Genomic DNA, 288,358 nt, shown 5'->3' on the forward strand with positions numbered 1-288,358 from the left:
CTTTGTTAATTTTTTCCACATGATAGATTTGTAGGAATTTATTGTATACTTTAGAAATTAACTACATCCACTAAAAGAATGGATCTCACATTAAATAGTTTTGGGACAATAACATTTAAGCTTTTTAATGGAATACATGCAATCACAAGGAATTTTTTTAAAAACACAATCTCAGTGTGTTGCTCAGGCTAGCCTCAAACACGTTTTTGATGCAAGCAGTATTAATGAAAATTGAAATGGAGAAAACCAATGCCTTAAATGATCAAGAGTAGTGAAACAGGATTGATAAGAAGTTTTGTTGCATCCTTACAATCAACTAATATGATAAATGGGCCAGCCATAGCTATGCATCTTTACATGGTCAATACTCACAAACATAGTGCATATGGAGTCAGGACACACAGCAAACGCAATAGTGATCCTGTATCAGGTTTTCAACAGCGTGTGAATACATCCAACTATATGAAAGTATGCTGTACTGCACTGAAATAAAAAGTGCAAGTGCCAGCAGTAACCAGTCATGTGATTAAAAGAGGGGAATTCAACAGAGGGGGATTACTCATATATCTGCAATGCTTTATTTCTTAAAGTAAATTATTTTATAAGCATACATATTAAATCATTATTTTCATAAAAATCAAACTTTCCATATATTAACTTTATCTAAGAGGGGAGTGTCCAGAGGTGTTATATATGGTAAATAGATGACAGCAATAACAATAACAACAATAATAAAACAAAACCCTGTGCACATACTGTGAGGTAGAAAAAATTAAAAACTAGTAATACAAAAAGCATACCAGACAGAGAAGACATAATATTTTAGACTTTCAATGACAAGTGTCTCTCTGACTAGATGGCTTCCATCCTTTTACTTGGAGTTTATGAAATAAGGATCTTCTAGTGAAAACGCTACCACAGGAACACTGGATATACTGTGGACCAAAGTCCTGCAGGGCTATATCTTCCGTCAATTAAAGAGGTTAGGGGACATCTACAAATACAAAGTTTTTTTCACCCTTCCTGGACAAATCTCAAGCTTTGGAAGATGTCCTTTGTATTTGGGGTGATAAATATGCTGATTTCATTGCTGGGATGCCTGACTTCCCATTCTGCCAAGAGCATATTTATTTATTTTAGATCTAACCAGTTGGCAGGGACTTCTGTTCTCAGCATGGCTGACTAAAATTAAGAGTTCATGCGGAGTGTGTGTCCCCCACCCAGACTAGCCTCTAGCATTCCTGCTGTTCCTTTTGAATTCTGATCTATCAAGAAAATTGTCTGGGTCTTTGCTTTTACCCTGTCTGGAGAATACAGATGATTAGATGGCTACAGTAACATTTGCCAAGAAGATTCTAACAACGAAAATGTAGGCTAAATAGTATAAGATTTTTTTTAATGGATTCATTTCAAAATACAAATGTACTCTCAGTGATCATGAGAGGTGGGTGCTGCGGGAGTACCTTCCGCAGCCAATAATCGCTGAAGCACGAGCCCACAGTGCTGCGGGAGCGCCTTCCGCTCCATCAGCGCCTTCCGCTCCATCAGCCAACAGCCGCTGAAATACCAGCCCACTGGGGCGTGGTATATTTCTCTTTAAAAGAAGAGAGGCAAGCCTCGGCTAGGCCTCTTGGTTCCGGCAGTTGGTTCTGGCTCCTGCTCCAGCGACTAGGCTCCCTTCCTGACAGTTTATGGTGTATGTAAGTTTTACCCCCCAAAATAAATACCCCTTTGAAACATAACTGGTGTGGGATTGATTCGCCATTATTTGGCGCCCAAAGCTGATTACCAAAATTTGTTCTTAAAACTTACATAAGTGTTCATCTTTCTGAGACACATAACATTACTTATTAAAATAGTCCCCAGTTCTATAAATTTTACTGAAAATTTCATGATTTCATTTGCCTGCAGAACTAAGTAAAATAGCATAGTGTATACTTGCCACATTTACATTGTCCGTTCTCTTAATGGGCTCCAAGATGATTCCATCCCCTTGCTATTATGTATACAGAGCAGCAATGAACACAAATATGCACACGTCTCCGCGGTAGGAAATAGCGTCCTCTGTGTCTCTGCTCAGGAGACACAGCTGGGCCATTTTGAGGAACAGTGGTTTGCATTCCTGCCGGCAGCAGACGAGGAAGGGGTCACCCTTCTCTACCGCCCCCCAGCGTTTGTCACCATGTGTTCTCTTGGTCACATTCATTTTAACTGGGATGTCTGGGAGTCTCAAAGGGGTTTTTATTTGTATGTCTAGAATTGCTAAGGATAGTGAACATTTCAGAAAAAAAAGAATTTATTGTCCTTTCTAACTTCTTTGGAGAGCTATCCGTTTATTTCATTGGTCCATTTGTTCTTTTTTTTTTCATTAGTTATTGATTTTGTTTTTTTTGTAATTTTATTAAATTATAAAAGTTTCCATTTCCACCCCTCCTCCCACCACCCTCCCACTCCCCCCACTCCCTCTCCTCCTCCCTCTCCATCCCTAAGAGCAGTCAAGGTTTCCTGCCCAGTGGGAAGTTCAAGTTCCTCCCGCCTCCCTCCAGGTCCAGGAAGGTGAGTGTCCAGACGGACTGGATCCGCAAAATCCAGTATACGCAGAGGAAACAAGTCCCAATGCCATTGTCAATGGCTTTTCAGAAAGACTGGATGGAGATAGAGACAGAGACCCACATCGTAACACTGGACTTAACTCCCTAGGTCCAAACGAGAAGCAGAAGGAAAGAGAATGTGAGCAAAGATGGCAAGATCAGAGAGAACCTTCATCCCACGATGGATGGCGATACAAATGGAGACCCACATTGAAACACCGGACTGAGCCCCCCAAGGTCCAAATGAGGAGCAGAAGGAGGAAGAACATGAAAAAGGAAATAAGGACTGTGAGGGATGTGATCACCCACTGATACAAAGGGACGGATCTAATGAGAGTTTACCAAGGCCAGTTGGACTGGGACTGAACGAGGACGCAATCCAACCAGATTCTCTGAATGTGGCCGGATTCTCTGAATGTGGCTGGCCGGAGTCTTTCTGAAAAGCCATTGACAATGGTCCATTTGTTCTTATATGGAGAGCCTAACTTTTTATTTTTGGTTTTTTGAGATGGGGTTTCTCTGGGTAGCCTTGACTATCCTAGAACATTCTCTGTAGACCAGGTTGGCCCCAAACTCAGAAATCCACCTGCCTCTGCTTCCCGAGTGCTGGCACTAAGGTGTGTGCCACCACTGCCTGTCTAGATCCAACCTTTTAAAGCTCGTGTGTACATGGGGCAGGGATGTTGAGAGTGGGTGTGGCTATGAGACTTGATGGGAAACCCTGAGGGGGCAAAGGAGATGTGAGATAGTGGGAAGAGTAAAAGGTGTCATGTGACATGAAAAATAGAGAGAAGGCTACTGGGGTGGGGGTTACTGAGGAGAGAGGGAGACGGTGGGGGTAGAAAGAAAGAACAAAATAAATTTAAGAACACCAGGATGAAACCTAAATCTCTGTAATATAATAACATTTTTATTAAATAAGTAACAACATATCTGTGGTTCACTTTTTCCCTTTCCATCATCTTAGCTCTCCACACTTCAACCTGGACTTCAGCAAATCGGCTCAGAGAGCCTCTCATGATATATGCGTGGCCAAAGAGACAAAGATGTCTCACTGAGCTCAGCCGAGATCACTAAATGGCTGAGGAAGATTGGCAGGTAATGAAGGCATGGTGCCTTGAAGGGCAGGTTGATGCCTCTTGACGGGTCTAAGCCCACCCTACAGCCCTGAACTATGAAAGCTTAGTTCCTTGACAGAGGTGGTATACTCAGCATGCTAATCATTGTGCATGTAAAGCAATGGTGTTTGTTCCACATATAAGAGATTTTAGTTAAAAAAAAAATCACTGTCTGCAATGATGGCCTCATCTGACAAATGCGATTTCATTGGGGATAAGCACAAACTCATGTATTCATCAAGCATGCCCCATGCCACTATGCTGGGTATTGAAATCCACACCCTTTAGAGCGGCTAGTCTCTTATCAGTAGCCGTTGTGCCCATTCCGGTAGCATCCTTGACCTTCCTCTTCTGCTCTCTCACTTCATAAGGGAGGCAAGGTTATGTATCAGACTGATCATTTTAGAGGGAGAACTACCACAGTGGCTTAGGAGCTTTCTATTTCCCACCCTCTCAGGTGGGATTATTTAAGGAAAACTAAGGAAACACTCCCTTCACAGCACCTCAAGGCTGCAGAGGCAAGTACCCATGTGGGAGGCCATGGCTACTTCTTTCCCGAATGGAGTATTCTGTCTGATCCTGGAATTTTGTATTAAGAAGTTGCTTACTACTGCAGAGATAAGCCATTTCTTCAGGTCAGCTTTTGCTAGTAACAAAATTGAGATAGATAGATAGATAGATAGATAGATAGATAGATAGATAGATAGATAGACAGACAGACAGACAGAAAGAAGATAGACAGACAGAGAAAGAGAGAGTGAGATGATAACATAATTTGCTCTGGATTGATTCTTTGGCAGGAAATGGTGTTATTCCTTCTCAAACTCCTTCAAACCCCAGCATCCCACTGCAAGGCTTCACGGGAGGGAGAAGGGACTTAGCACGTATTGAATGAGCTGCCTCTTCACTGACATCTCACAGAGCCCTCATGACTCTGACAGGCAAGCAAAGCATCCATATTGCGCTACTAAAGCAAGTGAAACATTATTGTGTGTGATGCTATGAAGAACAAGGAGTGCCATACGCAAACCCAGGCCTGCCTGAATCCACGCTCATGTCCTCATTACCTCACAAAATCAGTCTGCTCACTCCCTGCCCCTTAGGCTTCTCTGAGTCTTAGGTCCCTAAGTATCCCCTCTTTCTAAAACAATCATTATTTTTTTAAAGTGTTCCCTCAATGTCTGATATTTCTGGAATAATATGAGAAAGCTTCCTGGCTTCACATTTGTTCATAGTAACTAACAATTCAATACTACTTCTATGTAAAAAATACTTGGAATAACTTCAAGCATCCTGGAGAAAAGGGTTTGTTATTTAAAAGTGATGTTTTTATATAACATTATAACTTGCATTTTTTTATGAACTTGAGCATTCAAATGAAAGATTTGCTGTTCAGTAGAGGAGAGCAATTTTGAGGCTTTTTCACATCGTAGAGCCCTTTCCACCGTTGAGAGGATCAAACTAAAATGTTACATGTTTTTAATCTTTAAAATTGCAAGACCAGCCTTGAACTAGACATAAAGGTCCCAGCCAGCATAAAAATTCTGTTTAATAATTGCATTACTTTGCAATGGGGTTGACAGTTTTCAAAACATTTTAGCACTCAATCTCTCGATAAATCCTGATGGTTACTGTGAATAAACACCATGACCAAAAGCAAGGGTTTTGCTCAAGGACAAAAGGGTTCATTTCATTTTATACTTCTAGGCCGCAGTTTACTGCTGAGAGAAGTTGGGGCAGGAATCAAGGCAAAAACCAACCACGGCAGAATGCTTCTTCCTGGCTCACTCACTGATTCATGCTCAGCAGATTTCTTACATATCCCAGACCCAGCGGCCTGGGGATGATGCTTCCCACAGTGGGCCAGGCCCTCCCATGTCAACCACCTATCACGACAGTCGCATACACGGCCACAGGCTAATCAGAATAAGTTCATTTCTCAGTTGAGGTTCCCCTACCCAGGTAGCTTTAGGGTCATGTCGCGTTGACAATAAAAAGCCACCAATACAATAAGGAAAAAAATTTCAAACACAATTTTTCCTAGTCCTCTGGTGCAAAAGCTGGCATTCAGGGATTTTTAACGTTGCACGGAATATTATATATAACAATTGAATTTTATACATCCAACTAAACACCAAGGCATTAAACTAATACAATTTGGATAATTTCCATCCAGTAAATATACCTATGTACGTGCTCCAAACAAGCTCTGTCTAGGCAGGATGGTGCCACATGCCTGTCATCCTGGTGGTCTAGATGCTGAGGCAAGGAGAACTGGAGATTTTAAGACTAGCCATGCTACGTGGGGGAACACTGGGTGAGGGATGGGAAAGAGAGGTGGGTGAAGGGAGAGGAAAAGAAATGGGAAGAATGGGAGAGAGAGAGAGAGAGAGAGAGAGAGAGAGAGAGAGAGAGAGAGAGAGAATCAGCAGCTCAGCAGCTCAGCAGCTCAGCAGCTCAGCAGCTCACCAGCCCTGGAAAGTTGTGTAGCCACTGACAAGCTCCTGGTCTCTTCCCCCAACTACCAACAAGGTAACCACTATTCTGTCACCTCACAGGTCACAGGTCACAAATAGTCTGTTTGGGCACAGGCTGGCACAGGTTTTCAGTTTTCATTGTAAGAAGAAATAAATGAGGTAGGAGACTACAGTGACCTCACTATGGTTCCCTAAGTCTCCTACCCCTAGCTTCAGTCTCTTCCCAGCACAACTGATCCATATTTACCCACGTGTTGATACACTTTCCTTCAGTGCCCTGAAAACAGAGACGCTATGGCCTACCTGTGTGTGTGTGTGTCTGTGTCTGTTTAATACTAAAAGGCAGATGCAGTGATAAACCTGGATGTGAGTTTCCAAAATAACATTATTTTAGTTCTGCTAATTTTACTGGACTTACTAATAACTACTAATAGCAATGAAACAAATTTCTATGGGCATAACAGTGATATAGTTGATATTCCAGACAGAAAATACTCTTCCTGGCTTCTCAATGCACACTGCTTGTTGTGAATAAATCATGCAGTAAAACTACAAGTTCTTGACAATTTTCCCTGTGTTGCACTGTTAAATAGAACATGTATATCATCTTAAATAAAACATAATGCTATTTGTTTAAATCCCAATGAAATAGTTCAAATATTATGTAAAGGGGAGAAACTTTAAAGAAATGGTTGTAAGAGGAACAGAGAACAGTGAAATTCCAATAGGCATTGAGTAGGGAAGTTAGCAGTCTCTTTAAAGAAATTACACATTTATTTTCAAAGAAGAAATTAAGAAGTAACATTGATGATGATGATGATGATGATTTTTGTCTTTTCTTTTCTCTTTGACTTGAAAAATAAACAAAGCTGTTACATTATAACTTCTAATACAAGTAAGTATGCTCCAAAAATCATTGTGAAAACACATTGTTTCAATGTACAGCAATCCTGATTCAGACCCCAATAATTTGATTCGCATACAGAATTTATATTAGCCATGATATTTTTAGAGAGAAAATTGTGGATAGTCTGCTAATACATTTCATTTCATTTACCTACAGATAACTAGCCCTTGATGGCTGAACACTCCTAACCTGGTACAGAAAACAATCTCATCCTTAAAAAGGCAGGAAAGCAAGCACATTAGCAAGTGACTATAAAATTTAAGAAGTAAAAACAATTCCTGATTGAGGTCGTGTCAAAGCGCTATTCCCACGACTCTCTGGATTATTCAGAAATATAATGAAATTTCAGAAAACATCAGATGCTGCAGGTACGCAAAGATAATTTTGTTTTTATAACCAATTTCGGGCAGATAAATACTAGAATCCTTTCCAATTTCTCCCCTATGAAACTGAAGTGTCACCAAGATTTACAGCCCCCTCAAGTTCCCTTTTCACGGGGACATTCATTTACATAAACAGATAATCCTAGATAAAAATTTCCATTAGACAAAGGTGAAATGGATCAATTTTCTCTGCCAAGACAAATCTTAAATCTTGAACAGATAGGGTCATTATTACACCAGCCCTATTTCAGAAATAATGTATTTTTTAAAAATCAGCCGATAGCAGCCATTTCCAGCTTTCCAATTATCTTTAAGAAAAGCTTATTCTGTGGACAATAAAGCACATTACTGCACAATATGATACAGTCCATAAAGATCACAATGTTTTATGAAAGGTTAAGGAAACCTCAGCACATTTAGGGGAATGTCATAACCTGCAAAGTCTTTCAAGACTTAGCTGAAGCTGAGTGTGTGTTGTGCAAACAGGGCTGGGTGATGCACCTCAGGCAAAGGAGAAGCAGGTACCAGGATGGTCACGTTGTGAACCGGGGATTTCTACAGATAGCATGGGAGAAGAAAATCAAATCAAAAGGACTACCTCTCCAGTTTTTGGAAGCAATCAAATTCATTCATCTGAGAATTCACACTGGCAGGAAGACAACTCTATTTTCTTGGTACCCAGTGACCTGCTTTCTCTTTTTTGTAAATATTAATAAAACTATAAGGAACTAAGAAAGGTCTCAATGTTGTTTAATTCTTTGTAAAATGTTCTAGTCATTTTAAATGACTAAGGACAAGGTGTGAATTCAATGATACTACTGCAATTAGAGCAAAAGAAGCCAAAAATTATTGTGCATGTGACATAAAATATAAGAGCGTAGAAAATGGAAGATTGCCCCGTATTTTGTGCTGTGGTAACAAACCACTGCTTGAAATGGTTTCTGGGACTAAAGCTTCATCATCAAGTCCAGAGAGGAAGAGTTCTTCCTGCATCATTCTGGAAACGTGCCAAATAATAGTTGGGGGAAAGAAACACTCCACCAACCAGCTGCATTATCCAAGGATGCCTGAGATACTCACCAACTATCCCACATTGTCCAGGGCTGGGATAATGTCTGCATCTTCTAGGTTAAAAGAGGAAGCAGTGTTAAAGGAGAATCTATCTACCCATAAATCTTGGTTTTAAAATAAAATACATTTCAGCACAATCTTCTAAGTCATGTAACCAGAAGCGAATTGCTTACACTTGGCATAATCAGAGTCCAATCAGATACTTAAGCTGTATTTTAAATTTTTATTTATAGAAAATTTAGAGTTGAGTCAAATACCTTCATCTTACTCTTCTAATTGGAGAGATCACCTGGGAGAAGCCAGAGGTGGCGAGCAGAACAGTTACTCTGTCCACATTTCTACATGCAAAGCTCCTGAGCCAGAATAATGAGGGAGGAAGCTGGCCACTCATTGATTGTTTGGATGATAGAGATTTACAATAAAAGAAAAAGGATGCGATTGGATTGCTTACTTATGAGGTACTGATGTTACACAAGTTAGACTGCGGAGGGGCAAATCTCCTTTGGGCTGAACATTTTCACATTGCACTGGAGACAGGAAAGTAGATGCTGGCTTCCTCTCTCACAGCTGCTCAGCCCAAGATCTTGTTCATGCTGCTCTTCCTTCTTCGCCTCCTTTCTGCACATGCCCAGAAGATAAGAGAGGCAAGAGCGCCTTTGAAGAGAAATTTCTCATCAGTGTCTACTTAAATGGCTATGAGAGAAGAAAAAACTTTGGACAGAAAATATGTCTTCGGTCATGAAATAAGATAGGGAAATGATTACTATTTGCTTGAGATTAGCACCGCAAACACTTTGGAACTTTGAGAAGTAACTGACGGAAAATGAGAGAAGAGTAGAGAAAGGTGGAGGCAAACTCTCTTCTAAACAAAATGGAGAGAAATGTTAAAGAGGGGGAGAAAGACGATAAAAAAAAAAGAGGCAGGTAAGGCCAAAGAAAGGGCAGAAAGCTGCAAGGCAATGGCTCACGAACTTCCTAACGCTGCAGCCTTTAGTACAGCCCCTCACGTTGTGGTCACCCCAACCAAAAAGTTATTTTTGTTGCTATTTCATAACTGTAAGTTTGCCACTGCTACGAATCGTAATGTAAATACCTGTGTTTTCCAGTGGTTTTAGGCCACCCCTGAAAAGGGGTCATTCGACCCCCCCAAGGGGTCGTGACCCACAGTTGAGAACCACTACTGTAAGGGACAAAATGACTTTCAATTTCTCTAGTAAAATTCACAACAGACTCACCAAGTGTTTGAGGCAAACAAATTCCACATTGAAATCAGGAGAACAGGACAGAAAATTGAAGGGATACAGTGACGCTACATACAAAAGGCTGTGAGTTTACAGGTAGCAAATCAGCAGAAGTCTTCATGAAGCAGGGACATCCAAAGGCAGTGAGGTCAGGACTCGGGGCGACCTTGGCATGCTGTCAAGGTTGGACAGATGTTTGGTGTCTTCATAGGACTGTCTTCTAATTTGCTTTTTGTTTTGCAAAGGAACTCTATAAGACATCAACAAGCAAATAATGGCATTGTTTTACTAGCACCCTTTTCTGAGTGAAGTACACCTTAAATGTCATTTTAACTTTTTATGTGCATGTAAATAGCTATTATTTTAGTTGCTGGGGTATTAGTCATAACATCTAATGATGTGGAGATTGTCGCCTTGTAAAACTCACAGCTGGGTAGCTACATGGCTCAAGGCGAAAGCTTATTTGAAAAGCCATTGCTTTAGGAGGCAAATGTTTATTAAAACATATATCTATTAAAAATATATGATGCATCGTTGGGCATTCTCTGTGTTGCAGTGCCAAGCATTCTTTCCAGCGAGGCTTTTTGAGTTGATACCTGAAAACCTGGCAAGGTCCACAGGTTCGTAATATACCCGTCCATCAAAAAATAAATAAATCCCAACAACCAGAAAGTACGTGACAAGAGGTGCCTGCACAGCAGCACATACGCTTGTGTTTACAGAGGCTGGGGGTCTGCTGTCAGTTATTTCCAGCCTTGTAGGGAAGTGACTGTTCAAAAGGAATATCTGCTTGATCCCTTGTAACAGAAGCTGGATGAATTAATAATCAAGATACAGTAGGTGTGGCTGATAACTGTACAATGTGTCAGTGAAGAAGGGAGAGAAAGAAAGACTAGCCGTGGGATCACAGGGATTTGAGAAAACATGGAGAAAGACTGACCCTTGTGTAAGTATGTTGAAATTCACCTTTAGAGGGTCTCATGGTATTGCTTCAGGCACAGGCAAAAATAGACTTTTCAACAATTTAAAATCAATAAGTGGGGAAAAACTTGGGGGATATTTTGACTGTACTCTAACACTCCTGAGACTGCACACTAAAGTAATACCTTGAATAGGGAGCAGAGCCAGTGACTGGCTTACTGGACTTGGCCTAAAGAAGACAGCAATTTGGATAAAGAAGATGCACAGGAAGGAAAAGCAGGACTGGAGTTTAGACTTCCTCTTGGTTCTGGGATAAGGGAAGAGATGTGTCTCTTGCTGTGTCTCCATTCAAAAAGCAAGGTCAGCTAGTTGCCACTCAATCTCTCTGAGCTAGCCGGTTTTCACCCTAGCCTTTTGTTATACCCAGCATCAGGACCCCCAAAGGCCACCAAGAGACCAGATGCGATGCAAAAGCAAAGAGTCCTTTTTTATTATTATACCAGCATACAGGGCCGACCATCCTTGCCTTACACAAAGGCAAGATGCCAATGACCCCAAGAAGGATAAGTCTTTTAAGTCTTACTGAAGGGAGTGTCTAAGGAAGTTAGGTCAAGTGGAAATCTTACCAGTTTATCTTAATTGGCTAGGGCTAGTCAGGGGTTAGTCAGAGCTACAGTTTTTCATTTTTGGACAGGTTTGGACAAGTCCCAGGCCCTGTCCTTGAATTACTATGGAGACTGGCTCAGGCTTGGTCTGGCCTAACACTGCATGTGCCAGCCCCTCTCTTTGCTGTCGGGTGTGTTGGAGACTGAGAGCAATAGAGACTTAACTTAAACCTACAGATGGTGGCCACAGCAGAGCTATGTCACAGGATCAGAAGCCACACCAGACCATAGCCTGAGTGGCCAGTCCTGACTGAGGGATTGTGGGGTCAGAGATGAAAATTAAAATATCCGTAGATTCATGTGTGGCCACTAGGTGAACAGAAAACCACCAATAACTTATGGGGATAAATGAATTACAAAGAAAGGTTTCTCCTTCCATTTAAAAGCTTTTCATTTAGTCCCACCTACCATAATTTTTACCCTTGTTTAAGAATTGATTAATGTATCTGGGTTTGGCAGTACACACCTGTAATTCCAGCATTCAGATCCTGCATTCTAGGTCTGTCTGACAGAAAGAAAAACAAATACAACCAAAATTAGACTACTTAGCATGGCACGTTGGTGTGCACTATGGCCACTCACAAAGCTACTAACCTGAAGCAGGAGGATGGAGGGTTTGAGGCTATCCTGGATGTGATGGTTTGGGTAATGACCCCTACAGGCTCATATATTTGCATACTTGGTCACCAGTTGATGGAATTGTTGGGGAAGGTTTAGAAGGACCTACATGGAAAAGGTGTGTCATTGATGGGCATTGAGGTTTCAAGAGTCCATGCCCTTCCCAGTGATCTCTCTCGGTCACACGCTGGTGGATCAGGACACCAAGCTCTCAGCTACTGCTCCAGCACCATGCTTACCTACCTGCTGCCATGCTCCCTGCCATGATGGTCATGGACTCACCCTCAGAAACTATAAATCCCAATAAACGCTTTCTTCTTTAAGTTTCCATGCTCATGGTGACTCTCAGAGAAACAGAAAAATAACTAAGACACTGGGAAACACAGGAAAACCTAGTCTCAACAACAATAAATGAATTGGGAGGGGGGCGGTATAGACAAGGTTTCTCTGTGTGTAGCCCTGGCTGTCCTGGAACTCACTCTGCAGACCAGGCTGGCCTTGAACTCATAGAGATCTCCCTGCCTTTACCTCCCAAGTTCTGAGATTAAAGGCATGCTCCACCTCACCTGGCCAAAAAAAAAATAAAAAATAAAAATGACTTTTAAAAAAATTACTTAGCCTATAAATTTTTCAATAAGCTAAAATAAATTGTTGACAAAGATATATATATATTTGGTTTGTACCCAGAAGTTTCATAAACATATGTCATACTGAATCAAAATCTTTTAATTGTGTTTATTTTTCCTTCTGCCATCCAAATTCTTCACACTGTTATTTTAATGCTATTTTAATCAGGCTAGGCAAAGAAAGGCAGAGCTGCAAATGTTCAAAGAAAGTGTATGCAACTAGGCATGTGAAAATGATTTTTCAGCATGGTTAAAACTTGAGGTATAGAATAAGGCTTTTCTGTAATGCTTAATTCTTTGTTCTTTGCTGTCACAGGGCTATAGAAGCAATAAAAAGGGTCCAAGCTTGAGAGTACTGTGAGCAGCCAAACAAACAACATTCTCTAAATTAATGACCCAGGGCCCGTCTTTTTTTAATTCTTATTTATTTATTTATTTATTTATTTATTTTGTATGTGTGCATATGCTTAAGTGCTGTGTGTGTAGGGTGTGCTTGTGTACAGATGTGTTTGTACAGATGTGGTGTGTGTACATTTACAGGTATGATGCAGAGGTGACAGAAGGATGTCAGGTTTCCTACTTTATTATCATTTTGCCTCATTCCTTGAGACAAGGGTCTCTCAAGGAACCTGAAACTGGGGTGGTGGCCAGCAATGCCCAGCGGTTCTCCTGTGTCCACCCCTGACAGTGCCCAGACTACAGGTACACAGGTTGTGTCCAACTTTTCTCCTAAGGGTGCTAGGATTGGAACTCAAGACTCCATGCTTGTTTAGCAAGCACTTTCTTTTTAAATTTATTTTTTTATTTTGTTTATGAGTGTTTTCCTGCATGTGTGTGTAGTGTGTGTGTGTGTGTGTGTGTGTGTGTGTGTGTGTGTGTGTGTAGCACATAATAAGGGAAATATAAAGTAGTACATTTCTTTGGAGCTTTATCAAAGAACCTTGATGTTACTTGTCTCTTTCCCACTTCTTCCTCTCTATTGACTTCCCTTTCTGCTCCAAATTAGAGTCCCCCCCAGTATTCTGTCTCCCATTTCTTATCACCTTTAACCTGCACTACTAAATTCTTATTGCGGCCTTAGAGGGAAATTCAATTTCCTTACTTTTTCTAGATCCTCAGGGCTTCCCACTTCCTTAGCTCATGGCTTCATCCTCCCTCTTCAAAGTCACCAGTGTGGCATCTTCACATGTTTTTCTGTTTGGGTCATTTCCTTACTCAAAATATCCAGCCTTCCTTGAACAAGGACCCTTGTGAATATAGTTGGCCCCAGACAAATTCAGGGTAACTTCTATCTCAATTCCATTAATATGATTTTTCAGTATCCGTCAAGTTTCTCTTGTCTTACATTGTACTGCTTCCAAGCATTAAACACGGGTGTCTTGGCAAGGTTTATTTTTCAACCTGCTCTTCAAAGGTATTCACTTTTTCAAGGAAATGGGACATATCTACATTCTTCAGGAGAACTAATTCCAAAGATCTGGTTACAGTCCACCTCATCAATGCCGGCACAGGATTGCTCCATGGAGTCCCAACTGAGTAATCAAACCCTCTGGAAATTAACTCTGGAAGATGACACCTGTGTTCCCTATCTCAGCTGAGCACCCTCCATGTTCTGTGAGTCTGTATTTAAGGGAATCGTCTTCTAGGTTTCAGTGGTAACGAGTTCAGATCACAGCTTGCTTTTGAGAAGGACAGAAAACAATGTGTCCTTGTGGCTGTAAGTCCAGTGTACACCATCGTGCATAATTCAAGAACCAAAGCATGTGAAGTCATAGGGTGCTGTCACTCACAGAGCTCTCCGGGGGTTTGATAACTGTGTTCTCTGTGAGAAACCTGAGCAGCAGAAGGATTGGATCCAGTGCACTGGCCTCTCGGCCATAGGTGTCTGACTTCATCTCCTAACCTGCTATCGACCTGGGAAGAAAGGGAGGGAAGCAGAAAATGGTGAAGAGAGAAAAAGAAAAAGGCTAAAATGGTTTGGGCATCCAGTGCATGCTACATTTACATAAGATGCTCTCTGCCTAGTATATTGTGCCTTCCTTAAAAATGGTGTAGGGGTAGTGACAAAATTTGGATATAGGTTATAAAAAAATTGAACATAGGATAAACCCTCCTAGGTTTATAACATGGATACACATCTTTGCTTAGGGATAAAGGTTAAAAAGAATGAGGATAATGTATAACTGAAATCATTGATTAATATATTAGCCCAAAATCTGGTGCCAAATATTAACACATTTCCTTATAATCATAACTAATATTTAGGAACACATTTACCACTTCACAGATGTCCCCAAATGTAAAAATAACCCTAGTGAAACTCGTTAGGAACACTAAACACCACGTGTGTTGCTTGATGAGAAACTGCTAATAAATAGCCTCACTTCTGTGTGTTCTCTAATCGCTCGCTCACTTTTAAATGCCACGCGAGAACTGAGTTGGAAAGTCTGTCATCCTGCAGCCTCATTCTCCCTTTTACTTCTGCTGAATGTGTCCATCCTCGTGGCTCCTGGTCCTGAAGCTCTCCCCTTCCACAGGCCTTGTTTAGAGCGAATTAGGCTTTCTGCTCCGGGCATCCAAAGGGACAAGGATGTTCCCAGACCTAACGTGTTAAGTGGGAATGTCCGTCAGCTATCAGGTACCCTTAAGCAATGGAGGCCATTAGATCTTTGGATATTTGCACTGATTCATGCTTTTTTTTTAGAATGTCATGCTTTTTCTGCTCAGCAAAAAAGAGAAAACAGAACCTCAACTAATTGAGCAAGGTCTGTGGTTAAAAACAATGGGATGTTATAATCAGACTTTCTTTGTACCACCAGTTCCTGAATAAAGACATGGAGACATTTTATTAATCATGAAAGCTTGGCCTTAGCTTAGGCTTGTTCCCAACTAGCTCTTAAAACTGAAAGTAACCCATTTATAATAATCTATGTTCTGACACATGGCTTGTTACCTCTCCTCAGTACTATATGATCGACTTCCTCCACAGCTGGCTGCAAATCTCCTACCTCAGATAATTTCCCAGAGTTCCTATCTCTTCCAGAAGTCCTGCCTATCCTCTTCTGCCTAGCTATTGGCCATTCCGCTATTTAGTAAACCAATCAGGAGGTGCCTTAGGCAGGCAAGGAAGGACAGAGATACATTTTCACACAGTGTACAAGATAATTCTCCCCGACAGAAAGTAAACTTAGATTCCCCACAATTCCCAAGTCGCTTCTGTTTACTCTCCACAGCCTTTAAAGCAGGACACATCAGCAACGTGAGTTTGGAAGATGGATTGAAAACAGACACAAACCCAGCAGCCCTTTCCATTACTTTACAAAACAGAATATAAAGGCTACACAAAAGAGCTTTACCCCTTCCACAACAACAACAAAAAAATGAATCCATGAATGTGAGAGCATGAAAGGTACATGGGAGGATTTGGAGGGTGGAACGGAAACAGGAAATGATGTAATCATACTATAATATCAAAAATTTACAAAATAATTTTAAAAATTTAACCTCACCACAAGAAGAATCACAAATGTTACTACTTGATACATGTAGAGATGTGTTTCACAAATTCCCAAAATAAGCTTCCCTTTACCATAAGCACTCACATAGAGACGTACAGACATACACAGACACACACAGACATATACAGACACACACATAGACTCACAAACACACAAAGACACAGACAAACAGAGTCACACAGACACAGAGAGAGACACGAGCCCAGTTGATTTCATTAGAGAATTCAACCAAGCAATTAAGAAAGAAATATTGCAATATTGCCACCTCATTCCAGGCAAGATGTGCTCATTGGTACAATAGTCACAAGACATAGGAAGTTACCCCGCTGCTTTCTCATTGAATCTGAGGCCGACTCCACAGGTGTGAATCCATGCCTGGCACTGTAAACTGACTGAAAGGCCACAGATAACTTGGGCCAGCAAGATGGCTCAGCCAGTTAGTGTGCTTACAATTAAACTTAACAACCTGGTTTTGTAAAGTGGGCATATAAAGTATTTGATGAAATATGGTATTTACCCATGCTAAATATGACTCAGCTTAGTGAGACTTCAAAAGAAGTCTCAACCTGAAAAAAGTAGATCAATGTCATGCAAAAGCCACACAGAATCTGTAGAGAAATCAGAGTGCTAGGTTAATAGGCTGAGTTGTGTTCTCCCACTCCCAAAATCTTGAACTTGCAGCTCAAGTCCCAGCATCTCAGAATACAACTGTACTTGGAGATAGAACCCTTTAAAGGGAATTAAGGTAAAGAAAGGTCAGGTTTCTGGGCCCTGACCTAATATAACTGATGTTCTTGTAAAGAGAGAGGATGCAAACAAAACACAGACCTTAAGGCACCCATGAGTGGACATGGTGACAAGATGGCCTCCACAGAAGCAGAAGAGCCTCACGAAGAAATGGCACAGTGGATGCCTTGACTTCATCTCTTGCCTCCTCATCTACTCAGCCTGGGTTTGTTATGGTAGTTCTAGCAAAGTAATACAGCCAGTTTATATTTCAGGGATGCCAATTAAGGTTAAAAGAAATGTGTCTTGCCCTATGAACATATACAGTATACTAAGTTATATTTGCTGAATATAAATGAAAACACATGATCCACCTGAAAAGGTACAGAAAAAAACACTGGACAAAATTGTCGTATGGAGAGGAGCAGCAGGCTGCATCCCGCCACCAGGCTAGCTTAATCCCTGAAGTAACCACACCGAAACTGTATTAATTTAAACACTGCCTGGCCCATTAGTTCTAACCTCTTATTGGCTAACTCTCACATCTTTATTCAACCATTTCTAATAATCTGTATCACCAGTTGACTGTGGCTTACCGGGATGAGTCTAACCAGCATCCCTCTCAGAGAGGAGAGCCATGGCGTCTGCCACACTGCCTTCTTCCTCCCAGCATCCAGTTCTGTCTTCCCCACCTATCTAAGTTCTGTCCTATCAAAAGGCCAAGGCAGTTTCTTTATTTGACCAAAAGCAAAACATAGAGAGAAGATCCTCCTACACAAAATCCAATGCCTATTTGTAAGAACAAATTCTTAAACAAGGAGAAAACAAGAAAATTTTCTTACTCTGAAAGACAATCTATGACAACTTATAATTGCCATCAGCATTAGTGAGAAAATACCAAACGCTTTACCTGGAACTGGACTGTGGACATTCATCTTCTCTATTTCACCTGCATGTTTTTGAAAAGGGAAAACAATGAAAAGACATCAACAGGGGCGAGAGAGAGAGCTCAGTGGTTAAGACCACTGACTGTGCTTGCAGAGAACCTGGCTCAGTGCACAGGACCCACGTGGTGCTTCACAGCGGCCTACATCCCCTGTTCCAGGGGATTCAGTGCCCCCTTCTGGCCTCCACAAGTACCCGCACATGTGGTGCACAGATCCACGTACAGACCAAGCCCCCACACAGAAAGAATGAAATTCAAGACTAAAAAGGACATCAATAGAGAGAAGTAAAACTGTTTTCTCCACAAACATGATCATCTATATATTCTAATACAGGACTTGGTTGGCCATTCTACAGACAAAAACAAATACAATAACAGGATTTAACCAAGTACAAGATAAGGAGGACCTGGGGTTTTGATGAGGTTTGTACAGGAAGCATAGATAGACTCGGAGAGAATGGTCGACAGATGTTGGGAATTTACCTGTTTACATGTCTCACCATGCATTCAGATCTGTAATTGCATCCCAAGGGTCTTGTGCTTTCCCCTATAGACAGCTCACATAGTTCTCAGTGCAATTTCCCTGGGTGTCTGTGGGTTCTGGTTTTCATTTGTTTATGAGTACCCTACAGGTGCAGAGGTAAGTTTTATACACTGGGTTTGTAAGGATATCATAATGCAAAATACATTTAGTTCAAGTTCACAAGTCTCTGTAGTTAATCATAGTCTCAACAATAGTGTAAATTTCAAAGTCTCTTCTTAGATTCTTGTAATCTCTTAGCTGGGTGGGATCTTGCCCTGAGGTCACCACACCCTTTATTCCATTTCTTAATCTGTTTTCTCCTTGAATTCTCCATTCCACTTCCTGATGCTCCTTTTCTCCTCAAATTGTGTATTTGATAATTTACACTGCTCAACTTGTTCCTTTTCATTATAAATCTTCATTAGAGTTAACCAGTAATAGCCACATGACTTGGCTCTTTTGAGATATCTGCCAATGGAATTCATCTAAAACTCTTCACTTTAGCCTCAGGCAGAATCTTCAGACAAGGGCAAAAGGCAACCATTTTCTTCACCAAAATAACACAAGAATGATCTCTAGGCCACATATTAATATTCTTGTCCTCTGAAACCTCCTGAGCCAAGGACCCCAGAGTTCTAATCACTAGTAGCACTGCTGTCTTCCATGTTCCCACTAGTATGACCCTTTAAGCAGTGCTTAAAGCCTTCCACTCCTTTCGTAACCCAAAGTCCATCTCACTCCAAACAAAAACGTGGTCCAGCCTATCACAGCAATACTCCAGTACCGGTATCAACTTTTATCTGAGAATTTCAGTTGCAGTGAAGAGACACCATAACCACAGCAGCTCTTACAAAAGGAAACATTTAATTGTCTGGCTTATGGTTCAGCGGCTCAATTCATGATCATCATATTGGGATATGGTGGTATGCAGGCAGACATGGTGTTGGAGAAGGAGCTGAAAATTCTATATCTTTGATCCACAGGCAACAGAAAGTGGTCTAAGACACTGGGTATGGCTTGTATGTGGTCTCAGGTATGAGACCTCAAAGCCTGCCTCCACAATGACACACTTCCTCCAACTGGCCATACTTATGTTAACAAAGTCACACCTCCTAATAATGCCACTCTCTATGAGTTTATGGAAGCCAATTACATTCAAACCACCACAAGCATCAAAGGAAGTTGGGTAAGAACTCAAGGTAGGAACCTGGGTGCAGGAACTAAAACAGAAGCCACACAACCCACCTTTAGTTTCCTGGGATCAGAGATTATTCCAGGAGAATGCAACACACTTCTGAGTTGAGTCATTAGCTCTTTGACACTCACTTAAGACGCTAAATACAGCACCCAATTTTGTGGGCTTCATGTGAATTGAAAAAACTGTGAGATGTATTATAAATTCTGTTGGTAAAGTTAACTGGCTGCATTATGATCCACAATGACAGCATAGGCTGAAGAACCAAGATGCTAAGGAGCAGCTGAGGCAGGTCCTAAGATCTGCCTCACACACTAACAACTTGTGTAAAAGAGACACTTAATAAAAGTGTATTCATCGAGAGTTGTTTCAATAGTTCTGTATAACAAACAGTTGCTAAACCTCAATGATTTAAAACAAACCAAAGCACCCATGTCTTTCTCCCTCACCTGTCTGTGGGCTAGCAGTAACTTCGCAGAGTTCAATTAGTCCCAGGCTGGCCTGGATGCAAGCTGGTTTCTTGTATCTCTGATTCTGAAACTCAAGCAAAAAGAGCTGTGGCTAACCAAGACATGCTATAGTCACAGCAGATGGCAGGAATATAAGAGAGGCCAATGAAAACTGCCATGCCTCTTAAAGCCTTAGTTCAGAGCTGGCACATTATCATAGAGATACATTAAGAAAAAAAGCAACAACTCAGAACTGTCATTTATTTTCTCTAAAACGCTTCTGTTCTGCTAGTGTAGCGTACTGTTCATTTCTTCCGGATACGCCTTATTTACTAGTATCTGACATAACTGCAGTCTTCTTAGCAATTAGTTAGCTATTTGTAGCCTCATTCTGAGTCCTTCGCGGCAACCATTCTTAAGCCTTATCTTCCTTGTGCTGAGACTTGATGATTGAACACCTGAATCTTGCTTCATTAATAGCACCATTTGTTAACACTCGCAGAGACCGAGGACTTCTAGAGAACCCAAGTGCTGTTCATTCATGAACTGGAAGTAAACGTTCCCATGCTCTAGATACCAAGAATAGCCTGCTTGCTCCTCAGCCTTCCCCTCAGTCCCATGTGTTTGCTTAGTTAACACACTCAACTTTTTCCTCTTTTTCCCCCCTTTTCTCTCTCTCTTTTTTAACTACTGCCAGTGCTGCAAAGTCAAAATAGCTGTGGAGGGACAAGCTGTTCTGCCTCATGTCTCATCAACATTCCTTGTTCAGTGTATCAAAACACAGGGAGCACACAGAATCGAGGCAACAACTCCTCAAAATGTCCCCTGTCGGGAATTCTCTCCCTAGGAACGCGTCAAAAGGAAGATGGGGATCCTGCTCGTATACAAAGTCTCGGCTGAAAGGCATTCATTTAAGCTTCCCCACCTCCCTCGGAAAGACCTAGGGCAGGGTGGTACACTGAAGCCAAGCTGAAAACCTGCAAAGGCATTTTCTTTCCAACAGATTGATTTAAAGTCATTAGGAGAAGTTCACTGGGGAGACACTCAGTGAACTAACATTCTAACTCCAATTTCCCCAGTCTGTGGGAGAGAATTTTAATTTCAAATACTAACTACCGCCAGAGTCCTATACCAAGTAGTTGGATGGTTCAGTACACAGAAAAGTGAGGGGAAGGGCTGATGATATGGTGGTCAAAGCTACTTCATTTCAGAGCAGAGATCGGGTGACCCACTTTGATTTTTAAGATGGGGAGGTAGTGAACATCACTAAGACAAGGATTCACCTCTTTGTCTACATTGGACACATAAAAAAGGCTCTTACTCGTTTCATTAGAACTAAATTTATATCTACTCCCAATAAAACTGTTTATATTTTTACAGTCAAAGCAATATTATATCTACCATTTGAGCACATCACAGTTAGAATTAGGTTAATATCTGAATGAATGTTTAACAATGGTTATTGACTACTATTGTAACCTTCAGAGGGGAAGCGAGAGTGACAGCCAGAGAGAACGTTTGCTAGAGAGAGAGAGAGCAGTCAATTTTGAGCTGACTCTGGCAATGCCTGCTGCTCTTCTGTTAAACACCAAGACCATCTAAACCAACACACAGCATCCACCATTGCACCACCCCACCCTCATAGCCCAAGTCTTTTCTCAAATATTCTTTTCAAAGAGCCACCAGGGACAGCTGTGCAGAGAGACATCAGAAAAGATCCACTTACCCTCCCCTCTGGCAAAGCGCTAAGAACAATATTTAAAATTTTTATAATCAGAATAATACAGCATGGAATGAGATACTTTAAGTCTAGGGGAGGGCATATGTCATCTTTAAAAACACAAAGGTCAATTTGGAGTGAGTTATGTGAGTTACTTCATACTGAACTTAACATGAAGGATGCTTCTGTATTGTACTGTCTTGGTTATTATGGAAGAATTTCTCAGGCATCAGTGAGATTTGGGGGGGGGCACCTTTTGCCAAGACTGACATCTCAAGTTGCATTTGTTCCATCTTCCTGGGTCCCACATGGTGGAGAGGACCCGCTCCTGGCAGCTGTTCTCTGACCCTGGCACAGATACCTTCATCCTAGCGGCCCCGTCCCTCAGACATCGATGCCCCCTTTGAAACTTAACCGCCAAGAGTTCCTGCTATGGAAAAAGAGATCACAAGGTAACGGATTGTCAGCTTTCCAATTCTTAACTACCTGATGTAATCACTTAGCTAAAGAAAGGGTTTGTTTCGACTGTTCTCGGAACATGGTTGGTTGGTCTCCGTGATCTGGGCTTGTGGAATAATCCATGAAAAGAGCTGATAGCAAAACGAAAATGTTCACTTCATGGCCAGGAAGTCAAAGAGGAGAATGCGACCCTAGTTGTACCATGCCCCTTGTAGGCACCACCCCCAGGACCTGAAGACCTCTTCCTTGGCTCCTTCTCCTAAAGGTTTCCCTGCTTCCCGGTAGCACCGCCCCAGGGAGCCCCTAGCACACAGGCTCTCGAGGACCCTGAGTCTCTGAACTCAAGCAGAGGCACGGTCACAGGCTGCAGGGTTGGAATGGGCACCGGAAGCCCCACTTCTCCACCCATTCTGCTTTATCACATCTGATGCATGGCAGTCTGGGAAACGTGGCTTTTAGTCAACGTGTTAGCAGATCTCCTTTATCGGCAGCTTCCTTTTTACTCTACTGAAGGGCACGTGGAGGGGAAAATACAGCTTTATACAGTTCCTGTAGTGTTAGACTGTAGCAATTCAACAAGAGAACTTCCAAAGAATGACATTAAAAAGATTTTTATCTCAGTGCCTCTGGAGTCTGAGTATGAAAACTGCTTCCATGCACAATATGGCCCTATTTCATGAAGGAAATGCATAGTCACATCATTGTAACCCTAGCTAAGTATGAGCTTCTAGTAAGAACACTGACAGCCCAACAAAGCAAAGTTGCTTGTGAGAGTGACTGGTGAGAGAAGTAAGATTTTCTCAGACCAGGTTGCTTCACATGATGTGGTGTAGCTAAAACACATATTTTTCTAAATCCTTTCAGTTAATCAGCAGTTTGGGGGCCCAAGTGGGGAGTCCACCCACCCACCTGCCCCACCCACCCATACACACAATAGAGTTGACTTGGATTTCTAACCAACCCAGAAGTCACAAAAAGATGCCAATGTTCTGTTTATAATTTTTATGTTAAGAGTATATTTATGTGAAGTTGGAAGGATTTTTAAATATCTGTCCCTGGAAATGTCAGGATGACTTTTGTGTGATGGTCGGTGACTCAATACTTTCTCTTTGTCTTGGTGCTTTTTAGGAAAGGGTTACAATGAGAGAAAGGAAAGCGTAAAGACATCCACCCCACACACACACCCCGTCCTTTGTTTCTACATGTTAGGCCCGGTTTCTCATGGCAACAAGACTGACATTCTGAGCCATTAATTCCTTTTGCAAAGGCTCGTCCAAAATCCAGATGCTACAGGGCCATGTTCCCTCCAAAGTCTCTAAAGAAGGAAGTGCCCTTATCTCCTCTAGCTTCCAACAGCTTCCAGAGGCTCTTTAAATTGCTCTACTTGTAGAAACATGTCTCCAGTCTCTCCCTCCGTCTCTACATGGCTTTCTCGCTATGTGTTTGTGCCCAAATTTCTCATGCTCTGTTAGAGCTTGACCTAACTCAGTAAGATGTCATCTGAATTTGAATACATCTTTCTATGACCTCATTTTCAAATGATTCTCAGTGGACACGAACTGAGGTGAAGAACATTGTTTAACCCGGTGCAGGTTGAGTTAACAGAAGTAAGAGAAACCAGAAAAATGCAGTAATGTCTCTTGCCTGTCTGCCTATACATTAAATTGTGTGTCAGTAAATGAGTGTTACTATAGCACCAGTGGCTTTGAAATTGTATAGTCTAGACCTCTAAAAATAAGCTTTTTCTCTATTCTGATTCTCAAAAAGATTGTGGTTATTTGAGATACATTATAGCAAAGGATTAACCAAAGGAAATAGGCTTCTGTCCTTTCCACAGGTAAATCCCCAAATAATCTCATGTTTATGGTAATCCCCATTTCCTCCCATCATCATCCATAACATTTAAATAATCACATAAAATGAGAATACAATAAACCTAATGTATATGAAAGCATCTGATGGGAAAAGCTTGAGGCTCACTACAGCATCCTACCTGCCTCGGTTGTCTTCTGCACTCAGAGTGGAGGAGGATAATAAAGAAAAGTAAAATCAGAGACCCCTGAGCCGTCCTCAAAGTCCGGTAGACTAGTTAGTGTTGTTCAGAGAGGGTTAACTAGGTCTCTTAATCAGGTAGACTAGTTAGTGTTGCTCAGAGAGGACTAAGTAGGTCTCTGAGTCAGGCAGACTAGTTAGTGCTGATCAGAGAGGACTGACTAGGTCCCTGAATCAGGCAGACTAGTTAGTGTTAAACAGAGAGAACTAACTGGGCTCCCTCAGGTCAGTGGTGAAACTGGAGGTGTAACACTGGCCTTGTCGCTCTTGACACACTTCACACCTCCACCATCAAAGTTGTGTCTCACTATTTTGCCTCACATGTTAAAGTACATATGAGCATAATTTATGCAGAGTATAAATTATCTTGAGGCAGGTCCAGTATACTCTGGTTTTCTGCCTGTCCAAAAACATAAAAAAGGGAATACGTAATAAACTACATGAAGAGAAATTTTGACTTAGAAAACTAAGCAGCCAAGGTCTATGGCTCCCCGGGATGTGTCACCCCATCGCTGTTACCCAGGAAGTTGGTAGAAAGGTGACAACTGTTAGCGATGTTTCCATTTCAGTGGGTCCTGTAAGTGTTCTCGTAAGCAACTGTTATCTTTGGAGCTGCCATAGACAGTGCTGGAGGCTGGGGCTGCCATAGAACAGCCCTGGAGGCCAGAGACGCAATAGGACAGCCCTGGAGGCTAGATATTGGGAAGTCAGGCTACACCTGAAATCGGGGTGCAGTAGGGGCGACCTCCCCACAGGATTTAGTAATCCTGCTCCTGTCTGAGGGAGCTCTGCTCAGTTCCCCTAAAAGAATGGCATAGTAGAAGTTCTTTTTCTCTACACCAACAAAAGATCTTCAGTCAAAATCCTTTTACAAAAGAAATTTATTTGGGAAGGAGGCGTCCAGGAGAGTGGCTGCCTCTGCTAGGATGAGAAAGGACAGCCAGCAACTGAACTGGCAGGAGGACTTTTTTAGGGCTTCTTAGGGGTGGAGAATTTCCTGGGAGAAAATTTTCTGCTCAGGTGTTGGTTAGCTTTCCTGCTCAGCTACTTTAGCTGGTCAGGGGCAGTCTTGGCTCTGATGTCCAGGCCAAACTATGTTTCTTTCACTGGCCCTTTTTAGGGTTTGGAGGTTTTGTTTTGTTTTGTTTGGTTGTTTTTTTGTCTGTTTGGTTTTCGCTCTATTTTCAGGGCTAAGGCATATTTCTTTCACTGACTCTGATTGTAGGGCCAAAGTGGTTTTTTTTGGCTCTGGTTTCAGATCAGGGTGTGTTTCTGAAGTTCTGGGTTCAGGGCTAAAAGTGTTTCTTTCACTGTCTCTGGGTCAGTGTTGTCATGGATTGGCTGGTTTTCCTGCTCAGGGGTTGGTTGTTTTTGTGTTTCCCTTGACCAGAGACAGAGCTTTACTGGCCCTTTTCTTATTTATTTTATTTTTATTTTTATTTTGCTCTAGTTTTGTGGCCAGGGTATATTTCTTTTACTGACTCTGGTTCCAGGTCAAAGTGTATTTCTTTAGCTCTGGTTTCTCAGGTTCTGGGTTCAGGGACAAAATGTTTCTTTCACAGGTTCTGGGTTCAGGGTCAGCATGCTCAGGGATTGGTTGGTTTCTTTGCTGGTCATTCCACCATGAAATTCTAGTATTTTCTTCTTCCTTTACTTTTCATCACTACTTTTGTTTTAGTTTGTTCTAATCACATGATGTTCCTCTCAAAGGAAACAGGAATTTTTTTTTTAATTCAGAAATGACTATGTGTAGTCATGAGGCCTAAGCTTGTTTTCCAGCACCCAAAATAAGGCTTATGTGGAAATAATATTATTTGGTAAGCCCCAGATAAGATTATGATAATATTTAGGGAAAAAATGCACCTTTGAAAGCAGAGTTACATCAAATTTCTCAATCATTTTCACTATGTATTTTGTGTTAATCCATCAGTCTGATAGATTGTTTAAACTGTGACAAATTGAATCAGTTTTTAATACATCCAAAGATAACATCTAGATCAGTTAGCATAGTCTAGCTGTTTGATTAGTCCAGTGTGTCCTCAGTGCACTAAAATATTTACAGAGAAGCAACTTAAGATAGCTTCCTGCTCATAAGGAATTCAGTCTTATGAGTTTTTCATCTATCTACCTATTTAGCAAGCCAACCGGCCAACGATACATATTAACTACCAATTAATGACTAGCTATCAAGCTAAACAATTAGAGCTATCAAGAAGAAATTAGACCTGTCTTTAAGAAATTTGTAATATTTGTAATATCAAATAATATTTTTATGCAACCATTATCTGAATAATAAGCACATAGTCCCATATCTCAGGTATGTATTTACTTACTAACAACAAGAGAGGGTGATCAGACAAATATATTGGGTGATCATAAGACATATTACAGCCTGCTTAGATGGCCACACACGTAAGAAAAGTGCATACTAAAACTGAAGCTAAAAGGAATGATAAGAAAAATAAATATCTAAGTTCAAATAAAGGGACTGAAATCAGCACTTTCAGAGAAAATAAATGCCCAGATATTCCAAATGCAAATCCTACTGCTCTCGTCCGAGGATCTCCGAGCTCTGTCCGACAACCTTCGTGCTCTCGTCCGAGGATCTCCGAGCTCTGTCCGACAACCTTCGTGCTCTCGCCCGAGGATCTCCGTGCTTTCATCCCTGCAGACCCTATTTATGCATCCCCTGCATCTCCATATACACAACACTATGTAACACTGCCGCATACAGTGTCAACCCCTTGAGATGTGGATGGTAATGTCAGCGATCCCTATTAAATTATCTAGATTACATACCTTGGGCATAGAAAAAGCTTTGCTTTGGGAAAATCCGAAATCTCCTTGGTTTTAACTCTGTGTGAAAAACTAAAGGCAACTTCAAAGAACTGGCTGAAGCTCGCTAGGAAAAGCCACTCCCCATAAGTTCTTTTCTGCTGCCATTAACAACATCACAATGGCACGCCAAATTCTGCCACACAATTGGCAACCATCCTCATATCACTAAAAGGAATGATCTTATCATTGACAGATGCTAAGACTCAGTGCTTTGAATCACACCATGTGTTGCAAATTAAAATGGCTAAAATCACAATGACGCTAATCTGGAAAGAATAGGAGAAAAACAATTGCTAGGAGCTGCAGGATCAACATTTCGATGTATCCCACACACATCAGTTTAAAAATGTGCGGAAAGTTAGGTACCATAGGAACTCAGGAGTCCATTGACCAATCGAAGAGCACTTGGCATAAAGCCGAAAGTGAAAAACTGTATCTATAGTATGTTATCCTCTGTATTACAGCAATGGATGTGCTTACACATGGTAAAATACTAGAAAGCATAGTTTCTATGTGAGACAGGGCTGGAATTGTGGGAACTTTTTCCTTCATCAACATAAATGCTCTGATTAGAAGGCTGATGCAGGAGGATCACCTCAAGTTTAAAGCTAGCCTGGATTGTATGGTTAGATCTTATCTTAAGGAGAAAGAGGAAGAAGAGGAGGGGAAGGAAGGAAGAAGACAATTTTTTAAAAAATTAAAAAGTAAATAAATGCTTCTAAGTTTAAATTTCTGTAAAGATGATATATTATTCTTATAGGAAAACATACATAACTAGCAAACAGCAAACATATTGACAGAAATCATACTATAGTGTACCCGAAAACATTGAACTAACAATCCGAAATCTTGGGTTCAAATAATAAACAAACAAACAAATAAATGCAGTGATACTATCTCGAAGTATACTTCCCTTAATAATCGCAGTGGGCTCGGTACTGGCTACTGTGGTCACAACAAGGCTTAATCAAAAGATTCCAAAGAGGCTTTAAATCTGGCTGCCTCCTCTAAAAATGCCCGTCTCACATTTTGCATGCCAACATTGCCCTCTAGTCATCATAGGCTGCATTACAGCCTGCTAAGAAGGTTTCCTAAACTCCTTTAGCTTTGTTTCCCAACAGCTCTGGCCACAGGATGGCTCCCATGCATCTAAACTGACCAGATTTCCATTCTTTCCTCTTCCTCTAAGAAGTTGCTGCACGCAGGACAAATCCCATAACTCTGTAGGAACATTCTGGACACATAGTGTGAAAGTGAGGCTATGCTTTCTTGAGGGACAGGACGTAGCATAGGCTGACTCATGAACAGTCTCTTGACTTTAATTTCAGTCGCTATGAGTGGCAGGTGCTATATCAAGAGCTGAGGTCGGAGATAGGAATGAAACATGACTCCTCCCCATCGTGTATTTAGAGCCTCACAGTCCAGTATGGACACAGAAGTAGAGGCTGCACATTTGTGTCCGCAGGTTTGTTCGCGTGTACGAAGAACTTTTTCCACCCAAGGAGCTCGCTATTACTTACACTATCCTTTTGAACTGCAAGAGCGGTGGGCGGTGGGTTTCTTTAGCCTTCAATAGTCTGCACGTGCGTACTGGGTATTTACTACCTCCTATCACGGGGCCCCCTGTTAGGTTTTCAGACAAGATGAAAATGAAGCCCGCGATGACAGCAAGCAAAGGAGGCGGGAGTCACAGTGCTCTGCGCTGTGACTGGCTAGTCACTTCCTCCTGGGGGAGTTTAAGTCCACCAAAGAGGGAGGGGACTTTAAGAACAGATATTTAAATATCATTCTTTGGTAGGTAATACATGGCAGAAAAAATGGGATGTATGGTCAGAAGAGGCCAGACCAATAGTCAAAGAAGAAAAGGCATTTGGCGTGTTCCGATCTTCCCACCCTCAGTTCAGGGAAACTAGAGAGAGTTTAGGGTTCCTTGACGCTAATCGTGGGGTGCTTTATTAAACACACCAAACTCTGGAGATTCTCAAATTATTTCAGAGAGTAAAGGCCTTGGGGATTAATTTTAATTGAAAATGGAAAGAATATGGGGCTGGAGCGACGGTACAGCATTTTCACACATTAGCTACTCTTTCAGAAAACCCAGACTCAACCCTCAGAACCCACGAGGCAGTTCACTGCCACCGTAATCCCAGTCCCAGGAGATCCCCTGCCCTCTCCTGAGGGCACTGCACACACTTGTTCCAAGCATACACAAAGGCAAAACACCCACGCGTACAACGTAACAGAGTAATACTGATTACAAGAAAATAAAGATTACGACAGAAGCTACAGATTTGCCCAATGAAAAGAGAGAGGAAGACAGGCTGGGACCAATATCAGATTTTTGATCAGTGCTCCACAAACTGCTGCCCCCGAGTGTTCTGTGTTTGGTTGCTCTCAGGCTTCGTTTTCTTAAAACTGCTGGTTCTGTAGTCGAGAAGAAAAGTTGGGTTAAGATTTCGTTTTGGGTCTCTCAACAACGATCCTGATGACTGACAAGCTACTGATTACCGGGCCAACCTCTAGAAGCCCCATCTCACCACTGCAGCTCGTGAAACAGGTACAAACCTCGGGTCGTCGAGACGGGAACCCTGTTTCAAATGGGTACAGAAAGCACACGATGTCTCTGGGCATGACCTACTGACTGGCTAGAGTCGTAGAAGAACTAAACATGGCTCCCATATTCGTCCAGGAAGGTTGCGGCGCTAGCCCAGAAGAACGCTTTGTGATCGCCAGTAGCACTACCTCTTCGACCTTCTCTGTGACCTCTGCTTCCTGCTTCTATCCGCTTCAGGCCGGAAGGAAATTCAACAGAGACCCAGATGGAGGTGAGATCTCTGAAATGAGCCACCAATCAAAAAATACAGTCGTACTTTATCAGATGTCCACCTGACTTTGCAAGCTTATCTGAAGCCCTAAGGAAAAAAACGAAGTCAGAAATGAAGTAGAGAAGGGGATCAGTGTGAAGCAGAGAGGGGATAAACCTTCCATCTGTCTTCTGAACCTAAACTTCCAAAGCAAGCCTTGCTTTCAATTTCCTGAGGAAAATGGCATCGAAATTTTACATAATTTACATAAAGCAAATCAAGACTTTGTACTTTTTTATTAAACATAATTTTCTAATGAGATACCCGATTCGCATTTAGGATGTCTAAATATACATGTCGATAATGAATTGATTTCCTCTTAAAAGCCGTTCACCAACTTTAAAACCCTTCATTTCTTTCCTTCTCTCAGCAGCACAGCCCAAAGCGGCTGAGGGAACCGGAGGTAGCAGTTCTGCAAGAGAAGAGTGCCATCTGCAGGAAGACAGTGTAACTACAGATAAGATGTGCAAGCGCCTCAAAGAATGATTTGCTGCAGAAAACAAACTGCCCAAGTGTCTGACCTATGGTAAAATCCCAACAGACAATGACTAATGCTCGTGTTATAATGGTGCAGGTCATGTAGTCCTTCATATTGAATTTCCTGAAACTGAAAATCAAAACAGCATGACTTGAAAAGAGTTATGATTCAGAACAGAGATTCTCCTGTCTCCACCTCACAGAGCTGCATTACAGGTTCACATCATCATGCCTGAGTTTCCTGATGCTTGCCCAAGCAAGCACTTCACTGATTTAGCAATCTCATTATGAAAAATCTTATAAAAGGACCTTACAACCTCCCGCAACCATGTACAGCTCCACGAACCTCAGCGGGACCGGGTTCAGGCACAGCCAGGGACTTCCATTTGGTTTACAGAATTGAATTCTGTTCTCCCTCATTCAGAAAAGACACCACCCTTATTTTAGAGTGCAAAGCCTCTCATGTGTTCAGTAGCATTGGTCATGCATAACTTTGCTCCAGAGCTGTGTTATTTGGCCTGCGTACAATGAGCCAGCTGCATTCCCTGCATTTGAAGAGTTTACCACGGCAGGTGAGACTCCAGGTGCCCCTGCTTCCTTCCCTCACTATCTCCCACTCCCTTCCCAGGTCCTCCGTTCATCCTTATAATATTCATATATTATACATCCTTATATATACACTTTATGCTAATAAATAATCTTATCCCAGTCATCTCACTTCCAAGAAAATTAAACTACCTGTACTTTGTCTTCTTAGTTTCCAACAGTACTGACATATTCCACAAATGCCACTGTATCACAAGGTAATTTGATCCAAAATTGTGCCAACTGCATTCTTCATGTGGTAGGTACCTTTGCCTAAGCTTCACAAAGCCAACAGCCCAATAATCAAGCCATCCCTGCTCTTTCTTGGCTTTAAAACTTCCACTTAGACGCAGGAGGATTGTTGAACTGCATTCCCACTGTAAGAGGAGTTGTCTGCTGTGGAATATTAGTTCAGGGTGTGTTCCATGTGTTTGTGCTGTGGAGTATTTGTTTAACGATGAAGAGATGTGCTGCATTCATTTATGTTGCAGTTGCTTAGCTCTGTGGAGCTGTGTTACTGTGCCTGTCTAAAACACCTGATTGGTCTAATAAGAAGATGAACAGCCAATAGCTAGGCAGGAGAGAGATAGACATGGATGGCTGCCAAGCAGAGAGAACAGCAGGAAAAAGTTAGGCTCAAGAGAACAGTGAGGAGCAAGAAAAGGAGGATCCGAGGATGCCAGGGTCCAGCCACCCAGCAACACAGTCACCCAGTCACACAACCACACAGCCACACAGTCACCCAGCCACACAGCCACACAACCACAGAACCACCCAGTCACACAGTCACACAGTCATACAACCACCCAGCCACACAGTCACACAACAACTCAGTCACACAGCCACACAGTCACACAGCCACACAGTCACACAGCCACACAGTCACACAGCCACACAGTCACACAGCCACACAGTCATACAGCCACACAGTCACCCAACCACACAGCCACCCAGTCACATAGCCACTCAGCCACACAGTCACACAGCCAGCCATGATGTAATAAGGAAACAAAGATATATGGAACAAAGAAAGGTAAAAAGTCCAGAGGCAAACCATTAAAAAGAAACAGGATAATTTAGTTTAGAGGAGCTGGCTAGAAAGCAGCCAAACTAAGGCCAGGCATCCACAAGTAAGAGTACGGCTCTGTATTTATTGGGAACTGAGTGGCAGCTCCCAAAGAGTAAATAAATTAATAAGTAAATAAACAAACAAAACCACCTGCGGGTGTCTGCAAACCACTCTCGCCCTGTGATCTTGGCCATTCTTACATGTTGAAATTTGTTTAGGTTTTTGAGCTCTGCAGATAGTGTTCTCATTACTAGTCAAATGTAATTATGTTTAAAAAATCAATTGGATCAAATTAAGAAACACAATTTGTTCACTTACTAAAACTAAATAGTTGTGAATTTGTATTCACTGCCAAGAAATAAGTTTTTTTAAAAAAAGATAGTTTTGTTTCCCCAAAATTTTAACATTCTTTGCTTTCTTCTTATTAATATTGATGTCTAACTACCAGAAGGCCGCTGACAGACCGCACAAATGGTCGTGAAATATTTGACGTCACTTCCTCCTTCCAGTCTCTTAGATCAGAGGGATCTCATCAGACTTGCACAAACTTATCAATGAGCTTTGGGAATTTATTCATCAGAAAATTACAAATGCCACAGCAAAAGGAACTGAACACTATCGAAACCTTCCTACAGCCGATACTTGGCATAAGTTCTCATTTACTAGCCATTCAAAATCAGTGGGCTGCTTGGAATGGAGTTCATTTAAGAAATTGAAAAAGCAAAGCCTCTTTCACAGCAGTAAAAGTGGCATTTCTCAGAAATGGGTATAAAACACATGCTCCCTCCGTGATACTGGAAAACCCTGGGAAGTATTGGCCACGCATTTAAAATGAAGATATATTTGAGGCTGGATTTTGATGCTACCAAAACAAGTACCGCAATAAAGAAAGATAAAAATTAAAAGACAAGATCTCCCTCTATAGGCCAGGCTGGCCTAAAGCTCGTAGAAATCTTTCAGTCCCAGCCTCCCAAATTCTGGGATTACAGGATAAATCAATACACCTGGTTTACAAAAAACAAGTGTTTTTAAATCACTTAGTGAAGATTTCTGATTAATTCAAACTGTGTTTATCATTTGTGAGGGAATTTAATGTTTCAAGTTCGGTCATTTGCAGATTAAATGTCATCGTACAATGTCAGTACATCATTTATGATGAATCTGACTTCCCTACTGCTCTAGTAACATTTCAAAATAAAAGGCATAACCCTTAGAGAAATAAGAGTTTGGCATATGCAGGCTTTACTGAGTCCTGCTCTGTGCTGTGCTTCAGTGCACAGTGTCCACAGATGATGGGCCTGTGACTTCATAGATTAGACAAATCCTTTGATGTTGGTCATGGTGCCTAGCACAGTAGCAGAGATCACCCCGGGACCAACCCAGATGTCCCTCAGCAGTGAAGAGCTGGTGCTCCACACCTGCACGCAGGAGTTTGGGGGCAGTCTGGGGTAACACTGCACAGCACTCCAGTAGGAAATAAGGTCCAACGAAGGAGAATGTGCAGCGCAGCCCTGCTGCATGGCATGAATGTATACAAAACACAGTACCTCAAGAGCAGATCCCATCCCAGGAGTGGTGGGGCGGGGCGGGAATCTGTCATTCCAGCACCTCTGTGGGCTGAAGGAGGAGGAGCGTGTGTTCCAAGAGACCCCAGGCTCCACAGCAAAGCTCCTGTCACAACTAATAAGCAATGATAATAACTTCTTAGAATAGATGAAAATTGTAATAGAGCCACTTACACAGAATGGATTAATTGGGGAGCATTATTAAGACTGTGGAAACCAACTTTCATCCATTCATCTTTTACATGTGGAACTGTGTTTATGCTATATAATATATAATTATATGCTATATAATTATATAATATATAATTTATGACTCAGTATGAAGACCAGCTCTCATGATTAAAAACCATTTCAGTATTAATAGTCTGTATTTCATAAAAATGACATTTATATAGACAAGGCATTGACCTGCATAACTTGGCCCTCAAAACTGGACCCTCTGAACTATGCCCTGTGAAGTAGCCCCCTCATCAAACTATTACTAAGGCACTAACCATACAGAAGACAGACAGCATATTGAAGACAGTAAGAGAAACACCTAGTGGCATTCCTAGCAGGCCCATCCGAATAACAGCAGATTGGTCCATCGAAACTTTAAAAGCAGGTGATCTGGACAGATGTATCTCAAGTTCTGAAAGACACTGTCAGCCCAGATTAGTATACCTAGTAATGCTGTCTGCCATAAATGAAGAAAAAATTGAAATTTTCTATAATAAAAATAGGTTAGAGGAATTAATGACCACTAAGCCAGCTCTACATAAAACAATTGAATGAATCCTTCAGACCAAAGGGGAAAATTAAATCCACGCATGAACAAATAAAAAATAAACCTAAACATCAACAAAATGACAGGAACTAATGCACACCTTTTCAATAATGACTTTCACTACTAATGATGTCAAGTCTCCAATCAGAAAACACACACTAATAAAAGCAGGGACCATATAATTGCTGTCTTCAAGAAATGTTCAACACTACAAAAGACACACATAATCCTAGGATGAAAGATATGGGAATGTATCCCAGGCAAAGAGGCTTAAACATAGGCAGGTGCCACTGTTCCAACAGCTGACAAAATAGACTTCAAACCTAAACTAATGAGAAAAGATAAAAGTAGTCACTTCATAAAGATTAAGAAAACAGTTCATCAAGAGGATGTTACAATTCTAAACATACATGCCCCGAGCACTTCTAATAAAACAAACACTATTAGATGGAAAGACACAGATCAACCCTAGCACAGACGTGCTGTGTGACTCCAGTATACCACTCTCACCAATTGACAGGTGACAAGCGGGAAAATAAAAGAACAAAATGGTAATTAAATAACAACAGCTGGATTTAACAGACACCCACAGAACATTCCACTGAATTGTTGTGGAGTCCACGTTCCTCCAGCATCCCATGAACTGTCTCCAACATAGATCATGTGTTAAAAAAGGATCAACAAATAAAGGAAATGGGAATAATTCCTTGTATCCTATCTGAGCATGAAGGTGTAAGACTAAAAATCAATAGTACGGAAACCTTAGGACATACATAAACTCATGGAGATTAAGTAACACAGTATTGAATGACAAATGGGTCCTTGGAGAATTCAAGAATAAAAATAAATTTTAAAAGAAAGTGAAATGAAGACACAGCATATCAAAACATATGGGAATGAATCAAAGCACACCCAAGAAGGGAGTTCACAGCTCTGAGTGTCTACATTAAGTAACAGGAAGATTAAAAAAAAAGACCTTAAAATTATGTACCTTATGGCCCAGAAAAAGAAGAACAAGCCAAACTCCAAATGAGTGCATAGGAAGAAATCATTACAATCAGCGGAGAAATTAATAAGCTGGAAACAAGTAAAAACAATACAGATAATCAATATACAAGATGTTGGTTCTTCAAAAACATGAACAAGCCAGGCATACCTTTAATTTCAGCACTTGGGAAGCAGAGGCAAGTGGATCTCTATGAGTTCTAGACCAGCCAAATCTACACAGAGAACTCCAGGACAGTCAGGGCTACAGAGAGAGCCCCTGATGTAGGATTCCCCTCTGTGTGCTATGAATATTTTTTTTACCATTGGTCAATAAAAAAAGCTTCTTTGGCCTATGGCAGGGCAGAATAGATGTGAGAAAACTAAACTGAATGCAGGGAGAAAGAAGGCACAGTCAGGTAGATACCATGTAGCTACTGAAGGAGAAAGATAACAAAGCCTTACCAGTAGGCCACAGCCTCATAGTGATACACAGATTAACAGAAACGGGTTAATTCAAGAAGCAAGAGCTAGGTAGAAATATGCCTGAGCCATTGTTCAAACAGTGCTGTAATTAATATAGTTTCTGTGTGATTATTTGGGTCTGGGCAGCCTGGAAACCAATGCACAGGCTACAATACCCCGTTTCAACAAACCAAGGGAAGGTAGGGGATAAAATAGAGAAACACTTAGTGAAACTAACCCAAAGAAAGAAAGAGACTCAAGACAAGAGATAGCCATTAAAACAGATACTAGTGATATTCAGAAATCATGTCATATAAAAAAATAGATATTTTAATGAACTGGAAAGGTTTAGAGAAATGAATAGATTTTTAAGCTCAGATGATCTATCAAAGTTAAACCAAGATTAGATAAACAATTTAAACAGATTTATAATAAACAGCAGATAGAAGCTATAATTTAAAGTTAACCCAACTGGTGAATTTTTACTTTGAAAAGAAGTGTTAACACCAATGCTTCTCAAGTTTTTCACAAATAGAAAAGGATGGAACTCACCAATGATTTTCACAAATCTAGGGTTACACTGATCCCAAAATTAAAGCCCACTAAAAACAAAAATTACACACTAGTTCCCCAGTCAACTTAAATGCAACTTTGTAAAAGAGGCTTTACTTTTGCTTTCACAGGAAATGAGAGGCTGTGGATTCATTCTTGGTTAAAAAAAAAATAAGGTTTGATTGAGAAAGACCCCCCTGAAAAATCTCCAGTGGGAACAAAGGACCAAGATGATCCAATGTATCAGAGCACCTCTGTTGCACCTTCTTCTGAGTTCTGCATCCAGAACAGCTTCAAGGCTACTGGCTGAGATGATCCTCACAGAATGCTCCAATCAGGACTTGGCCATAATCTCAAAATTTCTTTGGGTTTCCATAAGATTATCAGTCCCCCCCCCCCGTCAGCAGGAAGTAACCTAGAAAACTACACCCACATCCCCAGAAATTGGGTTATGGATATTTGTCTTTGTTTAGAGTGTTGGACAAGTTGTTATGGATAATAATTATGAAAAAAGCTAAGCAAAGGAGATTAGATTCAAAGTTCTTGTTTTGAAAAGGAAAAAGTGGAAATGTTGTAGAATAATGTTTTTGTACACTGTAAAATTTGTCACTTGTATTAGTTTTGATAAAACACAGATTGACCAGTAGCCAGGCAGGAAGTATAGGTGGGATAACCAGACTAAGAGAATTCTGGGAAGAGGAAAGGCAGAGATGGAGTCACCACCCAGATGCAGGGGAAGCAAGATGGGAATGCCCACTGAGAAAAGGTGTCAAGCCATGTGACTAAACACAGACAAGAATTATGGGCTAATTTAAGTTGTAAGAGCTTGTTAATAATAATCCTAATAGGCCAAACCATTTATAATAATATAAGCCTCTGTGTGTTTCTTTGGGGCTGTGGGACTGGGCGCAACAGAAACTTCTGTCTAGAAATGATTAATAAAGTTGAAAGAATAAATTAGAGGGGTGGGGGACTCCCACTTAAAGTCTAAAGAAATAACTTCAGATAGACCTAACCAAAGATATGGAATACTTTTATAATAAATACTACAAAATTGGAAGAAATAAATTGTAGAAGACTCTAGAACAGTGGTTGGTTCTGAACCTTTCGAATCTTGTGACCTTCATGTTATGGTGACACCAATCATGCTGCGGAATAATTCTTTTATACCCTGTGAAGATGTGTTACATTCATTGATTTAATAAAGAGCTAACTGACCACTGGCTAGACAGGAAGAGGTTAAGCTGGAGAGTCAGACTGAGAGAAAGCTGGGAAGAAGGACAAAGTTGCCAGCCAGATGCAGAGGAAAGAGGACATGTAGAAGATGAGGAAGCAAGCCATAAGCCATGTGGCAGCATGTGAATTAATAAATATGCATTAATTTAAGTTGAAAATGTAGTTAATAACAAGCCTAAGATATCAGCTGAGCATTTATAGTTAATAATAAGTCTCCATGTTATTAATTGGGGAGCCAGCTGTCCTAATGGAAAACCCTGCCTACATAATCATAACAATATTTTAGTTACTACTTCACAACTGTAATTTTGCTATTGTTATGAATTGTAATGTAAATATCTTATATTTCTAATGGTCTTCCTTAGGCAACTCCTGTGAAGAGTTTGTTCAACCCCTAAAGGAGTCACAACCCACAGGTTGAGAACTGCTGCCTGGAAGATGATAAGCCCTCCCATGCTCATGGGTTGGAAAAACCATGAGAAATTGGCCATCCTGCTGAAAGCAAGCTACAGATTCAATGCAGACCAAATCAAATATACAGTGAGTTATATTATTCACCTAAATAGGAAAAAAATCATAAAATTCACCATGGAAGCACAAAACGCCATGGATAGCCAAAGTAATCCTGAGCAAAAGGAATTCGGCTGGAAGCATCACCATTGCTGATTTCGGGTTTTCCTATAGAGACATAGTAATGAAAGCAACACAGTACTAGAACAAAATTAGACATCCAGACTAACAGACAAGAACAAGATCCAAATACAAGTCCATACAACTATAGACACTTGATATTTGACAGGCACCAAAAATACACACAGGAGCAAAACAGCATCTTCAACAAATGGTCCTGGAAAAACGAAGTATCTCTATGTAGAAGAATGAAACGAAGTCCTTATCTTCCAGCCGCATTATCTCTCATCCTGCACAAAATTCAACACCAAATGGATCAAAGAACCAAATAAGACCTGAAACTCAGAAATAAGAAAAAAAATTGGAGCCTATACTTCAAGATATAGGAATAGAAAAGAACTTTCTGTCTAGGACCCCAATTGCTTGAGAAATAAGGCCAGTAATCAATAAATGGGATTTCATAAATTTAAAAGGCCTTTTTAGATCCCATACCCTTTCTTTCAGCCACCAACATCTGGAAACCCACTGACCACACCAGCCAGGGAAACAAGTAGGCAATCTTCACATTCCCCTCATGTCCTCCAAATTTAATTAGTAGTAAACCACTGGCGTGAGAAGTCCTTCATAGGAGAGATGCCAGAAGGGAAAGACAAGAGCTGCGTGTTGGAACCTTGCCTGTAGGCCATAACCTCATGGTTAAATATAAAATAAGAGAAATAAGTTAACCAAAGGTATGAGAGCTAGCTAGCAATGCGCTTAAGTGATTGGTCAAGCAGTGGTTGAAATAATATAGTTTCTGTGTGATTATTTCGTGGTCTGTGCAGCTGGGAACAACCAAGTGGCCTCCCTCAATAGATCACCTGCTGGGGTTGCTCCTTCCTCTCCACCTCCATTCTCAGGCGACTACACAGATCCCTATTTCAAAATCAGCTTTTCTCTCTCCAGTGGACCATCTGACAGCCTCCCCTTTCTGACACATCCCCATTCATTCGGGTCAGATCCCAATACCTAAAATTGCAGTCTTTTGAGGAACCCCCCACCCAGTTCCAAACAGCAGAGTCTCAGAAACATGCCCTACCAGGTAACCCATAGCCACCACATTTTCTTAAGATCCAGAGAAGGCAACAGAAACCACTAGACGAAGACAAGACCAGATATCCAGAATTATAATTATCCCAAACCCAGATGCCTAGATGCCAGTGTAAAACACAATCAATAACATCCAAGATAATATGTCTCTAGGAGAGCCTAATAGACCCTGAGAAATGTGATTTAGTTGCAACACAAGATAAGGACTTCAAAACAGTTATTGTAAATAAGATAAAGCACATTAAATAAGATATAAATAAATTTATTAATGAAATCTATGAAAACAGAAACAGTGGAATGAAATTAAGAAAGCAATATAAGGCAGGAAGGTGAAAATGGAATCAATAAAGAAAATCCAAACTGATGAAAAACTGGAAAAGAAAAATTTAGAAACTTAAACAGGAACCTTAGAAGCAAGCCTCACCAACAGAATACAAGAGATAGAAGAGAGAATCTCAGACAGTGAAGACAAGATAGAAGAAATGGATGCCTTGGTCAAAGAAAATGTTAAAAAAAAAATCTGGGACACTATTTAAAAAAAAGACCAAATTTATAGATAATAGGAAAAGAGGAAGGGAAGAAAACAGAAAATATTTTCAACAAAATCATAGAAGAAAACCTAACGAAGGAAGTGACTAACAAGGTGTAAGAAGCATACAGAACACCAAATAGACTGAACTATATAGTGATATTTTGTTTCTGATCTAACAAATAAAGCTTGCCTGATGATCAGAGTGCAGAGCGAAACCACTGATTAGCCATAGAGGCCAGGCAGTGGTGGCACACACCTTTAATCTCAGCACTTGGGAGCAAAGGCAGACAGATCTCTTTAGGTCAAGGTCACCTTAGGCTACATTAGATTGATCCAGTCTCAAAGAGAAAGAGTTCCAGGTGGTGGTGGCTCACATCTTTAATCCCAGTACTTAAAAGTCACATGTCTTTAATCCCAACACTAAGAAAATGGAAACAGGAATGATACAGATGGACAGAAAAAGGAATGTAAGGTGAGAGGAGACAGGAGTTCAGATGCAGTCAGAGGATTCTGTCTGAGCAGGCAGTCAGAAGTTTGGTAGAGACAGCAGCAGTCTCTCTTAGGCTTTCACCCCCTAATATCTGACTCCAAGTTTTTATTATTAAGAACAACTAAGATACATGCTGCAGAACCCGAAAAGAAATTCCCCAAAACACAACAATCAAAACACTAAGCACACATAACAAAGAAAGAATATTAAAGCTACAAAGGAAAAGAACCAACTAACATGTAAAGGAAAACCTATTAGAATAGCACCTGACTTTTCAACAGAGATTCTAAAGCCAGAAGAACCTGGACAGATGGTCTATAGATTCTAAGAAACCACAGACACCAGCCCCGACTATTATACTCAGCAAAACTTTCAACCACAATAGATGGAAAAGAAAAGACATTCCACGGTTAAAAAAACAAATTCAAAGAGTATCTGTTTACAAATCCAGCCCCACGGAGGGCACTAGGAAAACTTCAACCTGAAGAAATTAACCATACCAAGAAAACATAAAGAATAAATAATCCCAGGCCAGTAAATCAAATGAAGGAGGAAAATGCCCCACATGTAAACAAGAAAATAACAAAAATCCGCAAACACTGCTCATTGATAATTTTCAACCTTAGTGCTCTCAGTTCAACAATGAAAAGACAGACTAACAGATTGGATATAAAAAAAATTGAATCCATCCTTCTGCTGTATCCAAAAAATACACCTTAACATCAAAAATAGACATCGTGCCAGGGTAAAAGGACAGAAAATGCAAATGGACCCAATAATTAAGCTGGTATATATACTTTAATATCTAACTTTAAAACAAAACTAATTAGAAGAGAAAGGGAAGGCCACTACATATTCATCAAAGGAAAAAGCCATCAAGAGGACATTGCAATTCTAAACATCTATACACCAAACACAGGGCACCCGTGTTCATAAAAGAAACACTACTACATCTAAAATCACATATTAACCCTCACAGCGTGATGATAGTGAATGACTTCAACACCCCATTCATGCCATACGCAGGTCATCCAGACAAAAGCTAAACAGAAACACTGGAGCATACTAATGTCATAAAGCAAGTAGACCTAACAGATATTTACAGAACATTCCACTTAAACACCAAAGAACATGCCTTCTTTTCAGTACCTCATGGAACTTTCTTCAAAAGTGATCACATACTTGGATACAAATCAAATCTAAACAGATACAAGAAAATTAAAATAACTCCCTGTATCTTGTCAAACTACCACATATTAAACCTGAATATGAACAACAACAGAAAGGTTACAAACTCATGAAAATTGAACAATTCACTACTGGATTAAATATGTTCCAAGAAAGAAATTAGAAACTTTATAGAATTAAATAAAAATGAAAACATAATGTACCCAAACTTACGCAACACAATGAAGGTAGTTCCAAGAGGCAGTTCATAGCACTAAGTGCCTACATTTAAACTTTTTGAGAGGTCACAAATTAGTTACTAACAAGACACCTGGACACTCTAGAACAAAAAGAAGAAATCACACCAAAAGGAGTAGAGAGCAAGAAATAAACTCAGGGCTGAAATCAATAAAATAGAAACAAACAAACAAAGCAATACCATACAAACAATCAATGAAACTAAGAGTTAGTTCTTCGAGAAAAACCAGTAAGACTGACAAACTTTTAGCCAAATTACCTGTCTTATTGCTTCTATTGCTGTGATGAAACACCATTCCTGAATGCAAATTGGGAAGGAAGGGGTTTATCTGGCTTACACATCCACATCGTAGTCCACTACTGAAGGAAGCCAGTACAGGAACTCAAACAGGGCAGGAACCTGGAGGAAAGAGATGATGTAGAGGCCATGGAGAGGTGCTGTTTACTGGCTTGCTGTACATGGCTTGATTAGCCTTATGTTTTATTTTTTTCATTGTTGAATTGAGACGACTGAGGTTGAGAATTATCAATGACCAGTGTTCGTGGATTCCTGTTATTTCCCTGTTTACATGTGGGATTTTCCCCTCCCTCTTTTGATTTGCTGGCCTGGAATCATTTATTCTTGTTGGTTTTGGGGGGTGTGGTTAATTTCTTCAGGTTGATGTTTTCCTAGTACCCTCCATAGGGCTGGATTTGTAAATAAATACTGCTTGAATTTGTTTTTGTTTGTTTGTTTGTTTGTTTGTTTTATGGAATGTCTTTCTTTTTTTCATCTATTGTGGTTAAAGTTTTGCTGAGTATAACAGTCGGGGTTGGTGTCTGTGGTTTCTTAGAATCTATAGACCATCTGTCCAGGTTCTTCTGGCTTTAGAATCTCTGTTGAAAAGTCAGGTACTATTCTAATAGGTCTTCCTTTACATGTTGGTCTTTTTTCCCAAGTCAACCAGTCCAGGATGACACCACCCACCGTGAGCTGGGCCCTCCCCATCAATCACTAATTAAGAAAATGCTCTGCAGTCTTGCCTACAGCTGAATTTTATGAAGGCATTTTCTCAGTGGAGGTTTCTTCCTCGCTGATGACTCTAACTTGTGTCAAGTTGACATAAAACTAGCCAAGACCTTTTAAGCCAAAGAAAGAAAATCCAAATTAACAAAATTAGCATTAAAGGGGGGGCAAAACAACAGATGCCAAGGAAATCCAAAAAGAGAATCATAAGGACATACTTTTAAAATTCTGTATTCCTCCACATTGGAAAATCTAAGGGTCATGGATAATTTCTCAATGCATACCACCAACCAAAGTGCAATCAAGATCAGATATTTTAAAGAGACCTGTAATGAAACAGAAACTGTCATTTAAAGTCTACCAAACAAAAAAAGTCCAGGACCAGAAGGTTTTAGTGCAGAATTCTACCAAACTTTCAAAGAAGAATGATTGACAAGCCTCCTCAAAGTATTCAACAAAATAGAAACAGAAGTAACATTGCCCAATTCTTTTTGTGGAGCCACAGTTACCTTGATACCCAAACCACACAAAGATCTAACAAAGAAAGAGAATTATAGACCAATTTCCCTCATGAACCTGGATGCAAGTAATCTCAGTAAGTATCTGTGGGTTGAATACAGGAATACATAAAAAAAATCATTCACCATGGTGCTGGAAGGAACTCTGCATGCTATCAAAGGAGAAATGCAGACAACAACCCTGCTTCGATCTACAACCATGTTTGCATGGAAGATATGCTAACACAATACTCGCGCATTTGTGGTAGTAACCAGTCAACATCTGGTTGGATTTAAGGCCCACTCCATGAGACAAAACCCATCCCTGACACTACTCAGGTGCTGTGGGATAATGATTTTGTACACTGTAAAGATTTGCCACTAGTATTAGTTTAATAAAATGCTGATTGGCCAGTAGCCAGACAAGAAGTATAGGTGGGGCAACCAGACTAAGAGAATTCTGGGAAGAGAAATGGCAGAGAAAATCAGTCAGTAGCCAGATGCAGAGGAAGCAAGATGAAAATGCCTCACTGAGAAAAGGTACCAAGCCACATGGCTAAAGATAGACAAGAATTATGGATTAATTTAAGTTATAAGAGCTAGTTAATAATAAGCCTGAGCTAATAGACCAAACAGTTTATAATTAATATAAGCCTCTGTGTGTTTCTTTGGTATAGAATGGCTGAGAGATTGGGCAGGACAGAAACTTTCAACTATACGTAAGTGTCAGAAGCCTGAGACTAGAGGCCAGAGATCTACAGGAAAGTCAAATGAAAGACCTACTAAAAGAATTTAGCAATCAAATGACTCCTGATGGCATTCTGCTACATTCAGAGATCAGTGTTTTGCCCAACCACCATCAGAGGCACTTCCTCTCGCAGTAGATGGGAACAAATACAGAGACTGGACAATGTGCAGAGAGTGAAAAAGCTTTTCACACCCAGTCCTAAATGGGATGGGACGTCTCCATGAAATCCCCACCTCAGGCCTCAGGTGACTCTGTGGAAAAGACTGTAAGAGCCAGCGGGAACCGAGGACACAAGGAAACAAAGCCTTCTGAACACAGCACCAGTAACACACACATGAACTCCCAGAGACTGTGGCAGCATGCACAGGTCTGCACAAGTCTGTACAGGTCTGAGCCAGACTGGGTACCAGATGCCTGTTCAGTTTTGTTCTATAATAAGAAAGAGAAAGAAAGTGTGGATTTGGATATGAAGGGAGGTGAGAGGACCTGGGAGGAGAGAGGAAACCATGATCAGAATTTATTGTATGAAAAACAAATCCATTTTCAATAAAAGAAAAATAGGGATAAAAGCTTTTTTAATCCATTTATTTATTTAGAGATAGGCTCTAACTATGTAACCCTGGCTGGCCTGGAACTTCCAGAGATATGCCTCTCTCTGCCTCCCACATGCTGAGATTAAATGCATGAGCACCATGCTGGGCAAAGCAAACTGTCCATGAAAGAAGAAACAGCCTACAGCGTGGGAGAAAACCTTTACCAGGCACATGTTCATCCAAGGATTATTATCTAGAATACACAAAGAACTCAAGAAATTATATGTCAAAAAAAGAAAAAACAAACAGTTCAATCAAAAGTGTGTCACAAAACTAAACAGAATTATCAAAAGGAATACAAATGGCTAATGGATATTTTTAAAGTGTTCATTCAACATTGTTAGCCATATGGGAGTGGTAGGAAAATAGATTGATATAGCCACTGGAGGAATCAATGTAGAGATTCCTCAAAAAATATAAACATAGAGCTATCATGTGATCTAGCATTACATTCCTGGATATATATATATATATATATATATATATATATATATATATATCCAAAGGACACCAAGTATCTCCTGGAAAGATACTTGTACATCCTTCTTCATCGCTGCTGTATTTACCAAAGCTAGCAAATGGAGTCGGCCTAGACATCCATCAAGTAACAGATATTGAAAATGTGGTGCTTATACACAACAACATTTTATTCTGCCTTAAGGAAAAATGAAATTTGCAAGAAAAAAGATTCAAGTGAAAATATACTATGTGGGTAACCCTGAACCAGAGACACATACGGAACCTGTTCTCTCATATGTGTGGACCCTAACTTTGGAATTTTGATTTCTGTGCTTAATTTGGGGTGTTTGTAGAGGACAGGAAACTAGAAAGAGACCATGACATGTGGTGGTGGGGCAGGACCTAAAGCATAAGGGAACCCTAGAGAAATACCGGGAGTTAAATGTTTAAACAAGTGTAGGGTGGGGGCAGGAAGGCAGAGCATTAACACCGGAAGTGTGAAGACACTCATGGGACCTCACTACTTGGTAAGCTACCTTAAAAACAAAATTTTCAAAAAGGAACTGTAACACAGGTACCGCAGCTACGCTCAGAAGCCGTGAGTTATTCAATGAAGATCTCAGTGTAAAGTGTGGGAGACCACGTTACACGTTATTGTAGAGTCAGGAAGACCCTAGAAGCCTCCAAAATTACAGAGTAATGTCAATGTTCTTTACTGTTCATCCCAGCAAGGTAATAAGACCCCATTGCAGAAAACACCACACGCTTCAGTTACAGAGCATAGAGAAAGAAATCCAACGGGAAATTACTGAAAGCATCCTTCCCGATGACATAACTCACATCGTGCTGTGCAGGCTGCTGGGCGGTAACGTCATCGATGGAGCTTTAACTGCCCAAGGATGAGCCCTACATGCTATGGTACTGACCGTTATGCCACACCCTGTTCACGTATTCCCAAAGCAATGCTGCTCTGGCTTCTGGGGTCACACAGACTTAAATAGGTCCGTTTTTATTTACTTATTTACTTGCTATTTCCTATTTATAGATATTTACATTAAACTTCAGACAAGGATTGTTATATCTGTCTTGCATTTCTTAGATGGCTTTGTGGGGTGTGTGTGTGTGTATGTGCATGTGTGCAGTAGATGTACATTTTACATGGTTAATGCATGTATGTATGTATGTGTGTGCGTGCATGCATGCATATGTGTGCATGTGTACATAAAGGCCATTGCTGGGTGCACCCTAGCTCTCTTGCCACTTTAGAGAAAAGATGGAATACATCATGAATTAGTGTGTCAGCCTTGCTCAGGGACCATGCTAATCTTTCTTGTATCATCCCAAGTTCAGTATATAAACTGCAAAAGCAAGACCTGCCTTAGTTTTGAGAAAGGATCTCTACTGAACCCTAAGATCACCAGTTGAGGTAGTCTGGGTAGCCAGTGAGCTCTAGGGATCAGCCTACCTCTACCCTGACAGAGATAGGGTTAGAAGAGCATATTGCCCCACTCAGTTTTTGTGTGGGTGCTGGGGATCTAAACTCAGGTCCTCGTGCTTGAACAGCTGACAATGTACATAGTCCCCCGACTTCTCATAATGATGTATATAACTAATATCAGGGTTTTTTTTAAGTACCTGGCATTAAAGGCACTTACCTTATAAATTAAATGGATTAACTAGAACAGAATAAGTGGTAACTAATTGAAATCAATCCAGAAGTCGCATTGCAATAGCCTCCATGGACACATTATTGGAAACCAAAATTGATCTCATTTTAGTTCTTCACTCTAGAGTCCCACACATGGCTACTTCAATAGGATGACCTCACTATTGCATCTCTCTCCTTGCAGTTCAAATAGTACCCTCTAGATCCTCTTCCCATTGTGTCCGGGTCAGATTTTCAGGAAAGATTCTGGTTGGTCAAATCAATTATCATTGTTCTTCTACAGATATTTGTGTCAGGACATTGAATGAGTTAACTGATTTCCCTCGGGACCGCAAAGAGCACAGGTAGTATCATGTAAGAATCCACGCACAAGTTCCCTCCATAAGGTATCTGTGAGAAACGACCAGCAAACCTGCTCAAGCAGGATATCCTTCTACTGTGAAGTAAGACTTTCTCCCCACATTAGCTTTCAGCAGAGATTAATTACTAGGCATACAATAAATTCTCAAATGTTATATTTAACTCTATGTCTTAAAAAAAAATTAAGTCTCAGGCTAAAGAGATGACTCAGAGGTTAAGAACACTGACTGCTTCCAGAGGTTCTGAGATCAATTTACTCCAACCATATGGTGACTCACAACTACCTGTAATGACAGCTGGTGCCCCCTTCTGACCTGCAGGGATATATCACATGCAGGCAGAACACCATACACATACTAAATAATAAATAATTTTTTTAAAAAAAAGTAAGTCTCTCTTTCCCCCTTTTTGAAATTACAATATAATTACATCTTTCTCCCTTCCCTTTCCTCCCTTCAACCCCCCCTACACCCTTCCTCCCTCTCTTTTAAATTCATGCCCCCACTTTATCAATTGTCATCAAACACATATGTGTATACACATATATTTCTAAATATAAATTGCTCGGTCTGTATAATGTTGCTCACACGTGTGTTTCAGGGCGGACCATTTGCTATTGGACAGCCAGTTGGTGTGATCTTCCCAGGGAAAGACCATCTCTCCCTCTGTCACCATTCTTCAGTTGCTGTAGCTCTTTGTGGAGGGTTGAGACCTCGTGGGCATTTCCCCATTCACGTCTATTGTTGTTCTTGTTCATTTCATGTTTACGCATTTATGTTGGTGAGACTTTCAGCATATGAACCACAACCACCACCAGTATGGCAGATAACCATCAGGGTACAATAATGGTACACATTCCTTCGTGGCAAACATCAGCTCTCCAGTTAGACTTAAGGTCCGCTTAACAGGTAGGAAATCTGCTGTGGAGTAATTCTCTTGAACACGGTAAAGATTTGTCACTCAAATCGATTTAATAAAATGCTGATTGGCCAGTAGCCAGACGGAAAGTATAGGCAGGGTGACCAGACTAAGGATGTTGGGAAGGAGAAGGGTAGAGTCAGGAGTTGCCAGCAAGGCACAGAGGAATCAGAAGATGAACATATCCTGCTAATAAAGGTACCACCATGTGGCAAAGCATCAAGAAGGAATGTGCGTTAACTTAAAGTGTAAGCGTTAGCTAGTAAGATCCTGAGCTATTGGCCGAGCATTTGTAACTAATATAAGCCTGAGTGTGCTTATTTGGGAGCTGCTGGTGGAACAGAAACTTCCAAGTTCAGAAATTGTGCCTGGTACTAGAACTCAAGCCAACTATTCAAGGCTAGGGAGGTCGTGGATCTTTGAGGAGAACCTATGATCACTTACGTTAGTTATTTAAATGCTGTTTAAGTTCATTTAGAACATGTTTCCATTCTTATGTTGATGCAAAGTAGAACTCTCACCTCAAAGGGCAAAAGAGATTGCTAATTCTTGAAAGAAATATAAGTGACCATGACCCAGGAATGCAGATTTAGACTGACACAAATAACATGCTCAAACATGGAAACAGTTTCATGAAATTCTATAGTTACAGGACAAAATAAACACATAAATCCAGGCGTTTTTTTTTTCATCACATCAGTTGAAATATCAGTTAGGCAGCTACCAGCAAAGCGGAGAAATCCCGCTATAGTCACAGGTACTCTCCGGTGAGATAGTTGGCATTGGAGTTAATAGAAGTCTGCTGTGAACACATTCCAAAGGGTTTCACAAGACAGTTGCAAGAATTTTAGGTCAGATATGGGTATGAGAATGAAGAACTAGTAAGAAAGCAAAACATATTCAAGATAATTTAGCTCTTCTAGCATTCCAACTCTCCATCAGTCTATCTGTCTTATAGAATCTTTGTGGGGAAAAGGGGTGCAAGTGTGTGTGCTGGTACACAGTCTCCATAGAGGTCAGAGAACAACCTTGGAATTTCATTCCTCAGGCACTGTCCATCTTCCTCCTTCCCTCCCTCCCTCCCTCCCTTCCTCCCTCCCTCCCTCCCTCCCTCCCTTTCTTTTTCATTTATTTTATTTTTTGAGAAAAAGTTCTTCCATTGGAGTAAAACTCATGAAGAGGGCTAGGCTGCCTGGCAGGGGAGCCCCAGGGCACCCGTTCATCTCCACCACTCCAGCACTAGGGGAAGAAGTGCACATCAACATAGCCATTTTTTAGGAAGGGGGTGGCATGGTGGTGGTTCTGGGCATTGAAAAAAGGTGCTATGGAGCCATCTCCCCTGACTCCCAACCTTGTAGAACCTTTAACGGGAGTGTGGCTGTTTTCTGAGAATTTGGTTCACTTTTATCTGTTGATTTTTCCTTGAGCTCTTCATGCTGCTGACATGTGTTGCTTGTTATGCCTGGCACCTTTCCCATGGCGTCACGTGAGTTCATACATTCACCTTACCACACAAAGTGCTATGTTATTCATGTTTAGCAAGAAGAAAACTTAGGCACAAGGAATTTAGACAATTTACACGGGATTCAGAAGCTGAGTAGGAACTGGAACTCAGGTAAGACAGCTTCCAAGCACTAGATTTTAACACTAACCCATAACATCTTTCAAATATTAGTTAATATCACTAACATTCTAATAATAAGTAATACATGAGAATGACCATTGGGACTTCAAACATAATACCCCAAAGTATGCCGTCATGACATGCAGTACTTTGAGAAGGTCCCAGAAGCGAGGTCTGTCCTGACCTCCTTCTTATCTCTCCAGTTCCCACTTGGGTCACAGAAAATAAAACTTCCACCCAATGAAATGGGTAATCTAAGAATCCCTCTCTCTAAACTAGTCCTCAAACCTAGAAGGACTCTTTCACATTCCTTCACTTTTCTGTGGGAGGTGTGGTAGCAAATGATTTTTTTTTTAACCTACATACTTGAAAGCAGGTCAAAAGTCCCCTCATTCCAGAAGTCTTCCCCATGACTCTTGGATTTTCTGCCTTCTTACTTCAATCTGTCCCTGTCAGATCCTGGTCTTTTTGTCCAATCCTATGTCTCTCAATTCCTCACCCATCTCATCAGACTTAGCATAGAAGCACACGTTTCCACAGCTCACTGGGTCGTTCTTTCTGGACGGTTGTTACCTCATTTTGTGTAAAGTATGTTTATGCTTTTATCCTGTAGAACTTTTTTTTTTTAATACAGGTTATTAGCAAAGAACTCTAGCAATGCCTGAAAAAGTGGTGTATTTTTTTTTTCTTTCATGGTACCAAACAGTGAACTAAAAGTATACATCCTTATGTCCTTCAAGGTCTGTTCTCTTGCTATGGTCTCAGTCTCACATCTGCCTCAGCGATGTTGCCTGAAGCGAAGCTGTAACTTTCCCTCTCAACACCGCTGCAGGTGCGCCCCACAGGGCTTTGATACATTCTAAATTTGTTATTCAATTAAGTAGACTTTCTCATTTCCATCGCATCCCATCCACCCATATTCTTGGTATACTGCTCCGATTATAGACACTGGGAATGTCTTGTTCACTTGCTTCCAGTTCAGTCTATTATAGCCAGTGAACAAACAAACAAGCATAGTGTATGAGATTTGAACTTGTTGAGTTTTTACTTTGTGGGTCAACGAACTCAGTATTACTTTCTGTATCCTGAACATCAGGTTTTCTGTTTTTCCAATCACTCCTAAGAGCTGATTATGGTTTAGAGGTCACTGGGTATACAAATCACATTTAAGGGTAGGCCCTATGCCCAACACTAGATGGCCAATACAAAACTAACTCTATGGTATTTTTCGAGATTTTATTTCTCATGTTACTTTGTTTTGGCTTTTTTTTTTTATCCTACTGGTCTTTTGCTTGTATATTATGGTTTCTGATTTTGTTTTTTACGGGTTTTGTGTGTGTGTGTGTGTGTGTGTGTGTCTTTCTGTTTGTGCTTTTTTTGGTTTTTTGCTTGTTTTGTTTTATTGTTTTTTTTCCTGTTTGTTTTCTAAAGAGAAAAGAAGGCATGAATTTCAAAGAGTGAGGAAGTGGAGGATGATCTGGGAGGAGATGGGGCAGGGAAACTGTGATCAGAATATGTTGTGTGAAAAATTATTTTCAATCTTAAAAGGTATCCTGGTTATTCCACAAAAGAAAGAAATTAGACTTAGACAGTTTGAACCAAAATAAAATTATTTTTGAATTTCATGATTGGTGATATCAAGAATCAGTCTCTTTCCCCACAAATTAACTTTCCCACAGATAAAATATTTATGGTCTTTTAACATATGTATTTAAATTTTTGCAGTCTTCTCCTCAACCCAAAGAAAATCACCAAAGGTAACTCTCACTCAGTAGTGACTGACCCTGAAGACCTGATCAACTTTCTTACCTCTTGAAGTACTTCAAAGACAAGTTTCGAGTTTAATTTTGTCATTATAAAATAATTTTTGTTTATGATTGTACCAGTGTCTGTTATATGGGTAGATATTTATATGAACTGCTGACATGCATGTTGTTCTAAATAAGACCTTAAATTGTTAATAAAATTAATAACAATTAAAATGTACCTAGTTGTCAAAAAATTCCCTTCTTCATGCATCTCTCCAAAACTACACCATTCAGCAATAAGTTTTAGCTCAAATTACTTTCCTTTCTCTCTTCTTGATATTCAAAATGTAGTATCATTTCTGATGGCAAACAGAAAAGGAGACCCACTTGGATTCGCCCATAAATTTAATTTTTTTTACCTGCAGTTAAGGGGAGCAGAGCTGGCCTGGCAAGGGGCTAGCCAGGTAGATTGGGGATAGGGGCGGGTCCGGAAGAGTGTTGAGGCTTGGGGTAGGATAGCCAAAAGGTTGGGACTAGGGGCTGGATAGCAAGAAGATTGGAAAAAGTGGGAGTGGGGTGGGGGAGAGATAAGGGGTGAGCTAGAGAAAAGGGGAGGACTAGGGCCCCAGTAGGCAAAGAGGGCGGGGCTAGTGGGCGAGCCGGCTAGGGGGCGGGATTAGAGGTTGGCCGGGCAGAAGGTTGGAGTCAGCGGAGGACCAGCTAGGTAGGAAGGCGGGACAGGGGCGGACCGGCTAGGAGGGCGGAATTAGAGGCTGACCCGGTAGAAGGTTGAGGATAGGGAAGGACCAGCTAGCCAGGAGGGCGGGACTGGGGCGGGCCGGCTAGGAGGGCGAGGCTGGGGCGGGTCGGGTAGAAGCTTGGGGTAGAGGCAGGACTGGAAGGAGGGAGGCTCCGAGGGGCGGGGCAGCTAGGTGGGCGAGGCTAGGGCGGACTGGGGGTGGAGAAGGAACTAGAGGAGGTGCAGCCGGGTAAGGGGCGGGCTGTAGGCGGATCCTCCTGGTCGAGGCTGGACAAGGGGCGGGGCTAAGGGCGGGGCGATAGTGCCCCGATAGGGGAGGGGAGTGTGTCGGGGGCGGGGCCGAACGGCGCGCTGACGTCAGAGCAGGCTGCGACGCGGGCGGTGGGCCAGAGCTGAGGCGGCGGTGCTGTGTAGCGGGGCTGGGTCTGGGCAGCGGCGGGTCAGAGCACCTGGCCCAGCGGCGGCGGCTCCGGGGCGGGGGCGCCAGCGGCGAAGCCCCCTCCCCGGGGAGGCGGGGTCGGAACAAGGCCGGGGAATCATGCATCAGAAACTGCTGAAGAGCGCGCACTACATCGAACTGGGCAGCTACCAGTACTGGCCGGTCCTGGTGCCCCGCGGCATTCGCCTCTACACCTACGAACAGATCCCGGTGTCCCTCAAAGATAATCCGTACATCACCGACGGCTACCGGGCCTACCTGCCTTCCAGGCTGTGTATCAAAAGGTACAGCGGCTGCTCCGCGCGGCGCATCCTCTCCTCTCACGCTTTTTGTCTGGTCTCCCCGCCTTCCTCCGCTTTCCTCTGTGCGCATCATTTCCTCACCTCCGGGTCCTTAATCTTTCTGCTGCCCTAGCTCTCCTCCGGGGGTCCTTGATCCACGAGATAATGATACCATTAGTGGTCATCGTTGCCTTCCCCAATAGCCCTTTGCTGTTTACAAAGCGCTTTTTACCTCCTTTATTCCGTTTGATACTCACTGGGAATATGGGTTGGAGTGTACCCCGCTGACAATGGCCGAACCTTACTTGCTTTGTGTATACCTGAAGCTTTGTTTCTAGACCAGCACTGTGGGAATTCAGACGTGTTGGCCAGCTGAATGTCCATATAATAGCATGCTGTGCGCGTGTATGTGGGAAGCCTTGATTCCTTCAACGATCTAGCAAATGTGCATGAAGCCTTTGTGAGGTGGTAGGCACTCTACGAGATCCTGCAGAAGGCAGGCATAGCCCTTGTTCCCATGAAGCTACTATGGTCTAGCATGAGTGGCAGACACTAAAGAGATAATTACACAATTACATAATAGTCATTGTGGAAAATGCTGTGTAGAAAAAGCCCTGTAGCAAAGAAAGCTGAAAGGGGCCGGCCAGCCTCCAGCAGAACACCTTGGAAGCCTCTGTACAGGATGGATTTGTAACTTTAGGTCTTTAAAACCAGAGCCCCAAAAGTCTCTTTAAAAACAAAACAAGCAAATCAAAACACGTGCCTTTAGTTTTCAGAGTAGTCTTCTGTCAGAACTGACTGTGTGTACTAAAGTCAACACACTAGCAGAAGTGCAATAGAACACTCCAGGTCACCGGACTGGCAGACTCTGCTTCCAGAGTGTGGGTTGTTGAATGACTCAAACAGCAACGTCTAATCGTTGACCTTCCCCACGTGGTCATTCCCCATTTTGTTTACCTTTCCCCATTTTTGTTACCTTGAAAGTAGTACTGAAGGGAGGACCAAGTGGATGTCACAATTCGAGTTTTAATTACTGCTTCATTTCCCAGTGCCCTGTGAACATAATTGCATAAGAAATCAGAGGTGAACCTTGCCCTAAAGATGGAGAAGGGCAGGTTAGCAGCGAATGGCTGTAAATGTTTGTTCCCACCTAGCAGTGTCCTCTGAATTTGATGACTTGAGTCCAAATCTCAAGGCTGTACAACATTAGCTCTTGAGTTGTTGCATCAGACACAAGTTAATTAACCCGACTCTTATTAGCAGCTTCAGAAGTTTGAGCAGGAGTTACCCTGTTGATTTTAAAGATGAACAGAATTTGCAGGAGCCTAGCTTTTCTGGCAATAATAATGTATCCTTTATTGGGGTTATTTTTCCCACAATATAATCATATCCAGGTTGGGTCTTACCCTCCCTTCTTTCGCCCTTCAGTAGTCTCCAGAGTGAACTGTGCATATGGAGAGAAGTCCAGTGTGTCTATCCGTTCTATCTGCAGTCTTTTCCGGATGGAGCGCACTTAGAATGTGCTTAGTTAATCAGGTTATACTGGGTTTCATAAAATGAAAACTTCTGAGGCAATAGGCAGAATGTAGTGTTGATTGCCAAAACAGTCCTGTAATTAGGTGCTTCTAGAACATTCTTTTATTTCCTCCCCAGTTACAGATAGTCTTCGTGTTTGATGATAATAAGCAAGATCAAGTCTGTGTTTCCAGATACAAGATATACTTTATTTTTGATCATTTGAGACTTCACTGTGTTTTGTCCTCATAAAAATAAGGCTGTGGGAACCATGAGGACTGTGGCAAGTGGCCAGCTTGGATTTGTGCTATTAAGAATTTCTGATTCAGGACCTGAGGAGATGGCTCGGGGCTTAAGAACTTTGGCTGCCCTCCAAGAGGACTTGCCTTGGATTTCCAGCACCCACATGGCAGCTCACAACCATCTATAACTCCAGTTCCAGGGGATCTGATGCCTTCTAGCCTCTTTAGGCACCAGGCACACGGGTGGTACACAGACATATATACAGGCAAAACATCACAGACATGAAATGTAAGAATAATTAAATCTTATTACCCACCCCTGGTTCATTAACAGTCAAGGCTTTTGATTGACAAAAGCGGCGATTTTGCTAGAGAGACGTGGTGGGTATCTTTAACTCTCCAGTCATGGTGTCTGTCAGCTTGTGGTAACAATGCAGAGTCGTTTCCCAAAATTGAGAGCACCGGAAGCAAGCAGCAACATCTAACACAGCTCCTTCTCTTTATAGATGAAGAAACTGACGCCAGAGGTCAGGGTAATAGACTCTCTCCTGGCCTGTGCTGCCGAGACATCTTAAGAGGACAAAGAGTTCCCACACACAAAGTAACCTCCTGATTGTTCCTAAAAGAAATGAACTCATGCCACCTAGAAAGAGGTTCTAGAACTTGCATAGCAAAGCTGCTCTGACTGGCTTGCCGGTCTTTGGGACCTTTCCAGTGGGTTCATCTGTGTGTATTTTGCTTCTCCTGGATGCTCTGAACTTTGTGTGTTTAACCAGCACTTCAAAGGTATTTCACATTTATGCCCCAGCTAACACTGAGCAGTATCTCACTGGCAGTTTCATAGCTAACATATAGTGTTTGTCTGCACACTTATTACTGTAGAAAGTGAGGAATCTGAGCAAGGGCGCGCTTCAAAAAAGTGATGCAATAGGAAGGAAGAAATGTTAAGAACACTAAGAGCTGATCACCAAAAGCTGTAAGTCCTGGAATTAGTGGAAATGGGAGAACATCCCAGACATACCCAGTGAAACGTCTAATCTGAGAAAGGCCCCGGCAGGGCTGATCCCTAACCTGAGAACCGTGCGGATCTGAGCTGCATGTTTGTTTACTTTGCAGTCTGTTTATCTTATCCAATGAGACGGTAAACATCTGGAGTCATCTGCTGGGGTTCTTCCTCTTCTTCACCCTGGGAATATATGACATGACGTCCGTGCTGCCGTCGGCAAGTGCGTCCCGAGAAGACTTTGTAATCTGCTCCATTTGTCTCTTCTGCTTCCAGGTGAGTCATCTCACAGCACCGTGCAAGGTGAAGAGAACTTTTGTCGGACATGCCTGGGCGGGTGACGGCTTCAGAACCTCGCTTTGAGGAACCCCGGAGGGGTGTGTGTGTGTCTGTCTGTCTGTCTGTCTGACTCTCATGGTGTAGCCCAGGCTGGCACTGAATTTCTTTCCTCGGCCTCCCTCCTCATGAGATGCCAGGATTGTAGGCATGTATTACCATGCCTTGCTTTTTTATCTTTGTAGACATCTTGGCTGTAAGATTAACACTAGGATATGAGTTTGACTGTACTATATTATTGGCTAAAGTGTCTACTTCAAACCTGTTTGGAAAGGCTCTTTCTTTGTCCTGTTTAAAATATATGTGTGCCTTGCCTTTACTGTCTCCACCCTGCCTGTCTCGGCTGTCTTACCTTGCTGGTGTTGACCTTTGTTCTCAGACTTCAGACTCACTTTCCCTAGGTTTCTTTGCTGTTGCTAGGATCTGTATAAATGCCTTTAAAGTTAACATTTAATAAGTTTCAAGCAGGTGTTTTATTTATTTTTATTGAAAATAGACTTTTGTAGCTGGGTGGTGGTGGCACACACCTTTAATCCCAGCACTTGGGAGACAGAGGCAGGTGGATCTCTGTGAGTTTGAGGCCAGCCAGATATACGGAGTGAGTTCCAGGACAGGTAGGATTACACAGAGAAACCCTGCCTCAAACAACAGCAATAGCAAAAAGAAATAGATTTTTGTTCATACAGTATATTCTGATCACCATGTCCCCTCCTTCATCTTCTCCAGATCCTTCCAGCCTCCCACCCAGACAACTTTATGCCTTCCTTCTCTCTCCTTAAAAAAACAGTCAAATACACACAGAAACCAGAAAAGAACAAAACAAACAGGGAGAGAAAAAAAGGAAGAGAAGTCCATAAACATGCTCACACACACACGGAAAACCTATAAAAACACAGCATCGGAAATCATAATATACAAGCAAAAGACCACTAAGGTAAAATAATGCCCAAATAAAGTATTATTTATGTATAATAAAGTATGCCAAAAAAAATCTCCAAAAATTACCATCAAGTTCATTTTGTGTTGGCATTTGCTGCTGGGCATGATGGTGGCCTTTAAGTGTTTTGTTTTTGTTTTGTTTGAGTGTACACACACACACACACACACACACACACACACACACATATACTCAGTGTGACTCCTTTGGAGAAAACTAATTTTTCCTTTGTGAGTGTTGTGAACTGGAGATAGTTTCTGGATTAGAGATGGGAGATTATATCTACTTTATCTTCTCTGTGCTGGGACTCTATCCAGCTTAGGCCTGTGCAAGCCCTGTGCATGCTGCCGGAGTCTCTGAGTTCATATATGCATGCTTCCTCTCCATCCCCTCTGGCTCTTATTTCTGCAGGGTTCCCTGGACCCTGCGGAGAGGGATTTGATGGTGCCATCCCATTTAGAACTGGGCGGTCCAAGGTCTCTCGCTCTCTATAAATTGTCTGACTGTGGGTCTTTATTTGTTCCCATTTACTTCAGGAAGAAGCTTCTCTGATGCTGGCTGAGCAAGACACTAATCTGTGGGTATAGCCTAGAGTTGTTAGGAGTAATTATATTGCTACATTCTTTAAGTAGAACAGTAGTATTTGATTTCCCTCCCTAGGTCCATGGCCTATCTCATCCCAGGTTCTTAGCCACCCAGGCATGGGTTCCATATTATGGAGTGAGCCTTAAATCCAATCAGATAGTGGTCAGTTACTCCCATAATTGAGACCACATCATATAGGCAGGGCACCATTGGAAATCGAAGTGTTCAAACAGATCATTTTAAAGTATGAAATAAATAGAGGCCCATAAGTACATTGACATTCTGATAATTAAAGAAAAAACAGAACACAGAACAACGTTAAAAAGGAAAGGCTAGCGTCACATTTCCTCCTGCCAGTCATAGACCAGCACTCTGCACTTGAGCCTGTTCTGCCCAGCCAGAAAGGGGAGCCCAGAAATGAACTACACAGAGTTTTTATTGCATCTTATATTTCATAACCTTGTTATTTCACTCAAAACTTTGGCCCTAAATGGAAACATATTAGAAACATCTCCAATTTTCTCTTTAGTAATTTCAAGTTCAGTTTAGCAGGTAGTTGTTTAATGCCCCGATATCCTTCCGAGCCCTGTAATGGTGGGAGTAACGCTACAGTAGTGCTGTGTAGGACTGAATAGAATGCCCGTGGCAGTGAGACCAAGTCACGTATGTGGGAGGGAGGGCAGGGTCAATGCAGGCATTTAAACAGGAAAAATGCTGGGTAGAGGCCCAGAAGCAACAGGCAACTTAGCGTGTTCTGGACTGAGAGGTGTTCATCTTTTCAGCTGACCCCTGGGGTGGTGGAGGAGGAAGGAAAGGCAGGCGATAGGCAGGGGCCAGACCATGGCATACTTTGTTATCCTGCCAATGTGGTGGATCTGTTGGGTGTACACTGGAATTACCTTCCCCATTTGGGATGCTTTCCCCTAGATCTGAAACATATTAAATTTGTCAGAAATTTTAGTCTTCCTAGGAACTCTTAACAAGAGTTCATGCCTCTTCAAACAGAACGTACAAAATGTAGGTTTACCTTTTCAAACTTGGAGTGTTTTATTGACAGAATTCTCTTTTCCTTTTGATACCATAGGTTTTTTTTTTCTTCAGACTCCCCTTTTCACAATAAGGTAAAGTTTGTTACAGACTTTTGTAATTCCTATCAGTTACTCATGTCGAAAATCAAGCAGATAAAAGTCTATGAAGGGGAGTAAAAGTCACTTGGAACCCCACTTCCACAGGAAGCCACGTTTGATATCGCATTGGTAATAGACACATCTTCCTCTCTGCCTGCCCACTGAGTGCCTCTGCTGGCTACTTTGTGTCATTTCTGTGACAATGAGATTCTTCTCTCTCAGTGAGCAGATCTACCATGAAGCTCTCCAGGTTCATGTCACGTAAGCCCAGGGATAACCAGAGAATACGGCCGAGCTGGTACATGCTATTGGGCCAGCCACAGTCCCACTTTCTCCACTCTACCGCCACGGACTTGAGGAGCTCATTGTTGTTCCCCAGGGCCATGTTCGTGGCCTCTCAGCCTGTCCAGTCTCCACCTCTGTGAAGATGTGCTTCATACTCACAAGTTGCGTCCCTGGGCTCTAATGCCAAAATGAGAACACCTCATTGTGCTGCCGCTTTAACTGTGGCGTAAAGAAAGCCATCTTCCGTTCTTTAGTGGTTTCCCATTCTTCATTATGTGGACTGCCTTATGGAGCACCTTCCCAGAAAAACGTGCAGACATTTTTAATGCCCTGATGAAGGCTAGCGAATGTTGGGCTGCAGCTCAGGCATCGACCCTTTCGTGATGCTTTTCCCTTCTGCCTGGTGACTGCAGGTAAATTGTGCGCCCACAGCCAGTACCTGCTTTCCTTGTGTTCGTGCGCTACACTGACCTCCCTATAATAGAGACTGCTAGAGCAGTGCTTCTCCAGAGATCCAAAGTCCTTTTTGTTTGTTTGTTTGTTTGTTTGTTTGAGACAGGGTTTCTCTGTGTAACAGCCCTAGTTGTTTATTTACAGTTTTATATTTAAAAGTAATTATAATTTTTAATTCTTTAGTGACTGTGGTCCCCATTTTCCTGATAAACTCATGAAGCTGAGTGGCAGTTTGCCCTACAGTGAGGTGCACAGCTGGAATTCAACTGAAGTGACCCCGGTGGGAAGCCTGGCGTCTTAGCCAGCTCTCTGAAGAACATTTCTGAATTATTCTGATTTCGTTTTGTCTCACTTCATTCTTAAAGTCAGCTTTTCCTTTTGCAGGTCTGTATGCTTTGCTCAGTGGGCTATCATCTCTTTTCCTGTCATCGGTCAGAGAAAACTTGTCGAAGATGGATGGCGTTGGATTATGCAGGCATTTCTATTGGAATACTGGGCTGCTATGTCTCGGGAGTATTTTACGCATTTTACTGTAACAATGTAAGTGTTCAGAACTGTCACACTCTATCTTTTATCCAGGATTTGCGTTTCCTTGCAGTGGTTTAAATCTACAAATGCATGCTTGGCTTACAAATAGAAGAGTCTTGTTCAGGCACGAACTTCAATTTCAGAACATTCCCGTGATCTCTAATATCTAGTATGGGTTCCACGGTTATTTTGTTACTATCTGGTGGAAAGTATGACTGTCAGTGTGGAGTGCAGCCCCGAGAATGTAGCTGCATGTATGTATAATTGTGAACCTCAGGACGGCGAGGCTTAGGAGCTCACCTCCAGGCCAGGCCGAGCTACACAGCAGAACCCCGTCTCAAAACCGTGAAGAAGTTCCATCAACCTCACTCCCATTATACTCTGATTGTTATTTTCCCTTTCTCATCTGACCGCTTTTTCAGTGCCCACACTATGCTTCCCCCCACCGAGGTGTCAGAACTGTAGCTCTCTCCCCAGTGAACAGCGTGTCCCTGCCCACGCCTCCTCTCCCTGTGGAGTGGGTCTACTCAGATGAAGGCCTCACCCTGGACTCTGGGAACACTGCAGCTCAGGAGTCTCTGTGAGGTTCCGAAGCAGGGTCCTGGTCTCTACATGGCGAGAGAGAAAAGTATTAGGGTATCTGGCTTAGAGAACTCATTTAAACTTTTTCAGAGGACCAGGTGCTAATTCCCAGAGCCACAGCTCTGACTTCAGTTCTTGGGGATCCTCAGCCTCTTCTGGCCTCTTTAGCATCAGGCATGTACATGGTACACAGACATACATGCTGGCAAAACACAATACACAGAGAATTTTAAAAAGTATTTCAACTACTAAAGAAAAAGTCATAAAAATTAGGCTTGAGTATCTTATATTATTAATTATTTGTGTTTTAGGCCTAGTTACATTATAATACAATATGTAACTAAATATATATGTAATTAAAGTATGAATTGATTGGATTTTACTAGAGAACTGTTGGTGTTTACCAGAAGGGAGTAGCACTATTCTGTGTGATTCTGCGTCCTTAAAGGGAAAGTAAGGAAAAGCAGTGTGCAGTCACACTCATGTTCTGTGCAGTCACACTCATGTTCTGTGCGGTCACACTCACACTGCTGTCCTGTGCAGTCACACTGCTGTCCTGTGCAGTCACACTGCTGTCCTGTGCGGTCACACTCACACTGCTGTCCTGTGCAGTCACACTGCTGTCCTGTGCAGTCACACTGCTGTCCTGTGCAGTCACACTCACACTGCTGTCCTGTGCGGTCACACTCACACTGCTGTCCTGTGCAGTCACACTCACACTGCTGTCCTGTGCGGTCACACTCACACTGCTGTTCTGTGCAGTCACACTAATGTTCTGTGCAGTCACACTGCTGTCCTGTGCAGTCACACTGCTGTCCTGTGCAGTCACACTAATGTTCTGTGCGGTCACCCACAAACTGCTATTCTAGTCTGTACTTATATCTTCCGTTTACTTCCATTTACCTGCATCAAAATGGGGCGTTTATTTTATAAAAATAAAAATTAAAAAAAAAAACTAGACAGAGAGAGGAAAGCTAACAGAGTGAACATTGTACAATGACACGAGAGAACAGTGGCTCTCTTCTCCGGCATCTAGTAGCTCCGAGTGTTTAGTTTCTGTAGTGGCTCCTGCCTTTCAAGGGATACAGGCCACCTTGAGAATGAGACTGAAAACTGGACCCTTGACCTGGAAGGGACCTTTGGGCTTGGAAAGAAACACGGAAGTGATAGTTCTGCCAAAGTCCTGGGAGCCCACGCAGGATCTCTGCCCTTTGTGAAGCTGACTTTTGAGCCCTAGACTGCTTTCAGCCATATAGGAACTAAATACTCAAAAACTCTTTATGTAGACTTAGCAGGCTTCAAACTTAATATAGCTTAGAACATTCTTTCAGGCTTCCTTTATTCTTCTCCCAAAACTTGGCCCATCAGTGTTCATTTCCTCTAACAGACGCCATATATGTGGCCACTCAGGCTAGGAGTCGGACCTTCGGCTGTTCCCTCTCACTCAGCTGTACAACTTTCTGTTATATCAGAAATGCCCTCTAAACCTGATGTGTGTACACACACACACACACCACACACACACACACACACAGGCATCATCCCAGCCCTGCCATCTGTTTGAATGAGCTACCCTGATGTCTGTCTGTCCTGCTTCCTTTCACCTTTTCTAAATCGGTATCTGAACTTTGGCCTCAGTTGCCACACTCTGGGGTTGCAGGCCCCTGCCACCGCGGGTCAGCGTTCACCCTGTTCTTCAGCAGCCCCGGTGTGTCAGCACAGCAGAGTTCAGTCTTAGGCTCGCCATCAGCCGCTTTTCTCCAAACCTCCCTGCCCCTTTCTGCTCCTTCTCCCCACATACTGTTTGCGTTCCTCAAGTCCTGCCTCCTCAGGGAAGCATCTTTAGCAGTCCCCGGTAAGGCTTACTGTTCTTGCCTCAGTGGCTCTACAGTGCTCTGTCTGTGACTTAGTCACAGCTGTCATTACACCATCATCGTGTCCTAAAGGTGCCCCTCCCACAGTCTGAGCTCGGCCCCTGGGAGAGGCCACACACAGGCAGCCTGCTCCTACAACATCTTCCTCGTGCCTAGCATATAGCAGGTGCTCGGAAAATGCTTTTGTACAAAGAAAAAAGTGTGGTCTTCTACCAGTTCATTGTCAGTTGTGGTTTGTCATTCATCCTAAGAAACTTTTCAAAAACTTAACTTTGTATGGAACACTCCACAGAAGGGCATGGGGATCTTATTTGGACATTAAAGTCAAGTAAACAGCCTGTGGTATTTAGTGCAGAGGCCCAAATGACTGTCTTCCTTTGTTTCTAGTACTGGCGTCAAGTGTACTTGATCACCGTGCTTGCAATGATCCTGGCAGTGTTCTTTGCACAGATTCATCCCAATTACCTCACGCAACAGTGGCAGAGGCTCCGCCCTATCATCTTTTGTTCTGTTTCGGGCTATGGAGTGATCCCGACTCTTCACTGGGTCTGGCTCAATGGAGGAATCAGTGCTCCTATTGTCCAGGTAGGCTGAGTGTGGTCAGGAGTTTGTTTTTTTGTCTTTCATTTTCATTTCTTGGGTAACGTGGTATAGCGAGGCCATGTGGGTAGCTCCGAATCCTTTGGGAGCATGTTTTTAGTTGCATGGTGAAACATAGTTTTCACCACTATATAAATAAGCATACCTTTCAAAACCACATTAGACTCTACTCATTTCTGCTGAGTCATTGTATGAAATAACATCAGTCTTTTTCTGTCTTGGTATATGAGAACACACGTCGATTCTAGGGAGGACTCCAAGTTTGCAGTTCTGCCTGCTGCGCTAGTGGTGAAGCATAGACAATGGGCTAGAGAGGTGGAGCAGTCGGTTTCTTTTGCTGGAGGAAGAATTATGGTTGGACATGTGGTGCCAGAGATGTGTAAGGGATATGAATAGAAGTAGACACGGGGTTTGAACTGAGGATAGAGTTGGAGACGGGTGATGCATATCTGACAGCAGCATCACGCTGGTCGCTGGAGCTGGAGGAGTATGTTCAACCCAGCGAGAAGAAGAAATGAACAAGTAGAGGAAGGGCTGTTGATTCCGTGGCTTCGGATCCTGTGGAAATGGGAAATGTGAGGGGAAGAGCTCCAGGAGGGCGTAGGGCTCTGTCTTCCTGAGCACCACAGAACGAGTTTCTGTGTCTTTAGAAATGCTTCTAAAAAGGCTCCAAGTGTGTGCTAGAGAGAGAGCACTTGAAAAGGTTTACTGTGAGTAAATATGCCAAGAGAGCTGGCGCAAGTCTCACTGGTCATGGTGCCGTTTGTCTGGATGCGAATGGAGATTGTCGTCACTTCCAGGAGAGGTGGCTGACCGGGAGAGGAAGGCTGTCAGCAGGCTGGCTTTCACTGTGGCACAGAGGAAGATACCTGCTAAAGCAGCCACGAGAACGGTGGTTTGGGGACAGAGCGAGATAGTGGTGTGGTAAATCAAGGAAGAGCAGTATTCTCTTCCTAAGATCAGGAAGGTAACAAGGCTGGTATGAGTGGGGAAGGACATAACTGTCCTGCTGCATATGAAGACACCATTTTTCTGGTAATTTTGAGCCCCCAAGAATAAGTCAGTAGAATGAGAAGCTGCTACCTATAATTTAATTCTAACTAGAAAAGACTGACTGGCAGCTGACAGAAAATGATTAGTTTTAGAGGTGGTAAATTACAGTCAGCTTATGGTGATAAAAAGAACAAGAACTTTAGAGTTGAATTTAGGAAATTTTGTATATTCCTATATTCACAAGACTTAGGATAGAGAACAGGCATATAAAGACAGTGGTACTTAAAAACATGATTCTAGTAAGAACACTGGTCATTCTAGTTAGGAAGCAAAGGGGAACCTTGGAAGAAGTTCACTCAAAAGCTCTCATCTTTTAAAGTTGGGAAGAGATATCCCTCCTAAAGATGAGATTTCCAGACGGGTAAGCCTAATGAATGGCTGAAGACAGACAAGGTTAGAAATGGTTAAAATGGTCTAGAATGGTTAGAAATCTGAGACTGATAACCCTGAAGAATATAGAGTTGGAGAAGGCCAAGATCATTCTTATCTACTTGAGAAGGGACAGAGAAGCTGTCTCTATGTCTTACATGGACTGTTTGTAACCAGGGGCAGGAGCAGATATGTGTCAGCCTGCTGATTGTCACTAGAGTCGGGCAGACCTTTAGGCCCACGCACCAGCAGTGAGATTCATGTAGCAATGCTCAAGGCATTTCTCTGGGATGTGGGAAGCTGTTCGGTCTTTATCTCTGCTAACTCAGCTCTTGTATCCATGACACTCTGTAACTACTTTGTAGAGGAGTTAGGCAATCACGGGACTGTCACCAGTGTCAAAGCTCAAGTTCCATAAGTAGCGAACTCTGAGGCCACCCCTATGCTCCATTGCTGTGGACCTCTTCCTGTGGGATGAGAACAAGGGACCGTTACTATAGAGACCATCCGCAAGATACCTGAGACTTGGCAGTTTTCAAATCCCACCTCTGAGCCCCAGGAGATCTCAGTAGCACTGGGAAAATCTAAGCAGCTGTACTTTGCTTTCCAGGACTTTGCACCCCGAGTAATTGTGATGTATGTGATTGCTCTTCTTGCTTTCCTCTTCTACATTTCCAAAGTTCCAGAGCGGTACTTTCCAGGTAGGTCCTGTGCATCATGGTTTGCAGCTTTCTCCTGAAAACACATCTCAAGTCAATGCTTCTGAGACTCAGAATTTAGTTTGTTTCTCAGCGTGAACTATGGAATGATTTTTTCTATTCCTAAGCAATATCTATAACTTTTTCACCAGGCATGGTGGTGCACACCTTTAGTCCCAGCACCCAGGAGACAGAGGCAGGTGAATCTCTGTGAATTTGAGGCCAGCCTGGTCTACAGAGTAACTTCCGGCACAGCCAGGGCTATACAGAGAAATCCTGTCTTACAGAACAACAAACAAAATAAAAAAAGAAAGGAAGGAAAGGAGGGGAAGAGAGAGGAAGGGAGTGAGGGAGGGAAGGAAGGAGGAAGGAAGAGAACATAACTTTAAATTTCAAGAGCCTTTCATAGACATTTCCCACCACCTTCACGGTATGGTTTGGGTCCAGGGGCCGGGGTTGACACTATGTACAGTTATGAGCTAGTGACAGTGCTCATCACATTCCGAGGATCAGGTGACTCCTAGGCCCTGTTCTTTTTAGCATGGGGCACTACCATTAGCCATGCTCTCTTTCCATGCCAAGTTGTTCTTAGAGAGTAATTTTCATATGCAGAGATACATAAAGCAAGAAATGCAAGAAGCAAGGGTGCAAGAACAGGAAAAAGATGGGTTTAGAGTAACGTTTCTGTACACTGGGGCTTTATTTGTAGTTTCAGTGGCCTGAAGGAAACCACTCCAGAGTGAAAACACCACAGTCAAAAACTTATAGTATAGTATATTATTATACTTGTTAAATTTTAATCTCTTCTTTTATCTGATTTGGAAGTTAAACATTGCTGTCGGTATCATATAGGGAAAGGTGGTAGGTGTAGGATTGAGTCCTCTCTGCTGTGCTGAGCACCCACCGAGGGCTCTCAGGATGTATCCTCAGAGGGAAATCAGGAACCTGTGTGGCTCACGCAGATTCTGCACAGTAGCTCAGGACAACCAGTCTGGCTTTGAGCTTCCTCACAGACACGGCTAGGGTGACCCTTTCACTGCCCCAAGATACTCAGGAGCCACTCTCAGCGGGAGGAAGACCTCCCTTCTTCAGGCCAACATTGGGGAGCTCTGCTGAGAAACACCCAGGAGACTCTGGGTACGGTGAGCAAACTTCGCCAAAGCAGGTTCTCCTACGCTGCCCTCTGCAGTTGGACTGCCTGAGGTAAAAGCCACAGTAGTTCAACAAGCTGTGCTCCACATAGGAAAGCAAGCTGGAACACTTTCTCTCCCATGGTTCCCATGAGAAGGAGATGGCAGCATCCCCCAGAACAGTAGTCCCGGGTGGGCAGTAAGCACTCAGGGAGGGATGGTCCAGTCTTGGTCATGGAGTAAAGTATGAGCTTTAAATAAAAGAAAGAAAGCATAATTTCATTCAGGCAAGTTTTAGCTTGGATCAGGAGTAACATTTAGGGAACTTACAACAGAGGTCTAAGTTTGGAAGACTGGGTGAACAGTCTAGGCTACAAATCTTTCCCTCCTTCCTGGGTTAAGAATCACTTCCATACTTAGTCAGGGGAGACACATGAGCATGAAGGTATGTGGGTATGCTGAGTCCTGACTTCCCAACATGGTGAGAACTGACATTCGTTGCAGGGAGTCCCTAAGAGAAAGAGTTACCTCCATGATGCATTAGGGATGGCATGGGACCCTTCTTCGCATGCTCTGGAGAGAGAGACAGTCTAGAGGCGGAGTCTGCAAGCATCTGTGTTCTTTGTTCTTCATCGCTGAGCTTTCAGTCTGAATGGAGTGCAGTGAGAACCAGAGGTTAGACATCAGGACATGAGAACAGAACCATAGCCCCATACTGAAAAAACACAATTTGGGTATATGTTTGTATCACTTTAATAATAATTCTTTTTAAGGTTCTAGAGCTAGAGGTATGTATAGCTTGGTGGTAGAGCACTTGCCTAGAATGCACAAGGCTCAGATCCTGAGCACTGCAAAATAAATTTACAAATAATTACATTCATATATAATTCCATTTCTTTATTGCCCACAAGTACAAATACTCTACATTATGTAAGAATGGCCATGTGGCTTCAGCCTTACTGTTTTTGAATCATTTGTTAGGAATTATCTCTTCTAACACCTGGAAAAGATCATATGTTTTACAGCTTTTCTCCAAGGGGAGCTCAGCATGAACTGTGCCTGCATAGCTGTGTGGCTGAGTGCAGGAACACAGAGCAGTGGAGGCAGGGTGCTGGGAACACTGAAGTCTTGGGAAAGGTAGTTTCTAGTGGTCTCTGTACCTTCTCCCACGGATGGGAGAAACATGGGCAGTGTACACTGTGAATAGGGAGTAAGATATTTAGAACTAAAAACAGCTCTAGTTACAGTACACACCTTAACCCTAGCACTAGGGAGGCAGAGTCTGGCAGATCTGTGAGTTCAAGCCTACCCTGATCTACACAGTCCTAGGCCAGTTAGGGCTACGTAGTGAGACAGCTTCTTCAAAAACAAAAACAAAACAAATACATATCACAGTGGACCCATAGATTTACATGTTCATCAGTAGACCATTTATGACAAGATAGCAATATGTACACACACACATATTTTAAATGAATCTGTAGGCTTTATTGGGAATCAAGAGAAAGGCTAAGAGCCTACCTGGAAAGAATCCTGTGTTCTGAATTATGCTTCTTGCTAAGAGGAAGTGAGCTTAGAGTATATACAGAAAATACCACCACAGGACTTTAAGGAACAGCTGACAGTTGTTCTGGTTCTGGTTTTTGTGACTGGGAAACATCAGGAAGCTTCCCCTGTGTTAATGATTAATTAGTCCTTCCCACCTTTGCAGAAGTGCTCCTAACAGGTTCATGTCTAGCCATGCAATGCATCTGCTCTCTCAGTTACATACCTAAATCATGCCCAGATCACTAGTGTCTCTTGCCTTTCATACAGTACTTTCCCCCCATCTACCAAATACGTTGAGACATGGAAAACAAAAGATAAAATTCATGAATTAAAAATTGAACGTTACTTTTTTTCACATTTCGTGTGCATGTGTGCTTGCATGTGTGCACTCTTGGGTGGACAAGGTACATGCAGCAGTCAGAGGACAACTCTTAAGAGTCAGTTCCCCACTGTGGGCTCCGGCTTTGTTTGTGTCCTGTGGCTGGACCTGAGGGGTAGCAGCTCCACCAGGCTTGGGGCAGCTGCCTTTACTCTCTGAGCTATTTCATTGCCCCCACAAGTTACATTTTAAAAATAAAGTTGGGGTCTAAGGCCATACTACTCAAAACACACCTGATCTCCCCGAAAAACCGTTGGTAAGAGCATTTCTGAAGTTCACTTGTATACTTAAAGAGTAAACTTTAAATGAGTTCATCCTCTTAAAGCTGAATTAATGTGCAGTCAGTCTAGCCAGAGGTAGAAGTGTATTTTTCTCTAAATACTAGAATAATACTGTCAGCCTTTCTTTCTGCTCTCTCTTCCAGGACAGCTAAACTACCTCGGATCGAGCCACCAGATCTGGCATATCCTTGCAGTAGTGATGTTATACTGGTGGCACCAGTCAACAGTGTACGTCATGCAGTACAGACATAGCAAGCCTTGCCCTGACTATGTTTCGCACCTGTAATTCAGGTATGGCCACCTGGTGAATCCAGTCATTAAGCAATATACAGCGGGGAATTTTAGACCCCATTATTTCTAAGGTTCTCATTTTTTCCTTCTCTTTGCTTTATAAAAATGGAAAAGCATACTTAGCTCTGTAGTAAGAGCTGTGGTTGACCCTTGCAACTGTGATTTGCTGTTTGCACAGATGGTGAAAATTTAGATGCATTGAGACATGAAACAGCATAGCCGTGGGTATGAAACCACTCTGAAAATGGGGCTCATTCCACAGAAGACCAACTCCATTTTCTTAGGAAGGGCTCATGTCTGTGTGCTTACTTTAATAGGAGACATTTTCATTAAATGACCAAATTTGCCTCTTCAAGGCAAGGGTTGTAGCCTGTGCTACTCCAAGCTGAGCAGTGCTGCTCAGTAATCACAGCTTTCCCATACAGCCTGTGAGAAACTGGCCCCGAGTGTCTCCCCGGCTAGTTCCTTCCTTCCTTCCTTCCTTCCTTCCTTCCTTCCTTCCTTCCTTCCTTCCTTCCTTCCTCCCTTCCTTCCTTCCTTCCTCCCTTCCTTCCTCCCTTCCTTCCTCCCTTCCTCCCTTCCTTCTTTCTTTCTTTTTCTTTCCTTCTTCTTTTCTTTTAGTTTGCTAACAAAAATCTTAATTCCTCCTTTGAGACTTTGAGAAAAGTGTCGAGAAAAAAACATTTCTAAAAAGAATATTAGATTGGAAACTAGGGGCACAATTGAGTAACACAGTCTGTTGGCTAGATCATCAGCTACCTAATTTTATTTCAGATATTATTTCATTCCATATTATAACTGGGTTCTTGACAGTGAATTTTGATTCCACTTTTTCCAAAGAACTTTCATCTCTAACTCTAGTCCTAAGAGCCATGCTGATGAGCTCAAAACCGTGTGGGTGCTACTTGGAAGGCCATGAGAGATGAGTGGCCCTGTCTTGACCGTGAAGTGAACCTTAAGCCTTAGAAGTCACGCCCCCGTCTCACATGATAGTGGATTATTCACCGCAGCCCCAGGCCTGCTTACACTAGTGCTAGCATTGCATTGACAACTTACCGTACAGATAAACACCATTCCGAGCTGAAGCATGGGCTTGTTGATAGATCCTACTGCCCTGTCAGAGAGTGTAACTTCTATTTTTTGGACTTTCAAAGTGCATAAATTAAATCATTTATAGTATTCCTAAAACTTCCATTATCCATTGAAACATAAAGTATTACTTACATTTCTTAATAAGTTAACAAACTGGCATATTTAACTTACTAAGTTAAATACTGGCGTATTTTCAGGAAAGTGGAATTAAATAATAAATGATAAAACTTTTCTTGACATTGATGCATATTCCCTAAATGCATTTTCTACATCCAGTATTAGAAAAATTGATATGCCTTGGTTTATGCCTCTGCAGTGTTTCTTTCTAGTGTGGTGGTTTGGGAGTTTAAGTTTCCCATGCTGGTGTGTCAGCAGGAGTGTTCTCCAGGCGGGCTCAGGCAAGGCCGCCATTTTCCTGACCACTGTGCTGGAATGCTCCTCTGAGAGTGGCTGTCGTACCTTAGGTCACAAATTCAGTTCATGTGCTCAACTTTAGATGGTCTGGACATGACGAAAGTAGGCTATGTTTTTCAAATAATAACCTTGGTTGGCATATGTTGTTCTTGAATACACATTTTACCATTTTAGCCAGAATAACTAAGTAGTTTTTAAGTAAAAAAATGAGGAAAGTCCAGCAATTTTAAGCGTGGAGCCATTTTTATTATGAACTCTTCTCAAAAAAAAAAAATCAATTCTTTTAAGTTTAATTTCTTTTTCTTTTTTCAGACAAGGTCCCACTCTGTAGCCCTGGTGGGCCTGGAACTTGCTATGTAGACTAGGCTGGCCTTGTACTCATAGAGATCCACCTGCCTCTCCCTTCCAAGTGCTGGGATTAAAGGCATGTGCCACCATGTCCAGCCCTTTTACTTTCTTCAAATGCCTGGTTTCTTTTTGTACATGCATTCTGTAATAATTGCTATATGTGTAACACATAAAAAGAGCATACTTTGTTTTCCAACAACTATTCTTTGAATAGGTCTGATTGTAGGGATAGTTTTTCTGTGTTCTCTGAAAATGTTCGATATTATAAATAAACTATTGTCCTCATCTTTTATCTCTATAATGTATTTATTATAAAAGAATGAATGACTGTGGATTGCTGTCAACTATAAACACTTAAATATGTCAGCATTTGTTGACCATCTACAGTGTGCATAACACTACTGATAAAAATTTTAATTACTCACATTAAATATTTGACAACTGCTTACAAATCTGAGTTTTGTAATAATGTATATTTATTTTTGTTTTTATCAGTTTACTAAAATAGGTTGAAAAATTTTTAGCTACAGTATATAAAAAGCCAGTCTTACTTTTACCTGTATATAAACTATAAAAGCTAAGACTTTAAAAGTACATTTTTTAACTATCTCTTGCTGTTTTAAATTGTAACAATTTATAGAGATGCAGTCATCTTTGTCTATAAAGCCACTTTCAAACACTAAAGCACCATTCATCTTTTTGGCTTATACTAAGTGCAGTCGGTAGCTGTGTGGCAAAGTGTGCATATGTAAATAAATGGGGTTTACTAAACGTGTGCTGCTTGTCATTCTTTGTGAGACGCTACAGCTTTAAATCACATTTCAGGGTCAAATGATGAGCCAGGGACTGTGAGAGCTATGATCCAGTTTGAAGGTTGTACAACTTTCGGCTTGTCAGGCACCCCTGGAGACATACCCTGCCAAGGGCCATGGCCTGCACCTCTGGATTCCTGCCAGTTGCTGAGGAGGCCTACATCCTCCCCAAAAGCATCGTTTATTCTAACTGCACCCACCAGTGTGAAGCAACTAGGCTGTGAGGGCAGGGCCCAAGGGTCTTTTACACATTGTCAGAGTAACATTTTCACCGAAATGAAAGGCAGGCACTGAGTACCAAGGTCCCTGTGACTTCCCTGGGCTTCTGTGGTGCAGTGAGGATCTGGAACTGAAACTTACCCTTGAAACTTTTCTTCTTGAAAGGAGAGAAATGACAGTAGGGCCCTGATGAGGAGAGTGAAGTCTGTACCCTTGCACAGCTCGTGCGAACAGCCACCAAGGCCCTCCTCCTGCTCTACTAATGAGGGAGGCCTCAAACCGCTGCCCGGCACGCAGGTAACCTCAGCTGTGCCAGCCCCGTGCCTTCTTAACACGCAACAGTTGTAAGGCTCGTGCCTTCAATATGAGCATTAACTGCCACATGTGGTGCCTGAGCCAACCTTTCCGAAACAGTAATTACTCCGAAGAAATAGCTCAGACAGTGCTGCGTGTCCCTCCTTGGAGAGATTTACTGTAACCGACTTTAAACAGGGACTGCTTTGCACTGGTTACGTCTTCAAAACAAAAATCCACTCAAACCAAATAAAATGAGACACTGTCGCCAGGCACCAGTACAGACTCCAGATTGTGGAACACTGCATCTGAGATAACACTGCAACTCTGCTGCCAATCTAATACACAGGCCATCTCTTTAATATGCCAGAGCTGCTTTCGGCTTCTGACAGTCAGGAACTAAAATACTTAGTCAAATATTGTTAATGCTATCAGCCTTTTACAGTTGAAGAAACAAGTTACAAATTAAAAACTACGTCAGACAAGCTGATTCCAAAGGTACACTGCGATCTCATGTTCTGGCCTTACAGCCACCGTGTTGAAGGTGGGGCAGCTGTGCTGTGAAACATTCTTGTTGCGGAAGAACAAGGCCAGGTGCGTTTTCTTCCATCCTAAAGCGTGAGCTCTTTGAGAACAGCACGAGACTGAGACTGAATCCACGTGAGAATGAAAGAACTAAAGAGAAGTTTATAATGAACTTTAATGAGACAAATTAAAAAAAAAAGACTCCAAAGGCATTGATTATAAAGAATAAGCAATCCATTTGGGATTTATTGCATTTAAAGAAGGCAGATTATTAAAACAGTAGGCATGATAAATACAGTAGGAAAATAACTTTAAATCTCAAACAAAATAGTGAACAGAATTCAAGACTAAGCAATGTAAAGGCAATAAGGTAATAAAATTAGTGCCTAACTGGGTACAGGGGAAGCAGCTGAATTCTATTTCTTAAGTTTCCCAGCTACATTTGAGGATTTAAGTCACTTTAGCAAGTATGTTTTATAACAGTTAGAAACACAACTAAAGATATAAATCCACTTTTTAAAGATTAAAGTTATTTGCTTAGTGGTACATAAAAGGCTTCAGAAAATTCAAGTTTAACAAAAAATGGAAGTGTAATCAAAGAAAGTGCACTTAAAGCTGTTTGCCAGCAGTGAAAGGGGCTTCCAGGCTGGAGGCAGAGCTCCGCGCCCAGCGCTTGTCAGCGCCCAGCGCTTGTCTAGCAGGTGCCAGGCCCTGGCTTCAGTTCCCAGCACCACAGAGGAAAAACAAGTGGTGACTACCCCTTCTATTGGACGACTTTTCAGTCACAAGAAAGCACACAGGAATAAAATCAGTTCTCTTCTGAAAGCAGCACTGTGTATCTTAAGATGTAGAAACAAAACCTAAAAGAGACCCAACCCTCTGTATTTTCATCTGCATCTTCCCTTTGGTGGCTTTTGTAGACCCTCTCTAGGAGTGAATGCTCTTTCAAAACAAAACAAAACATGATTGCCATTTTTAAATTCACATTAATTCCCTAATAGAAAGCTGTGATGTGTGTGTGTGTGTGTGTGTGTGTGTGTGTGTGTGTGTGTGTCTTTTTATCTTAGTAACTTAGTAACAGAAGTTTTCCAACAGCCATTTGCTGTTGTCACAGTAGACATGTCACCTCCTCACAGTAGAATGTCAACTCACATAACTGGACCTAAACTGATGACTAGCTTTGCTAAAAAGAAAAAGAAAAACTGACAAAATTCACTGCACATTCTACATACACTAAAGAGATGTGGCCAAGCTCTCCCAAGCAGCGCTAGTACAACAGGTGCAAACCGAGATGGCCCAGCAGAGTGGCTGCCCTCAACACCAGCACAGGGGAGCAGGCTCCACCAGCAGATGACAGCAGTAGTCAGTCCCTGCTAAACGGCTGCAAGGGGCACAGATCTGAGATCCAAGTGATTCCTTAACCATGTCCAAGTACACACATCCTGGGAGGAGGGAGAAACTCAGTTCTTAATATTCGAGTCAGTAACATTTTCTCCCAGATTAAATAGACCTTTTTCTCCCAACTACACACCAAGCAACTTCTTTGTTTCGGCATATACATTCTTCATAAACAATGTTCTTTGTGATAGCAACGTTTGACTGAAGTAATGGAAGGTAAGCAAATGGTCCACTCTTTAAAAGACAATTCAGAGTTAAGCTGGTAAAGCTTCTAAGAAACAGCTTTGGCCTCGGATCCTTGAGGTCTCTAATGTGACTTCCCTTTGATGTTCAAGTTTAACAGGTTTAGGACTACTTTGATGCTTAGAAGCACAGGGCACGCCCAAATGACATTCCCTAAGCCAGGACTGGGCTAGCCCATAACAGAGCCAGTCTTTCAGTGAGTGCTGTGTGCTGGATCCTGTGCTTGGTAGCTTAACTCTCATTAGGGAATTAAGTACCTAAGGCTCAGCTGTACAGAGACTGAAGAGTTAAGTGGAAGTCTCTACATCTTAAGAAAATGCCTCTAACATCAACATAAAGGAACTGCTCCACTGGACCTGTCCAATGAGCTGGTCTCAAAAGAGGAATGTCACCTGGCTGGGCTATAGGAGGCAATGTAAACATTTTAAGCTGTGGCAGAGTTGTTTCCTAAGAATTCATCCAGCATAAGCCAAAGGGGCTATGTCAGTGAGTCAGGTCAAATTATTCAGTGCATTGAAAGGCAAGTAAAGCTCCCACCTCGGGAGACCACACCAGCTCACTGTTACCTTCTAGTTGAGCTCTGCTGTAGACACCAACCTAGTGTGCGGCTCATGAGTTTACCGTGAATGAACGCCTCACTTTCACAAGAGAGCATCGCTGAGTCTGCTGTGTGGTTTAAAGGATCTACTAGCATTTGCATTAGCAAGATTAATCAACCTGAGAACTAGAAAAAGGTGCAAACATAGTTTCTGCCTTTGGCACAAGGACAGTAAGTGGTGCAGACCAGTTCTCGGTGGTGACCTAATGCTGGGCTGCTGCCCATCCACTTTTCACCTGACTGAGCTCACAGACGAGAAGCAAGAAAAATGACCGTGGCTTATGTATATATTCTGCTTCTTTCCAAGTTGCAAACTGTGAGAGTAGGCAAATAATTTATCCCATCAGGGCACTAAAATTAAGAGGTTTTAATAAGATTGTTCATAAAACATACTAATTGGGGGCAGAGATAGTTAACTTAAAACATAGCAAGCAAGGAGAGTAATGGTGATAAAGTTCCCACCCCTTTCTGTAAATAGCTATTAATCTAGAAATGCGTGATGCTAATCCGGCAAAGACAACTATAACTGAAGACAGAGACACAAGAGCAGATAGTGTGTTCACATTAACTGATGTATAATTGCTACCATTAAACACGACGTCTACAAAATGTCAAGTTTCTAATTATGACTCGTGGTATTTTTTAAAAGGCAATTTGGTAGCTTGGTTCTTTTCACCAATGATGCAACCAGCTAGCAGAATTAAAGTCCCTAGTCCCACGGTCTAATTCTTACATCCACTGAGAGCCCGGCTGTCAGCGCAGCGGACTGGCGGCAGGAGGCACGCGCCCCGTCCCTGTAAGGCTCGTCAGGGAAGAAACGGCTCATGACTCAGGAGTGCTGGATAAGGGTGCTGATGTAACAAAGTACATTAGTAAATGCAACATAATTTTACATTGTAAACATCTTTAAAATTTAAAGTTTCAGCTAGCTTTTTCCTGAAATTAAATTTCTATAGAACCTCTCTCCTCCCACTTTTTATCAATATGCTTCATTAGGGACATGATAAAGATTTTGGCAAAAATCCATTCTAAAACATGTATTTCTAAAGTACAAATGTTGCTTTCTTTTTGACGTATCATTATTTTACATTTTTCAAATGTCAGATACTTCTCTTTACATTTTTGTTCTAGGTTTCTATTAAGCATTCCATATTTTAAAAATTTATTTTCTGACAGATTAAGAACTACATATATATTATCATGTACATGTTTTGATGTATATACCATGGAAGGGCTAAACTGAGTCAATATATACATTATTTCATATAGTTGTCATTACAGAGTCCATATTAATGGCACTTGTTTTTTAAAATGTGAGTTTTAGGCACGATAGTCAGTTACTTCTGGCTCTACATTACAGAGAAGTGTAGGAGCTGATAGCACGCTCCAGGCTGTTTCCTCCTGGGGCAAACCTGCTGGACCTGGGTGTGCTAGGTGACGTCAGCCCGAGTGGTAAGCTCTCCTGTCCCTCAGAGGCCACACGCCTGCCTGCCCAGGAAGCCCCCAGCTGCACCTCTGCCCCTTCCATTTCGGCCGCCTTCTGCTTGCAGAGGGCAGCGCCTCGCTCCCCTGTGCAGGTAGGTGCAGAAGGCAGCGCCTCGCTCCCCTGTGCAGGTGCAGAAGGCAGCGCCTCGCTCCCCTGTGCAGGTGCAGAAGGCAGCGCCTCACTACCCTATGCAGGTGCTTGCGTTTGGTTTTTTTAAGTCACCTATCCTGATTAACCTGTGAGAACGAAGGATATAAACAACCGTACAAATAAGTTTTCTTGAAGATTCATAAAACTATTCATACTTTTTTGAAACAGGAGTTATTGCCGAGTCCACCTGGAGTATCTACTGTTTAGAAGGAAACGGAGCAGCACCAAATGGGTCTAATTCGACTGGCTGGGGCTGTTGGGATTCACGTGGTGCGATGCTTTGCACCACGAGTTCTGTAAAGGGCACGGCACCGAAGTCATCCATTCTCAACGCGTCCACACTATGGAATGACCCGTGTACTGAATTCTGCCTTGGCCTCCCAGGCAAGATGGTATTATGATCAACACAGATGTCGCTTAGGCCCTGATGGGGCTGGTGCCATGACAAGTCTGGAGGGTGGAAAGGCTTGGCACCAAAGGGGTCCAGCAGACTCTCCTCGGGTTGCAGGGCGCTGCTCCTGTCTTTGCCATCAGTCAGTGCAACGCTGATGTTCTCCTTGGAGTCAGAAATGGTTAAAAACTCACTGCTGCTTTGTGAGTCTCTGCGGCCCACCTTTTTGTGTCTGCGAACCCTCTCGGGGGTGCGGTAGGGGGGCTTCAGCGTCTTCTTTGCGCTGGTGGGTGTGCCGTGGTGGCGCTTCCCATTGCTTTTGGATAGGTCCTGCTTTGTGCGCCTCTGGCGTGAGGACAGTTTCTGCAAGCTGCGCTGCTTGACTTTTTGCTGCTGACTCCCAGTTATTTCCTCAAACGGCACGAGCCCAAAAACATCCTCCCTGCTTTCACTTCTCACTGATGTGGAAAATGGCTGAAAGGGAGTGGAGCCAAATATATCTACACTCCTGGGCCGTGCAGGCAGAGGACGCGTGTTGGCCCCCACTGCAGGCCAGTCCTGTACGTTCACCTTCTTGTTGAAGGGAGCCTTTGTGAATACGTCAAAGTCCTCCTGCTCCGGAAATGTCTGCCGGCAGAGGTTTTGCGCATCCCCTCTGTGCTGTGGCTGTGGAGCTCGCACCGCAAAGGGAACAGCACCGAACACATCAAACTCCTGGCCAGAAGTCAGCACATCAGTGGGTGAATGGGCGGGGGAGAGGAGTGCTGGGTCAGGGGCTGGGCTCCGCCCACCACCAGGTTGGCCTCTGCTCTTGGCCTTAGCCTGTTCATACTCCGAGTCAGAGCTGTGTTTGTCCTCCTCTTCCTCATCTTCGGAGTCCATGAGCAGGGGCCTGTGACCCAGGTTCTCTGGCTCGGTGTCATCATCATTAAAGTCCCCGTGTTCTCCCTGAGCGTCCTCATCCTCTTGTTCTTCTTCACTGCTCTTCGGGGAAGGGGGGTCTGATTCAAAGTCGCTTTCAGACTCATCATGCCTCTTCTGCACTGGACCCCGAACTGCTGAATTCTCTGAAGTCTTCTTTACAGCCCGCTCATCTTTACATATTGAACTTGCACATCCATTTTTGGTAGGGTTTGCAGTGATATTTTTTTGATTTGGAGAATGTTCAGTTTTCTTTTCAGGAGAACCTAAAGGTTCAAAGAAAAATCATTACAGTATTCAAGTATTTCAGTATCCACTCGTACTAAACACACGGCATTAGTTGTCCTCAGCAGCTCCCCTCCTGGGAAGAGCACTGACCTCGTCTGGGGGAGGTGATGCCCTGGTAATGCAGACGGTATAATACCCTACTCGTCTCCGTAGGTTTGGCATAGCTGCTCACTGTAGTAATGAATGTAGTAAGAAAGTACACTCACAGCTCCTATCCTCCAGCAGGACCCTCAATGGGACAAGGATATCCATGGTCTTCTCCACCATCAGATCAGACTACTACTCTCCAAACACTTACTGTTCTCTTTACTATTAGCTTCTGCCTACCTACATGGCAGGATGCATTTTGTTTTACATCTGGACTCTTTCTAAAAAATTATATTTTAATTTAGTATCGATGTACCTCACACAGACTGATTAAAGCTAAGAACCAACTTCAACACATACACTATCAAGGACACCCAGTGAGACTGCAGTAAAGCTGTGAGCCTTCTATGGCAGGCACATCTTTAACTACAAAACCTTAGTTCACCGGAAAACATGCTACCTTCCTAAGACACTAGCCTACTGAATTGGATGTTTCCAGAAGTGAAAATCAGTTTGTATTGATCCAATTACACATACTTATTGCTTCCTCTCCTTATGACTAAGGTGTTCTTCCAGTTACCGAGGACTGGAAGTACAGTATGTAGTCATGAAAACTAATTAGCTTATGGCAGAGGAACTACAGAATCAACACTGTCACATGCTGACTCTGTAGGCCACTAATATCTTAAACACCATAAGTGTCTACATTCCCCAGAGTTCTAACCTTGTCTGTTCTCCATCCACATTCTCCCAAGTTCTAAACTGGACAGTGACTGCTGGGCACACCAGTAGCCGTGGGAGACAGAAGGCAGATCCCAGGTGCTCACTGGCGAACGAGCTGAGCATACAGCGTGAGTTCCAGGATAGTGAGAGACCATGTCAAGAAGAGAGACAGGAGAGAGAAACAGAGATGGGAAGAGGAACAGAAAAAGAAAAGAAGGGGTTGGTAGGACCAACGGGATAGTTCAGTGGGTGAGAATACTTGCCACCAAGGACTGACAACCCGGTTCAGTCCCTGGGACCCTTGTGGTGGAAGAAAAGAACTGACCTCTCCACGCTGACCTGCATAGGTGGGCCATGACAAGTGTGTGCATGCATGCTCTTACAATAACAAAATGTGGTGGTTATTTCTAAAGTAGATAGGACTTGAGAAATGACACTCATGTTGTCCTCAGCCTTCATAGCAGGTGGAAAAATATAAGACTAGAAAGAACATGAGCTAGATGGTGCTACTATCTACATGTAAAGAATGCATTGGAAATGCTCAAAACATTGTTTGGGGTCCTATCACTGTGTGGTACAGAGAGATGGCAGTAAGACTATAGGATCGTCACCTGACAGAGCACAGAAGAAAAGACGCTTCAAAACAGAGTCCAGGGACATAGAACTAGGAGTCAGTTGGTTCTGGAAAACCAAGGAAAAGAAGGTGCTTGCAAGGCAAGCTGGAAAGTACCAGCCACAGTGGAGCAAAGTCAGGTTAGCACGGTGCATGGAAGACAGAAGTGCTTCCAGGGGAGTTTCAGGCTTTGAGCCCGTGGTGCAGACTAAAGATAAGGGACCAAAAATGTCCCTCAGGGACCCAGGCATCCTTTGCAGTTTGTTGACAATCTTGACCTTCGTTGGTAGTGAGGCTAAAGTGACTGGGAGAGAATATACAGAGAATTCCATCAGGTAATCCTTCCACACAGAATATACAGAGAATTCCATCAGGTAATCCTTCCACACACAGAATATACAGAGAATTCCATCAGGTAATCCTTCAACACAGAATATACAGAGAATTCCATCAGGTAATCCTTCCACACACAGAATATACAGAGAATTCCATCAGGTAATTCTTCAACACAGAATATACAGAGAATTCCATCAGGTAATCCTTCCACACACAGAATATACAGAGAATTCCATCAGGTAATCCTTCAACACAGAATATACAGAGAATTCCACCAGGTAATCCTTTCACACACAGAATATACAGAGAATTCCACCAGGTAACCCTTCCACACACAGAATATACAGAGAATTCCACCAGGTAACCCTTCCACACACAGAATATACAGAGAATTCCACCAGGTAATCCTTCCACATAGAGAATATACAGAGAATTCCACCAGGTAATCCTTCCACATAGAGAATATACACAGAGAATTCCATCAGGTAATCCTTCCACACACAGAATATACAGAGAATTCCACCAGGTAACCCTTCCACACACAGAATATACAGAGAATTCCACCAGGTAATCCTTCCACATAGAGAATATACAGAGAATTCCACCAGGTAATCCTTCCACATAGAGAATATACACAGAGAATTCCATCAGGTAATCCTTCCACACACAGAATATACAGAGAATTCCATCAGGTAATCCTTCCACACAGACCTCACCTCTGCCCAGTCCATACATACTGACAACCTAGGCGCTCAGACCAGGCGCTCATTTTGACTGTGCTCCTCATACAGCATTCCTCTGATATTAAATAACAAAATGGCTTTTTGAGTAATGCTAATATGTATATAGTTACAACTACATAGTGACTTCTGGCTAAAAGCTGCTCTTAGTATATACTGTGGGGCCAGCCATAAGCTAAGTATTGTCAGGTCACCCAAAGGAGGTTCTTTACTTCCAACCATTATCACCTGCTAGAGTAAAACTCCAGCATCGATGGTAAATTTAATAAGAGGCCTAAGTCTTCAGTAGTTTCCCCTGAAGCAATACCTGGTTGAAAAAAAAACCCACAAACTGAGATTACCTAGCACCACTCAGAACAGACCATTCAAAGGAAATGCCTAGTATTCCAACCACTGTAGATAGATAGGACCACCTGCCAGCACACATTCACTAGGGCACCCCTAGACAAATGGCAGCTAATTAGGGGTTCTAAACCTCAGAAACTCCTCACCCCACCTCTATTACTATAAAGACTCAATTCTAACTGAGCTCGGGGCTCTCCAGTTATTCCAATATGTTGGACATGTCGAGAGACCGAGTTTGCAAACTTGATTAAAATAAAGGCTCTTTGTTTTTACATACGGGACTCTTGGTTTCCTTGTTGGCTTTTGCGGGGACTTTTTGCAGATTTGGGCATAACATATACAAACTATTTCTTTGCCTAAACACATTCCTCTAATTTGAAAAAGAAAAATGCAGATGCTGAAAATAAATACGGAATCAGGAGAACGCCTCAAATATCCCTATTATTTGCTTCTGGGAACAGATTGCTTCTTCTTCCCAGTTGTTAGATTAAATGATACATATTTGATTTATTATGAAATTTAGTCAGGATTACCTCACTGTTAAAGTTAATTTCCCAAGAGCATAGTCTAAATATGTTGCTTTGAATTTCACCACCTCCTGTCGTCATCATCTTCTGAGATTTGTATTAATGTAAAAATGGCTGCTTTGAAGGAGGTGGGGGACTAACCCTGCGGTAAGCGTGGGGCACGTGACCTACAGCACAGACACTCAGGAGTGTGGATCTTCTCTCGGTTGCACGGGTGGTGACTGACATGAGAGGTGTGCTTGGTTTCCTATGCTGATCTTAGCTGGGGTCTAATTTCCCGTGCACTGACCATGCACGGTGCCGAGGGCGCGCCCCGTCAACACAGTTTTACTCCTGTGTTATGCCTGGGAACCACAAGCTAAGATGCTCGGGCTTTTGAGTACTTTAGCAAGATGTTAGTCAGTGACAGTAGGGCAAGCTGAACAGTGTCTGTCAAGATTTAATAAGCAAATGGCAGGGGAAATCTGTACGACCAGCTGATAGTTATTAGGAAGTATCAGCAAAACAATCTCTGAGAGCAACTGTTTTGAATACTGTCTCCCTAAATATAAAAACAAGTAAAACTTAGTTGAAACATATTAAATAGACTTTTAATAAAAAATTCAAAGAAGTGAATATACTAATATATTCCACATTTAGGTAAGAAAAACATGAGCAAATTTTTAAGTTCATATCTGTAGTAAGAAAATTGTTCCTATTTTTAAGAACATTTTCAAAACTTCAACACTGTGGATTCAATTATGACTTCTCCACCTTTAGAGCCAAAAGAAAAAGCATCAGCTTCTATGCATGTCCGAGATCCCAGGACACGCATAACTGCTAATGCTCCGGAGTCCACACACCCTTCAGACTCAGACTTTCCCGCAAGGGGCCTTACTTCAGAAGTACCTGGACCAGGGTGGGCTCTGGACACAATCCATGGATGGAAATCTTTCTCTCCTGGTCCCCAGTGTCAGAAATAAGAGCATACGATCATTTTGTCAAGTTGAGTGTGAATCCTAGAAACGGGAAGTCACTCAGGCCAGAACCCTGAGAACATGGTGTCTAAGATAACCAAGGCAGATGTGGGTAGATTAGTAAGAACAGCAACTAAGACAGGTCCTGAGTTGGAGCGTCAAGTCTCTTGCTTAGCTTATAAAGTATCCTGCAGGGAAACTCCAAGTTAGTACCATAAGCCACGTGAAAGCCGAGAAAGGGCTAAGCACACACACAAATTCTGGCAAGAGCAGTGTTCAGACATCGCATCACCTCATCCACAGAGCTGCGAGGTAGCTGCTCGCTGTCAGTAACGGAAGGCATCAGTTACTCGCGACCTCAGTGACATAAGCAGCATTTACTAAGGAAGTGGAATAACTTGACTCTTTGCTAAGTGTCTACGTGAAAACATATGGAAGAATTCCTCGTCATCAGCAGAAGACGCCCAACGAAAGCGCCCTTTGAAGGCTTGGCTAGAGTTTTGTCTTATTCAGATTTACTTCTTCCACCTGAGAAAGGAAGCTGTCAGTCTGACATCTTCTATCAGGGATTAAAGTGAAGACGCACAGGCACTGTGGACAGCGGTTCTGGTGCTAGCAGTCCTCAGTAAAGGGCGCCTGTCCCTGCCACTGACCAGACTATCCTCACGGAGTGCCTAGCTACACACCTCTGACGGCTCTGAGAATGCAGGGACGGGGTCAAGGAGGTGATAGTAAGTGCACCAGCTGTCCGTTTTAACCCCTCACCACTGGGCTCCTACAGCACTAGAACGAGAGTCTGTAAGGTGCGCTATGATCTTTTTCCTTCTCCATTGTACACATCTTCAAGACTTATTTCCCATGTCTACAGACTGCCATGCCCCTCCTGTCTTCTCAAAAGTATCTACTAGTAGCAGCCAAATCCAGTTCTGCGGCTTTCTCTTCCATCATTCCACTGTTTTGTATCCATGACCCTGTTTCACGGCTTCAACTATTTCCTGAAAGGTTACAATAACAAGGGATTTCCAGAGCTCTGGTTCAGTCTCTCTTTACATAGGGTATGTGACAGCTACCACATATATTAACACCACAGTGATTTCCCCTGCTGCAGACACTATCTTCAAACTCTGACCCGTAAAATGAAATCAAACTTTGGATGGAGTAGCAGTATCGGCAGCTAAAGTTCAGCATAGCCTACCAAGTCCATCCAGAGGCTGGCCTGCCTCCTCTCCGCCCTTCACGACAGCATGCCAGAGCAGTGGAAGGCACTGCATGCTGTCCTTGTTATTTCTGTTTCAGCCAAGTGTTTTTGTTGAGCTGTATGAACTCCTTGAGGGCACTTTATAGTCTTCCAAACATAGAAGTCTTTGTAGTACTTTGTCTTTCAAAGATGGCTAAGACCTGACTTCAAAGCTCATCACCTCAGCAACCTGCGAGACACTGTGCTCCTCTATCTATCGGAACACCTCCATGTTTTCAGCCACTACATCTGGACAATGAGTGACAGAAGCAAGAATTACTGGGAGGTTCTGAACATAAGCTTATCTCAACAAATAGATACAAAATCAGAAATTCACCAAAAGAATGTCAGAGTACAAACTGAACAATTCTGGGTTGGTAACTTTTCACAAAAGACAATTTCTAGGTGTTCAAATTTCAAAGAGACAGTCTTGCACAATCTAAGCGAGAACTTCAAGACCAAATCCAAATTTGGAGGCAATATCTATCACGGCATTTCTTTGGCTAGATTTTTATATAGGTGTTACAGTATCCTTGTAAATACTTCATTTAAAAGTAAGGTCTTAGTTCATGGCTGACTATCAAAATACGCACTCTTAAATTCACAATCTGCACCAAAGAGCCACCTCACCGAGAAAATCCTTGTGTGGAGAGAAGACAGCCACACTCTGTCTACATCGCAACTTTTCTCGCTGGCTTTCCACCCAGAGGGCAAACAGCTGGTACACTTTTAATCATGTAAGAAGCTTCCAGTGTCAAGCAAATTTTGTTTCCATGCTCTTTTCTTTACTGTCAGATTACAGACCATAAATGGCTTGCACTGCTACTGGGATTACAGGCCGTCTGTCGTCTCAGCACTCGGGCAGGGGAGGGGGGCGCGCTAAAACACTCTGTGAATTGGTAGCATACTGCCTGCCATCACTTCCCAGCAACTTATCATGTTAGGCCTCAGGATTAGGGGATTAGGAAAAGGTTTTATCAAAATCTGCACTGCTGCTCTGAAGGCAGGCCAAGTGGCAGAGTCCAAATTCAAGAAGAAAACCATACAAGCTGTGAACTGTATTTTCAAACTCAGGATGCCAAAAAGTGAGCTGTTTTATTGTGTGACTCAAGATTCATGAACTGAATATAAATTACATGCCTCCTCACCTTACTAGATGGGCCAACCTTTAGACCCGAACTTCGTTAAACCTGAACCAAATTAAAAATTAAATGCAAAGTAAGAAATCTAAAACTTCAGTGACTTAATATGGCCATGTGTGGAAAACCTTCAAACACATTTTCAGAATTGCAGTAACCTTTTGTATGTTTCAGAAGTTGTATCTGATTAAACAGGACCATCCATGCTGTAACAGAGTCACATTTCCTGCGTTTTCAAAGCTGCTGGGGACAACAACAAGGATTCTGGGAAGGACCAGAATCAGAATATTAGTATTATGTCTGAGTATGGTCATCTCACTGGGCCAGAATAGCATTTCTGGTAGTAACAGGAGAATCATTAGTTGTGAGGAAAATGAATGGCATTTATAATCTTGACAAGTAAAAAAAAAAAAATCACATTCATTAAGGAAAACTTTAATATTAATACTATTAATACATTCTTAATAATTTGCAGCTAAGAAGACTATTTTGAGCAACTTAAGAGTATGTTTGGCAATAATAAGATGATCCTTTTTATGCATAACAATTTTAATATTCTATATTGCTCAAAAACACATCTAAGATAAATTCCATTTTCATCCCAGCTCCTATTAATCAAACTACAAATCTATTTTTTTCAACCAAGTCTTTCCCTCTTTGTAGCTCATGGCCAAGCGGACGGTTACTCCTGAGATCCCACCACTCAGGAGGCTGAAGCAGGGGAGTTTGAGGACGGTTGTGCTATTATCAAAATCCTGTCCTAATCTCTCCCTCCACCCAAAAAAAGAGGATCTATTATTTTATTATATTACCTTTTACTCCAAGGGAATCCTCAACTAATTTTTAAAAATATATTCTAGCTAGCTGTGGTAGTGTACTTCTTTAATCCCAGGACTGTGGAGACAGAGGCAGGAAGATCTCTGGAGTTTCAGGCCAGCCTGGGTTTCATAGTGAGACCCTATCTTAAATATTAGTTAATTCAAATATCTGGAATTTTAGCTTTCAACCAAAATACATTAGAATATGTGAGAAATTAGAAACATTTTAAGTGAATGACAGACAGCATGTTAAAGTGTATATGCTAAAATAACACAGGGCTTAAAAAGAATGCACTTTAAATACCAATGTATTTGGTGTGGGTTTGTAAAAGCGCTCAGCAGGGAAGAGCACCTGTCACCAGGCCTGACAAACTGAGTTCAATTCCTGGAGGAAAGAAGGGACCAGCTCCCACAGTTACCCTCTGACCTCCACCCTGAACAGCCCTCACCACCCACACAATAAACTAAGAGCAGACAGGACTAGAAATGTAGTTCAGCAGCAGACCACGGGCTCCGATCCCAGCACTGAGGGGAAAGTATAAAACCACGTGTATCAGCCTTGCTTGAGAGGCTAGACTAACAGCAAACTGTCTCAAAATAGGGAGGGGAGAAAAACTAATAAACTAATCAGAGAAGACAAAGAGCAGATCAATTCCATGCTCATTCTAGAAAATCAGTGTACTTTATCCACCTTAAAGTGTGGGCCAGTTACACGGGGGAAACGTAAGCTAGCAACCAAGGACAGAACAGAAAGCTCGGCCTGCAAGATCCCAGAGGAACGACTGGCACAATGCGAAGCGACCTATGAAGCCCCGTGTCTTAGATCAAACAGGCAAACCTGGGGTGGGAGAAGCACATTTCACAATTCACACTAGAAAAACATGAACATATGAAACACCATCACGTGTGCTCACAAAATGAAGTATACCTTGAATCGATGTAGTAACAACAGGAAGTACTTAAAAATCTTTCCCCAAGAAAATCTGAAGCCCAGATGACTTCTCAGATAAATTCTTCTAAATATCTTACAGCAAACATGCAGACCAGATACTACTTCCTGCAGGGTATAGGAGCAACATTCCCAACCTACTTCAAACGGTCGTCATGTTGAATAAAACCTGTAACCAGGGTTCCAGCCTCTATATGGTAAAATCCTTTAAAACTAGAAACAGCGATAGTTTTTAGATTAAACCCATGATGGGAGAGCTGGCCGCTCCTCCATCCTTCCCACTGCCCCCTGCACCTGGAGAGCTGGCCGCTCCTCCATCCTTCCCACTGCCCCTTGCACCTGGTCATCTGTATGAAGTTAACTAACTCTGCCAGCCTAGGAAATACTGCATCTACTAAGCAGGATTCCTTCTGTCCTTCAAGTTCACTGTGCCAGCCACCTACTGAGGGAAGGGAAAGACTGGCATTTGTTTGCTGACATTCTTACACTGGAAGACAGAGAAAAATCATGACAAATGTGCAAAACTATAAAGTATCCCCAGTAATGAAATATACCACACCTAAGAAATATGATGCCACTTGCAATTAGAAATAACAGGAAATAAAGTGGATTTCTAAGACGCAAACAGACAAAAAAAAATTACAAATATTTTAAACTAAAAGATCAATCCAAGATGCACAGTATCCTTATACTAAAAAAAACCACAGAAAATATATATTTCAGACTGAAAAGACTTATTAGCTCTCCAGTATAATAAGTAATAGAACTGATTAGACCAGAGTAATGTATCTTGAAGACTACAAGTTAAGATGCTAAAAGCGTCCAAGGAGAAAAGGTGGCAGGGTCCAAGTCCACATCATGACATCACACTTCTCAACACCTTGGGAGAAGGACCAAGTGAAAGAGAACCTCCAAACTCCAGAGAAAATTCCAGCCCTGGCAGCCTGGGTCAGGAGGATCTAAAGTATAAACCCGATTTGAACTAAAAACAGAGATTCCCCTACCCACCTAAAAAATTAAAATAAAAATAGAAAATCACAGAAAAAATTATGCAACTTGGAATTGTTTTCTCATCCAAATTGTCAACCAAGTGTCAGCATGCTTCCTGATATAAGGGAGCTTCATGACTACGTATGCCATGCATGAAGGAAAAAAAGAAAGAAAAACCAAAACACCACAGTTGCTTTATCAGAAAAACAAACAACAACAAAAGAAACAAAAAAAACCAAAACAAACAAAAAACTCCAGGAGATCCAAAAACTTCCGCAAAGACTAAAAAGCAAAAGAAACCACTAAGAGAGTATGACAACCATGAAGCAACCAATTCCAAATGGAGAAATTAATAGAGTACCTAATAAACTAAGCAAGCAAAACCACAAAAATCACAGCAATAATCAGCAACAAAAAATCATAGCAATGCATCAGGCATAGGAACCAACAGCAGAGACAAGAGACCCTTGCAGAGGGGGTGACTGTGGCATGCTGAATCTGGGAGATGAGGAACCTTTACACAGACGAAACTGTACCTAGACTGGGCAGATGGCACAGCAGGTAAAGTACTCGCTACACAAGAGGCAGGACCAGAGAAGGTTCAGATCCCCAGACCAGATAAAGTTGGGTGAGTGTAGCAGTGTCCTGAAATCCCAAAGGCTGGAAGGTGGAGACAGGGCATTGAAACCATGAGCGAGCTGGTTAGCCAGAAAGGGTGAGCTCTGGGCTCAGTGAAAGACCTTGCATCAAGGAAGTTGGAAAGTGATTGAGGAAGATGTCCAAATTCTAACATAAAGTTTTGAGGGGTAGGTTTTTGGTTTTTTTGTTGTTGTTTTTATTTTTTTTTTTTTTGCATGTGGCATGTGTACTGGAGATCAAAGGCATAATAAGTTCTACTACTGAGAACTACACTACTGAGCTACACTACACTGCCAGCCCCAGAAATGGTATTAGGAGGTTGCAGTCATTTATTTGAACCTTCACTTTATTTGGCACATGACTGTATATACACAATCAAATGTATGCACATGAGAAGGGATAACAGTATAAATAATCTAAATCTATGTGTGTCAAAATAAGAATCTTACACATGCCATCTAAAATCAATTTGGGAGGAGGTTAAACAAAAAATAAAAAAATTTAGCATGATATATTAAAATGCCAGAAGTAAATAATTATCTCTGGAGAGTTTTTTAACAAAAAGGAGATAGGGAAAGATCAGTCGTGGAAGATTTTCTTGCTAAATTTGACATTTTAACTATGTGCATTATTTATATTATTTTTAATTACATGTATGTGCCTGCATCTGTGTGTGGTGTGTGCACAGTGAGTGCAGGAGCCCATGGAGGCCAGAGCTGTTGGATCTTCCTAGAGCCGGAGTTATGAGAACCAAACTCAAATCCTCTGAAATAGCAATAAGCACTTCTAACCACTAAGCCACCTTGAGTCCCACATTAAAATAAAAATTATTTTAGTAATTTTTAAATTTTAAAATTATTTTACAAAATAGGCTGGAAAAAGATAAAATTTAAAAATCAGTTAAAAGTCTTAAGGGTTAAAGCTTGTACTAGCTAGTTTTACGGCAGCCACAATCATTTTGAAAAAGAGAATCACAGCTGAGAAAATGGTCATACCATAGAGCCTGTGGACAAGCCTGTTATCTCTCCCCACTTGCCTTCAAAACAGTCTCTTTTTCATTGTTATTGCATGCATACATGTACATGTATATACATACTTATTCCTAAATACAACCTGCTCAATCTCTAGAATGTTGCAGGGCTGACTATATGATACTGGATAACCAGTTGGTGTGCTCCTCCCTGGGAAGACTATTTCTTTTGCTCTCAGCATTTCTTAATAGTTTCTAACAATTTTTTTCTCTTTTAAAATAAAAGATGCAGTTTGTAGTGATGCATGCTTGATATCCCAGCATTGGAAAGGCAGAAACAAGATGAAGATCTCAACCTTGAGCATGGGCAACATATCAATGCAATAGCAAATATGATAGATAGATAGATAGATAGATAGATAGATAGATAGATAGATAGATAGATAGATAGATAGATAGATGAACAGATAATGGATGGAAGGACGGATGGACGGAGGGACAGACAGATGGACAGACAGACAGAAGAATGGACAATTTCCTAACAAAACCAGTGTAAAGAACATTTGAGAGAGTGGTTCCTCTTAAATACACATTAGTATTAGACTAATTTTTACAGCATTTTGATTCATAATTGTACTGTTTCAATTTTACATAGTGCCCTCTGTATGATTTGAGCTACTCAGACTGTATCTAGCAGACTCAAGGACAATGGTTAGTGCGCCTGCTCACTCTCTAGTGCTCACTGCTCTCACTAGAGATTTTTCCCTCCCACACACAACTATTTCCTGAAGTTTACGGGGAGGTTAATTTTAGTTTCAGAAGATTCATTCTTCTACAACTAGAGGAAAAAGAATATCCCCCATATCTATGTTTACCTAAAAATTATATATTAAAATGTATTTCTACGCTTTTTAATACCTAGGCCAATGGTAATATCTACTATAGATTTTCTTTATTTTAATTAATCTTTGAGTCTGAAAAGTATCAAATTAATATTGCTCTCCCAGCAATCCCTTCTGTCACAGGCACACTTACTCCTTTACTTAGTTTGCAAATCAAGTCATTCCAGTATTAACAATGCTCATGTTCATGCTGGGAAACAAGTTCTAGAGTGAGGGCATGTTTATCCTAACTGCCCCAGCACCGAGGCCTACTTAGGAGTGCCTTCTGTAGATGCCACAATGTTTTCATACAAGGACTACTGCCTTAGCACTAAGACACACTTAGGAGCGCCTTCTTAGATAGCCACAATGTTTTCATACAACGACAACTGAGTCATTATTGGGTTGGTTACTGGGCAAGATCAAACACAAGTCATGCCTTCAACCCTCAAAAAGCTTTAAATCTACAAGAGAATGTACACAAAGTTAAACAAAATGACATCAACCAAGCTCAATTTGTGAATATACTGTTAATTATAAAATCCCTAAGTCAACATGAAAATAAGGGGGTATGCAGAATAGAACAGTCGGTGAGTGTCCTGCAGTTTCTGACTTTCAGCCTCATTCTCCCAGGTGGAGTGAGAGCGCAGACCCTCAGCAGTGGTTTGCACAGGTTATGTGCAAACCTAGGCAGGGTGACAGATGCCCACGAAAGAGCACAGGAGAACTAATCCTGAAACTGGTCTCTGGATCAGGATCCCAAGTCACTAAGTCCTCACACTCTTGCAGGCTGATGGGGCATTTCTGAAATACAATTAGAGAAAAACAATGCCCTCGAATGGATGGTGGCAGTGTGCGCAAGCACAGAGAGCAAGTGAAGCAGACAGAAAGTTAGCTGCCTGTCCCTGTGAAGATGCTATGTCACCCATGCAAGTGAAGAAGTCAGACCACCTTCAACAACAGCAAACAATAAAACAAGAACTGCAACAGCAATGGGAGACAATCCCGATTATTGCTCTATATTCATTACTATTAGCAATAGTATTAGAATAATTTTGCATAGTGAATACCATCAGCATTCAATGCCTGAACTGAAATCAAAAGAAGGATATAGCAAGAGTAGTTAAAACAAAGTGATGTGCCAAAGACAAAAATCAACTATAAAGGAGCATGGATATGTTTGGAAAATGCCAGATTTTTAAGCAAAGTTAAGTATAAAAATATTTTAAATGTACTATAAATATAAGATATTTTCATGTAGCATTTCTTAAAAACGAGAACCCAATAATAACTGGCTAAAAGACTTATGCTTCTACCACGTGAATCAGCATTTCCCCATGTTGGCAAAGATACAATAATAACACTGTAGGTCAGACATTAAGGAAGACAAAGATGGCTAACAGCTGACATAATTTCCCTTTTCTGCTTTCTGGACCTAACGCTTGTGTCTTACTTCTTTAAACCAATGCAGTTTTGCTGCTGTTGTGCTTGCACATTTCAAGGACAGTGATACAGTGATGTCACACATGTAACTTGCCTGAGTGGGAAATGAAAGGGACAGAACCAAAAGGGTCTTCCGGAGGATGGCTACGTGGGGCAGAGGATGGGTCTAGATTCTTATCTGAGGGTGCGCTCTCCTCGAGCCTGTCTGCAAAAATAAGATCAAACAAAAGAAAAAATAAAATAAAATAAAGATGGTTTTAAATGAAAAGTGATACACAGTATAAATCAAAGAAAAAACTAAAGTAACCGCCTTTTTGAAAAATATAATTTCACCGCCCCATTCTTAGAAGGACCGAGGCTGTTTTCTAAGGTTGGATACATATCTGCTGCTACAAAAGCAAGTTTAACAGTATTAATCAGGGCTAGGTTACATTAAACACAATTTACCTAATAAATCAGTCTGGTTCACTTAATACTAGCTGTCTACATTTTATAACACAGTGAACTTAAGTTTAAACTCTTATTACAAAGACATATTTAGCAGACTTTCAACAAAAGCCTATAGAAAATTACAAATGGTTATCATTCATAAAATTGGTAAATTCTAGTTCTCAATAGTCAGAAAAAGAATTCATTCTGTTTCACATAATTAGTCTCTTCTCCTAACATTTTGTACGCTATTAACACACATGCGTGCACGTGTGTGCGCACACACACATATACAGTGTATTTATTTATTCGTCCAACAAATGCCTGAGTATTCTGTACACACCAAGCACAGCACTGTTCTGAGCAACTGGAATGTAACACCAAACAAAGGCAGTCCCACCCTCAGGTAGTTCATATGCTTACATGAGAAATAAGCAAGTAACGGACACAGCATGTTCGAAACTAATCAGCTATAGAAAAAAGTGCAGACAGAAGAAAAAGAACAAGGGGATGGGCGGTGACAAAGAGTGCCTGCTAGGTACAGCGTATGAACCTATCCGTGCTGGGGAGGCAGACATCACAGGTGAGAAGGAATTTGCTCTCTCCACCCCCTGGCTGTGGTTTTATTCCCCTGCACTTAGGCTCTCTGCACTGGGGATGCTTACACACACCAAACTAAGAACTTCCTGACTTTTTTATAGTCTCTCTTTCCTGATTCTCAGCAATGAAAATTATACTATTTGAAACTTATCATGAAAGAGACCTTAGACATTCCCAGTAGATCCTTGTCCCATAGCCAATAAAACAAAACAAAACCTCAAATTCAAGTTCATGCTAGCTTGTTTTCAAGAATTCTTTTGGTGAGAAAATCATCTTGTGTTCAATTAAACTTTAAGGGACGAGAGAATAGGAAGGAAGTAGCCAACAGAACTGACATTCTAAGAATGAACGTAGGGGGCCTTGATTCACATTTTCACAACCTACTATTGAGGGATGAAGGGTTCCCAATTCCTTGTAGTAGGAAGCAATGATTGCTCAGGAAGGACAGACAGCCCTAGCCGTCTTTTGGGGTAACTGTAAACCGGAGACTATGCACGGTATCAAAGTCCTCCTAGAGTCCTGTCGTCTATACGCCCTCCAGATTCCATCAAATAGCAGCAGGGACAAAGGAAGCAGTGCAGAAGAGGATAGCCCAAGTGACAGCCACAGCAGCGGTTATCTAAGGAAGACACTCCTGAAATCCAGACAACATGTAGGGACTTAAATATGGAGTGGGAACTGCCTTAAACATCAGCACTCTGTCGGGAGTCTAACAAGAGCAGCTACTTCCCCTGTTACCCAGGCCTAGAAATCAGAATAGGAAATGTGAAGTTGGGAGCCTCCACTGCAATGCATTCTCTAAATTTACCAAACACTGTCATATAACAGTGGTCCCCAGATTACGAAAGTGTTAACACCACTACCACGCTCTTTGAATCCTCCTGTAATCAATACATTATCTTCAGCAATCAAGTAGACTGTGGTAAATACATACAGCACTGTGCAATTATAGCGAAGAAACGGACTTCATGTGGGAGTGGGCTAGGTTATACACAGGGTCCTCATGAGGGAAAATGTTGGAGATGCTCTTGTATGAAACTCATTTACTCGATTATTTTCTAACAGAAGTCAGAATACATTTATAACAAAATGAATCACCTTCTCATTGTTCCACAAAAAAACAGAATCAATTTTTAACAAAATATTTTTTTAAAAAAAATCACTTAAGGTTTCTAAAATTCACATAATCTGGGTCTCAGAACACAGAATACAAAACAAATACACATTAACTTATTATACAATCAATTACCTAGAAATAAAAACAAAATTCTCAATGTGGAGCTACATTTTAAAAACCTATTTCAAATGAATGGTTTTCTCTCAATTAGAACAAGGCTTGAATTTGATGCAAGAAATTTATCTCATTATGCCTTACAAAAGAATTGTGTTGGCAAGTAAAGATGATTTTTTTCTCAGGTACTTGACTGATATAGATGATGAAAACACAGGATTTTAAAATTCTGAAAACCAAGTACTTTCCATAATACCAGCACATAATCCAAATACTTGAGAAAGTATTTTAAGTATGCAGGTTAAATGGATAATGGCTTCAAAGAAGGACTAAAGGTTAACAAATCGGGCTGTAAGAAGCAGTATTTATGGAGACTTTACAGCCAGTCTAATGTGCCTGGATCATAGTAGCAGGCCTGGATCATGGTGGCAGGTCTGGATGTGCGTTAGGAAAGGGTTGTTGTGGGTATTTTACCACAAACTAATTAGAGATTTACAACCATCTTATTGTGTCTTCAAAATTATACAATATACTCAGTAAAACTGCAAAGCAACCAGGGTTCGGGTTTCTGTTATTCCTCTTAGTTATTTCAGATGAAATTTTAAACAGACAACAGTAAATCTATTTGTCCACAAATGAACCTCCCATTGCTCTTAATTAATAGTTACAAGTATTTTCCCAGTTTACTGCTTAACATATTAAATTACTGTTTAACACATTAAACATCATAACACATAGATTCCTGAGGCTTACAAATTAAATCTGGATGCTTTGGTAAAAAGACAATGACAACAGCAAGCTTAACTTAAAAAGAAATCACTGAGACAAACTTTATTACTAACACTTAATCTTGGTTTAATGTATTAATATTAAGAAAGAGCCAGTAAAAGATTCTAGACCATAAATTACACTCATTTACACTAAAAGTTAAAGCAACAATAGTTTTTTATATGTTAAATGCCTGTTATAGGTAATCAATGCCTGTTATAGGTAATCAATGATTTTCCTAAAGATCACTAAAAATTTTATCCATTACTAATATTTTGTTTTAATATCTCAAAAATGATGCTATGACTTTAAAATTACTTCCTATATGAAGTACACAAGTCATATATACTTTTAGATGACATTATCTTTTTTCTAGTAAACAAATAGCCTTCATAGGAAAATCTCGAATGGTCATACAGCACTGAACTGCGGCCACTCTGCAGCCAATCTCTCACTTCCAGTGGCAGTGTGTTCTCAAGAGTCATAGGAAGGTGGCGGTCTCTCCCCAGAAAGCATTTCATTAACCAAACACATTTGATTTTGCAAACAACTCTGGGAAACGGTTAGTAAATAGGTGTGCCAAGAAACAAGGGTACAAACAAACTCTGTGGTGTTCCAAGTAAATTATTTCTTCATTTTGGGAAAGTTGTTGGGGACAGAAGAACCAAGCAATAATGAACAGTCACCAACTCTCACTGCACAAAAGTTCTAGAAGAAGCCCTTGCCTATCAGAATGACTTAAATTCTAGCATACAGATCAAATGTTGGATACGCTACTGCTGTCCTAAATAAACATCAAAGATAACCATTATAACTAAGTAAAGCTATGGAAAGAACTGCGCTTGAGTCCATGCATTCTACAGGTCGATCTCTGAACTTCAGAAGGCCCACTACTCCTCTTTGAACTTCAGCCCGCTCACTCAATGTTAATGTTTTCCACCTGCTTTCCGCTGCCATAGCCCCATCTGCAGTTGGCATTGTGTGCCCTTGACTCTGATTTGATTTTTAATTTACCAAGATATCACATGATTTAAATATAATTTCAAAATGCCAGCTAGATACCTTAAGATCAGGGGATTGCTCTTATTCCCTGTGTCAAAACAATTACTTCACTTAGTGCCCCCTAACAACCCTGTCCCATTTATCCCAGCTTAGAAGGAGGCAGGGTGCGACTGATGGCAGCCAAGTGGCTTCACTGGGGATCTACTCTGGTAAGCTTTCTGATCCTATGTGCTGAAGTAAGAGGAGAAGCCCCGTGGTGGTGGTACACATTGCTCAAAGCCACTGGGTAGTTTGCAAAGGACAGTGGTTGTTCCCAGCCTGACCACTGGTCTTTCATTTGGGACCTGGCATCTTCTAGGGCAGTCTGAGCTGCCTGTGAAAACAGGTACACAAGTGTATGTCAGTCATAGATGCTGCCTATCTTCAAACTTGAAAACAGTTGTTCCAAAATGTTAAATGACAAAATTATACATGCAGTCGTGTTCACACACAGTTCCTGCCTATACCAAACAAATATCACATTTTATAAGACAAAGAAATAATAAAATCCTTTACCTAGTGCTGGACCTTTTTAAGGATTATTTAGTGATTTTTTTTTTAACTCAGAAAACAGAAAATATTTGGCAAACCCTTTTCAGTGCAAATTAAAGCTGGGAGGGTGCATCTGCTTTTAAATTAACTCTAGGCTGGGGAGAAGGCTCAGCTAACACACTTGCTGCACCCCTGTGAGGAGACTACAGACCCCCAGGACGGGGGCACAGTGGCCACCTCAACTCCAGTGTTCGACAGACAGACAGGAGATTCCAGACAAGGTGATTAGATAAACCATATTTTTTATTTGTGGGTTCATCTGAGACTGTCCCTCAAAGAATAAAGTGAAGAGGGATCTAAGATGACTGACTCTTCAGGCCACCACAGGCATTTACACACATGATTGTATTACACACACACACACACACACACACACACACACACACAACACTAAAATAACCCTACAAATGACACACACTTGATGAGCTCCTGGAACCCCTTTGACTATTCTTCAAGAGATCATTTATATCCTTTTTTCAAAGTCGTGTTTTTGGGGCTACTTAAAATAAACTACAGGAAAAATGCCAAACAAAAATGTTGATTTAAAAACTTTTTTTTTAATATGAGGTAAGATTGGTTTTATCAAAGTTAACAAATGTATATCAGGGGCTTAAAATTCATTTTTATATCCATATTTAATCACCAATATACAAAATACAAATTTAGATTAGATGCCAAACATGAATGCCTTACAGGAATCCCTTACATGAATGCAGGCCATCTGTGAATTTTACATAAAATACATACTAATTCAGACAAAGCATTTCATTTACTAAATGTGTTCATAAAGCTAGTTACCTATATAAAACAGAAATTAGAAACTGGGAGCTATTTATCAGGCCCTTCTTTTCATATGCAAAACATGAAAACACACTGTGCATATAGGTATATATATTGCATACACATATATGTATACATATATATACATACATACATATACATACATACAGAAGTCTCAGACACTAGAAAATCACCTACATTTTCCACAAAATGAGCTCCTTCCCCTTATTCTTCAGACCTGTTCAGAACACCCATTCTTCCAAAAATGAACACTTCTAAAATACATGTGGCAAGTCTCGACGTAAATATTAGGTAGTTTGAGAAAAGGTAATGATTCCAAGTGAAAACATTGAGATATGAGATTTAAAGTGGAAAAGAATTTATTTAGCTTTGGCCATATCAGGACAACAAAGCAACCCCTTTATGTCACCACTCATTAAAAGGACACGACACAACATTAGCATAACGTAGCCCATGTTTTCTCGGGCATTCTCATGGGTGCCCCAGATCCACCATGTCTTCTACTGAGTGTGCAACAGAGAGCTGCAAAGCCATCAGGAAGGGGGAACTGACAACGTCCTCTACTTGAACATCAATGTCCCATGTTTTGAAGGTATTATGAATTTCACATACATAGACAGTAGTTTTTAAGGGTTAGGATTATCAGCAATCTTGAGTTTATTAGCTACTACCAAGCAACTAACTTCTAAATGTGCGACACAACACAGTGTAGGAGTATATGAAAGAAAGTGACCTGAATTTTCTTTCCCTCAAGTGCACAGAAACAATAGTCTCTGGCCTGGCCGAGTTACAGAGCTGTTATTCTACTGGGAAGCAAAATAAGCCTTCAAGTGTCCCTTACTTGATCTGAGAAGGTCGAACTCTCGGTCCAGCAGCTCCTCTTCGGTTAACTTGGAGAAGTTGTCTTCTCCAAAAGGATTCCAGCCCGACATATCAGGTGGGTGACTTACAGTCTTCTCGTCTGTAAAGCGTGGGACTGCCTCCTTCTCAGCAACTGACCTAGGTGAAAGAGAAAGGAAAATGAATGAAAAGAATGACGAAACAATTGAGAAACCGCCAGTGCTCCACTTACAGTTTAGAACTCTCAGAAAATAAGACCTGGAGTACAGGATGGACAGACAACAGCTGTAATCTGAATCGCCTTCACACAGCACACAGCTCTATAGCCACCCGTGGATGGCACACTTGGTGTGTTTCTTTCTCAGCCCCTTATTCCTCAGCATTCTAGTCCATAAGAAAAGAATATAGCAGTCAGGCAGTGGTGGTGCACACCTTTAATCCCAGCACTCAGGAGGCAGAGGCAGGTGGATCTCAAGTTCAAGGCCAGCCTGCTCTACAGAGTGAGTTCCAGGATAGCCAGGGCTACAGAGAGAAACCTTGCCTTGAAAGAAATTAACAAGAAAAAAAAAAGGACTACAGTATAAACTTTATGGGACTATTGAAAAAAATAAATAATTTAATATACATAAAGCAAAAAGTATCTGGTTTAGAAAACAAAACAACAACAAAACAAAAAACCCAAAAACAAGCAGTTGGTATACGTTGTTGCTCTTAAACAAGCCATAATGTGAAGATAAGTAAGCATACCTAACAGCATCCAGGTAACGACTACTGAATACTGAACAGCGACCCTATACCTACACCTATCCTATATCATATGTGGCCACATGGAGACACAACAATGAAAACTATACTTCCTACCAAATGTAACAACCAAAAAGAGACGACCTGCCTGCTAGCTCTGCCTTATAAACAGGCCAATGTAAACAAGGGTTCTTTTGTAGACACACAATACATCATTCATTGTGTTGAAAGTCCTCGGCCTGAGTCCAGTGGTTCTATGGAATTTATCCTATAGGCCTATTAGGTTTTACGAGACAATCCAAGCCTAAAGGCATCTTAACCCAAGAGTGCCTGGGTACCCTCCTCACTCCAACCAGGAGCAACAACACAGAATGGGACAACAGAGCAAAGTTATCAGGTCTCTTTCACAATCTGGGCCCAGAAGACTGACAGTGGGGAAAGAATTCCATTGTTAAAAGAGCTTAATTTTATAAGCCTTAGCTAGAGGTGATGTAGGCTGTGAATATGTTTTATTGCTAATGGTTAATAAAGAGGCTGCTTCTGGCCAGTGGCTTAACAGAGTAAAGCCAGGTGAAAGAGATCTAAGGAGAGAGAAGGTGGAGCCAGGGTGAAGCCATGTAGCCCTGCGGTAGACAAAGGATGCTGGAAGGAAATTTACCCAGTAAGCCACAGTCATCTGGCGATACACAGATTAATGAAGATGGGTTAGTTTAGGATATAAGAGCTAGCTAAAAATATGCTTACGCTATTAGCCAAATAGTATTGCAAATAATATAGTTTCTGTGTGATTATTTCGGGTCTAAGCAGCCGGGAACAAACAAGTGGCCTCTACCCAACAGCCATTCCCAACACATGGGTAGTAGAAGTGAAAACAGAGGCCAAAGGATAGCCTTTAATCCCTAAATTCAGGCCTGCTTGTCTTAGAAGAATGTTTAAACAATTATTGAAGGCTAGAAGATACAAAAGGAAAAGAAACAGTAATTTACTTGTAACTAAATAGACTTACTACTCAGTAAATAGAAACTGGGTATGGCTAAGTCATAAATCTACCTTCATGTGGCAGAATCTCAACTCCATTCCCAAAATGTTTTAGACTTGCGGAGTCCTTAAAGCACACAGCAGAAGGAAACTCGGAGAGCATTTCCCTTCTGTGGACAGCTTTTCAAACTGTCTGGCTTCCTACCTGAATCCTTCTCCTCCCAGTCCTGGGACGAATTCAGAGATTCTTTGTGGCACACTACTCAACAGAGTGCCACCTTAACCTACAATTTAAAGTAAAGTACAGCTCCAAGTCTGGGGCCAAAACCCCACACAGAGTACTCAGGACCTTAAACTGATCTCCAGCACTGGGCTGGAAGTGAGGGGTAACAAATCCTTTATATTTCTCTCTAATATGAATGAAACCTAATCCTTAATCCCACATAATTTTCTTACTACAGCTAAAATGACTTACTTTACCACACTGCATTTCTTTCAGTGGCCTCTGATTTAAATGGCTGTAAATAACTAAGAGCATTTGAACAAGTTAAAGACATGGTAATTTTTGTTATTAAAATCTGTACAGAGATGCTGGAGAGACAAGCAGTTAATAGCACTTCCTACTCTTTCAGAAGATCTGGGTTCAGTTCCCAGGACCCACACAGTGGCTCATGGCCATCTGTAACTCCATTTCTAGGAGACTGGTGCCCTCCTCTGGCCTTGGGGGAACCAAGTACCTAGATGGTGCACATACATATATGAGGGAAAAACACTCATACACATAAAATAAAATAAATAAATCTTTTTAAAACTAACACAGAGGCTGGAGGTACAACTCACAGGAAGACTGTGCATTTGGCATACGCCAGGCCCTGGCTTCAATTCCCAGCACAGACGGAAAGATCTCTGCTAAGACACTGATGAGAGCTGGGCACAGTGGCACATGTCTTTAATCCCAGCAGAAGGCTAAAGCAGGTAGAGCTCCAGATGGGGGCCACTCTAGTCTATTAGCATGCTCCAGGACAGCCAAAGCTACACAAGGAGACCCCACATCACAACAACATAAGACACTGATGAGGCTGGTACAGGAAAGACAACACTGACTTTTAGGGTCACTGACTCTGGAAGCACAACCATGAGACTGGAGTACTGACTGTGCGACCTTGGATAAAGGGATTCATGTTTCTGCTGTGCAGGGCAGGCACTATCTAAACTTTTATTATTTGTGGTTTGATTTGCTGCGGGGGGTGGGGCAGTGCTGGAAAGTAAACCTCAGTTGTTGCCACATGGACTTCTAATGAAAATGCAGCTTAATGAGCATATACCAACCAGCATCCAGCAAAATCTGCGATTCTAGTAAGAAAAACTATCTCCTCCTTGTGGCAGAGGGACTAATGTAACACATTTATTAGACCACTACTTGCATTTCATAGTTTACATCCTACTGGATCGAGTTTGTTTCAAGTGTGTATATTTGGCCTTAATTTTCTTATGATAATGCTACTAATGTATTCTAGAAAAGTGATGAGAAGACAAACCAAACCTAGAGTGAGCAATAACACATAGCAAAGCGTGATTTGTACCTTTAAGTTCTGTTCGCCATCACATTAGCTCTCACAACTCAGGTCCCTCTATTTCTATTCCAAAAAAGAATCTCATTCATTTTTAAAAATCTCCTTCCTGGTGTCACCCCAGCACATAACAGATCCCTGCCATTCCTGGTGTCACCCCGGCACATAACAGATCCCTGCCATTCCTGGTGTCACCCCAGCACATAACAGATTCCTATCAATCTTCTTCTTTTCCTCTTCCTCCTGCCCTTCCTCTCTCCCTCCCTCCCACCCTCTCCATCTCTCATCCCCCCCACACACACACAACTATGACTAAATGTACACTTACCCTCTTTAGACACACACAGTATGAGGTTGTCCCTCATGCCCACTGTCTATTCAAATTCATGAACACTCTCTCTCTCAGCTACTGTTTCAAAACCTGAAACTGTGTTTAAGAGCCTCTTTGGTGTTCTAGTAACGAGCTTATTAGCTAATTTCAGTCTTGTATTTAAAAGCAAATCCTAGTGATTACAGTAGGGTGGGAGGGGTGTGTCTGTGTGCACATGCACACTTGTCCATCTTGTTTCTTGATACTGGGGCTCATCAGTTAGGTTAGGTTGGGAGCTCCAGGGATCCCCCTATCTCCATCTCCCCAGTTCCGAGATTATGGTGTGTGCCACCACTCCCTTCTTCTTTTAATAAACCCTGAAGATCAAAAGTAGGTCTTTGTGCCTATGTGGAAAGTACTTTACCAAGCTATCTCCCAACACTTAATACTGGCTCTTAATCCCAAGATCCTAAAGTACTTAACACAGTAATGTCACATCCATGTGTGAGAAACTTTGTATTGAAGTTCTTCAATTTATTGTAATGAGTTTCTATATAAAGTATCCATACAATATAATTCTAACCAATATATCTGGATAGTTACAAGTCGCTATTTCCCAACTACACTAAATTTGCTACACATGATATACTTAAAATGTTTGTCCCTGTATAGAAAAATTATATAAATTTTATGAATAGTCAAGTTAATTGAAGATAGTAATAACACTTAGGTAGAAAAAGTTAACCTGTCTACAAGGGTTGTTTATTTTCAACTACTAAAAGAGTTTTTGGATTTTGCTTTTACTTAAATTACAAAGAATGTTTTGATGTGCACACCAACAAATTCCTCAGCCTCAATGTCCTCAGGTTACACTCTGCAAACAGCAACTGGCAGGAGCACTAGGTGGTAATGGAAGGAAGGAAGACACACAACAGGGGACTGGGAGGGGATGAATCAGCTCTACAGGAAGACGAACCGGCTGAATCAAGAGCCACTTAGTGGGTTTCTCATCAGTATCACCCCTTCCATAGTGAGTCCCTGTGCGGTCACTGGGAGACACTTGCCTACTGGCACCGAAAGAGGCATCTGCTATGGTTCCAAGCTGGGCTGGAAGTGATGAAGCGTATGAAATTAAGGCTGGTGAGAACTCTTGAGGGGAGGTAAGATACTCGGGTGATGCCAGGTGCTGAGGCTGCTGATGGTGCTGAGGCTGCTGATGGTGCTGAGGCTGCTGAGGCTGCTGAGGCTGCTGATGGTGAGCTAGCATTTGTTGCTGCAAGAAAGCCTGGTGATACTGCTGCATCTGAAACAAGAAACAACACAACCCACGTTCAAGTCACCTCAGCACTAACCAGTGTGTGCCTCCCTTTTCCCATGGAGACAAAACCAGAAACCCCAAAAAAATAATCGAGTATTTAAAGAAGTAGCTGTTACCAGAAAACTACATGGGGTGACTTAAAAACATTTATTAGTAAAAAGCCAGACTCACTTGGCCAGATGCTAAATTCCTTCTTTAACTGTTTTAAGAACACAAAGGAGTAGGCTAGAGTAAACTGATTCTGTTAAGAAAGAAAGAGATGGAGGGGAGGAGAGAGGGGAGGGGGCAAATTGTCCTCTGGAGCAAATGCATAGCACAGCCCTTCTATGTTTCCCTTTTCCTCAATAGATACTTGCTGACTGAAAGAGATACGACAAAAGATTACAGGACTCTTATCAACAGAAGTGTCACCAGGGAGTTATAAAGTGCCACATTCAGATGCAAGAGTTTAACTGCAGACTGCTTAAGAATATCTGACTGTCTTCAATATATGTCACTTAACTAACTTTTTAGCGTGTGGGATGTGCGTGCATGTGTGCATAGGGCGGACAAGGGATCAGAACATGCCGAGGCCAGGACCAGCACAGATGTGTCTATCAAGCTATAGCTTGGTTTTTGAGACAAGTTCTCTCCGAGCCTCAAGTTTACCAATTCAGCTAGCAATGGCTGGCTAATGAGCTTCAAGATCTACGTTGTCTTTCTACCCGGCCCAGTGGGATGCTGGGTGGAGCATGTGCTTCTAGCTCTCCACTTCTAACTGGGGCCTGGGGATCTGAACGCAGGTCCTCTTGCTTACACAGCAAACGCTGTCAAATGAGCCATCTCTCCATCTTCCCTCACTTAAATAACAAACCAAGTTACATGGGTGTAGACGGAGGTCAAGATTTGGGTGTCCCTCCACAATCACTTGCCCCCTTATTTGTTGAGACAAGATCTTCCACTAGACCTAGAGCTCACTGATTTGGCTAGATTGGCTGGCCAGCAATTCCCGGGTTCTCCATCTCTGCCTCCTTATTGCTGGGATTACAGGTGCAAACTGCTAAACCCAGACTTCTGAATGGGGGCTGGAGATTAAACTTACGTCCTCTTACACATATGACAAGCACTTATTTGCTGAACTGACTCCTCTCCCTAGCCCCCAACCGACTTTGAATGATGAAACTCGAAATACCATCATGCATACTGTAAATTCCAACCTAGTAATACACACCTGTAGAGAACACTGAGCTATTACACAGTCCTTACCATTGTAGGATACTGTGATCCAGGGGGTTGAGGCTGATAGACTGAATGCATTAAAAACTGTTGCTGAAGTAGCTGCTGCTGCTGCATTGCATGCTGATACTATGAGAGGAAGAAAAACAAACAGAAATCAATACTGTGGTGGTTTGAATGAGAATGGCCTCTACAGTCTATTATGTTTGAATGCTTATTCCCCAGTTAGTGGTACTATTTGGACAGAATTAGGAGGTGTAGCTTTGTTGGAACAGGTGTGGCCTTGTTGGAAGCGTGTTGCTGGGGATGAGCAGAGAGGATTCAAAAGTCCATGCCAGATCCAGTCTCACTCTCTCTCTTCTGGAAACTTGGAGATCAGACGTGGGCTCTCAGCTACTGCTCCAGCACATGCCTGCCTGCCTGCCTGTTGCCGCATTCTCCACCGTGATAACAGACTAACCCTCTGAAACGGTAAGCAAGCACCCAATTAAATGTTTTATGAGTTGCCTTGATCATAGTGTCTCCTCACAGAAACAGAACAGTAATTAAAACAAATAATATGTATGCTTTTTCAATCCCAGAGTTTTTATTATGGTTTAGTTTTATTTTGTGTGCGTGGTTGTTTTGTCTGCAGGTCTGTCTGTGCCCACAGAGTCCAAATGAGGGCATTAGATTCCCTGGGAATGAAGTTATTGATCACTGAAACATCACATGGGTGCTGGGAACTGAACCTAGGTCCTCTGGAAAACAGTCAGTGCTTTTAGCCATTGGGCCATCTCGCTATTCTAAGTTCTATTTTTGTAAGCATTGATTTTATCAGGTCAATGATTAAGACAATCAAGTCCTAGAACCAATAGAAAGCAACTACAATCTGTGACTGTCACTTTATATATATTTCTCAGAATAAGTTTTAAAGTAGTAATAGAACACAGTTTAGCTAAAACTGTATCAGCACAGTTTAAGAATGTTTGGAAGAAAGCTAACAAACACTTGTCAGCATTTCCTAGTTGATGAAGACAACCTTCAGCCATCCCTGACTCATTACAGTAAATCTGCAGGTTCCTCGTTCTCTTCCATGTTTTCTGGTGTCTCATGGCACCACCTCCTCACCACCCTCTGTGTTTTTATCAGGCAGCAGCGGAGGACGCGACATACTGAAGTGTCACGTACACAGTTAGCTCAAGACAAAGATAAGACAAAGATAAAATGCTTGTGCTTACAATTGGTTCCATCTAGGAAGGTTTAGTGAGACTAGAATTTTGCAGGTTTCTATAAAGCAAAATTCAGAATAATGTCTCTTTTTGATTCAATGCCAACACAGTCAAAATAATGAGAAATTAAAAATAGGACTACAGAAATGACTCAGCAGTTAAGGGCAAGGCTCATAGCCAAAAATAGTAAAATAATAAAAAGATGTTACTTTTGAAAATATATCAGTTTTTCCGCAGCACTGAAATATAAAAAATATAACGAATATAAAGTGCGGTGCTTATTTCTGAGTACAAATGAACACTTCTGGATCATAAAGCCAGGATGTGGCCTATTTAAAAGAGCACCTCTTCCTTTAGCATCATAGTCTCCAGTGAGCAGGGAATCAGGGAATTGTTTATTTTAATATAGTTCAAGTTATAATATGCCTATGATACAAAAGTGAATGCAATAATATTCAATTGCCGTGTGAATTTCACACACTTCCCTATCTAAAGTAACAAAAAATACTACCTGCTGCAAATAAGCATTTTGAAGTAGCTGTTGTTGCTGCTGCTGCTGCTGCTGCTGCTGCTGCTGCTGCTGCTGCTGCTGCTGCTGGTGAGGAACACGATGCAAATGAAGTTGCTGTAATCGCCAGTCTCCCTGCTGCAGTTGCTGGAGGACTCTATGCTGCTGTGGTGGCTGCTGAAGGGGACCCTGACTCATTAAGACTTCAGACCCATTTCCAGGTCTCAGTGCTCCTGTATTTCCAAAAACATTAATACACAGGTAATTTACTAGATGGCTGGATGTCAAGTTATTTAACTAGGACACTTCCGTGGTTTTATAGTGGACCTCTGTGTCTACATCACACAGTCTGCACCAAGTACTCACTGCGACTGTGTCTGTGGAGGGTCATTTGGTCACTACAACAAGTCAGTACCTTAGGAACGCTCGTGTGTCACTTTCATCTTCCTGCCCACTAGAGCAGCCACACACAAACATGTTCCGCGTGTTCACCTCCAGCATGCACCCCAACACGGCTCACTGGCCAGGTCTTAGAGTAGCATTCTCAACTACTGAAATCTCAATACTTAAAGTTCAGGGCAAGTATCTTTCTTGTTCTCTCACCTAACATTTCCTTTTAATCTATTACATTTCACTCGTCTTTCACATACTAATGGCTTACAATGCTATTTGCTTTTACTTTCCTACTATTGAAAATACATATTTGCCTCACATAACTCCTCCCAGTTCCTCTGCACTTCCCCTCACATCTGGATCCACTTCCTTTCTGTCTCTCACTAGAAAACCAGCTTCTAAGATATGATAAAATAAAATCTAATAAGGCAAAAATGTCTACAACATTATTCAAGATAAACTGCAGATTGAGTGGAACACCATTAAAATTCCACCGATATTTCTAATCAAACAAAAACAAAAATCTTAAACTTTACATGGATGCACAAACCCTGATCAGACAAAGGAAACCCAAGCAGAAAGAACAATGCTGGAAACTAACAATAGCTCATCTCAAACTACACAACAGATCCATAGGAACACAGACAAGCATGCAGATCAATGAAATACAAGAGAGGACCCAGAAATAAACCACATAGCTACAGCCATCTAGTCTTGAATAAAGATGTCAAAAACATACATGGAACAGGGGCAGGAAAAAGAATATTCTTCAAACAAATGATGCTGGGAAAAGTGGATATCCAAGTGTAGAATAAAACGCGATTCATACCTTTCACCCTCAAGAAAAATGTATTCCAAATGGGTCAAAGACAATGTAAACCTTATACTCTGAAACCATTAGAGAAAGGTAAAGAAAACACTTTAGGATATAGGCACAGGCAAGGAATCAGAAAAGGACACAAGCTGGGGCTAGAGAGGAAGCTCAATGGAAGAGCACTCGAATCCAGAAGACCTGGGTTCGAGTCCCAATACCCATATGATGGCTCACAACCACCTAAGATTCCAGTCTCAGGGGATCTGATCTCCTTCAGGTCTCCACAGGCATATCCATGCATGCGAGCACAGACATGCATGCAGATAAAAAACACCTACACACATAAAATTAAAATAAATAAATTGGAGGGAGGGACAGAATCAAGGAGAAAAGAACTCTAACAGTACAGCAATCACCCTGAGAAATGACAAAGAGATTTGCATGGAAATAAAGGGTTGTTCCGCAGAACAGAAGGAAGATACTATCTAAACACAGAGAAAATTTTTACACTAACAAGGAATTCACATATCTAGAATCTATAAAGAACTCCAAAAATAAAAGACCAAAGCCCATCCAATCAAGAAAGTGCCCAACGAACTGAGCGAACAATTCTCAAAGAGAGCAACACAAGTGGGCAATGAGACACCTGAGAAGTGCTCACCATCCTAATCCATCCAGGAATTCTTTGGCCTAATCCACAGCACCGGAATTCTTTGGGCCACAGTGACAATGGCCAACGTAAAGGAAGAAAAGGATGAGTGCCGGGTGGAAAGTGGTACCTCATTTGCACCGCTGTGAACATAAGCTGGAGTATTCACTACAGAATCAGTACAAGGTGCCTCAAAAACTACAAATGGGGCTGAGGAGATGGCCTGGTCAGTGAGATGCTTACCTCACAAGCAGAAGGACGAGTCTGAACGCCAGAACCCACATACAAAAGCCAAGCACAGCACAAACTCACTGCAGCAAAATGCCAGGTAATGCAAAGATAAACATCCCTTCTCTGAGTCAGACTTAGCAATAGCAAACAACAGTCAACATTTCATAGCATCACTGGACCAGACCTTACAGTAAGCCGTCATCTAAACTTCCCAGGAACACTATTAGATAGGCACTCATATTTTATTAGATATGTTAGTTTAAAAATGGGAGAAACGTAACTCAAATTACATTCATGAGTCAAAATATGTGATCTTACCCACTTCAGTATCTGTAATAAAAACATTTCAACATTAAAACAAGACAGATTTGTCGGGAAATGTTACACGAATCAGGGTTTGTAGAAAGGTGACTCTGCAGATTACACCTCTGACATCTTTAGAAATTAAATTTACTCTGTCATGATGACAATTCCCTGTGGGAAGGTTTTTAGGTATTACATTTACCATAAAGCATTTAAGATTATAAAAACAATTTCTCAAAATCAAGTAAGAACAATGCTTATGCTGTGATATCCATATGGTTCCTTCACCAAGGCTCCAGAGACTTATGCTTCTATGGAATGTAAGCTACTTCCTGTCAAATACAACACAGGATTTCCTACACTTGTTACTGCCACCCTCAAACCTACTAGCTGATGGTTCAAAAGATGAGCTTCTATTTATATATTAAAACAAACTGATGTATATATATATATATATATATATATATATATATATTTAAATTACTAGTAACTTTACCTTTAAAACTTTAGAAAAAAGTAGCCTAGCTTATTAGACATCAATAGACAGGTAGGGAGCAGGATATGTATGCCTGTGTACACTTGTCTATGTAGGGTTGCTCACATATGTAGAGGTCAAAGAGGGGTTCAGTGTCTTCTGCAGTCATTTTCCCATCTTTTTTATCTTCTGATACAGAGTCTCTCAGTAAATCTAGGGCTCTCATTTCAGTCAAGATTGGCTAGCTAGCCAACCTACACCAGCTTGTCTCTAGCCCCTAACCGCCCACCATGGTCCCGCCCGTCTGTATGCCCCACATTGTGGTTATAGGAGCACAGAGCCCTGTCCATCGGTTGTACTGCGGTGAGGGATCTAAGCTCAGGTCTGCATGCCTGCACTGCAAGTACTTGACCGACTGAGTCACTTATCAAGGCCCATTTCTTAAAGCGTGTGTTCTATGCTTTAGGAATCAAACCATATCCCGTTTATCCATACCATGAAGAGATCAGAACTGCAAAGGCTAATTACCTTTTGCCTTGTGGTTACTGAAGTCACCAGGAGCAGGAACTTTAACAGGCGTAGCAGAACTCTGAATGGCCAGCACACTGGAAGTGGCAGTAGTGGAATTGGCCTTTGGTCTTTGTCTTGGTGCAATTGAGGTTTCTGTTGGTCCAATGGTATCTGTTATTCTAGAATAGAAAAAATATAATTTATTCCAAATATTGAGCTTATTTCTGGTTTACTATTCATTCTGTACATTATAGTTACAGATGACTACATTAGTCCTTTGGATCCCTCCTAAGTATCCACCTCTGAATATATGTTTAATAAAGCTACTAAAGAAAAAAGTACAGTCAGGCACGGTTCTTGAAACTGTACAGTTGTTCATAGCCAGCCTTGGGATGGAGGAAAAGGAATATGAGCCCAGAGATTAAGGGACGGCCTGAGACTGACAGACCATAAACAGAAATATTCTCGTAAGGTTATGGATAAAACTGAGGTAATAATAACCCCCTAGCTCAGTCTCAGATAAAGGAAAGGGCTCTGGCACGGCAGTGAGACAGGAGACACCAGCGCTGTCGGGCAAGGCCGCCCGCTCACATCCAGCCCTTGTTCCCCTCCAACTCCAGATGAGAATTAGGAGAAATGTTGGACTAGGACTCAGTTTCAGCCCCAAATGCAGACAATAAAATGGTAGGCACAATTTTTGAGAGCAACGTGACTAGCAGGCATGAGTGAATTTTCAAAACAAACAAAACCAGAAATCAGGTAAATTTATGTTTAATATTCATATATGTGTATAATGTGTCTGGATCAAATCCAGTGCCCACTCCCTCCCCTCCATTTTTTCCGTACCTCCCTCACAACTCTTCCCTCACAACTGCACGTGCTCTTTATTTATTTTATTTTTTTTTGATGGCCACTCAGTTCACTTGGTGTTGCCAGTACGGGCATGGGTGCAGGACCAATATAATCTTGAAATTACATATTTTTCAACTTTGCTTTCTATAAAGTCAGTACAGAATTTTCAGTAACTTTCTCCCAAAATATTTCTTTGATGACTTCACTTAATATTATTTCAAACGGTTTAACACATAAAATTCTATATGCATGGTTTATCCAGCCCCCAGCTCCTGCAATCAGCACACACCTACAGCTCTCTCACAATACCTACATGGAACACAAGAGGGGGCTATGCTAACATGATCTTCCCAAAAGGAAAAAAAAAAAACTGCACCAGAGATTTCAGAATTAGGGCTAGTAACCTAATTGAACTCAGTCAGTCATGAGAGGAAGACTTGAACCATATGACAGAGGGGTACTGGATGGGAAGTGGAAGGGGCAGTGGGGGGGGGTGGTGGATGATCAGCACGGTACAGTACAAGTCCTCTAAAAATGCAATGAGAACAGTAAGATCACTTATATATACAGCCAGCTACAGCTCATTTTAAGATAATCAAGGTGTCCACAAGAGCATTATGTATTCTTAATTGCTGAATCATCTCTCCAGCCCCAGATTTTAAGTCTCAGCCTACATAACAGAATTCAAACTTATCAATAGAGTAAATAACTGAAAACTAAGGTTTCAAATGTAATTCTTTACCCAGCTTTCTAGCTACATACACACATAACTTCTACAAGCTATACACACTAATGGCCTGTGACAATTGTTTCTTTTCTTAAATATAAACAATAGGTTTAATAGCTAGTAAGTCAAATCTTAAGTTTCCTGACTTAAGAATAGTCAGTGGTGAAAATGACCACAATCCCACAGAGAAGGCAAGACTCACTACAACATCAGCCGTGACCATTCTGCCTTCACAGATGGGTGAGCAGTTCACATGAGAACAGCGTCACACCCGGCATTTACCACCTGTGGAAGTTTATTTTGTACTCTTGATGTAAGCTATGGAACCGCAGATTGGACAACACGGCCTTTGGGGCACAGGAATTGCTACAATCAAAATGAGAACTCTGGCCTTTTCTTTTACAGAAGTCCTGTCGGCGCCAGCACGGTCTTGCCCACCTGGCTTTCATTTGGCTTTTCTTAGCAGCAGCTTCACTAGCAGTCATCGGCTCAGGAAGAGCTGAGGGAAGAGAAGAATTCTGGGAAGAAAAACATAGTTTTCAGTTTGAGTTGTAGTAATTTTTAGACTATAGATAGCCTACTAAACTTCTGAAACACTGACCAAGATACTATTATTTTCATGACCCATATTACAAATTATGCAGATATACGCCCCAGATGTAATCTGGAAATACCACATTACACAAATGTCATCTTTATATTGATTTTCTACAGAAATCTCTAGAAGATAAACATAGCATTACAGTATGCAATATTCTTTTATGTAAATCCTGAGTTTAAAATAAGATTTTATTACAGTTTGCACAACTGACATTTCATACTTCTGAAAATAATTACACAACCAGGACAACAATCACACTGTAAATACGACAGAACTGTGAGCATGAACCGGACAGAGAGCTGAAGTTCAGCCACACGTCACATAAAGCTGCTCTGCTCTGCTCACTGAAACAGTAGAGCAGCAGGAGAGACACTAAGTGATACGGGGAGGGCTTCAGAAAGACACAGCTGTCACAGTTCTTCCGAGTTATACAAGAAGAAAACACAAGCCAGAACAGAATGATCTCTACAGTGTTCAGGACAGATTAAAATCAGTGATGACCTAGAAACCTGGCATTAAAAGGTGCAGAAATCTGGCAGGTACAGTTCATTGTAGTATGCAGGAGTGACCAGCAGTCAGTCTTTGAGCCAGGCATTAACAGCACATGGTTAATCCCAGCACTCTGGGAGGAATAGGCAGGCTGGTATCTGTGAGTTTGAGGCCAGTCTGGTCTATGTAATGAATTCCAGGATTGCCAGGACTATGTAGAGAGAGACAGACTTTGCCAAAAGAAGGAAGAAAGGATGGAGGGAAGGAAGGAAAGAAAGAGGGAGGGGAGGAGGGAGAGAGAGAGAGGGAAGAACCAAAGCCTCTGAGTAAAATTAAGCATTCCCAAATGAGCACTGTACTTGGCTTAGCCCTGGGCTGTATATTAGCTATAATCATAATTACTATCCTAGATTTACAGCAGGAGAAAGGGATTAGCCACCATAAAGATATAAATTAGCCAGTGATGAAAGAAATCTCTGAAGTCAGGTCTCTCCCTTTATAATGCCTCCACTATTTACACCAAAGGGTCCCAAAGTTTTTCATTTAACTCAGTGCTTAGAGTCTGCCTCAATAATGCCTGACACACTTCTTGGCTAAAACTCAAAACACTTAAAATTCTGTTATCAAATATTTCAATACTTAATAATAAAACCTATGCTCTGTGACTGACATGTCATGTTGTGTCTCTCTCCACAATCCAAAACATCCTGCTGAAGCTCTCCAGAACACCTGAGTGAAGTCTCAGGCCTGACGCCTAAGACACAAGCAGCATCGCACACTATCAAGACCACTTGATAGAAACAAGAAGCTCTTAAAGTACATGCGTGTACATGTAAACACATATAATTAAAGGATTTAAAAGTCTTTCCTACTTGGAAAAGTACTTACATTGATGTTGGGTACTGGACAATCTTTTTTGGCGAATTTAAATGCAAAGTAGGACACTTGAAATATGTCAGGTCTGTGCTCCGGATCTGGTTCAAGCATGAACCCTGTAATAACAGGTCAAAACGTTAAGATATCTGGCTAAAGACAAACAGTACAAAAAGGCATATTACAGGAGGGGCAATCCATCTAGGCCAAGAACAATGATTCTAGTTGACATAGAGGAAATGCTTAGAAGAAATGGCAGAAACTTTTCCTACAAATTTACTTAACCATGAACACATTACAGAGGCAGATAACAGAACATCTATATCTGCACTGGATGGATGGAAGGTGTGCTTACACTGGTGCAGGAGAATTGTCTGTATTCTGTCAATCATGCATTTTAATAAAACACTGATTGGCCAGGCAGGAAGTAGAGGCAGGTCAACCAGACAGGAAGTAGAGGCGGGGCAATGAGAATAGGGAGGAGGAAGCTCCCTCCGCCACTCCTGTGCAGACCACCGAAGAGGCAGCATGTAACCTGCCCAGCTGAGAAAGGTACTAAGCCGTATGGCTAACATAGATAAGGATAATGGGGTAACAAAAGTTATAAGAGCTAATAAGTAGCCTGACCTAATGGGCCAATCAGCTTATAATCTTATGGAGTCCTGTGTGTGATTTTCTTTGTGGCTTGCCGGCTGTGGGGTACTGGGCGGGACAGATACCCCAACAAGCTGGCCCCTCATGTTACATTACACTCTTGAAAAAGTGGCACAGAACAAATGTGAGTTAACAATACAAAACTAGTGAATTTAGGGAATACTTAATTATTCAAGAAAGCTCCAGAGGTTACAGTGAAGAGGTTGTTCTCCTAGAACAACCCTTTAAAATAATTCTCACTATTACCCAAAATACCTTTATTTTCCTTTATTTTGAAATTACCCTAATGACTGAGAAAAGGCTAAGTATGCACATTATAGTTCATTCAGCAGCGCAACAGAGGATTGGCACTACAGGTTTAAAAGAAAATGCCTCCTTGATGTACTATCAATATGGACCACAGTTCTTTGTTTCAATATTCTTTCTCATCATCATAACCAGAGGTCTGAGCACTTCTGTAAATGTACTACTAACATATTTACATCAACCTTACAGCATGTGTCAAGTCCCTGAGATATTCCATCTAATCAAAAATAACCATTTACTACCATTTATTTATTTTTTGAGTAACTCATATTTCACATTCCCTGAGGGTGAAATTTATATTCAACTCTGTAACTACAAAGAATTGTGTTAAGACATCTCCATGGACAGTTCTACTTCATTACCCTTAAAATACTTCAAATGCTTAACTATGTCAAATGTTTGAAATGAAAATTTACATTAGTTATTCTCAAGTTTTGTACAGAAACAGCGAGTGGCCACATTCACAGCACTAAGATAGACCTGGTATCCACACTCACAGACTAAGATAGAGCTACAGGAAACAATGACAGTCCACGGTCACGGGACTAAGATGGAGCTACCTTAACTTATTTCATCCTCACAATAACTCATAGAGGCCGACACTTCTCAATTTACTCTTTTTGAGAATTCCATACATGAGTACTAAATTTTGCGTCATTTCTACCGAAGCCTCTTCCCACTCCGACTCCTCCAGTGGCCCCCACCTCTCTCTCCCATTCATGTCTTCATCAATGATTGTTATCAAGCATGTGTCTGGGTGTGAGTGTGTGTGTGTGCGTGTGTTTATATATGTATATAACCTGCTGAGTCAATCTAGCGTTGCTCATACAATTACAGACGCTGAGATAAACAGATGGAGGTGCCCCAGGTTCTACACCAGTTAAAGCCACAGCAGGTGTAGCTGTGTCTGTGGTGCTCCACAGGATTTGTTAATCCCACTGTAGGAGAGAGACTGGGGAGAGTGAAGCCAGCAGCCTTGCCCATCTCCAAAACTGAAAGAGCTTCCTCCTCACCCTCACAGCAAAGGATCACACGACAACTCTGCTGCTTTTCAGAGAACTCTCCAGAAAAGAATGATAAAACTAATTTTTTAAAAAAACAGCTTTATCAGCAATGCAGTCCCAATCCCTTCTTCCTGATTACTTCCTGATAACCCAGAGAACATTCACAGACCTACATAACCACAAAACCAAACAGCTCAGCAAACACTGTTCACAGATACTGCATTTTCAAGCATTCCGAGGTACACCAAGGCGGCAGTTCTACAACTAACTGTGTAAGAGTGTATTGGTGAATAAACAGAATTTAGCACTAAAAAGTTTGAAATTCAAAACCCATGAGCAGGGCTAAACAACACTCTTAGTTTTCCGAGTGCAGGGCTTCGCTTAGAGCATGTAAAACACTAACTGCATTTCATAAGCACAGAGATAAAACTACATGTGAGGGTGCGAAGCAGGCAGTTACATGTGAAAGACAAACAAAGAATTCAGATCAGCTTTCGGCATTATAAATAAGTATGTTCTGAGGTTTTTTTCTTAAATCTGTACCTCATTTCAGCATTTAAAAATTAAAGTCTGGACTGAGGTGATCCACCCAGAGGGGTGAGTGTGTGCCCACCTGGCCAGAAGGTCCCCAAGAGGGAGTGCAGGGCACCTCTAGCTCCTGCTGCAGGGGCTCCTTTGTTCCACACTCCCTGCCTCCCCCAAGTCTGCCCTATTGTCTGCGGGGTCCATGGCCCACCAGGAGTCCCTGTTCCTGTGCTGAGGAGATCCATCCAGAGGGGTGAGTGTGTGCCCCCCACCCAGGGCGGATGGTCCAGAAAGGATCACAGGGCCCCTCCAGCTCCTGCTGCAGGGGCTTCTTTGTTCCACACGACCCTGCCTCCCCCAAGTCTGCCCTATTGTCTGTGAGGTCCTTGACCCAGGAACAGATCCTGCTCCTGTACTGAGGAGACCAAGCCAGAGGGCACTCCTTTCTACCTTTCCATCTGCGGGACCCTTAGATTCACCAGCAGGACCAGCTCCAGTGCCGAGGGGCCCTAAGAGAGGCCAGACCAAGAAATTCTCCAAGTACACAGTCAGTCACAGCAAAGACTGGACCAAGACGCCAAGACTCTCCAGGCTGTATTTGAAGGAAGAGATGGGCAGGCGCCAATGCAAGAATTCCTCCAACCTGAAAGGCAACATGACAACACCAGAATCCAGGGATCACGCAATAAGAAGACTTGAACATCCTATTCCAGAAGAAGTAGAAGAAATCGACTTTAAACGTAACATTATGAAAATAATAGAGGACCTTAAACAGGATGTGAAAAACTCCTTTAAAGAAATAGAGAAGACAAAAAGGTAGAAATCTCCCAAAGATACCCAAGAAAACCAAGAAAAGGCAATCAAACAGGTAATGGAAACAGTTGAAGGCTTGAAAAATGAAATGGAGGTAATGAAGAAAACACAAATCAAGGGATGGCTGGATATGGAACACCGGGGTAAACGAACAGGAACTACAGAGACAAGTATAACCAACAGAATACAAGAGATAGAAGAATCTCAGATGCTGAAGATACTATAGAGGAAATAAGCTAACTGATTAAAGAAAACAACAAATCCAATAAATTCTTAACACAAAACATCCAGGAAATCTGGGACATCATGAAAAGACCAAACCTAAGAATAATAGGGGTAGAAGAAGGAGAAGAATTACAGCTCAAAGACACAGAAAATATATTCAACAAAATTATATAAAACTTTCCCAACCTAAAGAAGGATATTCCTATGAAGGTACAAGAAGCATACAGAACACTAAATAAACTGGATAAAAAAAATAATCCCCTCGCCATATAACAATCAAAACACAAAACACACAGAATAAAAAAAAGATATTAAGAGCTGCAAAGGAAAAAGATCAAGTAACATATTAAAGGTAAACCTATCAGAATTACACCTGACTTCTCAATGGAAACCATGAAAACCAAAAGGTCTTGGATAGACGTGCTGCAGACACTAAGAGACCATGGATGCAAGCCCAGACTACTATACCCAGCAAAGCTTGCATTCACCATCGATGGAGAAAACAAGATATTCCAGGACAAAAACAGATTAAAACAATACGTAGCCACAAACACAGCCTTACGGAAAATACTAGAAGGAAAACCACAAACCAAGGAAGCCAACAACACCCATAATAACACAGGCACCTGACAACTCTCCACCAACAAAACTCAAAGAAGGGAAACACACAAACACTACCACCAAAAAAAAAATTAAAAAATAAGAAAAGCAGAGTTAACAACCACTGGTCATTAATATCACTTGATATCAATGTACTCAATTCACCTATAAAAGGGCACAGGTTAAGAGAATGGATACAAAAACAGGATCCAAAATTCTGCTGTTTACAAGAAACACACCTCAACTTCAAAGACAGACACTACCTCAGAGTAAAAGGGTTGGGAAAAGGTTTTCCAATCAAATGGACCAAAGAAACAAGCGTGTGTGGCTATACTAATATCTAACAAAATTGATTTCAAACTAAAATCAATCAGAAGAGATGGAGAAAGACACTTTATACTCATAACAGGAACAATTCATCAGAAGGAAGTCTCAATCCTGAATATCTATGCCCCTAATATAAAAGCACCCACATATGTAAAAGAAACATTACTAGAACTCAGAACATACATCAAACCCCACACTCTAATAGTAGAAGATTTCAACACTCTTTTCTCACCAATGGACAGGTCAACAGACAGAAACTTAATAGAGAAATAAGAGAACTAACAGATGTAATGAACCAAATGGACTTAACAGACATCTATAGAACATTCCACCCAAACAGAAAAGAATGTACCTTCGTCTCAGCATCTCATGGAACCTTCTCAAAAATTGATCACATAATCGGTAACAAAGCAAACATCCACAGATACAAAAAAAAATGTAGTAATCACCTGTGTACTATCAGATCACCATGGAATAAAGTTAGAATTCAACAACAATTCTACCCCCAGAAAGCCTACAAACTGAACAGTCAACTACTGAACCATCCCTGGGTCAAGGAACAACTAAAGAAATTAATGTCTTCCTTGAATTCAACGAAAATAAAGACACAACATACCCAAACCTATGGGACACTATAAAAGCAGTGCTAAGAGGAAAGTTCATAGCACTCAGTGCCCAATTAAAGAAAATGGAGAAAGCTCACATTAGAGACTTAACAGCACACCTGAAAGCTCTAGGAAAAAAAAAAAAAAAGAAGAAGCAGACTCACCCAGAAGGAGTAGAAGACTGGAAATAATCAAACTGAGGGCTGAAATCAACAAAATAGAAACACAGAAAACAATCCAAAGAATCAATGAAACAAAAAGCTGGTTCCTGGAGAAAATCAACAAGATTGACAAACCCCTATCCAAACTAATCAAACGGCAGAGAGACCACTTCCTACGTAGAACCCCAGTAGCACAGACAATAAGAGCAACAATGAATAAATGGGACCTCCTGAAACTGAGAAGCTTCTGTAAAGCAAAGGACACTGTCATTAAGACAAAAAGGCAGCCTACTGAATGGGAGAAGATCTTCACCAACCCCACATCAGACAAAGGCCTGATATAAAGAACTCAAGAAACTAGACAGTAAAATTCTGAATAACCCAATTAAAAAATGGGGTGCTGAACTGAACAGAGAATTCTCAAATTCTCAACAGAAGAAGTGCAAATAGCCAAAAGATACTTAAAGTCATGTTCAATTTCCTTAGCAATCAGGGAAATGCAAATCAAAACTTTGAGATACCATCTTACACCTGTCAGAATGGCTAAAATCAAAAACATCAATGATAGCTTATGCTGGAGAGGATGTGGAGTAAAGGGAACACTCATCCATTGCTGGTGGGAATACAAACTTGTGCAACTAATTTGGAAATTAGTGTGGCGGTTTCTCAGGAAACTGAGAGTCAACCTTCCTCAGGATCCAGCAATTTCACTCTTGGGAATATACCAAAGAGATGCCCAATCATACTACAAAAGCATTTGTTCAACTATGTTCATAGCAGCACTATTTGTAATAGCCAGAACCTGGAAACAACCGAGGTGCCCCTCAATGGAAGAATGGTTAAAGAAGGTGTGGAACATATACACATTAAAGTTCTACTCAGCGGTAAAAAACAATGACATCTTGAATTTTGCATGCAAATGGATAGAAACAGAAAACACTTTACTGAGTGAGATAACCCAGACCCAAAAAAGAGGAATATGGTATGTAATCACTCATAAGTGGATTCTAGCCATAAACAAAGGACATTGAGCCTATAGTTCGTGATCCCAGAGAAGCTAAATAATAAGGTGAACCTAAAGAAAAACATATATTTATCCTCCTGGATATTGGAAGTAGACAAGATCGCCAGGCAAAAGTTGGGAGCATGGAGGTGGGGGTGGGGTGGAGGAAGGGAAGAAGGGGAGAGAGAAGGGAGAAGGGGAGGATTGGGGAGAGCTTGGGGGAATGGGATGGTTGAGATGGAGGAAGGGTGGATATGAGAGCAGGGAAGAAGATATCTTAATTAAGGGAGTCATTTAACGCTGGCAAGAGACTTGGCTCTACAGGGGTTCCCAGGTATCCAAGGGGATGTCCCCAGCTAGGTCCTCGGGCAGCAGAGGAAAGGGTGCCTGCACTGGCCTTCTCCCATAGCCACACTAATGAGTATCTTGCATATCACCATAGAACCTTCATCAGGCGAGGAATGGAGATAGAGACAGAGACCCATATTGGAGCACTGGACTGAGCTCCCAAGGTCCAGATGAAGAGCAGAGGGAGGGAAAACATAAGCAAGAAAGTCAGGACCACGAGGGGTGCATCCACCCACTGAGGCAGCAGGACTGATCTAATCGGAGTTCACCAAGGCCAGCTGGACTGGGACTGAACGAGCATGTGATCAGACTGGACTCTCGGAACGTGGCTGATAATGAGGGCTGACTGAGAAGCCAATGATATTGGCACTGGGTTTTGATTCAACTGCATGTACTGGCTTATTGGGAGCCTAGTCTGTTTGAATGCACACCTTCCTAGGCCTGGATGGAGTGGGGAGGGCCTTGAACTTCCCACAGGGCAGGATTCCCTGCACTCTCTTAGGACTGGAGGGGGAGGAGAAATGGTGAGTGGGGGAACGGGAAGGAAATGGGAGGAGGGGAGGAAGTGGAAATTTTTAATAAATAAATAAATAGAAAAAAACTTAATGTTATAGTAAAGTCACATGCTGAAAGAAAAAACATAAAGTCTGCAAAACTTTTAACAAGCAGAGAAACTACTGGAATTGAAAACTGTGTGTGTGTGTGTGTGTGTGTGTGTGTGTGTGTGTGTGTGTGTGTGTATGCACCTGTGCATGGGCCAGCCAGAGGACAACTTTCAGGAGTCAGTTCTCTCCTTTCATAGCGGCTTCTGCACAAGGAACTCTAGTAGCACTGACCTTGCTCATCAAGCATTTTTATCCAAACCATCTCCCTGACCGCTGTTTTTAAAACTTACAGGAGTTTTATAATACCAAATTTACTTGAAAACTTTTAATTTACTCAGTATATTTAGTTTATTTCATTTTTTGGCATAGTCAAATTGATACCAGAAACTAAATCTTCACATTTATGGTCAAGTAAAAGCAGCATATGCTACACAGTAAACTGCCGATTAATTAAACCCCAATTGAGTCTAAAATTATCAACAGTATTATCATGCTTACCACAGTACTCCACAAACACATTCCCACACACATATTGGGGCACACATAAACACAGAAATTCAACACTAGTTAGGAATAAAGTCACATAGCAAGGCATAAGCTGTTCAGTCTTTTGGAAAGTATCGGTCAAAGAGAACACTGGGCCTTTAAGACATTTCAAGATCTCCAGCAAAACTGTACATTCAATTATTACTAAAACATTATACTTGGCAACAAAAGTTACAGCTATACTGGTTTGTAAAAATGTCTTCAATAAAACATGAACTAAACTAGCCAGAGAACACAGCAACTAAAACCCACACCCCAGTTTTAGGCATTACAATTAAACAGGGATTGTTTCATGCTTCTGTTGTCCTAAATTTTTTTCAAGAACATTATCATATAAAATAGAGAGGGTTAAGAGTTTAGTATTTATTCAAATATACAATGGCGGTATATTTGCTCATTTTCTTAAAAAATGCTATTCTACAAAATTGCACACTAAAATAGAAGTCCTATTTTAAAAAGCTAGAGGAATGTCATGAGAGACAGCTGAAATCCTAGTCACAGGTACCTAGACCGTAACTCAGACTGTCCAGACAGGCAACTCCACCTTGAATGGAGGCTGCCACAGAACACTGGAGCAAACAATGTTGCTTGATGCTCAACCATGGAGACTGAAGTCAAGGCCTAGCGCCCTTCTACGGGTGCTGGTGCGTGTGAGGAGCTACACAGCACACAGGTAGAGATCTCTGGAAAGCACAAGTTTAGGGGGCAGTGGCGTGCTGAAGAAGAAGTGTGCATCACAGTATTTCCAGGAATGCTGATGTCTTGCACCCACGAGTTCAGCTACAAGGATTAAATTCTCCATCTCAAGACTCCAATGCCACAACCCTATGGCAGTGGTAAAGCTGTTCCCAGATAAGGCTCCGAGGGATGGCAAAGCCTTCCCCAGGGAGAGTGTGATGGTGTTTTCAGAAAACGTCCACTGAAGCTTTCTCTTACCACTCCCAGACTAATATTTAGAGCATGAAGACCACTCCGACTGAGATTAGATAAACCCTCCTCCTTGGTCAGCTGTAAGGAATATGGTACATTTACACAATGGAGTACTACACAGCAGAAAAAAATAATGACATCTTGAAATTTGTGGGCAAATGGATGGATCTAGAAAACATCATATTGAGTGAGGTAACCCAGACCCAGAAAGACAAATATCACATGTACTCACTCATAAGTGATTTTTAGACATAAAGCAAAGAAAAACCAGCCTACAATTTACAATCCCAGAGAATCTAGAAAACAAAGAGGCCCATAATAGAGACACACATGGATTTAATCTACATGGGAAGTAGAAAAAGACAAGATCTCCCAAGTAAATTGGAAGCATAGGGACCATGGGAGAGGGTAGAAGGGAGGAGAGTGGAGAAAAAAATATATATATATATATATCAATATCAATAAAAACAACAGATAAGATTGATTGATAGATAGATAGACAGACAGACAGACAGACAGACAGACAGATAGGAAGGACAGATAGACAGAGGTGCTGAGGCTTCTCCATCACAGTCCTGACCACTGATCCCAGCTTCTCTGTACATATGCCTGCCTTCTTCATTCCCTCCTTATCCCTGCTCAGGGTTCCAGGACAAAGTCATGCAAGGACGGAGCACATATATTTAACGCTCTCATACTTAAGTGTGAGCAGCACTTGCAGTGCAACAGCCAAGCTTCAGCTGCTCCCTTTCCCCCTTGATTATTCTGGTTCTCCTAGCCTATGAAAAGCCTCTATGTAATGCAAAGTACTTTGTGTGTGTCAAGCTGATGTAGTTCTCCATTTCCAGTATCTGTGAAGAAATCTGTATCACATAAATTCTGTGCTTTAAGAGTCATTTAGGTCCCCTTTTCCCTTGGACATTATGACAAAATTAATTTAATGTGCAGCCCCATCTCCTTGATTTGCACAAGACCCATGCATTAGGAAAGTCGACTACTTCTCAAATAAGTAACAAGTGTTATTTGCAATTCACCATTTGCGTGAGGATTACTGAATTGGGGGATTTGGTGGGAGCAGTGCCGTGTGCCGTTGACTGAACCCAGAGCCATGAGCCTACTAGGCAAACACTCCACCACTAAGCAACACGCATCAAGCCCTTGGTTGTTTTGAGTCTTTCCCTTTACAGTGCAGAGTGACCTGGACCTGGGCACTGTGTTCTCCTCCATCTGCCTCCCCAGTGCTAGAGTTACAGGGATGCCATATGGGCAGACTTAGAAATTTAAAGTTGTATATCACGGGGTTATCTCTTATTTCTCCTAGAATTGATGGTCTATATTTTCTACATCCCAGACACATGATTAAATTCATACCGATTTTCTTTCAATGCATTTAAATATTTTACTTATGTAAAGCTTTGACAAAAGAAATGAAGACTTTGTTCTCTTTGTTCACACTCTCAGTGACTAAGAAAATTATCAATTTCCATTTATTTTCTTCATTAAGTTTAAAGACTGTATCATATAAATATCAAATAAATTTAACTTTTCACTCAGTTCTGTGCCACAGAGGCATAGAGGGCTGTTCAAAATGCAGAAAACAGTGGAAATCCTAAAGGCGCTTAGTCAGAGCTGTCTCAATACTGCACTGCCTAGATTACCTTCTACTGTCTAATGACTGTCTCCTCCTCACAAAGGATCCTTCTGAAGTTTACAATATCTGTGTACAAAATGCTATATTACATTACCTTTTTAAAAGCAAGCAAAGGCCTTTAAAAGGCTGGAAGGAAATCTGGTTACTTATTAATCACATGGATATTTGGTTTGAAAGATACAAAATTGAAGAATTAAATGTTATGAGTGTTCCCAGTAACTCTGATTGTCTCAATTATGTAATTGCTGTCATTGCTATTAATTCTTACCAAGGAGGTTAAAAATACCTTGTATTCACTGGAAAATTAGATTGCTTTGACCTCTATACAGGTGAATAACCATTTTTAAATAACTTTACTGTAATTTATAAACTTATATGAAATTAAAAGTCTAGATTTAAGAAAGAATATAAATAGCAGGCCCTAAACTACAGTATTTATCTTTAAGACCATTCCATACATCGTTCCCAGTACTTACTTATCAAACAATGTATGTTATGGGAGTAGCGAGAATTGTCTGGGATGGTGAAGCTGCCATCACAGATAGCAACCTGGCTCTCACCAAACGGAAGAGCGAAGAAGCAAAGCTTGTACAAGAAACATCCCAGGGCCTGTAAAACAGAGAAACAGGAGTGTCGTCAGGACTCAGCAATCAGTCACAGAACATAAAAACAGTCAAGAGCAGAGCTGGAAACGCACCTAAGTGCTGGACCACTTGCTTAACATAAGAAGCTCCATGAACAAGAAAGCTGAAAGTTAGACATGCTATTTCAAACAAACAAGGTGAATGCTCCTGTTTTGGATCCAATGATTACTTAACCAAGTTAACATGTTCAATGTTTCTTAAAAGCCTTTAGCTTTATAGTTCAGTGTTTCTCGGCTGTACCTGCAATCAGTTAGATAAGCTACTCTGGATCATGAGTCACTAAAATTAAGCCTGGCTGGTTCCTTTTGGAGGAAATATTATCTACTTGGTACTGTCCTCATTGGTATTTCCAATTTGGCACAAGCTACATCTGAGAAGAGGCCTCTATCAGAATTCTGGCAGACAAGTCAATGGAGGTGTTTTAAGTAATGACTGATGGAGGAGGGTGCAGGCCACTGAGGTTGATGACCACCCCTGGGCTGGTGGTGACGTAAGCAAGCAAGCGAGTAGCATTCCTCCGTGGTCTCTGCTTCTGTTCTTGCCTCTAGGTTCTTGTTCTAGCTTCCTTAGTGATGAACTCCAAAGCTGTAAGATTGCTTTTGGTCATGGTGTCTGTCACAGCTGCACTAACCCTGACTAAGGCAGGTCATACTATCAACTTACAAGGAAAATGAAGGCTCTTCTAACAAACTTTCTTAAAGCTCACTATAAAACATGCTTGAAGTCCTTTGAGGCTGTTCATCAAAGTTAAAACACCAATAGTAAATTTTACTGGTCATTATTTCATAACATAAAAATCAATTCACTGACCAGCAAGGTGGGTCCCTGGTAAAGGCCCATGGCGACAACCCTGATGACCTGAGTTTATGCCCAGGCCTCAAGTGGTGGAAGGAAAAGATTGCTCTCAAATTGCCCCCTGACCTCCACACATACCCAGAGGCAAAACATAGGTTACATGCAATAAAAGCATCAACTCTCTGGGCCTGGAGAGACGGCACAACAATTAGCACGTGCTGTTCTTATAAAGGACCTGAGTTCAGTTCCCAGCTCCCATGTCAGGCTCCACAGGTACCACCACACACAACAAACACAAATGTGCATAAATAAAAACATCTTTAATTAATTCTATATTTCTATCTACAATCCTACAATTTTTACTGTACATTGTACTATTTTGAGCATCAAAACATACTTTAAAAGGTGACTGTGGGGTCTGAGGATGTAGCTCAGAAGAGAAGTATTTCCTAGTATATAACCCCCATCAAAAAAAGACAGCAATGGTGGGAAAAAATGCGTGAAATACATAGCATTGTATAAACACAGTAAGTTTCATGCCATAAGCATTTCATTATGTAAGAAACAAGAGGCTTTTAAAAAGGGTCGTCATCGTGTTCAATTTTCTTCTCTAAAAGGTAATAAATACAGGATTCCTATTAAGCATCCTAGATGTCAGGATAAAAATAACCTACAATGGAAACTTCCACAAAAATGTTTTTGCCAAAATCATGAAATGTTATATAACTACTTTCACCTGAACACTGAAATTCTTTTAATTAGTTTATCTTCTTGAAACAGAACCAGCAAACACAAGTCTTGACCAAAGTAAATGGACACACCTACAATGTAGTGCTTTTCTGTTCCATCTGTGCTAAGACAAGCAGAAGACAACCACCATGGACATGGAAATTGTTCTTCTTTCGAGTGGGCAAACAGACTCCATGTTGATTCTTTCCTAATCTTTGATGACTATCTACACAAACACTAAATCTTATTTTAGAATGGACAAATGAGAAAAGATTCCATTCTCTGCATTAAGATAGTACATAGTAATCATGTGCATCAAGAAAAAAATTCAACTCCTATTGGTTTCTGAGTGGTGATGAAGCTGGCTTCTGTAGGATCTGTGTTGCTGAACTCTCTCAGGTAATATGGAACCGAACAGCAATCATAAAATCAGAGCAGAAAATATCCTTACCATCACTTCTTGTAATACATTTGCTTTAAGATCCAACTCACTTTGCTTTCTATATTACACATACTCTTCAAACTTACTACGTTATCAAATCAATCCGATGCTAATGCCAAGAACAGGAAATTGTCACAATGTCAAAAAATTAAAACAAACTTGCTTCCAATTTGCTTTAATTTTACATAGTTTAAAATTCAATTACCTTAAGAATCACTGACAAAAGAAAAATGTGTTACAATAAGCAAATGAGAAGATCACAGAGAGATGATTGTCCTGAAAGACTGTCTGTCTGCTGGGGCTCCCATGGCCTGGTAATCTAAGGAGGAAGCAGGCTAGGGAAGCAGCAAGAAGAGAGTGCTGGCTTACACACACTACACCTGTGGGGCTAGCAAAGTGGCTCAGGCTGAGAGGTCTGAGCGGGATCCCTGGAAGCCACATGCTATATAAGAAGATCAACTTCTAAAAGCTCTCCTCTGACCTCCACACACACATTGTTAAAATGTAGCCTTACATACAAAATAGATACTTTTTTAATTAAGAAAAATCAGAACTATCACACTTCTATTCTAAGTTCTAGAATTATTTCAAAAACTTATATTCCTCTATTATTAGTATGTTCATGCAAATGCAGCTAACAGTTATTGTTCAATACATTTGGGTTATACAAACAATTTCTTAGATTATTAAATACAATCCAAAATGTATTTTACTTACAAAACAAGCTTGAAAAGATGTGAGATTCTAAACAAGCTTTTCTATAAATTAACACTATCTATTGGTATAATTAATCCAGAGATAAATATACACTAAATGATAAGGATTTTTATTAAAGAGTAGTTTATGACATGTTTAGAATCAGGAAAAGTTTACTTTTGTTAGTTTCCATTAAAAAAATCATAAAATATTCCAGAAGTTATATGATAATTGCTTAGCAGTTACATTCAGATTTTCTATATTGCCATCAGCCAAAATTCCACTCATTCAAAACTGAAAAAAAAAATGTGACCATTCACTTAAAATCTAAATCCTAAAAACTACTGGGTGGAAGTTACATAACATACAAGTACCCCCTTTCTTGAATATAGGCAATCCCACCTCCTAAATGAGAAGATTAACATTCTAGCATTCTATTTCTGAGGAAGAAGCTCCTTTCCACATAGAAAGGATGGCTCTGGGGAGGCCAAAGGACAGGAGGCAGCTCAACTCAGACTCATCTGGTTAGAGCAAAGATTAGCCTTTGAGCCTTACCCAGATATCAGCCTTGGTGGTGATGGGCTTCCCGCCATAAAGGTTGATCATTTCCGGGGCTCTGTATGACAGAGTTGTGTACCTGGCAGCATGAGGGAAGCAGAGGAGACACATTCAAAACAAAAGAGCAAATGAGACACACTTCCTTAAAACATAAAAGACTTTGGGGTTCAGAACTGTATATAACTAATACTATCTTTAAATGCTTGTTAAAAGCCTATCAAGAATTAAATGAAACAAAGTATCTACAGACACTTTGTAGAGCAAAAATAAAAGTATCTCAAATAATATAAAAGTTGAATTTCTTTTATTAATAAAAACTTAAATGACAACTCATTGGGGATATTTCTGTTGATTTATATGAAACAACTCAGTCTGTCACAGCCTCCTTATCAGACATTTTCATCTATGAAAAATAAGATTGCACTCTCGAAATCTTAACTTAGTTCCTCCCTAAGGAGTTTGCTTTAGAAATGTTAGTATACCCAGCTGTACACAATAGTAAACGTTTTGAGGTTTTATAATTTTCTTGAAAGTTAATCTATTACAACTCAATTATACACATTATATATGCTTCTAACATGACTACAACCTAAGCTCTTTGGAATTAGAAGTCACTGTAAATAAATATTCACAACAAAGAGAGAGAGAGAGAGAGACAGAGAGAGAGACAGAGAGAAATCTATCAGGAACAGAAATTTTAAATAAAGTAGTGCGCAAATTTCACTGCAGAAATCGTAATAATATAAATGGACCACCTCTACCACAGTGAGACTCGGTTTTAGTATTTATACTTTATTTTACAAGAAGAATCTAAATCACAACATTCTAATACCTTACTTCTCCCAAATTACACTAACTGGTGAAGATGGTCTGAATGATACTATTACAGAGGAACCAGAATATAAATTGCATAATGGCAAGACTTCTATTATTATATCCCATCACCGAAACCAGGGTTTGGCCCTGAATAAATACTTGTTAACTCAACAGACCATCAACTCTTCAGCCACAAAGGATACGAATTCTTAAGTGAGCTTACATGCCATATTACAATCATCACAAAAATTTAACTGAGCATCCCACAATGCAACAAATTAAATGTCTAGCAGATTAGAGATACTTGAGACCTCAAGCAGCCACTAGAAATCTTCATCCAAAAGATGTTTTAATTATATGGATGTACATGGATCCCAACTGGCTAACCTGCAAGGCTTCTGTTCTTGTGGTTCTCTAGGACATTTGTGTTTGCTGTGGGTTGTTCCTATAGAAGCTAATGCAATGGTTCTAGGCTGTTTTCTGAGTAAAACACATAGTACACAGTACATTTCACCGCTTTATAGTCTATATAACTGCATCCTTCAAGTGGGTCAGTCTCCAGCTCTCTCTGAACAGCATCCTCGCCCTAACCCTGAGAATCAGTGAAGAAGTGATCAGGAGACTACTTAGAAATGCCAATCCTGATGGACCGCTGTCCTCCATGTCCTATCCTGATGGACTGCTGTCCTCTCTATGTCCTACCCTGCAGACCACTGTTCTCTGTCATTTCAGTGCACTAAGACAAACTGCTAGTTGTACTTTTTGAAACTAAAAAGCAGCAAACTTAGGTTCTCACAGTAGCCTGGCAACCACAGAAAGCACAGAATTGAGAAACAAAAATGTGTGACATTACCAGAGAAAGCTTCTAGTATGACGCTGAAGAAAGAGTGACTTCGTACAGTCTGAGTACTTACACTTCCACACAAGTACACATGATACACACTAGTAACAACCGCTAACATGTCTCGAGCTTTTCACTCTTGCAAATGCACCACTGCCCTTCTCAGGAAAGACAAAGACACTATGCTGGACTCAAAATCACTTAAGGAACTAGAGAGGTGACTCATGGTTAAAACTCTGTTCTTGCAGAAGACCAGGGTTCAGTTCCCAGCACAACTATCCAGAGAACCCAAGGCACTCTTCTGACCTCCACAGACACTACACACACACGTGGTACACAAATATACACACAGGCCAAATATTCATACTCATATAAAAATAAATCTTTTTAACTCAAATTGCTTAAAACTCTCTTAATGGGTCTACTAACTACTACCACTTATTTTATAAGTTTCATTATTAATCTGTTTACCACATAGATAAAAAATTTCACTGACTGTCTATTAGATTGTGTAGTCACATACTAATCATTTCCATTATAAAGGAATCGACAAATGGAATCTTGTAAAATTTGTATTAATGTAGCTAGCTGACTACAGACTCAAGTTAATCAAAATGCCTATGATAGAAAATGCAATAAAGGTAAGCACTTACTTTTTAATTTCTTCTTCTACTACATTAACTCCGTCTTTTTGAGGATTGAGAAACTTATTAGTGGCACTGCCAAAGTCACAGAGCACATAATTTCCGGCATCATTTAGCAAAATATTTTCTACCTTAAGGAAAGAAAATCAATTGATTACTATTTTCAAAGTGAAAATGGTCTTTCTTTTAAACCTGTTTTGATCAGGTGCCTGGTACACATATCTACACACATACATGTATGTATATATGACATAAAACACCTCAAACAAAGGCAATGAACCAGAGCAGGCAGTGGGTCATCCTGATGACCCCAGAACTCAGAGACTGAGCCAAAAAGCCAGAGGTTTAATGAAAATGGCCAACCTAACCTCCTGAATTTTCTATATGAACAACTAGTGAAGGCCAAGATCTACTTTGAGTATATCTATCTACATCTTTCTCTATTCCTAAGACCTCCGCCTACCTGGAGACAAGGAATAATAGAAAACATTTAAATTCCATTTCGGTTTGGTATCTATAGTTTGAGTATTCACATGCAAAATGCTTAAGACCAGACGTGTCACTGGTTTGGGATGATTTTTTATAGTGGGGAAGGGGGGTGGAAATTCAAGAATAAGAATAAAATTCATTCACGTTCCACCAATACCTTATACATTAAGTCTGACAGTAAGTTTACACAGTTAACGGCAATCTGAAGCACGTGATCAGGTACAGAATTTTACACTGATGGCACCACCATATCAAGTCTCAATAAAGCTAAGACAGTGGGCCTTTTCAAATGTGCACTTTCTGATACAGAAGCTTAGCCTATACCACCATTTTTATTTAAAATTCCTACAGTGAAAAGAGAAACTTAAATTTATACTTGGAGATCAGAGTTAAACTAGTTAAACTAGTTAAAACAAAGTACAAATACTCCAATATCTTGAAATGCTGGTTCAGAGAAAGTCCCATCTGCTGCTTATTAGTGCTTACGTCATTGGACAATTTGCTTAGCCACTCCCCTCTCTGGTTATCTTATCCAGAAAACAGGGAAGATAATAGTTACTATGACAGGTTAGAATAGCCAATGTACTCAGAACACGGTCTGGAATATATTAAGGACCAAATAAATATTATGGCAATATCTTTTATTTACCTATTTATTTTCATTACTGAAATGCTAATAAAGTTTATTGCAGGCTTTCATGATTATCCACAACCAACATTCTAAATGACACCAGTTACTTTTGTTTACAATATAAACAATATAATATATTTATATACAATATATTTATATACAATATAAAATTGTATTGAATCAGTCAAAACAGTCATTCACTTCTTTACTAAACAACCAAGAGCCTCTGCTACACGCCATGCACTGTCCTAAGAGCTTGGCTACATCACACACACAAACAAACCAACACCAAAGGCCTCATGACCCTAATCCCCTAGTGGGAAGAGCAGACAAAACACAATGAAACTATACAGGACCTTGGGGAGGGTGCAGGAGCAGGGAGAGAAAGAAAGAAACACTCTAAATTCTAAGTGCAGAACAAAAGAGTCTCACGATCCTTACCTTCAGATCCCGGTGGATAATGGGAGTCTTACACTGGTGCAGCCTCGCAACAGCTTCACAGGTGTTGCAGAAGATCTGTAAGACTTCTGATTCAGTGAAGCCCGTCTGCAGCTTCTTGTTCATCTGATTCACTACCTGCCCAGCTGAGCAAAGATGCAACTCTGAGGATGCATTCTGATAACGTCCGCCAGAAAGAAAGACTCAAAGCGCCCTTCTAGCTCTAGCTCTGACCTCCCCCAGGATGCTTACACCTACTACGCTGATGCATGACACGTCTTGGAGATCAGAGCGCCGTAAAAAGAGCATCTTGCTAATACTATTTGCCATTTTTTTTAACATTTAACCATTTCTGAAATTGCAGTTTTTCTTATGATTAATGATATATGTATTTGAAGCAATAGTCATTCAACACTGTTTTGTACTGGGTAAAGTATGATAAACAAAAATAAGGTTTCTAGTATCATAGAATATAATGTCTCAATGTAAAAAATAATGACACAGATGTGACTATAATTCATAACATTCCATAGTAAGAATGAGAGAACTCACATAGGAAACTTGACTTTAGACTGAGGGAAGGATGGGAAGAAAGGGGAACAGATCATTTTAGGCTTATCTAAGGCTTCTGTTGAGACAGAATGATCACCAATTAACAAGGCCAAAGAGAATCTATGGGTAATGAACGTTATGTTCAAACATCTCCTGTTAGGTAGGGATTTGCTGACGACAGTAACTGATAAAGAGCTGCTGCTGATACGGCTGAGGAGGCACAGAAAGACGAGGTGCAACTGACACACTTCAGACACCAGCAGCCACATTGCATACTTAATTCTTGAAAGTCAAAGAGAACTATAGATCTGACTTTTAAAAACACTGTCTTGATTATAAGATAAGGGGATCTAAAAAGGCCACTAAAGCTTTATTCCTGGTAATAAATAATAGGACTGGGAGAAAGACAATCAATAATCCTGCCCAGCTGTGAACTATGAATGCCGCTGACCTGCTCCACAGGAGGGAATCGTGTTACTGCCAGGCTGAACTCCAACTCAAGATCCTCCTCACCGTGGCCTCTTTAGCATATCCCACCAGTACAAGCTGACACGTCAATCATATTCCTGATACTACAAACTTAGTCAAAAGCTCACGGCTGTGGAGATCACAGACACAGGCCAGAGCGTTTGTTGCTCCGGGGACAGGATGTCCAACTGCCTTCTAGACATTTATGTTTGTACCCAGGGACAATGTTCTTCTCAGCCTTGGCCAGAAAAGCTTTTTCTTTCAATGCAGTAGTTAAGGCAGAGACTCCAGGCCAGGCAATTCACAAACAGAGCAGGCTTCATGAGGCCCCAGACCTCCAAGGAGTTACTGCTGGGGAAGAGGCAGCCATGTTCTTCATTGGTAGCCAATAGTCGGCTACCCACGCTAGAAAAATAACCCCCAACCCGTGCTCTTGCAACTACCCCAGATTAACTAAGTGGGTCATTCGTGTGTGTGTGTGTGTGTGTGTGCATGTGTGTGCGCGTGCATGTGTGTGTGTTCACATCCAAGTGAGAAGTGAATTCACTGGGGAAAGGGGCGAGAGCTTAGGCTTCTGCAGGTCTTGCTTCTATCTGCATAAGAAAATCTACCCCAGGAGAGTCTACCAGAGCCAACAAGAGCATGAAAGAGGAAGTAAAACTACTCTAACCAGTCACAGTTACCACACAGTCATGTGAAGAAGCTCTGACAAATCAGCAGTGCCGCCCTGCCAGGCTCTGCCCACAGCAGCTCCTGGACAGATCCACAAGCAATCAAAAGCACCTGTTGCTTTATGCTACCAAATTTTCAAGTTTTATTTTCAAGTAAAAGCTAGTCGAGATACAACTTACAAGAATTAATACAAAGCAGCTTCTAAAATGAACTTAGAAAGCCACAACTGGCCATAATTGTTCATACTCTATTTATAAAACAATAGAAATACATTCAAAATAACCATACTGATGTCCAGAATTCTAATTCCAAAAATACAGTATTTCTTTAAGTCAGTGGTTCTCAAGCTTCTTAAAATGCCGCAACCCCCCCCCCCTTTTTCTTTCTTTTCTGTTTTTTTCGAGACAGGGTTTCTTTGTGGCTTTAGTGCCTGACCTGGAACTAGCTCTGGTAGACCAGGTTGGCCACGAACTCACAGAGATCCACCTGCCTCTGCCTCCCAAGTGCTGAGATTAAAGGCATGCACCACCACTGCCCAGCAATGCTGCAACCCTTTAATACAGTTCCTCATGTTGTGGTGACCCCCTAAGTATAAAAATTAATTTCACTGTTACTTCAAAACTGTAATTTTTCTACTGTTATGAATCGTAATGTAAATATCTGCTATGTAGGATATCTAACATATGGCCCTTGTGAAAGAGTCATTCAACGTCCAAGGGGGTTATGACCCACAAGTTGAGAAGTACTCTTTTAAGTGACGTATGAGAAAACTAGCAAGTAATACCAAAACATGAATTTAGAGGTGAAAGGCAACTTGCACAGAAAATGGCAGTAAGGATCAAGAACCCGGAAGCATGGAGCAGTCACACACAGGTTACCTAGCACATTCTTCTACTTCCCACTGAGGCTTATCCCTACATAATCAGTGTGTGAGCTGTGTGTGTTACACAAGGGACTTCTTCAAAAGAAGGAAGGGGACAGAATTCCTTCTCCCATTCTCTGCTCCTCCAAAACACTCCTCCCCCATGAGAAAAAGAATGTATCTATTTGATTCATATGAGAAAAAAAAAATACGCTGCTCGGGCCTCTGAATTCATCCTCCTAAGATAGAACTGCCAATCTACAAGGTACATTTTGATCTGTGATACCCGCAGCAAATGTCTCACATGAGGGAGACTGAGTAACAAAGCAGAAGAATCTGGGAGCAGTTAGAAAAAAAAGGGAAAATACTTCAAATGGTTAATTTTTTAACTTAAAAGAAAGATTTATAACTAAAACAAGAGCAACAGGTATTTTATTGAAAAATAAGAAAGGACTGCTATAAATTAAAATAAAGCAGAAGTACAAAATCCTATAGAAAACCATCATTTACACACTTAATGAAGTTTCCAACAAAACCACAAAAAAAGAAAAAACTGAAAAGATAACCAAAAGAACAATCACCACAGGAAGACAAACATCCATTTCAAACAAGTTTCAGAAAGAACACAAGAGAAAAAGCTTGGTGTCTTACAAAAAGAATATAAAACCTAGTTGGGGGGGTGCATGCCTTTAATTCCAAAACTTGGGGGCAGAGGCAGACCAATTTCTGAGTTCATAGCCAGCCTGGTTTACAGAGCAAGTTCCAGGACAATCAGGGCTACACAGAGAAACCGTGTCTCAAAAAAAGAAAATATCCAGAACTGACATAAATGAAGTATACAAATTATAAGATTTCAATACACTGGAGATAAATGAGAAGCTACCTGATAATGTCTATGCAGAAAACGGATCTCATTAAAAAAATCATCATAGTAGTAGAGAGAAAAAGGAACAATGCAATGCTTGCATCAGTATTACTTCTATGGTAGAATCTTTTTTCTAACCAAATTAACAATCAAATGTGGACACAGAATAAAGACATGTTTGTCTATGGTCATTCCCTGCCTGAATGTGCCCAATCTCAACTGACCTCAGAAGCTAAGTAGTATCAAAGCTGCTTAGTACTTGAAAGGGAAAATAAAAACATATTTACAAATTGAAGATCTCAAAAATATTTCCACTCATAAACTCATATCAAAAGGCTTAAGAGAGATTAATTAGTCCAAGAGTGAGGAGAGGCAGGCCAGAGGTGGTCCACTTGAGGGCCATACATCCGGCCCTGGGCTCACTCCCACACCTAACAATAGGGAGGGGAATAAAAAGGAGTCAAAGATACAGGAAATCAAGAACTCCCAAGGGACATCTAAACCCTGTCTAAAATCAGCCAGGAGAATGTAATCTCTGTGAAGAGTACTTCCGAGAGGGAGAAAAATGAAACTCACACAAGTGTTACCATGTTTAAGCTTGCCACACAGACTTAAATTTCTACTGAGGAAGATGGGCTAAAATAATAACACACCTGAAGAAATTAGGCAAGTGAAAAATTGGGCAATTATTAACTCCAGGAAAATCTTACTGAACAAGAAAGAAAATGTAATTATACACTACTGCATGCCACCCCTTCTGAATGGCAAATAACATGGTGAAAACACAGACTCAGCCCGAAAGCTCCGGCAATGCTTCTTCCAAGAGCCTGTTCCTACCAGGATCCATACTACACCACTTCCTCAGTTCCCTCATTCCACTCCTCCACATGCTAAGAACACCAACTCCCACTTACAAGACAACCTAGAAATACAGAGGGAGAATCTGAGAAGCAACATCTCGTGCATCTTAAATGACTCTCAGAAGAGAGAGGGGTCAACAGGCTGTCAATCAACCCATGGCTTAGTAGACTATATTGGGTTTCTGCTGTTCCTGCTGCTGCTGTTGTTTGCTTTGGGTTGAGACAGTTTCAGAAAGTCTCACTATGTAGCTCTGGATGGCCTAGAACTCTCTATATAGACCAGACTGGCCTCAAACTTATAGAGATCCATCTGCCCCTGCCTCCCTAGTGATGGGATTAAAGGCGTGCAAAACCACACCAGCTACTGGGCTTTTTGAGCCATTTCACAAGTTACTTTACTTTTTTTAGATTGATTTTTATGTTGTGAGTCTTGACTTCAGGTGTACATGTGTACCGCATGCTTGCTGGTGCCTGTGGAGGCCCTAAGAGGGTGGTAGAGGCCTGAAACAGGAGCCACAGGTGGTTGTGAACCAACACATGGGTGCTGGGAACAGAACCTGGACCCTCTGCAAGTGCAGTCAGTGGTCTCAACCACTAAGCTATCTCTTCAGTCCTACGTAAAACACTTTTGATTTAAAAATTCTTAGGAAACAAACCTTGCTGATTCAAGCACTAGATAAACATTTCTATTTTTACAAAACCAAGTAAAAGACTATGTTTGTAGAGAATGGACTGAGTGCCCGTCCCCTCTCCATTAGGACAATTAGGAGTCAGGACAGTTTATATTTGCTGTTACTACTAAGGCATGCTATGCAAGTAAACATTTATTTATCACGTTAGGTCTAAATAAGCATTTTCTCATACAAATGAATTTTTTAAAAATGTAAAGAGTATGTATTAAAATGCTGCAGGTTTTATGGGGCTGGAGAGATGGCTGCTCTTCCAAAGGACCCAGGTTCAATTCCCAGCACCTTCATGACAGTTCACAACTGTCTATAACTCCAGCTCCAGAGGATTCGACACCCTCATTCAGACATAAACAAAACACCAATGAACATAAAATAAAAATAAATCACTTTTTTAAAAAAATTCAGGCTCTCTAACTTGAAAGGAAGGAGAATCAGGAGTTTATGGGCAGTGGAGACCATATGAAATCCTGTCTCAAAAAGAAAACAGCAACTGAAGAGACAGCTCAGCTGGGAAGGTGAAGACCTCACCTGGATCCCCAGAGCACAGGCAGAAAAGCAGGTGTGGCAGCAGGTACCTATTACAATGCTGGAGAGGAAGAAATGGGGGGTCCTTAGGGCTCACTGCCAGGAAGCTCAGCCGACTCAAACAGCTCTAGATGCCACTGAGGTGCCATGTCTCAAAAACAACATATGCCAGCAGAATAGCTCAGTGGGTAAAGGCCCTGGCCATCAAGTTTGACCTGAGTTTGATCCTCAGGACCCACATGGCAGAGAGAACGACTCTCAGACGTGACCCTGTGACTTCCTGTTGTTTGCGTGTACCCTAACTCACAAACTCAGGATTTCATATAGCCCAGCACATATACACACAAATAAAAAAAAAAATCCTAAAATCTCCTACAGGCACTACACACCTGGACACTCACACTAAGAAAACTAGCATGTGCAGCCTAAGTGTGACAGATTTAGTATGTTTACAGTACATGTTACAATATTAATTCTTAATAGATTACAAAAAACATATACAGACAACAAGAAGTATAACTTAAGTTGCTTAGATTTCTTATTTTGAACCCAATGATCACTTTGCACCTCCATTTGCAAGTTCCTGTCATACTATAAATCATGATTAGGTTTTAAATAAGTTTTTAGAGCATATATAATTAAGTTATTAAAACTGAAATTGTAACAAAGCACCTAGAACAAGGTAGCAGTTGCCCTGGGAGAAATCACATCCCCAGTGCTCTATGACAGACACTCACCCCGGCAGTACTCCATCAGAATGAGCACTTCCCACACATTGTCACTGATGGAGTTGACAGCACAGTCCAAATAACCAACAATATTTTTGTGGCCAGATAGTTCCTTCTGTGAAAAAGAAATGAAATCTTTAAAACTAGGAAATATAAACTTTAAACTTCTACAACAAAAGATTGTAAGCCTAAATAGGTAGACTTAATAAATTTCTAAAAGTAAGACTAAGGCATGAGAATATTATATTTCAGCCAGTAATTTCTATGGTGAATTTTTCATTGCAAGATTCAATGCATATGTGACAGTCATTATCCAAGATAAATAACCTATAACATTTGTTTACAAGTTCAGCCATAATCAAGTGATAAAAGCAATACTCTTCCCAAGGGCTGGCGACACAGCTCAGCCAGTAAAGACACTAAGACTTGACTTCAGTACCCAGGACCAACCTGGAGGAAGGAGGAAACCAAGTCTGCAAGCTGCCCTGATCTCCAGTTATGCCACCCCAACATATCTACACAAATAAATATAATTTAAAAAGTAATCTTCCTGAGCCAGCAATGGTGGCGCAGGCCTTTAATCCTAGCACTTGGGAGGCAGAAGCAGGCAGATCTCTGTGAGTTCGAGGCCAGTCTGATCTACAACAGCTAGTCCCAGGACAGGCTCCAAAGCTACAGAGAAACCCTGTCTCAAAAAAAAAAAAAAAAAAAACCTTCCAAAATAAGTGTATAATACAGTCCTCTGAAATTCAAGAATAAAGTATTAGAACTCTAATTATACCTACCAAAAAAAAAAAAGGAATTAAGTTCTAATGTAAGCTACTTTCATGTTTTTCCTAAGCAATTCATGGGAATATGTACTTTTCACTAAATCTAAAACTGGAAGAAGTGGCCAGAAAACATGTGTGAAAAAGAGCTCACAAATTAAAGATAACACTAATGATGTGCAAATAACAAAATTTAAGATCTAACAAAATTTAAGATCTAAAAACTTTTCCTCTTTTTACAAAATGGTCATCAGCATAGAATGAGGCTATAGACATCTCAGGGGTAAGTGCTGCTTAGCACATGTGAAGATCCAGGAAGGGGCCACAATTATCTTCAATAAATTTATAAAACAATATACCTAGTTTCAACTGTACAAAGTAGTTTGTGATCGGGACTACCACATGTAAAACATGTTAAATGATACAGTGGAAGAGAGGTCCCCCCCCCCAAAAAAAAAGCTGAAGAGCAGCCCTCCACAGGCGTCCTCTCCCTCCCCTGCCTTGCTCAGCGGCGGGGCTGACTGCTGACAGACATCACGTCACACCTCTCATAGCTGCACACACGCTGCCGAGCAGAAGATTACGACAGAGGAGGACATCACCTAGGCTCGAGTTAGAGGATTCAGTCTAGACTTTGCCATTATGTTTAATAGTAATTCCTTTTCAAACTTTTAGCTATTACCTTTACTTTTAAAATGTCTCAAAGAATCTCTAAACTAGCTAATGAATAGAAACAATAGGAATTCAAATAATAAATCACAGAAATATCCTTATTTTTTAGGTGCTGATAAAGACATTGCTATAAATGAGAAATTCCCCTCAGTAGTCAGCTATGTGGGACGGGCATTAAGAGTCCTCCTTAGTAGTCAGCTATGTGGGACAGGCATTAAGAGTCCCCCTCAGTGGTCAGCTATGTGGGACGGGCATTAAGATCCACTTCCAGGAAGAATATTCATGGTTCAATTGCTGAACAACATTCTGGCTGTTTCTCAGAAGTTTTTTAAAAAGGCATCTAGGTATATAACCAAAAAAAGAGAAACTGAGGACTCAAGGACAGTAACACACATGTGCACAGCAGTTAGCTAGTCACAGAAGCCAAAAATGTAGGGACAGTCTAAATATCTATCAGTTTTTCTCCATGAACAGATAAAACTGCAGTGTTCACAGATATCATTTGGTGACAGAAAAGATAGTAAATACTGATGAACACTACAATGTCTAGGAACCTCAAGGGCATTGGGGGAAGTAAGAAGGAAAACCCATTGTACAGCCCCATTTACAGGATTAGAATAGAAGTCAGCAAACACACAGAAGGGAGCTTGCTAGGAGCTAGACAAAAGGGAAATGGAATTAACAGGAAAGTGGGTAGAATCTTTTTAGGGGTTATGAAAAGGTTTTGAAACTACACAGAGATAGTGAATATATAGGATTATGAATGTGCTAACTAAATTAATTGATTTTCTATTATCTGAAGTCAAACTAAGACAATACACATATGCATGCAGGTGTGCACAGGTAAAAACTGCAACAGAAAGGGGAGGAGCAGTGAGAAGCAGAAGGCCCAGAGAGCACTGATTGTGGAAAGAGGATGTATCGCTTCAAGATCATGCTGTATTGTTTACTCGGTCACTGATGCTTGGGCTAGTCTAGCAAGATACCTTTCCTCTACCTAGTATTTAGTAATACTTCCCTTGCTGAGGGACAACTGGCCTTACAATGCAGGAAAAGCAAGTAACACTGTCAGGGAGATAAACTTGATGTTTATGGTGTAATCCTGTCAACTGTTCTATTCTCCCAATACCCCACACTCACAATGAATTTGAAAGGAGAAAGAGCATGTTGCCTGGGAGCCCACACTGAGAAGGAGAGGAAAGGGTGGCCGGTGGCCGTTGCATTCAATGCAATCAACTGGCCAGATGCAATCAACTACCAATTCCCACATAATTCAACTGAATGATTTTTCAAGTTTGGATAAACTGATAGTGTCTAAAAATCTGTGAATATTGTAGCATAAAACAAAAGAAACGCAGCCAGATTTCTAAAATGAACTTTTCTCTCACCATAATTGTGATTTCCCTTTTACAAATGTTGAGGTCGGGTGTGTTATTGACATACATTCGCTTCAGTGCACATCGGATCCCACCATGAGTTCGCACCAGGAAAACAGTTGAGAATCCACCTACAAGAGGAAGCAACAATTAATTTAAAACAATCAGAGACTACCATTAAAATTATATACTATAAATTTTACTGGGCATGATGGTACATGCTTTAATCTTAGCACTCTGGAGGCAGAGGCAAGCAGATCTGTCAGTTCAAGCCCAGCCTGGTCTAGAGAGTGAGTTCCAGGACAGCCAGGGCTGCATAGGAAGAAAACACACACACACAAGTAATTAAAATTATACTCACACATGCATGCATACACACACACACTCATACATATACCATCATTTATAGCAGAAGAAAATAGTCAAGGACTATATTTAAGACAAAAGTAAGTACAGAAACAGTTTACTGATTAAGAGCCAAGCGCTGCTATTTCCTGTGTCAATCGGGAACAGCACTTTCAGAACCATACAATTCTCAAACGAATCTGCTTCTCCCTTTCCCACAGAAATACTGTGACAAACATCCTCATACACCTAGCTTGACAGTACCAGTTATCACCCAGCTAGCTTCATGACAATGCACAGCTACTATTTAATACTCAATATAGCTAAGCTGGGACAGGCGGACCCTCCTCCAATTCCAATTACAGGGATGAGGTCACCATATTCTAAGTCAATCATGGGATCTCACTTTGCTAATCAGCACCTGACTTTAGGATGAATACTGACCAGCTCTTACGCACGGGCGTAACTTAGGTAAAGTCTACTGAGATTGCAGGAATGGTTTTCCTGCCCAAATGAAAGTGCGTGGCAGAGAAGGTCCCATTCTTCTTTCCTACTTCTGTGTAAGATGATGCTTAGACATGATGTCGACAAATAACCTATGCCATGGTAATCAGAAAGAAAATGGCTCAGAATACTGAGAGTGGGCTACTGAATTAGCCACCTTCCCTCCAAACCTCTAGTGAAATGCTAACGCTTTTATCTACTCCTTTATCTATTCCCTTTACTGCATCTGAGAAAATACTTCATCTGATTTAAAATCAATTATTTTTGTCATATCTAAGATAAGATTCTCACATTAAATTTTTAAGACTAATTTTTGGTATAGAACATTCTATAGTTTATGTTTTTATGGCATATCAATTTTATTAATTCTACAAAGGCGTGATTGGTAAATTAGTGCTATAGTTGGAAAAAATGAGACAAGGGTATTATGAGACACTGTAGACTCTTTCAAAATGCACAAGAGAAGAGTCAGCAATAGATACAGATCTGACAGAGGACAGGACAGAAGTAAACGTGACAATGAAAGTCATGCCATCTGCACTAACCAGAGTCCCTCCCATCCTAAGATGGTAAAGACTCCAAAGAACAGCCTAGCCTTCTCAGGGCTCTGGTGCGAAACAATTCCATGGGACACCTAATGGAGATGCTATCTCCTCTCTCTCTCTCTCTCTCTACACACACAGACACACACACACACACACTCACATTCACACACAGACACACAGTAATTGAATGACGGTATGTTTTGTAAAATAATTCTACCTAGGTTTTACAAGCCATTATACAAACACATGGTTTCTGGTTTTTTGTTTTTTAAATGAGTACTCCCAATCATGAGGAGGTACTTCTCCATCGGTATGAGGAAAAACAGCTCATGGGGAAAACTGCAAGCTGTTCACTATACTGCATCAAGATCAGAAGTTCGGTTCAAAAGAAGATTGCGCGCTACGAAGCAAAGTTTGGCACACTGAGGTGATGGTGGAGTTGAGCATGAGATAACAAAGCTGGGCAGGTGAGAGGTAGGACAGGGCTCTGGCCGCTGACAGCTGCCCATGGAGCTACCAGGAAGCCCTTGGTGAACACAGAATAAAGCACAAGTGAGTGCCTGTGCTGACAGGTTTATGTGAACTTGACAGAAGCCACTGTCAGCAGAGAGGAGGGATCCTCGACTGACAAAATGCCTTCCTTCTTAAGATCTGGCTGTATGCAGGCTGTAGGGCATTTTCTTAATTAGTGATTGATGTGGGGTAGGGGGGAGTTCAGTTTATGAGGTTATCCAAGGGCTGATGATCCTGGGTTCTAAAGAAAGCAGACTAAGCAATCCATGGGGAGAAAACCAATAAGCACCCACCCACCATGGCCTGCATCAGCTCCTGCCTCCAAATCCTACCCTGTGTGAGTTCCTGTCCTGACTTCCTTCAATGATGGACTATGAAGTGAAAATGTAACTCAAATAAACCCTTTCCTCCCACCTTGCTTTTGGTCATGGTGTTTCAGCCCAACAATAGTGACCTTGACTAATAGGGCTATAGGTAAAGACTGTTTCTAACAAGAAGCTTCCACCTAGGTGACCACCTCTAGACATGGGGCTAAATATGAAATAACCAAGACACTGCAGCTCCCTCCTGGCAGCCATAGAGAGGCAACTCTTCACTGTGGAGAAGCTACATGCCGAGTTATGAGAATGTGAGAACAGAGAAACAGAGAAGCCCTCAACTGTGAAATACGAGGTTGGAAGTCGTGCTGCCCAGTGACTAACAGCAGAAAGCAAGGTCAGTAACAATAAAACCTGAGTCAGAGACAGGCAACCGCAGCTTCAACCACCCTGACTCGGCAGACAGAACAAAAACAATGTGTGACCATCACCCTGACTGGGTAAATAAGGGGACATGTTCAGAGCACATGGCTTCCTTTGGTTCGACCAATGTTAGCCTACGGGCCTCTATCTTTGTCCAGTTTTCCTACAAAAACCCTAATCAGGAGTTCAGTAGCTTTTTCCTCTCTCCTCCATCTCTCAGGTGTATCTCTTTTCCTCAGCTTCTCACTGTCTCTCTGTTCTACAAACCTTAAAGCTTGTTTCCACTTTTCATATTCTCACAAGAGTTCGCCCTTTTCATTTTCACTGGCATAAGACAACATGGAGCCGCTATCTCAGGCTGATCTTTGGTGACCACTGAGTGTCCAGCACCTTAAGACCCTAGGTTAAGCAAAACTGGGCAAAGGGTCCTGGCATACTGAAAAGCCTGTATTATAATGCATAGAATTTGTCGTCAACGTAAGAACAAATACTTTCTCCTGGTTGTTTGTTCCATTGGTCTGCTAACCGTGTTTGCAAATGGAAAGCCTGTGTACTGTTTCTATTAGCATAAGGAACAGCAAGAGAACCCAGAGCTGTTTGCCCTGCACTGAATAACTAAAGAAGAACATCACTTCCTTCAGAGGCACTGTAATGTTAGATGTTAGCAGCTGTGTTGTTTGCTGACATTTTTAAAAGGAATATAAAATATTCTCCCTTAGGCACATATCAAAGGAGGAAGAACATAAAGAACCTTAAGATGAGGACAGTGAGAAAGATGTACTGGCTTAAGCAATGTAAGATTGAGTTGGAAGTGTCACCACAGCCTGCTAAGTGCTTGGACTCCAATTCCAGCCTGTCAAGCGCTGACCCCTCCCCAGGGAGGGTCAGGACCACTCCCACAGGGTATTTAGGCTTGAGCCAGAAAAAGGAACACACGGTTTTGGGTTTGCATGGGCTCCTCTTCTCACCATGCTGTCTCGGTCCTCCCAAGAGTGCTGCATTTATTAAACATGGGAATTTTAATTTGGTCTAATCTGGTTTGATTGGAGTTTCTTGCGTCAACGGCAAAGGTTTTATTAAGATTAAACCAAACAAGCACCTTTAAAATGCTTGCATATTATGTTTAAATATTAGGAAGAGTTAAATTTGCTTAATTATTGGTTGACAGTAAACATCTTTAAAAATATCATTTCTGGATAAGAAAGATGTGTTTCAGCAATATTTGGTACAAAAAATCCATCCAATTCTAACACGAGATATCTAAAGTTAGCATAAGCCCCACACGATTACCCTCATGTCAAACAACAGCTGTATGTTCTGGTGACCACTGGATTGATCACAAATTATTGAACCTAAAAGGAGTCATGGAAACCTTAATATTTGGATGTCAGTACAAGATATCAGAAACATGTAATACAGACTTTCTATATACCTGATAAATACTGATGAGTTCACACAATTAGACTTCTTTACCCACCCATGGATTTTATTTTTAAAATCTCACCACTTCCTGTCTGTACCGCACAGCATAGTTGGTGCTATTTATTAAGAGGAGAGAAATTTCTTGAATCCCTTGTTAAAGCAACATCAATTTCTTTCACATTTTCTAACTATAAGAAAAAAAATGCTCTAAAGAAGTCCTCATTTAAAATTACCCACATGCAAACATGTATAAAGGAAATAGGGTAAAGTGCAGTTCGTTACATCTAGATGGTAGGCATGAACTACTTACTCCTCAAAGTACTTTTCCACCTTTCTGCACGCTTTGACGTTTCTACTACCAAGCTATATCCCTTGTCCTTTTATTTTGAGACAGCGTTTCATTATGTAGTCCAGGCTGGCCGCCACCTCCTAAGTGCTGGAATTACTGGTACAAAGATCTCCACCCAATTCTAACAATTCTACAACCCCAGGCTTAGTCCATCTTGTCATACCTATCTATATTGGGGAATCAGGAGCATGGTATGGTATATCCTTTCCCAAGTCTTTCCTCTCTTGCCACCCAATCTTACCTCCACCACTGAACTAATATTTCCTAAGACACTATTGCTGATTATACACTTGAGACTTTCCCTAAGGAACTGTAAGTCTCTTAGGACAAAAAAGTTTATGGTAGCCTAGAAACCTTAGCTTCAGCATCCCAACACAGGAAACACTGCATGTTTATCAAACTCTTGGCCACAGGTGGTGATTCCTACGAACTGTATTCGAAAGGAAGAAAGAGGGACAGGAAGATAACACCACGTGGTCTTTTTTCTTCCTGTACACTTCACCAGTAAAATAAGACTGAACTATCAGCAACTCTTAACTTCAACCATTGCCAAAGAAAACAAAGTGACTTTAACGCTATCTTCAAGATAAGTGGGAAAGACATTGAGGCTAAGAGAGTTCCTCCTCCCACTGAAGGCTCTGGGCTCTCTGGAACAACAGAGCCCCAGGTTAAGTCAGCAGTTCCAAGGCTTTCTCCTGAAAACGAGGCTCTTCCTAAGGAGGAATGAATACTAACTTACATTCCTGCCAAAGTCACTGTTATCACCGAGTGCAATGAATCAGAACTGAGGGGAAAGACACACACTTTACTTCACTCCCGCATTTAATTTATTTCCACGTTACAGATGAGAAAGAGATCAAGTGCTGGGGAAGGAAGCAGACAGACGAAGCCAGGCCTCTTGTTTCCCCTATAAAACTCACGTTCAACGATTCTCACAGCCCACAGCTAGGCATGTAGGTATATGCCTAACAAAAAGAAAATGCTAATTACAAATAGAAGGCTCTAGAAATAACAAAAATGAGAAACAAAAGGCAAATGAAGACATCAAGAAAGAACAATGCCCTGTCCAAATTTTCTTTAAGAAAATTTTACTTAATAAGCACAAATCCTTATATATAAAATATATGCCATGTTTAAACTGGATTACATAAAGCCTTAAAAAAGAGAAAAAAAGCAACAGAACCCAGGTGTGCGTATGAACCCAACAATTGAGAAATACAGGCAGGAGGACCAGGAGTCTGAGTCACCCTCAGCTGCAGCCTTAGTTTAAGGACAGCTGGGCCAAATAAACCCTATCTCAACCCACACACAATGTCCCTATACTAAAAAGATACTATGTACTGTGAGTATGAGAACAACTTCAAACTAAAATAAAATTTATTGAAAGTTTTTTAGCTGTAATACTTCAAAGTTTATAAATAAATAGGGACTCTTGTTCCCATAATTCCCCAGGGCACCCATCAGTCAGTTCACCTTAACCACTTCCACTCCCTAAAGCCTGAACGGCTGGCCCACGCCTCCTGTGCTGTGTGTGCTGCAGGTGTCTGAGGCTGCAACGCCTGCTAATGAAACTGACACAAACCATGGCATTTTCCTTGGCAATACTTCTTCGAGATTTCTCCTCTCTGATGAATTCTATACTTATAAAAACAAGGATTGTATATACCTCATTTTCTATAATATTATCAATGCCAGTCATCTTGCCTGACATTCAAATTATCTGTGAATAACTTAGTATAAATCAATTGATTTTACTGGAAAGCAGTTCTATTTAAGCTCTGAGTCCTTACTTCTTGCTGCTGACTTGATTCTAATGGAGTACACAAACTATAAAAACAGAATACATGTTCATTACCATATACCATGCTTAACTAGATTAGTACTAACAGCCTTCTGAATCCTTCCTTGAAAAACTATTTTCAATTTGATAGCCACCAGTATTATTTTAAATACAGAAAACTGCTTCTTTTCATTCTGAAGCAAAATGCCCTCTACGGTCAAAACTAAGTCAGTCAGTGTACTTTGACAGAATTTTTCAGCACTAAGCTCCATAATATGTTTTCACACAATTAACACATTTAATTCTTAAATCCTATTTTTAGTAATAACTTCACTGTTCTGCTTTTTGAAATAAAAATTAGAAACAATCTTATTCTAACCAATATAAAATTATAGTTAGACAATAAGAATAAGCTTGGTCTACAGAGCAGTAGAGTGGCTGCAGTCAACTATGTTTACTATATATCTCAAAACACAATGTTAGACTAGAGGACACTTCCAATGCTCTCAACACACAAAAATAAATGGCAAATAAGTTGATGGACGCCATGAATTCACACTGTATGCATGTATCAAAATACCACTCTTACCAAGTAAATACATCACAAATAAAATTTTTAAAAAGCTAAGCCAGGTGTAGTGGCACACACCAGTAATCCCAGCAACGAGGAGGTGGCAGCCAGCCTGGACTACATAGTGAGGTGCTGTCTCAAAATACAAGGGATTGTACAGATGCAGCTCCGCGACCTTCGGCTCAAACCCCAGCCTAAAGTAAGCACTGAGAACTTCAGCAGGTGCGTCAAGACCACGATCATTAATACAGCTAGAACTCAAACACCAGGCTTCCGTCAAAGCATCCAGTTCAGACGAGCACGAGGCCCGAGGACAGGCAGGGAAGTACAAGGAGAACGTCCCTTACGCTCCCGGTAAGTACAGGGAGAATGTCCCTTACGCTCCCGGTAAGTACAGGAGAACGTCCCTTACGCTCCCAGCAGACTACTCATCCAGTTCTCACTCACTGCCCTCAGAGCTGGAGTGCTTGTCCAGTTCTGACGCACGGTGTGAACGGCCTTTAGTTTTCATACTTCCGGTCTCCTAGTCCTTTATGCTGTACTTCAGAATACAGTTTGAGTTCATTTTCCAAAGATCCTCCCTGCCCTGGGGAAAACCACAAAGTGACATCACAGTCTCCGGGTGTATTCCAGCTTCTGATCTTTCTCACTGTTCGTTTCATCTCCCACATACCCACTGCATTCAAATCTGGGCCCAATCAGGCCACCTCTGTGCCCATACCCTCCTGGGGCCTCCTGTTTCACTGCAGTCCGAAAAAAACAGGAAAGGATGTTAGCTTCTCCATGACAGGAGACAGCAGCACCTGGCTCTGCCTGTGCTCTCTGGGGTCTTTATACTGTGTTCACCTAGAACGTACTGCTGAGATTCCAAAGAAGAGATTCCTTTTCTCCTTTTCTTCCCATCTTTACTCAACCACCACCCACCTCCCCAAGCACCAAGCCCCACAACAGATTCTCCAGCACAATTTTCCAGGGTACCACGAACCCCTGCTTGAATTGTTTCCTTCTGGGAACTTACTGCTACCTTCCACTTATCGCACCTGTCTTGTTTCAGTCAGGGTTCAGTCACTGAACACAAGACTCAGGAGTAATTCAGTGATCGCTTGTGGTTCCCACCCTATCATTGTCTTGGAGGACTACGAGCATTTACTAAGCATGGGCTGATGACTAACTTAAGAGGAGGTTCTGGTCTGAACCAGTGTTCTAGCAGTATCTAGCAGTAGTCAAGGTGTCTGAAAAACAAAGGCTCTCTGCGACCAGACCACAAGCCGTGAGTTACAGTGCACAAAGCTGGAAAGAGGGAAGTAGTCACTGGCGGTGGTGACAGACTAGAGTGCGCGTGGTTCATCTTCCCCAACCCTCAGGAGCTGTCTGGATTGAGGTAAAATAGTGTTTTCTATTTTGCATGCTCATATGTGCAAGCGCTGTTTTCTGCATTCCACTTGAGCTCCTTCTCCATCACCATACTGCTCACCCACTGCCCATGCGTCCACCCACAGCCCCTGCTCACCCACTGCCCATGCGTCCACCCACAGCCCCTGCTCACCCACTGCCCACGCGTCCACCCCACAGCCCCTGCTCACCCACTGCCCATGCGTCCACCCACAGCCCCTGCTCACCCACTGCCCATGCATCCACCCACAGCACCTGCTCACCCACTGCCCATGCGTCCACCCACAGCCCCTGCTCACCCACTGCCCACACGTCCACCCACAACCCCTGCTCACCCACTGCCCACGCGTCCACCCACAGCCCCTGCTCATCTGCTTCCTTCCACCCTAATGATTTGTTCATAGTATACAGTACTACACACAGGTAAGTCTAGCATTTGGGAGGCACGGGCAGGAGGATCACTCCCAATTCAAGGTCAACTAGGAAGTGTCAGGCCAGCAAAGGCTACATAGTTGAAAACCTGTCTCAAAAAACATTTAAAAATGAATAAATAAAAATCAAAACACTGACTTAAAAAGCAGTAAGTTCACTTCCTCAATTACAGAATACGGAAAGTGAAGAGAGATAAAGTCCTGGACAGTATCACTGAGCTGTGCGAGGAGCGCGGTGTTCTCTCTGAGACAGCAGCAGTGATGAACTAAGAGTGTCACATCTGTCTGAAGTCTTCAACAGCAGTCTCCATGAACTGGCCAGCAGAGAAACAAGGTAAGCTTAAGTTCCAGAGTAATACAGGACAAGAAACCAAAACAAAGAAAGACTAAAATGACAGCAGTGAGCACTGTCCGGGGAGATGACAGAGGAGCAACGGTAGACCCCAGAGACAAACTGGAAATTACTTCATATCAAGAGAATGCTCCAAAAAGAAATGCAGCGGCCCTTAGGAAGCAGAGTCAGACTGACACTGTATTTAGTAATGAAAAACTTACTCTGTCACCTATGACATTCACACGAGCACACGCACATACAGCGTGGAAAACTCACTCTGTTACCTACGGCATCCACACGTGCACATGTGCATACAGCCTGGAAAACTTACTCTGTTACCTACGGCATCCACATAAGCACACACACATAGAACATGAAAGTTTACAGGGAATCACAGAAAAGAGATGAACAGGATGCTCCAGTTTCTCACTCAGATGCCTAAAATCGGGCATCTTCCAACCAAGAGGTCAGTGAATGTGAAGAGAATGTCACCTCAAGATTTTGACGTTTAAAAATATTTCATTAATTTGGTATCATACCTGTAATGTAAGCAAGGAAGCAGGACCATACAGTCACAAATTCTCAGGACTTATGTTTGTGAATTGATCATATGAAGAATTAGTGGAGGGCAAAATATCAATACAAGGTAAAAAATGATAATTAATTGGCATTATAAAATGTGCACGTCCATCTTAGAACATTTTGGACTTCTCTTAAGGAACAAAAAATTAAATTCTTTGTAGAAAAAAGTTTGAAATTGTGTACTAAAGTTTTGTAATGCATTAATGTTCCAAAGCCTCAAATGAAATAAAATATAATTTAGCATTTACAACTTTTAAATATTTCTTGTATAAGAATAATGTCATTCAAGCTGAAGTTCATTACTATAATGGTTGAGCATATCATTTTTAATTTTAAATGCTTAATTTAAAAGTTCTATTATTACTAGGCAAAATAGTTATTTCAAAGTTTTTCCTCTTTTGCTTGTGTTTTCTGTAGGGAACTGAAGTGATAGCTTCATGGGTACTAAAAAGGCAGTGTTCCAGGAGCTGAGCACCCAGCCCGTCACAGCTGGAGCCGCACTGTCCAGGGAGCTGAGCACCCAGCCCGTCACAGCTGGAGCCGCACTGTCCCAGGGAGCTGAGCACCCAGCCCGCTGCACAGCTGGAGCCGCACTGTCCCAGGGAGCTGAGCACCCAGCCCGTCACAGCTGGAGCCGCACTGTCCCAGGGAGCTGAGCACCCAGCCCGTCACAGCTGGAGCCGCACTGTCCCAGGGAGCTGAGCACCCAGCCCGCTGCACAGCTGGAGCCGCACTGTGCAGTCTAAGCTATTCCAACTTAGAGCATTACCGTGAAGTGATCCCAGGAAGCCAAACTCATTTAGAATACTTGGAAACTGAGCTAATTTGACTTTCAATAACTTCTACACACAACTACAATCTTGAGGTAGAGTTAAACTTACTGATAAACTAAGACCAGCTAGCAAACAGAGAACACTAAAATGTATGCTATCTATACATGAGGAGGTCAGGGTGTGTGTAGGAATAAAGATAAACGTTTTATGTCAGAGAAGACACCAAGTACAGTGAGCAGGAGTGAACTGAGTCTGTATCACTCTCCTGGCCCCACATGCCCAGGCTTATTCTGGCACTTTCACAAACTCCAGTGTGTCAAGTAAACACAGTACCTTCCGTAATCACTTCAGAACAGAACACCAAGGAAGATCTCAACGTGAGCCAAAGCATCAGCAGAGATCCTCTATCTGTTGTACTGCATGACCTGATACCAAAGCCTTGTCTCAGAAAACATACATATTTACCCATTCTGTGCTGGCCCAAAGAAAAGCGCATTCTACAGTGTTTCAGATGTATTTATCCTGATGTTACCAAACACAAACAAAGACTTTTAAACTGAAGAAGCCGTCTGTGCCGTTCTTCCCTACAAAGAACGCCATCTATTTGCTGATTGATTGGGTGTCAGGGGACTGGAGCACATGCGCTACCGACTCCCTGTGCGTACTACTGCACAGACTCAGTGCTCTCTGCCCACTGGGAAGGAAATCCAGCCTCCACTCTCCCTGCTTTCCAACATGGACAAGGCAAATGATAAATGAAGCCTGTGCCTGTCCTGGGTTAACAGGCAGTCTGTAGACAACCACTGAGCCGTTTGGGAACTCAGCTAAGAAAACATTACTTTGGTCCTACTCACCTGGGCAGCATATTTGTGGCTCACGAGTTTGATCAAAGCACCTCAGCTGGGAAGAGCTAGTCAAACTTTTTTGATAGGCACATTAAGCCTAGGTACCGCCTTACAAACAATTTATGTATTTTTGTTAGAAAAGTCAATCACTGTGGCTGGAGAGATGGCTCAGCTGGCTTCCTATTCTTCAAAGAGACAGAATTTGTTCCCAACACCTACATGGGGCCACAACAGCCTCTCCAGCCCCAGGAAATCCAATGCCCTCTTCTGGTCTCCACATGTGCAAATTACACATAGATAATGGTAATAATAATAATAATTTTAAAATTATTTAAAATATTAAACATTCTTTTTTTAAAAAAGTCAGTCATACTGAGATAAAACTTGTCTATTATAAACACATATGCACTCAACATTAAACAGCATCAAAATCTCTACCAATGAAAGTGGCTATACACAAGTAAGACACTCGGGAGCAGGACACAAGATGACAAAAGGGACATTCTTTACATAAGCATGGTGAGTATAAATGTCTACAGACACTATGCAAATAAGCTGTTACAAAAATATCTGACCAGCATTTGAAATAATGAATGTTATATGAATCAGAGTGTAAGAGCCATTGACAAAACAAAAAAAGTGGCCATGAATTTTAGGAAGTGAGCAGGGGTGAATGAGAGGGTTTGAAGGGAGGAAAAAGAAGGAAGAAATGTTGTGACTAAAATACAATCTTAAAAACAAAAGAGCTAGCTACACTTACTTTTTATGTACAATTAAATTTATTTACATATAAATTTATTTAAATATGTAACCAACCTCTTTTTCAAAATTCCAGTTCCATGCATCTATCCTCTTCTTTAAACTGTCTATAAAACTACTTTCCAAGGTTACCCAACATGTACAAGGCTCTGGGATCCATGTCCAGCACAGAAAGAAGGAAGAAGACGGATCAGGGTTCTGAAGGGCACACAACAAGTATATCTGCTAACCTGACACAAGAGTAACTCCTAGAAACTCGCTGCTTTACCCACAGGTCAGTGCACTGTTCCGCTCTCATCAGAGAAGCTCCTTCTCGAAGTGGATGGCAATTAGCAGAGACCCACAAGGCGTCAGCATGCTGAGAGAGCGGCTGCTGAGCGCTCAGGCTGCTGTCATCCCAGGGCTGGGGACCATCGGGAGAGTGGGAGGAAGACTGTGAGAGACGCTGTAATCCAGACACAGCAGCAGCTGCGGAGCGCGAACAAAGCTGCCCAAGCTCAAGCAGACCAGGTTACAGCGCGGAGAGGGAAGGCAAGCGAGAGGTGCTACCCATGCCTGAGGAGCTTCTAGCGTTTGATGGTTGCCAGGAGAGGCAGTCGATAATTGGATGACCCCTGTAGGTTGACCATCCTCCCGAGCAGATCCAACATACAAAAGTAGTTAAACAACATAAATTGGATTTAACGGGGAGGGGGTGTAATAATGAAAGGGGAAGTTTCTGGACAATTAGAAGTTTCTATCAAATATTCTAATATAAAACAATGAAGACAGTGTGACTGACACTTTTTATCTGTGTGAGCACAGTACACAGAAACATTTAAGTCTTCAGACAGGACTAGAGCACAGCTGGGAGGTGCATATACATCGGGATTGATTTCCAGCACCACTAAAATAAAATAAAACTTAAAAAATTAAGATATTGGGCAGAACCATGTGTCCCAGAGAGCACTCTGTCTTCACACCACTGAGTCCTCCAGCGTAAATTCTCACTCGACTTAGAGAGCAGATCTTCATGATGTGTGGCTGGTTTACAGAAGGTATTCCCCTAATAGACTGGTGAGTTACACACTTCTGGATAAGGGCTATGGAGAAATTCTGTGAAGATCTCTGAGCAAGAGAGTCTGCTGTGACTTCCCCATAGCACCTCAAGTGGCAGGCTGACAGAGTCACCCCTGGGAAGAAGGAACATGGTCAGTCTTTCTAAGAGCAAATTATTTCCAGGATAAAACAACTTATTTTATGTTATAGAAAGCAATCAAGAGCAGGGCAGTGGTAGCACACGCCTTTAATACCAGCTCTCAGGAGGCCGAGACAGGCCAACTTTTGAGTTCGAGGCCAGTCTGATCTATAGAGCAAGTTCCAGAACATTCAGGGCTACACAGAGAAACCCCGTCTCAAAAACACAAAAAGAAATTGATCAAGGAAAAAAAAAAAGCAAGTCATTTTAAATTATTCCATTAATGTCCAAGGTAGCACATGTCCTTAATGCTGGGACAGGAAGAAGAGGTGGATCTCTCTAGTCTGAGGCCACTGTGGTACATGGCAAGTTCCAGACCAGCTGGGATTACTAGTCAGACTATCTTTAAAAGAAAAAAAAAGAAAGGAAAAATGTGTCTTTAGTAATTGGATAAGATTAAAATCCTAGCTTGTCATCATTGGCTTTGATCCATTCTCTGCTTCACAGACAGGCTCCCATGCAGCCTAGCCTGACTTTAAACTTCTACGTAGCTGCATAGCCTTGACCTCCTGCCTTCGCCCCTCAAGTGCGGCCGTCACAGGCCTCACAGCAGCAGCCATGGCTTTCATACTGACCTGACTCTGGGAGCCTTGCTCACTCTTCCACACTCTTTTCCAGATGCATAAAATGTTTTTTCATACATATAAAAAAAAAAAACCTGGCATATAAACTTAACAGTACCACGGCATTATCGTTGTGTTTTAATACTTCTGTGTGTTCTAACATAATTAAGTGAAATAAGCCCATCACAAACAGACAAATACAATAAAATTCCAATTATACAGACCTCCTATCATAGTGAAATTCAGAGACAAAGAGAACGATGGTCAGCAGTTGGGTTAGGGGAGGATAGATGTTAGCATTTGACAAATAAATAAATATAAAAATGTAAAAGGCTATTCCCAGAACATAAAAATTAACGTAGAGCCATCTCCTTTGACCACAAAGAGCCTACTGCAAAGAAGCTGAGAGACCGGAACTCGGGTCGGTTTCTAATAGACACCCTTTCTTTTGTGACTTAAATAGGCTTTTCTCTATCAACATGACTCACCTTTATTTGGGGAAACTAGTCCACTAAAAACATCCAGACACGACATTCCTAGATAGGGACTGTCATTTTTATCTTTGATTCTTAGGCCTTAACGTAAAACTGTAGACTCTATATAACCAATCAGGGGCAAATTATCATCTCTCAAAATCCATGTAATCCACATGATTTTGTGCATTTAATTCACTTAGAAGCATTTGTGACTCAGCTTATGGAGTTGCAGGACCTAACTGAAGAAAACATTACAGAATGAATTTCAAAAGAAGTATGAGCTGGACATTGTGGCTCACACCATAATCCCAGCACACTGGGAATGCCTGAAGAGAAGGTCATCAGTTCAAGAGTAGCCTGAGCGATATGCTGAGTTCTAGGGCAGCCTGAGCTGAAGTGCAAGACCCTGCCACTACCACCCCCACACACATCAGAAGGACGAAACAAAGGAAAAGAGATTGCTCCTAGAAAGGTAGGAACAATACTGTCAATATGACAATTCTCCTATTTATACAGTGTGCATGTAATGCCAACCAAACTCTCAACACTGAAGAAATATCTAGAATCCTTAATAACCTAAAATCTCCCCCTAAATATAGAATTAGTTCTATTGAGACTTAAGACCTGGATGAAGCTGAAGAATGCTGGAGTTGCTGGGAATTGCTGGGTATGGTTATCGTACCTTTGATCCCAGCAATCAGGAGGTAGAGGCAGGTGGATCTTTCTGAGTTCCAGGTCAGCCTGCTCTACAATGTAAGTTCTAGGACAGGCTGGCCTACACAGTGAGTTCTAGGTAAGGCAGGGTAACACAATGAGAGACCCTATCTAAAAACAAAACAAACAAACAAATAAACAAAAGGTTTCCCTATCCACTAAGGATTTATGTGCCAAGGCTACTAACATGAATACTCACAATGACAGGGCTGTGGGGAGGTGGGGCCACGCTCCAGAAGCACCTCGGCACTTGCTAGGAACGCACAACCTCAGGCCCCACTCAGGAGCTGGGGCTTAAGAAAGTCCAGGTCATTTATTCACAGGGTCCTGAGTTTGAAAAGCACTTCCTCAAAGGCTGGCAGGATCCAAGCTACTGTTCTTAAAATGTAATACAACTACAAAAAGGCAGCTACTCAAAGGACAGGGTCCTCCTTACAACTACCATTCACAAGCTTGAATGGAGCCACGTAGTTTGACATACTGCTATTCCCAGATACAACTTCCTGTATGTTTATCTGCATTTTCTTTCCTACAGTTGAACAGTCATTTTTAGAAATAATGACTGAGTTGGTCACTTTTCCATTACTGTAACAAAATACTGCAGGAATCAGCTAAAGGAAAGGCGGTTTCTTTGGTCCCATGCCTGTTTGAGAACATAACTGTCTTCTCAGAAAACTATGGATATTTTATTCTTTACTACGCTAGCAAAACATGACAATTCATTTCTTACAGGCCAGTTGCAGTGTGGTATTGCTTTTTGTACTGTTGCATTTCATCCCCATGTGTTCAGAATGCAGAGCTGACCCTCCCCCTCAGCAGCTGCAGCAGTAAAGCAAGCCCTGCTCCTGGCCTGGACAGCACAGAAGGGTTGACCTGTTGGCAAAGGCGCAGGGTGAGCTGGCCCTGAGGCTCTGAGAGTGGGCTAACCAGCCACTCTGCATCTGCCATGCAGGGGTGTAGGTTAGGGAAATACGCCCCCCTCCCTTGTGATGGGCGACGGAGCTATCCCTGCCCCTCAGCTACAGCACTTGGTAAAGCAGGCCCCGCACCTCCCCTGAGCAGCCCAGTAGAGCTGGCCCTGGTGGCATAGGTGTAAGAGAGCTGACCCTGAGGGCTCGAGAGCAGAACTAGCCCTGCCCTTTTGCTAATGACAGCAAGGGGTGAACTAACCAGGGCAATGCTGGAGAGCTCACCCTGGTGCGGAGGACAAGGGAGAGCTGGTGAGCTGACCAACCCTGCAACTAGCCAGACCCAGAACCAGGGTTCTGAGTTGGCCCACCCCAACATCCACCCCATCAGACCCAAAGCTGCAGGATCTCCATAACACAGGGCAACAATAGGATACTCAAGAGAAGTCCCAGTGAGGACCCAGCAATGGTAGTGTAGCAGAAACCAGAGGCCTTGAACCAGACCAATGACTCTTTACAATGAACATCTGCAAGTAAAGATGTAGCCCAGATAGCTTTATCTTTGTAAATAATGTATTTGAAAATACCCACTCAAAGCTATACAGGTATTCTGTTAAACAACATCAACTATCCCCTCAGCCAATGAAAGTAATGAGGCTGTCCACGGTTACAATGGCAGACACATGTTTTTTGAAGTTATAATTGTGTTTTGGAAATTCAAATTTCAGCATTAATAACACCCGTCAGTTGTTTTCCCAAAATGACACTCACTCCAGCACTTGAGAAAATTAGCTGCTAGGTATCCAAATATAAATGAATAATCAGTTTGTCAGCCATTCTTCCGAATAAAAATGGTATTCCATGAGGCAGGGTTCCAAGTGCTTCCTTAATTATTCACCATATATCAAAAAACAGCAAAGGCATTTATATGGATTTCTCGTGTCTTCTGAATACGAAAACACAAAAATAGCCACGAAGGTAATGAAAACAAGCTGAAAATGACAAACGGTTAGGAAAATGAACGTGAAAACCCTGAGACATTAGGACTCACTAAGAGAGCTGAGTATTGGAGAGACAGGGAAGTTGAAAGCTAGAATCACTGTGCGCTGCAGGAACTGCAGAGCGGCACAAACACTGTGGAAAACAGAATGGCAGCAGCTCCAAACCAGGCACAGGATTCTCAGACTCTAGCAATGCTAGTTCTGCAATATGACAAAAACTAGTGAGAGCGGGGATTTAACATGTATTTATACACCCAGCAATGGCAGCCTGAAAGGAGAAATAACACAAATGGCCGAACAGGTGAAGATGTACCCAGACAAGACAAAAATGCACAACGGAACAGCACTGTCTTTGAAAGGATGGTAGTGAGCTGGGTCTTGACACAGGCCAGTGACCCTAGTACTTCCAGGAGACTTAGGCAAGATGGTCTTGATTTTCAGTAAGCCTGGGCTAACTGATAACACATCCCCTGCCTTTTAAAAAAATAAAAATTAAAGAATGAAATTCTGATGCACACTGTAAGAGGGACTAGACTTGAAGATATTACGTTAAGAAAGCCAGGCACAAAGGACAACTACTATCTGCTGCTTCTGGGAAGTGCCTAGACTAATCAAATTCCTGGAAACAGACTCGTGGTTACCAGAGGCTGAACCCTGCTCAGCCCTTCCGAGTTTCCCTTTCCTTCCCAACCCTGTAAGTCAGGCCAGGTGCTGCTCTGCTAGACTCGGCTGCTGAAACTGCTGCAGTTTTACATTACTTACCGTAAAGATCACGAATACAGCATTTCATTTTCTACAGAACTTCTCTAGCCTGAGACCAGATTAATTCAAAGGAAGCTGGGTGTGGTGGTTAGAATGAGACCTGTCCCCCAGAGGTTGATGTATTTGAACCCTTGGTCCCTGGCTGATAGTCCTGTTTGAAAGGGCTATGGAAGTTCTAGGTCACGGAGCCTGGTTGGAGGACGTGCAGCAGCGGGCTTTCAGAGTTTATAGCCACACCCTACTTTCTGTGTTTGTTCACACAGGGCTCCTTCTCCCTCCGCCCTTCTCCTGCCCTCCCTGCGCGCTCCTCCAGCCTGTTTCCTAAGGAAACTGCTCTACCTCCTCTGGCATTATGAACCTCTCACCCACCAGAACCATAAGAGAAAATACCATGGAACTTTACTGCAGGACAGAAAAGCAGCTGACACTCAGAGACCTTAAACTTTTCAAATTAATCATCATCTTGCCTCAAAAGTTGTACCATCTTATTTGATGATCTTCAAAAAGAATAAACAAGTTTTAATTTTGAAACTCAAGACAAAAATGTTTGGGAGCATCCCACCCCGTACTCCTCGGGCACTCTCACCATCCTCAAGTTCCCTGACATCACCTTGCAGCTCCCCATCTTCCTCTCAAGTCCTGTACATGCAGAGTCTATGGGAGGATACACATTAGAGGAGGCTAAGCTGTGAGACCTAAGGTCTCATCTAACCCACACTGGCAGTGTGACCGACTCTGGGCTCCATCACTTACTTCCCTTCCCATAGTTAAATGAGGGACCTAAAATTAATCAGTTCAATTATGAAAAGTTTGATGGAGCAACAGCATTTTTAAAGACTGTTAGTCTGACAATACTAATTTCATTTAATACAATATTTAGAACATTTTCAAAAGGAGGCTGATATGTTCTCATTAATTCAGGGTTTTTATGCACCAGAAAAGACCCATCTCTAGTTTTCCAAAAGGTAAAAAATCAATGAAGCGATCCAACATCACAGTGGCTCTTACAGTTTGCTCGTGAAAGGCCCCCGCCTAAGGAAAGTGAATGCTCAGTTCCCAGCTGTTAGCAGCAATTAGAGAGGCAGGGGTGGGAGCTTTAGGGCGTGGAGAGAGGGTCACCAGAGGGCTATGCCTGGCCTTTGGTCTCCCCTTATCTCCCTGGCTCCTGTCCACCAGGAGCTGAGCTTCTCTGCAGCGGCATAGACTCTGCACGCGCTCTTCGGTCTCCCTGCCACCCAGAAGCAATGGTGTCAGGAAATGAACACCTCTGAAGCCGGGGGCCGAAAGCAGCCTCTGCTCCTGTGCTGGTCTTCATGGGCCTTCTGTCATGGCAATATTAACTTTCTGAGACGCCTGTGGGATTTATTAAGAAAACAGCAGTGCTGTGATGCAAAAACAAACTTCACTGTTAACGGATAAATGAAGTTTCCTGTTCTAGAAATTCATGGCAGAGCAGTAAAAATCCAATTTTGAACAACTAAAAATTCATAAGCATTATGCCTATGTTTTCTTTGAATAAAAGTATCACAAACAGATTAAAAAAATAAAATGCAGACTTGTGAGCGTGGGCTTTTTTCTATTTGATATTTTTAAGACAGAATCTCACAATAAAGTCCTGAGCAGTCCTCCTGCCTCATCCTCTTGAGTACAAGCTCCTGTGAGCCACCATGTCTGTATACTAGCATGGACTCTGAAATCACCATTTAAATAATGAAAAGTAAGTATTCTAGAATAAATAGGAAGTACGATTTTTTTTAAAAGCGCTCATGTGTTGAGGGTTTGGTTCAGTTGAAAATCACTGAAGGCCTGAATCATGGGCTTCTACACATGGGTTAATCCACTGAATTGTAGTCACATGACTCAGAGTTTGGGGGAGGTGATTAACTAGGAGCTGAGCCTGCCTAGCAGGAGGAAGTGTGCACCGGGGGTTGTGTGATGGAAGCTGTATCTGGTTCCACATCCTTCTGTGTCATGTCTCTGAGATCCACAGGCTGACAGTCTGAAACCATGAGCCCACATCAATCCTCTTCCCTTTCCTTCCTTTACTTGCGCCCATGAAGACGTGACACAAAAATAGAACTGGAGCACTAGCTTCGCTAGGCCAGAAATAAAAGCCAGCTTCTCATTTGGAATATATAAATAGCATTTTGATAAAAGGTTAAAATGCCAACTATTTAGCAACCTGTTTGACTATCTGTGAGGCTCAGGACTGGGTTGGTTGGATGATTTAAGCACACATTGTACTAAAGATTAAAAACTTATTCCAATCCTAATTTTGGCCCATCATATATATGCCTCACAAAAATTGATATCCACATTACTGCAATTAACTGTCTTATAAACTTCCATAATAATCACTGAAGACACCATCAAAAGCCTATGTACAGCTTTTACACACACACACACCCTAACTCTGAAAACAATTCAAAGTACACACCCTATTGGTTGTGAATCAGTACCATCCCTTTCCAGACACAAAGGACAGGACATTAACATTCAGTGGCTGAGTCTGTGATGCAGGCCACAGAAGGAAAAGTGGGTCACTGCCTGTGTGTGATACACAATCACACCTCCTGGAGAAACAGTTGACAGGATTCAGTAAGTGAAATATTTCACTATTTTGTTTAATGATTTTAGTATAAATTCCTTATTGATACTAGGATGAACAGTAAAATCTAGACTACTGACAATCTCATTCACAAGAAAACAGGTTTGTAAAAAGCCCAAGGCAATCCTAACATGGCCTTGACGGCAAGGAAGGGGTGTGTCAGACCCTTAGGAACAAAGTATGGAAGAAAGTCAGGACAATGACCATGTGCTGTGGACAAAGTGGCATAAAGCAGTTTGCTACCCTCTGACCTTGGGCTAAGATTACAAACGTCCTAAAGGAAGAGCAAAGTCAAGATCTACATAGAGAATAAGTAATTCCACGCCAGCCTACTCCAGTTGGAGGGGTCTCAAAGCTACAGGACAGCCTTCAGAGGTACCTTTTCCTTCTTCTGAATCTCTCATCCTCTTAGCCAACCCATCCTGTCTTGGTACTACCCACTCCTAGAGAGATGGTCCTATGCAGCTAGTTGACAGCTAACTGACAGGTCTCCAAAGGGCTTCTCCTTCAGGAGAGTTACACACCACCCTGGGAGAAGCACCCCACTGCTCTCCATACTACAGTAAGGACTCTCTCTAGTGGAGAGATATCAGTCAACTCCAGCAAGAACACTTGAAAGTCACACCTAATCAAAGCCCAGGAAACAAAATGAAACTTTACCTGCAAACAGAAAAAAAAGCCCTAAAATTCACAATCCAATCTTATAATGTACTTTTGTCCATCTAGATAATACTATACCTACACCATTATCAAATGTTTTATTTCAGTTCCTTCTTATTTTAGTTTCTAATAAGGGGCATAAAAACAGGCCTGGGGTAGTGGTAGTGCTAACCCTGTGTAAAGAGGGAAAGGGGCAGGGGAACCAACACCAGCTACAACACAGCAGCCACTGACGGGTCAAATGGGACTGGATCTGTCCGCAGTCACTTTAGGCCTTCCAGGCACTTTTTAAGGCAAATGCTCAGTCTTTTACAAATACGCTGAATATCTGCAGTGAGCACAACGCCTGAGAGAGAAAAGATGATTCCAAATGTAATCTTACATGGGATAAATTTTCAAAGAAAAAAATTACTGAAGAGAACAAAACTGAGTTAAGCACTAGCTACACGAGCGACAGCTGCCACCTACGCTGTCAGAGGCTGCAGACACGGCTCAAGAGCAAACAAAAGATCTGAGAAAAGTAACTGTATTTTAAAGCCTCCTATAATACCCAATTTCAATAAGGAGGCAGGGGACACAATGACAGGTATCTGCATTCTAAGCAAATGTAACAATATAAGATAAAAAAGAAAACAGAAGTGTCTTGGTCTTCTGCAAATTATATTAAAATATCACAAATTGGGTCCTTAAGCTTTGTCCACTCACAAGCTCCTTCTGCCGGGAAACTGTCACAACCTCAGGTACACAGTAAACAAAACAGGTACTCAAACCAAACTTTACTGACAAGTTCTACAGAAATGTAAAGAAATCTTCAGTACATAGCTTCCGATTTACTACGATAAAAGCAAATGTATATACTAGTGAGATGGTGTCTCCAGTTGTTTTTACAGAAGGAATTAGATCTTGGCTAAATATTTAATACTGCAAGACACATAGTATTTTCAATGTTTCCAGCTGACAGATATTTTTACTTTATAACCGTTACTGCTGAGAACACAGCCTTGTATAAATACTCAGGACAAAATGGCAAAGGAGATTCCAGAACTATTTCAGAACGTGTCACACAGAGTCTGCTCCAGACCCAAGTCAAAAGTCACTAAACAATTCTTTTACAAAACCTGAAACAATTCAAATAACAATTTTAAACATTCTCATGTAATGTGACACAATCCAAACAAACTAATCTGATACAATGCATGACCACAGGAAAACAATAAATCTTTGTTTTTCTGTAATTGAAATATCGTGTTTCTAGAAAAGCAGAAAGCTGTGTGCAGCAAAAGCATGGCAATTCTTAATGTCACATTTCAGGCCAAGCCAAGATGTTTCAGGCCATGTTTGCTGGTGCTGCATGGTAAAGCAGGATGCACCCTGAGAAGTACATGCTCTGAGCTCAGAACCAAGAGTGCAGTGCAGCCACCTACTGCACGGACACAAACTGTCAGATCACCTCAGGCTCATGACACATTTGATTCTGAATTCATTTTTGGCCTTGGGTCATTCAGAAACCTTTCACTGTTGCCAAATTTTTTCACACACCCCCACACTGTTATATAACCCATGAGGTGATGACCCACAGTTTAAGAAGCTGTAGTATAAACAATTCATTTCTCACAGTTCTAGAGACTAAATGGCCTAAGAAAAAGATGCCAGTGAATTCAATGTGGTAACTGGCACAGGATAAGTGTGGGCCTGTTCTGAAAGTAAGTTATCACAATTCCAGAATCAGCTTTCACTGAAAGTTTAAAACTAAACATGCATCTAAGTTCCATCCACGCCTACTGACCCCTGACACGCAGGGCACTGCTGATACTGTTGCTCATTCCCTTCAGTCTTCCCATACATTACATCCACGCTTCAGGACAGGAAACAATGTTTCCTCAGAGTTTAGCTCAACACAGAAAGAAGGATTACAATTACTGGACACGTACTGGAGGAGCCAATGTACAGGGTGTTACAAAGCTCCTCTTCTACTGTCCTCAAAGGCAGGCTGTAAAACTATCTCGGGGTGCACAGAATGTCCCTCCTCTGCACTTTCCTCTTCTATGCTGTCCTCTTTTAAAAGGCACCTCTGCAGAATAAAGATGAACGTGTCAGCAGAGTCAGGTGACTATGAGAGGACCCCTTGGCTAGTCTTTAAAGAGGTTAAATTAACTTTGAATTAACTTGCCTTCACAGAAGGCAGGGTCTCCTGGACCAAGTAAAAGACTTTGATGGTCCAGTAAAGAACCCTTTACTGGTACTTTTTAATTCTATTACAAGCACGTGGTTTAAAACAAAAACAAGGGCTCTCTGAGACACCTCAGCAGGTAAAAAGCACTTGCTCCAAATACCTACCTTCAATTCCCAGATCCCATAGAAGAAAGAGAAAACTAATTCCCAAAGTTGACCTCTGACCTCTACACAGGTGCTGTGGCATGCACCAGCACTCTTCTGTCTACAATAATAATACATAAAATAAAAAAAATTAAAAGTGAAAAATCATCACAGTTGAATGACCAGGGAGGAGTACAGCAACTTGCAAATGCAGGAGGAATTAAGAGTCTTTCTAGTCCCCCCAAAGCTTACTATTCCCTGGGGAGGTAAGAGACCAACAATAATTAACTACCTTAGTGCTTCTAAATGCTAACATAATTAGATTTCAAAACAACAGATTGAGTGCCAAACAAGAGAAAAAGCAAGTGGCCACAGGAAGGAGGAAGCTCTTGTCACCATCAGTTAGGGAGCAGGGACTGCACAGAGGAGAGTGACAAGCAAGCACCAGAGTGAGTCACAGAAGAGCAGGAAGTGGAGCAGAGTCCAGGGTAAAACTGTCAAGGTGGGTCAGGAGCTCCCACAGCTGGGAGCGCCAGGCTAAGAAATGGATCAAGCATGCACAACTTTGCACTCCCCGTACTGAAAGCTGCCCAGGTTTCCGGGCATCAAATCCACATCTGTCTCTGCCTCTTTCTCAATCTGCTCTGCCTGTTCTAAATCCAGGGTTCTAATGTGTGGCTCCAGAAGCTGCAGCAAGGGTATCAGGGGCCTAGCCAGACAAACTTTGAGAAGCAGCCTCAAATTCTGCATTTTATCAAGTATCCAAATCATTCTGATGAATTGAAATGTTTTAAGATCGGGGGCTGGCAAGATGGCTCAGCAGGTAAAGATGGTTACTACAAGGCTGCTGATCTGAGTTCCATCCTGGAGACAAAATGGTAGAATGGGAGCACTGAGATCTACAAGCTGCCCTCTGACCCCCACATGTGTACTGTACCACATGCACAATTCCCTGCACAGACACCACTGCCCAGCTTCAGACCACACACCTGGGTTCTACTAGGCATGTCCCTCATGCCTAGTACCTCAACCCAACAATTCTTGAACTGCTCAGGAGCCCCCAGCCATCACCCTGATCTGTCCTGCACTTCGCTTAGCAAATGTTCCTCCATCCAAGAGCTGCATAAACAAGTCCAGTGGACCCTTCCTTCTTACCTTCTGCACGACCCTCTAAGGCCCTAACATTTGAGCAATGTAACATTCTATCTCCATTCTCACTGTCATTTTTAATCATCTTAATTTACATATTTCTTATCCTTTTTCTATCTGGCAATCTATATGATCATAAGAAAATTAGAGCGCACCAGTTTAAATTGCTCAATATCTTCCTCTTACATTTCAGATAAAAGCCAAACTCAGGCTGCCATGCAACGCCCAGAACCCTAGTCCCCCAATCAACATCACCTTAGAGGCCTCCTCAGGACCCATCATCGCGGTCCACATGGCCCTCATCAACAAGACCCATCATCATGAGCCACATGGCCCTCTTCAACACGACCCAGCATCATGGTCCACATGACCCATCACCATGGTCACTGCTCTGAGCACATCAGAGGTCCTGAAAGTCTTCTTCACACAGGGACTGCTCCCTTCTGGGGGACTCTGAAATGCCCCTCCCCTCACATCTCACCTATCTAACCATTGCTGCCCTTCAGCTTTTGCTAAAGCGTTGAAAGGCTCATCTCAATTCCCTAATCCAAACTCAATTATTCTAAGACCATAGCATGCTCGTCACTTTTAACCACAGTAACCAAGGTTTTGCTTGTTTTCCATGCACCTTCTACTTTACAAGTTCTAGAGCTAGAAAACGGCTGCATTTGTTACATGAGCAACACTTGATACAAAGATGTCAAACAGCCACAGCTGCGGATATTTCTGTGAAACTCTCCCCTCGGTCCTTCCTGTCCTCTCTTGGGAACGGTAACTGAAGTCACTGGGTAGCCACAGACAACTGCAGCAAGAAGATACTTAAACTGATTGTTTCCATACTAACTTTACCGAAAAATTAAATGTACATGTGCTACTAGTTCCCTATAAAATTAGCATTGAGGAGCAGTTAAAATTCAAACAATATTCACTCACTCAAAACAGTTAATGCTGAGAAAAACTACTAAGTTATGTCTCCAGGATTCTAAGCTCCTGCCTCTAATTACCTACGGACCACACCAGTAAGTCTCACCACTCTCCCCACTCCTATGCAGCCCAAGTGACCTCGAAATTAATTAATTCAGCACACCATCCGTGTTCTAGCTCGGCATCCCTCTTCAAGGCCATTCTGTACACTAAATACATAGATGGGAAAAGTACCCATCATGGAGAACCAGCTTCGTGAGCACAGCATGTGCACATGCTTGCAATCCCCGCACTTCGGGAGGGGTGGGCAAGAGTACAAAATGAACCTCAGCTACACAGCACATTTTGAGGCTAGCCAGGACTACATGAGACCCTGTTCCAAAAACACAAAACTGAACAAACAAGCATTCTTCCCGCTTTCAAATGCCCTATACTAGCATCAGAACCCTTCTTCTGGAAGCAAAGATGAACAACAAATCAGTCCTACCTTTTAATAAAAGCTTAAAGACTACACTGAATTGTCTGTGCTTGACAAGCGGATGCTGTTTCAAGATAACATTGGCATGTGACTCTGCCTCACCTTAAAGCCCAAGGCTGGGAGAGTTCAACTTCTGAAAATGAATCAATTCTGAGAAAATGCACGAAAACGCCTCACTATGGTATCAGCCACTATGGTATCAGAATTGAGCAGAAACTGAGAAGGGCGAAAGTTACAAGCATTTTCAGGGCATATACGTACTTAACTAAAAAAGATAATACTACAGAATGCTTCCGAGAGGAAACTATGCCAACAGTTTAGTACATATAAAAGTATACCCTTGAAAATGCTTTCATTGTCAACATAATATACAAACCCAAGCACATGTATGTAGACAATAGTTGACCATCATTTCAGGATTCTCTATCTGTCAATTTGCCTACATGCTAAAATTTACTTTAATCCCCAAATCACACTATTCAGGGCACTCTGAGGGTGAGGCACTGCCTCTCTGGACTTGACCCTTCCAAAGTGCTCTTCCCTCTACCTCCCCCGGTGACTGTACTGTCACCTTCTCTCATTTGTTTTAGAGTGCTGGTTTCTGTGTTTAAAATGGTTCCTGGGCAAAGTGAAGTCTAGAGTTCACAAGTTCAAGGCTATGATTTCCTTACAAAGAAATCCTGTGTTAGATAATTTTCATTTTGGCCTGAGTTTGAGATAATAACATGCTAATGAATCACTAATATACACTAAATAAGGTGTCTTTAATCACAAATACACATAGGTCAAGGCACATATATAAATCGGCCAACAAAATAATGTCGTGAACCAAGGCTTAAGAGGTATATCTAACCTGTCATTTCCGCTGGAAGTAATGACCCAATATTTGCTGAGCCCATGTTCATTCCGACTTTTGAACACAACCAATTACACAGAGAAAGACAGACCGGTTCATTCAAGACGAGGGGTCTCCCTAAATGGAACACATCTTCAAACACACCTCAGATGACAGCAAAGTCTGTCAATTACCAACTAATCATCCTGAAATGCGAACCAACCTTGTGCTTAAACACCCTGCCCAACCTGCAGAATTACTAAGAGTAAAATAAGTATTATTTCAGTCAGTTGTGTATTCTAGAAAGGGAAGACCTGTATCCGGGAAGAAAGCCTAGGTAGGAGCCATGATGTACAGACAGGAAATCCCATAGTTCCTGAGAGTTTCTTCAACCTTTATTTCCATCTATGACTTGATCACGCATTAAAACTAAGTAAGTAAGAAGGTATTTTGAGGTTTTTGTGTTCTTTGTTTTTGGTACAGGGTCTCTCTCTGTAACCTGATGTCCTGGAACTTGTTAGGTGGACCCACAGAGATCCACCTGTCTGGGATTAAAGGAGACCATCACCAGGTCCTAAAATCAATGAAATAAATCTTAATGAGGCAGAAATCAAAAGGTAAAGTGCTTGCCAAACAGTCATCAGGACCTAAGTTCAGATCCCCAGCTCCCATGTAAGAGCTGAGCACTGAGGTCTTCTGCAACCCCAGCGCTGGCAGGAGAGGAAGGCAGACGGACTGCTGGAGCTCACAGGCTAGCCAGTCTAGCCAAACACATGGGTCCCATGTCTCAAAAACTAAGGTGGAGAGCAACTGAGGAAAGCACTTGACATTACTCCACACACAAGAGTACAACAGGCATACACATGCATACAGCCACAGACACACAAACATGTACACATGAAAAACAAACACGTTCAGCACAGCCATGCTTGTTAATAACAACCTGTGGGAAAGGCCAGCACTGAAAGACTGAAGCAAAAGAATGGAATATCCAAGGCTTTCCTAGTAACTTGGAAGGACTCTGTCTCAAAACTTTAAAAGGTAAAAAGTCTGGTAATATGGTCCTGCCTTCAATCTCTACTATCACACACACAGAGACACAGAGACACACAGACACACACACAGACAGACAGACACACACACACACACACCACAAACAAACACTACAACAGTGATATCAGTGCTTTGCTACTGAGTGTGAGGTAAGACAGGGCATGTTAAAATTTAGTCTATTGGTGATGCGCTAGTACTGTCACAATACTAAGTAAAAGACATAACCTGGAACTCAGCAAGGAGGGATAGCACTATCTAAGCTACACTTCAGTGAACTACTAAACAACTGGACGGTCAGTGTGGGAGTTAATAGCCACCAACGCTCAACACCTACACCCCAACTTAACACCTGAAATTCACAGGGCATCAAGAGCTAGCAAAGTTGGCACTGCAGCCAAGCTATCAAAGCCGCTCACAGACACGCTCTGGAAATCCGGCAATCCCTTCCCTCCCCTGCACCAAGGTTCAGAAAGGGCGGCTATCCTGAGCAAGTGCTTGCACACAATGACACACATCCCTGATAACATTAAGTTTGTTTTTCCTTTATTTTATAGACCTGAAGCCCTTAGCTTTTTACCGCACTGATTTCCTATTGTTCATGGAGTTTCAAAAATACAAATGGAATCTGTCTTGTTCCCAAACCATGTCAACATCTAACTAGCAAATCAGAACATCAAAACGTCTCCCTACAGTCTTTTTTTTTTTAGTTTTATTTTTTAAAATCATTTACTTATCAACGAGAACTATTTCTCATGGATTTTTCAACGTATCAATATCTTGCATTCAAAACTTCAAAGTCAATGTAATAAGAAATCAGAAAGTATTTTCTACAAGCAAATTGCACCAGAAATACAAAACTAAAGCCTAGCGCTTTTTTAATCATGGAGTAAACTTCCTTTTGTACCTAGACTTTTACCTGCTGCCATAGCCTCTATCAAACAATGAAAGAGCCACCAAAAACCTCACAAGGGAAAGTTAAACTGGTCGCCGTTTAGAGTACTAACAAAATGACACGCTGGGCGGACAAAACCAGGACCTTGTCCCAGGGAGAAGATACTACACAACACAGATAAACGCACTTCAAGTTTACTCCCACCCACCTCCGCCCCAAGCAACCACTTAACTGAATTCGGAGACGATGCCAACACACATACCCATTATCTGCGCACACACACAACCAGATACAGATGGGCTTGGGAGTCCTGTTTTGTTTGGGAATTTTAGCAGCAACAAACCCCAAACAAACCGCAGCGTGTACGGGATCCACTGCCCTGCGCGTCGGGGAGGCTGGGACCCAAGAGCAAGGCAGGACAGCCGCCAGAGCCACAGCTGGCAGAGCAGTGTCCCAGCAGTGCTCCATCTGACCCTCTCTAATGAGTCACGGGTCCAATCATGACACCACATCACTTACTGGGACGGCTTCTATTTCTTCCCTCGCGCCAGTAAGAACAGAAAACGATTTCAAACTCCAGAGACAGGCAGACAACCGTGCCCGCACCGGGGCCGCCAGCGGTTTCGAGCCCGAGCCACTCAACCAGCCGCCGGGCTGGCCCCTCAGCCACCGCCACACCCGGGGCCTCCCTCACCTGCCTCCCGCCGCGCCCGTCGCCCGTACCTTCGGCCAGCGTCTCCTCCAGGGTGACCTGATAGCGGCCGACGGTGAACACCCGGACCCCCATGGACGAGCTTGCGAAGCCGCCGCCGAGCCCGGCTCCCGCGGCCCCGCCAGCCGCCGCCCCTCCGCCGCTGCCCTCCGACTTGGGCATCCGAGAGAACTTCTTCATGGTCCCGCCGACGCGCTGGAGGGCACCAGGAGGGCACAAGGTCGCGCGCGACGGCGAGAGACCGGACCCGCGCCACACGGAGCGCGGCGGGGCGCGGCCGATCGTCCGTGAGGGGTCGCCGCCCTTCCTCCGCGCGCAGGAACGAGCGAGCTAGCGACGGTGCACAGCGGCTCGCCCGCTTCACATTCCGCGCGTCCCGAACGCTCAGCCCCGGCCGCCCGCCCGCTCGCCAGCCGGCTAGCCCGCTGCAGCGGCCCCGGCGCCCGCAGAGCGCGGCGGGGAGGGCGGGGCCGGGGCGGGGCCGGGGCGGGGCCTGGCGCGCGGGGCGCGAGCCGCCGGGGAAGAGGGAGGGGCCGGGCGAGGTGGGCGTGGCGGCCGAGCCTCGCGGCCTGCGCACCCAGGAGACCGCAGCCCGCCGGCGCCCCGCTCCGACCGACGCCGCCCGCCTCTTGCGGCAGTTGGGAGGGGGTGAGGTGCCGGTGCCAACCTCTGGCAGAGCCGGGCGCCTCGCGCAGGCGCGCTGCTCGCCCCGCCGGAAGTGACGGTTCCGGCCCGTGTCACGTGGAAGAGAAATGGGGTGTGGGGGGGCATCACGGTGGGGGCTGGGGATAGCAGTGGAGTCCGGAGTTCCCGGTAGTAACGGGAGGTGCTCCTAACGCGGCTCAGTGAGGCGGCTCGGGTCGGGATGGTGGGCGTCGCTCCGGGGTCTTAGAAATGCCTCCAGCAGCTTGACCCACTCGGGAAAGATCCCGCTTCGAGTCGCAGCCCGTTTGCCCGACTCTCTCCCTAGAGAATCGGTGTTCCGGGCGCCCCCGAGCGTGGGCGGAAGAGCGACGCGGAGCTCGCAGGTTCCCGTAAGGCGACTTGCAAAGCCCAGGTGTCCTCGCACTGTAGCGGATGTTTGAAGCGTTCTGCGGTTTAAGCATCACTTAGGAGAGCGCTTTAAAAAGCCCTCTGTGTGCCCTGTGGGAGCCGTGCGCTTGCTTGCGTTCAGGACAGGTATTAGATCATTTTTAAAGATCGTTAATCGCTATAACCTAGGAAAACTTCATTCAGTCACCCAAGGGCACGCAGCTGACCGGGGGCATTGAAATTCTTATTTACTCACTTTTGGCCATTCTGAAAAAGTAGGTTAGGATCAGATCCTTAGAATCCGGCAGGTTTAGGACGGTTGAGAAGCCGCAGTTTCTGGTCCCACCCTAAAAAAATTGACCTATCTGAAAAAGAATGCCGCGTTGCTCCACTTTCATAAACTGCGGGAGTCTCATGCCTGCGGGGCGGGCATGTGGACAGAAGACGTTGGGGAGTGGAAGGGATGGCAAAATATAGAGAATGTGAAAAGAGAAGGGGATTCTCGCTCAGGCCCACTTTCTGATGGTTTCACTTTGTGGAGGTGGAGTCAAATGTAGCCTGAGCTGGCCTGGGACTCATTGCACACCCTAGTCGGTCTTGAACTTGTGATTGTCTTTTCTCCGCCACTATGTCCCAAGTACTGGGATTATGATCATGTGTCACTACCAGGCCTCCATTGTTTATATATGTAGAAAGCAGGTTTCTTGCTGTGAAACAGGAACACCATTCGAGTTCGAGACCAGCCTGGAGTGCGCGGCAAGATCCTTTTTACTGAAGAAGGGGAAAAAAGTAATTGTGCTGAAAAATTCCAATTTTTTAAACCAAAATCTAGATTTTTTTTTCCACCTCGAATGTAGCATTTTTTCAGTTTTCTCAAATATAGACCTGGTAGTGTTTCCAGACGCTCTAGCACACATGTGAAGGCAGTAGGGAATGTGACTAAGCAGAAGACTTTCCGCTTATAGTCCTCCGTTCTTCTTCTCTGCTATTTGAAGAGAAGCCGTTTCTCCAACGCTCAAGCACGGCCCCAGATTTAGGCATTTCTGCTGCATAACCCACTAAAGTGACATTCTTCATCCAAAGGCCTGACCTTTAAAGAACATTCCAGCTCAGTGGAAGCCGGATTAGATGTCAGATGATTGATGGGCTGTGGCACTTGGGAGTTTCCATTTAGAAATGAGCTGGCCATGTTCCTAACTGAGGAGTCACTGAAGTTACACTCCTCTGACAGTTGTGTTTTTCAGGCAGAATACTGGAGAAATTTAGTCACTCCGTGTAATCCAGAACTGGATTTTCAGCTCAACAAGCAGTTTGGGCCTCGTACAACTTAACCTCATCAGAGAACAAGAATAGAATTGGCAATCATGGTGCCATCCTTGTTTTGATGAGGAAAATCAGTTCCTCGAACACGCGTAGCTTGACTTTGGAACTGGAAAGTTAGGGTTTAGGACCGAGCTGAAAACTGAGGACACCACCAAGGCATGGTTGAGTTGTCAGCAAATATGAAATCTTAATGTCCTCTGATTGTTTTTCTGTAACAGTCAATGCATGTGTTGTTTTGAAAATATCTGTATTACTAAAAGCAAATATGCCAAACACACTTTTAGCAAAAAGCAAAACAAAACAAAAAATGTGATACCTATTGTCAGGCAGCTCTCCTAGTAAGTTTGTGAGTTAAAAGTGTCTCTTTCTAAACCAATTTGTAATCACAATTGATGTGGCAACATGACAAACTGAAATCAGGAAAGACTTTTGAAAATTCTAGTCTTTTAGCTTTTTTGCAGAAATTTTATGAGCACATTAATTTCTCAATCATATACATTACTTTTACTGACTTAAAGTAGGTATGTATTCATTTTAATAACTTATTTACTGGATCATACAGTTCAGAAATACAGTAAAACATTTTCTTGATCTGGTATCAGGGTAACAGAAGGAAAAAAACTGCATAAACCCCATTGTCTGGGGCCAGCCAACAGGGCTAAATCAATCTCTCTCTCTCTCTCTCTCTCTCTCTCTCTCTCTCTCTCTCTCTCTCTCTCTCTCTCTCTCTCTCTCGGGTTTCTCTGTAGCTTTGGAGCCTGTCCTGAATATCTAGAACTCACAGAGATCCGCCTGCCTCTGCCTCCTGAGTGCTGGGATTAAAGGTGTGCACCACCACCGCCCAGCTTAAGGCTCTCTATTATACAAGTAAAAGCATGGAAGTGCAGAGGTGGCTTGGTCAACATGATGCTGCAGTACACACATGCAAACTTGTGTTTGGCTCCCGGCATCCAAATAAAAATTCAACCATGGCATCAGGTGTCTGTAACCCCCGTGCTGGAGAGTCAGAGATCATGGGATCCACAGGCCTTGCTGTCCAGCTAGTCAAACCTAATCAGTTTGCTCCAGATTTAGTAAGAGACCTATTCCCAGAGGTGGCGGATGGTTGAAGATACCTCACCATTACCTCTGGACTCCACACTAAGGAGGCAAGCATCTGGCTGACTCATTGATAGAGCCCTTACTTAACTTCTTGCGCAAATGATAGAACCCTGCCTACCATTTGAAAAGACCTATTGAAAAAAAAAGTTAATTTAAAAGTTGAGCCAAATTCAGTGTCTAAAATGCTTTTGGGTTAAACTTGTGGAATGCACTAGTAGATAGTCATCAAAACACATTTAAAATGCTCTCACATGACCTGAAAGTTATACAAATACAGAATTTAAATTCCAAGGCCCAAAGCAAACTTCTCATCAACATATAATGCTTAACATATATTTCCTGTTTTAGGATTAGGTTATTAAAATCTGGTTTATAAGAGATGCTTTACATTTTGTCTTGTAATGTTTTATGTTCCAATCTAGAATGCTTGCTTAATTAGGCACATACCATTTTCTGTGTACATCTGTGGTGTTTGTGTATGACAGAGGGCAAGACTAAGGTTTCCCCCAACATAACCAGTGACATTGCTTAGCCTGGATGTAAGGTGAGACTTTGACCCTGGCTGTTTTCATTGCTATTGTTGGGATTTGAAGGCAAGAGATGTGGGTACAGCCAACAATCCATACTCTCAGGAAGCTGAAGCAGGAGAATTGCTTGAGCTCAGGGTGTAGAATCATCCTAAGTACAAAAATAATCCTCCGGGAAGAATACTCAGTCTGTAAAGTGGCCGTCCCACAGACATGATGATATGAATTCAGATCCCCAGAACTCATGCAAAAAGCTGGGGTGGCAATGTAAGTCTGTAACCCCAGCCCTGGTGGGATGGAGGCAGGTAGGTCCCTGAAAGCCTTTGTTCACCCACCATAATTGAATCAAGCTTCAGATTCACTGAGAGAGCTTGTCTCAGACATAAAAAGTGGAGACTGGCAAGATGGCTGCATGGATAAAGGTGTTTGCATGTAAACCTAACCACCTGAGGTCAGTCTCTGCAATCTACATGCTACAAAGAGCGAACCAGGTCCTATAAATTGTCCTCTGAGCACACACACACACACACACACACACTCCTAATGTTTGAAAATATTTTTTTAACTAAAAGGTAGAGCCATTGAGATGGCTCGGCACAAGCCTAGTGACATAAAAATTTATATGCTACTAAAAGATTAATCTGATAGGAAGTTTTAAGCTATCCAGGTGTTCACAAGAATCAATAGGAAAAAAGACACAGTGGCACCTCTGATAGGAAATGTGTTTCTGCAACAGAGTTTCACCACTCTAGCTGGCAGAAAGAACATGGGAGAGCAGGACCTAAACATGAGACAGACTAAAGTTTCGTACAACAGCCAACTTTATCAGATATTCGGGCAATTTTTACTGTGAGGAAGGCACATGGGTAACAACAGCTTAAACTCACTCCGGTCTGCCACACCTGGGAGGAGCATGAGAACACATTCCAAGAAAAATTCTGTTTCAAAGACACTGAGGTCACAAGATTCATGTCATGTTTTCTTGGAGTTTTCTCGCAAGGACTCAGAATTCCCTTCACGTGACTCTGTTCCTGAGCTATGTCCCGACACTGACCGTGCTATTTTGGGGCATTTGGGGGAGAGTAGTTTTTTTTTTTTTTCCAATGATTGCTTTAGGTGAATAGGTGTTTTGCCTACATGGGTGTCTAAGCAGCATCTGCATACCTGGTGCCCTTGGGCCAGAAAAGGATGCAGGATCCCCTGGAACTGGGATTATCCACAGCTGTGAGCAATCAGGGTTCTGAGCATCGAACCCTGTTCCTCTGGAAGAGTGCTAGTAAACACGGAGCCGTCTCTCCGGTCCCATTGCCATGCTTTTAAGAACAATTTTAAGGGATCAGAAGCTTCACCCCATAAGCCTGATTGGATAGTGGTTGGAAAGGTCCGCCACGATGCTGTATGCACTTGGCATAACTCCTAAGGAGGCATGTGCCCTAAAGTGGGATGGTAGCCTCAATGCTGCCCTTCTCAATGATCCTGCTTCCTCCTGCGGCTGAGGTAGTACACTGGTGACGCCCGGAGCTACTCTAATGGGATTTGTGTTCAGTAACTTGGTAAGGCTTCAGGACAATGCTATAAGGTAGCTTCTATTATTGCCCTTAGTATGCAAATGAGATAGCTGATACATAAGACATTCGGCCACAAGCCTCAGGCCTCAGGTCCCCATGACTTGTAACAAGCTTCAAAATGGGCTCATCTGACTATGCACTTGCTCCTGACGATATGCAGACTCCTTGAAAACAAAATAGGTAACATTTCTCATTAGCTAGATGCTTACTTAACAAATACTTGCTGCAGATCTTCAATGGCTGATTATGTTGAATAATCTAGATTCAGGTTTCAGGGTTTGCATTCCTAGAACAGAAGAATGCACAGAACCATGTAATAGAGACGGGCAGGTTGGCCTGTAAGGATATTTTATTAGATGATGACACTCACTTAGAAAACTGGAACTCCGGTCTGAGGCAGGAGGACAGAAAGGAAGAGAGGGAGAGGGACAGAGGAAGCTTCTCTTGGCTTGGGAAACAATTAAGCTCTTCCTGTGGAAAAATTTTGAATCCTGCCCCACTGTGCCGGATCCACACATTCACGGCACTCACACGGATATCCACGCAAATCCGCTCAGTTGATTGACACCAAATTCAGATTTTGCTTCAGTCCTTTCTAGAATCCACACCTTACTGTAACCAAGCTTCTGTCCACTGTTGTTATGACTTTACGGGTATGAACTATTTGTTAGGTGGTGTACAAACTGATCCACAATAAGAACCCCACAGTATGTCAAGAGTCTCAGGGGGTGGCCACAGGTGGACTCGGTGTCTAGAAAATGGGTGCCGTGTGCAAACCATGGATTCAATGCCCAGCACTGAATAAAAAAGACTGGGAGGTTAGGCAGGGAGAGAGGATGAAGAAAAACAGCTTCAGCCTGCTTATGTGGTCTGCTTCACGCTCTATACATGTTACTTCCTTAATCCTCTGACAATAGGTGGCACTCAGCTGCCCCCAGCTTTCAGCAGTTTCGCTCCAGCCTTGAGTCACTTTCATTTCTTACCATGCTGTTTCAGGGCCCAGTGTTCACTTGGGCTAAGCATTGTGTTTCAACCACCTGACTCATTAGGTGACAACACGGAATTGCGAAGCCGCCTGCCCCATGAGCATTTTCTTGACCTCGGCCACCTCCCAGTCCCAGGTTAGAATATACTGGGTTCCATATTTGTACTTCCTACCAGACTTCAGACCACCAGAACAACTCTTGGCACTTCGTGACAAGGCTTCCCTTACATGTCTGTCTCCTTCCAGTGTGTCTTCTGCTAAGGCTTTATTATGGGAAAGGACTGGGCCACATCGTTTCTTGAAAACCCAGTGTTAAGCAGCATACCTAACACCAGGTGGCCATTGAACAAATGACTTGGCCAAAGGTCTAGTAAGTGGTAAAATTGGGGTTCAGGGAGACTTGAGGCCGGGTTCAGATCTCAGATCTGTCTGCGACTCCAAGATGAATTTTTGGCATCTTTCTGATACCCAAATAAACACCCCTCACCCAGGGGTGGCGGTTAACTTTTTGTATTTTGTTTTCTAATGTGGATTTTTTTTTGAGGTTGCCCTGCATTGTGAATATTAAGTAACGAGTACCAATAACAGTGCTGAACTTACAGTAGGTGACCAAACAAACCAACAAACATACAAACAAACAAAAAAGCCAAGCAGCTCTTCTCTGTTCTGCTTGACCCTGATCAAAATCATACTTGAAATCACAGCAGAAGAAGCCAAGTCACCCTACCACATGACCCTTCGTTGTTAAGTGTCTCCAGATCTGTGTGAGCAGTACCAGTTTGCTGTCATTTTGTCGGTTTATTTTTCTCCATCTTGGTAGACTGTGAACTGCGTTCATAGCCAAGGATGAGACAGGGTGGGAGCAGGATGGAGCCCCCTCCCCTGGCCCAAAGCTTCTGGGTGTAGAACTGTGGTGTTTGTATGCCTGTGCCCTTCTAAGAGACAGACATTCATGTACTGGAAGATACTGGTTGTTGTCAACCTGGACAGTTTCCTGGGTTTTTGAGGATGGTGTAAGAAATACAAGAGCTGACAAGGCTAGGAAACTGAGAGAGGATATTCTGGGAGGTGGGGGTGGGGTTCGGCTTTGTTGAAAAAACACTGGCTTTGCATCTTAAGGGCTCAAATTCAATTCCCTAGACTCACCTAAAAAGCCAGTTCTGGTGGCATATACTTGCAATTCCAGTGCTGTGAAGGCGAAGACAGGAGGAATCTTTCCTAATCGGTGAGAGTCTTTCCTAAGAGGTGAACAGCATTCCAGAGAACGACACTGAAGGCTGGTCTCCGTTCTCTACACACACGAACAGCTGGATGCATGCATGCCCTCACATATGCATTGCTGAGAATGACACTGAAGGCTGGTCTCCGTTCTCTACACACGTGAACACCCATATGCATGCATGCCCTCACACACACCTCAAATGGGAACACCTTTCTATCTGCGTTAAAAAAGGGGGGGGGAATTATATTCTGATTCTGTAGCGAAAAATATAAGGATGTAAAAATCAGGACAGATCGCTGTAAGCAATATTACCTGCGAGATAAAAATAAGTGAAAAGCTCTGAAACGTGAAGTAAAACTAAAAGCCTGGGGAAGTGATGAAAACCTGGTCCCCATGGCTCAAAAGCCACAGCCTGCATGGAGCCGATTGATTTACTAAAGCCATCTCCCCCTTGTCACCCAATTTGTTCTTGCTTTCCCTGGCCCTAAGCATTCATTCCCCCTCCTAACCATGTATTTGACGCGTTCAGCATTCTACCCTGACACACCTACAAGTCATCTCTCCAGCTTCCCCACTTCATAATATAGCATGCCTTAGAGTTCCCGCAGCCATGTGTCAGCATTCACAGCCCACCCTGTGTTTTTTAATTGGAGAACGCATGGAAGCAAATAACTGTTGAGTAAAATATAATTCATGGTTCTTTCTCCACCACTCCCCTCCCTCCCTCTCCCCTTTTCTCCTCCCTCTTTCCCACTGTCTGTCTCTCCTTCTCTGCAATGCCAGCATTAGACCCCAGAGTGTCATGTCTGAATTTAAAGATGCCACTGTGAGAGCATGGCTATCACGACTAGAAGACACTGCCGTACAGCAGCCATCTTGGTCCTCCAGTTTTTCCTTTTCTGCCCCATCTCCTGAGAGGTTCCGTGAGTCTGAGGTGTGAGGGCTGTGCTGTCGATGCCCCAGGCAGAGCTGATACAGCCCATGGTCATCATCCTCTACGTCTAACCACCCGTGAATCTCTCTGGTAGCTTTGTCTTCTACACAAAGAAGCTCCTTTGCTGAGCGGTGAGAGCGATGCCCATAGACACATGGGCATAGGGATAAGTATTCAGAATACATGTAGGAACTAATACTGATGTAGGATCTGAAACAGTAGGTTCTTCTCTAGGGTCTATGACCTCTCAGATTTACAATACCAGGCATGAATTCTCCCATTCAGTTACCTTAAGTCCAATGAAATAGCTGTTGGTGTTTTTATATTGGTAACCCCCAATATATAAATGCCACTATAGTACCCTTCGAGTATCTCGCTGTCCTGGCCTCTGTGGTCTGCAGGCTTTACACCTAGGTAGGACTCTTCTCCTTTGGTAGCTTTCCAAGTCAGCTCCAGCTCCTCCAGATCCTTTGAAGTGTGTGGTGTCTACAGCAGTAGGGTCCCACTTTCGAGTTCTGGGGGAAAAAAAACTAAGCAATGGTGGTAACTTATATTGTTAGGGAGCCTCTCGGATGCTCCCCTAACAATTCAAAAAGAGTTGTCCCTTGCCTGGCAATGGGGTTTTTGTTAGCTAGTCTATGACTTCTAGGTGAAAGTATTATTACCCAATGTGATATAATCCCATTAAACTATATGTATATCCATATGTGTATATTTTAAGTAGGTTTTTAAATAGTGTTTCTCTGTGGCTTTTTCAACAGCCTGTGTGTTGTCATCTTTCCTTCCTCCCTCCCCCTCATATTACCTTCCTGCCCCCTTCTCAGTTAAGTCTTCCCTACACCATTTCCTTTTCCCCTTCATAATACTTAGATCAGCCCCCCCCCTTTACCCTTTCTCCCCTGCTGCATTTCTACTTTTCTAGCTCCTGAGGTTACAGATTATATAATCAAATCTAAATATTCTGAGCTAGCATCCACAGATAAGAGAGACCATATGGTCTTTGTCTTTCTGTATCTAGGTTACACTACTCGGTATATTTTTCACCCACAAAATCCCAACAGTATGTTTTCCTGCATGAGACCTGCATTATAGCTATACCAGTTGACATACCAGCATGGATGGGGAACTTTCACAACACCCCTCCTTTACATGAAGAAGTTTAAGTAATCATTAGCCACTGAGAGAGAGAAAGTCCATTTTCTGCAGGGATGAGCCCCTATCCCATGGGGGTAGCCTATTGGGGTTATAAACGATAATTGCAGAAGAGCTCATAAATTCAACAGGGAGTGGAAGGGATAGAGGAGGAGCTGGAAGGGTGGAAATCCTGTCAATACAGTATATTCATGTATGAAGTTCTCAAAAACTAAAAACTAAACTGTCATTTTAATATTTTGATTTGTATTGTGGATTCAAAAAAAAGAAACACATGCATTAGGGAGACAATCAGGGTATAGATAAAGATTGATTTCATTTCACTGTTGGTTAAAGACACAAAAAGAGTACTAACTATAAATGTTTCCTCCGAAGTACCCTTGTAAAGTATAACTAGGTACTGTGTAAAGTGGGTCTAGTCATTTGTTTTATTATGGTGAAACCAGATCCCTCCTAAGTAGCAATTCTAAGCTAAAGTACATGTTGTATCTATTTACCCACTTCTTAAATTGTGCTATGTGCAAATTCCTTCTTATTGAATGTCTTCAATTATGTCATTTGCATGTTGTTACAAAAATAGTATTCAAGATAATCTCTCTATAAAGGCTAAGTATGAACAGTGTGTGGTGGCAGCTCAGGACTTAGGTGGGTGAGGCTGGAGAACTGCTCCAAATTAAACGGCAACTGGGATTACACAGTAGGTTCTGTAGCAACCTGGTCTACAGAGTGAGACCATGTAAAAACAAAACAGATAAGTCAACAGTACACCTAAACAGTGTTCAGTCTTCAGACTTCAGCATCACATCTGGTTCTGCTCCCTCTCTTATCTAAGAGCGGCAGGCCCACTTCTACCGACAGATAACAAAGGTGTTTACTGCAATAGCCCCCGTTTGATATTGACTGGTGAAGTCGTGGTGAGTCGGGGCCTCTGAAGAAACAGGAGCAATCCTGCACTCTCCAGTAACTTCAGCTTGGCAAGGGAAAGGAATTGTATAGTCGAAAGATACTTATTTGTTCTTCATACTTTGTTAACATTGTCTTTCATTTTCATGAAAACATGATATTATCCGTTGAGCTCCCACGTTGAACCCATATTATAGGTAAATGTGTTTACTGTTGTCTCAAAACTTAGGAATTTAGTATATACGTGGGTGTGCATTCAGGCAACATATTAAAAATGCTCATTCACAGGTACCTACTTCAAATTTTTACTCATGCATTAATACACTTGATCTCTGAAAACTTCTCTAATGGCTGGACAGTGCTGGCGCACACCTTTAATCCCAGAACTTGGGAGGCAGAGGCAGGTGGATCTCTATGAGTTCAAGGCCAGCCTGGTCTACAAAACGAGCTAGCAGTTTTGTAGAACGGGGCAGTCAGGAATGTTACACAGAGAAACCCTTCTCAAAAAACATAAACAAAACAAAACAAGAGAACCGAAAAACAGAAAGCAAACAAACTAAAATTTTTATACTAAACAGGATTCCTCAATTATAAATGTGACTTTTTTCTTTTTTCTTTTTTTTTTTTTTTTTTTTTTGCTTCGGGAATGGCTAAGCATATGCTGCACCATTGAGCTACTTCCTCAGTTTAAAAAAAAAGCAAAACAAAACAAATTTTGAGCTTTCCTGTTTTCTTCTCTTTTGTTTTTTTCGAGAAAAGATTTCTCTGTGCAACAGCTCTGACTTCTCTGGAATGACTTCTCTGACTTCTCTGTAGATCAGACTGGCCTCAAATCACTTGCCTCTGCCTCCCGAGTGCTGGGTTCAAAGTTGTGTGCCACCACTGACTGGGCGAACTTTCTTATCTGATATCAAGTAGATAATTAAAACACTGGAAAAGTGAAACAACAGTCATCTCTACACAATTTCTATTTTCTTTTCATTTATGCCTGTATTTTGGTAGTAGGCACAGCCCCAAGAACAAAAAGTGATATACATTTGGCTATTCTTGTGTAAGTTATTCAATTATTTAAACAAGTACTCAGTGCAGAACTGTGTACACACATATGCAGCACTATGCTAACCAAAGCGGTAAAACAGAAGGAAAGTGTGACCCCACACCTGCCGATGCAGAATCTCTACCGTGGATGTCCTGTCTCCTGTTGGTGTGTGCCTGTGTCTTCTCTACCATGGGTGTCCTGTCTCCTGTCGGCGTGTACCCATGTCTTCCTAGCATCAGCATCCTGTCTGCTGTCAGTGTGTACCAGTGTCTTCTCTAGATGGGCATCCTCTCTCCTGTCAGTGTGTACCAGTGTCTTCTCTAGATGGACATCCTGTCTCTTGTTGGTGTGTACCTGTGTCTGTCCCATTGGCTTGGTCTCTAACCTACACTCTCTCTCTTCTCACCCTCATTGTCTTGTTGCTTTTGATGCATGTACTTCATGTACATGTAGTTTCATGTAACTGTATGTCTCTAATAATGAAAATTCTTAGCAACATTATATTTTGAAAATGAATATAGCGATTTTTTATACATCAGGGAAATTGATTGAAAAATATGCCCTACCTGCATTTTGGTTACAAAATAAATTTCTATGGGACAAACATGAATGTTTTAATTTATTAAAAAACATTACGGAGGATGAATACTGAGTGGCAGAGCACTTGTCTAGTGTATGCAAGGTCCTGGTCTCAGTGTTTGGCATTACAAAAAACAAAACTTTATGAATGAAAACACATTTCCTTATTTTAAATGTTCACTTTAAATTCCTCACCTGGTAGCAGATGGAGTGGAGCATATTCATCATTCCAGCTACTGAGCTGGTTGAGATGGGAGGGTGACTTTTCTCAGCAGTGAGAAACCAGTCTAGGCAACACAGCAAGACTCCTTCTTCAGAGAAAAGAACTCCTCATCAAAAGGATCCATCATGGGTGTGGTAGTTTGAATGTAATTGGCCCCCACAAGCTCATAGGGAGTGGCACTGCTAGGAGGTGTGGTTTTGTGGGAGTGGGTGTGGCCTGTCAAAGGAAGTGTGTCACCGTGGAGGCAGGATTTGAGGTCTCATATATGCCCAAGCCTTGCCCAGTGTCTCAGACTACCTCCTGTTGCCTTTTGGCCAAGATATTATAACCCTTAGCTCCTTCTCCAGCACCATGTTTGTCTGCATGCTGCCTTCTTCCCACCATGACGATGAAAGATGAAAGCTCTGAACTGTAAGGAAGTTTTTCTTTTATAAGAGTTGTTGTGATGATGGCAACTCTTATAAGAGAAAAACTTATAAGTTCTTATAAAAGAAACTCTTCACAGCAACAGAAACCCTAACTAAGACAATGTGCAATCTAGTAGAGCATTCATTAATATTTCATGTGATTATTTCTCTATTCAAAAAAGCTAATCATGAATTCAATCTGCTGCATTACTGATAATTTATAACTATATTGGGATAATTGCTCATTAATATTTTAATTTCTAAAACTGCTGTTTTAAGTAAAATGCAAACATTATGTTGTAGTTGTTCAGTAGAAGAATTTTATCCCACCTGCCCACCAATATTCATACAGTGAGTGTAACAAAAATCAGTTTCAGGGCTTCGCTTTGTTCAGTAGTCATGAGCAGTAAATATGCTTATAATAACACACTTTCAAGAAAGTGTATTATTATTTGTAAGACACACCCACAGTAAACCAACAAGTTTCACTGCTTCCTGAACATGCAAAACAATATATTTTGTAAAGAAATACAGAAGAATACAGCTTGATTCTTTCTGTAGGTTTTACTCACTGTCAAAGAGAACAATAAAGTTTGACAATCTCACTTAAACCATCTTCTCTCAGGCAAAGGTATGTTGTCAAATAAAGGCAGGAGCATTGATTACCTTGCCTGAATTGTGATGAAGAATAGCTACTTTTCTGGGCTATTCGCATAATACATTTCAACTCCAAAGAGAAGCTCCTGAGGATACTATAGTTTTTGTTTGATTTGTTGGGTGTGTTGGTACATAGGACTTGTAAAAACTAGAAAATCTTCAAGAGTAAAAGGTAAGGACATTTTCCAGAACAGCACCTGCATCAGGTATCTCCATGTTGAACTTACACTTTTGAATTCCAATATCAAGATTATCTTTTGTAAACAGCCTGGCGCTTTTCCAATTCCTGTTCAATTTAGGATTCACCAGTCAACCAGCACTCATTCAGCCAGCACCTCTGTGTGTGACTCTGCGAGTGATTAATAAGACCCGCTCTTTTCATTCAGGGATTCCACTCTATTGACACGACCAGTGCATTCGTACCCAGTGCACGGCAGAGTGCTAAGTGCTTTAGCAGAGGTGGAAAGGGTTCTGGGAGCAAAGCAGGGGAGATTGGTGGTTAAGAAGGTGCCCAGCAGCAGTCAAGGATGGGGTGGCCTATGAGAAGGTTTTGGAGAAGACTTGAGATCCCAGTGGGGGCTGCGTACCAGATGGGCAAAATGTGCCCCAGACCTTCCATCTGATTCTCCAGCAACCTTTTCCTTATTCTTTCTTTCTATCTTTCCTTCTTTCCTTTTTTTTTTTTTAGCAGAAGGGTTAAGACAGGATTTATTTGTGTAGCCCTCAAACTCGCTCTGTAGACTAGGGTGACCTTGAACTCAGAGATCTACCTGCCTCTGCCTCCCCACACACTGGGATTAAAGGTGCATGCCACCACCACACAGGCTACTTCCTTCTTTTCCATAGCTCTCATAATACATATTGCATTTGTCATATTTATTATTTGCCTGCCCCCGCTAACCTGTGCTCTTACATTTTTGTTCATTGATCCACATATTTTCATGCCAAAAAATCCTTTGCTCATTGTGATTAGGAGATAGCTCAGTGAGTAAAAACCTGAATTTGATCGCCAGGCATGGGGATGCGTTTGTTACCCCAGTGAGGAGGCAGGCAGAGACAGGGAGATCTCTGTGGCTCACAGGCCAGTCACCCTAGCTTACTTGTTGAGTTCCAAACTGGTAACAGACTGTCCTGGCTGGTTTTGTGTCAGCTTGGCACAAGCTGGAGTCATCAGAGAGGAAGGAGCCTCCGTTGAGCGAAGGCCTCCATGAGATCCAGTTCTAAGGCATTTTCTCAATTAGTGATCAATTCCGGAGGGCACAGACCATGGTGAGTGGTGTCGTCCCTGGACTGGTGGTCCTGAGTTCTATAAGAAAGTAGCCTGAGCGAGCCAGGGGAAGCCTGTCAGTAGGCAACTCTCTGCCTACTTGTTACCCCAGCTCCCTCTCTGCATCAGCTCCTGCCTCCTCTGGTTCTCACTTCCTACAATGATGGGGTACAATGTGGAAGTGTAAGCCAAATAAACCCTTTCCTCCCCCAGCTTGCTTCTTGGTCATGGTGTTTCATGGCAGCAATAGAAATCCTAACGAAGACAGAGATCCTGTCTCAGAAAAGAAAAGAAAAAGAGTCGACGGTGTCTGAGAAACTACACACAGGATCATCCATCCTAAGGCTTCTACAAGGACACACAGAAGTAAATGCAGGGTTAGGGAGAGAGCTAAGGGAACATACGCAAAGGAATATACCTGTAAACACAGTACAACTGTCTTATTTCTGGAGGTGACCTGTAGTAGGAGACCGTTTGTTCGTTTCCCGATCACCCAGACCCGAAATAGTTACACAGAAACTGTATTAATTTAAACACTGCTTGGCCTATTAGCTCGGGATTCTTATTAATTGACTCTTATATTTTAACTTTAACCCATTCCAATTATTTTGTATTTTACCACGAGGCTCATGGTTTACCAGTAAGGTTCCAGGGTGGGCATTTTCTCCTTCAGCAGCTTCATGGCGTCTCCCTGACTCTGCCTACTCTATATCTCTGTTCAGATTTCCCACCTGGCTTTACTCTGCTAAGCCACTGGCTGAAACAGCTTTATTCATCAACCAATAAAATCAACACATATAGAGAAGGACATCCCACATCCATGACCGATTGTTCTGGGGCATGAATAAATGTCAAATTTCCAAAGATGTCTATAATTTAGTCAAAGACAATGACTACATTAAAGGAATAAGATGCAGCAGACTTTTTCTCTACTGTGATGCCACATGACTGATGACATCTACATGTCACATGACCCCACAGGCAGCCAAGTGGAACTCCTTGGATGCTATCTGTAATCCCCGGATATCTACCTAGACTCTACCTCACCTCACTCTCTCTTACTCAGTAATCAGTTCTTGACAATAAGTGAGAGTTGTGGATGTAGCTCAGTGGTGAATCAGTTTGACAGCATACGCGAGGTCCCAGACTCAGTCCTGAGCACAGAAAACAAAACCCAGTAAGTCATAATGTGTGCTGTTATTATCCCCTTAACTTGGCTGTTTACAGTATCCAACTGATTTCAGCACACTCACAACGCAGTTGTTGGTGTTGGAAGTAACAGGTGTTTATATATATAGTAATATTTCATTGGTAACTCATACTAATTTTCACAGATATTCCTGGGGAATCACCAATTCTAAGGAATCTTACAGGCAGGAAGTTTGGGCTGTGTGGCAAATAATGCAGATGTAGCTGTGGCATAGCTTCTGGTCAGCATTCTCCAAAAACAGTGGGAGCTGAGCTCTCGCCCTTAAAGTAACTGAGTATCATGGACTCAGTTTTGCTACTGAGTAGGCAGCTTTTCTCTGCTTAGCAGTAAAATCATCTGTTACTCTCTTGCTGTTTAATATCACTATTCACTGGTTCGAAAACATTTCAAATGAGAAGATTTGGAACAAGTAATTGCGGAAATCAAAGCCTGAGGCAGAATACCCTTTACCACAGGGCTTCTGCATTTCTTTCTCCAATGCAAGGAGCATGTGTGAAATTCCCACTATCGACTAACTTGCTTATATACTGGAGGCCAAAAAGAAAATTAAGGTAAGATCTTAGATTTGAAATAGATTTCATTTTTATGGATTGGCAGCCATGGCGTTGACTTTGATATCTCCTATGCAGTAGCTCTTTCATGAGATTATCTGATCAGACACTGGTCTAGAAATTTTCAGGAGAAAAAAAAATCTGATAAAATGAACAACAACTCCCCGTAGCCCATTTCATCAGATGGAGTGAGTGAAAGAGAAGATGGTGATTTAAAGGGAAACTCTTGGACCCAGCACCTTCAAATCCTCTGTGAAACGCTCCTCAAAAACAAACAAACAAACAAACAACAACAAAAACCCCTAGAGTTTTCCCTTCTAGTATTAGCAAACTTGTGCTAGGAAAAAAAAATGGAGTGCAGCTTCCTAGTCAGTGGGTAGTCCTGTAAGATCCTAAAATTCAAGTTCAAAGTCAACGAGAGACCCTCTCACACTCTCCTTAAATAAAGGCTGGCCGGGATACCTCTCCTTCCAGAATGCTAGGCCTGGAGCAGGACAGAACTCGGGAACAGCCCGAACTGCAGAGACCAGAGCTGCTTGGCCCAAATCCAACCTGTTAAATTAGCAGGCAGCTCTGTATAGAATAAGAATTGAGGGTATTGAAGGAGTAGCTCAGTGGTGGAGTAAGGGCTTACCAGGCACAAAGCCTTTCCGGTCCGTCCTCAGCATCACAAGAGATAGGAACAGAAAAAGAAAGCCTGAATCTCATGCTCCAGGCTTGGCCACCCAACCCGGGTAGGGAGCTAGTTAGGCCCTGAAAGCAAAGAGTAGGCCCAGGCATCATCTTCAAAGCTATCACCTTTCCTCCGGAGTGTGGGAAAAAAGGCAATGCTCTAGACCCCGAGTTAATGGAGACAGTTCGAAAGCGAAAGGATTCATGGATTTTCAGGACTCAGATTCAGGTTCATGTTTCCCACACAAATTCAAGGAAGTATAGAAGCTGCTTGCTGGGGCTCCCGGGGTCCCATTGTAATCGCTAGCTTTTCAGTCTGTGGAATAGATCAGGGACCCTCAGTCTGCCCAGCCACCTTAGAGAAGCATCAGATGACCGTGTTGTTTTATAGCTCTTTGTACTAGAGATACGGGTTTGAGCTTTCCCGAAGTGAAGAGCGAGGACTATGATTCTATTTTCAGGCCCTCTAATTTTCAAGAGAGGGCGACTGAAGATGCCGATTGTAGACACAGAGGGATTTGGAGAGGCTGGGCATATCCTTCAGTTTATATTCAGATTCCTGGGTATATGTTCCTAAGCAAGCCTAAGGGACTTCTCCAGGTTGTTATGGGTGGTGTACTTGGCACCCCTCCCTGAAGAAAGCACAATTCTGTACTGAGTTGGACTCCTTGATAGCAAAGAGGTTCAGTAATGAAAAATCCTTTCAAATACAGAGTTTGGAAAATTATCAAATGGATGACAGTCATTTTAAGTCTGTTACTATATGCATTTTTGTCTAAATTAGTATGCTTTCATTTCACATCTGTATTTAATGACCATAAATCAAAGTGGATGGGAGCTTGTAAGTTATTCATGGTTAGCCATTTAGACGAGTTTTTAACTGTTTATTTCTAGAACAAGAAAGGATATACGCTCTCCATGTTATGATGAGTATTATAAAATTAAAGATTGGTTTTTTTTTAAAATAATCAACTTTTTGCTAAGTGTTTACTATGGATAAAGTGTGGGGTTCAAATTAACTGTTTGGGGGAGCATTCCCTTTGTAAGTATTCATTTGGCTTGGACTGAGGAGTTGACTGGACTAGACACTATTTAACTAAGCTAAGGTGACTGTGTTTTTCTTTGCTACTTTCTTTCCTATGTTACCAGTAATGATTACATCACATCTTCTGCTATATGTAAACATTCCTAAGAGCCGGTAATAAACAATCGTGTGGATTTTTAAGCCAGACACTTCCTCTGAACTTCCTCATTTATTAAATGAGGGATGTACTTGAAATGCTCCAGCCCCTCGCCAGCTGTAGCCGTCCAGGATTTTATATGCTTTTAAATGCTACTCTAATAGAAAATAGCTTGGGAAGCAAAACCTTAGGCAATCTTTGATAAAACCAAGGTGATGACATTTATGTTCTCTTTGAGTTTCTTAGCACGTCTTATCTCTTTTCAGCGTGGATCTCTACCACAGTGTATCAACTACGGCTCTCCCAAAAGGAAGGAACGTGGAGGGCAATCACAGCTTTGCGTCTTAATAGCTCTATGACTTGGGGTAATTTATCCCCTAGGCCTGAAGAAGTGCCCTCTAAAATATGGATGGTCACGGCACATTCCCAACCTATTATTGTGGAGATTAAATACAATATTGATTATATAAAGCACTCAGCACATTAAAGAGTAAGAAGAAAAGTTGCTATTGATTTTGCCACATGGAGCCATTAAATTAAAAAAAATGCAGTATCCACCACAAGAATCATTTAATAAGAGAAATGACATGGTACCATACACGGAGGAGAATGTGATCATTCCTTGGGGGCTTCTCTGGGAATTTACCATTTTAATGAAAAACTACCACATTGCTCTTATTTTTCACGCTTTACAATCAATCCAATACCTCATCTTGAACTGTCACTTGCGGACTCAATCCAGTGAGTTTTTCATATTCACGTGGTGTCAGACTTTCTCCTGCTGTTGCTCTCAGAGCCCGGCTGTCTTTCCCAGCATCCTAGCGCACTAATTCTATGTGAATGTTAATGTTGATAGTTTCTTTTCAGAACCATGCTTATATCTGTAGAATGGGGGGTGAGGTGGAGCTGTCATCTAAATCAGTGATTTTAGACCAATCTGTGACTCTATGAGAGAAGTAAATTGGTGGCAAATGACCTTTTCAGCATCTCCAATGTTCACCTGCTTTGCATGGTTTAGGCTGCAAAGATCTTCAGCAGATAGGCTGTGACCTCCTCAGCAGCACACACAACCCACACTCAGTACTAAGTACCGCTGTAAATGAGTCAAGGTATTTGAAGATGAATCAGGTACTGGAAGACTTTGTAGGTTATGCAATGTGTGTGCCGGGGATTCTGACTGAAGCCTACTCTATCAAGCAAGGAGCACCTTCTTCACAGTAGGTCTTTGCTGGACTCCAGAGAAAAGGAACTTGAGGTATAATATTCTTGGAAGGGTTCATTATCCCCAAAAGTTGATCTTTGCAGAGTCTAGGAACAGCGTACAAACACAAGAATGACTTTCATGTCAAATGCTTCAAGGGCAGGTGGGCAAGAGGGTGCATGGTGCACTTTAGTACTGGTGAGTTCAGGGCTGGCGTCTCAAACCAGAGGTAGACTACTTATCGGCCACGGAAACGCATCAATCTCTCCACATTTCAGTTTCTTGAACATTGCTTCCAGAATAGTTACACACTTCATAGGCTTGGTAGGAGGGCTAATGAGTTCATTCATGTGAACCGCTCCCATCCAGTGCCCACCTGTGGGAAGCACTTGGCTAATCACAGCTCTGTTGTTGCTACGCGTTCTCTGACAGGATGTGCCCACCTTGCTGCTAGCTAGCTTCATTAGCTACGCATGCTAGGTATTTTTGCTGTTTTAGTCAGAATGCGCTCTGAAATGGCAAGATATGCAAACTCAGGCTCAGATCAGTGCAAAGGCAAGGCATATCTTGGAGTTCCCCTTTTGGTCGCTTCCACGGAAATCTCCCAGCATTTGCTGAACTTTATTCTACTTCCTCAAATACCTCTCACTTCTCGTTTGGTGCTCATGTCAGTCTTGTCTCACTAGGCTTGTTTTTAAGCGAGAGCTGTTTTTCAGCGTGGGGGATTGTGAGTGATAGCACATTCTTTAGCCATGAGCAAACGTGACTTGAGTGGTCCGGTGAGAGAAACATTCTCAATTCACATCGTTTCTAAAGAGGGCCACCTGGCAAGCCTGTCCTGAGCTGGTTGGTCTCACCGTTACAGTCAATTTTCAGTTTATCCACATAAATAAAAGGCTGTCTGGATAGATAACAGAAAATTACAGATTTTAAAATTGCGGCTAATCCACACAGCAGAGTGAAGCCAGGTTTCTCTGTATACTTAGGGATGTTGCCAATGGAGCTAAATGAATTTAGCTTCTTCCCCCATAATCTCTTTTTTTATGGATGCTTGATAGACTTTGTCCTCTGTAAAGTACTAAAAAAAAAAAAAAAAAAAAGAAAGTAACAACTTCAAGTCATCCCTCCAATAAGACTGTGGTACCTGCAACCCAACAAGGGACACACTGCGAGGCTGGCTGTGATATTTGCCTGGCCCCTCTGTCACTGAGCTGACCATGCGGTGAAGCTTTCCAGTGAAGACAACCCAGACACACCGCTGCCTGCTACATGCTGCTATGGCCAGCTTCGGTACACGTGGGGGAAAGTGTCAGGACTGAGGTGACCTGGTCAGAGGTGGCGCTCCAAGATGGCTCGCCATGCCTACTTCAGTCTTCCCTAGCTCTCGCCGTTCATTTTGTCCTGCGGGGTCTCATGGGTCAAACCTGTTCTCCCTCTGATGATTTGGAGGGAGCGATTCAAGCCTACTAATCCGCTGGAGACTCTGATCTCACAGAACTCTCGTTGAGCACTAGTGCTCTGTACGAGGCAATCTGAGAAAATAACGTTTAATTTAAAAAATGGATATCACTCAAAACTGTTCTTTTTCTTGACATCAAATAGCATGTTCCCATGAGTTTGTTAGGAGGTCTCATGAGATCAGAAGTAAGATGTTTACAGAGAATTCTTTGGCTCTGAACTGAGGGAGTAGAATATTATAGAATTATAAAAAAAAAGCATGAAAATACCAGAGAGGGACCAGAGACTAAATAAACAGACATTGCCCACATATATAGTGCATTATCTAAGGTCTGAAGGAGTTAGGACATGCATGCATTGAAAGCATGATTTACCCACACATTCCCGCTATTTGGGCACGGTATATATTTTTATTCTAATAGGAATGAAAGGAAAAGCATTTTTGAGATGTTATGAAGAGCTTTGCTATTTCTTGAATCCATTGACAGTGCCGAGGGTGGTGAGAACTCAGACTGGAGATCGTTGAACAAGGTGAATTGAGTTGAACTTGGTCATAGAGATGAAGCACCCAGCTCTTCAGTCCATTCTTCCTTCCTCCTTTCCACTTGCCGTCATGTTTGCAGTCGGACCCCAGTTCACGCTGATTCTGTGGCAGGTTGGAAATTGCGCTTTGAATTACCATTGGTGACTTTTTTCTAGCTCCATTCATTTGCCTGCTAACTTTACGATGCCATTTTTTTAATGGCTGTGTAATACTCCATTGTGAGAATTACCACATTTTCTTTTACCATTCTTCTGCTGAAGGGCATCTAAGTTGTCTCCAGTTTCTGGCTGTCATGAATAGAGTAGTAATGACCATGGTTGAGCAAGTGTCCCTGAAGTGGGGTGACGCGTACTTTGGGTATGTGACTAAGAGTGGTGAGGCTGATTGATTTCCATCTTCTGAGGAACTGTCGCACTGATTTTTATAATGATTGTACTTGCTTTCTTAGCATGATTTGTGGGAATATAATTCATTTCAAGGCTTCTAAAAGACTAAATGTCTCACTAAAAGACTAAATGTCTCAAAAACCTTAATAGTTATTTTATATTTCCAATGCAAATATTAATCCTTTAAAATAACAAAAATGGGCATACAAATTTATTTGCAAACATTTATTTTCGCATTATTCATAAGAAAACACTGGCAGGGCTGGAGAAATAGGTCAATGGTTAAGAGCCTTGACTGCCCTTCCAGAGGACCCAAGTTTAATTCCCAGCACCCACACGGAAGCTCACAGCTGTCTGTAACTCCTGTTCCAGGGGACCTGACACCCTCACCCAGATATACGGGCAGGCAAAACACCAATGCAAATAAAATAAAGATAAATAAATTTTAAAAGGAGAAAAGAACTTATTGGTGATGGTGATTGCCAGATACTGGTTGTTGTAGAATGAGAGAAAACAAGTCATAAATATTATTGAAGGCAAAAAAATGAAATAATGGGCTAGGGAGATGGCATTGGCTTCTCTTTCAGAGAACTCAGACTCAGTTTCCCAATGGTGGCTCATAACAGTTGTAACTCCAGTCCTGAGGGATCCAATACCTTCTTCTGACTCCTTTCTATAATTCATGCGTATAAAAATCCAAAAGACATATAATAAGAACACAATCATGGTTATGTTTGAAACATAGGTTTGTAGGTAATTATTCGGTGTTCTCTGGGGTTTCGTTCTCATATTTTCCTGTTTTTTCCTAATGAGCATGTCCCTCAATGATTGAAATAAAATAGCAGCAAATATTATTTGATTTTCTTGAATATTCTCTAACTAACCAAATATTTGCTTACTCACGTGACTGAAAACAGAAGTACAGAGACTTTTATTGATTCTCATGAAATTTTGTTGATTGAATACATAGAATTAAGTGGACAACTGAAATAATTTAAGTATAGTTGTAGATTTGATTTCATCATTTCCTCTAAGAATCACTACAGATTCTGATAGATCCGTTCTTAAAGATGCAGATATATATTTTTTTCAGCAAACAGGAAATATTCTTCCAGAACTAAAAAGCTAGCCATGTAATTTTATTTTTTTTAATAAGAGTACATAAATTAGTGTCCAGTGTGGTAGCATATGCTTTTAATCACTCAAGAATTAGAGGCAAGCAAATTTCTTTGATGCGTATGGAGTTCCAGCTTAGCCAAGGGCATCATAAGGAAACCCAGTTAAAGGTAAGTACAGAGTTTAACATCTACATTATTTATATAATTCTCAGTTCTATTTATGGAGAGCATGTGGTTTAGTGCAGGATAGCACTCGCTAGAAGAGTGAAAACAAGCTGACTCCTGCGGTCAGACCTTCTTACGGGGCTTTCTTTGGGACTGCCAGCTCCCTGCTGATGACATCAAGAATTCTTATTATTTAGGAAAGCCTGGCCTTTAACTTAGGCTTGTTCCTAACTGGCTCTTATAACTCAAATTAACCTGTTTCTACTAATCTGCATTCTGCCACATTTTTTTTTTAAACCTTTCCTTCATTCTATTTGGCCAACTCCCTCTGTCCCTTGTGCATCTAGATTCTCACCCTCTGAGTTCCTCTCTCTGCCTTGAAGTCCCACATTCAGCTAAACCAATCAGAACAAAACAGAGACACAGTTTCACGTAGTGTGATCAAATATCCCACAATAGGTTTCTGTAGAGTTTTGCGCTACAAGTTTTACTGCTTTCTAATCTTGTGGCCAGCGTTGCCAGAGAAGAAAGGAAATTATAATGTCAGAGACCAAAACACCTGCCTGTCCCCTATAACTAGAACCATGATCAATTTATATCTTGCAAGCCAATAGAAGCCCTGGGATAAACAAAGATTTTAACCAGGGGCAGCTTTTATGTGCTTTCAAGTGACTCAGTGACTCTCCCCCTTCCCTCTCTCTCCTGCTCTCTCCCTTCTTCTCCTCTCTCCCCCTCCCTCTTCCTCTCTCTCCTCTCTCTTTCTCTCTCTCTCCCTCTTTCCCCCATCTCTCCCTCTCTCTCTCCCTCTTCCCCTCTCTCCCTCCTTCTCCTCTCTCTCTCTCTCTCGCTCTCTCTCTCTCTCTCTCTCTCCCTCTCTCGCTCTCCTTTTCTCCCCCTCTCTCTACTCCCTCTCTTCCCCCTCACTCTTTTTGTGGGTATGGAGATGAAAGTCCAAAGTCAACCTTCAGCTCCAAATGCTCCTCGGGGAGTGTCCACCTTATTGCTTAACTTTGAGGCAGGATCTCATATTGGGCATGGTGCCTGGCCAGCAGCCTCTAGATCTCTTTTGCTTGGATTACAAATGCCTGCCACCATACCTAGCATTCCACAGAACTCACATCAAACAGAGTTCCCCAAGTTTACACTGGATTGTAGTATGGTTTCCTATGGTTTTGGCAAAATATCCTATCAAAAGTGGCTGAAGGGATAAAGGGCTTATTTTCATTCACAATTTTGGATTATAGTCCAACACTGAGGAGAAGTCAAGGCAACAGACAATTTAAAAAGTTCATTCCATTCATGGTCATGAGCAGAGGTAGGCACTGTAAGGAAGATTGTCAGTGCCTGGCTCTCTTTCTTCACCAACACAGTCTAGGAACCAAATGAAAGAAACAGTGCAACCACAATGGTGGGCCTTCCCATCTCCATGAACACAGTGGTCTTAGTTATTTTCTTATTACTGTGAAGGCACCATGACCAAGGCAACTCATAGAGTTTATTGTGATACAGTTTCAGAAGGTGAGTCCATGACTTCAAGGCAGGGGACACGGCAGCAAGCAGGCATATCACAGGAATAGTAGCTGAGAGCTGACATTTTTATTCACAAGCATGGAGGAGAGAGAGAGAGAGAGAGAGAGAGAGAGAGAGAGAGAGAGAGAGATCTGGGAAGGGTATGGGTTTTTGAAAGCTCAAAGTCCGCACCTAGTGACATGCCTCTTTCAACAAGGACACAGCTGCAAATCCTTCCCAAACAGTTCCACCAAACAGGAGCCAGGTATTCAAATATATGAGCCTATGGGGACCATACTCATTCAAACAACCACAATAATCAAATCAGTGCTCCACAGACATTCCCATAGGCCAACCTGATTAGACGATCCCTCACGGATTCTTCCCAAGGAATTTTAGAATGCGTCCAATTAGACAATTAATGCACCTCATCACACATGGCAATCACTTGACTGCCCAAGCTAGCCAATCAGTCCTCGTTTTCTTCTTCAGATTCACTCAGGTTCCACCTCAATCACTCCCGCTCAGATTGTTTAGCATTTAAGAAATATTTTCTGTAATTTAGCGGCAGAACTGATTTCATTCTGATGAAAGGCTCACAGAAGTTGTGTGCAATCAAAATGTAAACAGAATACTCTCCCAGTGACTTGGAAGGAGAATATTTTCAACAACAGGTGGCAAAGCAGATTGCATTACAGGAAGAGTTAATGTTCATTAGAAAAGGGGTAGGCTCAGCTCTGGCTGAAAGGTAACCAGAAACCTTGTGAAAGAACACAAAACGTCTGTATTCCCAAGCCTACTACTAGGCTGCAGGAGGTTTATAGCTTTATATTAAAACCTGTCAAAACTTATGAGACAGCCCAAATGTGTCCTGGGTGACTTCAATGGAGCCTCTTTTTCTTTCATTTTAATTTAAAAGAATTAATGAATGACTGTAACAAATGTTGATCTGTGCTGGGAAGTGCTTGAAATGAAAGTGAATGGGCTAAACTCCTTGTTAAAAAAACATCTTGCATATTTTAAATGCTGTATTTTGATGCTTTCCCCAAATGTTAACAGGCCTTGGCAGATTCCCTTGTATTTCGAGACATTTTTATTTTGTTTCTCTCCCTTGCAATATGAATCTGAGTGAGGAAAAACAATGTAAATGTTTAAGGTGGCAGAGAAAGCATTTGGCATTTAATGTCACCCACAGTTGCTGCCTGGGCGTTTGTGCTGCTACTTGTACTTTGCATTTCATTTCCAGTGCATGGAAACAAGGTAGAAAGTTTGCTTCGCCCAAAAGCTCTTGATTACTGCAGGCTAGTGCAATGTCAGCCATCACTGCAGGCTAGTGCAATGTTGGCCCTTCTGAGCTTTCTGATTAATCACGATGAACTCCAGAGATGTGATCTTTTGAGTACCAAATTGAGCACTTCAAATGTTTGGGCTAATTCCTTCAAGATCACACCTTTAGTTACCCCTGGTGAACATACTGGTGCCTCCCCTCAAGGCTTGTGTTTGCAGTTTGTGGGTATAATTTGATGATGACATTGATCTCATAGCATCTGACCCCTTCTTGATGTGCCCTTCACTTTCTGATAAGCCATAAAATCGTCAAGGTGTCCTTGGGAAGCGGGAGATTTTGTAAATGGCATGTCTTCCTTCCCTTCCCGCTCCCTGCCCCGCCCCCAGCAGAGTCTTAGCTTCTCCTCTGCCTGTGTCACTTTTCATGCCTCCCAGGTCACGGAACTTTGACATAGTTCCTGAAACGGGTAGTATCCGAAACAAACACACACAAAACACAGACTTCACCTGAAGTTAAATACTTCGGTTTCTTCTTTGTTGTTTACATTCTCCTAAGACATCATCTCCTTTTGCAATCCAAGCTGATTTCAAACTCACAGTCCTCCTGCTTCAGCTTCTGCTGTCTTTTGTCTACTTGACTTTGGAAGAATTTCATCATTACTGAGTTCCCAGTAACTTCATATGAATAATATGTTAGGTTACCAGGGCACTAAAAAGAACTGCTTTGGGTGATTGAGGCCCCAGGTCCTAAACTAGGTCAAAACCTCTAATCATAAGTATTTTTGGAATGGTATTTGCATTCCATAGTGAGTAAATATCTTTCAACCCTGAACAGATTTGTACTTAGAAAAAGTTAAAACATAAAGCATACATGGACTGGTAATACGGCTCATTAGACAAGGGCATCTGCGGTCAGACCTGAAGACCTGAGCTCCAGGACCCACAGGGTAGAAGGAGAGAATCCATTCCTTCAAGTTGTCCTATAACTTCCAGTCTCGTGCCGTGGCATATGAACATACACACACACACATACACACACAGAGAGACACACACACAGACATACACACAGACATACACACAACATATACACACAGACATACACACAGAGAGACATGCACACACACACAGACATATACACACACACACAGACTTTTGTGTGTATATATATATACATATATATGTATATACAAACACACACAGAGACCCACACACAGACATACACACACATACACACACAGACATCATGCATATTACACACACAGAATGCATAGAAATGCAATAAAATTTTAAAAAACAAATCATTACACATTTGGCACTTAAAAACGTCTATTAAATTATTAGTTTGTGTGTCACATGCATGGGGATGAGGGGACAACTCTGTGGAGTCAGCTCTCCCCTTCTACCTTTATGTGGCCTCTAGGAATCAAACTCAAAGTCTCAGATTTGTCTGGCAAGTGCTTTTAACCCGCTGAGCCATCTCACCAGTCATGACACCTTGTTTTAAATAACCAGATCTCAGATGCATATGACTGCCTGTTAACAATATCACCCCATTAACACTTCTCTGTGAAGCTTTCCTCTTAATTGAATTAGTTCAAATAAACTATAACAGAATCTGCTCTTTCTCCTCGTCAACTAAACTTATTTAACTGAGATATATGTATCCATTTATAAATGCCAGAACTACTTCCTAAACCCCTGGAAAGAGGATCTATGCTCTAGTACTAGGCGATTTTGCAGGGGACTGGGCAAAAACTAGGCCGTCTCTAATGTGGAGCCATTGATGTATTTCGATTAGGGTGACAGATGCTGGTGCAGTAGCCCAGGAGAAGCTGGCTAGAGTGGAAAAGGCCTGGAAGGTTGTGTGAGCACGGAGACAGTAGTGCCTGGAACCCAAGAAACAAGGGAAAGGCCATGAAGTCACATTTCATACGGAGTCTAAGATCAGCGCTCCAGAGAGACCACCAGGCTTTTCTTATTGTTATTAGCTAACTTTCTCATATACATGGGACTGAAAGTTATGTGAGTTAGAAGGTAATGAAGGGAGTTATCTGGCTGTGAAGCAAAGATCACCGTAGAAAATAACCCACTACATCCTCATGCTGGCCTTGAACTCAAGACCCTTCTTACTCTGCCTCTCAGATGGTGGGGTTGAAGGCATTTACCACCATGTTAAAGTCAGTGTGGAAGTGACCTGTCCTGAGATATTTATGTGTTAGGAGGGATGAACTGATTCTACCAATAACAAAGATAAGGGAAATGGATGTATTCCATACCACAGTAAGCCCAATATTAGGACACCTTTGACATGATCACTGCTGCGGTGTTCATGTTTGTGTTCCCCCAAATTCACCTATTGATACCCCAACCTTCAAGGTAGTGGTATGCAGCCAAAGGACCTTAGGGAAGAAAGCAGGAAATAAATAAAGAAGAGTCCTCATATGTGAGGTTTGCACCCTGAGAATAACTTTCAAGGGACATTGTTTATGCCTGTTGTCATTTAAAGACACACGAAAGGTGCCATCTATGAGAGGTGGAGACCTCCCAAGACAATGAATTCGTCTTTGTTCTGCACTTCCCAGACTCCGTAGCTGTTGGAAATGAATGTCTGCGGTCTCTAAGTCACTTGGCTTACAGCGTTTTGTTATTGTAGCTTGAGTAGACTAAGACAGGCACCAAGCCACAGAACTAGTGATTGTGTAGCTCCGCCCTTACCGCTCCGGTCAGAGCCTGTCAGCCTGACAACAAGGACAGTATTATGACCCCTTTCAATCTAGCACTGACCAGATAACCCATAGGAAACTATATTCCTCTTTGGGTGTCCTGCTTAAGGTTTATAGATCACCTGGGACTCATTCAGGAAAAAGCCACCAAAATTAAAGCCATGTCATATGATGCATGAGAAGCAGATTTGAGAGGAAACAATAGTCTAACCAATGCTCTATGACATGGATTCTCCAAATGCCATGTCTGGGAGATCACTCTTAGGCTATCACCCAAACAAAGTACTCTGGGGAGCCTAGACCAGTAGGAAGACAGGCATTTTTCCAAGGCACATAAGAAGTGACATGCTGGAGTATTCAGGCAGTGTCCTCCCCCATAAAATCTAGGTTAAATGGCTTCAATCAGAAAGGGGAAATATATAAAGCACAAGGATTCGTGTCTAGTAGCCAACGGGGTAAAGCATAGGTCAAGGCCAAGTCCTCTTCTATCTTTGGAAGACAATCAGCTGCTGAAGAATCGATACCTTAACTGAGAATAGCCATGGGTGGTGATATGAGCTTGAAATGCCAGCTCAGTCTGGGCTGCACAAAACTTCATCTCAAGGAAACAATGAGTCAGTAGCACAAGGGGAATAGGAACCCTGTTCCTATATGTTTAGATAGATAGATAGATAGATAGATAGATAGATAGATAGATAGATAGATAGATAGAGAGATATAGGTATATAGATTATATAATGTGTTTGTTATTAACCATTCAAAGAGTACAGAACCATAAAAAATAAAAATAGGGCTGAAGATGTCCCTGATGAACCAAACATGTGTTTGTGTCTGAGAGGCCTTTGGTTTGACCCCTAGCACCACGGCATCAATAAATAACAATGGAAAAATATCATTTTAATGCTCTCTAATACTTGCTTCCTAACATTAAGAAACACCTTTTCACCCTCCTGCTCCATCAAAGCTGGCACCTTTGACAATATTGTTTTTACTCATATTTGAGGGCTTATGACAAACAACAGGACTGAGCTACTTAGTTTTAGGTCATCTTGACACAATCTAGATTAATTTTTGTGGAAGGAACTTTGAGAAAATGTCCAGACCAGATAGGCCTGTGGGCAAGCTTGTGGTGGGTTTTCTGGCTTGGTGATTGACATGGAAGGGCCAAGCTAGTGTGGGAAGTGTCGTTGGTGCTATAAGAAAATGGGCTGAGCGAGGAAGTCGTCAGGAGCAAGCCAGGAAGCCCCACTCTTTTGCGGCCTCTGCTTCGGTTCTTTTCCAGGTTCCCATCTTGCGTGCCTGCTCTTTCTTCCTTGGATGATGGACTGTGGAATGGAAGTGTAGGCAAAACAAACCCTCTCCTCCTCAAGTTGTTGTTGGTCATTGTGTTTTAGCAGAGCACAGAAATCCTAAGAGACACCTTGTTAATTGTCCAAGCTCAGAGCCAAGGAGTGGTATGTCGAGTCAGGCTGCCCCAGTCAAAATGTTAGTCCTGTTACTCAGTACTGCAGTAAAATGTGGTCTGGGCTCCATTTGCACTTGGCCAAGATAACCTGCCCGTGGGAGGAGGGGGCATCACTGGAAACTTTGATGGCTATAGCTTCTCTCATACAAGGGTCTGGTCACATTAATTTAAGAGAGGAGAGAAGAGACATGGCTTTTGCTGGGCTGTGAGTCAAATAGCCAGAGAGAGAAAATACCACTGAGTTCATCTATTCACTTCTACCAAGCTACAATAGTTTGATTTGCTATATCCCTTCACCTGAGAATGGTACTCCGTCAGTGCCTGTCCTTAGGGGCAGTCAGAAGTGGGGGGATAAGACTTACCCCACACTACCCAGAGAGTGACAGAGGTCAAGAGGTTGGTTACCCATGCCTAGGGAAATATCTCAGAGGGAGAGGAGCGAGAACAACTCCACCATCTTTCAGAGCCATGGGAAACTACTGCTGTTCGGTATTATGTAGAATTCGTTCTTCTGAATGTTTTCCTTTTTCCAAGAATGTAAACTTCTTATATTTTTCATATAAAATCAGAATAATGTGCAAATTACATGTGTGTGTGCATAAATACATACATACACAACAAATGTTTGTAGTGCTAGGGATCAAACTTAGGTTCAAATACACAAGCGCTCCACAATACACTTGGGGAAAAAAATTGGTCATCTATCTATCTATCTATCTATCTATCTATCTATCTATCTATCTATCTATCTCCAACTTTATTTGCTTTTTTTAAAAGTGCTGGATATAGTGACTTAGGGCTTTGTGCACACAAGGCAAGTATCCTCCCACTGACCTCCATGATGCCTGGGTCAACTTATTCTTTGTAATAATTCTTAGAATTCAATAGATTAACTTTCTCTATCCCTGTCTTTTATGTTCTCGATACATCTTTGCTGTTAAAAATAACTGTACACTAGGCACTGCCTTTGTCTAAAGAGAGCTATTAGCATTGTGCATTCTCCCTTCAATTCAACTATTGAATGTTTTTAGACCTAGGCTGGGCAGTGGCATTACAAGGTGGGAGCAGCAGATGCCCCATGGCAGGACTCTAGCAGTGAAGGGATTTTGTAGCTTCAGCTGTTCCAGGCTGGACAAAGAAGAGTAGCCTGCTCCTGTGTTCCCCCACCCCACATCTGCTCAAGTTGCTAACACATTTCTCACGACCAGACCCTCTCTGCTTCACATCCGTATGGCTTCCTGACTCAGTAGGGTACTTCCTGACTGACGTTTGTGAGAAGCCCAGGGAAGAAATTACATCAGTCATGACCTTTGAACTTGACTCCTCAGCTGTCTTACTGACCTCTGAGGCATGCTCACAGTGCTTCTGCTGGCCAGGCCACTAAGATAAGGATAAATTCGTCAGTATCACCTTTGTGTACAGAGGATGATGTGATCTCCTCCATGTGAACATTTCCTCTTGTGCGGGTGTATGTGAGTGTGTATGTGTTTCTGTGTGTGTGTATGTGTGTGAGCACACATGTGAAGGCGTAGAAACTAGTTAGCCTTTGGAGAATTTATTTTGTCTATTTATTTATTTTTGGTTTTGTTTTATCCAGATAGGGTTTCTCTGGGTAGCCTTGGCTGTCCTAGAACTCTCTGTATAGACCAGGCTGGCCTCAAACTCAGAGACCCGCCTGCCTTTGCCTCCCAAGTGCTGGGCTTACAGACTTATGTCACCACTACCCGACAAGAATGACTTTTTTTTTATAGTGATTGAAAAATGAACCCTAGTGTTAAATGACTGGGGTTTGCTGGGTTTTTTTTTTCCCACAGAAAATCTGTGGTAGTTAAACACTTCAGAGATAATTTCATATTTACAGGAAAACTCCCTGAGCAGAGGATCCATACACTCTGCCTGGGTGCTTGTTGTGCTCATTTCCGTGACAAATATTTTCGGTTAGAACACTCTGGAAATGTGAATATACCTCTTTAAATGCTATGAAGTCCAAATTCACGTAAGATGCTTCTGATAGGAGTTGAAGAGCTAACTTACAAGTGTACACGTATAGTAGGATTTGAATACTTTGCATTAGAGAGAACATGAGTCTTATTAATAATTTTGAGCTGATCTTACATCTAAATACTGTTATCATTGATATATTAAGTCAAATCCCTTTGGGAATGAGGAATATTCCTAGTCAGTCCAAATCTGAAATCTGACAAGCTCTAAAACCTCACACTTTTTGCACACTGACATACGACATGGGTCTGCTGCCTTCGTGTCTGTAGCTTTATTATTCCACTTCGGCAAACCAAACTCTGACGTCTGTGTTATGTATTTCATATGAAGGAACCCAACCTATGCTAACACTTGACTTTCTTGAGATATTACTAATTTATTACTAGAAAAATTTAAACCACATGCAAGTCTATGTTAAATTTCTATCAGATAGTACTGCTCAAATATAATCAATTATACAATGTAGGCCCTACTAAACCATCCCAGTGAAGTACCAGGCAGGGTACGGAACTAATGCGCAGTCTGTAAAACCTGAATATTCATTTACACAAAAACTGTATTATGCTTCTTTTGAAGTTTGAAATTTAAGGCAGATTTTTAAAATAAAACCCCCAAATTAGATCTCTCTCTCTCTCTCTCTCTCTCTCTCTCTCTCTCTCTCTCTCTCTCTCTCACACACACACACACACACACACACACACACACACACACACACACAAATCCAGTCAAAGCTGAGTGTGGTGGGACACACTGATAATCTTAGAATTCACTGAGACGTAGAGGTCACCTGTAGGCTGCATAGACATTTGAAATCAACCTTGGTTGTGTAGGGCAACCCAGCCAGGAAAGAAAGTTCAGTCTTCTACAAAGAAAAATATAAAACAGTCCTGGTAAGAGGGCACAGTGAGGCCCCCAAACCTGACAGCGTTTAGTGGGATGGAAAGAGGGAACGGACTCTCAGAATTTGTCCTGTGGCTTCCACTTGAAAGCCCGAGTATGTGCACACACACAAAATGTAATAAAAAAATTATGGGTAAAAGATCCTTAAAAACACAGAAAAGGCTGAAAGGAGTGTAAACACATTCTTTTTTCTTTTGAAATCTCAAAACCATAAAGATGAATTATCAGTTCCTTCTCTAAGTTATTTTAATACAATCCCCAAATTCCAAAAAAGTACCTTTTTTTTTCAGGAACTAAAAAAGTTGATGTGAAATAAGTTTGTGGGGAAAAAATGTATCAAAATGTCTTGGAAAATATAACAAAGAGCTAAAGGAAGGGCCTAGCTAGCATTAACTTTTAAACTAAATGCAAGACCTCTGTGATTAAAACCGTTCAGCACTAAACACACAACCAGTCTGGTAGATCCAGATCCAATGTCAGCTCAGCTAAAGTCTCAAACAGGAGAGCTGATAGACGAGGTTGTTCCATATGTGATGGTGGTAGAATTTCAAATTCATATTTTCTGAGTCTGCCTATAGACTTTATAATAAATAGTGTCAAGATAACTAGAGAACTAGGTGACTGTTTGGTCAGTGATGAAATTAGATACATTCCTCAGAAAGCACAGAAGAAGAGCAAACCTGGGCTCAATCCTAGACACCAGAAGAAAAGACAGACAGACAGATGACAAAGACAGAGACACAAGGTGCATAAGGTCTAACTAAATCAGAAATAAAGATATAAGCACAGCGGAAAGAATACCAGTATGGAAGAAACACGAGGAGGCTCAACTCTAGTGTCTCTGCAGGAAAGGGCCCCTTGGTGTGTCTCACACCCAGATGCAAAACTGCAAACTTACCCTTCCAGGACCCAGGACCCTTCTGCATTTTCCTTCTTCTAGTCCAATTGTACCCCCTTACCTACCTGGTCCAGGATGGCTCATCCTCATCTCTGTCTGCTAGAGGGAACTTTTCTTTAACGAAATCACTCGGAATCTGTACATCTCACTCACTAGCTCACTTCTCATTGGCTACTATTTAATCGTATCATGTTCAACTGAAAATAGGCTCCAAAGTGCAGTGTTTTGTCTGCAAGGAAGCACACATGAATCCCCTGCCAACTTCTCTCACAATGGTGGAAACCGGGCAAGAGCACAGGTCTTTAGAATCTCTTTGAAGATCACTAATCCCATCCCTGAAAGCCCCATTCATCCCATGGCCTGTGACCTCCCCAAGGCCCACTTCCTCAGACCAAAGCATTGGGAATTAGGTCTCAATATCTAATTATAACACTAATCTTTTCCTTTCCAACTCGAAAATCACCAACAGTTGTTCCTAAGCCTGTAAAGTTCTTCTTAGGGTGTCTGCTAATAGTGGCAGACAATTCACAACAGATAAGAATATCAATATAAAAATCTGTGGGCTAAGACTATCTCTTAGGGGCAGAGTGAGAGGCAGTTGGTATTCCGAGGGCCTAGCTGCTGTCAATCAAGGGATGTAAAGGAGTGTCCTGGCTGTGTGCAGCAGGAAAGGATGATAAACAGCTAAGGGAGGAGAAGCATGCATACAGTTGTTTACAGAATTGAGAGGGCTTTCTTCTCCTTCCTTTGGTCTTATTCACAGGTTGGGGGGGTGCTGGTGGTAGCACGGGGCACTCAGTCCCACATACAGAAAACGTGCCCTATGACACGCACTGGGCACCTGCACATTCCTCCTGAATAGACTTCATCACTCCAATCTTACCTGCTACTTATGTGTTTCATTTATCTGAGTCTTATACCTTTTAAAATGTGTTCATTCCCTTTAGTAATCTTAAACTTCTTATAAGCAGTGGGGTGTCTTATCAACTTTTACTTTCCACAGTTTCTAACCAAGGTCTTGGCTTTTTAGTAGGGTCCAATATATGCTCGTTGCTTTTGTGTGTGTGTGTGTGTATATATATATAATTTCCAACTATTTTTGACAATTTTGGATGAGAAATTTATTCAATTCTTTCACCCAACACCCCACAGATATTAAACATGCTAAGCGAAGTAATTACAAAATCTCTGGGCACTACTAGGAACTGGGGCTCATAAAGGAATGTCCTGATTTGGGCAGAACCTGCTGGGCAAGTGAACTGCCTCCAGTGCTTCAGAAGAACCGGTGTTCATCCTGGCCCGGGGTTCACCCTCGCCCAGGGAAGCAGAACGCTGCAAGTACCAGCTTGTAGGCCAGAGAGCAGAAGGAAGCAAAGGGCCACAGAAGTTCTATGTGCTCACACCAGGGACTCCACTAAACCCCTGCTGTCGTTCTTGATTACCAGGGATTGTGGGGCTCCAAATGTTGTAGAAACAGAAGGATCAAGACAGTGCCCAGAATTCCTCTCATTGCCTACTTCACACAGGAATGCTCACTACGACTAGTTTGTAGAGAACTCAGGGTTGCATTTATGTTCTCCCTCCTCACTCCCTCCTCCCCTCTTCCCTCCCTCCTCCCTTACTCCCTTCCCTCCCTCTCTCTGTGTGTATTTAGTCTTTGTATATTCTTTAGTGCGACCTCAACAGACAGTTCATTCTACCGTTTGTTCTTTCTGAAGAGAAGTTTTCCTCCATTCAAATGCGGTGAAAGGAACAGTTTAAGGAACTGAAAACGGGCATGTTAAGTGGGCTGCTGCCTCAGAGGATGGCACTGAGGAGAGAGACTACAAAGAATATGGCTCCCTAGTGCCCTGTGGTCTGTCTGATGTGCCTGCAAGAAGACCCATCCCTAACCCCAGGAACCTGCGGTGTTCAGAACCTCTCCTGACTCAAGGAAACCAAGTCCACATTTTAACAAGAGCCTAGTGACTGCTCTTCCGGAAAGGCTTGAAAAGCCACAGATACTATCTGGGCAGACTGGAATCATAAAAGACTTCAAAGGGCCTTGCACTTTGCCCTCAGGAACCTATAAGACTTCCTATTTCATGTTCTCTTTCTCTCCTCTTTTCTCTTTCTCTCTCCTCTTCTCCTTCCTCCGCCCCTCTTCTCTCCTCCTTTCTCCCCCTCTCTCTCCCTCTCCCATGTTCTTATTCATTCTTGTAGAACATAAAGGCTTGCTTCAGGCTGAGCTCAGCAATTACCCCAGATTAATGTCGAGATATCTAGAAACCTCTTGCCCAGCAAAGAAAAATTACACTGTGACACTTGACCGTAGCATGAAAAATGGTTTGTTCCATTTATAAATAAGGAAACGGGCTTACAAAAGTTAACTGATGTGTCTAACCTGTGGCTGCCAAGTGCTCCACCCCTGCCCCCCACCCCCAGCTTCCATTGCAGCGTTCTGTAACTGCCAAGGGAAGAGGAAGGAAATAGAAAGTCCGAGTGAGAACACCTACCACTCCAGCCCTGGCTGAAGGGAACCTGGGCTGTTACAGAAAAAAAAAAAAAGTGTAAAATGAAAGAGGACTCATGTCTACCTCAGGGCACATCCGTCCCCTGAGGCAGGGATGTTGTCACCTTGACAATCCTGCCTCTGTCACTTCCTTCAGGTTCTGGTCAACTTTCTATACCTCACGGAGAAGGAAGGAGACTCAAAGAGAGGGGGAGAGAAGAAAGGGATGGTCCAAAGATGAGCGGAAGCAGATTTGAAAGTTGGAAATGAGGACCCCAGATTTCAGAAGGAAAGACTAGAATTCTACAGACTGATCACTGCAGCTTTTGTTTGCTCTATTTTTCAAATTCAAAACCATAGGAAAATTGGGATAGTCGTAAGTGGAAACCTGCATATGGAGTCAGGAATGGTGGCTCATACCTGTAATGTCAGTACTTGGGAGGATGACTCAGGAGGATTGCTGAGAGTTTGATACCAGCATGAACTATACACCAACTTGTAGTCCAGCTGGGAGACCCTGTCTCAAAAAATCAAAACCTAACCAAGAATAAAATGTGCTAATACTATGTCTGCCATCACCTCTGTGTATTCTCTGTGAGGACTGAGTCCTTCTCCTCCTCCCATTCTGGTTTTCACTAAAGTGGTCTGCACATGATTTTATCCCTAAACACTATCATATTCTTCTAGAATAACATCATGCTTTATAAAAACTACAATGTCATGATCACATCTGGGAAATGAAACACTGATATATCCTTTAGCATAATGGCTGTATTCAAATGTCCCCAGTTGTCCTCCAAATATTATTCAAGCTGGTTTTATTTCTTTTCTTTATTGTTCAGGATCTAAGCAAACTTTGTGTGTTTGGCAATAAATCTCTTAACTTTATTTTAATCTATATGGAAGAATCCCCTCTGTGTCCTCTGACTCCCATCCTTACTTCTCATTGCTTCTCATCTTGTCGAATACTTCACAGTCTAGATTTTATGGGTTTTTTTCTCCATAATTTGTTCCAGATTTATATTTGTTTAAAATCAAAGTTACTAAAAAGCTTTTTGGAATTAAATGTTGTAATTTAAGTCTCTCACTAGGCTAAGTAAAATTTGGGTCTGGGCTGGGCGAATTACTCCTTTTGCACGAGCCAAATCCTGCCCACCTAATTTCACAAGTGCTGCTTCTTCTTGGAACTCTGCCAGGCTCATTGATTTACATATTTTAGGGTTACTCTCAGTCTCCTGTTGCAAAGGCACATTTGTGTAGGTGTAACAGAGACTGTGTGGTTGGTGAGGACCAGACTATTTACTATCTGGCTTGACAGAAGACAGAAATAGCATCTTCACCTATTTTGGCTTTTCACTGTGGTTCTAGAATCTGGCAGTCTATAGTACAGAACAAGTGTTTAATGAACCCATCAGCTCACTAAACATAGCTTCCCAGGTGGAAACAGACCAGCAGAAGGGTGAGGAGCGGGTTGGTGGTCTCAGCCTTTCTTTGCCCTCCCGTCCGCTAGAAGGAACTTCCTGGTCTTAGGGCTGAACTTCCATTTCTGAGGCTCCCCCACAATCCCCTGCTCTCTGGTCTCACTTCACATCAGATGAACTGAGATGGGGATTGTGGGACAGAAAGGGAGCTTTAGTGAGTCCATTTTGTTTGCTCTGTTGGGTCTACTGCAGGAGCTCAGGCCTAACTAAAACCCTCCTGTAGTTTTACTTAGAAACCCCTTTATAGAGCAGGTTTCCTGACTCCTAACAGGGGGCAAAAGACAAAAATACCCCTTTCTGCTTTGGCCTTTAGTTAAGGCATCAGGATCACAGAGCCTCTCGCCAGTGCCACAGCTGAGAGTAGGAAAGACAGCGCTTTCCAAGGCTACTTATATTAATTTTTAAAATTTCTTCCCTTCAACAATTTCTTTAATGGAGTTACCTTTCCCACTTGGATTTAACCCAAACACAGACCTGAACTTCAAGGAAAGCCTCTTTATAACCTGCTCCACCATTCCATTTGGATTATAATATTGATTTCCTAGATTCTAATCAAAGTGTGAAAACAAAACAAAAACTGTCAAAACAAAAGCCGAAATCCAAGTGCCATGTTTAAATTCAGATTATTACTTGAGAAATGACATATAGAGATAACATGTCATAATGAAATCCATTTGTATGCCAACCTTAAAAGTGAATGTGTAACTAAATAAATGCAGGTTATTAATGAAGAAGGCAGGAGGTAAGTGGTGGTAGCCGGGGGCTTTCACGAGGACTCCAGGTCAGTCTGGCCCAGGTGGTTTGAAGCCACACTTTGGAAATCACTGCTTCAGTGAGGGTAAATATTTACCTTTGATCCCACAATGGCTTTGCCGCAAGTCTGGACCCGTTTCTCTTCCTTCAAAAGTCAGGTGTGTGGGCTGTAGTGATGAAGACCTTGGCTGGCTGTGGAAGCTGAGTTGTAAATTCAAGGCCAGTCTAGACTACTTAGCAAGTTTCAGCGTGGAGAGACTCAGTTTCGATAGATAAATGATAGATAGATAGATTAGATATGCAGATAGATAGGTAGGTAGTATACAGATGATAGACAGACAGATAGATAGATATAGAAGATTAATATGTGTCGATAGATAATAGATGGTTGATAGATGATAGAGAGATAAAGATAGATAGATAGATAGATAGATAGATAGATAGATAGATAGATGGATGGATGGATGGATGGATGGATGGATGGATGGATGGATGGATGGATGGACGGACAGACAGATAGTCAGGCTAGGCAAAAGCCCATCTTACTGTGCTCCTGAGTCACCCTCATAACACATTCACTGCAGCCTGAACTCTTGGGAATGTGCACACAAGCTCATAATTATCTAACAGTACATGATCGCACATTTTATGGTTATATTTATATGAGTTTCAGGATATATAAAATTAACCTGTGATAAGACAGTTACCTTTTGGAGAGAGCCGCCTGGTAGAGGGTTGAAAGAAATCTTTGAGGGTACTGGAAATACATTTTGATCTTAGTGACCATTTTTTCAGGAAAACATGCCAAAGTTCATTAATCTATATGCTCAAGACTGATGCGCTGTGCACCTTATTATAGATATGTTAATTTTCTATTAAAACGGAAAAAGAAGAATCTGGGACAGACGTAAATGGCATCAACAGTTTATCAAATTTAGGCTGTGGTATAATCCTGATAATCTATCAACAGAAACTATCACAGTATCCAGTGTTATAAAGATGGAATGTGGGAGCAGGGAGGAAGCACTATCCAAAATTTCCTGAGAATAATTACCGTAAAATACATCTGAGTGGTAGTTACGGTCACAATGGCCATATTTTTAGAAAAAAAAATATGGTTTTCATCTACCACCTGATTTCTTAAAAAAATCCATGTATATTAAAACTATCAAGGACTAGGGCTATAGCTCCATGGTAGATCTCTTGCCTAGTATGCACAAGACCTTGAATTTACTTTCCAATATTGAACCAACGGCAATAACAATAGAAGCAAGTGGAAAAATAAATTTAAAATGTATTTCCTATAATCCACCAAAGCTTTACTTACTAAAGTTTTCAAAACTATCATAGGGGCCGTCTGGATGGTTCAGAGGGCGAAGGCATTTGCTGTCAAACCTGATGACCCAAGTGGTCCTGGAACCTGCCTGGTGGAAGGACAGACGGACCAACTGGTACAAGTTGTCCTCTGACTTCCACATGTGTCGTGGCATGCAAATCCCCTCTCCTCAAATAAAGGAATGCAACTTAAAAAGCACATAGAACAACAACAACAAGAACAAGCAAACATAATTTTTAGCATTTGTTCAGCCTTTATAAAGTAAGGGTCTGCTAGCCAGGCATTGGGGGGCAGGGGGCGCACACTTTTAATCCCAACACTCAGGAGGCAGAAACAGGCAGATCTTGTGAGTTCAGGGCCAGCCTGATCTACCCAGTGAATTTCAGGTTAGCCAGAACCACACAGCGAGATGCTGTCTTGTAATAAGTTAAATAAAATTAAAATAACTAAACAAGTGCCCCTCACTCTTGGGAGGGAATCAGTGGTGGGAGATTCACCAATGCCTTCATTCATTTTCAGGATGGAGACTGTGAGCGTGCCGTAGCTCTGAAGATGACTAGCAGCGTGCAGCGAGTGCACACACGCCAAGGACCAATCCTGATAGAGGCCCGAGTTTCTCCTTTGTCCTTTGCTTACTCTGGCCTCTTCAGCATGAGTCCTGCTCCACAAGACATTTGGTAAAAGAAGTACTAGGAGGTACCCAACGACGGGCGCACAGCCAGGGCTTTGTCTCCTCTCAGATAAACATAATCGGAACAATAAGACATTGTCTGAGCGGAAAGGGAGCACTAGAAGGGCTGGCCTGTCAAATTGTCTCTTCTGGCTAGTTGCTAGCTTTATAAGGTCTGTTTCTCCCTTGGCATTTTCTCCTTTTTCTGAGCAGAGCCCCGGTAACTTCTGATGCTCCCTCCAGCGTGATTTTTACACAGAGGGTTCAAAGATGCCCCAGGACAAGGAAACTTTTCTGGAAGGCTCTTTTCTGCCGCCAAGGGTAGGAAGGCTTGGAGGTTTTCTGGAGTATGTAGGTCCTTTAAGTTGGAATGGAGGGACCGGTTTTTCTCTTTGAGAACGGCTATATTCTTTTATTGTCATGTCATAAATATTTTACAATGTTTCTTTGATGCTTTAGTTGGAGTTCGAATGTGTCTAGAGTCTCGTATATTGTCTTAATCTGTTTTCTGTTGTTCTACCAGAGTTCCTGAGGCTGGGCTTGTTCGGGGCTCATGGTTCCAGAAGTGGGGAAGGTCAGGGTGAAGCAATGTTATCTATTAGTGAGGGCCTCATGCTGCTTCACATTAAGGTAGAAAGCAACAGTGTACGCAGGGAATGCTGAAGAAAGATGGGGGCCTTTGGGGTGCAGTACAACTCTGTGTTTGAACGCTGTGCTGTGTGCAGGCTAGCCAGTGTTTTGTCCTTAAGTTAAACACACAGCCCCTGGCTCTATTTATAACAGCCTACTGTTACACTGCTAATCCATTCCAAGGAAACAAATCTAGTGTCATGAGAACGATATTAATCGCTCTTAATCTAATCATGCCATAAAGGCTCCAACTCTTAACACTACTAATTATGCACCAAGCCCCAGTACATGCTTGGGCCAGGACAAATAATACTCAAAGTATAGCATACAAGTGCTTACATCTTAGGTTATGCAATAACTACATTTTTATTTGCCATCATTTCCACAGTCTTTGTTTATGGTGTCTCTGTTTGGGTCATTGTATCTCTTGGTCTTTTCTTCTCTTCAAGTTCCTTTTGCAGCCTCATTTATTAATTCCTCCAATTAATATCTTGTTATATGTTTACTATAGCAAGTCATTGATCTAGATTTGGGGAATATATAAAGATATGACCTGGCATCACGGTCTGGTATTCTAATTGAAAAAGTGGAAGATAGAAACATACATTAATAATATATAAAAATTAGGCCATATGGGAAGCACTACAGTAGACTGTGGCAGTGCCGTTGGATAGAGAATGCTGTGTGGGTGGTTGTTCTAGATAGCTCGGTCCATTTTGATCTGCTCCCAGGGATGGAGCTGCTTTTGATACTTTGCCTTTCTTCTCAAGTAGTTCACAGTAATTTTGAGGCGCTGCTGCATCTCTTTTTCTCTTCCTCCCTTGTGACCTGTGTCTTAGCCCAATGGTCCTTCACTCCCATCCTTCCCATGATGCCCTTCACCCCTTCCCATGATGCCCTTCACCCTCCCCCTTTCCTTGCTGCCTTTCACTCCAATCCTTCCCATGCTGCCCTTCACCCCCTTCCCATGCTGCCTTTCACCCCAGTCTTTCCCATGCTGCCTTTCACTCCAATCCTTCCCATGCTGCCCTTCACCCCCTTTCCATGCTGCCCTTCACCCTCCCCCCTTCCCATGCTCACTTTCACCCCAACCCTTCTCATGCCCCATGACTTTCCCAGTCTCACACGGCCCTGGCCTCCTTTCCGCATGTCTCAAGTTCTTTCCTTATCAGTTCCAGGAGTTTCTTTAAACAGTTTAGCCCCATCATAAAGAATTTATCTGAGTGTTTAAAACATACTTTTAATATTATTCATATGTGCTGAAAATAGATAACTTAGAAATAATTTGTATATAAATCAGAGTGTTTTCAGACTTGTGGCTTAGTACACTTCTGTGTGTAGGCATAAAGGGCTCTGGGACTCTCCTGATTCTTTTGCCCTGAATGTACTGTTTACACTTACCAGAATATCAATTCAACTGTAGCTTTGCCTTTATATATAACCACTGTGGCAGCTATTCAAAACTCACTTTAGGGCCAGTGAGCTCACTTAGCTGGTAAAGGTGCCTGCCGCCAAGCCTGATGACCCAAGTTCAAACCGTGAGATCTACAAAGTCAAAGGAGAGAACCAATTCACACAAATTGTTTTCTGATCCCCACATGTGTGACACGATACATATGTGTACATATATGCACACAAACACACATAAAATAAGATGTAACGTATATATGTATGCACATATACATGTATACATATATATATCCCACTTTATGTTGAGCAGTATACATTGAAATCTGGAATGGAAATTACTCAAAAAACAAATCCACATCCATTTTTCACCAGACTCAAATTTTGAGCAAAACCCAGACCACCTGTTGTTTATTTCTTACCATCTGGAACTCTACCTTCATTTCTGGGTTTCCTCCAGAGAGCACAAGAAAAGGGATTTGCACATAGTCTTCCATTAAATAAGTAAATCCAACAATGGAGTGGATCCTAAGATTTTGATTAAACTCCTTGCAAAGGCTCCGTTTCCAAGTTTCTGAATGAGGCCTGTGGGACCATCTGCTGTCAGAAACATGTGCCAGCACTTAGCATAATACCTGAGCGGTAATTACTATTGAATGCTTCAGTGAACGGAAAGGGAGGGTCCAGATCTAATAATCAAATATGCGCAAATGCTTCAGGATAATTTGATTCTGTCGCATACATCATTTGGAATCTATGTCTGCTTTTAGACGCTTTGGTTTTCATAATATGAAGTAGTTTTTATTGGAACGGTAAACACAAAACTGATTATCTACACGGATTCAATGGCTTTCAAAAAGAGAACTTTACACTCTAATTAAGAACAAAGCACCTAATTGCATGAGTTTGAACTTCAGAATCACCTCTTTGTCTTTGTTTCATCTTGAAATGCTGAACAAGGAGTCAGAGAGACTGGGGCGCAGCAGAGGAGCTATTTGGGGACATAATTAATGGATCGGTCTTGTAACTGCTCATGAGCCACACAGGTTAAGCTGGGAGGATGGCAACAGTTCTGCAGTGAAGCTTAGCTGTTGGTTTTGCAGCCTCCATGACTGCATTCTGTCCATTTGCCAAGGCACGAGTACCAAGCTCTGCTTTTTGGCATCTCTTCCCACCTCTCGCTGCCTTCTGCTGCCAGCTTCCGGCTTAGCTTCCCCCAGACCCTGTGACCCATCAGCAGAGAGGGCGAATGACTAGCTCCATTTCTGAATCAGAATCTGCCTTTTAGGGAGGGCCTGCATCCACATACAAAACTAGACTACATTCTAAGGGGTTGTGGTCCAGCATCAAAAACCTTGGCTATCAAATTTGGGGTCTCACACTCATTGGTTAACGTGTGGAACTGAAAACCTCTGGACCCTACCATAGAGATTTTGATTGGGTGAGTTCAGATGGGCCCTAGGAATCTGGTTTTTCTTGTCTGCATGCTGCTGGTCTGGTTCTGAAGCCAGGCTCAGTCCTGAGCCCGACTTTCCCCACAGTTTGGTTGTAGCCCCTTTTGTCTAACCTGTGCCATACCTCACTTAGTCTCGACTGTGAAAATGGCTTTCAACGTTGGCTTCAGAATTGCTCAGAGCTCTTCCTGAGGTAGTACAGTTTCAGGAAGGCAGGGTGGAGCAGCTTGGCTTAAGATTTTACATAAGATTGAGGAAATACCAGTTGTTCATAATTAGATGCTGGAGCTGAAACTTCTAGGGATCAGGTTAGGGGACACCGTTGTTTACTTGGTTCTCTGCAGTTTCTCCCCTTTAGCCCAGAGACCTTCTCCTGAAGAACATATCTGGAGCCCTTTCAGCACAAGCCCCAGAGCCAGGCCCTTCCTAGTTTGGTGCAGGACTTTACCAGGAGGCTATTAGGTAGCTCATAGAATCAACAGTACATTTGTAGAGTAAGGCCTCTAACCAGATTGAAATCAGGGCAGGGGTAGAAGTCTGGGTAACACTAATCTTTCAATAGTTTTATTTGGGAGCACCTGTTGGGACGAACCCCAAACACTCTTAGTCTTTTTGCTAGTATTCTGTAGGTGGAGATTGCTCCTTCATTCCTGGCTGCCCAGACCCAAATAATCACAAAAAACTACATTAATTGCAACACTGCTTGGCCAACAGCTTAAGCGTATTCCTACCTAGTTCTTATATCTTAAATTAACCCATTTCTACTAATCTATGTATCACCACAAGATTGTGGCCTACTGGTAAGTTTCAGGCATCTTTCTCCTTTGGCACTACATGACATCTCCCTGGCTCTGCTCACTCACTCACTCTATCTCTGTTTGGATTTCCTGTCTGGCTTTATTCTGCCCTGTCATAGGCCAAAGTAGCTTCTTTATTAACCAATAGTAATAAATCATATTCATAGCATACAGAGAAGAATCCCACATGAGTATTCTGAAGAGATAAATCCCACAGGAAAGTCACTTGAGCAGGCATAGCCAGCAGAGTTGGTCACCCCTAGTAACAGTCTGCACAGCCTCTGTCTCATAGAATGGATAATTTCCTGGTGTAAATGAGTGTGCCTGACTCGATGGCTGGCAGCCAGAACACTAGTCCTTGTCCACTGCACCATACAGATGGGTGGAGTCTTCCCACCCAATGGTACAATCAGAGCACCAATCAATGTCTGTCACATCATACAGATGGATGGAGTCTTTCCACCCAATGGCACACCTCTTTAGTTTCTCTGACTTTACTAGAAGTAAGTGCCCTGAGCTCAGAAATTTTTTTGTTCAGGTCCTTAGGTACTCTGTGAACACAGAGCAGTATCTAGCACATGGTAGATTCTCCATAAATGTTAAGTGAATGGATGCGTGACTATGGCCTATAGGGCCTGATGGTGCATATGTCACCTTTGGAGTCAAGCCCAACTCTGTCCCCAAATTGTCCTAACACTGAATGGGACCTTAACTTCCCTGTCCGTCTATGCTTAGATTTCCTCAAGGCTAAGATGAGTTGGGCATAGCAGATTCCATCTCAAATATCATAGTTAAGAAGTACTCAGAAAGAACACTATCTAAACATGTTTTGGCTATTATTTTACATATTGGGGTGTGTCAAATCGTTCTAAGAATTGGTTTTTAAATCAAAATCTTATTTATTTGCTAGTAAGATTTATTTATAAACAGGGTTAAGCAATAACACTGTCTGGTCCTTAAGTGTAGTGTTGGATGGAGTATCTGTGAAAACTTCTTAGCACACAGGCCAGCTAACCAAGACGACTCAGATGGCTGGAGGCTGCCTGGACCTGCTTACCTGACCCGGTACATCTGGGGCCTACTTTTCCTGTTAGGGCATTCCTGTTAGGGCATTCTCTTACTTAGTTGGTCTCCATGGAGCCTTCCTAAGGATGCTTTCCTTTCCACGTGGCCTCCCATGTGATAGCTCCATGAGTCCCCAGCTGGAATAAATAAAGTCTGGCCATCCCGCTTCCAAGAGAGAAAGCTTTGTAGCTCTTCTGGCTTTGTTGTTGTTGGATTTTGTTTGGAACCCAGGGCATAGAGCATGTTTGGCAAACGGCCTGCCAATGGGCTACATTGGTGGTCTTAGATCATCTTAATGTCTAGTTCTTACTGAGATAAAAGGTTAGGCTGTGTTCTGCCTGCTTCTCCATCTCAGTACACTTGACAGTGTGAATCAGGTGAGTCTTTGGTGTTTGGGACTGTGCACCGCGTGGCAACATCCCGAATTCTCTCTGTTAGCATCACCGAGGTTGCTATAGCAGCTCTCCCCGCAGCATCCCCTTTGCTGCCAAACATTGTACACGTTCTCGGGGCGGGGTAGGGGATCCCTTCTTGGTTGAGAACCACTGGGTCAAATCAAGTAACAGATCCAGCCCAGATTCAAGGGAGAGAAGTATACCGGACTGGATGCCCAGAACAGTGGTACCCTGGTGCCCAGTGAAGCTCAGTCTTCACAGCGCTGTAGCTCTGAACCTTCCTGTCTGAGGACCCCCGCTCCTGACCTTACTACAGGAAGAACGGTCTCTGCTTTGGAACCGTCTTTTGAGGTCCCCGTCTGTACCTCCCCATTTGCCGCTGGCAGTGCTCCGCAGCAGTTATACTCTCTATTTCCTGTTCCCTTGTCTGTGTCATTCTTGTGAGCTGTCACTTTTTCCCACCAAGCATGTCACCGAGCTGTTCCCAGTGCTCATATCATAGCACATGACCAGGTCTGGAGACAGATAAGACTGATCAGCAGCCTCTGTTCCCTACCCACATACACGCCATCTCCCTAAAAGACTCCCTCCTTATCGCTCCTTCCTTCCTCCCCCTTAATTCTTTCCCCCATAAGATTCAGCTTATGGGCCCCTCTTCTAGGAAACTTTCCAGGGAGGTCGCTCTCGTGTTTGATGCAGCAGTTCCTTGAGAGAGAAGGCCATTTCAGCGCATCTTCATTTTCGCACTGCAGTGTCTATGGCATGGAAGAACAACAGAGAGGCAGAGTTTAAAACCTGACTGACGGGAGGGGAAGGCCAGGAAGAACAGGAGTGAGTCACGAGATGATCTAGACGCTAGATTCTGGAGGAAGCGCCTCAGGGAGGGGTGACTAGCTAACAGGCTGCAGCCTGGAGTTCCCTGAGACTTGGGTAGTGGAGGAGGGGTGTGTGTGTGTGTGTGTGTGTGTGTGTGTGTGTGTGTGTGTGTAGAAGAGAGAAAGGAGACCAGGAGTCTGTGAGGAGGAAGAGGAGCGTAGTGAATAGTTACCTACCAGACAGGCAGCAAAAAAAGGTCACTATTAGGCTTGGCAAGTCAAGGTGGGGACATCGTTTTTTATCGAACGTGTTCTGTGCCAGGGTTCACATTTCAGGATGATGAGAGGCGAAGCCTCGGAGGAGGTTTTGTGTAGAAAGGTGACTGGCATTGACCTCTGTTCTTGGGACTCTCTGCCTCCATATTCAGAAGACTGTGGCAGGGGGAAACAGCTGGGGTAGTCAGGAAACTAATAGAACCTGGAAGATGGCAGCTTTTCTTGCAAACTGGTTGGAAGGGAGAGAAGGCGTGGACAGCAGGATCGCTCCAGAAGTAAGAACAACAAAGGGAGGAATATTTTCTGACCAAGAGCTGCTTCTTGGGGAAGGAAATTAAACGTTTAGTATCACTGTGCTAAGTTTGAGACTCTTACTACATATTCAGTTGCTCGTGTTGTAGGCAGTCGAATAGACAAGGATACACTGCAGGGGAGGTATACAAGTTCGGCACTATGAACGTGGAATTTATTAGCTCCATCACATGAGCTGGAACAGATTTTTGTGATTAAAAAATATAACCAAGTACAATGCATAAATACAATAGAAGTTTAATTTCTCACTATTCAAGAGTCTGAGAAAATTCCAGATCCCTGGTAAACTGTGACTGGATTTTTCTCTTTGGAGAGTTGGGGACAGAAACCTGATGGAAATGGCTCAACAGAAAATGGTAAAAGAGAGAAACAAAACTGGAGGCTGTGTGTAAACAATCCATTCAAGGGATTTTGTTATAAAGGAGATCCAAGAAAATGGGTGGAGCTTGAGGAAGACGTAGGTCTGAGACATTTTTGTTGGTATTTATTTGTGCACAGTTCTGGGGACCTACCCAGGGCCACCCACATGCTAGGTAAGATCTGTGTTGCCGAACTATAAAATCAATCCTGTGACTGATGTTTAAAGTTTTGTTGTTTTAAATAGGAAGAAAATGGAATATTCAGAAGTGAATGGAGAGAGGAAAGGATGGGAGGTGCAGGGTGGTGGGGGAATTTTCAAGGGTTGATTTGGAGTATGTACAGGAAATGCCAGACAGAGTGAGAGACTTTAGGTAGAGTTGGATGTCTTATCCATTAAGGCGTCCATTAGGGTAGGGCACCTGGCACACAGGCAGGTAGGGTGACTGCTTTGAACTGAGGTGTTTTCCGGATCGCAGAACTTTAAGTGTCCCCACTGGGACAACTCTGAGAACATGGATTGGCTAGACACCCTAGAGATAAGAAAATACACAAAAGAAGTTATTTTTTTTTAGTTGCTTTAAGCACCACCAGATTAAAAATAATACAAAATTTCGTTGTGAATTCTACATGTTACAACGCATTTACACAGTCTAAACCTCAGCATTGTGCAACGTGGGCTATTACCACATACAAGTTGTAGTTCTTCGGTTGGGGGTGCAGTTGAACACTCCTGAGTAGGTGATGTCTGTAGTAAGGTCCCCAGCACTTCCCTTTCCCAGAAAACCAACCAACCAACAAAACAAACAAAAAATAAACAAACAAGCAAAATAAAACTGGAGTTCTTGCTCAAAAGTAAGAGAGATATACATACAAGACATGTGTCATGTATGTAAGCGATCTAAGATATACTCCACATTTCTCAGGAACGTATCATCTATAGATAACAGTCAATAAAAGCAACAGGAACCAGTCCCTGAGATTTTATTGTTCCCCAACACCAACACATCTATTATCTTGTTTCATCTTTACAACGACCTATTGAAGGTGCAGCTGATGCAATCTACTCTTTACAGCTGAGGAAAAGCATAATTAAGCAATTTTCTTCAACTCACACAGAGAGTGGAAGAGAGAGTCCTTGAAGCTTCGATGATTCCTTAGTCCAAGCTTTCAGTACTACATTGGATTGGCTCCTAGAAATTGCTGTAACCAATAGGAATGAATGAGTAAGGCAGACAAGCACCATACCGCAAATTTTGTTTGAGACGTTTAAAGACTTCAGGAGGAAATGGCATCCAATGGCACCCACAGAAGGTGAGGATTTCACCAAGCAGAGGTGAGAGGCAGGTCCCCTGAAGACAATTTTCCCTTAATCTCTCTCCTGCTCTCCATTTGGGCACCCAGATTAGCTTGACTTTCCTTCCTTTGCCTTCCCATCAATCCTGAAGCTGAGAAAGGGGTTTGCTTAGCTCGGTTCGGGAAGCTGAAAGTCCTGGTTCTATCCGATCCATGTATTTGGCTTTTGCTGAGGCCTCCCGGCTGATGAGATCAGAACAGGAAATCAAAGAATGAGAGAGGAAGCCAAAGAGACGAAGGAAGCGCTAGTCTCATTCTATCATAACAGCTCCTGTTATGGGAACTGACTATAAAATCCCATGAGAACAATTAATTCTGCAAAGGACAGTGTCCTCAGTGAGCCAATCCCCCTGACACTAGGCCTTACCTCTTCAGAATTCCGCCACTTCTATTGCTATAATGAGGATGACGTCTCCATCACACGGACCCCAGTGGGGTACAAGCAAACCACGTTTAAACCTAGGCAACCTCCAAGAAAGATGTTTGGTGTTTCAGGATGGACTCACAGAGTGGAACGGTGACCGACTTTCCTGCATGCTGATTTTTCTCTAGATTCCTAGAATGGACATAAAATTCTACTGGTCCTCAGGGAAGTAAATGAAAGGATTTATCACTTGTGCATGTACTTTAAGGAATGACAGACATCCAGAACAGTGCATAAGCAACAAGTACCTTTGTTCAGTGAACACCTCTGTCTGTCCAACATCCAGACTAATAACTACAATGTTCCAGCCTCCCAGTAGCTCTTCCTTGGCGCTTTCTGGTTTGTTCTGTGAATTGAACCCAGGGTCTTCTGCGTGCAAAGCAAGTGCTCTGCCATTGAGTTAGGTTGCTAGTCATGTTGTGCCGTGTCCTAATCAAAACTACCGGCCTTTGTCAGGTTAGTAACCAACTTCTCTAAAGAAAGATGAGTTTCTCTGCTTTTGAACTTCGTACAAGCAGAAGCCTACATTCTGGTCCTGTCTACATCTGGACTCTCTTGTTTAGTATACTATTCATGAGTTTCATCTGTATTCCAGATACAACTGGGGGCTTTTCATTCTTACTCAGATATTTCTGTGCCCCCCCAAAACAAACCAAAAAACAAAAAACAAAAAAAAGCTTCATTTTAAGCCAGGTTCAATGGTGCATACCTTTATCTCAGCACTCAAGAAGCAGAGACAGGTGGACCTCTTAGAGTTCAAGGCCAGCCTTGTCTAACATATCAAGATCCAAGTCCCCTAGGCCGACACAGTGAGACCTTATCTCAATGAAAAACAACAACAAAAATCAAGCATAATTTATTGTCTTTTAAAAAATAACCTTACTATACATGTTGGGTTTTTTCTATTGTTGTTTACTTTGGGCACTAGGTAGGAAATCCAGGGCTACATCCATACTACAGCAAGCATTACCACCAAGTGGTGACACCATAGGCCTGTTTTACTGTTGATGCTGATGTGTGCTTAGATAATTCCCAATTTGAGGAAATTAATAATAGTGTTATATGGACAAACTTTCTCCTCCCCCTCTCCTTTTTCTTTTTAGAATCTTTCTGTGTAATCTATCTTGGAACTTTTGAACCTAACCTCAGATCCTACATCCTCCTGCCTCAGCCTCAGGATGGTTGTGTCTATAGGTATCTGCTTCCATTCCAGGCATCAGTCCATTTTCTATCATTTAAATCATATCAATTTTTAACCAATGCATAAAAATAAGCATTTTACATATCAATGCTATAAATGTGATATTCTTAAATAGTTATACATTGTATAATATAAATCAGGTTAAATACATTTCTTCAAGTGTTTCCCATTCCCTGTGGGGTTTTTGTTGTTGTTCTGAGGTACAGTCTGGTTAATCAGCACAGGCTCCATCACCCATCGTCCGTCAGCACAGGCCCCATCCATCCATCCATTCATCCATCCATCCATCAGCACAGGCCCCATCCATCCATCCATCCATTCATCCATCCATCCATCCATCCATTAGCACAGGCTCCATCCATCCATCCATCCATCCATCAGCACAGGCTCCATCCACCCATCTATCCATCCATCCATCTGCACAGGCTCTATCCATCCATCTATCCATCCATCCATCCATCCATCTGCACAGGCCCCATCCATCCATCCATCTGCACAGGCCCCATCCATCCATCCATCCATCCATTCATCAGCACAGGCTCCATCCATCCATCTATCCATCCATCCATCTGCACAGACTCTATCCATCCATCTATCCATCCATCCATCCATCCATCCATCTGCACAGGCCCCATCCATCCATCCATCCATCTGCACAGGCCCCATCCATCCATCCATCAGCACAGGCTCCATCCATCCATCTATCCATCCATCCATCTGCACAGGCTCTATCCATCCATCTATCCATCCATCCATCCATCCATCGGCACAGGCTCTATCCATCCATCTATCCATCCATCCATCCATCCATCTGCACAGGCCCCATCCATCCATCCATCCATCCATCCACCCATCAGCACAAGCTCCATCCATCCATTAGCACAGGCTCCATCCATCCATCCATCCATCCATCCATCCATCCATCAGCACAGCACCATCACCCATCAGCACAGTTTCCGTTATCCATGAGCACAAGCTAACCTTGAACTCTCAGTTCTCCTGCTTCAGCCTCCTCATACTGGGATTATGGGGATGTACCACCACACACAACTTTGAGATTTTTGAAATATACTTCTTTGGATACGTTTTGATTAGCACTAATTCTTACCATTTTCGACATTTCTTCCATGCCAGACATGAGTCTAAGATGTATGATGACACTTTCTCACTTAATCCTAGTTCAAATATTCTCTCTTTAAGGAGGATTGACTTGGTCCCCTTCAACCACTTTATGGTGGCTTTAATCCCTAATGGATGTTTTTATTTATTTGGCTTATGTATTTATGCATCACTCTCCAACCCCTCTCCAAATTAGATTGTTTGTTCAAACACCAAGCATATTTTGTCTTGTATTCTATTATAACTATGTACAAACACCATACCCACAGTCCCTTGAAAGGTGGCACATGGCAAGCACACAATACATAGTTATTGAATCACGAAACAAATGGAAAACAACATAGATGAAACCTCTGAATCCCCCAAAGAGTAAAAGGTTAAAATTACAAAGCTGTCGTGGCAGGTGACAAAAACCATACATTCTGAAATATTGCCCTTATATTATGTGGGCTGTAGAAGGAACAGGTACCTTGCTTGTAGAGAAATCACAGCCCATTCAACAAACATTTGTTAAGCCTCGCTAAGCCCAATGTTCAGCACCAGGAACACAGAGGCAGACAAGACAAACACAAACCCGCCGGTGTGGAGGAGTTCTGTCTAGACTTGACTACAGAAGACAGACATTCTAGGTAATAAATGAGATGCACTCTTTATAGGAGATGCACAGGCCTAGAAACAGCAGCAAGGTAGGTCACCAAGTCAAGGGAGTCCTACAGGGTTCCTGTGGCTTGTTCTCTAAGGAAGCCTGCTCCAGGCACAGGAGTACAGTTTGAAGGCTGTGTCGTGTGTGGGAAGAGCAGGAAGAGCAGGCGATAAGCAGAGAATAACCTTGAAGCTGTTTATAGAAGTAGCCACCGAATGTGGGGAAGAGAGCTGTGTCTGAACAGAGACCAGCTGACAACAGGAGGCGGGAACTAGGGGAACGCGGGAGCCATAGTCAAGGAGACTCAAGCAAAGCGCTTTGACTGTGGGGGCTGCAAGAGCAGACTCAGTTCCGCAAGACAAGAGCATTGAGTTCCTCTTTCTTCTCTTGATCTATTTCTTGCTGTTTTTTGAGAAGGGCTGTCTCTGTGGAATTTTCAATGGTTTTGAATGGACAAGTCGTCCTGCCTCGGCCGCCTGAGTGCTGGGATTGATCTTCAGTTCTTTTGTTTCCATAGTTGTCGTGTGTGTGTGTGTGTGTGTGTGTGTGTGTGTGTGAACGCGTGGACGCGCCCATGTGCCTATCCCACCACACATGTGGAGGTCACGTGACGATTTGCAGGAGTCTGTTCTCTCCTTTAACATATGGTTCCCAAGGGCTGAGTTTAGGTTGTTGGCCTTGGCAACAGACTTCATCGTCTGCTCAGCCATCACACTGGCCCTCACTTCTCAGTTTTACTTTTTTGAGGACTTATCACATTTCCTATGACATATGCATACACTATCACATAAACCCATAAAATGTCACCTCCATGGCTGTTTTTCATCTTTCTAATCCTCAGGCCCTCTCCTCTTATCCTTTATTAATATTTTGTGTGTCCTTTTAAAACCGTCTTATATAAGTAAATGAGTCATTTCCTTGCCAACCTTTTAATGTATGGCACAGAATACTTAATACACTAGTGCATATTTTATTTAACAACTTACTTTTGAAATCTCTTCACACCAGCACCTGAGAAAGAACTTCCTCATGTCCTAACAGCTGTCTGCTGTCCATATGGAAGCATCATAATGATTTAACTAGTCTCTAACTGACAAATTTTTGGAATATGTCCAGTTTTTGATAAATGAATAGCTGAACAGACACGGCATCTCATAACTGTAAATATATTGATAGCTTTCAAAGTTATTATCAAACTGTTCTCAATGGGGTTTATATGAAAATGTTCCCAAGGGGTTAGAAATACTTAGAAAACTAACCATGACGCTAAAGAAGCAAGAAGGGTAAATTATGGTTTTAGTAACCACATTAAAATGCTCACTCATTTTCCAATAATACCCTGGCTACAGCTGAAACTTAGACACAGAAAAGCTGCAGTGTATGGTTGGATCAAATCTAGATGTGATTTTTTTTTTTTTGAGCCCTGAAGCTTACAGAATCTGGGAGGCCTTCTTTAAGAAAAGTAAGATAAAATTGAAGAAGCCAAAATTGTCAAACTAGAACCTTGGGAGTGACCCATATGAGAGAGGGGCCCTAAGAGACAAGCTTTGTTATCCTTGCGACAAGCCCGCTCTGTAGGGGAGCCACTTAAGCACATGTGGGAAGAGCAATTACTTGTCCTCTTCTAGCAGAACCACGTTCAGATACTAAAGGCCGCTGCCCTTAGCTATGTGCCAGTGAAATATAGATCAGCGATCTGTACGGCTGGCAACTGCATGCCGTGTGGAATATTGCCTGTATCTGCACATCTCCCCAAATGGGTTCGCTCAGTTTAGGTCCCATCGTTCATCCTAGAAGCCACAGATACCTTATAGACTTCTTGTCAGTTAGCAATAGGAACACACTATGGAAGAAACCGCAACACAAAGATAATTCCGTGGGAAGGGTTCAAGGGGCCTCCGTCAATCTCCTTGATTTGGTAATATGCATAAAGTTTCCAGCTGGTGAGCCGCCGCGGTGGGAAATGACTCCCTCACATGACGCGCGGGGGAAATAAGCTGATGAATTTTCTTTAATGACCTACAATCGGCAGCAGCTGCTTTATCTGCGCAGAGGTTTGCTGCCATTCGGAAGGCAGTCATTGCCTGAGAGAAGACAGGCAGCTGGGAGGAGGCAAGCGGAGTCGCTGTAGCTGCAGAAGAGAGCCAAGGGCAGAGGGGAGAGAAGAGAAGGCAGATTCGAGACCAGGGCATAGGAGTTCCCAAGGAAGACCGAGGGAGGAATATCATGAGTTCAGGGCTAACCTGGGCTATACAGTGAGTTCCAGGCCAGCCTGGGCCATGGTGGGAGGTCTCAGAAATAAAAAAAAAAGAAGAAGAAGAAGCAGCTGGAGAGATGGCTCAGAGGTTAAGAGCACTGGCTGCTCTTCAGTGATGGAGGAGAAAGGAGAAAAGGAGGATTCGGGGCCAGGGCGTAGAGACAGCACACTAACAGTTTAACTAGCAGTTTAACACTAGTTAAAAACAAATGGAAAATCTAGTTCCAAAGAATAAAGAGTGGAAAAGACATTGGAAATTTCAGGGTGCCTGCTAAGCAGCATTGGAGTTTTAGTGGAACTGATTGCATTAAATGTAGAAAGATTCACATATGACATTTAAGACATAAAGGCATTATCCAATTAAGTGAGCTTTGGAAGGAGTTCAGATCCAGCCATCTGCGTCAGAATCTTTAGAGGATTCACCACTTTAAGCCATGCTGGGCTTTAGCCAAATGTGCCTCATAAGTTCAGCTTTAGATCTATTGCCTGTGTTCAAACGTCTACAGTTGAGTTACTGCGTCCACAGAGAAGAGACTTGGTGAGAGCTTAAAAGCAACTTTCTGCTTTTTCTTCCTTCCTTCTTTCTTTCCTTCCTTCCTTCCTTCTTCCTTCTTCCTTCCTTCCTCTCTTCTTCCTCTTCTTCTTCTTCTTCTTTTTTTCTTCTGTCTTTTATTTTCCTTAAAAAAAAAAACAGCAAGTTAAGAGGAGAAAGTCACTGGTGCCTACATCTAAGACCACAAATTCACAAACAGACACGGAAGAGATACCACCTTTTTGCCCTTTCTTGTTTCTTTGTTTAGATAAATGTTTGTATCATTATTACTGTTGGTTCTATTAACATTTGTCTGAGTCTCATGATATCTCACCAGGGGGTAGTAGCACCCGTTGTCCCCTGATTACACCCAGAGAACTGGGTCACAACCTCTCCTATGATTTGAGGATTCTACCAATGAATTGAGCGCCTTTCAAAAAGTTCCATCTTTCTGTTCATCTAGAACCCACCTCCAGGACAAGAGAACAATAGTGCTGTATGCTTCAAATATAGATGCTGAAGCCACAGAGAGAACCAGCAAGTGTGGATGTCTTAGTAAGTTACGTGGCCATTACCTACCAGTCTAGCAATGTACTGCAGTGAGAGACACTGTGGGAAACCTTGACTGTTGGTGAAACAGATCAGCTTTGGAGTCCTGTGCCAACTTGTCAGGATGAAATCATTTGGCAGGACTCTGTATTTGCTGGGCAGATTTCTCTGTACCCATATGACACAGGGCACTTTCTCGTACATTAGTAGAAGAAGCACATGATTGGACGAGGGTATAGGAAAAGCAGAAGGGAAGGACAGGGGATTGAGTAACTCTCTTCTAAAGCTGGCCTTCTCTTTCGTTTTCAAGTGTGTGTGTATGCTATGGGTGTGCATTGCACGGCACATGATGGTGGTCAAAGGACAATTTGTAGAGTTGGTTCTCTCCTTCTGCTTTTACACGGCTTCTGGGAACTGGACTCAGGCTGCCAGGCCTGTGCAGTCAGCATCTGTACTGACTGAGCCATCCTGTCAGCCTGAATCCTCGACCTGATATTTTACAAATTTTCATGATTTCTATTTTTGAATTCTGGTCCTGATTATTTATTCTTAAGGAGTCAGAGCTTTCATTTCAAAGAATTTGCTTTTTATTTCTGGAATTCTTGGTGTTTGACAGCTTGACTTATTTTAAAATTCAACTTAAAAAAGGACAATTAATGTTGTAATCGGTGTTATCCGTGTGTGTGTGTGTGTGTTTGTGTGTGTGTATCATTAGCTTACACAATACGTTATCAGAGATTGATATTGATTAGTTCCACAGGGGTCGTCTTTAGATCGAAGAGCTAAGGAGATTGACAGTTTCTCAGTCTAAGCAGCAGGAAGGTCTAGGAAAAAAAGAATGAGATCTTCAGAGCCCCTTGGGGTGTTGGCAGCACAGAACTGTGCTCAGAAGTTCAATCTGCAGTCTGTATCTAAAACACAAGGGCAGCAGGCAACAACAACAACAAAAACAAACAAACAAACAAACAAAAAATCCCCCCCCAAACCAAAAAGGCTTCAAGGCAAAGCCAAATTAAACGATTAAACAAACAGACACCACCACCACCACCCCCTCGCCCCAAAAATAACCAGCCGAGCAGGGCTGGAGAGAAGGCTCAGAGGGTAGAAGACATCGCTGCCACACCTGACCATTGCAGTTCCGTGCCCAGGATCTGCTTCCTGCAAGCTGCCCTCTGCCCTCCACACACATGTTACGGAATGTGCATGCTTGTCCCTCCCGCTTCACCCGCACTAAACAAATAGATGGGAGAAAGACAAGCTTAAACGAAGAGTCAAGCCGCTTGTTGTCAAACAGATCTTCTGCTCTCGTCTCATGGGGCACCCAGCCTGCTGGAGGATGCCAACCACAGTAATGGCAGATTGTCCCACTCCGTTCACTTCCCTATGCCAATGTACTTTGGGAACTTTCTAGGCGTCTCCCGATCTGCTCAGATTGACAACCATAATCACCACCAACATTGATTGCACCAGCAGAAGACTGGAGACGCCTAGATACCACCGGCAGGGGTCTGATTGGGGAAATTACTGTCCAATCGTCTCATGGGTTGTGATCTCACTGTATAATTGAGGAGCCTTAGCAGATGGAGCTAATGGATGATCCTTCTGTGTGTGGACATTGCATTTGCTATTTTCACCTTTAATCTGTGCATTGTCCTCCGTAGGTTGCTTTTTAGGGAACTTTTCAGAGTTCCTTTACACATCAATAAGTCCAAATAAAGAGTCTCCTTTTCTTTCCACACTGTTGGAGAGTGGAGTAGTTTTTCTGTTGCTTTAGTGTCTCATGTCGCTTAGCATGCACTGGATCTCCCGGAAGACACAAGCGTCTCACTCAGCTGATCTTCTTCATGTTTCACAGTAGAACTTGAAAGTTCCCCTCATGTCAGCCTGACACAGTGCCTGTGCTTGTTCTGAAACAGTGTATCACTTTTATCGCTTTTATTTTTTTCTTCCTTTCTGACACACACGTGTGTGCTCACGTGCAGGCACGTGGGTACCACAATGCTTGGGTGATGTCAGAAGACAACAGTGGGTACCAGCCCTAGTCCTCCACTTTGCTTGTGACAGGGTCTCTTTGTTCCTCCTCCCCCACCCCCCTATGCATAAGCCAGACTAGCTGCTCACGGACTTCAGGACACTCTCCTGTCTTCGTCTCCCATACCCCATAGGAGTTTCATTATTCCAGATGTTCATTCGGAGAGTAATCTTAACACAGAGGCTAAATGTAAGGACACTGCTGCACTGTAAAGCAGTGCACAAAACTGTCTTACCCATGCTCTTTGTCTTGGATAGTGTGTATCTTCCATGGATGCTATGCCTGTCTTTTGAACTATGGTCTGTTGTTCTTTGGTACTCAAAACCCATCACATTTTGGGAGAATCCTGAGGAAAAAGCTTTCTATACTACTAGTTTGGAGCTAACTCAGCACCTAGGAGCCCCTCTATCAGGAAGGGCTTTCTGCACAGTTGTCTAGACTGCTTGCTATTGTGAGGACATACAATTTTAATGCAACATAATTACAGCGGGTGCCTTCTATCCCTGTATTACTTGTAGGCGGTCATAATTGGCCAGAAGGGACAGATATAATCAGATTACTATATAGTGCTTATTGTGTGAAGCTGTAAGTGGGTGGTTTTTAAACAGGACAGTCTTATATAGTTATTTTCTCAAAAAAATGTATATTCAAAAGGTTATTCAATATAAACCCAAATATTTGTGACCAAGTACCAACCTCTTTATAAAAAGGTTCACATTTTCGTAATAGTCTACAAAACTGCCCCCCAAATTACAGCAGAAATATTTTTCCAAGTCAAATTTCCATTATTCATGGGGAAATTACAAGGTTTGTGGCTTTTTTTCAGGCCAAGGTTCTCTCTCAATGCCTGTTTTCCAGTCATTTCTGGTTTTACTGGCAGCCCATGGGGGTGGGAAGGTGGGGACAGTGTGATTTGGAGACTTGGTGACAAAATTACAGCAGAGAAATCCACCAAATTCAATGTCCTCATTTTACAGGTAATGAAACACAGCAAGGGAATTATTCAGTGGTTTCTTTAATACTGTCCAATGGCTTCCGAGATCTGGGAGTAGAATCTACACCCTCGCTTTCCACTCCCCCATTTCTCTGCCACTTCCTAACACATATTCCCAGGAAAAATGAGAACACATCCAGTCATTATTATTGACAAAGATGAAGCTTCAGATTTTATATATATATCTTATCCAACATTTCATTTTCCTATTGAGATTGCTCATTCCATAGTTATCATTAGTAAATGGATAATCAATGACTTAGATTAATGTCATCAATTCTAACCTTATCCATATCTTGTGTTCTATATCTCTACTACCTAAACCACAGATACTGTGACACAAGCTTGCTGGAACTTGGCTTTTTTTTAAATTAATATTATTAGTAATAATATTATTATTATTATTAGTGTGTGTGTGTGTGTGTATGGTGAGGGTGTGTGCAGGTATTCTACAGCACATGTATGGACATTAGAGAACTGTTTTGAGGACCTGATTCTCTCCCTCCACTGCTACATGGATTCCAGGGCTCAGACTCAGGTCTTGAGATTCCTGCCGCAAATGCCTGACCTGCTCAGCCACCTCACGTGTTCCTAGGCCTGTTCTTAATTTGCAACATGCCTGATCTTTTCTGTTTCCTATCTGTTTCTTGCTTGGGTAATCATTCTGCTCGCTAGGACCTCATCCTGCTCTTCAAATTCATTTCCTTACCAGTGTCTTTGGCTTCAGCCCCTAGATATGTTTCATCTCTTCATGTCTGTTGACGTGTGTTATAGCTATGTCTCAGCAGGACCCTCAGTGTTTGTCTCTCTCCTCTTCCAATTGTCTTCCACACTACCTCGCTGCCATTTTTCCAAATGATAAACATTGCCTTATTACTTTTTCTGAAAATTTGTGCTGTCTTCTTGGCATCCATAGTTCAAGTCAGCACATTATGTCCAGCGTCAGAACCCATAAACACAACCATCCTTACAGTGCTTGCCTTGGTTAAGGTATTTTATGCCCACCCTGCCTTTGCAATACAGTTCCCTTCATCTAAAGAACTGTCCTCTGATAATTTCTCCCATATGTCTTCCACTACCCTTCTAACTCATCCTTCAAGATCCAGCACACACAGGCCGGCATGATGACTCAGTGGATGAGGACATTTGTTTCTCACTGACCTGAGTGTGATCCTTGGGTTTCACAAGATAGAAGGGGAGAACATGCTCCCACAAGCTGCTCTCTAACCTCTCTACATGTGCCATGGCACCCACGTGCTCCACCTATGAATAAATAACTGTAAAAGTACTTTAAAGATTCAATGTCTAGGGGCTGGGGGTATAATTCAGTGATAGGAGTCTTGCATTATATGGACAAGTCTTAGGTTCCATTTCTAATACTGAATAATAATAATAATGATAACAATGATGATGATGATGATGATGATGATGATGATGATATGTAAGAAACAAGCCCTGCAAACAGAGTTTATGTTAGGGTTTCTGTGTCATGCCTTGTATAAACTTCTACTCTTACGCAGCACACCGTCCTACAGTTTGTCATTTATAGACTACCTTGGTGTTTCTCTTTGTCTTCATGCCCGACACAGTGCCTGACTGAACATCAGAACAGATCCGTGAACTCTCGAGGTGGGTTTGTTTCGTGGCAAATGCGATCTGATATATTTACAGGCTCCTGAAAGTAACTCCCCTTGGTGCGTGCTGCTGGGGATAGGGTCATCGCACAAGCTATAAAGCGGAGGTGTTTGGGATTTATAGAGTTTTAATAACTGTAATTTAAAACGGTTATCCTTTCATCAGACCCTAAGCTTGTTTCCTCAGTGTAAAATCACCGCACAAAGTTCTCACCACGTGACATCAGAATGCCCTGCAGATCAGCCAAGACATCTGGCATTTAGCAGCGGGCCCCATAGATCTTCGCGGCCATTAGTTAACAGCTGCGAATCACCCTTCATTAGTTCAATGCAGCTCATTACCCGTGTGTTAAGGTACTCTGGACTTCTGAGCTTTAAGGACACCAGTAGAAAATGTCATTACGCATGTACTTATAGATCAGATATCTGAGATTAAATATGTTGTTTACTAAATTAAATGAGGACATTTAGCAAATTGGAACAGTAACCTAGGGACTGGCTGGTGTTTGTTTCAGGACTTCTCATAGAGTCTATCCTAAAATAGCCCCAGAGGGAAGAATGAATGTCTGTTCGCCTGAGGGAATCTAGATGCTTACCTCCTATAAAGATTAAATGCCTTTGATTAGCACCTGCATTTTACTCCATTATATATTATTCTAAAGGATTTATTTCTTCATTCGTTCCTTCCTTCCTTTCTTTCTTCATCCTCCCTCCCTCCTCTTTTTATTCCCTCCTTTTTTTCTTGGTTCTGCAAATCAAATCCAGAGCATTTCTCACGGTGGTAAGTGCTCTGTAGGTCCCAAATCACCTGCTAATAAGGCTTCTTTCCACTCTGGAAACTGCCACGGGGACTAAGATATGGCTCCTAGCATAGCCGTTTGTTTGGCTGCGATGAACAGGAATGACAGTAACAGTACAACGCACGAAGGTAGTGTGCCAATGTAGACACCCATCGTGTGTGTGCCACTTGTTATGATTTACAGCGCTAGTGACCCTGGCAGGTCCTGCTGGTATCAGGACCACGGCAGGTTAGGGACAGACGGATCAGAGAGAGCCTGGGTATGGAGAGTTTATTTAGTGTGTATTGGGAGGGTATGGGAGGTTAGGAAGAGTTTGGTGGGAGAGAGAGAAAGAGAGAGAAGTAGAGGAACAGAGAGAGAGAAAGGGAAGAGAAACAGAAGAGGGAAGTGGGAGAGAGACAGAAAGCTGCCCTTCAGAAGAACAGCAGGCAGAGAGAGAGAGAGAGAGAGAGAGAGAGAAAAGGGCCAAGATGGGCTTGCCTCAATGCAGGGGCAGGGGACTGGGAGTGGGCAGAGCTGGTCTCTTGTCTCTGAAAAGGACAGGGCACCCAGGTGACAGGGCAGGCCAGCAAAATCATAATACCACTTACTAACTTCTGGCTTTAAGCAGGTCACTTAATATTTTTGAACTTTATTTTCTCAATGAAAATACCAGCACCTGCCTTGTTTCATCCAAGAACTGTTTTTAAAGGTAAACATTGATCAGAAATCGATCGGAAGACTTAAGCGTGGACAATGGATGGGAACAAGCGGAGTTCTGATCCAGAACCACAGTCAACCACACTGCAGTTAACCATAGCATTGGAGCCGCTCCTGCTATTACCACAATCAGCCCTGTGTCGTCCACCCTCAATGCTCGCCCATAGTCAGGCTCATCAAGGATGGCTGTTGCTTCTTCCAATACCGCCTGAGTATATGGTCTCACCAATTCCCAATGCAGGTTGTGAGGAGGTTTGGAGATGCACATCTCTGCCTTCTTGCCCTTTACGGTAGAAGACTGGCCTGTGATCCCCAACTGGACTTTTCCTTCAGGTACCAACAGGAATTAATATGTGAGTCACAAAATCTTCTTCCTGAACTGCTGTCACAGCCTCCAGCTCTGATTCCTTCCCATTCCGTGTCCTGGTCGGCATCGGTTTGTTCTTCAAAGGAAAGTCCAATTCTGCTACCGTGGTATTTAATGTCTTTAGCAATTCCCTCCCCTCGATGCACAAATAAATGCAAAATCATTAGAATATTATACAAAATTTCATGTTAATTGTCCATCCCTCCAGCTGTATTCTTCTGTGTGTATCATCCTACCAAAATCTTCCACCTAGCTAAAATAATGTTTTCTTGTGGTGGGTCACCTTGTTTAATGCCTCTGTGTGAAATGGGGAAGGTACAAACAAGGCAAAAAACTAGCAAATTAGCGTCTCTCTTTGCAAAGTACAGTAGAGCCTTCAAGGCAGAGAGTCGGTAAAGCAAAGGCCATCGGAGCTGAGGCAGAGTTCAGTAGGTGAAGAGCAGGCCTTGCAAGCTTTGTCAGCACGGTCTCCAGAGTCCACATAAGAAAGCCAGGTGTGATGGTGGGCTTGTCTCAGGACCAGGGAGACAGAGACAAGAGGATCCCATGACCTCGTTGACTGGCCAAGGTTGGAAGATTGAAGGAAAGAGAGCGGGGGGGGGGGGGGGGGGGGGAGATTGACCTGTAACAAGCTTCAAGCCAAAAGGGCAAAGAATGTTTTCATTCTCAAATGCACATCTAAATCACAAGTCAAGTCCTTTCGTGGCTCTCTAGATGCTGCTGCCTCCTGTTTACAGCCTCAACCCATCTAGAAGTATCAACAATTTCCTCTGGAAGTCCTGCTTCTCTTATTGAGAAATCATATAGGTCCAATGTGAGTATTTTATTCTTTCCCTAAATTTTCACTACAAAATACCTTGGGGCTTTTTGTCTCTGGCCAACTTTATTTCTGCTTTTGTGTGTTTGTTTTTGACACTGAATCTCATTCTGTAGACCAAGTAGGCCTAGAACTTAACTATGGATCCCAGATTGAACTCAGAGTTACAACCATGTCTCCTGCCTCAACATCCGAAGGGCTGAGCCACCTCACAGCTTTGCAGATGTCTTCTTGGGCTTGGCACTGCAGGGACCTATCCTAGGTCCTGGTCTGTTCTTTCTGGATAGACCCATGATGGCTCAATAAGTCCTTTAGAAACACTTGGTTTCTAAAGTTTTCATGCACAATACCAGAATTGTGCAAGCCATGGGCTGCTCTTAGGACACTATAAGCACCATCATCTTGTTCTTCTCCAATCTTCTACTTATTTCTCAATACCCTGTTCTTCCTTCAGAATATGAAAATTTGAATATGTTGTGGTGTGTGTGTGTGTGTGTGTGTGTGTGTGTGTGTGTGTACAAGGTCTTGCTATGTAACCCAGGTTGACTTGGAACTCACTGTTTCTTGCCTCAGCTTGTGGAATGCTGGGATTAGATGAGTACCGCCATCCTTAGCCGAAACCAGAATCCTTGAGACCAAAGATTTCTTTTTTTTTCCTTATTTATTTATTTAAAGAATTTCCACTTCCTCCCCTCCTCCCAATACCCTCCCGCTCCCCCCACTCCCTCTCCTCCTCCCTCACCATTCCGAAGAGCAGTCAGGGTTTCCTGCCCTGTGGGAAATCCAAGTTCCTTCCCCTCTCCCTCCAGGTCCAGAAAGGTGAGCATCCAAACAGACCAGGATCCCAAACAGCCAGTCCATGCAGACGAAACCAGACCCAGTGCCATTGTCAATGGCTTCTCAGTCAGCCCCCATGTCAGCCACATTCAGAGAATCCGGTTTGATCACATGCTCGTTCAGTCGTTTCTGAGTCATTACAGATGCCAGCCAGAAGAAGAGGGACAAGGTTATAGAATGACTTTACACAGCCCCCAGCATCTGGGTTGGGCAATGTATGGAAATGTTTAATGGACCAGAATTATTAATGATTTTTCAGAATGTAGGAGAAAGAAGACACTGTAATCCACATTGTCCGTAGATATGGAGGAAGGGTGACGTAGAGTGCAGGAAACTTTAGGATAGGAGTCAAATATATAAGTGATAATCATGACTTCAGGGTTGGTTAGGATGGATCATCCTGAAAAGTTTACACGTCAACAGGAAAAGGTGACCCTGATGCTCTGTGTGATGGGGTATACTTTGTGTAGCATTTATTTATTTGTTTGCTTATTATTGTTCTCTGTGTGTACATGTGCCACAATGCATATGTAGAGGACAGAGATCAACTTTTTGGAGTTGGTTTTCTCTTCCCATTATGTGGGGCCTAGAGATCAAACTCCTCAGCTCACCTATCATAAGAAAATGGCCCACAGAATCAAATAACCAGGGTTCATAGGGGCTCACAGAAACTGAACCAAACTATCAGAGAGTCTACATGGGTCTGGCCTAGATACTTTGCTTATATGTTATGGCTGTGTAGCTTGTAGGTTGTTGTTTTTGTGAACACCTAACAGTGGGAATATAGACTGTCTTGTACTCCTTGTCTGTTTTGGTGACCCTTTTCCTCCTACTGTTTTGCCTCATCCAGCTTAATATGAGGGGATGTACCTAGTCTTGTTATGATTTGATGTGCAATGTTTGATTGGTATCCCTGGGAGACTGCTCTTTTCTGAAGGGAAACAGAGAAGGAGTGGATCTGGTTGGAGAGGGGAGGTGGGGGGCACTGAAAGAAGAGGAGGGAGGGGAAACTGTGGATGAGAGGTCACATATGAGAGAAGAATAAAAGACACCAAACCAAAATGACTACAAAAACACAAAAATAAAGAAAGCAAACAAAGAAACAAAAACCCCAACACAGGTCATCAAGATGGGAGATCAATCAGGCCCAGTTAAAACTATGACTGAAGGCGCCACCACATGCTTTATTTTTGACCAGTCTCGTCTGATAGAGTGAACACTCTGTGTTCTGTGTTTATTTATTTCATTTTTACTGTCTCCATCTCTTGTACTTTTTTGTGTTCTGTGTTTAATAGTGTTATTTTTGCTGTCTCTGCCATCACCAGTCCCTGGCCACTCCCATGATTGCTTTGGATGGTCAGGGCTCAGAATCTCTTATCCCTGAGCTTTCTGTTTAGCAGGAATTCAGTTTAGCAGAAATCTAAATGTCTTTGGGTGTGGATAATATTAAAATTACTTTGCACTGTTCTACTTTATTGAAAAACTGGCTCTGTAGTTGGGTTGTGGTTCTACCTTCTCTAGGCCCAAGCATGCTTATTTAAAGTTTCCTCTCTGTCCCATGTCAAGTGATTTCCCTGATTTTGTGACAGAAAAGATAGCAAAACAAAAACACCTTTGATTGCTAGACTATTCATTTCACATAACTGCCTAAAACTTTTGTTGAGACATAAACTTTATCTCAAGATTTGTAGGACTATTATGTGAGCTTTCTGTGCCTCAAGATTTGTAAGTTTATTAAGCATAGTTTAAAAAATCTATAACAAAAAAGCTAACTTAAAACTTGTAACATAGGGCTTGATAGTTAAAAATCTATACACCGGTAATCTTAAAAGAACCATGTGGTGTGGTACCATCTTGTACACAATAGGTGGCTTTTCACCTGATCTTAGCTGATGACCCCTATCATAATGGAGGCAAACACATCACTGGCAGCCATCTTTACTAAGGTTAGAGAGGACAAGTACCATGTGACTGACTTCACCACCATCTTGATTAAAGGTGTTCACATGGTATAACTGAGGTTTCCACTCAGAAATTAACTAAGGAGTCAACCAAGATTGTTTACTGAAGCTAAACCACAGAGTTTGCTATGCTACATGAGCATCCCTCAGCATTCCAGGAACTTACCTTTCTGTGGGCAAGTAGGGCTTACAAGTTAGGGGAATAGATCTCTTAAGCACAGAGATTTAAACTTAAAGCAAACTTTAGCTCTCACATTCCCCTTAAGTTGTATCCTGAATCAAACCCTGGCCTTTGGAAATGCAAATAGACACTGCAAGTAGCTATTTTGTGCCCCTTTTTAGGGAGTTTCCTTTGGGCCTAACATTTCAGCCTTTGTTGATGACAAGGGGCAATGTAATCTCTTCTGTAATTACTTCCTGCTGAAATTAAGATGTTGTCCTTAGAGTCCAGGAAGGCTGGAATGCTGGCCAAGGTCCAGGAGGGGATTCGGGAGATGAAGCTTTCATCTGCAGCATTTGGTTCACTGACCCATTTGAAGAGACAGGGACTCACATTGACTGACCTTTTTATATCAGCTTTCAGCAAGTCCACGGCTTTCCAGTTCTGTAGGACAATCTTGGGCTGGCATGGTGTAAACCATTTTATGGGCAGTTTGTAGTCTACAGCTGATTCCTGGATGGTGTCTGTCAGCTGAGTGGAAGCCTGCCTGCTGGGACAGGTATAGACTAGAGACCTAAGCTAAAGTTTAGGATCTTAAAGGAAATTTTACATCGAGAACTTCCAGACCCATGGTACTGCTAGTTGTGGGAGGGGGGTAGTCTCAAGACCGGGGTGGGGGAGATCTCACCCTCAGGAATAGGCAGGTGAGGAAACTTAGGCTATTGATTGACAGGAGTACCTATTCGGAGTCCATTTGAACTGTGAGAGGTGAACCCAAGTCTTATGATTCCCTTGACTCCTTGAAGCTTACATGCATGTTTTGAGTTTACAAAAGTGATCAAAGTTTTAGATATATGAGTGTTACCACTGTCTGCAACGGTACTGAAATCCTTATTGGAGAAATCCTCATTGCAGCTAACAGGAGTCTGTAAACAGCTGGAGTAGACTCATGCCTTTGAGTCAGAGCCAAAGCTAGGGCTTTGGGTCGAAAAAGCACAAATACTCTTTTCTCTGTCTACAGAACTGGGCGAATCAGAGAAGTTTTCTCTGTCTATGAGATGGGACATATAGATTGGACAGAGATGTTTTCAGCAGTATGAGAAGCACTTTTATGTTTAGACAACCGAAGGAAACTTAAAATCTTAAACTTGTGACTGGTAAGAGTAGTCAGTGTTGGGCTAGAGAGATGGCCCAGAGGATAAGAGCACTGGCTATCCTTTCAGAGGTCCTGAGTTCAATTCCCAGCAACCACATGGTTCACAAACCATCTATAATGAGATCTGGCTCCCTCTTCTGGCCTGCAGGCATACATGCAGGCAGAACACTGTATACATAGTAAATAAATAAATCTTTTTAAAAAACAAACAAACAAACAAAAAAAAACCAAGTAGTCAGTGCTTATGAGCTTTTCAGAACTCCATTGATCAACGTTAAAAATTCAAACCTTAGAAATCTTAGTATAACAATAGCATAGCAGGGGAAAGGAATCTGAAACAGTGCTTTTTCATAAACCTTAAATCGTTTTCTCATGCCTTTACAACTTGCATTTACATAACTTAGAATATTTTTTAGGCCCTCAGGACTTCCTTAAGCTTTCACATCCTCAGACCTTTATGCTGTGGGACAATGGTCTGTACCCTGGCACTTGTTTTTTAAATAAATGCTGAGTGGCCAGTAGCCGGGCAGGACGTATAGGCAGGGCAACCAGACAGGAAGTAGAGGTGGGGTGAAGAGAACAGGAGAATTCTGGGAAGAGAAAAGAGTCAGTCTGCAGTCGTCACCCAGACACAGAGCAAGCAAGATGTGAGTGACTTGCCAAAAAAGGTACCAAGCCATGTGGCTAACACAACCAAGAAGTATGGGCTAATATAAGTTATAAGAGTTAATAAGAAGCCTGAGCTAATAGGCCAACCAGTTTATGATTAATATAGACCTCTGTGTTTCTTTGGGACTGAATGGCTGTGGGACCAGGAGGGACAGAAACCTCTGCTCACACCTTTACACACCTTAAAATACTTTCTCAGATCCTGAGAACTTACATAAACTTAATACCTTCTTTTAAAATCCAGTCATTTACCATGAGACATGGGGTGGTTGGTTCCTGAGAGTAGTCATTGCAAAGCAAATTCCTCTAAATAAAAGAACAGTAGTCGTTGCACCTGAAACCTGTTTCCTTTCATATAAAGCCTGTTATCAAGGCAAATCTGACTGGGAGTTTGCCTTTTTCCATCAGGAGACCTAATAGCTCTAGAAAAGCAATGTCTAATTCCCACTTATGATATACATTGACCAGGCAGCTGCAACCTTGGGGGAGAATCTGGGTGCTTGTTGCTGCTGAACTCACAAAGCCACAGTTAGCCATCAACACTATCTGAGATCCGAGAAGGACAAATTATAGCAGGAAGTATAAACTAAATGGCCGCTGTCTGTATTAAAATGACAGACACGTACCAGCCACCTGGTTTTCAGATCTCAAAAAAAAAAAAAAAAAAAACAAACAGAACTGAGTGCCTCAAATGTTTCCTCAGTTACAAGAAGCGTTTGTTTCCCGCTGAGCTCCTCCAACAAGTGCTGCTAGATCTTGTTAATGATGAAAATGGGGTTGATCCGACTAAACGTTCTCATTGTCCAGCGAACTGAAGCTACCTACCCGGCCTTTTGAGACATCAGGACAGAATGGAGGAAACAGCCAAATTTCCCAAAGAGTCCAGTTTCAACAGTCAACAGTGTAATAGCTTCTGCCTGTCTGCCTTCTCTCCGTAGACGGTGCTCTGAAGTAGCCCCATCTGAACTAAGCAGCCCCTGCCTATTGTTCGGTCTCCTGGATTGTTCTTTACAATGAAAATACTGAAGTTCATTCTTTTTCTGTCCCTTTGTTTCTGCTGTCTTTAACTTTCCTTTGTCCACAACACTGACCTCCTCTGCTCAGCCCCAGGGAACACTTACTCTGTTTTATAGAACGATGTTGCCCGATTCTAAAACTGAAAATAATGACCTCAGCTGAGGTCATTAAACTGAATTGTTGTAATCTGGGCCTTTGACACCAGTCTCTTGGAAGCCCAGAAATCAGCTGTATTCAATCATGGCTCCGTTGAGGTTACTTTGAGTTGCTCTTCCGCCTGCTGCTCCTGCTTCTCTTCCTCAATAGTCTGTTATACCCCCAACTCCTGCGTCCTGTTTTCCTCCCCCTCCTCCTCTTGCTCTCCTCCTCCTTCCTGTCTTCCCTTCTCATCCCACCCCCCATTTATGCCTCCCCCTCCTCTGTCCCCCTCGTCCTTTGGTTTTTTTATATCAGTCTCCTGTCCTCGGATGCTCCACGTATGACAATGGCAGCAGTTTACTCTGAGATATGTCCTCTTCTGTGTCCGCAGAGAAAGAAAACCCATCCCCACACCAGCATTTTAACGCAAAGAAGAATTTTAGTCTTGGTCAGACCTATGTGCATGCTACCAGTGTGGCTGGAGAAGTGTTGACAGGTAGAAGAGGAAGTAACAGTTTTTCTGAAGGAAGGGCTGCTGTGCAGATGGAGACAACATGTGTCTGCCATCAATGCATACCTAGGGCTTTCTCTAAGAAGTGAAGGGAGGCTGCTCGCTCTTGATAGGGAGCTACTTCCTGGCCCTTGAATGGAAGCTTCTAGATGGAGCTAAACTGTGATCTTTTAGCTGTTTGATTCTGATCACAAACTTACGAAAGATGGACTGCACTTTAATCTTTGAGGCAAAGATATGAGCTCAATCAAAGACAGTAATAAAGGCGCCCATACTCAACCTGACACATCTATCTGTTCAACGAAGCAGGGGACCTAAGATCAATTTTCCTACTTATTCTGGCTTTTAGCCAAATGGGAATTCTAGAAATTTGTTTGCAGATAAACTGCTTCAACCTAGGAGGGGAGTGTGCTGTATAGCAAGGGCTAGGGCGGCAGGTGTTCTCCTGGAGGCAGGAAATGCTTCAGGCAGTACGCATATGTACCTGGTGAACCTGTCGGAATTCCCGGAAGGCCCTCATTTCACATGAATGCATTAAGACATTGGGCAGTGCGGAGCATTGTTAGAGCCTCAATTATTTATTTACTTATTTTTGGTTTTTCGAGACAGGGTTTCTCTGTAGCCTGGGAGCCTGTGCTGGAACTAGCTCTTATAGACCAGGTTGGCCTTGAACTCACAGAGATCCACCTGTCTCTGCCTCCCAAGTGCTGGGATTAAAGGTTTGAGCCACCACCACCCATTTCTCTTCAGATCATGTAAATCTTTTGTCTTTTACTCAATAATTTTTTAAAAAAAATTATTTTTTTAAAAAACTATCCTTTCTCATTTTACATACCAATTCCAGTTCCCACACCCTCCCTCCTCTCATTCTCTTTGCCTTCCCCCCAACCCCAACCCCCATCCACTCCTCAGAGAGGATATGGCTTCCCACAGGAAGTCAACAAATCTAGCATACTGTATAGTCTCAAGTCTTAAAGAGAGGGAACACAGTTTTTGTGTTGAGCATTAATCAACTTGTTTCTTTGTTTAAAATCCTTCTTCTGGAAAAGAAGTAATGATCAGAATTTAAAGGGAAAAACCCAACTGTTGCTCTGGCTTCTGTAAGGCGCATTAGCTTTATGTCCCTTCAGACGAGTGGGGCATGGCTGAGAGCACCGTCGAGTCTATGGAAGAAGGAGGGGAAGGAAATACGATGAGCACCCTTTTCAGAACACAGGAACACAGCATCGGACGTCAGCGCTGCTGGGGGGAGAAAACAACGGAAAGCTTTAAAGTGGTTCCCTTTCTTGACAATGATTCTTTCCATTTCACAAACTGGATTTTCAGGTAAAAGGAACGGTGAAATCGTGTGCCCCTTAAAGTGAGTGACAAAGGCATTAGACAGAAAGCACTGAAGTTATAAATACATACAATTAACTAGGAAACCACTGGTGGTGGAAATGAAAACAACCTCATGTCCCAAGCTTCCTGACATCCTCTTCTGATTTTGTGAATTTCCTCTCATTATTTTTCAGTGTGTTTATTTTGAAGCAAGTTTCTGGACAGGACAGAAGCAAGAGCCCTTACCTACACACATACACACACACACACACACACACACACACACGTTTAAAATGTGTTTCTTTCATGGTATTATTCCATATCTTTTGTTCCATGACCTATGACCTAGGTCTCTGGTGGACATGTGGGTTCTGGTGAGAAGCCAAGAACAGAGAAGGCATGACTCATGGTGCGGAACCTGTGACAAGAGCATCAAGGTCATCAGTGAGCACTGACTGGGCCATCGGGAGGGACCATCACTGTGACAAATCCATGCTTATCACAGGTCGTGTGTCCATGATTCTTTTTGTAATGTTTCCTTGCATACGTGTGTGGTATATGCATGTGTATATGTGTGCTCACATATATACAGAAACATGCAAGAGTGTGTGTGCGTGTGCATGTGTGTATCTGTGGTGTATATGTGTACTCATGTATATATGGGCACATATGTGGGAGTCTGTGTGTACATGCATGTGTGTATGTGTGTTCACATATATATGGGAACATGTGTGAGATTGTGTGTGTACATGTGTGCTCATGTACATATGGGCACATATGTAAGAGTGTGGGGAGGCATGCATATGTGTATGTGTAGTGTATGTATATTTGTGCTCATCTATATTTGGGCATGTGTGAGAGTGTGTGTGCATGCATGTTCATGTATATATGGACATACATGCATGTGAGTATAGGTGTGTGCATGTGTGTATGTGTGTGTTCACTTATATTTGGACATGTGTGAGAGTGGGGTTGTATGCATGTGTGCTCATGTACATATGGGCACATGTGTGAGAGTATGAATGTGTGTGTACATATACATGTATATATATATATGCATGTAGAGGTTGATGTTGACATTGGGAGTCTTCCTGAATTGCTTTTTACTTTATTTCAGTGAGGCAATATTTCTCCTTAAATCTAAAACTTGCCAATTCCAGCAAGTTCAGCCAACCAGCTTGCCCTGAGGGTCTCTGACTGGACTCTGTGTGCTGGGTGTCCAAAATCTAACCCTCCCACCTGCAACAAGTGCTTTATCCATGGAGCCATGCCCTCAGCCTGTCTATGTGCTTCTTAAGACATGGTCTTCCTGTACAGCCTGTATAGCACGAGGGCCTGCTAGTTAGGGTTTCCGTCCTGCCCAGTTCCCACAGTCGGCAAGTCCCAAAGAAAATCACATAGAGTTCTACATAAGTTATAAACTGATTGGCCCATTAGCTCAGGCTTCTATTAGCTCTTATAACTTATATTAACCCATCATTCTTATTGCTCAGTACTTTTTCAGTGGGGCAGGTCACATCTTGCTTCTTCCATGATCTGGGCAGGACTGCAGAAAGAGATTCCTTCTTCCCAGAATACTCCTGTTCTCATTGCCCCACCTCTACTTCCTGTCTGGTTTTCCCACCTATACTTCCTGCCTGGCTACTGGCCAATCAACATTTATTTAAAACGTAATTGACAGAATACAGAATTGTCCCGCACCACTGTCCCCTCTTTTTTTTTCTTTTAAACAAAGGAAAATATCCATAGTCCATTTTTTGGGAATGTGGACATAGTATTACAGGCTACTTTCTGCTGGTCAGGGGGTGCTGATAATCTTATGGGGACCTAAAGAAAATTTAGAAGTACGATCAAGTCCTGACTGGAGTATCCTGTGAGTTTTGATCATCTCAGGCACCAGTCTTGAATCTGTTCTGGATGTTTGTGGATGTAGAACTCAGACATCTGGGCCAACTGTTCCTACCGGAAATTTCTCAGGTGGTCTTCCTTGATCAAACCTGATTTTTCTTAACTCAGAATTCATCCACAACCTCTCATTTCCTGTAGAAACAAAAGAAAAATCTCTTCTCCAAAGTAACATACCTTTTGACTTCAATTTTGAAGTCAAGGTATTTTCAAAATACCTATCGTGGATTAATTCAGCAGCGTTTATAAACAAATATCTTTTAGCAGCTGTTGCTCCTTCCTCAGCATTCTAACAATTCAAAGACAGCACAATAACATACAGTATCCAGATTCTCTGTATATTTTCCATCTTTCCGTGGCTTTATTTTAACCTCCATTTTTTTGTATCTTTACTTTTAGGCTTTTTGAGACAGAGTTTCTGTGCACCTTTGTCCTGGAACTCACTCTATAGACCAGGCTGTCCTTGAACTCTCTGTTTCCTCAGTGCTGGGATTAAAGGTGTGTGCCACCACATCCAACCACTCTCTTTCTTTCTTTTTTTATTTTAAGGACTTTAGCCTTTTTCTTTTTCTCTCCCAAGCCAGCATATATTTTTAACACACAGTAAACCATTTAGAGGTATTTTTTTCTTTGAATATCTCTTTACTGTATGTCTCTCTTTTTCTGACTACACGAGTCTTTAATTTACCAATCGATATGAGTAGGATTAAAGCCATGGCTTTGATGGCTGGATCCAGCCCATTTCTTAGCTTTCTGAGATTCCAGTCTTATGACAGAGGTACTGGCCAGAATCATGTCAGCTGACCACATACTTTTTGGCTTTCAGCAATAGCAGAAAAAAAGCTGCACCATTTTAAAATGCTGACTTTCTGGGCCCTCCTACCAGGGCAAACTCTGACTCTTTCAGGCAGGAGATCCAACTACAGAGCATTTGTGTGTGGTTTGTGAGCATACTGTTGCAGCTTGCTTGTTGGCAGGGACCTTGAAATGCTATAGAGTTGTGGCAATAAACATGATTCACTAGTGAATGTGAAATTGTATTTGTAGTTCCTTGGTTTTAAAAGCCTTAATTGAAGGTTATAGTCCATAACTTAGCACAGCTGCTGATAATTCAGTATATATCATATTACAAATATTTATTATATTATATATGTATATAGAAACCTTAGTGAGCCATGATGACACACACCTTTAATATCAACACTCAGGAGGGAGGAACTGGCAGTTGTCTGTGAGTTCCAGGCTAGTCAGTGCTACACAGTGAGACTCTATTTTAAGAAATAACAAAAAAAGAGAAAAAAAGAAAGAAAGAAAGAAAGAAAGAAAGAAAGAAGAAATAGAGAAAGAGAAAAAGGAAGGAAGGAAGGAAGGAAGGAAAGAAGGAAGGAAGGAAAAAAGAGAACCAGGCGATAGTGGCACATACCTTTGATCTCAGCACTTGGGAGTCAGAGGCAGGCAGATCTCTGTGAGTTCGAGACCAGCCTGGTCTACAAGAGCTAGTTCCAGGACAAGCTCCAAAGCAACACAGTGAAACCCTGTTTTGAAAAACCAAAAGAAAAAAGAATGAAAGAGAAAGAAAGAAGGAAGGAAGGAAAGGATAGAAGGAAGGAAAGAAAGAAAGAAGAAAAGGAAATATATTCATATATATATATATATATATATATATATATATATATATATATATATATATATATATCTCCTACACAGGGAAAGGATTTATGAAAATAATTGTGCAGCATTGTACTGAAATTAGGTTAAATATCAGTCTGCATCACATGAAGCTTGTGCATATAAATTCTGCTGGCAGTTTAGACTATTTGAAGACTTCTTGAAAACCTTCTGCAAACTGTAAAGTACTATGCCAAATTCCTGTATGTGAGCATGTATATGCATGCACACACGTGTATCAGACCTGAAGAAAGAAAGGAACTCTTGGTCTTGTTACCATCCACAGAAATTTAAAACTTTTATCGAGTGACTTCTTTGATAAGAGAGAGTTTCATGTTTGAAACAATGTGAAATAGTAGTACGCACTTCACAGTCTATGTGGGAACTATTCCATATGTCATGTGATCCTTCAACAGTCTACAGAATTTACGTGTGGACTTTGTGCGGCGCAGGCTGTAAGCATGGTTACAGCTGATAATGACTGCTTATCAACAAGAAAGCCAACACATTCAGCCCCAGTCCAATAGTATAAAAGTGGTGTCTATAGATAATCTATTTCTAGCTCTTAAGGAAGCAATGTCATCACTTACTGGTTGCTGTGCAGGTATTCAGCACCCTCCAAAGTTAAACTTGACAGTGCAGTCAGTACATTGACTCTGAAACACCCAGGTCTTTTCAAAGTCATAGTGGCGCTCCTCAGACGTTTTCATCACTTCGTAGACAGCCACAATGGCTATGATGCTTCTTACAACTGCGTGTGAGTGTCCAGTTGCCTACATCGAAATGACTACTTCTTTTAAAAACTTACTGTGGGGCTGGAGAGTTGTCTTAGTGGTGACGAGTGCTTGCTGCTCAATCAGGAGGATCTGAGTTCAGATTCGACCACCCATGAGTCATACACACACACACACACACACACACACACACACACACACCCAAACACACACACACACAACCAAACACACACACACACACACACACACACAACCAAACACACACACACACACACACACACAACCAAACACACACACACACACACACACACACATACACTTCAAAACACCAAAATAAAAATCTTTTGAAAATTGCTATGACCACTTCAGGTGTCAACATTCAAATATTCTCACTTCTTCTTTTGCTTCTTCTGTCCTGGGAAAAAGAAACACGTCTCACAGACAGAAGCCCTTCCAGTCTGGGCTGGTGCCCTTTATGCAGTTTCATAAGACCCATAAGCGTGTCATGTTCCTGTCATAGCTACTTTTTGGTCATCCCAAGTTTTTAAATAGGTAAACATTTTTTTAAAGAACAAAAGAGAAAATGGCAGGGTATATCACAGGTAGGAAAGAGATGTCCCATTAATATTGTGAGTGTTGATGCCTATTGCCCACATACTGAGTGAGACACTTGATTTTCAGGGACCATTTCTATAGGTCATTACTGAGTGTGATACATATGCAGTTATCATCATAACAAGCTTTGAAAGCAGCTGAGTATGGCTTTTTAATGAAAGCACAAGGTTATTTTAAATGTTTTATTTGGGGGTCACAGCATAACTGGAACTCTTGGGCTTACTGTTCTGGTGCCTCTGCCTCTGTACTCTGTATGAGTAGGAATGCAGGTGTCTTCCCTGTGGACATCGGGTATTACTAGAGGTCTCGTGGACATGGATGGACTATAAGAACAATTAGAAATATATGCTTCTTTATTTTTTCTCAACAACTTTGAGAACAATAAAAGGAATCCCCGTGATTTTTCTGAAGGCAAGGTAAAAATGATAGCAGTGAAAACACGTGCACACACGCACCCCCACACAAGCACACCTTTATTTGCTGTAATTGAACCACATGATCATTCTTGAGTCTATTACTGACGGGGGGGGGGACGACGATTTGTAGTCTAATTAGACTCCTTGCAACTGTCACCAGCCTTTTTCAGGCTCATGCGTGGGTGGGAGGAAAGGAAACAAAGAAGAAAGGAGGACACTTTGTACAACAAGCAATCAAGAACATTTGCTGTGTTTAAACTCGTAAAATCTTCAGCACCATACCCTCATAGTGGATTGGCATTGAGCCTTTTCATCAGCAAAAGAGTTTCATCTTGAGAAACATTGGTCAATTTCCTAATCACAGGAGAATGCCTTCGAAAGTGTTTAAAACACAGCAAAGAAAGCAAAGGCTTCTATTTTATGTTTACTTTACCACCAAAAGAAAATTCAATTTTTCCTGCAAATAATAGGCTTTATTCACTGCCAGAAAGACAACAGCCATGAGTGACCCGTGTGGCAACAAGCCAATGTCAGAGAGCAGCAGTCACACCACCATGCAGGACGCTGATCCTCCCTCCGATCCCTTCCCCCACTTACAAGTTGCCCTTCAGCGTTATGCCCATGTGTGCTTGCCAACTTTCTGCATCATGACACAAAGACACTGCTGGCTAGGATCACCGTGGCCTGAAGAACAGAAAAGCATGAAGCCAGCCAGGCTTATGTGAAACACACAGTTTGCGGAATGGCTGTGCCGTTTTGAAACTTTCCTTTATGAGAGGCAAGCATAAAGTCAACAGCCCACAGTTGCTCAAATCCGAGTTTTGGTTTCCTTGCCACGGCCGACCGGCCACTTACCCGCTCAGGAGAATTAGCATTAAGTTGCATTTTTAACTATGTCCCTAGGGGAGTGTTGAGTAAGATGAAAAACATGCCTGGTCACCAATAAATCATTTCTGGAAATGGGGCATTTCAGGAAAATTAAACAAAGCAGAGAAAAGCCTTAGCTTGCAGTTTGTTGTTACAGAACTTGAGTGATAGCTTTTCCTCCTTGCTTAGACCAATACCAAGCAGGAAACGGGGGGGGGGGGGCAAAAATCCTGCCCAGAATATAGAAGAGGACAGACGATAGGAACATTGTCCTTTGAAACAAAACCTCGGCGGCTAGTTCTTTAACCCTTTCCCTACTCTGATAATTCGTAGACCTTCAAAAATCCCCACAAGGGTGGAATACAACTTTTCAAAGGTATTCCGAAACTCGGCTACTTTCCAAAATAGTTACCTTCCCTTGTGCCCTGGCTACAACGTGCAGGTAAATTGCTCTCCCTGGGATCTTTGTGGACGATACAGTGCATGGGGAAACAGTGTGCAGAGCTCCTTCGACTGATGTCTGGAGATACTTTCTGTGGGCTTAAAAATCAGACTTCCCCTTCGTGCCCTTGTGACTTTAGATGGGCAAATGGTGTTGCTGGTCTTCTACTTTCCTGTGGTCCACAATTCCTACACCTTGTCTACTAATTGCTGCTGTCATATCATACCACCACAGTGTCAGCCCAAATTGATTAGTGGAGCCCATTGCTGGCTGCCTCCATAGCAACCATCTGAGGATGTTCTATGATGTCCCCGTGAGCCCATGATGAACAAGGGCACATTGTCATTTCTTTTATTTTTAAGATTTGCCTACCCCAAATGGTAAAGGACTGGATGGAATTCAGAAAATATGTTTTTTTTCACCTTGAAACCCAAATAATTAACCACGTCAAAGGTTAGGTTTGTTCCTTAAATGCCTTACTGACATTACTGACTTTGAAGGCTTATTGCTGCCATCCATCTTGAATCAATCAGTGTTTTCTCAATTTCTATTTTATACTGCAGAAAACTGATATTGCTAGGATGAGTACATTCCTTTTAAAAATAGTATTTTTATAATTCTTTGAGAATTTTATATTGTGTATCTTTGTTATATTGATCCCCAACTTCTCCCATATCGATCCTCTCTACCCTAACCTCCCTACCCACTCAACTTCTGGGGTTTCTCCCCATCCCCTGTCCACACTGAGTTCAGTTTGTGTTGCTCAACTATCTTGGGAGAGAGGTCTGCCTTGGAGTGCGGGTCACCTACCTGGAGTCACGTCACTAAAGGAAGTTCACCTTTCCTCTGCCAGAAGCTAATAGCTCTCCAGCTAGTGGTGGGGTTGTGTTGGAGCATGCAAAAGTCTTGTGCACGCTGTCACGTTTGTGTGTACAACTGTTCTGTTGTGTATGGAAAATACTCTTTCCTTGAAGTCACGCTCTACCTCCGGCTTTCAAGATCCGTGCACCCCATGATTGGTGTACATGCCTGAACCTCGTAGGGAGGGGCACGGCATAGACCTCCCATTTGGGACTGAGCATGCCACCGTCTCTCACTCTTTTTGCATTGACCTGTTGTGGGTCTCTGTCGATTGCCTTCTCTGATGAACCTTGTGAGATGCTCTGATCTGCGGGCACAGCAGTACGCCATTGCACATCATTTTAATAGTCAGTCCATTTGCAGGGTAACGGTATTAGAGTCTCCCAGAGGGCCCATGACCTACTTAGCCACAGCTTCTTGGCCTGGTTAATAGTGCCAGGAATGGGTTCCATCTCATGGAGCAGGCCTTGGGTTTGGTCAGAAACTGATTGTCAGTGAGTACATTTTTACATCAGAAGGAGATTCAGGAAGCATGGGTATATGTGACTGAAGAACCTCTTTAGTACTAAGATTTGAGAATAACTTAAAATGTCCAAGTCTGCTTAGGGCATTAACTAAGGTCATAAGGAAAGCCTAAGGTACTGACCTCCACAGCCTCTGTGAGCCTTTCAGCTCTTGGAAGCCATGGCTTTGTGAACATACAGATACCTGTTGGTTGCTGAGCACGGTGGTTGAAGAAACCAGTTCGCACTGATTGGGTGGCACAGACTATGCACACAGTGACAGGTCAGCACAGTTCTTCCCATCTGCATGGTAAACCTTTGACAGGTGACCCTAAAGCACTAGTTCTTGATCCTTGGCAAGCTAACCTTATCTAATAACTTTTGTCAGATAGAGAGATCATTCCACAGCAGTATATTTTACAGTTCATTTAGCATGTCTGGAAGGAGTGGTGGTTTGCATAGCTATGACCTCCCCCCATAGACTCATGTGTTTGAATGCTTGGCCCCTAGGGAATGGCACTATTAGGAGGTATGGCCTTGTTGGAGTAGGTGTGGCCTTACCAGAGGATGTGTGTCACTGTGGGGGTGGGATTTGAGGTCTCATAAGCTCAAGCTACACCCAGTGTGGCATTCTCTTCCATGGTCTGTACATCAGGATGTAGAACTCTCGGCTCCTTCTCCAGCACCCTGCCTGCAAACGAGGCTGTGCTTCCCCCCATGAAGATAACGGACTGAACCTCTGAAGCTGTAAGCCAGTCCCAATGAAAGGCTTTCCTTTATAAGAGTTGCTGAGATCATGGTGTCCCTTCATAGCAATGGAAATCCTAATTAAGACAGAAGGGAATTCATTACCTTTGCGTTGTAATTTGGAATTAAATCTGTTATTCCTGTCATCCTTCACCTGTCTGTGTGTTTAATTATGTATGTCCTTGACTTTGCTGAGGATTACGAGAGTGAGTGATATTTTTCCTTACACAAAAATTAGAAGAGAAAACCGTGGCGCTCCTGCGCAGGAATACAGCAGACATCCCAGAAAGGCCAAAGGGCTTTGCTGCAGTTCACCTTACCCATGGCGGTCAGGCTCATCCTGTCTCCTCATTAGGTCAGACTCTTGTCTAACTAGGTCCAAACCAACAGACGTCTTTATCTGCTGCAACAAGAGAAAGAGGGCATGCCCGGTAAGTATTGTGAACGTACGAGCGTGTGTGTGCGTGTGTGTGCATGTGCGTGCGTGTGCGTGTGTGTGTGTGTGTGCTTGTGTTCAGTCACTCTCCACTTTATTCACACAGGGTCTCTCACTGAACTGGAAGTTTTGCCAATTCGTCCTCGTCTCTGCCTCCCCAGTGCTAGGAACACAGGCGCACTTCTGTGCCTGGCTTTTCCATGTGGCTTCTGCAGATCTGAACTCAGGTCCTCATTGCCTGTGCAACAGGTCCTTTACTGACCGAGCCATCAACCCAGTGGCTGCCACGGATCCTCTTGAACAGCCTCTGCAACTTGCCCTGTTCATTCTCGATGGCCTTCTGAAACAGGCTTCGTATTTCGGATTCCAGACCTCTGTCTACCTTCAGAATCTCTCCATACTTCCAGCCTGGCTATTCCCTGGAGACCCAGTGTCAGCCTCATCCCCACAGACTTTACTGCAAGCCAGCTAAACGGAGACTCTTATCTAAACCCCTCAGCAACTCGACGAGGTAAATGCTGTTATTCTGCTCTTGTGTTGGTTGAGAAAGCAGGCAGTAAGTGAGGGGGACAGGCAGGACGCAAACCCAGGCAGTCTCTGAGCTGCTGTCCTCCAGTTCCTGCCTCCTCACACCCGGATAGAGCATGCGGCACATGGGTGAGAGGAGCCTAGCATAGGACAGAGCCCACTGCACGGAAGTACTCTGCCCCACCCTGAGGTTTTCCAAGTTCTTTCAGTGGCCAGAAGCTGTAGTCATTTCTGCTGTGCTCAAATTAGCTTTTGATTATTTTATCCACACAAAATGCCAGAAACTGCCCAGATTGTGTTCATTAGCGGCTACCATGGCCCCTGTCAGTTGTTTACAGGAAAGGTTCTGCTTGACCTCGGCCATGTCTAAGCAAAAGCATCTTAGGAGAAGTGAAGAGCCCCTGAAACATTACTTTGAAAAATGACAGGCTTTGTGAGCATTCACTTTTATAGCCCCGCAATCTTTATTTTCCTGATTTCTGATAGTTGAAAACAAGAACAGTGATAGAAAATACTTCTTTAGAAATATAACTGTCTATAAACAAAAACCAAGCACGCCTACTCATAATTTTACTAACTAGATTTGGAGGGGGAGGTGGCTCTGGGCGGAACCCAGGACCAAGCGCTTCATCAACTGGCAAATTATGTTCTACAGACTTGGAAAGCGCTTTATGTGTGCATGTCATGTCCAAAACATAACCACACAAAAAAATGAATGCATGGAAGATGTGACTTTTCGATACATAGCTTATATAAATCAAAAGAATAGAAAATACAAAATGTAGATTCCGTTATGAGATTCATGCTGGCTGTGTGTGCATGTGGTGTGTATGTGTGTGCGCGCTAAGGTACATGTGCATGCATGTGTTTGCATGTACAGAGTTCAGAGTTTAATACTGGATATCTTTCTCCATCATCAATCACTTTCCCCTTATTTCTTAGGAAAGGGCTTCTCGCTGAACCTGGAGCTCCTGACTCAGCTAGATTAGCTGTCTAGGAAGCTTCACGGATCCTTCTTTGCCAGCCTGCCCAGCCCTGGGATTACAGGGCTGTGCTGCTGCCTCTGGGTTTTCCACATGGGTGCTGGGATACACACTTAGGTCTTAACGCTTCTTGGAAGTACTTCACGGACAGAGTCATGCTCCCAGCCCTTTTATGGTGGCTTTTAAAGGGTGGATTTCCAGGATTTCCGGGCAGTCTAAATAGTGACACTGCAGAGCCAATAAAAGTCTTTCCGAGGAGAAATCAAAGCAAGATGAGAGCCGGAAGTAGGCTTGTCGCTGACAGGGTGGAGAGAGAAGCATTGTCAGGGAAGAGGAACCTTCTCATCTCACGAAAAGAAGAAACGAAGTGAAAGTCACCACATGGTGGGAAGATGACAGACTTACTCCGTCCTGGTGTTTGGCCAGGAGTTCTGAGCAACAGAAGCAGGAAGGAAGTGACTTCTATACAGCATGTGGCTTCTTAGGAAACCTGTGGATGGAGTATAGGCTAAGCCCAGTCTCCTGCAGCCTCAGGTTCTTCTTCAAGGACTCTTGAAACACACTGAGATTTCCCTAAAAGAAATGAGAATTTCCATTCCTACCAGAGAGTTAAAAGAAAAGAATGGCCACCACCCAAACAGAAGGTTCTGAGTCGCAGGGACCTGAGGCACAAAAGTTGCTCAGGGAAGACTCGCTTAACAAACAATGCTGGGCCCAATTATTGAGAGCAGCCAGAGAAATGATTGGGAGTTTTTCTCTGCTATCTGTATGAACAATGATAACAGAAAGAAGGACAAGAAGTGGGGGGGGGGGGGAAGAGAAGTAGAAAGGGGAGTTGGGGGTGGGGAGACGAATGAGAAGACAGCAATCACTCCTCACCTGTTATGACAACTGAGTTACTTTTGTTCATATCTATTTTGTATTTGTGACTTCTTGCAAGAAAGATGTCAGATGACTATGATGACATAGTCATGTGCTTCGTGTGGTATACGTGTGTGTGTGTGTCTGTGTGTGTGTGTGACAGAGAGAGAGAGAGAGAGAGAGAGAGAGAGAGAGAGTCTTCTGGTTGACATAGTGCTATCATGTCATGCAGCTGAGTCTTGGTTTGAGGTCGACTTTAATTCTTCAGCTCTGCTGAAGTGGTTGTCCTTACTTCTCCTGATTCAGCAGTAAGTATTTAGAATTATAAGGAGAAGGATTAGCTCACCAACAAAACAGCCCTTCCCTGCCTAATAACACAGCTTAGTCATAAACAAGAGGCAGACAATCTGGGAAGGCCACACCCCTTCAGAAATCTTAGGACATCTAAATTGGGAGCTGGTAGGTAGTCTTGTAAACAAATCCAAATTACCTTCCAGCAAAACCCCAAACTACTTGTTTGAGGGCTAGAAGACGTGGATCCAGATCAAAATCAAAAGCCACATAAATACTAAAATAGCCAAAGCAGAGACACAGTCGTTACCGGAAACTCATGAGGGTTAAAAAAGGAAAGGCTGCAGCCAGAGGAGCTGCTGGCATCGCCAGTCTGTACTGGAAATGTCGACATCCTCCGCGGAGGAAGAGGAAGGAGCTAGAGGTGCCAGACAAGCAGCTGGACAATGACAAAACAGGAAACAGTACTGCTGAGGACAGCGCACCACAAACCGGGAAGAGCAGAAGCATCAAAGCCACGGGGCCGCGGAAGACTCCAGCAGGGACAAAGCGAAAGCGGTGAGGTTCAGAAGCAACCACGCACTGCGCACACATGGGCGAGTGGGTCACCAACTTTCCATTTTTCCGTTGAAATGATCCAGAAAGAGGCAGAGCCCCCCGTGATCATTCCAGGAATTGTCTATTGTGTTTTGTGTCAGATCAAACATGGCTGTAAAGAGCAGCCATTCGAATGTGAGAGAGTACTGCTGTCCATGTCGCAGCATGTGCTGGTTGATGGTTACGGGTCGTATTTAGTGTATTTGTTCATGGTACTTTACGGGAAATATAATTTAATTTCAACGTTAAAGGGTGAAGACAGAGCAGTTGTAAGAAATGAATTTAGCAGTCTTCCTACAGAGAAGAAGCCCTAAATCCACCACTCCATCGCGCCTAAGAATCCTCACGGAGCTGTTGGATGGATGCATGACATCTCCTGAACATCCTTCTGTCTCATTTCTGTTTACATCTGCTCCACTCACCAGGATCCCTGTCACTCTCCCTTGCCCACCTTAATAGGGAGGCATAGCAGCTAAACACTCAGAATTAAAGAGCAACCCAAGAGCCTGGAAAGTGGTTTAGACTACTAACTCCTGGGATGGAGACCCTGAGTGAAGTGGTCAGGACAGAGACGAGTCCTTCGTTAGAGGGCTAAACACATGAGCCCCAAGGAACAGTTTTACTAAACATCTCAGAAAGTCAGTAGTAAATCCTTTGGCCACATGAGGGGCGACCACTAAGCAATTATTTAAGAGTATGGCAATATTTGGGGGGCAGACTACCTTACCAAGAATCAAATGCAACTTTTACTACAGTTATTAATTGATGACTTGATGTAGTTAAGCGATGTCTCAGTTTACTTTCTAGTACTGTGATAAATATGGCCAACAGTAACGTGGGGAAGAAGGGTTTACTTAGCTTACTCCTCCTTGTCACAACCCATCATTGAGAGAAGTCAGGACAGGAATCTGGAGGCAAGAACTGAAGCAGGGACCATGGAGGGATACCGCTTACTGGCTTGCTCTACATGACTCCCCAGATTGCTTTCAGATACAACTCAGAAGCCCCTGGCCAGGGGTGGCACTGCCCCTGGAGTTCTGCCTTCCCCCACATCAATCATTAATCAAGAAAAGCCCCCTCCCACAGACTTCTCTACAGGTAGGTGGACCAGATGCAGGCATTTTTGTGATTTGACTTTTCTTCCTTCCAGATCATTCCAGTTTGTGTCAAGTTGAAGGGAAAAACAAAACAGAACAGAACAGAACAGAACAGAACAGAACAAAAGCCCAGCACAGGCGATTTACTTAAGGCCACATTACATAGTTCAAATTTCTCTAAATCTTATTTTACCCGGGACCGACTTGGATGATTCCCAGCTCTGTATAACCTCACTGCTCAGCCGTGTCCCTCAGGAACAGCTGCTCAGAGTGACAGGGTCAGAAGATTGAGAATTCCATAGAAAGACTGAGAAGTCCTCGCGGGTAAGATGTACTGAAAGCACTAAGGCGTTCACTCAGTACATATGGCCATGTAAGAGACAAATTGGAGTGTGCTTTGTGTGGCCACAGTGGCAGGACCTTCTTAGTTTTTGAAAGAAAATCTAGAAATGTCTTGACATTTTTGTTCTATTGTTCCTGTCAAAATGTCTCCTGGAACAAGACCATTGAGGGCTGAGCCACTGACAGCTTAGTTCTATGTGGAATCAAGATGTCTAGTGGCTATAATTTAATTTGTTTTAAACTAAAGGGGTTCAGGTATTTTTATAATAAAGTACTTGCTATATAATACTGTATTTTGGAGAATAAAGTAATATAAACACTTAAAATGTTAAACAAAAACTCACCTAGCATATAACTTCCTACTAAATTGGATACTATCACGACGGTATTATTTTGTTGTTGTTGCTCAGTGCTTGTCATTGAACCCAGGGCCTCGTGCGTGCTTAGCCAGCACCCTACCACTGAGGCACACCCCTACTTATGAGTCAGTTTAAACAGCACACACTCCCTCTGAGGAAGGGCGCTGTGTTCCTGGAGGTCCTGAAATACCTGGTTGATTCATGGGGCAGACAAAGCCAGTTCCTATTCCACCTCCTATTTTCAAAGAATCCATTTGCCGTATTATCCTTGGCTAGAGGACACACTAGATATTAAGCTGGTAAGAACAGATGACATGTTTTGTTCCTCTTGGGTGCATCACAGAGAAGTCACCCCCAACTCACAAGCTTTTCTTTTGTTTGTTTGTTTATTGCTTGTTTTTACAAGATGTGGTTTCTCTGTGTAGCCCTGGATGTCCTGGAACTCTCTCTGTAGACCAGGCTGGCCTGGAGCCAACAGAGATCCACCTGCCTCTGACTCCCAAGTGCCGGGATTAAAGGCGTGCGCCACCACACCTGGCTTCACAAGATTCTTAAAAGTCAAAGGAATAGCTAAAAATCATCAAAAGAAAAATCACTTTGCCCGAGGACATTCTGTCTATACGTCTTTATTTTCCTGGAACGTTTTGGACGGAATGGGCTCCTAGCTGCTGCCACAGCCCTTCTCTTCCTCCTCTCACCCAGTTCCAGTTGTCAGCTGGGCACAGTGCCAAAATATGATGAGCTAATGGGTGGGGTGTGACCCCGGGCTCCAGAGGACATTCCAGCAGTGGCTCATGTTGGATTGTCTCTCTCTGGGCTCTTTCTGACTGGGAAAACAAACAAATCTAAAGGCAAACTTCTTGCTCCTGACTCCAGGAACTTAGAACTTACATTTTATTGTAAGGTACAGCATAACTCAGCCCCGACTCTTCTGGTAGGAGTAACACTTGCCACCCCCAGGACTGGGAGGAATCTCAGAATCCTAACACCTAAAGCTACCAGAAATCAGGAGCTTGTCTTGAAGCAACAGGCTTAGTTATTAGCTTTGATTCTCCCAAAAACTCCAATGATGTTTATTTAATCTTCTATTTTTAGTTTTAGGACTCTTGATTTTGGTAAAACAGACAAGAAGGGAGAAAAATGACACAATATTTCTTTAGTTTCTAGATGTTGCCTCTCTCTCTCTCTCCACACACACACACCACACACACACACACACACACACACACACACACACACACACACACGCCCCTCCTTCCCTAAGCATTATCTAACAATGATCTGCTTCTTCTTGGTCAGAATACCTGTTTTTCCACATACTCAGGTTCATCACATTCATCTCATTTATGACTCTCGCGCTATGTTTGTGAGGTGAGCACAACTAGTGTCGGTGGCTCCCCTTCTTCCAAGTAGAAACTGGGTTTCATCCTTGTCACATCACTCTGAGGTCCACAGGAGTGATCTTATCATCCTTAATATGCACAAATAAGTATCATGGCATACCCGCATCATCTGGCCCAATGTCTTTAACACAAGCTGACTTGCATTACGAGCTTGTGGGCTGTGTGGCTGTGTGCCAGGGCCAGTGACTCAACAGGAGAATGGACGTTAAAGGAGGTATCAGAGTCCCAACACTGGAATCAAAATTAGGCCTTCCTGGCCCCGATTTCAGCTCTTTTTCCGTCACACCACCTTTTCCCTCCCTAGCAGTCCACTCTCCGATGTGTTGAGTTGTGGGTGTGGGGCTGGTGAAAGGCACCTTTCAGACCATCGCCTCAGTGAACTTCAACCCCACCCTAGCACAGCACTGCACACACTACAAAAAGGATTGCTTTCGCTGGCGACTCTCCCAGCCCTCACACACTAGCGCAGTGCCAACAGCCATTGTCCTTGACAAGTGACGAGGCTGGCAGCACAGGATCCCCTCAGTCTTTCGCACAGCTAGCCAGCATGCAGCTCTGTCCCTTGCTTTGCTCGACACCCTTGTGGGGCTGGAGTGTTTGTGTCGCTCAGGAAAAGGCTTCAGGAGGCTTTTTGCCATAGTCACTGTGGTGACTTCACAACAGTTTAAATGTTTGAACTTGGAAACGTAAGAACGGCCACAAACTCTCTTTAGAACACTTTCTTTCCTCTGAGAGCTAAGAACCGAGGAGGCATGAGAAAAGCCTGGAACCACCATCCTGCACCACCCTAAAGGCTGGGTGGCTTGACTCAACAGTTATTAGTGTAGGGCCCAACCATGATAAACTAACTAGAAACAGACCACCCAAAGGAAGTTCTAGCCTTCCACCATCATTATCTGCCAGTGTGGGACCTGGCCAGGATAAGCTTAATGGAGGCCTGAGTCTCAGTTTACCCTGAGGCAATACCTGGTTGCAGGAAGAACCACAAACTGAGATTACCCAGGCACCATTCAAGAACAGACCGTCCAAAGGAAATGCCTAACGTTCCAATCTTTGTAGATAGGATCACCTGCCAGCACACATTCACCAGGACACCCCTAGACAAATGTCTGCCAATCAGGGATCCTGAATCTTAGAAATCCCTCATCTCACTTCCCCCCCTTTTACTATTATAAAAACTCAACTCTAACTGAGCTAGAGGCTCTCTGATCATTCCAATATATTGGACATATGGAAAGACTGAGTTTGCAAACTTGTATAAAATAAAGGCTCTTTGCTTTTACATATGGGACTCAGCCTCCTTGTTGGTTTTGGGGGAACTTAGGAGATCTGGGTATAACAGTTTGCTGAGACAAATATTAAGCTTCATCTATGTTGGTAGCACATAAGGCAGTCTACAATGAGGTCCTTCTGTGGGCAGTAAACTGTTGGACAAGATTCTAGGCCTACTGTTTACTAGATGTGTGATATAAGAGAGGATAACTATCCTCTTTGAAACTCATTATTTGTTAGTAGCCATTAGCATTACAAGATAGTGGTTTTGTCATAACATTTCCACGCATATGTGTGTTATGTGTTTGATCATGGTTACTCCCACCAACCACATTTACCCTCCCTTTTTCTGGTCCCTGTCTGTCACCTAATTATCTCCCTCTCCCTTTTTCTCTCGTTCCCTTCTTCTCTAACGATGCATAGAAGAAAACATGAGACTTGTTCTAATTCTGGCTTATTTCAGTTAGCATGATGTTCTTCATCATCATGCTTTATGGCTTTATCTATTTTCCTTAAAACAGGGGTGGAGGGTCTACATATGCCAGGCTTTCTTTATTCATCCTTCTATCCATTGGTGAGCAATTAGACTGGTTCCATAACTTGACACTGATGGAAGACTTTATGGGAGAGGGAAGGGGAGGGAAAGGGAAGGGGAGAGAGATTCTGTCCAAGTCTAGCTTAATGAATCAAACAATGAACAGGCAGTGAACTGGACAGCTGCTTTTCAAGTGTGGAGGTACAATAGCCAGTAATTACACGAGAAAATGTGTAGACTCCTTAATCATCACAGAAAGGCAAATCAAAACTACCTTGAGATCCTGTCTCATCCCAGGCAGAGTAGCGACCATCCAGAAATTAAAAGCCTTGAATAGTAATGAGAGTTGGAGAGAAAGGAACCCCTGCATAGTGTTGATGGGAAGGCAAATTGGTCCAACCACCTTAAAATTCTTTTGGAGAGTCTGCAAAATACCCAAACCCAGAATTTCCATAAGATTCAGCTGTCCCACTTCTGGGTCTACACATTGCTTGTTGTGCAGCTATTACCTCAGAACTGGTACCCAAGGATACTTCTAAGATACAGGCAGCTCATGAAAACTCAGAAAACGAAGAGTTTATGAAAGTTACAAGAATCCAGGTACATGAGTGACCAGGTACATGAGTGAGCTAGTCATCTCCTTGAAAAGCCTCCCCCAACATTGATGATGACTCTTGAAATTTGTCTCTCGAGTTCCTGCCCAACTTATAGGCAGCTCCATCAGAGTCTCCCCTTCCACAGCCATTGGTTTCTGCTTATGTAACTTTGGGGAGGGCCTTGGAAATATTGTAACTTCTGAGTAGTATAAATATAGCATTCCTTCCTTATTCAAGTTTCCTTTAGCTAACCAGGGCCTTTTTCCTTCTAGATGAGACTTGGGAGTATTCTTTTTTCCCCTGTGAAGAATGTTGTTAGAATTTTGATGGGGGTTATATTGAATATGTATATCTGTTTACCAATATAGCTATTTCTCAGTATTAATTCAGCCAATCCCAGAATAAAGAAGTATTTCTATCTTCTAACATCTTTACATCTTTTTCAATTTATTTCTTCAGTGCTTTATAGATTTCATTACAGAGGTCTTTCAGTTCTTTGGTTAGGTTTCTTCCTAAGCATTTAGGGAAGGGGAAGCTGTCTTGAATGGGCTATTTTCCTAGTTTCTTTCTTCTTTTCTTTTCTTTTTTAATCTCTCTTTGCTCTCTCTCTCTCTTTCTCTCTCTCTCTCTCTCTCTCTCTCTCTCTCTTTAAACAGGGTCTCATGCAGCACAGGTGGTCTTGAACTTCTAAAATTGGGGTATAGCTGAGTTCTTGATTTTCCTTCCATCACTTGTCAGTCCCAATGCTGAGACTCTAGGCATATGTCACCACACTTGGATCCCAATTTCTTCCTTCCTTTCTTTTTATTTTTATCAAATTTGGTTTTGGTGTATAGAAAACTCATGATTTTTCTTGTATGCTTACTTTGTGTGGTGGTAGAGGCTGCTGGGATACAGCTCCTTCATTCTCAGCTGCCCAGATCCGAAATAATCACACAGAAACTGTATTAATTAAAGCATTGCTTGGCCTATTAGCTTATACATATTTCTAGATAGCTCGTACATCTTAAATTAACTCATCTCTATTAATCTGTGCATCATGACAAGTCTGTGGCCTACCGGCAAGATTCTAACAGACTCCAGTGGTGTCTTTCTTCTTCGGCAGCTACATGGCATCTTCCTGACTCTGCCTACTCTCTCTCTAAATCTTTGTTTAGATTTTCCGCCTGGTTTTACTGTTAAGCCATTGGCCAAAACCAGCTTCTTTATTAACCAATGTCAATAAAACATATTAACAGCATACAGAGGGGAATCCAACATCATTTGTATTCTTCTCCATTGTTGAAAATGCTTATTAAATACAAAATCTTCTATTGTGGTCTTTAGGATCCTTTCAGTAAAGGAGCATGATATACAAATAGGGATAATTTGACTTCCTCTATCCCTGGGCTCCTTGGAGTTCTTCCCCTTTTCTTGTTGCTCTGGGTACAATTTAAAGTACGACATTGAATAAAAGTGGTGATACTCATCAGCCTTGCTTGTATTTAACATTACAGGCAATATTTCTACCTTTTTACCGTTCAATATTTATAATGTTGACTGCAGGTCTGCTGTACATGTCATTTATTATGCTGTTTATGATCCTTTATTCCCACTTTCTTCCAGTATTTTACCATGAAGGGATTATGTAAATTTTGTCCTTCATTCTATTATGTGCTGTATTAACTTGAATATTTTATTGATGTGCATAAATTGAGACATTCTTGCATTCCCGGAATAGATCCAACCTGATAATAGTGTGTGATCTTTCTTTAATATATTGTTGAAGTCAGTTTGCAAGTGTTTTTATACATCTCTGTTCATCAACACCATTGGTCTGTGGTTTGTTGTGTCCTTACCCAGTGTTAGTGACAGGATAATACTGGCTTTGTAGAATGACCTTAAAGTCTTCTTTTCTTTCTACTTCATGGCATAGTTTGAAGAGCCTTTGCAACAATTCCTTAAAGATTGGGCAGAACTCAGCATTGAATCTATCTGGTCTTGGGTTTTTCTTTTTCAGAAGCCTTTTTATTGCTGCTTCAATCTCATTGCTTATAATTGATCTAGTTAGAGATTTAAAAATCTTCCCAATCCAATTGTGGTAACTTCTATGTCTCTAGAAATATAATCATTTATTTTCTGATTCATTGCAATATCATTTTCAAAAATAGTCCCTAATGGATATCAGGAGTGTCTGCGGTAATATCCTTTTTATTTCATGTCTAATGCTATTAGACTAGGTTTTCTCTGTCTTCCTTTTGGTTGGTTTGACTAAGGACATGACAGTCTTGTTTATCTTTTCAAAGAACCAATAATTTATTTATTTTTTTCTATTTTTTCCTCTTATATTCTTTACTGTTTTTATTGAGATGTACATTTTTTTCTCCACTCCCCTCCCTTTCTCTCCCTTCCCCTTCTACCCTCTCCCATGGTCCCCATGTTCCTAATTTACTCAAGAGATCTTGTCTTTTGATACTTCCCATGTAGTTTAGGTACATGTACATCTTTCTTAGTGTCCTCATTGTTGTCTAGGTTCTCTGGGATTGTGAATTGTAGGCTGGTTTTTCTTTGCTTTATGTCTAAAAGCCACTTATGAGTGAGTACATTTGATATTTGTCTTTCTGGGTCTGGGTTATCTTACTCAATATGTTGTTTTCTAGATACATTCGATGTCATTGTTTTTTCTGCTGTATAGTACTCATTGTGTAAATTATCACATTTTCCTTATCCATTTTTTGGTCAAGGGGCATTTAGGTTGTTTCCAGGTTCTGGCTATGACAAACAATGCTGTTATGAACATAGTTGAGCACATGTCCTTGTGGTACAATTGAGCATCCTTTGGGTATATACCCAAAAGTGGTATTACTGGGTCTTGAAGTAGGTTGTTTCATGATTTTCTGAGAAATTGCCATACTGATATCCAATGGGGCTATACCAGTTAGCACTCCCACCAGCAATGCAGGAATGTTCCCTTTACCCCACATCCTCTAGAGCATAAGTTGTCATCAGTGTTTTTGATTTGGGCCATTCTTACAGGTGTAAGATGGAATCTCAGAGCTGTTTTGATTTGCATTTTTCTGATGACTAAGGATGTTGAACATTTCCTTAAGTGTCTTTCAGTCATTTTAGATTCCTTTGTTGAGAGTTCTCTGTTTAGATCTGTACACCAGCAGAAATTCTTAACCACTGAGTCACCTTTCTACCTCCTCAATGTTTCTCTTTCAATTTCTATGAAATCAGTATCTTTAAAATTCCACATTTAAATGAGATCATATAGTATTTGTCTTTCTGTGCCTGGTGTATTTCACTTAATATAATTTCCCTTTATGTTGTTGCGATGACAAGATTCATCCTTTCGTGACTGAGTAAAATTTCATTATATGTATGCAGCTACACTTTTTCAGTCATGTATCAGTTGGTGGTCACTTAGTTTGTTTCCATTTCTTGGGTCTTATGAGCAAGTGCTACAGAACATGACAGTCAAGATGATTTCTTAAACTTCCATGCCCATTAGCTACACATCAAGTACTGGAGTTGCTGGATCATGTAACAGTTCCATGATTTCATTTATTTATTTATTTATTTATTCATTATTTTTGTCTTTTTTTTTCAAGCCTGAGTTTCCTCTGTGTAGCCTTGAATTTCCTGCAACTTGCTCAGTAGGTCAGGCTGACCTTGAACCCACAGAGATCCAACTGCTTCTGCCTCCTGAGTGTTGGGATTAAAGCAATGTGCCACCACTGCCCAGCCTATATTTTATTTTTAACAGACCTTTCATACTGACTTTTTATAGTGGCTGTAGTAATTTACATTTCACAGCGAGCAGGCATTCCTCCCGTCCTCCCCCACCCCCGCTCCGCCCCACCCTTGCTAACACTTCTCATCTTTTGTTCAGCGGGTATTTTTATAGCACACATGCCACTGTCTAGATGCTGAGGATGTCGCAGTAAATGAAACAGACCAAAGCCCTTCCTGGGGGACTGAGAGTGCGGTCCAGCTTTGGCACAGTTGCCTGAGATGCTGCTGGCCCTCTGTTCGACCTCAGGCACTAATTCTATGAGTTAACAGGTGAAGAGAGAAATTAAACCCAACTCATAGTCTGTTGGCGATTGCTAAGCGTGACAGAGGTAAGCGTGACTAAGGCAGAAAGAGGGATAGTGTCAGGGACAGGTATCACCTTATTAGGACTAGCTCATAGGAAGATGAGCCGGTAAAGACCTGGAGGGATCCATGCGGAACTGTGGAAGCAGAATAGGCAAACCTCCTGAGAAGTACATAGAAATCATGGCAAGAAAGAGCCTGGCATAGTCACTGAACAGCAAAAAGGACAAATTGGTTAGAGTAGTGATTCCCCAAAGGGGATGGGTAGAGACGCGGAAAGGACAGGTTTTACAGTCATTAAAAGAACTTCATTTTCCAGTTAATGAAGCAGAAGCCTCTATGAGATGGTCAGAGAGGTAACATGAGCTGGCTTATATTTTACTAGGAACATTTTAATTGCTGTGTTGTGTCATTGGTTGTAAAGCAATGAAACCAGTAATAGATTGTTGCAATAGACTAATGAGACATAATGAGGATATTTACTGGTGGATTCGATGTGGTATAGAAGAGTCAGAAAGATCTCCTGGTTTCCAGCATGAGGAAGCAAAGAGAAATGATTCCAACTCATTTCTGTACAAAAGGCATAGGAAGAACCAGTCTGGAACAGCTACGTGGTTTGATATTAGACACACTAATCAAAGACCAAGGCAGTTGTCTATCAAGCCAGGTATAGGGGATAGGGAATATTCATAGCTGGAAATATAATTGGGCGTTGCCAACCTATGCATGATATGGACAGAACAGAAAACAGTGAGCGTCCCCTGTAAAGCTGAGCAAAGCGTCGGGTCCTGGGTTGTAAGAGGTAAGAGTGATTCTCCAGCGCCGTACCAGCATCTTAATGTTCTCTTCTAAGATGTCCGGAGCTCTTTCTCTGAGCATCCCGTTTATCTGCCACTCTTAAGTCTCACTTTTTTCTCACATCCATCCCATGGTACAGTGACCATACAATATGGTCCGGTCTACAAAAGGAATTTGAGTTTCATGTCTTGGAAACACTACTTCTTGAAGCCATTTGGCACCAGAGTGCCAGGGAAGACAGAGGAGGAGCCACTGCTGTGTGAGAGCCCCGGAGAGCGCCACCAGAGATGGTGGAGGGCTGGGAGAACCACAGGAGAAATGAAGAAAGTAAGGCTGCTGGGGAGTTCTGCATAGTTTCTGACTCCTCCCAGCAGTGATTCAGGGTGACCTGCTGGGTGTTCAACCTCACAAAACACTGCTTGTCTCAGGCTAGCTTCTCTGTCCATAACCTTAAAAAGATTAGACAGAATCCTGACTCATAACCCCACTGATTTATTTTGCTATTATTATTCTACATGTGTGTGTGTTTTACCAGCATGTATGTTGTGTACTCTGTACATACTTGGTGCCCATGAAAGCCAGAAGAGGGTGTTCCGTTCCCTAGAACTGGAGTTACAGATGGTTGTGAGCTGTTATGTGGGTGCTGGAAATCAAACCTGGGACTTTTGGAAGATCAGCCAGTTGTTCTTAACCAATAAGCCATCTCTCCAGCTCCCATAATCTCATGTATTGATATACATTTCTCAAGGAAATGATTTTAGTTGTCTCAAAATGTTTATAGATATGGATGTTCATCATAGTATTACTTAAAGAATGGTAAAAGCAATCTAAGAATGCCAAGATGGGAAGAGGGTAAATAAAGTGATATATAGCTATAATATAAGATATTATATATCAATTAAAATGATTTTACAAAGTACTTAATTACATGGGGGAAATGACTTTATAAAATAAAAAGTAATATAAAGTTTATATAACATGGTCCCAACTTTTTACTTTCCCATGTTCAGAGGACAAAGAATATAAAGAAATATATATGTATACATATATATATGTGTGTGTGTGTACATATATCTATACATATATAACAATTAGGTCAAAGGCAGTTTAAAATTTTTTCTGTACCATATTTTTATGCTTCTCATTTTTTCTTAGAGATATTTTTATAATTATATTTAATTTTTATTGTTAGGTAAAGGTTAAGATGAAGGATCCTGCGTTATCCCCAGCACTCCTGAGAGTTCTCTGACTTATTTTAATTCTAGGCTCTAATATTTGGTACCTTTTTTTTTTTTTAGAACAAAGGGTCAAACAGAGGTGACTGTGCAAAATGCATCAAGGCAGTAACAAGAGCTGAGCTGGCAGAAAATGCATCCACTGGCGTGGGCAGTGTAGAAATGATCTCCTTGGAGCCCTGGGCTCTTCATCAGCCTGGGGCTTCACCCACTGGAGCTGGCAGCTGGCCCTGCTGCTCCCTGAGCACCTAGGCTGTTTATTCATCACATCCCTGAATTCTTTGAAGCTGAGCCATTTCCTGTTGAAAGAGCTTCCACAGACCCCACCCCCAACCCCATGGCCACCTCTGGCGCAGGACTGACCGAGCAGGCTGTTCTACAGTGCAGGACGTAGTCTTCATGAAGGTGATGTGTCGGTCTGCATGAAAGGGGGAGGAGGGGCAAAGTAACTGCAATACACAACTCATCCACCTGGTTAGGGAGCTGTGAATAGGCAAAGCAGATGGTGCGCATTCCTCCGCCGGATCAGAGCAGTGTTTTCTGCGCTGCTAAACCAGCCCCAATTTTTGTTTGGAAGGCTGAATTCACCATTCTTCTGCTTCTTCAAAATTAGAAAACCACACAGGGCCCCCAGCTTTTGGCAGGCGACGGATTGGTTTCATCTTGTTACTGAGCATTGTGTTTCTTACAGAAATGCTGGCTCCACACATCACGCCCAGTTCCTAAAGTCGGAAGATCCCTTGGGTGTGCCCAGAGTCGGCAGCTGAAGGAAGAAGGACCCGGAATGGACAGAGTGGAGCTAGAGACAGGCTTTACAGCTCTGGTCAGCTCGAAGCAAGCCTGGTCAGCGGCCTCAACTCCTCGGTCACTTAGAACCTTCCTCTGCCCCTGTGACTCTTCTAGAACACCCCAGATGCAGACTCATCAAGCCCAACACAGATTCGTGGTTTTTTTTTTTTTAAAAAAAAACCTAAGCTATTTTTGTCCTACAGCTTTTCCTTGTTTCATCCTTATGCGTGGCTCCAAACTCATCAATGTTCTGTACACAAGAGTGATTCTGACTAGACTGACTGCATGCTTGTCTTTTAGCATGATACTTTGAGTTTATTAAATAAAAGTCTTGACTTGCATGAATCTCAATCTGAGGAACAGAAGAGATATGAAGATGCTGGGGACTGTACAACTTGAAAGACCCCCGAGGGATGTCTTCCTTGCGAGAGAGGCCCCGAACCCACGAACCCGACGAAGCCACACTCACGGATGCAAACAGCAAGAGGTTTATTCGAATACACAGGTACCTGGGGCGACAAGGTCTCTCGGAAGACTTGCGTGCCTGTCAGGCTGGGGTGAGGGGTTTTTATAGGAGAGCAAAAGCGCGGGAACAGAAGCGAAAAGCGTGGTTATGGGGATTCATTCCATTGGTCAATTCATATAAGGCTAAGAGTGCGCGCTCAGTGGCAAATTCTTGACCTTTCACCTAAATACCAAGGAGGGGGTTGTCCAGGAGCTTCACAGGACAAAAGGCCTCCTCCCCCTTATTCTAATGCCTTTCATTCCAACATTCAGGGTGGTATCTTTTTTTTTTTTTTCCTTTTCAAACTCATTGCCTTCCCTTGGTTTGTAAGAAAAGGCCATAGCCCAGGCTGGTTATGGCTTCTAGGAACTGCAACCTTCGTTGGCCTTGGTCTCTGCCATTAGATGAAACCATACTTGTTGGGACTAATTGAATCCTGGCCTTCAGCTGCTCTTCCCTGTCTAGAGCCTTCTAATGGAAGTGACTAAAAGCTGTGCTTTGCCTAGAGGATCAGAGGATTGGATTTTCACCTGTTGGCCATTGACGGCAGGGTATTTAAGCCTCCATGGTGCTACTAAAGAGGGCTTTTGGGTACCAGTGTTGGAAGGTCTGTGTGTCGGTTTGTCTCTGCCTGTGTATTCTCAACCTCCAGCCCCTTGCCCGAAGCTCGCGAACTGAATTCTAGCACATAGAGCGCAGATGGGGGCATGGTACGCGGCACGTACTCATTTCAATAGTCCATCTACTACTGCTGTAAAGATGCCGAGAATAGCTAGCTGTGTTTAATAATACAACTCTGTCTCTGAATAATAAATAAATGAAATGATAATGCAGATCTGTGTTTATCGCTATGGAAGGATGCTATCAGCACGCCAGTGTGGAGCAGCGAGAACAGCGAATTCACACCTACAGCGTAATTTAGGATAGGCAATCAGCAGCGAGTTCAGCGAGTTCACGCCTACAGCGTAATTTAGTATAAGCAATCAGCAGCAAGTTCACGCCTACAGCGTAATTTAGTATAAACAATCACCTTATTGTCTAAAGAATCACCCAGATGCAGCTTCAGAGAGAGAGAAGAAAGAAGTCTAGAAGTCTAGGAGAACCTGGTGAATTTGAAGCAACTCATTTCCTGAGGATAAATCCCTAGTCCTTTTGGTAAAGTGTTCTTTCTTCTCTCTCCAGAACCTTCCTCCCTCCCCTCTTATTCCTCCTCTCCCTTCTCCTCCTCCTTTTCTAATGCCATGACACAAACTGAATAAGAGAAAGGCAAACTCTACAGTACTTGAAGGTATGTTGGGAACACATCCATGGTAGAAAGATGGGAGAGGCTGCTGACCTTAACCGAGAGCTGATACTTTATCATAGAGAAAGAACACAACAATGGAGTGGACATCTCTTCAGCCCTTCTAGAGGACTCACTAGAGGCTGCATAGAGAAAAATGGAGAAGGGGGAGGGGTCTGCTCTTCCCACACCCCTTCCGGGATGCTCTCTGGAAGTGACTTGTCCTGCAGACATGAAGGGAACCTAAGGAAGGAGAGTTTGTTAGCAGCAGAAAGAAGATGAGGTTTGGAGTCAAGGATTAGAAGGTAGAGCTTCACGTTCATGACTCCCTTTTGACCAAGTCAAACACTTCCTGAGACCCAGCTCCCTCTTCACGACCACCACTTCCTGCTGTAGGGAGAAGTGTCCTTCTGCGGAACTCTCTTGCGTTATTGATTTGCTTGGGCTGACACCCCATGCTGTCGACCTCCCAGGCCATAATTTATTTTCAATAAAGAGGTTCTTGAGCAAGAATTGTAAAATGGATCCTTCATACCTTGGAGTGGTACTGTCTCCTCATTTTATGAAGGGGTAGGGGTGAATAATAAAATACTTGCACAAATCATTTCTCAGATTTAAAGTTGTCCTAGTTTGAGCCCTCCCTCTCATATTCTCATTTTTCTAGAAGGATACGTTCTCCTTTGAAAGTACAAACGCAATCTGGCAATGCCAAGCGTTCTAGGACTTTTCTCTTTCCTTTCTTTCCTCATATTTACTTTTCTTCTTTTCCTTTGGAGATGGCCTCTTGCTGGGCTGCCCAGTTGGTCTTGATTTCCTCGATTCAGCTGCTCTACCACCTCAGTCTTCCAAGTAGGTACAGATGTGTGCCACCACACCCAGCCAGTGCCAAATCTTCCCACTCACAGTGAGGCAGGGTGGTGCTGTGGGCTATAGGGGGAGGAGCCTCTTTATTGAGCTGTGCTGGATTGACTGGTGCTAGAAAAGGTTAAAGAAGACACTGGAGGGCCTCACACAGGTGTCCACAGGTAATGAGGAGAGGGAACTGGAAAGGGCTGGTTTGGCCTCCATCAGGAGAAATCCAAGCAAAGATAGAAGCCAAGAGAGAACATGTCCCTCAGGGGTGACAGAAATTGAGATATCAGGAGAGAATAAAGTCAAGCATTCCTTTTAGAAGGAAAGAAAAGCTGAGAAGAGAAACACTCCAGAATAAAAGAAAATCAGAGTCACACTTAGAACCCGGCTGTTCTCTGCTTGTGTGGTCTGTTCAGAGACACACTTAGAACCTGGATGTCCTCTATTTGTGTGGTTTATTCTGAGACACACTTAGAACCCAGCTTTTCTCTACTTATGTGGTCTGTTCAGAGACACACTTAGAACCCAGCTGTTCTCTACTGTGTGGTCTGTTCAGAGACACACTTAGAACCTGGATGTCCTCTATTTGTGTGGTTTATTCTGAGACACACTTAGAACCCAGCTGTTCTCTATTGTGTGGTCTGTTCAGAGACACACTTAGAACCTGGATGTCCTTTATTTGTGTGGTCTGTTCTGAGACACACTTAGAACTGGCTGTTCTCTAATTGTATGATCTGTTCTATTCATCTATGAAACTGTGGTTATATGGAGTTAGGAACCTGGTGGGGAGGACTAAAATGGAATGTTATGTGTCATTTTATATCATGAAATGAACACCCTATAAAGTATATGTGGTAATATACTGCATACGACATAAACATGGTAATGGAACCTACTAATAGGCTTTCTGTATCGTGACAGTAAACCCATGAACCTCTATCCCCGCTGATGCAGTAAGTCAGACCAAGCTGAATTGAAAAAGCAAAAGAACAGGTTTATTCGAGCAAAGCAATTCCGGGGTGAGTCCTCCAACTCCAGAGACCAGGACAGGAGAAGTCGCATGCCTGAACAAAGCAGGGAGCTTGAATGTCCTGTAATCAGGGAGTGATGTGTCTGCCCCAAGTTGGGGTTGTGTTCAAGTATGGTTAAAAGCTGAATACTTCAGGCAGGGTCTTGGGCTACTGTCAACTTCAGGGGAGGAGTTGGTATAGTCACCAAGAATTCTGAACTGGGCTTTTTGGTGCCTCTTCCTTCTTGGAGATTCTCTGAGAGGGTGGGGTTTGGAGTGAGAGAGGGGGAAATAAGGCTTTCTGGATTATGCAGGGGCAAGCAGGAGGTTCCAATCAAACTTCTATAGCAAATCATATTTATATAGATTAGTGATAATATATAAAATGACACATGGTTATTATATTTATACATTATTCATTAATATATTATGTGATAATGTGTAAAGAAGACTATTACTATTATAATGTTAGAGTTAATATTCATAATGTATTTATGTATAATAATCTTAATTCTATAATATGGTATTACATTTTAATATAATATTTTTATTAATTCTTTGTGAATTTCATGCATGCACATATTTTTATCATATTCACCCCCATTCTTCCTACTACCCCTTCAACTTCACTACCCTTTCCCAATTTCATGTACTCTTTTTTTAAAAAAATATGACCCTCCAACTTCGATTTTTACCACTCATATACTCATGGGTATGGAGTCACCCATCAGAGCATGGTCTGCCCACCAGAGGCCATATTCTTAAACAAAATTGTCTTTCCCTGCCGAAAGCTATCAGCTGTCTATAGGAAGGAACTCATGTGTCCCTGCTGCTCATGCTAGCTAGACTTTGTGCAGACAGCAACAGCCGCTATGAGCTCATGAGGGAGTGGACTTGCCAAATTCAGAAGACAGTGCCTTCTGTAATATGGAGAGTGGGACATATTCTCAAGACTTTCACAGGAGGCAGAGATGACTTAGTGAATAAAGGTGTCTGCTACGAGCCTGACCATCTGAGAGCCACAGAACCCACATGGTAAAAGGAGAGAAGTAACTCCCATAAGCTGTTCTCTGACCTCTACAGGGGCACCAAGGTGAGGGCAACAACACACACACACACACACACACACACACACATTCAAAGACATACACACACTCACACACACATATATACACACTCACACATAAACACAAATACACATATACTCATACGCACATTTGCATACACAAATACACACACATACATATACACATTCATACATACACACACACACAAATGTATTAAAAAATCTTTATATTTTAAAAAATACTGCATGAGGCTGGGATGTTAGATCAGTGGTACAGTTTTCTAGTATATGTAGGACCCAACCATGACAAACTAACTAGAAACAGACCACCCAACGGAAGTTCTAGCCTTCCACCCAGCATCATCTGCCAGTGTGGGACCTGGCCAGGATAAGCTTAATGGAGGCCTGAGTCTCAGGAGTTTACCCTGAGGCAATACCTGGTTGCAGGAAGAACCACAAACTGAGATTACCCAGGCACCATTCAAGAACAGACCATCCAAAGGAAATGCCTAACGTTCCAACCTTTGTAGATAGGATCACCTGCCAGCACACATTCACCAGGACACCCCTAGACAAATGTCAGCCAATCAGGGGTTCTGAACCTTAGAAATCCCTCACCCCCACCTTTTATTACTATAAAAACCCAACACTAACTAAGCTCAGGGCTCTCAGAGTATTCCAATATGTTGGACATACGGAGAGACTGAGTTTGCAAACTTGTATTAAAAAAAAGGCTCTTTGCTTTTACATATGGGACTCTATTTCCTTATTGGTTTTGGGGGGACTTTGCGGATCTGGGCATAACAGTATACATAAGATATTGAGTTCCATCCCAACACTGGAAGAAGAGGAGAAGCAGGGGAAGGAGCGGGAGGAGAGGGAAGAGGCCCACACATAAGGAACAGAAATATCATTGGAAGTGAGGTGTCCAAGAAAAAGGAGGTCTGAGGTAACAGCTGAGGTTTCTGTAGGGTGATCACATACTGGCAGATAATTTTGACTTCTCCTAGAACATCCTAAGGCCTGTGACACCTGGACCAGTCACAGCTGAGCTCTCTCTGGCTGGGGACAGAAAACAATACTGTGGGTAAGCCATGGGCATCTGATTTGTAGGTTTCTTCTGTATCACTGCGACAAAGAAAGGAAGGAAGAAACAAGATTTGTCTGGCCCTGATGACAAGGTCCGGATGTGACTAGTTTATACCAGGAAACCCAGGATATACAAGGTTTGGAGTGAACAATCAACGTTTGTTAGAGGCGCAGTTGTACACCTAAACCGTTCATCCCTGCGTGAGACTTCAGAGCTCGTTTAGAATTCGCCTGAATAGTGCCTCAGTCTCACTTGTTTTCTAGAAATACAAATAAAGTTTCTGAAAGAGGTAAAGCTAATAACATTTCTTGCAAGGCAAGGATGCAAATGAGTAATATATGGAAATGCAAACGAGCCTTAAGTAGAAGACCCAGTCTCCACTCACCTTACTGCTGGTGAAGTGTGTTTTAAGAGCTGGTTAGGCAGCCCACAGGGTGAACTCTTCACTTGCTTTGCTCATTTGTTAGTGGCTTTCTCTCCCCTTCTTCTTTCTTCTCTCCCCCCCTCCTCTCCTCCTCGTCACTCTCCCCCTTTTTATGAGAAGGTTCAGTGTTGCCAGAATCTTGAGTCTGTGTCAGTTGTTCCCTTCTCCCGTCTTGTCATTTTATGATATACTTTCTCAGTAAAGTTTTTCTTTTCTTTTTCTTCTCAATCATGTTTCCAGTCCTTAATACCCTTGAAAATAAGACCAGAGACGCTAAATTTTCAAAATCACAATGGCAAATATGGAAACAAAATATGGACGAAAGCACAAGAATCTACAACTAATTGGCAAATGAAAAACTGACAGTGGGGTCCCCTCCTGTTTGTGACTTCAAACCCTTCTAAATGCTGAGTGGTCTCAGGGCCAGCATGTGCTATGCCTCCAACCTTGCTATGTCCTTCCCTAACAGTGTGCACTTTGAAAGCTTGTTTCCCTTGCTTGTAATTCAGTTCTGTTACCTGTAGAGTGTGGCATACATGTGTAGCTGTAGGATGGCTGTTGTGTTCTATTGGCTTGTGAACAGTGTGCCGTTTATACTCAGGTTTTACCAGGTTTTAGGGTCTGGGAGAAAAAGTCAAAAGACTGCTCCAGGGTAAATATGAAAACTAGACTAAGAGAAGAGGGAACATTCAAACCAAGGACCTTGAGAATGCTTGTCAGGTGACCCACACGGCTAAGAGCTCTGACCAGGCCTGCAGATGTCCTATTACAAATGCTTAAAAATGACGAAAAGCAATCATTGAGGGGGGAAACAAAGAAATGGGGCTGAAGAGGAAAGAAAAGAACTCACTAGAATTTCTTCTAAGTTGCAAGTCAAAAGAAGAAAGTAGAGCTAGTATCACAGCTATTGTGTGAAAGGAAGTAACACTTGAAACAGTAAAAAAAAAAGGCAACAGTTAGTATTATAATCAAGCCAAAAAGATAAAATACACCTCAGTCCCAGCAGAATGGTTAACCAGCAAAAGCCTGACAATACCAAGGACAAAAGGAGGGAGTCTAATATGAATGTTGGTACAATCTGCTACCCATGGAAAGCACCTTGACAATATTTACTCAGCAGAGATATATATCTCTGTCCATGAACAGAGAAGTGCTTTGCTGTTCCTAGGTTTGCACAGAATAGAAGTTGCCTATTTACTCACCAAAGACACTGATGTTAATGAGCAGCTCTCATCACAAGGGCTCTCAATTGCAAACAGCTCAAATCCCCATCCACCAGAATGGCAAATATGGCCGCTCAGTGGAGAGTCACAGCGGGGAGAACGTGCTTACAACCGAGCAATTGATGAACATAAAAGAGCCTGTTGTCTTGTTCTATACAATTTTATCTATAGTGTGTGTGTGTGTGTGTGTGTGTGTGTGTTTAATTCAAAAACAGGCAAAATGAGTTTTGATGCTAGAAGATATGTCTTCTATTGGGAAGTTATTTGTTGTAGGAGGTCCTTCTGTATATGTGTTGCTTTTATTGGTTAATGAATAAAGAAACTTCCTTGGCCTGTGATAGGGCAGAGTAGAACTAGGCAGGGAAAAGAATACTGAATTCTGGGAGAAAGAAGGCAGACTCAAGGAGAAGCCATGTAGCCCCACCAGAGGCAGATGCTAGAACTTTTCTCAGTAAGCCACAGCCTCATGGCAATACACAGATTAATGGAGATGGGTTAATTTAAGATATGAGTTAGTCAGAACTACATCTAAGCTATTGGCCAAACAGTATTGCAAGCAATATAGTTTCAATGTGATTGTTTTGGGAGCCTGGGTGACCGGGAAATGAGCAAGCGGTCTCCTACTACAGTTATTGATTAAAGAACGTACAATGCTGAGATGTGTAGTAGGTGGAGTGGCGGACTGCACCGTCCAGCTAGCATATACTCAAAATAATCTCATAGAAATTTTATTAATTAAATTACTGCCTGGCCCATTATTTCTAGCCTCTTCTTGGCCAACTCTCACATCCTAATCTAACCCATTTCCACCAATCTGTGTATCACCATGAGGTCGTGGCTTACTGGGAAAGATTCTAGCCAGCATCAGTCTTGGGCAGAAGCTTCATGGTGTCTGCCTGTCTGTCCTTCTTCACAGCATCCTGTTCAGTCTACTCCACCTATCTAAGTTCTGCCCTATCAATGGGCCAAGGCAGTTTCTTTATTCAACCAATGATAGCAACACATAGACAGAAGAACCTCCTACACCAGAGATTGAGGGGTAAACTGATTTGGGGGAGCTGATTATCTATTACTCCTCTTCTTTTTATCTCCTTTTTCCTATTTGTTTCTTTCTTCCTTCCTTCCTTCCTTTTTCTCTTCTTTTTTCCTTTACTCTCTCCTTTTATCTCTTCCTAGAGTAGAGATAAGGACCTTCTGGATGCTAGGCAACAAGCTATACCACAGCCATATATTCAGTTTCCCTTTGTATAAAATAATATTTTATATGACCCAGCTATGCCACTATATGGCATATGCCCAAAGGACTCAACATCCTACTTCACTGACATATGCTCAGTTTATTGTCACTCTATAACAATAGCAAGACAGTGGAAACTCCCATTGATGAATTGGTAATGAATACGTTATATACGCACATTTGTAGAATACTATTCAGTTGTAAAAAACAATAAAATCATGAAATTTGCAGGTAAATGGATGGAACCAGAAAAGAACATATTAGGTAAGGTAACCCAAACCCAGAAAGTGAAATGTCACGCACTCTTCCTCATCTGTATGTTGACTGGTCTGGTCAGTGTTAATTCCCATTTCCGGCGTGACAAAGCATCTTTGGTGAGAGTTATGCTATGCACTGACCTCACTCTGGTCAGTTGTCTCCAGCCCCTTCCATTTACCTGCTAATTTCATCTTTGTTAAAAAGCCGAATGATATTCAGGTATGCAAATGTACCACATTTCATTATCCGATCATCAGTTTGCAAATATCCAGGCAATTTCCAAGTCCTGGCTATGGCGACTAGAGCAGCATTGAGCATGGATGAGCAGGTATCACTTCAGCAAGCTGTAGTCCTTTGGGTGTGTGCCTAAGAGTAGTATAGCTGGATCTCAAGGGAAACTTATTTCCAGCTTTTTGAGGAACCTCCACCCTGACTTTCACAGTGACTGTACCAGTTTGCACTGCTACCAGCAGTGAATAAATGTCCCCTCTCCCTGCATCCCAATCAATGTTTGCCGTCACCTGCCATCTGATCTTAGGAATTCTGACTAGGGTAAGATGAAATCTCAAAGCAGTTTTAACTTGCCTTTCCCTGATAGCTAAGAGCATTGAACAATTTAACATTTAGTGTTTCTTAGCCATTGTGCTTCATCCTATCAGGTATCTGGCCTTCTGTTGAGGCCTTTGATCCATTTGGAGTTGCATTTTGTGCAAGATGAGAAATACAGATCCAGTTTTATTCTGCTCTTATCTTCTTTCCATTTCTTAATGTGAACAATGACTGGGTGTATATATTTAACTTGTAAAAATTTATCAAAGTGCATCTTTATTATTTGTGCATTGTCCTGGTGTATCTCATTACTCAATAACGGATGTCACTCACAGAAGGTGTAACTGCCTATGGTTGTTGCCTTCTTATTGACATGATCTATGACTTCAAAGCTAGGCTTCTGTGTTCATAAAGCACATTTCCCAATAGATAGTATTAGTAAAAAGATGAAACATTTTGAAATCTCATTCAAAGATGACTTGATGGAAGAGGGTTAACTGTCTATGTGTTACTTTCATTAGTTAATAAAGAAACTGCCTTGGCTTTTGATCAAACAGCAGCTTAGATAGGTGGAGTAGACAGAACAGAATGCTGGGAGGAAGAAGGCAGTGAGGCAGACGCCATGACTCTCCTCTCCGAGACAGCCGCAGGTTAGAATCCTCCTGGTAAGCCACCACCTTGTGGTGCTACACAGATTATTAGAAATGGGTTAGATCAATATGTAAGAGTTAGCCAATAAGAGGCTACAGATAATGGGCCAAGCAGTGTTTAAATGAATACAGTTTCCGTGTAATTATTTCAGGGGTAAAGCTAGCTGGGAGGCGGGCGGCGGGAAGTGGGAAGCGGCCCACCGCTCCTTCTACAATGACTCTGTCCTTATTTCTCACCTTTCCTTTCTTTGTCATTTTAGGGTGTGTGTGTGTGTGTGTGTGTGTGTGTGTGTGTGTGTGTGTGCACATGCACACATGTAGAAGCCAGAGGACAACCTCAGGTGTAATTCAGGAATTGTATCTTTGGGACAGGTTCTCTCAGTGGTCCGGAGTTCCCCAATTGGGCTAGAGTGGCTAAGCAGGGAGCCCCATCAAGCCTCCTGTCTCTCCTTCCACGGGGCCTGGAATATCAGGTGCTCACTATCACACCCAGCTTTTATGTGGATTTGGGGAGCTAAACCCAGATTCTCATGCTTGTAAGGAAAAGTCCTTGACAGACTCAGCCATTTCCTCAGCTTCACACATTTCTATTGGCACAAGAGCTGCCCACAGCCCCTCTGCCCCAAGATGGCAAAATGGATTGGCAACTTTGGCCAATGTAGTTCTTCTTTCAATCTTCCCTTTTTCGAAGACAACCTGTCCAGAATAAAAGGCTCTCAACCCTCATGTAAGTTAAGTACATTCCTCAAATTCAGATAAGATATACAGAGCAAGAATTTGACCTAGGTTCTCACGGATTACATAGACCGTATTTCCCACCTTTATTAATATATTGCTGACCTAATAAATCAATCATGCTTTATACAGAAGCTACAGAACTGAGTTGTATGGTACAAATAAGAATAGAACGAGAAACAAAGAAGGGAGTGGTCCCTGCAAGGTTGAGTTAAGAATCACTGTACCTTTGTACTTCTACTCTGCAGGGTTCAGTTCCTGCTAAGGCTCTTTGTGTAAACCCCCAGAGCCAGAATGGCTGGGATCGCTGCTTACCTCTTTCTAGGTCACAGTATCCAATGTATCTGTTGTGGGAAGAAACAAACCTCATGGTGTTACGTGGGCAAGTATCTCCTCAGTGTAGCTCTCTCTCATAGTTTGCAACTGTTGGTGTTGAATCTTTTCTGGACCCTACCTCCTAAGACAATCCAAGGCATGGCAGGAAGTATATTTTCAAGTACGTAAAGCGTGAGACTATTCAAAAGTCATGTCAATCATATTCCACAGGGGAAGATTAGCTCTTTTCATTAATGTATAATTTAATCATAATATGGCATTGGATCTTACTTGTTCAGTTAAATGGGTTTTGTCAACTTTATGCGTTCATACAATTACCAACCAAAACAGGATAGAGACCATATTTATCAGCCCAGAATCATATTGTTTGATTTTTGTGTTATGCATCTCTTTTTCAAAACTCGGCATAATGGAGATTTATTAATACCAGTAATCTGTGTTTTTATTCCCAAGTAGTAATGACATATGACAATTTGTTGATTTACTCTCCTGTTGGTATTTATTTAGGCTGTTTCCACTTGGGGTTCTTAGGACTAAAGATGCTGTGTGAACATGTATTGTTGTTATTCTTGGGTAAATATCTAGGATGGGAACTGCTGGGTCGGAGGGCAGCTGTATATTTATTCCTATGAGAAGCTGCCAAACAACTCTCCGGAGGGTTGAGCTATTTTACATGCCTCCCATCAGTGTCGCTTCTACACTCCCCCAGGAAAAGCTCTCACAAACTCAAACTGTGATGACATCTTAGTAAAGAATATTTACCATGATGTCTAGGGTGGGAAAGATTTCTGTGGGAATCATCTGGGAAAAAAAAATACCAGCAAAAAGAAGACAGCGGATTGGCACTCACCAAATAGAGTTTCCTAGGAAGCCAGCCCTTGGGGACCACGTGGGCAGTGGGCTCCACAGCTACTAATCAAGGCTGTATTCTTTGCTGATGACTTTCACGCCACATGCCAAGCCCTCTGTCCGCGATCCAAGAAATCTGGGTAACTTATTGTTTTTGCTCAAGTTGTACTTCATTGAAATTCTTTTTGGAGTGTCCCTTTTGGTCACAAGTTCCCTTTCTTGTCCATGAGCCAAGGCGGTGGGGCTGAACATAACAAGCCTTTCAGTCCCTGCTGTGAACTGCACTCTGGGTTCCTGGTATCAAAGTTGGCCAACCTGAGGAGCTCGGGTAGCTTCCCTTGGCTATTGCAAGTTGAGAACACGTTATTTATCTTTTGGCCTCTTCCCCCTAGGTTATCCTTAGCCAGATTTTGTTTTGTTTTGTGTGTGTGTGTGTGGGGGGGGCACTATTGTGTTCAGTAGAGGGCAAGGCACTGCTATAAGGTTATTTCATTTGAGACAAAACCTTATTCTCTAAGTCCTTTTTATAAGGTGATCGTGGCAGAGGCCAGAAAGAGTGGGGTGCGGCATTGAATAAATGACTCTTAGCTTTCTTCAGTCCTAACTGATCCTGGCATGCCTTCTATTTGATTCTATCCTGTTAGGCACAGACTTGCTAATGTAGATGGCCAGGGCCTTTATTGCTCTAACCATACCGTCTGCCCGTGTTCATGTGTCACATGTCACATTCTTAGCTTAGCATCCACAGTTTAACAGTTCTGTGTCTTGCAGTGCTGTCAAAAGAAAGTGTCCAGAGAACCCTACTGTCTAACTAGCCGTCAAGTGCTCATCCCTGAACCACCCACACAGCCCGGAGGAGCCAGTTCTGGGGTCAGGCCTCAGCCAGACATCTGTCTCAGTTACAGGAGGCAGGTCCCTCAGAGATGAGAGGACAAGATGGCAGCTGTCTCTCATGGAACGTGTGCACCAGATTTTCAGTATTCCCGGAATGTTCCTGGGTATCTTGTACCACCTGTCACCCTCACGCGGCTCCAAGTGTGCTTGTCATCGGCTTTCAGATGATGTCACTGTACAAGGACCACTTCTCTCCACCAAAACCCGTGTCCCACTTGAGTGTCGTTTAGGTCTTGTTGATTTATGAGTATATATTCATTTGTGTGCTTAATACCTCAATGCCTGAACTCTAACTGCACAAACCCAAGACAGAATCTATGTTGTTCATTACATATAGGTTTTCAAAAGTATCCGCAGAATAATCTCAGGGCTTGTGCTGGCTCCCCTAATGTTCCTTTATGTCAAAGGCCAGTAAATGGGCATCTGGCTGAGTTTTAGACTCAGTTATTTAAAATAAACAATCTCAGTTCAGAGACAATACATGACCCACCAGAGTCCTTACGGTACAATGAAGTCTTTGCTAAGGTTTCTGGGGCAGAGGCAGACTTTTTTTCCTTGGCCTGACACAACTGGAATTGGAACTCTGTAGTCAGTTTGCTCCCAGGTGGAACCAGAGACTGAAGCTAAGGAGAGAAAGCCAGATTTCAGAGAGGAAGAAAAACCACAGCCTCACAGTATATTCTGAAGGATGCCTGCATCTCATACTGTTCTTGTGTTTTCAGCCACACAACCCAAGAAATTCCACCTCTGCTTATGTCTTTATCACCTAGAAAAGCATTAATATATTAAGATGAAAATACTAGTTGAAATAGTCCTTCATGTATTCACACTCAATAGTATTCCCGTACTCTTTCTTCAGAGCAGGAAGCCACTGGAGGCAGAGTGAGTTCCTGGAAATTTACTGCAAGGAACAGAGACCGGCTGCTGCATACCTACACTGGAGTGGCTGGAGAAATGCTTTAATGGTCAAAAGCACTGACTGCTCTTACAGAGGACCCTGGTTCGGGACCAAGCACCCACATAGTGGCTCATAACCATCTTAACTCCAATTCCAAAAGAGCCAATGCCTTTTTTTTTCCCTTTTATCTCTGTGGGCACCAGGTATGTGCATGGTACATGTAGTCAGAACACTCACACACATAAAAAATAAAATAAACAAACAACAAAACAAGCAAATCCACTAGACATCATGTTGGTTGTACCTCCCCCAAGTTTGTGTTTCTCCTGACTCTGTTCCCCTTCGAGTTACTGGGGTAGATTCCTCCTCTCATCTGTAGGACAGACAGACTTACACTATGGTGGTGTCATACCTTCTCAGCTATCGGGTTTTCCAGGATTTTCCCTAAGTTTTTCGTTTTAAAAATTTTATTTTTTTTTTTATGTTAAGGCTTGAACGTGGGACTTTGGATATAGTAGGTCTAAAGCAAAATTGTATCCCAGCTTTTCATTATTATACTAAACACCCGAGTCAGGCTAAGTTTAGGGGATTATTTAGTTCACAGCTACAGAGGTATGGAACATTGTGCCCAATTCAGCTTGGCTCTGTGAGGGCCGTTGGCACCATGGCATGAGTGGGAGGAGGAGCGGACACGGCCAGACAGGAAGCTAGAGAGTGATTCAGGGCTCTGGCTTCCTCTTAAAACAACTGTCTCTGGAGAACTCAGCATCCCATGATGCCTTTGTTAACCCGTCATTGGGTAGCAACCTTGCTGACCTAAGAACCTTCTACTTGGTGTCTCCCCCTCCCGTTAAGGTCTCCACTCCTTCGCGGCATCATCACAGTACGTCCCAAGCCTCTGACCCATGAACTCTTTGGGAACACACTTAAATCATATCCAACCTTTGGGAATTTGGTGTTCTAGATGGCATTAATACAGCTCAAATTCCCTCCAGCTGAATGAACTCACCATCCTTACTCTGTCAAATATCACTGCAAATCTACCTGGGAGCAGGGGAAGGGGGTGGAGGGGTTCAGGGGGCGGGGATCTTCAGAGAACAGAATGCCTAGCTGTTACCTTGTTTACAGTAATGTGCTTGTTCCGAAGCCAGGCCTAAGTAATCATTCCCTTTTCTGATGGCCTTCCTCACAAAGACAAGACCAAGGAGAAATTTCTACAGGATAGTCTGAAGGGCAGAAGTATTTCTTATACAGGAAAAATTAGTTGGCACCAATGACTTCAGTCACAATGTTTTACTTTTTTTAAAAACTTTAAAACACCCCACCCCTCCCATCAACTCCTGAGGCAGGTGGCAGAGCTGACCCTGAGGTCAGAGGGGCAGAGGAGCAGTCACTAGCTGTGAATAGACCCTGCACGTCTCCTGGGCAGCACAATAGAGCCAACCCTGTGGGCAGAGGTGTGGGTGAGCCAGCCCTGGAGTTCTTAGCATGGGAGAGCGGTCGCCATTAATCATCTGTCATGGTGACATGAGCACCCGCCCCCACGCTACCCTTCAGTGCCTGAGGCTGGTGGGAGAGCTGACTCTGAGGTCAGAAGGGTGGAAGCGCTGCCCTAACACTGGGAGAGCAGGCCCTGCACCTGCCTCAGGCATTGGTGGGCAGGATCTGGATCTATAAAATGAGTGGCTAGCTGTAACCATTGGTCACTAAAACAGAGCACTTCCTGAGGGAGTCCCTGGTCACAGTTTGGCATCCATGACCAGTATCAACAGAACTGAAACCCAGCTCGTGTATCTCAAAGACATTTGTGGTTGACCATAGTAGTTAGAAAGAGCTGAACCGGGAGGAAAGGAGAGCTGAGATATTGATGTTCGTCATTCGTTCATTCATTAAGTACTGTAGAGTACTTGTGAGCATCAGGTCCTACGGCAGATGCCGAGAATATGCTATCACAGAAAGAATTCCCACTCTGCTCTCATGGAGCTTGCTTTTCTAGAAGGGGAGGGTATGTCATACACACATAAGAAGAATGGCTTGGGTTTAAGTAGGAGACAGAGCGAGACAAGAGAAAGGACGTGCCCGAAGCTGTTCTTTCGTGGAGGGTAGCTATGGATAACGGACCATTGGAAGAGAAACATGGCAGAAGAGCAAACAAGGCAATTTCCTGCTTAGGAGGGCAAGTGCAAGGGCCCTGAGGTGGATGGAGGGTGTCTGGCCTGCCTCAGGAGCAGCGTGGGAACCTGTGCTGCTGGGGCAGAGCGAGGAAGACAGGAGTGAGATGGGAGAAATCACAGCTCCCAAGGATTCTGGGCTTACTGCTTTCTTAGATGTGAATGCTCTCGGACTCTTGTTTGTGGGTCTGTTGCTTTCAGAACAGTATGAGGACAATACACAGCTCTAAGTGTATTGTTCCACTTGGTTGCAGAGCCTGAGACTCATTGTCACTCCTAGCCAGAAACACCAGGTGTTCCCTGGGGGAGGAAACAAAAACCTTTGGTTCTTAGCAAACTTTAACTTACTTTCAATCGGTCTTTCTGGTCCCTGCCCTTTCTGCCAGTGTACCGCTAACTCCTGTGATGGGCATGTTGGGGCAGCTCCTCTGTGCTGGTGGTTTTTTCCACCTCGACACAAATCGAGGAAGATCTGGAAAGAGGGAATCTTAGTTAAGAAAATGCCCCCCTTAAAACTGAACCATGAAAAGGTCTGACGGGCATTTTCTTGATTAACAATTGATGGGAAGGTCCACTCACTGTGGGAGGGGCCACCGCTGGGCAGGCGGTTCTGCATAGTACAAGAAAGCAGACTGAGCAAACTCTGAGGAGAAAGCCAGCAAGCTGCACTCCTCCATGGACTCTGCATCAGTTCCTGTCCTACCTTCCCTTCACGGTGGGCTCTAAGCTAAAAGGTGAAATACCACCACCACCCACATACATACATACATATGCACACACATACATATACACACATACACACACATATACACACATACATACACATCCATACACACATATACACAAACATACACACATATACATATACACACATACATACATACACACAAATATACATACATACACATACACACATATACACACAAACAATACACACATACACACAAACACACACATACATACACACACACACACACACACACACACACACACACACACACAGAGACTGCTCTTGGTTATGGTGTTTTACCACAGCAATAGAAATCCTAACTAAGACACATTCCAACCTGCTTCATGGGAAAGTCTGGAATTATAGTGACTAGAAAACTTTTTCTTTCTCATTTTAACTAGTACATGAAAACATTAAACTGTATGTTTGAATTAGGCATCATGTGGTGTTTTAACACCAATACACTGTATGCTGTTTAAATCAGGTTAAACATATTCAACCCCCTGAGACAATGATCATTTCTTCATGGCAAAATCAAAGTCCTTCCTTCTTGCTTGTGGGCACAGAGGACATCGTTGTGATCTGTAGGATGCCATTGTTCACAAACATAACAGAACTTAAAAAGTTATAATTTGCTGTGCATGTGTGTGCGGCAGAGGAATGCTTGTGGGCGTTGGCTCTCTCCTTCCACCAGGTGGGTCCAGAACTCTGGCAGGTGCCTTTATCTACTGAGCCATCTCACCATCCACAACAGAACTTCATGCTTGTGTCCAGCTGGAATTCACCCACTGAGCAGCCTTCCCCCTACACCTGGTCTTCCCAGACAGGGACCGTTGTCCTCTCAGTTGTAAGAGACTATCACACCCGAATGTCCCGTGACAATTGCCGTCCTGGCTTGTCTCACTTGATATCACCTTTAGTTTCCTCTGTGTTGTCGCAAATAACAAAATTTCATCTATTTTAGGGCAGATTCATAGTCCATTATGTCTGAGTACCCCATGGTTTCTGTCACCAATTGATGAACACTTAGGTTATATCTGGTTTTTGCTACTGCCACTAGCCCGGAGACAAACACAAGCATGCAGATATCCCTTCAGGGCGATGGCTTCATTTCCCTTAGATATTTACTCTACCCCACTGTGGGTTGCGTTCCCACTTGCTGTGTGCACAGCGCTCTCTTTTCTTCAGATCCTCTCCAACATCTGCTATTTTTAGTCTTTTTTATTACAGCCATTCTTGTGGAGGTGAGGTGCTCTCTCCACGTGACTTTGATTTGCAGTTCTCTGATGAACATTTTGTCACGTAATGGTGGCCACTTTGACTTTTTATTTGGAAGGGTGTCTAGTTAAATGCATTGCTCTGCATAAAGCTGGTTACTTGGTTGGTTGCTGTTGAGGTTTTGAGAATTTGTGCATTCTGGATATCAGTCTATGTAGCTTTTTGTCACTTACAGAAGCACCCTAAGCGGCGAAGGTTTAGTTCTGCTCAGCGAAGGTTTAGTTCTGCTCAGTTTGAGAGGCTCTGGTCTGTGGCCAGCAGGCTCCATCACTGCTGGGCTATTCTGAGGTCGTGTACCATGGTGGAAGGGTGCAAGAAAGCTTAGTTGTTGTCCCGGCCATGACACAAGCTAGAATCATTTGAAGAAACTCAATTGAAAAAAATACTCCCAGTGGACTGGCCTGTGGTGAATTTTCTTGAATGATGATTGTTGGGGGAGGACCCAACTCACTGTGGGTGGTGTCAGCCCTGGGCTGGTGGTACTGGGTTCTTCAGAAAGTGGGCTGAGTAATCCATGAGGAGCGAGCCAGTAAGTGGCAATCCTTCCTTGCCTCGGCATCAGCTCCTGCCTCCAGAAGAGGGAGTCAGATTCCCTGGAGCTGGTAGAGATAGCTGTGAGCCACCATGTGGGTGTAGGCAACCCAACCCACGTCCTCTGCAACATCCACCAAGTGCTCTTAACCACTGAGCCATCTTTCTAGCCCCCTGCATATTTTAAAATTGATGACAGAAACTATTCCATAAAATTTATGTATCTATTTTATTCTTTGCCAGCTTCATACACTCATATAATAAATTTTAGTCTTTTTCACCCCCAGTTCCCTCTCTCATCCTCCTCTAGATGAAACCCATCTTCCCTTTTGTTTCCATGACAGTAAAATTCTTACTTTCCATCCTCCTATCAACACAGCATCACATCGGCAATGCCAAGGTCTTCAATTGGCTCAAACAGTAGGCAGGTCTCCGGGGCCGTGTCTTCAGTGGCCTCTGAGAGTCTGATTGCTAATCATGATGAGAACACCCTGGGACCGTGACTTCCTAGGCAGCCCTGTGTGGGCAGAGTGCCACAGCAGAACTTCCTTCTCTGGCGACAATCTTTCAAAGGAGAATAGTTTTGTACCCTCAGCCCACAATAGATGCCATCTGTTCAATCTGGGAGTTGCCCACAGGGCATCTTGTCTGTGTACACAATGCTTGGCTTCACTTTCCCGGCACATAGCTCTTCACCTCTTTATCAGCGACACTTACTTCCTTAGCACCAGCTTTACAGAGTCCTTGTTGTGCTTGTTAACCAGGCTGCGGATCTTCAAATCCTTCCACGCTGCTTTTTATTCTCAACTCTCACTGTACCCACGGCTATAAAAGCAGGTATCAGTTTCCCTGCTACAAGGTAAATATAGGCTGCCCGGCATTTCCTTTGCCAGATGAATTAGCAGCACTGCCTCACATGCCTTCATCTCTGCCCTGCTCACCATCCTCACGGACTACAGAATCCACACGAAGCTCTCAGATTCTGGAATCTCAGCTTTGTGTTTTGATCTGTCTTAGCCAACGTCTCTCCCTCAGACTTGTTTTTTTATGCTGTAACGTATTAGCCCATTTACAGCCATGGCCTGTTGTCTTAGTAAGGGTTTCTATTGTGCACAGCCCCATGACCAAGGCATTTCTTATAAGAGAAACATTAGGGTGGCTTGCTTACAGTTTCAGAGGCTCAAAGTCCATTGTCACCATGACAAGGAGCGTGGTGCTGGCTACATCTTGATCAGAAGTTAGCAGGAGGTCAATTGTGACACTGGGAGTAGATTGAGCACAGGAAAACAAAGCTCACCCAACAATGACACACTTTCTCCAACAAGGCCACACCTACTCCAATAAAGCCACACCTCCTAATATTGCTGCTCTGTGTGAACTTATGAGGGCCAATTCCATTCAAGCTACCACACCTGACATTTCTGTGATGCCAGAAAGGAAGCTCACATGCACCTTTCTTGGTCTCTCTCCTGCTTCACAGCATCTTTATTGCTTTCTTCACTAATTCTGCTTGCTGTTATTGCTTCCTGTCTTGTTTTCTGTATTAGCTTCCCTATAGGCTCTCATACCCTGGACCTGACTTTCAGAACGTCATGGAAATAAACTCAGGGTGGTAGGAAGGTAGTTGCGGTCTGAAAGAAAATGGCCCCCAAAGAGAGTGGCACTATTAGGAAGTGTGGCCTTGATGGGGAAAGTGTGTCACTGTGGAGGCGGGCTATGTTTGAAGCTCCTCTCCAGCACCATGTTCCTTGTCCGCAGCCTGCATGCCTCCATGTCCCACCATGATGATAATGAAGCAAATTCTGAAACTGGAAGCCCCTCTGTTAAATATTTTTCTTTCTAAGATTTGCCAAGGTCATGGCGTCTCTTCACACAGCAATAGAAATCCTAAGACAGTTCATAGTGTTAATTCATAATTAAATGAGTCTTTCTCTTCCTTTTGTTTTTTAAAGAAATATTTATTTATAAATGATGTTAGAATTTGAATCTAGAACCCCCTGCATGCTAGGCAGGTACTCTAACCCCGAGTTCTACCCTTAGACTCCCTCCTTTTCTTTTGCTACGCTATTATCCTCTTCTCTCGTTTATATTCTTCTCACATGTTTGCAAGCATCCTCTCCTTTCAGAGGGAGGCAGAAGTGAACATGGCGCCCATTTCCTCCTCAGCGCTGTCTGCCCTGAGCTGCATCACAGCTCCTGTGTCTCCATCCTCCTCTCCATCTCGCGGTGACTTCCTAGAACATCAGCACAGAATTCTTCTTTCTCAAAGTCTTCTTTCCTCAGAAGCCTTCATCTCTTCCTTTAACTCCTCTACCTAGTGAGTTTAGAAGGCTATTCTTTCTAATTTATGGTGGTTGCTGACACAATCCTTCCTGTTTTAGGATGAGCCTGCTCCAAAACGGGCTGAGAGAGGCACCAGGCAAGGAAGGATTCTGGGGAAATGTGAGCAGGACTGAGAAAGCGAAGGATGCTGACCCCGGGTATGGTGTGAACAGCTTTCCACTGTGAGACCTGGGCCCAGTCTCACTGGAAAGTGGAGGGAGCCAGGAGACTCAGCATCGTCCATGGCTTCCCATCTCTCACTGGCTGAAAGTTGCCTCTGGGACATTACTTCCTGGGATTTCTGTTATGTCCTAGATGGTGATGGGTACAGCATGGATTTCACAGCCAGGTTGGCAGCAGAACTGTCACGCACTTGCATCAAGAATGGTCAGCATGTGGAGTGTTGAGCATGGCTGAGTTTGAATCAGATGTGTTCTCCATGTTTCTCTCTCTCTCTCTCTCTCTCTCTCTCTCTCTCTCTCTCTTTCTCTCTCTCTCTCTCTCTCTGTGTGTGTGTGTGTGTGTGTGTGTGTGTGTTGAAGGTTTGGTTTCTAGCTCAGAAGTGCTGCTCTTAGGAAGTGGTTGGATGTTAAGAGTTCTTCCCTGATGGCTCCAAAATCTGAACAGATTGTTGGGAGCTGGCAGGACTGTGGGAGGGGCTGGGTTAGAGGAAGTAGGTGGTTGTGGGCATGTCTTTGAAGGGCATTACATCCTGGCACCTTTTCGTGTCTTCTCTCTGTTGAATGGTTGCCATGAAGCTATTTTTCACCATGTCCTGCCACCATGATGCTTTATCTTATAATGCTCCAAAAGCTACCAGCCACCCAGCATGGACTGAGCACTGTGAGATGGAATGAACATAGTTCATAGCTCCTCCCTCCCTTTGTGTCATCCATGTTGGACTTCAGGCATCATGTCACAGCCTGGAGGGAGTCTGACTGACACAAATGTCGGGAACACGTTCCTTCACACCTGGCTCCCACAGCACGTCCCCACACATCCCCACATACCTGGCTCACATGGCACATTCCCTGATGTCCCTGCACACCTGGCTCCCACAGCACATCCCCCGCACAGCCGACTCTGCAGGAACACCACCTAATCCCTGGTCTAGCTTGTTATCTTTTTTAAAGAAACACTGCTTTTATTTCACTCCCTTCACCACCAAATTTGCTGTTATCCTAATTTTTGTAAGAAGAACTGAGAAATTAACAGTATGTAACTTCACAAAAGTTAACTATCTAGAAAGTTCTGGAACTATGACTTAATGACTCGAAATAAGTGTGTTTTCTAGTGCAGCAGAAGCCCAGTGTATTATCTAGTACAGTAGAATGTTGGGACGCCAGTCTTTGTTAGCAATGTCTTGGGTAAGAAAAGATGGCTTCAGAGTAGAAGGTATTTATCTTGGAGCAAGAGAGAAATTTCTCATTGCAAAAGAGTTACCACAACTGTTTCCCAACTCCGTTTCCAGTGACTCAACTTTTTTTTCGCTTTATAAATGATTTATTTCATTAAGAAATATTTTTAGGAGCTTGAGAGATGGCTCTGTGGTGGTTAAGAACACTTGTTGCTCTTGCAGAGAACCAAGTCAACATATCCACATGACTGCTCAGAAGTACCTGGAACTCTAGTTCAGGGGTTTCGATGCTCCCTTCTGGGCTCAAAAGGTACCTGACACACGTGTGTGCATAAATGCATGCAGCAAAATGTAGGCAGAGACTGCTCTTTTGTTTCCAGGTCTCCTAGACCCGAATAATCACACAGAAACTATATTAATTACAACACTGATTAACCAATAGCGTATGCATATTTCTAGCTAACTCCTTTACCTTAAATTAGCCCATTTCTATTAATCTGTGAATCACCACAAGGCTGTGGCTTACTGGTAAGGTTTGGCAGCTGGTGTCTTTCTCCTACAGCAGCTACATGGTGTCTCTTTGACTCTGACTATCTCTGTATATCTCTGTTCAGATTTCTTGCCTGGCTTTACTCTACTAAGCCATTGGCTGAAACAACTTCATTAATAACCAATGGTAATAAAACATGTTCATAGCATACAGAGGGAAATCCCACATCAGCAAAATACTCTACATCATTAAAAATTAAATCTTAAAAATATTTTGATTTATTATTGGCCTCTGACTGAGTGTATGTAATTGTGTGTGATGTGTGTGTGTGTGTGTTTGGGGGACAGTGTGCCATGGCATGTATATGTTATGTATGTGGGGGGATGCCATGGCATGTGTGTGCTATATGTGGGAAGAAACAGTGTGTCATGGCATGCATGTAATTGACAAATGCTAGAAACAATTTTATTTCTTTTTCTGCAGTGTCTAAGGTTTTAATTGTAGAGCCATTTT

General features: G+C 42.4%; 2 protein-coding genes and 1 non-coding gene across 7 annotated transcripts; 1 reads left to right on the forward strand and 2 right to left on the reverse strand.

Moving 5' to 3' along the window:
* Positions 1-46,343: 46,343 nt before the first annotated feature.
* LOC125396417 (U6 spliceosomal RNA) lies at positions 46,344-46,450 on the reverse strand. The gene has a single exon (XR_007230797.2). It is a non-coding gene; the product is annotated as a U6 spliceosomal RNA (small nuclear RNA).
* Positions 46,451-52,532: 6,082 nt separating this feature from the next.
* Positions 52,533-76,572, forward strand: Paqr3 (progestin and adipoQ receptor family member 3). 3 transcript variants are annotated; one of them, XM_048426265.3, is made up of 7 exons: positions 52,537-52,875; positions 55,746-55,908; positions 59,740-59,895; positions 62,727-62,924; positions 64,972-65,062; positions 68,541-68,688; positions 70,507-71,313. In XM_048426265.3, exons 1-6 carry the CDS (start codon positions 52,691-52,693, stop codon positions 68,681-68,683), a joined length of 936 nt encoding a protein of 311 aa, XP_048282222.1. In that variant the 5' UTR covers positions 52,537-52,690; the 3' UTR covers positions 68,684-68,688; positions 70,507-71,313. The 3 variants fall into 3 exon arrangements, with proteins under 3 accessions (XP_048282231.1, XP_048282222.1, XP_048282215.1); XM_048426258.3 differs by lacking the exon at positions 70,507-71,313 and adding an exon at positions 76,436-76,572 and having other exon boundaries at positions 52,538-52,875; XM_048426274.3 differs by lacking the exons at positions 62,727-62,924; positions 70,507-71,313 and adding an exon at positions 76,436-76,572 and having other exon boundaries at positions 52,533-52,875.
* Positions 72,609-168,827, reverse strand: Bmp2k (BMP2 inducible kinase). Of its 3 annotated transcripts, none has more exons than XM_085691599.2 (16): positions 168,541-168,827; positions 139,369-139,487; positions 136,551-136,656; positions 130,324-130,466; positions 128,772-128,893; positions 126,459-126,540; positions 123,074-123,206; positions 112,310-112,413; positions 110,770-110,849; positions 108,771-108,931; positions 105,381-105,610; positions 103,689-103,787; positions 102,190-102,428; positions 97,524-97,681; positions 91,355-91,465; positions 72,609-77,845 (listed from the first exon to the last, which is right to left on the reverse strand). In XM_085691599.2, the coding sequence occupies exons 1-16, from the start codon at positions 168,707-168,709 to the stop codon at positions 76,464-76,466; spliced, it is 3,438 nt and encodes a 1,145-aa protein (XP_085547725.2). In that variant the 5' UTR covers positions 168,710-168,827; the 3' UTR covers positions 72,609-76,463. The 3 variants fall into 3 exon arrangements, with proteins under 3 accessions (XP_085547725.2, XP_087764976.1, XP_085547726.2); XM_087908850.1 differs by lacking the exon at positions 168,541-168,827 and adding an exon at positions 168,080-168,098; XM_085691600.2 differs by lacking the exon at positions 91,355-91,465.
* Positions 168,828-288,358: the final 119,531 nt, after the last annotated feature.

This window comes from Myodes glareolus, chromosome 8 (assembly GCF_982192425.1).
Source record: "Myodes glareolus chromosome 8, mMyoGla1.1, whole genome shotgun sequence".
Taxonomy (NCBI): domain Eukaryota; kingdom Metazoa; phylum Chordata; class Mammalia; order Rodentia; family Cricetidae; genus Myodes; species Myodes glareolus.

Coding starts and splice junctions, on each gene's coding strand:
- Paqr3 (XM_048426265.3), top strand. CDS start 52,691: ATGCATCAGAAACTGCTGAAGAGCGCGCACTACATCGAACTGGGCAGC. Junction 55,909..59,739: donor TTTGTCTCTTCTGCTTCCAG/GTGAGTCATCTC, acceptor TTCCTTTTGCAG/GTCTGTATGCTTTGCTCAGT. Junction 65,063..68,540: donor TCCAGAGCGGTACTTTCCAG/GTAGGTCCTGTG, acceptor TCTCTCTTCCAG/GACAGCTAAACTACCTCGGA.
- Bmp2k (XM_085691599.2), bottom strand. CDS start 168,709: ATGAAGAAGTTCTCTCGGATGCCCAAGTCGGAGGGCAGCGGCGGAGGG. Junction 112,414..123,073: donor TAACATACATTGTTTGATAA/GTAAGTACTGGG, acceptor CTGTTATTACAG/GGTTCATGCTTGAACCAGAT. Junction 105,611..108,770: donor CAGTAACCACAAGGCAAAAG/GTAATTAGCCTT, acceptor TTGGAAATACAG/GAGCACTGAGACCTGGAAAT.